A 288,358-nucleotide genomic window follows, 5' to 3' on the forward strand; every position below is an offset into this window, starting at 1 on the left:
ATGCCTTCAGGGAGCTGGCTGTAACAGTGCCGAGGTCTTTTTCCTGGGCTGAATCAATTAATTTACACCTCTGGGAATAAAATGAATTTTTTCCTGCAATGTGTACAGTTACTCCCAGTTTTCATTGGTAAGAGAGAGGCAGAATGAGGCTTTGAAATGCAAAGTCATATGTGCAAATCATCATCTCCAGCAACTAAAGCTTCAACCACACTCTGCAATCCCAGGTGAAGGACTGCTGCCCCTTCTGCACCAACCTGCCCACACCAAGCCATCCAGGCTCATCCTCACCCCAGGTCCCTGGCGATCAGCAATGGCCCTGCCAGAGGAGATGCACGGGATGGTTCAATAAGAGACCAGATTACCCTGTGCCTTCCCAAAGCACGGCAGCATCCCATAACCCCAGTCACGTGACTTGTGTTCCCCCCCCACAAGGCGCTCTCCGATTAGCCCGTTAGCCCCACTGCCCAAGCCCATTTCTATTTTTAAACTTCCATCTCACAGCTCAAGTCTGCAGGGCTCTTAACCACATCCCCAACATGAAGCACAGCAGCAGTAAAACCTAGCATGGGTACTGTCTGTGGGTTTTCAGTCTAATTTGCTGATTTGAGGTTCTTCAGCCCAAGTTCCTCTGGGATCATTACATTTAGACTTGTTTTTTTTTCTTGAGTGTTTAAACATGGACAAAAATCTTTCCCTCGCTGGCAGCTCTGAATATGTCTTCTTTCTCACATAACACTGGAAATACTGTCTCTCAATAGGAGAGAGGAGGAAAAGCCTGCTGTGGTCTAGTACCTTCTTCTAGGTGACCAGCAGTGCTGGATCTAACAAGCTCCTTGTAGGTGCTTTAGATAAAATGCTTTTCCAGGCCTGGCCAGCAATCAAGTCATGCCTTGCATGAGAGTTGAACCACCACCTCTCCCTACAGCCCATGCACAGGGAAGGCAACAGTGCTTTTAGAAATGGCCAAACTAGAGTATTACACAACAGACTTGATAATCTTCAAATGTGAATGCTGCCAATTAACCACACATACTGTCCCTTCCTGCCACCCCCTTGCCATTTCAGTTCCTCTCATTCCCTCATCCCTGTGCTCTCTATCATTTCTGTCTCACACCACTTTCCCCATTTTCCTGACTTTTTCCCCCAGCAGAGTCACAGAGGGTTTTGAAGGCTCCTTCCTAACTTCTGCCTGTGCTTCCCATCCTTCCCACCGGAACAGCTCATCTCCCAACACTGTCCCTTCTCAGACACACTGACACCTTTCTCCCACGCTTTCCTGGGCACAGGAAGCTTTCACCACCACGCACAGCCAGCTGAAGCGTGTCTACCAAGCAGTAGGGAAGAGCTGCTAAAGGCAAGGGCAAGTTGGTTAGCTTTATTTATTATAATTACTAACATGCTCACACTCACTAGGTTTGGCCAGTGGCAAAGAGACCTCAAGAAAGCCTGTCCTGCAAAAGCATTGACTAGGGAGCGCAGATAACTCTGACTGATAAACTTTAGGGTTTTCCAATGCAGCCAAAGCTGAGCAAATATCCAAGAACTTCCCTCCTATCCTGCTTCAAGGAGTTTTTCAGAAGTTCTCAGGATTCCTGCGATTCACTGCAGAGGTGGAGGAACTTTTCTGCACCACTGGCACTGTCCTCCAAAGGCAGCACTCACTGACTTGTGCCTCAGTTTCCCTCTCAAGACGTACAAACAATCACAGCCACCCCTTCAAGGGTCTGTGATGCCTCCACATGAGGCTCCAACCTCAAGTGGAACAACTTAAAAATCAAGTTCTCCCAACAAACTTCCTGCATAACTTCTAGGTTGAACTCTGTAGAAAATAGTTAATTAATCTCTCTTGCTATGGCCTAATTCTCTTTTCAACATGTGGCTGTCACTTCCCTGTCATCACAGCTGATTTACAATGGGGTTTAATTAAATCCTCTGTACATTATTCAGCATTCTCTGAAGACAACACCAAAGCAGCCAAGGGTATTTAAAATGTCACCTGCTGAGATGTATCATCTCCTCCTAAATAAATATGACAGTGATCAAACTTTGGCTAATTACAGTGACTTCGTTATTTGTTTGTATGTTTTAATATTTAATTGCTTTCGTGTTCATCCAATTACAAAGCCACAGCAAATAGAAATTAACTTTTTATCAGCGTGTTCCCAGCCCAGCTAATCAGCACTTCAAAGGCCAAACACAATAGGAGGCCATCCAACCTGAGAGAGCTTTACAATATATTCTCTGCTGAATGGACCATTCTATTAAATTAAGGGAGAATTGTGTTTGTCAGTGTATTCCCAGCTCCCACCCAGATTCCCTTTATGTGGCCGTTTATGGGCCTTGTTGTAGCATCCCTGCAGCAGGATAGTAAATTGTTTGCGTTGCTCCTGCCCTCATTCCGATGGTGCTGCTATCTGCTCTGCAACTGCCGAGGTCACAGGGGGTTGCTCTGCGTCAGCACAAAATACTGGGAAATGGCCTCCCCTTGGTAGCTCAGGTCTTGCTGTTGAGCAGAGGGGAGGTCTCGCTCCCTTGCACGCGGGGGGCAAAGGCAGCATCGTGCGGAGCGTCCTGTCCAAAGTTGCCTGTTTAGGCTAACGGGCACAAAAGTTAAACCTGACTTTTCCCCCCAAATCTGAAATTCCCAGTGCTGTTAGCACCAGTGCAGTTGCAGCAGATGCTGGAGTGCTCACAAGCCATGGATCTGCAGTAACATTATTTTCATCCTCACACACATGTGCCTGTTGCAATGAGGCTCAGCTTTGCAATGGGAGCAGTTGCACCGACTCCTGTCCTTGTTAATTCTGGGACATCTGCACCCATTTTAGTAACTACCAGGTGAAAACAGCAAGAAAAGCCTGGGGATACACAATTGATATGAACAGAATTATTTCTGCCAATGCAACAATCTTGCCAGTGAACAGCAAACTACTTATGTTGTCAGATGTCCGATGTAGAAGACAAAAGGTTAACTGTAGCTGCTTTCCCTCCACAAATCTCCTAGCAGAAGCAGAAGCCTGCTGCAGACAAAGTGATTTAGGGTCAAAGAAAACAGATAAATAGCACATATGCCAAACATCAGAGGAGAAATACCACCAGCCAAGCACATGCATAAACGACCCAATTAAAGAGAACTGATTCACATGGTGTCTGTCCTGCATTTCATTGCATTGCCCCATTATTATCACACCAAAAAGCCAAGCCTTTTAGTTGCCACAGTGAAAGTCTAGACAAGAGATCCGGAATTGTGCCACAAATGAACGTGGTTTTAGGAAGCAGTCTACATAATAATGGTAATAAAGCACAGCCTCCTTGTTGTAAATATTCATGAAAATAAAGCTATGCATATATAAGCCCAGGCCAGGCAGTAGAGCTTTCCCTTGGAAGCACACACAAATTCTAATGTTATGGCCCAACCTTGCCTTGTTGTGTTTTGGAGTTCATAAGAAGTCTCTCTTTCTATATACACACAAAGAGAATAAAGAAAAATACTTGCTCAATTGAAGGTTAGACAAATTGGGAGGTTTCCTGCCACACATGCCACTGTTCAAGTGAGTTGTACTCAACTCTCCAAGCAGTAAGTGAAAGCCTCAAAGAGCCAAGTACAACCACAGGTCCTTCACACAGATGCTAGGATATGCCCCAGTGACTATCACACCTCAGTTTTACCTATCTACCCAGCTCTATTACAGCAAGAACATACAAAAAAAGATAATATAAGACGACCTATTTCTCCAAACTACATGGCAGCAGCAAGAGCTCATCTTTGTCCCTGGAGCATCAGGAGATCCAGTACCCAGAGAGGCATCATCTTTCTGAAAAGGCTGCTGTGGCACAACATTATACAGAAATGCTTACAGAGTGAGGAAAAATTCATTGCGGGGGGAGAGGGGGGAAGAAAAGTACTTTTATTAGATGGATTTAATTTTTCTTTAAAAAACACAAAAACAACCTCTGTTTTTTCCCTACTGAGAAACAACTTCATGTTTAATTTTAGACTTACCTCAAAATATTAAATGAACAAAGAAATGTTTGAAATACTTTGATTTTATTGAAATTAAATATTTAATTTGACCCAAAACATTTTTGAGATTTTTTTAAATCTTTGAGACTGGTTTAATTCGAGAAATCAAGAGCTGCAGAGTTTTTCATGCAAACAGGAGATACGATTTCCACCTTGCTTCAGTAAGGACTCATTCACCATACTGACTTGCTACAGGTGTTGTTTTCTTAATTTTTCTCCTTCAGAGTTATATGGTTCATTAAAAAGATACAGAAATAGCAGGCTCACACCAAGAATTAAGCCGAAATAACTTTGATGGGGTTTGAAGCAGAGTGATCAGTGCAGCAGGGCTGAGGGAGAGGTTTGGGGTTGGGAAGAAGAGAACTGAGAAGAAATGCAGAAATATGCATATGAAGAAAAACAGATACTTTCCACTTTGATGAAAAATCTGAGCATTTTGAAGTCTATGCACAAAGACTTCAGCAAACTTGGCTGCCAGTGACATGAGAAGGGCAGCAAATAAAAAAACCCCAAACTTCAAGTTAGAAAGATATGTTTGGCATGACAGTCACTTGTCAAAACCAAGGGGAGAGGAAAAATTGGTCAGAGGGCTTAAAAATATTTAATTCCAGAAATTCCTGAGATATAGACTTTTCAATAAGGCAACTAAAAAGAAGAAAATATCCTGGTTTTCCTGGCCAGTACCAACAATGCCCAAAGCACTGTTCTCATCCTGCAAGAGCGATGGGTCCAGAGGCTTCAAAGTACTGCAGTGGCCCTACCTGGTATCAGTGTGGGGTTTTCCATTGGGAGAAGATACATCAGTTCATTCCTAGTGAAATCCTGTTTTGAATCACTGCAATATCCTTTAATTTAAGAAAAAAAGTTGGATAAACTCCTGAAGTCATGATTATATCACCTTCCAACATGCAGTTTATTTCCCTCCCCCAGCTTGGAGTGAATTAGTATCCTCACGCTTAAGCTAATTGCATTTGTCCAACTCCAACCGAAACACAAAACCCCAGGCTCAGCTACCAAAACCGGCTTGGACCAAATCAAAGGTTTCGGCTGGCACAGCCTGTTCGCTCTGTAACTCACTGGAATTTGGAATTATGATTTACCATCCTCATCTGGGCCAAGAACAGTACTGATATTATTATTACTGTATCTAAATCTTGAATGTTTTCCAGGGTGCCAAAGATATCTCCCACTCAGTTTTACTGCTTAGTTTCTGCATTTTTCAGCTCTGTGATATATTGGGTGACTGAGCCCAGGGCACAGATCCAGACTTCTGAAGCTGTCATGTCATCAAAACTCAAGAAATAACTCCATGCTGGGGACAGCATGAAAAATCAGGCCTCCTCCCAGCTTCCCATTTCTCTGGTCCTGGGTTCTTATTACTGAGTTGTTAAGTTTTAAATTGGGTATTTCATATAAAAGTCCCAGATCCCAGAGTTGGAAAAGTTACAGGAGGCTCTAAACTCTCATTCACAAAGAATCAAGTTTCTAACCTTCATGGCTGCAGAGGAGTATTTCAAAAGGCAACACTGAAGGCTGTATATTCAGGGGGAAAAAAAAGGACTTATGGTGGTGGAAAAAAATGGGAAACTCTACAAATAAAGTGCCAGTAGTTGTTCTAATCAGCATCGCTGGAATGTTTAGTATGGATGTTCCTGAGTGATTATTCCAGGATGAGCACCATGGTTGGGTAACTCCTGGCCACACAGCAGGAGGGAGCCAGATGGCATGGGACAAGCTGAGAACGGGGCTGCGGAGCCAAGCTGCCCAACGGTGTCCTTCCATCTCCCACACAGTGGTGGAAACATATCAGCTAAACTCTTACTTGCTACTCCTGCATTTCCATCCCCTTTTTTTAATCCTGTTCAGCTTTCTTGGTCGAACCAAGAAAGTGAGGAAACTTGCTTTGCCCAGTTGCAAAAGCCTAGGAAAGTTTTTCAGGTCCTTTCAGCCTTACAAGTGTGTACATATTTCTGCTATGTACACCTTTGACTGCCCAGAAATTGCTGCCCTAGCCTAGTCCTTGATTTATCTTCCTCAGAAGAGGGAACCTCTGCTTCACTCCACCTCTTGACAGACTCAAAGCTGCCCAAGTGCCTCCATGGGCAGATCCATCATGTCTTCTAGAACAAGCCGAGCTTCTGGATGAAGACAAGGGTATGGTGGATCACTGCAAAAACCTATCAAGATGCACATTGTCTGCAAGATGTGGCACAAAGGCCAGATCCTGGGAGATGGTAAGCAACCTCAGCAGCAGCTGCACACACGCTAAAGCTCAAAGGACACCCGAGAGAATTAGGGAACCTCCAGGTAGCCACCACCACCCTCCAGCACCAGGCTCTAAGGGTGCCCTGTGCCACACCAAAGCTTTTCCAGAAGCAAATGCTCACAGAAAACTACAGACCAAAACACAGAAAGGAACAGATCAACTTCCAACACACACAAAGTGTAAGAATAAAAATAATCAGAGCAAGCAGTTTGCACACATGCACTGCATTTGCAATTCTGATTCTCTAATAGGAAATGGCTCCCAGCTGGGGGAGGGGTAGACAGGAAATATTACAGCAGTGTTATTTTGTTACACTAATTACCAATAATGGTACATACTAGGCTACCAACCACAGTCAATTCATTTTGAAAGCTATATAATAATGTTTAGGATAAGGAATTAATTTTTATAGCCACTGAAGCAGATTTACTTGTACTGTAATGCAGATTTATTACAAATTAAATTTCCTGACTCCAGAGGTTGACTTGGAGAGGCTCAGCAAGACTCGAGGGGAGACACACCCTGTTGCAAAGAGGGAATTTCAGCAGCATCAAGGCTCATGTCTTCAGGTCAGAGAGCGCCCAGACCATTATTAGATCTTTAGCCTGCACACGTGTTTGGGTACACCTACCTTCTAGGGCAAATTCAGCCCCACAGTGTGAACATGAGCAGGACCCAGAGGGTGACTTTCATTGAGTCCACTGATTGTGAAAGGTTGGTTTTCTTGTCTTTTATTGTATGGTTTTTAAAAGGTAAAATTTCAGTACTACAGTTTTTTTCCAGTGTAAAGAGAACTCCATAAAAGATTCATAATGTGAAAACTTTGAAGTATAGTCAAGAAGATGCACTCACTAATTTACAGAAACATCTCTGGTATCAGTCATTGAATATGAAGCAATTCAGATTGTCTCTTGCACTTCCACGCAGGAGCAGTGTTGCTGGGCTGGGACTGATGTACAGAGCTGAAGTTAATACTGGGCCTGAACCAAAGACCTGAACAGGGTGAGTCCATCCTTAGCAGGACTTCAGATGCAGGGACTGAATTTCACCATTTCTAATTAAGGACAGGAAATCTCTGAGAACTTTTCCTGCAAGTACCTAAGCTGGGCTGAGCTTGAAAGGGTTTCACCCAGAACCTCAGGCCCTGGAGGTCTGGCTGGCTGCAGGTAGGCAGATGAGGACAGGAACCAAAGGGACAGCTGGGCTGAGGTCTGCATCCTCCAGAGGGACAGGATGCATCCGTTCTTCTCTGCACCCAGGGAACAAACAGCCACTCTGTACCCGAGCACTTGGGGACCCTCAGAGCAAACATGGGGTGTGTACAGCAGATGGTGGGAGCAGAGACTTGGCTTTTGGGATCCATGCCTTTCTGCTGCACAGGGAATTTTTTTGGTTTCTCAGGTTTCAGCAGAAGGTCTCGGAGCCAGCACAGGGAGCCCAGGCTGGGGCAGACCAAGCACACATAGCCAGATAAGAAGCTACACACATCTATATGCACCACACCAAGGGACTTCTGATGGGACCTTCATCCCTAATGAAACCCAATGGGAAGCATTTGCAATACCTAGCCAGCCCTGAGGTACGTACAAATACCCACAGATAGGCACCAGGATGCCTTTCAGGGCACAGGACAAGGACTAGACTGTGTGCAGTTCCTCCTAATCTGCATCTTGGAAGAGGGGCCCCAGCCTGCCAATCCAGCACTTGACATTGCTACCCTCTTAAAAAACCAACACACTTATTCAGCTTAAGTTTTCCAATAGCTTCAGTAACAACTGGCAGTCCAGTATAGCAGCCAAGGCAGGCAGGAGGGGCTTGCAGTGGTTTTTAAACATCGTCTCTGCACCATCTGATTTGTGTAGGCACCAAACAAAAACCTACTCAAATTCCTTAGGAGAAAGAACAACTGAGCTGGAGTTGCTCCAAATCCTCTCCTGGCTCAAAGCAGCTCCTGGCCATGTCCCCACAGGCCTTGCGCACATACGCGCTCCGGCAAAGAGAATTTGACTAATACTGTTTTCACATTGCTTTTTAATGACACTTCTAGAGATCCCACTGCATTAAGTTTCATCCTGGGAGGGAGATGCAGAGGGAGGAGAGTCATTAGCTTATCCCTAATGCCTGGCGAGGAGGAGGAGGGAGGAGGAGGGGTTTCCTATGCTAATTCTGCACAGGCTGATCTCCCACCGATGCTTTCCTGTGCTCCAGGATAAATGAGACTTCCCTAATTCTTTCCCCACTGCAAATAAACAGAGAGGGAGCCTGCACCATGCAGCTTGCACTGCCCTATTCATCACAGCATCCCAACTACAGGTAGTAGTGATTACAGCTAATTATTGGCAATTACCACCACTGAGTTGGTAGGTGTGTTTCCCCAATAACTTTCAGCAGCTCTAAAGCTTTGGGGGGTTGTCCATGCAGAAAGGCTGAAGCAAATCATTTCCCCTCTGCCCAGCAGTCAGATCCTCCTCCCAAAAGCTGTAGCCATCAGGCATCACCATGCAATCACTAAAAGTAACCAGGAAAATTATCCCAAGCCCTGTGAGCCCATAGCATCAGCGACACACCACGTCCGCCCTCATAGTATGGCTGGTTGACAGGGAATATCTCTGCTTGAAATGACTCTTTCTCCCTTTTGCTCCTCAAAAAGCTTATCTTGCAATCAAGCCTGCATTCCCCCGCCCCTCCTCCAAACACATAATTCAATTCATACAAAAACCCCCCACACAACAGAAAAGCGCATGTACAGTCGGTGCTTTTCCCGCATATAAAGTAACACGGCAGTGGGCTGAAGGATGGACCCTTTGAGAAATTCGTATGCCAGCCTTCCCACTATAGTAATTTCATTCTGTCTTTGTAATTGTCTGATATTACATTGTTCTCTGCCAGAAGATTAATTAGCTAGTCTTACCCTCCAACATACCATCCCTCTGCAACCCTCAAGGAAGCTGGAGTGGTGCCAAGTCGCACGGATTTGCTATTCTGGCTGGCAGCTGCTACTGTCGCTGCAAAAAAAAAATCCTCCTTTTGTCCCCGAACAGCAGTTGCTGTGCCAACTGACCCCCACGTCCCTCGCCCTCCCGAAGCCACCGCCAAGGAGGTGGCCAAGTTTCAATGCCGTGGGCTGGGCAGGGGGGGAAAGGGGTGGGGGAAGTGAAGAGAAATGGAAATTAAAGAAAAAAAATCAAGGAAAAACAACTCACACGCCCAACCCCGACCGCCCCCCACACCCCAACCCTCCGGCTGGCATAATTACTCACGCTCGTTAAGCATGGCTGCATTGCGTATGCGAGTCACACGGGACAGGCGCGCGTCGGGCTGCCGGAGTGCCAACGACACGGTCCTGTCTAGCGGTGGGAAGGGCGCAGGCGAGGCGACATCCCGCATCCCAGCCGAGAGCCGCCTTCACGCCCTGGCCTGCCGGCAGCCTGCGCCGGGGAGGAGAGAGAAGGAGCAGGAGGGAGCATCGCCGGCCATATCGACTGTGGGGGGAAACCGTCACCCCGACCAGGGCTGCGTGCCGCAGCCACTCTTGGCAAGGAGCCCGGCCCGGCACCGCGGCGGATCTGCTGCTTTTGTTCCCCCTCCATCTTCCCTTCCCTCCTCACACGCACGCTCTGGGTGTCTCCATCTTACCTTAAACATGGTGCCCAGGCAGATGGGAGCACACGTACCCATGGTCACCACCCCACCGAGAAACGAGCTGTGGGGGCACATGGGATTTCCTTGGGGGTTTTGTAGAGGGGAGAAGAGTTCAGAAATAAAAACCTTAAAGAATAAAGGCATCCATCTAAACACCAATGCACACCACAAAACGGATGCTGACAAGTGCATCAGCTTTCTTTCCAGACAGTCATCAAGAAGTTGTATTCTCCTCCTAAAGTACCACAGCAGTTAACATTTGCTGGTTTATTTGCTGTTTTGCCCCAGCAGTGCTGCAGGGCCGTCCCGGTTGGCTCCCCAGCCACGGTCCCAATCAGGGCTGAGGCACAGGGTAGCACAGAGGTTTACAGCAGAGGCAGCACACAAGTGCCAAGAGGTTGTGTTTAATTTAAAAAACTGAAAGAAAAGGAGACCAGGATCCCTGCAACACTTCTAATGACAGCTACAAGCAGAGGGGTGTACTGGACCCTTTACAGCCCAATTCAGTTTAGTCCCAGTCTCCAGCCTGCCCATCCCCAGCACTGAGACCCCAGGACAAACCAAACCCAACTGCTTTGCCACCTGTCCCTCAACAAACTCAAAAAAAGGTCAATTTGTGATTATTTTCTTTTTTAAATTTGGGCAGCTGTTGCAGCAGATCACCTTTCCCCACAAGCACACACAACTCAGTTGCACAGGGACCAGCACGGGGACACAGGGCTGCGTTTGCCGGGCACGAGAAGCCAGTTTGAAACCACCATTACAGGGCTGCAGGAAACAATCCCATATTGTCACGGGGACTAATTAAGCTCCTCCACTAAGACAGCGAATCTAGACCATCTCAGCACCCGCCTTTGCCAGTAGCCCCCCTCCTCGGGTGCTACGGAAACGGGAATTAAGCAGTGATGAATGCAGTATTAATTAATTAAGAGAGTATGCACACGAAGGGGGTGGGAGGCAGGGGGTCTTTGCACTGTGGAAATTACCCGAGGAGGGGCCGCTGTAAACTTGTTTCTTATTGTTTTTGCTCACCAGAAGGCACCGGGAGGGACCTGCACACCCAGGCAGCGAGACCGACCCGCTGGCACCCCCGGCAGTACAGCCACCCATCCTCCATCACTGAGACGCACAGGGGAAGAGGATATCTCAAAAAAATGATGATGGAGCAGAAGAGGCACCCACAGCTCCGCGCCGCCATCTTCTTCCACTGCGGAGGCCGAATACAAAATCAATTTTGCACACTCCGAAATGGCTGTTCAAGAAGGTTTTTTGCTCTGGAGAGGTTAATGGGGAAGCTCAAGGCAGCTGACATCAGGGGGGATGCTACTTTTCGGTTTGCATATTGAGATTGTTTACACAGATGATTAGCTAATATTAAGCTTCTTAAGAAAAGATGGGAAAGCACATTGTTTAGCTTTGATTTGCATTCCTCACCCACTGTCTCCTTCACTATATGCCACCTGGAGAAGAGGAAGGACTTGGCCATCATTACAGACAGCTGGGTTTTGGAGAAGGGAAACAAATGGTTAAAAACCCATGAATGACTGTGGTCCCCAGTGGTGTTTGGCATATCCAGCCTCCCCACAGGGCTGGCACATCAGCTAAAAGCTAGTCCCCATCATGCAAACCCCTGGGGCAGCTCAGCCTGCTCTGAGATGAATTTTGCATGGGTACTCAGCAGTCCAGGTTGGCCAGACCCTGACCCAGGACAAGACCTCCATGGGAAATCCATTTTGCCAAGCCTGGCTCAGCCAGGGGCAGCAGGGCTGAGGGGAGGGGGTGAGCTGTGGGCTGCAGAGCCCACATGACATGGCAAGCCCTCATCACCGCAGCTTTTTCCCACTGCATGACCCCCTTTCCTGTGGGCTGGCCATGATTTCCAGAGTCTGTTTTCTGTCTTGAGTCTGGAGACAGTCGCCCCTGAGGTAACCATGGCTTTGTTTCACCAACAACAAGGTCAGAGAAGTTAAACTGCAGACCACATTGGGACTTCCTTTGGTTAACAGGACAGGTACTGTAATTCCCTGCTCCAGAGGTGTTCTGGATATCTCCAGGGCACCCTTGGCAGACACCTCAGATCCAGGATCTGACTATTTTCTACCTCCTCCCATCACACACATACCCCTGAGATCATGACCCAAAGGTATGGCTGTGCTTCCAGACCCTCCATAGATTCATCCCTGGGTTTGGCCCTTGGGTTCCAAGCATCCCTGCCTCCCAGGTTATACTGTGCCAGGGTTTAAAGTAGCCACCAAACAGGCTTCACTCAGAGCTTCTCCTCCACACAAACTTCCTCCTGGATGAACTCAGCAGGACCATGGGCTGGGAGGTGTTTTACAGGATCCCCGTTAAACACTGGCTGTTCACTCAGGGCCTTGCACTATTTCTCCAACCCAAAGTCTACATTGCAGACTCAAGTCCTACATGACTGCCTTTTGGACCAGCTTTTTGGGATCCTCTGAAGGCACAACTTCCCTGTGCATTTCCAAATACGCTGACAAAGTTCTCCCAACTTGCTGGCCTTCTCCTCTGCCGTGATTTTAAAACCACACTTCTCCTTTACTCCTTTTTTCCCTGCTACAGGGATAATCCATCCCTAGCTGAGCATCACAGCAGCCACTGCACCAGCAATCTGGCTGTTATTCTCTCCCTCAACTTCCTCTAACTCTCACCACCCAGGGTGTGTTATTTATATAACATCTCTTAACACTGACTTTCTCAACACAACTTTTTCTTTAATTACTTGCATTTAAAATAAAAATGCCAACCTATGTGAGTGACTGCCCTCATTACAGTTCCAGTCCTCTAATTAATATCTGTTAGCTTTGGCTTATACACCAGGATGCCTAAATCCAAATTACATGAGACTGTCAAGTTACTTTGCAAACAGAAATGCTTGCCTTGAAGAAAGAACCAAGTTATTCAGCTTGCTTCTATGCTACCTAACCCTTACATTCATGGTCTTGGACTTCAGAGAAGGAAAGCTCATTCAGCTCAAAAGAGATCGCTAAGAAATCAAAGAGGAAACCCAGAAAAAAAGCAAAGAGAAAGAGAAGAGAAATAGAGATCTCCAAAAAGAGAAACACCATCAAGTGCAAGGCTCACTTTGTACCCACTTTCTTACACTCACACAGGCCACATGGCAAAGATTGAGTCAGTTTAAGAAAAATTCTTCCAGCAGCTCCCAAGCAGGCTCCTCCAGAGCACACACACACACTTCTCCATCCCAGAGAGAAGGAAAGTGAGCTGACCACAACATATCTCAATCACACCAGTAATCACCTTCCTTTATGGTGTTATGTTACTGTAGTGCATGTCAGAGAAGCCTGTGCAGGTGAGAATAAAGCCAGAAGTAACAGGAGTGCTTATTTAGCATGGTGACAAATAAAGGAGCTATACCACAGCGTACAAAAGAACTGGCAGGGTAGAAAGGTGGGTACAGTACTCCTGTAAGTCCCCTGATAGAGCCTGAGTGCCAGTGCATTCACATCTGAAGGCAGCAGGTTTAGAACTGATTAAAAAAGGAAAAGCCTTATGCAAACTTAATGCATAATTAACCTGAGAAATGCACTTACAGAAGACATTGAGGTCATGGGAGCATTAGAGCCACAAAAACAACTCCATTGGTATATGAAGGATAAGAGCATCCACAGTTAAATTATTTGAATACTCATCTACTGCAAAGGATAAAACCTTCTGTATCCTAACCAGGACAAGCCTCCCTTCCAGGCAGATTATAGCAGATTTCTTACATCTTACTCCAAAGCATTTGATGCCAATGGCCAGAAAGAAGGACCTGGGCTGGACAAGTCCCTCTCTGAGGCTTTGTGTCCACATCAGGTCTCTAGCAGAGTTTATAAGAGGGACATTCCTGCCCTACTGTGTGCATCTGAGTGGGACACAGAGGTTTGCATGAGTTACCCTTGGCTGTCTTTGCACTCAGTCAAGAAAACCAGCCCTTACAGGAATGATTAATCTCACCCCAAGTGCAATCAGGTGAGTTGTCCTCATGAGGTGCCAGTCCCAGGGTGACCCTGACCCAGCTCCACAAGTTGCCCTGGGCAGCACACACAGATGGGAGATGTCTTAGGGCACTCACCAAGCTGTGCTTGTGACAGACCCCCCAAAACCAGTGGGCTGTAGGGGCTTCAGGTATTTTTAAGCCTTTACAAGTCTGCGCAAGGACACATAGAAGTCTCACCCTCTCCATTTTCACCAACCCCTCCTACATACCTCTCAAAGCCCTGCACTTCCCTTTGCCCCTTCCCTAACATCACTGTCAAGGTTTCACAGTGCAGAGGCACCTTTCAGACCCACCCAGCTCTCCTGACCGGTGTTTGGGATTCCAAGGTCCCAAAGATCTTCCTGATGCCAATTAAAATAAAAAAAGGAAAGCCTCCTGTTTGCCAACACCCACAGGCCTTGCCCTTCTCTCCATTCCTGGCTTGCTTACAATCATAGCAGCTGTTTCACATTTCCCACTTTTAAGAAACTCATGTTAAATCAGGGCCTCTCTTGCCAAAATTCAGCAAGACAGACTTCATGAAACACTTCAGAGAGACTGAGAGCTGCCTTTCCCCAGGCTGCCCCTCTCTCAGCAGATCATGATCTAAATTCTTGAGGCTCCCTTTGGAGAAAGCTAATGACAGTACCAGCAACACGTGTCCAGCCGGCTGAGCGTGGCTCTCACATCCAGTTTTGCTGTCATTGCTCTGCACCCAAACATCCCACGTGCACAGCGCCTGCTTGGGATCACTACAGCATCCCGGAGCGATCTGTTGCCATGGACTCACCCGGAACAAGTTCTCACATCCCCACATGCCCTCAGGCAACAACTTTGATGCTTCCAGCACCCACAAACTAGGGGCACTGCCAGCAGCACTGAAGGGTCTCTGCAGGGCAATGCCAGGCTCTGTCTTCCTGTTCCAAGCAAGCCAAAATAAAAAAACCTGGATTTTCAAATAGTTATTTTTACAGCTAATTTCATGATATTTTGATAAAATAAGCTTGAGTTCCTTGTATTTGCAGAAAGCAAGTATTTTAGGGCCCCGGGCTTCACTTGAAGTGCCTCTCCACCTCTTCAAGGGCTAGAAAGGCTCCTTGGGAAGGAGGGATGCTATCAGACCACCAGCCTCTAGGAGAAATGAAAACACCAGGTGTCATAAGGCTCCTGATAGATAGAGCAGCAGCAATGACAATGCAGAGTATGTTCAGGGCCAGGTGAAATCAAGCCTGACCCAAGCTCAGCTTTATGTTGCATTTATCCCACTGCACAGCACAGACCCATCTGCTGCAACAGGACAAGGCAGGGACTCCCCTACTTTCCCCAAAGGCCTCAAGGACTGGATTATGCCAGCTATTCAGTACGTTTAAACCCTCAGCTCCGTGAACAAGGCAGGGTACAGACAAGGTGCTGGACCTCAGTGTGGTAAGGCGGCAGCCTTGCAGCTGCAGAACCCAGCATGAACGGAGGACTTGGGCAGTGAAAGCCCAGGGAGCCCCTGGCTTACGGTCCTGCAGTGATTATGGCAGTTGGAGCATATCCTTAAAAGCCTCCAGGAAAGCCAGGTTTCCATCTGTTGCCATTAACACTTAGAATCTGTACTTTCCCTGCAGAAAGTGAAAGCCTGGAGCAACCTGGTCCTTCAAACTGGCAAATGTGCACAACCTGCACAAGTAGGCACTCATCACTCATTTCAGCCTTGTTTCCTTCACCCTCTTACACAGGGCCTCCTGTTACATTTAAGGAGGGTTTATGGAATAACTGTCATCCCCATGTCCATTGCAAGTACCATGGAAGAGCACTGACAAGCACAACATCCGATGTCTCTCCATTTTACTGAAAGGGAAAAGCTGTCTGCTGGTAGTAGCCCAGAGCCCAAGATGCAGGTCCCCCACCTATCAAATAACAAGAAAACACAACCCTTCCTCAGCTCACAGAGGTGCTATAACTTATACCTGACACTTGGAACATTCCTTGGCAACCCCTGGTAAAACCATTAGCACTGGAGGGGATGCAAGGTCACACTGCCACCTCACTCTGCCCATATGCAGCAAGTTACTGCCACCAGCTCACTCAACATGCAAGACAAAATAAAATTTAACTTTCATCTGCTTTGTGTTACTTTTGAAATGAAATCTTACATGCTCACTAGACAGGGAGGCTACACTCATCAGGTCACCATGAAGACCTGATTCCTTAGAGGGACATTTACTCCTTTTTTTAAAAAAAAGTAACATTGCAGAGACACTTGGAGACATCTTTCCTTGTTCACACGGAGAAAAACTTGCAATGTCAGGTTTATTGAATGACACTCTGACACCCTCCTCTCACAGACCTTTTGATCTACCTGCACAACATTCCTGGCACAACTACTGATGGCCCCAAGCACCTCACTAGGAAAAGGCCAGTCCCCTCCAGGGCTCCAGCCCTGCAAGCACCCAGGTTGTCCAGCTCATCTCCACAGGGATGTGCAATTGCCAAAGCAGACTGACATCCTAACTTTGGAGAGCTTCCAGTAATCAACTGCTCCTGGCTTGAACAAACAAACACCCATTTTCCTGTCTCAGTATCAGCACTCCAGGCTGCTCCCCAGGTTTAGACCAGCTTCCTCTAAACATCTCTGACCTTCTCCTCTTTCTTTTTAAGCGCATGGAGCTTACCCTTCTTTTGCAGATAATTTCCCTTGGACCTGTTAATTCCTCGTCCATCAAACTTAAATTTATCTTGTCCAGGTTGCAGCCAAGACTTGATGCCAGTGATTGTCCATGCTGATGACAGATCATTTGTTTCAGTAACCCCATGTACCAGCCCTGCAGTGAATTTCCATCCAGTGAGAGTTCAGTACAGAAGAAAAAACTCAATGTCCCACGTTAAAAACAGGGTTTGGTTGGTGACCCATGCACGTGAGAAGTCCTGCAGGGTGTCAAAGAACTGATAGCACTGGCTGGATACTGGGCTTGGCATGAGTGGCACTGCCCAGGAGGTGAAGATGTTTTATGTTCACCCATGCCTGGAGATGACCATTCTCATTTACGTCTCAAAACACAGCATTTTTTCTCCCGAGTATCCTACGGCCTTTGCAAATCAAGGATCAGGTTGTTCCAGCTTGGGGCCATGCTGCTGCTATTCTTTCAGAGGCATTTTACACCCAGAGCTTTGGCAAAACCCTCTGCTCAGTGCATCATCTCCGGGCTGTACCTGTCAGCCAGTCACACAGCAGAGCTCCCAGCAGGGAACAGGAGGGAGGGCTTGGGCCAGGGTCTCCCCTCCGTGTCACATCGGAGCACTGCTGAAGCAGCCTCCCATCAAATGGGAACCTGCCAATCCACTGGGTCCTCATTCCTTCATCAGAGAGTCTTAAGCTTGCCGAGATCAAGGGCCCTTTCATTGCTCGTTCCTGAAAGCCAGGAGGAAGCTGCAGATATACTATGAGCACTTAGGAGGAAAAACATTACAGCATCTAAAGGCACTTTAAATGATTTAGATACAAACTTGCCTGTAATAAGACATCTATTTTGGTTAATCTCTTAGTTGCAAATCTTGAAACTCTTGAACCTGCCTCGGGCTACTGTCAGCAGCACTTCATTTAACACTGCTTATTGGGAATAACTGCTATTTCCCACTGTAACCTCCAAACCTCTTAAAGTCTCTCTTATTGCTTTGCCCAAATATACTTGCCTTGAGGATACAGAGGGTTTTTTCTTGCTAAGAACTGTTAAAATGATTTGAACAAGCTGAATCAGAAGAGACCGTTTCCCAGGCAAAGCGGCCAAGACTCAAAATATCATCCCCGTGATATTTAGGGAGTGATTTTTTTTTTTTTGGAGCGTTTACTTGGGTTATGAAATTGAATGGCTGCGCTTTGATCACTCCTCATGAGCAAAGGAGTCCAAAGGATGGAGGTGTCATCCTACAGGAAAGCCACTTGGGGCCAACCACCCCTGCCTGCACCTGGGGGAAGAGACCACGTCCTCTACCTGCACCAGGGACACAGAGACCATCAGCACTCCACCATGCCCGTGTTCAAAGAGACTGGTGGGGGGTTTAGTACCACTTGGTTAAGCTCAACCATATTCTTATTTCAAGAGGATGCAGAGCCCTAGCACTCACCCCATCCCAGCTTGGCTCTGCTCAGCACTGCAGGCAGCTGGCCCTTAGACATACTCTACTGATGGGCTCCAACCCCTATAACTGATGGGAAATGCACTAACTCTCACATAGGCAGCAGCATTAAGCAACAACCCATTTTGTTCCCAAGCAGCAACCACATGTGTCCCGGGTAAGAGCAACAAACAGAAGTATTTTTAACTATAGTACAGGATTTTCCAGCCCAGTCCTGTGTCTGAAACAACAAGTCACCTCTGCAGGTTTGCAGATGCCATCAATAGTGCAACTCCAGTTACCATCTCTGCTCAGTGGGAAAAGGTCTGGCCACTAAGTACCATAGAACACCAGATCCTCAAGGATCATCTGATCCAACCTTTCTCGGCAAAAGCACAATCTAGACAAGAGACCCCAACACCCTGTCCAGCTGAACCTTAAAAGTGTCTGATGTTGGGGAAAAGTAGTTTTGACCCAAATGGTGCAAGACACAGAGAAATGGGGGACCACAACCCCAAAGGAAAGGGCTTACACCATGCTGGCTCAGAGCATGCACAGACCTGACTTGGGATCAGCTTCTGGTCCCACCAACAGCACTAAGGGATCACAGCTCACAAGGGCTTAGAGACACACTCTCCAATCCATCTGCACCAGGTTGCACCAGAAATTTTGATGGAAAAAAAAAAAGTATGAAATATGTATATATAAGCTGTGCTTAAATAAAAACATAGCTGTGTAGGCTCTGGCTGCTAAAGGACCCAGTCTACCATATACATACACCCTGGTTTCAATCCAGGAGGAATGAAAACCACCAGTTAATCCAGTCTCTGCCAAACTATAACCAGCACAGCAAGAATCGGCATGCTGACTGCAAAGCTAAACTGGTATCAGTGGGTATGGGAGCACTCAGCTTTGGCACACCACAGTCCCTGGAAAGCTGCAAACATTCAAACTGTGTGTTTCCAGCCAGTGCTCAAAGCCTTTTCTTCCCTGTGCCTCCCTCTTCCCTACTGGTCTGGAGCTAACCCTTAGTCTGAACTCAGGTTGCAGATAAGAAACATTCCACTAGGTTTAAAACAAACACTTATTTCCCCTTCCCCTAAATATTCTACTTTGCATAATCAAAACCAAACACTCTAAAACCGCTTCTTCCCTACTTGAGGCAAAACACATGCAGCAAAGTACCTGCACAGCCCTGGGCTTTTAGAGATAGCTGGACCACAGTACAAAAAGTTACAATTTGAAGTTATAATATTAAAGTTATTACATTTAAAGTTATATTTAAAGCAGAATAAAAACTCATTGAACTTACTTCTTTGCACATAGCAGCACCCAACTGCAGCTCCAGCTCTCACAGAAGTTACCAGCAGACCAGAGCCATCTCAGGAACTCTGGATCAGTCCAGACCCGTGTCCTGGCTCAAAGCAACGCTTCCCACTCAACGTGCTCCCAGCCTCATCATTTCCAATAGCAAACAGCTGCTGCTTTTAAGCCCTCCAGAGAGTTGAGGAGTGGAGCACCTGCACCAGCAGCTGATAGCACTTATTGCTCTTCAATTAAGCTAATTTTGCACCAGGAGAGGAGACAACTGTGCAACCTTTCCTCAGGCTACCTTCAGTTCTTGGGTCCTTGTGCTATGACAATAAGATGAGGGCAGGTCCTGGTGCTTGCTGCAGCACCTGGAGGTGCCTCAGTGCCCAGCCAAGTCTGCCTGTGGTGGCAGCAGGAGCAGGGAAGAATCACAGTGGCCCTGCAAGCACAGGAGGTTTGCAGGAAGAGTCCCTGGGCTCCTTACCATAGCACAACTGCTATTTCTGTGCTCTGTCCCTCCAGCAAACCTCGCACAGCCCAGCGTGCTTTATGGCAATGCAACAGCACTCACTTTGTTGTACTACAAAAGCCCACGTTGCACGTACTCCAAAGTTGACATTTATGATTCAGCACACTGGCCTGACTGACAATAGCAAAAAGACCTGTTCAAATCAGTTTTCTTCTTTAGCAAGAAGCACTAAGAATGTGGTGTACTTTACTAAAACAAAGATGCCAGATTGAGATAGGGTAGGTGGCAAGACCAGAGCCTCCAAACCAGTGGGAAGTGTCCCAGCTATGGCTGCCGGCATGACCTCAAATCTGCCCATTCCTCCTCCACGCCAGACTGCAGAAGTGCTCAGAAAAGGAATCATCAAGCATCTGCTGCACCTCTTTTCCTCCATAGGGCTGAAAATGGGTTTGGTGCTTCCTTCTGCACATGCCGGTGGGAACAAGCCATTGCAGCCAGCCCTGGGGGAAGGAGAGAGGGACACAGGGGGTGCCAGCAGGACAGAGGTTTCTTTTTGGGCGTAGAAGGCACCTCCAAGGTGCAACCCCTGGTCTCACCTTCAACCAGAGATGGGTCCCTCAGAGGCAGCTATGCTCAACATCCATAAATCTTTATAGCAAGACAGATGGCCATTAGAGATGCTCCTTCAACTTCCTTCCAAATGCTTTGTATCTTCATCCGTCAGTCAGCTTTCTTCATTGCTAGATAAGTTCCCTTCCATTTTGGAGAGTTTCAGAAGTAATTTGCAGACATCCTAGCTTGCTCAATAATTTTGTTCCTTATTAAATATCATTAATGATAGGGTTTTAGACTCTCAGCCATACATTCACTTTCTGCTCTAGTATAAATTTTAATCTATTTTCCCTCTTCCATCTATTCAAGTCTTTTAAAAAAAATTACTGGAATAAAAAGGAAAGCACCAAATAATTGAAAGGAGCAGCTAAAAACAGGCAAGGAAAGCTGAAGAAAGTTATGATGATTGAAAAGTTCAATAAAATTGGAGGAAAGAAGGAAAAATTCCAATTTTTAATGAAACAGATGATGAAAAAGGCCTTTTTCAGCTAAGTATTTTTAATATGAAAAATGTCAACAGGCTGTAATTATGATGCAAGCCTATTGCACTACCCTGCGCCGTTCCTCATTTGTGCAGATGTATTGGGCCCGCAGTTCCGCCTAGCTAAGTACTTAGCAAGAATAAACCCATTCAAAATTCCCCCAGCGTGCCCGGGCTGTGCTATCACACCACGCTGAATGTCTGCGGAAGTCATCACTGGTACATGGCAGCAGATCCCTTTGGCATGAGTTGCTTTCCAACCCCAGATCCAGCTCCCACCTCTGCAGGCCATCCCAGAAATATCATCCCACTTCACTTTCCTTGTTTTAACTGGCTAGAGGTGCATTTTCTCCTGTCCATTTATCCTCATGCTAAATCTTTTCAGCTGATGCTTTCAAAGCCTAACCAATAAAATATCAAAACCAATAAAATTTTTTGTGGGAAAAAGTTTCTCAAAGAGAGAAAGCGTAAAGGATGATTGTTTATAGAAAGCTATGAGCAGAAAATGGAAGGTTGGAGTTGAAATGCTCATGCAGATGAAGCTTGAACGGTCTATTCTCACCATAATAATGAGCACATACATGATTAATGAAAATATTTATCCTCGTAACCCACTGCAGCAAGTTAATATTTAATCCAAAGTCCACGTGAAAACCCAACCTCTCCTGGTTCCTCACCTACCTCCTTGTTTCCTTGGAAATCTCTGAACTCTGCAAACTGACCCAAGATTTGGCTCTTTGGGGCTGATCTAAGAACCACGCTGTCTTTTTCTGGCTTTCTGCATAAGTACCACACCTTTTGATCCCGTAACGGCCGTCACTTGGGACCTACAAGGTTTCTTAGATAATCCCAGAGAGTCGGTGCTTTGTAACTCGTCTCACTTTGATATTCAAGGCAAAGCTGGACAGCCCACACATGAAAAGACAGCCTTCCCTTTCTTCCCAGGCTTAATTTCATCTGCAAATAAAACATATTGAGACAGATATTTACAGAGGAATGCCCTGATCCTCCCGGGAGGGCCATGGAGCCTCCAATGTGTAATTTTGCTTTAGGAATACGATTTTAATCTCGACTTTCTTCTGAGGCTGGTGGCAGAAGAGAAGAAGGGCAGGGAAGGGGGATCACTGGCGACAGTGCTCTCCAAGAGCTCCTTTGCTCCCCCACAATTTAAGCCTAGGACTCATGCAGTATAAAATGGTGTGGATGTATGCAAGGGGACTTTCTGCTTCCCTGCCGTTGTCCCCTCCAAAGCTATTTTAGGACATCGTTCTTAAAAGTCTACAATTTTTACTTTCAGAAAAATGAGGTCTGTACATTTTGCTAGCAAGTGCTCTCAGCTATGACTTAAAAAAAAAAGCCAACAAGCCACCTTTAAAAATGGTGTACAGATTAAAATAACTGCTAAGCCCTGGGTCTTGATTCTTTGTGACAAGGAGCTTACACACAGCCATCCATCTCCCTGTATCCCAGCCCCTCCATCCCACACTCTCACTGTGGGTAGTCCCCAGCACTAAAAAAACTACAAAAAAAGAAACATTTTGGCTTATGTGGTTTTCATAGAAGCCCCAGAGGGGAGGATAAAGCACAAAAGGTATCAGTGTTCCTACGGTCTGTCTGCTTCTCCTGAAATCATGTCTTACTGCTATCACTCAGAGCTACAGCAGAGCAGTGATTCCTGCCTGCTATTGACACTGCAAAAGCTCCCCAAAAGGTTGGTCTGCCATTCCACATTGCCATTCTGCTGTTGCTCCATTGTCTTTCTGCTGTTTTCCAGCTAAATATTTTCTTCTTTTCACCTTCTTCATAAAGAATGACTTAATGCTACTCTTCTCTTGCCCAGTATCACTGGTTTAAACCTCCATTGCATTGCATGCATATGTCTACAAAAATTTTTGGTGCTGGGAACCCCACTAAAAGGTTCTGGCCTGGAGTATCAGTTCGTTATTGCAGGGTTGGTTCTAACAACCAAGATGTTGTGTCATTCGGATGTGTGTAAGGGCTTGGCTGGGATGCCCAGGCCCATCACCACCAGCCCCCAGGCAGGGCTGGGCATGTGGTGCCATCCTCGCAGGGTTATTCATGATGAGAACAGTTCAGGGGAGGGAAACTTGGTGAAAATATGGTTTCAGTAGTAATAAGAAGAGGGACTTTGGTATATTACTACATGCTATGAGGTATGTCTTTAAGCTTCAGTAAACTTTTGGAGTCCCTGGGAAGCTAGTAATGCACTTTTGAAGGAAGCATGACTTAAGAAATTGCAGTTTTTAGCTTAGCTGGGTAATGTTAATGAGAAAATATTGTGAGATGCGGGTGAAAGTCTCCTGAATCCCGTAAGCTAGGAATAAATTATTCTGTTTTCTTAATTGAAGCAACGCAGTCCAATACTGCTACTAAATCAGGCTGCTGATGAGAATTATTTATTAATTTGTATAGAACCAGACACAAGCTCAGCCAAATAAATGCAAACTAAACTGTAGCAAAGAGTTACAAAGTTTGACTTGCTGTGGGCATGGAAGAAAAGTTTTTGAGAAGGAGCAGGCAGGCTGGGGCCAGCAACCTGTGCGATGGAGGTGGCATAAGGAGGTGGCACAGGGGTGGAGATGGAGGGACAAATCCTCCTTTCTGCTGGAGCCGTGGCGAAGATGATCAAAAAACCCCAGGCTTTCAACTGCAGTGCAGCAGCTTCGCAGTAATTAAAGCTTGAGATTGCCAGCTCTGCCTATGCCTGCTGCAGCCCGGCTTGCACATCAAAAGGAGATGTTTCCCATGAGGACACGTCCCACGTCACCATATTCAGGTTTTGATGCACACTATGGGCCAGCGTGTAAGAGTGATGATCCAGAAAAGTCTCTTAGCAGCAGCTCATATTGAGCAGGTGATGACGCATCCCCCTCGGGTACCCCAGGCTCACACTGACACGGTGGTGCTCTGGTTTTTGGGTAGCACAGGCTCATCCAAAGGGCCTGTCCCCGGAGCAGGACAGTGGCCCTCCGGGGCAGAGCGGGCTCCCAGCTCCAAGGGCTCGGCCTCTGAACGTACCACGCAGCCGCAGCTTCCTCTCCTGCTGGCACCTGGCCTCCTACCCAGAGAGGATTTATTCCTCCCTGAACAGGTCTCCAATGACGTTATTAATCAGGGAGATGGACGAGTACAACACAGTTTATTGTGCGCTGCGGATGAGTGATAAGTCTGGGCGCCGATGCCTGGGATAGCAATCAGGAGAGGGTGAGCGAAAGGAAGAGGAGGGAAGAGCAGCATTGTGGGTAAATATATGCGCTTCTGGTGGTGATTACCTTCCAAGTAATTAGTTTTTAAATCAGGCAGACGTTTCAGGAACTACTGACTATGAGCTGCTTTAATTATTTATACTCCCTTTTATTCTTATTATTTATAGTCATCCTCTTTGGATGGTGATGTTCTCTAGGTCGGGCTGGTCAGGTGGAACTGGGACCCACCTCCAGCCCAGCCCGGCCGAGCAGCCATCTCCTCCAAGGCTGCCAGGCACCCCGAGAGCCTGGCTGTGCTGGGGGGCCCTCCTCTCCCTCCCGCAGCCAGTCAAAGGGGAGTGAGCGCCCATCATCGCTGCGGAAAGCCCTGCTCCGATCGGTAATTAAACTCTCACTCATCTTCATTTCCCTCATTTGTTAAAGTGAGGCCACTCAATAAGCCATTAGTGCAAGGCCCTTTCTGTCAGCTACAGCATCGTTAAGCAAATTTCCCTCCGAGACAGCTCAGGAGGGTGCAGGCAGGGGAAGCAGCCCCTTGCCTGCCTCCTGCTCTGCCCAAACCCTCCCCATCCGCCCCCTCCCAGGTCACTCCTGCCCTACAGAACAAAGCTTGGGGCAGGGTGGGGGGGAGGATTTTGCAATGGCAAACCCTTCCCCCAGCTGGGATTTTTTCCTACAGCACCGCGCAACCCCCTGCTCCATCAGAGCATCTGGTGGTGCTGCTCTCCCATCACTAACCCCACCTCTCCAGAGCCTGGCAACATCTGGAAGCCATTCCCTGCGCCATTCCCATGAACGGACCTCCGACCCGCCAAGCTCCTCCTCTGGGCAAAACAAAAGCTGCCCTTATTGCTGAGCTGGGGAATTTTGCCTGCCTTCCCCTTGCCCCAACCACAAACCATTTCTCAATCTGTCACCAGGAGAGCATCTGCCTGGAGAGTCCCGAAGCATCCTCTGCCCCATCTCCCTCTGTGGGCATGGTCAGATGCCGGCACTGAGGAAAGCTGCAAAAAACCCAAACACCAGTGCAAGAAGCCACCATATGGGGAAAAGCTGCTGCAGATTTGTCCAAAAGCAAAGCCCATAGGCCATATTTGTAATTACTACAGCTACATGTTGATATTTTCCCCCTGCTAAGAGCTTTTGCTCTGGGTCTTGCTCTGGTTACAACAGCGAGAACATCTTGATCTCACTGCTTCTCCCCAGTAGACTCATTTGGTAGAGAAGAGCTGTGGGGGTGAGGAGTGTCTGATCTAAAGCAACCATGAAACTGCAGTATAGCACAAAAAAAAAGGGTATTTCTGGGGATGAGTTTAGCATTGGGGCAAAGGGGGGGCCCATCAACAAACTTTACTGCACACCTCACTGGACGCTACACATGATGAGCTGATTCACCACTCTGAAACCCAGGTGTCAGCAGAAAAGCAGAAGAAAAATATACATAAGCTTGTCCTGCACTCTACACACCCATAGGAACCCTACCGAACCCAACTTCTGTCCTGTTGGGTTTGTTTTCATACAGTTCCAGAACCACAGAATCCCAGAGAGGTTGAGGTTGGAAAGGAAGGACCACTGGAGGTCATCTGGTCCCAACCCCCTGCTCGAGCAGGATACCTAGAGCTGCTCGCCCAGGACCATGTCCAGATGGCTTTTAAATTCAGCTGATTTTGGGGGGGAAAAAGTACGATAGACATGTAAGATACAGATTAAAACACCAGACTGGATGGTGTCTTGTCTGCAACACCAGCGAGAAATGTGGTTTTCAGGAAGGCAAGTCCTCACAGTGAAGTCACCTTCCAAGGGCATCCCATGGGCAACACTGCAGTCATGAAAGGTTTTGAAGACCATCTGCCTGCGGAGCTAAAGCCACATTTGTGTGAAAGGCAAGCTGCTGCTTGCCCTTGAACTAGGTGCAACCCACTTCTTAATAAAAATGCCAGCAACTGCAGGGGAAACAGCTTCACCATGAAAGCAGATGAAGGGGACCCACCTCCCTCCCTTGGGATTTGCAAGGACACAGAGGCCACGCTGGCTCGGTCCCCAGGACACTCAGCACCAGCAGCTCCAGCATTTTGTAGAGCACCTGGGGCATATATCCAAGGCAGGAAGAGTTAAGGGGATTAGGAATAAATAAAACATTCACTCCAAAGTGAACAGAGCACAGCAGCTCAGGAGCTGGACTCTCCCACCACCATAGCCCCACAGGGTCCATGCAGCAACGATCACACCTGGCTGGGAACAGACATTTCCAAACAAGCCTCCTTCCATTTGCATTTGAAACATTTATTTTGGGAAATACATATTAAACACTATTATTTATACAAAAATGGACTAAATTTGTCATAATGCTTATAACCCCCAAAAGGCCATTTTAATAGATCTGGATGAAGGTTTTTTTTTATTGTATTATTTTTTTTTTCTTCCAAAAAAATAATCAGGTTACAAAGGAGAAAGCGGCGTGTCTTGCTTGGCCCAGCTTGAGATATTGACTAGAGGAAAAAAAAATTTTAAGATGACATTTGCAGAAGCGCCTCACACAAGAGATTTTCTCCCCTTTCATAGGTTTTTAACACTTGAAATATATATATATATTTTCAGTTAACACACATTTTTTGGTTTTGTTTTTGCTAAAATATAGCAAGTCAGCAAGTGGATAGCTGTTCTTCCCCAACAGCTCCGTTGTGCTGTTGCGGGGGGAACATGAATTAAAGGGGAGAGTGGATTCTCCTTGTGATGCACCCCCGCACACACCCCTTTGGCTATCGGGGCGGGGCACACGTGTGGGGAGCCCCTGCAAACCCTCCACTGAGCAACGTCATCTGGGCATCCCCACCAAGATGACAGCAACCTCCTCCTTCCTCCTGGTCACCTGTGTTGAAGAAGGTGGCTCTGTCCCCCGTGGAGACCATTGGGTGGGCTCTGCAGGCACCTTCCAGTGCTAGAGGATGGGACACGCTGCCATTTTAGTATGTTCCCCCCCTCCCCAAGAGTGATTTGCAGAAAGTTTTATCCCTTAGAGAGGATACGGAGACTGACAGAGCAGACAAGAGAAAGGCAAGCAGAGTCAGGGTGGGGGGGCAGGACTACAGAGCTCTGCTCCAGGACCACCCGCTCCTGTGTCATGGCATGATTTAACCAACCCCCTTGCAGGGTTTTATTTACTGGCGACTCATTGAAAGAGGGGGCACGGAGGGGCAGAGCAGGGAGGGCTGTGGGGTGCAGCACCTACAATGCTGCCCCAGCCCTCCCCACGGCTGCAGGGCTTGGTCCGCACATGCACAGTCCCCTTGCACAAGAACTAGCAAAACAGAGGAGCGTGTTACATGTACACATGTCACACAGGGGATCCAAAAAATAAAAAATATGATTAAAAAAATACCCAACAGCCTCCTCTGACGTAGGGAAAAGCCCAAGAATCACAAGGGTCAGACAGGACAACCCTTCACCTTCCACCACCGCTTTGCAGAGACGTTCCACTCTCAGCCCCCTTTGGACATACTCCGAGCAGAAAAAAACCCACCCAACTGAATGAAAAATAAATACACAAGCATTCCCAGGACATCAGCCACATCTACGGTCCAAGGGAGAGGGAAAAGGAGTCTCTACAAAGTGTCGCAGGCCTTCTGCAGGCTGCAAAGACAGACAAGGCAAGCCCTCCCTCCCCTCTCCCACACTATTGCAAGGTAACAGTCTGAAAAGGCACTTCTCCCAAAGCAGGTCGCTCTGCCTGGCCGGGGGTCGGTGACAGGCGAGGTGACACCTAAACACTCCCAGTTTATTGCATGTAGGCAGGGTAGAGGGGTTGGGGGCTGGCGGGTCCCAGAGGGCTGCAGAGGACTCGGAGGAGGCAGCAGGAGATAAGGATGGCACCGTCTTGCTCTCTTCATACCACCGTACCTTGCTTCCAAAGGCTACATTCACCTGGAGGAACCCTTGCCTTCAATGGACGGAGAAGAGCCTCTGCACCGAGAGGCAGGCAGGGCTCCCAGGGGCACCCTAACCCCACTGGCCCCACAGCTCTGCTCCCCCAAGCCAGGCTGTCGGGCCAGTGCTGGGGGCCAGAGAGAGCCCAACCTCCTCAGGGGGACGGTCCCCAGCCCAGGGATGCTGGACTGGGGGCTGAGAAGAAAACTCATGCCACAAAGCGGGGGGGGAGGGGGGGTGATGAGCGGTCGCCCCGCTCCGCACAACAGAGATGGCGTCTGGTTATTTGGTCAGTTAACATTGGCAGGGGGCTTGGGGGGGCGTGGGAAAAGGGACAGTGGCAGAGGATTTATATAAAAATAAAGGGGGAAGAGGGGAGAAATAGCGAGCGTGAGCGAGCAAGGTCCTGGCTACGGAGCGAGACGGTTACATTTCGTTAGCCACCAGCTCTTTGTCGGCCACGCCGTTGGAGAGCGAGCTCTGGCCCTCGTTCAGCCTCTTGACCCTGTAGGCTTCGAAGTGGATGTTGCTGGTAATATCCTTTATGTTCTGCATGTGTGTCCTGCGGGAAAGGGAGACAGGGGCAATCACAGCCTGCTGGGAGCAGGTTCAGCCAGCCCAGCCTCTGCCACCCCAACCCCTCTGCTTTCAAACACCTCCTCCAGCCCACACTTCCCCTCCTGCTTTACTCGTTAACAGTATCTTTAGGGCACAGGAGGACAGCAAAGGCAATTATGGGCAGCCAAGACCAGAAGCCTTCACTGTACCAACAGCCTGTGCCTGGGTACACGGAGCCCTGGCTGCATATCACTCATCTGGGCAGACCCCGGTCCTGCAAGTCCCTGGGATCAGGTTTTGTAGCCTCACACAACCATCTGCCAGCAACACCTCATGTGTTCAGAGTTTATCTTGCAGCCAAATTTAGAAAGAGCCAACGCCCCCTCCAGCATGCCAAGGGGGCTCAGCCTCCCACTCCCCTGCAGCAGGGACACCTCTTTCCAGAGGGACCAGTGATCACCCAGACGCCCCAGTGGAACAACCCTGGGACACAGAAGGGTGATGTCTTGGGACTGTGGGCAGGACCTGGGGCTGATGAGGGGTCACTAAGGCCAAAAGGCTTCCCAGCTGCTTGCAGGTGAGCTGGAGCCACACTGCACACACACTGCCAGCAATCTTGGGAGTCTGTCCTGACCCATCCACTGCTCTTCTCCTCCCTTAACTCAGCAGCGTAGGTGAGAGGGGATGGAGGGATGGATGGGTGGGTGGGTGGGTGGATGGAGCAGAGTGAAGCAGCAGCTGCTTCAAGCTGGGCTGGGCTCTTCCCTTTCTTTGGATGCCACCTGGTGACTGAAGGCTACAGGGACAAGGCACAGCGCTACCGACCTGATGAGGAGGTCCCGCAGGTAGGCGAACTCACAGTGTGTCGTGTTCTCCACTGGTAGGAAGAGAGAGAAACCCATCAGCGCGCACCCATGGCATGAGTGTGGCAACCACTCTGGGTAAGGAGGACCCTTTGGGGCTTCACTAGTGTGTGGAGGGCTGAGATGGGGACCTACCCGCAGGGCCTATAGGGTGCAGGACTCATGAGTCCTCTTTGCTGCTGTAAGGCCAGTGATTTTCCCAGGTACCTGCCTCAGCTCAGCATGACCAAGTGGCTGGTGAGGTGTGACTGAGCATTCCCAGTCGCTTCCCACCATGTTCCACCAAGGGAGGGAGCTCCCAGCAGCATCTCCCACTGTGACCCCTGCTTTGAACCAACGCAAGCTTAAGTGGGCCCCAAACAAGGCAGGGAAAGGGACAGGGTGAGCTTTTCACAGCTCCACAGAAGTGTTTCATCTATAGCTTCACCACGAGCATCCTGCAACATCCCAGGCATACCTGTGCCTGGGCTGCCCGGGCTGCTGCTGCGGAAGGACTCGACCTCTTGCTGACAAAGGCTACTGCTGCCTGACAGGGCTTGGAGCAAGCAAGAGTGTTTGCAAGAGGGGAAAATCAAGGGATGTTGGTCTACCACAGTTAGTCTGAGGGCTCGCAGTTTACCCAGCATTTTAATTTAAAGGATTAACTCCGGGGTTTTTTTGATTTTTTCCACTCAAACAGGCTTGAACATAATGCAGAAATGGCAAAACAACAAATAACACTGTTCTACAAAGGCTGCCCGTGGCCACGGCTGGGTCCTGGTGCCTCCCCATGCTGAAGGCAGATGCCACATGAGTGGTTTAACGAGTCCCATTAAACTCAGCGCTTCCAAGGACAGAGCACGAGAGGGCAGCAGAGCTTTAAAATACACTGATTTTCCTGGCATCTTCGTTAAGCCATCCCTCAACACAGGATTCTTATTAAAAAGACTCATAAATGAGAGAAACCTATGAAATGAAGGGGAGGAAGATAAGACAGGTGGCACTGGAGATGTGCCAGTTGGCTGTCAGGGACAGGGAAACGTGTAGATGCACTGGAGCCATGCACTTCACTGAGCCTTTAAACCATGATTTAAAATGGGGACAAAAAAGGAAGATGCTGATGGGATGAAGATGGAAGAAGGAAGAGATCCCACAAGGGCACCAGCCAAATGCATGGTGGAAGGTGCAGAGGCCGACAGATGCCAGAGGAAAGGCTCTAATCTGGGCTCCAGACACAGAGATGTCAGCACTGCACTTGTGTGTCCTCAACTCCAGCTATCAGGCATTTCACTGTGCAACCAGCAGAAGCCAGGCCACAAGAAACCCAGAAGTGTCCTCTTCAGTACTCAGCAGTCCCCTGAGCCACACGAAGGCCCAGGAACACGGCACAGGAGCATTGGCCAAGGTGTTTTCAGCCCCCAAACACCAGGGAGGTGATTTTCTTTGGAGGGGCAGGGAAGCACTATTATACACCTCAACCTCTACTGCTGGTTTTGGACCTCATCGCCTTCTGTCAGGGCAGGGAGCTGGGCTCAAGAGGTATGGAAACCAAGACAAGGTACCTTCAATGGTGCCCCATTTGGTCTTCCTTCCAAGGATTCTTCTTCCATTAACCTGGTACTCCTGGTCACTGCCCACCACTGCAAACGGTATCATTTCCTGAGGAAATAAAAAAAAAAAAGGTTACATTTTCCTCCTGAAAACCAGTCAGGAAACCAAGCTGGTGAACAAAGTCCTACGTCAAAGCTGTTTTCAGGAGAGAGTTTCAGGGGATGAGCTGGTCTGTCCCTGATGCTCCTGAGCAGCATTGCCTGCCAGGGACCGCAGGCAGCAGCACCTCTTGCACATGTGCCCAGTCCAAAACTAGTCTAAAACCAGCCCCAAACCAGTCTAGCCCAGCACCTCATTGGCAGGCACCAGCGTACAGCCAGGGCAAAGGTATCATGATGCTTCCCTGGGAATCTCCCCCAGCATCTGGCAACCTGTGGCTCAGTCATTTCCTAATCCAAAGTGGTGTCTGTACTTCAAGTCCCTAGAAGACTTTTTTCTTCCTTGAATTTGTCCAATCCATTTTATTGAGCCAAAAAAATTGTTAGCTACTTCCTGTAGCAAGGAATTGACAGCCACGAAAACAGGGCAGCCTACAGACAAATTCCCTGCCGGTGCCAGGAAGGCTGCTGCCCTGGTCAGGGATGGGCAGACACCAGCACTCCCTGTGCCTGGGCCAGGGCAAGGGGACATGGGACCTCCCTGCTCGCTGGTTGCTGAGGGCACCTTTGAGGAATGGAGCTGGGGGAAGGAGCAGTGACACGGACAGCAGAGGACACCTTCCCCAGGCACATTCCACACCCTCTTTCTGGCCCTGCTCTGAGCTCTGGCAGGATCCTGCGTCCTGCGCAGACCCCATAGACAAGGGGCACAGCAGCTTTGGAAAGAAAATAGAAGCCCTTTGCAAGAGACCCCCCAGGTCATCAGCAGCCCCCAGAGCTGCAGGGCCCACCCAAGCACACCCAACCCACAACCCCACGCACTAACCCTGAATTTCTCATTCACTAGCCGATCTTCAGAGTCTTCATCAAACTCCTTCTGAGGATACACATCGATCCCATTGGCAAGAAGATCAGCCATTATCTAGGAGGGAAGAGCAGAGGAATACGTGAAGGAGACACGGGCAGCGGAGCTGCACCCCCACTACGGCGGCTGCTCCCAGCTGACCCAAGAGGCTCTTGTGAGCAATGTCCACAGGTCACAGCAATGCCCAGCAGTAGCATCTTCCCTCTCCATCCTAAACACTGCCCAGCTGGGGGTGAGAGACCTGTGTTTAACTGCTACACAGCTACCAAGCGCTTGCCCTGGAATCTCTGCAAGAACCTGGTGCCAAGACATGGTTCAAGCTGAGAGTAAGATGAAGTCACATGAGCTGGGTGTTGCTTTGGGACTGAAAGAGACAGTAAGACAATACAAGCTGCACCAAGCAATAGGGAACGTAGCTGCCAGGCATGTAACTCAAAGTTAAGAAGTTGCCTTCTGGTGTTTGCTTACACTCCTTGGAAAAGGAGTCACAGCAGCACTTGGTCAGAGGGGACAGGGACACAGAGAGCTTGGAAGTGTGGCCTCTAAGGACACTGCCTCTGTGCAAGGCAAAGAGATTCTGAAATCAAATTCCTGGGTGGAGGCTCAGCTCATGGGGAGCACGGACGATCAGCCTTCTCCAACAAAGCTGCAAACCCAAACCCAGCCTGCACACCTGCTCCCATTGCTTCCTATGGCAACAAACTCCTCCACATCAGCCCTACGCTGCAGGCTGGCAAAGGATCCAGGCCAGAGAAACCCCCCAGCCAGCCTCCCACCCTCTAGCCAAACCCACACACTATTTTTAGGAGAACAACCCATCAAAGCCAACTCCACAAGGCATCAGAGCCCATTCCTCTATCTCAGTGCCGCGCTGGCATCAACCTAGGTAGCCTGCAGCCAGGCTGGTGCTTCACCATCACCTGCCCAGCCCAATCCAAACCCAAAAACCTACTGCCTCTCTGAACTAGTTACATCCCCCAATGCAGATGAGGCTCTGCTTTTTGGAAGTATGCACGCAGGCATGATGGAGCAAAGGGAAAACATCCCAGCCTGTGCTCACCTGGACTGATTACCTACCCTCTCATCTGCACCAGTGGATCTGGAGCTGTGAATGTAAAGAAGACAAGCCCCTTGCAGAAGGAGCACTGCAAACACGCCATGTGGCTACATGTTTCTCCCTCCATCTGGAAGGATTTTGGGGGTCTGGTTACAATCAGGAATGTAATTAGAAATAGGGCGAGCTCATCCTGCGCCAAGAGGGTGCAGAGCAGGCAATCCAGGTGGTCTCCCTATGGTCTTTCGTTACACAAGGATGGTAACAGCAGCCCAGAGTGCCCAGGTGACATTTTAGGCCACAGATTGACTTTGTAGTCCCGGAGCCAGCCAGCCACCTGCAGACACAGGGACGCATGCACTCACAACCTCTGAACGGAGCCAGCAGTCTGCAAAAGCCACTGCAGAGAGCAGATGTGACTCCGTGGACTCCCACCCCCATCCTCCCGCACCAGCTCCTCGCAGATCTCCGTGCAAACAGGCTGACACGCCCATCAAGCCCAGTCAGGATTATCCTTTGGCTCCACTTCCAGCCGTCCTCTAGCTTGCTGCAAAGGGAACTGCTTGCAGAGTTTGGATTCAGCCCCCAAAGTCAGACTGCATATTTCAGTGCCTGATCCTCCTCGTCAAGAACTGGGAAGACCCTGGTATGGCTCATTCTTTTCTGCATGGAGGCATCGAATAACCCCTGGCTAACGTGCCATCCTCTCCATAACCAGTGGAGGTGGCCCCTAAAACTGCCCTTTTGGCAAGACCCCCTTTCTCTTTGCTTCATTCAGACTCACAGACCAACGAGCTTGGTGGCTTGCTGAGGGAATTCTGAGGCCATCATGCCTGCAGCCACATCCATCAGCTACACGAACGGGTTTATAGCCCCTTACCTAACCCCAAAGTGGGGCATCTCCACTTCTCAGCAGCACCAGACGTGCATGCATGGAGGAAAGCCCATGCCTTGCTGTGGATTCAGACAGCCCCTCCTGGGATCCCCACCCCCAGCTCCCGACCAAGGGAATTTCATGCCTTGCTTCCCCCCATAAATCTTGCCCAGCTGAGCTCAGGAAACCCACACTTTTTTTTTTTTTTTTTGCCTGGTTCCTGTATCAGTGCATGATGCTGCACAGGAAGAGTTTTCCGGCTTCTATGTGCAGCACCATCTACCTCCCAAACTAACAGAAAGCAGCCTGCATATAACAACAACCAATAACAAAGGAGGCAGGAGAAACAGGCCCCGAGACTTAGAGCTCGAAACTTATCCTGCACTGACAAAGATCCAAGAGAAACACAAGGAACTGCTTGGAGCGTAGGCCTTTCCTCCAGCCACGTGGGATCGCTCAGAGCTGCAGCCGGAGGAATGCGCTGGGCTCCGGGCCAGGCGCTGCCTTCCCAGCCCTGCTGGGGGAGGCAGGGGGAGCCAGGGCGGGGGAAAGGGGCAGGAGGGGATGGGGCAGCCCCTTACCCTTTGTTTGAAGTAGTCCCTCTCCTCCAGCGTTAACGTGTCGGCTTTTGCAATCACGGGAACGATGTTGACCACTTTGCTCAGGCGTTTCATGAACTCGATATCTAGCGGTCGGAGTCTGAAAAATACAGCAGAAAAAAAGGTGATTCATGCACTGATAGTGAGGTGGGGGCTGCTGCAACTCCCCCCCCAGCAGAGAGGGGGCTTTCAAAGACTAGACACAGAGGAGAAATTGCTTTCTTTCAGACAGGACAAATAAAGACATTTTCTTAAAAGCACGACAGCACGCGTCCGTCTCAGAGGCGTTTTGCAGACAAACACTTAAAACGTTTCCCTTTCAAAGCACCCTGCTATCGCCCGCAGACCCTTGCAAAGCCTCATGAAGTGGGAGAGAGCTTTTATCTCTGCATGGATGCTCGGGCCACAGAGGACTGCAGGAACTTGCCCAAAGCTACGTGCGTCCTTGGCAAAGCCGGGATGAGAGCACGGGCGATGCTGGCTGTGGGGCCAGCCTGCCTGCGATGTACAGATCAAACTGGGGAGAGACCATGGTGCAGAAACTCCTCCAACCCTGCCCAAGCTGTCACCCACTGTCACCCACCATCCAGGGATAGCACAACGTGGAAATGACCATGGGTGACTATTCCTGCTCCCACTCCCTCCTGCGCTGAGCACCCAGTCGTGCATGAGCCAGGATTGCATCTCACATCCATTGGCTGGGATTAAAAAAGGCTCTGCTAATTCTCCAGGGGTTCACACAGCACAGAAGAGATGCTGCTTGTTCCAGAGGGCAAAAATGTCAGAAAATCTCTACAACAAAAGTCTCAGCAGAGAAAAGCTGCAGAGATTGCATAACCCAAATGATCAGCCCCTCGGGAAATCCCTCCCTGCTAAATGCTCCGGCTGACAGCACGGACACGACCTCGGGTGCCACGCTGCTCCACACCCAAGGGTGCCTGGCCATGACCCTTCCTCACTCCTCAGTCGTCCCTGAGGGTGTTTTTACTGCTGGAGTTTCCCAAGCCAGCAAGAGGAAAGCCCTCCTTGGGACACCTCCACTCGCTGCAGGTCCCCCTCGGTGGCTCTGGAGGTGCTGGGGACACACGCCCATGCAGGACAGTTGAGCAGATGTTGCCTTGAAATAGCAAACCTAGAGGTCCCAGGGGAGACCAGGGTACGGAAACACCTTTGGGGTGCTCGTGCATTAAGCAGCCTGTTTGAAATGAGCCCTTTCTTAAAGCACACAGAGGCAGGAAGGTCAACGCCAGAGCCCCAGAAGCAAAGGGACACCTCTGCTGCTTGTACACCCGCATGGCCTCTGGTGGTGGCATGTGCAAGCAGGACAAGACCCAACCCATCTTTGGTGAAACGGGGGCAGAGAAAGGTGAAACCACCTTTCAGAGGAGCTGTAGGCTTCAGTGGCAGAGCTGGGGCCAAAAATAAGACCTCCCCAAGGGCACACCAGCCCTCTGCCACAAACCAGAGGCCCATGGCAATAGGGTAGAAACCAGAATAAATGGGACAGTGACTTAGAATGCCCAGGTGCAAGCAAGCACCCAGCAGGAGCCCTGCGTGGGGGAACACAGAGCAGAGCAGAGCGCTCGGGGAGAACATGGCCAAGAGAGCACCTACTGCCAACATGCTCAAGCCAAACCCCACCATGGTCTTCTCGGGCCCTATGAAGGGCTGAGAGACCCCTGCGGACCCAGCACAGCTCCTGCAAACCCAGCAAGAGTCACACAAGTGCAAAGGGGAAGGCGCTGATCCTGCTTCTGAGCACTCACTAGGCAGCGTCCTCATCCCACGAGGCCACCCCTGCCCGGCTCCAGCACCAAGGGAGGGACCCACTCAGCTCCGGCTCATCTGAAAACGGCAGCTCAAGGCTCCTCTGGCGCAGCCAACACTGGTGACCCAGCTGAGCCCTTCCCCGGCCAAACCCACTCCCAGGCATCAGGCTGGACTGTGCCACGTGGACCTTCTGCCACCATGCTAACGGCACACACAGCCCAGAGCATGTTGTTAGCAGGCGGACAAACGAGTTCCTAACACAAACTCAGGAGTCACAGATCACTCTGGGCCCCAGGAAAGAAAGAGTTTGGCTATTTAAAAACAAAAAAAAAAAAAGAAAAAAACACACGGAAACCCCCATGGACACATCTAAGCAGACTTGCTGCTGGCAAGCATTGTTTGGAGCTCTGTATAATGTATTTCCCAGACCTCCAAGGAAGTAATGCAGTTATGCTCCTTTCCCAGCAGACTTCTTTCCCCTCCTCTCTCTTTGCTATTTTTCAAACCATTTTTCCCCTCTAAAAGCCTCTTCCCTACTGAGACTGTGTTACTGCCTCTTTCATCAGCTTTTCTTTCAGAGTGAAGACCAGGATGCATATGTAGCCGATGCAGATGAATTCACAGTCAGCCAGACATATGAGTTTCAGCTCGACTGACACATAAGAGCCCCATTACGGCACCCTCACCGATACCCAGAGGATGCTGGCAGTGAGCCTGAGGGCAGGAGGCAGAGCTAGAGCCAGCCCACACCCCTGCCCATGGCCACCAGCAGCCATGCAGGCGCAGTGACCGTGTCCCACACTGGTCTGCACCCAAAGCCAGAAGAGCTCAAGGCACCTTTGACACAACCTGGAGAACAGGAAGGGTACCAAGGAACAATTCAGAAGAGCAAACTGTGTTTTTAGGGTATTTTGTACATTTCTAGACATTCTACCAATTCCTGCCGGGTAGCCCCAAAAAACCTGATGTAAAAGAAAGTGATTCTTTTCACTAAGAACAAGACCTGTCGCTAGATATCATGTTCACGTGAAGATACCGAAAGAGAATAAATGGCTTAAGGTGATCACAAGTGCAAAGAGCTCGATCTGCACTAATAGCCCGGTACAGACCCAGGCAGACATGGCCAAGGTCACAACAGGGCAAGCCCAGACCTAATTCCTCTTAGACTTCTGCTGCAAGGCACAGCCCAGGACAGCAGGGACTTCTGCTGGTATCTGCAAGGACCACTTCTGGTGTTTAACCACCACCATCCTGTGACAAGCCACAGGCTCAGCACTGCTGGCTTCCACCAGGTATCTGAACTTGGTTCCCCTGCACAAAACATCGATGCCAGCACCTGGCGAGGATTAGCAGCAAAATCCTTACATCTACAAATATGCAAAACAGCAAGAGAAAGCGAGTTATTTCATTTCAGGTGCACACAACCTACTCCAAGCAGATCACGAAAGAGAAGGTAGAGCTCAAGAAGAAAAAGCATCTGTTTTCTTCCCCAAAAGGTCCCCGATAATTAACTTCAAACTAGACACACTTTGGGCTTTGTTGGGAGGGGTTGAGGAGCTCTAAGGGGAGTCGATGGGCTGGAGCAGGAGCTGCAGGAAAGGCTCCAGCCTACCCCAGCCAGTGCTGGTTGCTCCCCCATCCCCTCTTGCTATGGGCTGGGGAAAGCAGTGCAGCTTTACGTTATCATGGCTGGGCTCAGGTCATCGTGGCTGGGCACACATTATTTCTGCATTGCCCACAGCCACCATGCACGGACAGGATCTAAGCAGAGGCTCATTTCTGTTGGTTCCCTTGAAATGTCATTACAGGAACCAAAATTCACGGCGAGCTGCGAAGTTATTTCCTTTTCATAGTGCTCCAGATCAAACTAGCAGCAAGAGTTTGAGCTGTGCAAACACCAGCGAGCACCCAGCAGCCGCCCAGCACCACCACCAGGACCGTCAGCCTGCTCGAGGGACCGGGCAGGCACCCGAGAGGGGCAGCTAGCAGGGGAAGTGCCAGTGAGTGGCAGTCCGTCAGCCAACAGCTCTGGTACAGGCAGAAAAGGGGCTGCCGAGGCCGGGGTGGTGGTTCAGAGCCGAGCGGTGTTTCACAGGGGTCAGAGCTGAGATATTTATTGGGTGGCAAAGAGCCGGGCTTGCGTGGCTGCAGCCAAAAGCCCCTGCCAACACGTTACTTAGACTTTGCAAACATGGTTTTACGGGAGTGTTACAAGAAGGACAGGGTGTGTGCAAACTAGATGGGTTGCAGCAAAGCCTGCTCTGAACTCCCTGCAAAGTGAAACAGCAGCGGAAACTTCTCCACTGATTAACCCTTGAGCTGCCCAGATGGGAGAGCCAGACTGAATCAGAGGCAAGCAGTCCTCCACTCCAGCCTCTGAATCTGTGCACCTGGACACCTTTGCTTCCACCCCCCACCCCCCCAGCCGCCATCTCCTTTTTATTTAAGAAAAAAGCAAGCTCTCACCCAGTGACCTGGCAAGCTTAACCCTGGCTGCCTTGCAGTGTCCATGTGCCAGGGAAGGGATGCTGAGTCCTGGGCCGTGCCCAGCCATGTGAGCAGGGAGGGACAGATGGACACAAGTCACCGCTGCTTTGGCTGTCACACGGTGAAGGCAGCAGCTCCCCAGAGGCAACACAAACAAGCCCCGTGCAAGCACTATCTCAGGACGGATGGCACCAAGCATCCCGGGATGGCAAGCGGCGTGGGGAGCACACAGATGGTGCCAGTGGTCATGGTGGCGTTCTCAGCAGCTGGGTGCGGGATGTCCCTAGTGCAGCTCCCTGCGGCACCATGAGCTGTGCTCCCCATCACCGCCCGGAGACGTCAGAGGCACTGCATCAAGGACCTCAATGCCCTTCCCACACCCTTCTGCAAGGGACCACAGACCTCCTGCCTCACCAGGGGCACAAACCTGCACTCGGCCTTGTGCGACAACCCCATGACACGGGCTCCCAAACCCTTGTCCTCCCAAAGGAGCATGATCCTCTGCTACCAGCACTGCCGCAGGAGAGGTGGACACACCATCCATTTGTGTCCATGGAAGCACTGGGGAAAGCCTGTCTGTGGTGATGAGAAACATAACTTGGGCTTCACAAGGGAGCAGAAAGGAAACCCAACACCCGCTTGAGCTCTCAGAGAATCAAAATTTCCCACCAACTTCTCCCTCCCGATGGGTTTTGTCCCCCTTCACTCATGCCTTGGCTTATCTCCGTCCCGCAGCAGGGGGGACGCGTGAGCCAGAGGCCAGCTCTGACACCAGGGCAGGAAAGTGCAGCCCCCGAGCCACCACGGCCGGGGAGCGAGTGCTGGTCCCAGCAGGGCTATCAGGCTACGGGGAAGGAGGATCAGCACAGGGCTCAGCAACAACGGCCTCCAACCACCGGGCTTGCTCGGATATTGGAAACACATGTTTGTTGGAGAGAAAGAAAAAAAGCAGCTGAATATCCACACAATTGCTGTTAGCCGGCGGGTGAGAGAAACCAGAGCGCATGGCTGGAGAGGCTCCGGCGGGGGACACGCGGACAAGGCTCCACACCACCGCCTGCACGGCCCAGGAAGGGCAGCTGCTGCTACCCAGAACGTGCAGCCTCTGTGCAGGTCAAATATCTGCAGGCTCTAAGCATCGGATGCGCTTTTAAGAGTTAAACACCCAAAGTGATGAGAAAAAGCTTGAGCGTAGCTAATGCTGCAACACTCCGACCTGCCCAGGCAGGGTCTGCAGATCGGGGCTGAGATAAGCGGGACCAAGATGCTAGACTGGCCTAAAAATGTCATCTCCCTTTGAAATGTTTTCTGCTTTATCATATTAAACCATAAACATTTCATTGGCCCCTCTGCTCCCAATCGACAGCCAGTTACAAAAGAGCAGCATAACTGGCCCATGCAGTCATTTTATTCCAGTGAAGGATGCATTTTTGGTCTACCCACTGACAGAAGCAAAACAAAGTCTTTTCTACTGGAATAAATTTCTACATGGGGAAGAGGAAAAGGCTGACATTAATACAGTGCTGGCGGCTTAAGTTTACTTTTGAAAACAGACCCAAAAACCTCCCCGCACAGACAGAGCCAGAAGTGGAAGGAATTGACACAAATCAAAAGGAAACTTAAGTCTCGTTTTATGTTGTGATACTTTAAGTCACATTTTTCAAGACACTTTAAGCGCCCCAGATTTTCACTGCAGGCTACGTGCCTAGGAAAGAAAAAAAAAAAAAAAAAGAAAAAAAGTGGAGTGAGATCTGGGCTTTTGATACTGTCGCTTGAGAAGTGCCAGAGCCAGGAGAGCTCTGTGCTGAATAAACTGCATCCCACTTGCAGACTAGTCAAACAACCTACAAAATACCCTTAAAGGGTGAGGGTGTTCACTCCCTCAGTAGCATGAGGAAAACCAGCTTCTCCCCTTACAAAGGCAGGAGCACAGCAGAAAAAATTAATGTTCTGTTCACAAAGGCAGCCTCTCCATCCAATCTGAGAGCTCACCGACTGGTGTCTATCCTTGGTCGAGCAAGCAAGGTGACCAAAGCAAAGCAAGCAGCTAACCAGAGCTCTGGGAGGCTTTGATGGCCCCTTGGAGAAGAAACACCACGTTTCTCTGAGGTACAGCAGCTCTGCTGTGTTATTGCGAGGGCTCCAGATGCTACAGCCCTAGGAAGGACAGCTTCACACTGTCCTCAAGCTCCTCAAGTCCCCAGGAAACACGAGAGGGGATCCCAAATATGACCCTGACGGCGGAGCTGCCCGAGACCGAACGCAGGAGAGGGAAGCCCCGAGGGTCTGAGCGAGGACAGCAGGGTACGTACGAGTGGCCAGTAGCTGGGATGAAGTATATACAGCAGTGCACCCGCGTGTCAGGGATCCGCTTCTTCCGGTTAATGTTGATTTCCTCCTGCAGGTACTTCTCGTACTGGTCGTTGATGAACTTCATGATGGGCTGCCAGCTGCAGAGAGAGAGGAACATGGACAATGGGTTTGTGTGAGGGATCTGGACCACCCTGAACCTCCCACCTGGCTTGACTGTGTGAAGCAAAGCCTGCTGAGCTAGGGATACTCAGCATCTTACAGAATGCCATAGAACAAACAAACAAACCAAAACACACTCACACAGAGAACATTTTAGTTCCTGTCAGCTCCCATTCACACAGCAACTGTGGGTGGCAGGGAAATCACAAACCTCACATGTTCACGGCTTGGTAACTCCACACACCGCAGCAGGAGGGGATTTACTGGCTGGTTTAGACAAGCAAGTGCCTAAGAAGTCCTCCCTTCTCTCCTCTTGGACCTGGCTGCTGAGCAGGGCAGGGTGGGGAGCGTCCCTTGGCTCCTTGCACAGTGTCACAGCACAGGAGCAAGAGCAGCATCAAACCCCACAAGCCCAGCCCAGGTCGTGGTGAGGAGAAGGCACCTGCCATCAGCCAGCCACGCCAGCCCTGCCCGGCCCAGGGGGGCCATCCTGCACAGCCAGCCACTGTCCCAGGGACTCCTGGCAGAGTTCAGCCTCCAGAGCCACATGAGCGAGGTCCAGGGACAGGCCACGCCGGCACACAGCTGCTCCCAGCCGCAAACAAAGGTTGTCTCATGCCCAGAACAGCAGGATGTTTGTGGGCTCTCACAAGGTCCAGGATCAGCCCTGGGGAGCATGGCACCGCACTGCCACCCACAACAACCCTCTCCCCTGCTCCCCACAGAGCATGGGTGGCATAGGACCAGGCTACAGCCCTTGGCACCAGCTCCAGGTCAGGATGCCCCAGGGCTTGGCCGCCTTCCCTCTGCACCGGTCCCCACATCAGCGCACAGCCAGCTCACCAGTTCTCATTGTTGATGTGGTCTCCAAAGCCCGGGGTGTCGATGACTGTCAGCTTCATGCGAACTCCCTTCTCTTCAATCTCTGAAACGGAGAGGAAAGCAGGTGCATGAGGCAAGCATCGATGCGCATTCTGGCCAAGTGCACCCTCCAAGAATCAGCTGGAGGGCTGGAACTTGCTCCCAGGGGAGAAACACACCTTCACAGCTTCTAACAGGCACAAATCAGCCCTCCAAAGGGATGCAGCACCACATTTGCCCTGAAATGCCACACCCACGGTCACCTCACTAGTTGCCTTCCATCACAATTAAGTCAGTGCTGGTGGATAAATTAAAAATACATGTTTTCTCAGCCCTGCAAGTGTCTCTGGATGGCAAAAGCCCCTTCGGAGAGATGACCATGGAGGTTTAGTGGTGGTCCACAACCCCCATGAGCTCCCAGAGACACAAGGCAGAGCAGGACCAAACGCCAAAGCACCAGGTGGGATCTGCAGAGCCTCACCATGAGTGATGGATTTGATTTCAATGGTCTTGGGGATCCGCTCTTCAGAAGTCGGCTGTACAGATTTCCGGCTGATTTTGGATTTGAAGAGGGTGTTGATTAACGTGGATTTCCCCAAACCGCTCTGACCTGGAAAAGAGCAGGATAAACCACAGTCAGCACTCACTCGTTTCCGGGCTATTTTTTCAGGGGCCAGGGGATGGGGATGCTGACAGATTCAGCCTGCACTAGATCTGTGGGAGGGAGGTAAGAGGGGCAGCTGCTTCCCTGAAGCCTCCCCAGCTCAAGGTGCTCGAGTCCATCTCGGGCAGGAGGATGCTGAGGGCAGCAAGCACCTTCCCTGGCTCCAAAGCAGCCAGCTTGCTGGGAGTGAGCAGCTCAAGAGCTGGTTCCTTGAATCCAGCTGAAATCACAGCAACCCCAAGGGCAGGCAGACGCTGCTGGGGATGTTTTAAGGGCTGTGCTGACATTCAGCAGCCCTGAAGAAGGGCACAGGGACCACGGAACCCCAGGAAGGAGCATCCCAACACATCTGTGCCTTTACCCCTGTGCAGCCTCCCCTGTCCAGCTCCACAGGAAAGGCTTAGGAGCAGCTTGGCAAGCCCTTAGCTGGACAGGATTAACAGCAGCAACAGTCTCCCAAACCTCAGCCCTGAAGCATCCGCTGCTGCTTCCCTGCTGGACTTGCTTTTGCAATTGCACTGGCTGGCTGCACAGACCCTTTTAAGCAGGTCCCAGGAAGCACATCAGATTCCACAACTTCAGAAAAAAACAGCTTTTAGAGAGAAGCATTTTCATGCTTTATATCCCAGAGCTGAGGCCGATCTGTGTGGAAAGGACACCAGCAGCTCTCAACTCTCCAAACCAGTTGTCTCATGAGCTCGAAGAACAATTTTGCCAGAGCAAACAAAACAGAGCAACTCCTCAAAACCCAGGGAGCAAATGCTTGGCTTCAGTGCAGATGTTCTGTGCCCCCTGCAGTCACTGCAGAGCTTCTGCACACGCCATGGGGGCCCCTTCAGCCCCGTTCTGCCGAGCCACGTTGCAGGCAACTACCGTGGCACCACCGCCAGCATGTCCCTCGCATCACAGAGTATCTCTAAGCACAGAGGCAGCAAGGGTGTCACCTACGTCCTCCGGGCCCTGACCCATCCAGGCTGCCAAAGGCACCCAACACTAAAGCAATGGTGTGGTCAACCAGCCCATCAGCACTGGGCATCACCTCCTGGCCAGCCCGCTCCCTGATCAAACAGCAACTTAGAGTGGAGTTTGCAACGGATGGCACGCTGCAACCCAGCACAGGAAAACTCTGTTTGCCAGCCACTATCACAGCTGGGTTGTAGAAGGAACATGTGGACCAGGCTGGGGTCAGGTGCTCCTGGTCCTCTGCTGCCTGAAAACACGTGGGGCCAAGCACAAACAGGTCTGGAGCTGTGAATGCAGAGCCAAAGCACAGCTCTCGTTGCACTGCCCACTAAACGGAGCACGTGGGGAGAGGGGGAAAGCAGGGTGACACAACACTAGAGCTCCTGGCAGTCGGTCTCTGCATTCGTGCCTGGCCAAGCTGTCGGAGCTGCACTGCCTGGACAGGGACCAGAGCCGAGAGCCGCCGGCAGCCACGGATGCGACATCCCTCTCTGAACCGCGGCCGCGGGCTGACCTCGCCGAGCGACGGATGCGGCTGCACCCCGGGGACCCGACGGCCCCGGCACGGGCGGCCGAGCGAGGGCAGACCCGCTCCCAACTCCCCTGTTTGCAGCCCAATGTGTTTTCCTGAGCTGAAATCAGGTGAGGAAAGCACAGCTGAGCCTCACTGTGCCCAGCCAGCTCTCCTCTCCTTCCAGCTGCTTTGCACCAAAAACTGAACACAAAAGATGTGCTTGGGGTTTTGGTTTTTTAAGCTTAACACCTTTTTTCTCATCTCCACAGCCTTAAGAGGACACGGGGCTAAGCCGACCTCAGCCTGAAGCCCCCCCTTCAGTTAGGCTGGAGAAACCTTCTTGAACAGGGACCGTGGTACACAGGGCAGAGGATTTTCAAGAAGGCCCGTCGCAAGGACACGGTGCGGGCAGTGACCCCCCGCCAGCAGCGGTGCTCAGTTCCCACCTCCCACGCAGGAGAAGTCGTCTTCCCCCTCCCTCCCCTCATCTCCCGCCTGCAAACCAGGGATTGTAATGATTTCAATGTAAGGACTCACAGCTTAGACTGGACAGGAATAAAGGAGCTAAACTAATCCCTAGAAGCCCACCATCCCCTACAGAAACGCAGCAGGACGAGGGCTGGCTGCTGCCTCCCAGCCTCCGCAGAGCACCCCCTCCCCGAGGGCACCCCACGAGGTGCTGCTCCTCCCGCATCCCTCCCGTCTTCTGGGAGGGCCAGTGCTCGACTTGTTTATGCTGCCACGAATTCCCCAGCCAGTAAACAGTCAGCCCAGAGCCTGCCAAGCAAAGAACAATGTTTTCCAGCCGCGCTGCAGCACAGGCTTTCATACCACACACAGCGCTGCCAAGGCAAAGCCGGGCCCTTTCCTGAACATCCCTCCACATCTGCAAAGCAGAAAGCCGAGGCGCTGCTGCGGCACAGCCTGCTTGTGGAGGGATGGGTGCCTCTTCTGGCAGAGAAATGGGGGCTCAGCTCATGCAATCTCACTTGCGGACTCTCAGGATCAGTGCTGAGATCCCTCTGCCCTGGGAGTGCTGCTCCACTGGCAGCAAGGAGCAGGGTTTGTTAAAAAACTTTGCAAGAGCTGATTCTGCAGTGACTGGGGGTTTGCAGCAATCGCCGAGCCTGGGGAGCCCTTCCCATAGATCAATTTGTGTATGAAAATATCAAAATGAGAAAGGCAGAGTTTGCTGGGGAGCTACAGCACACTTGTATCTTTTACAGAATTAGCAAACTCTGGATCAGGCCCTCCCGTAACTCCAGGAAGCCCCCTCTTCCCTTTCCCCCCTCACCCAGTGTCCCGCAGTGCCCACCCAGCTCTCTGGCTATTCAGCATTTTGCTGGTGAGTGAGTGGTGCAGTCCCTGGCACTGGGAGCCCAGAGGCTGCAGCCGGAGCAGCAGCGATGCAGCCAGTGGCCTCTAGCTGAAATAAAGCTCCTTCGTCCCATGCACCGTTGTAACCTCAGAAAGCCAATGAACAGGAGCTTGCAGTTGGCAGAATTTGGACACACAACCTTCCAGCATGCAGACACCCTCTGGGACACTCTCATTCCCCGCTGTGCCACACTGCAGGTCCTCAAAGGGGCCACCAGTAGCAGAAGCTGTTCAAGCCAAATGACCCAGCTATGCAAACCCCTCTTGCTGCTCTTTATTCCCAACAGTAAATCACACGCAGCATTCCTTCCCTGGTACTTGTAGCGTAGTTGCCTGAGCTGAACAGAACAATACAAGAAAACTCGTAGGCAGGAATTTTACCCAAACTGCTGGAAATACTAGCAAAGATTAGGCCTCTGCTATACCAGCAGCAGTGCAACCCCTTGAGCCTTAACATGCTCTCAGACTGCTCAAACCAGTGCAAGGCTCCCAGGAGAGCAGGCAAGGGAGCTCTCTGCAAGGCTTCGGTGAGTCCCAACACCCCTTGAGGTGTTCCCCTCCGGGCCGTGCCTGTGGCATTACCCAATGCACCCCGAGACACAGGAAGATGTGCAGGACCATGGGTCACGTCGCATCCACAGCTTTAACAACAGCTGAATCCAAGCCAGCTCCTCGGGAGCAGGGTTTGCTGACTCCTAAGGCAGAGACCCCAACGCTGAGCCCACGCTGCTGCTCCCAAGGAGACTCCAGAGAGGACAAACATTGTCCCAGAAGAACAAAAACAATTCGCTGAGCACGTTGCGGGCAGCTGGCGCGGGGGGAAAACTCACCCACGACCATGATGTTGAACTCGAACCCCTGCTTCATGGCTTTCCGTCTCATCTGCTCCAAGATGGCGTCTATCCCCACATAGCCGAAGTCCGCAGCCGGTTTCTCCGGCCGCGTCGGCATCGCCTGCTTGGGGCCGGCGTCCCGCGGAGCGTCCGTCATGACGGGTGCGTGGCTGGGAACTGCCTCTGGACCTGCGGAGGCAAAGAGAGGCTGGTCAGGGGTGGCAGGCAGTGCCCAGCACACCGGGATGCTGCTCCTGGCAGGGAAAGGAGCTGCCTGTTGCATGAGAAGCAGGAATAAAGCACGTGCGGGGACTCGGGGCACCAGGCGGCTAAGAGGGAGAAGGCACGTGGGATCTTCCTTCACCTGTAATTACATTAAATTTGGGATTCCCCTTCTTAACTGACGGATTCGCCTTGATCCCTGCCCACATCACCGAGCTTGCCTTAGCAAAAGGATGCTGCTACGGGGACAGCAGGCACACCGGGTTCCATGATCTGCCGCCGTGGAGCAGGACCCAGCACTGAGAAAGTCCTTGGCACAAGCCTGGGAGTTTATTTAGTGAGTGATGGAGGCTTTTAGCAACACAGCCCTGTGCCCAGATGCTGCCGTTAAAGGCTTGCAGACCTACATTGCCTGCCCGCTCCTCCGTACCACTGTAATTACAGCACTATGCTGACTGCTGGTGCGAATGCCTCGCGACCACGTTTCGGAGAACTGGATTGGCTTTGCAGACACAGAGGAGTCCTCAGCATCTACTGACACGTGCCCTCCTTGAGCTCCAGCTGACGCAGCACAGAGGCTGCTGGCCCCAGCCTGCAGAAAATCCCAAACCAAACCCATCTGCATCAAAACAGGTCACACCAGACAACACCCATGCAGCCATGAAGCTTTCATGATCCTGCTCTAATTCTGCCGATATCCACCTGAAGAACCCAAACCCTTCAGCTTCCCGCAGACAGGGTGCTTGTCTCCCCTGCAAGAGGGCTCCAGGTTAGCAAAGCGTTTCAGGAGAAGCAAACATAAACCTACTTCCTCATTTAACACCTTTGTAACAAAAATCGGGGAACCACCCACTCCCCTGGGCACCAGGCAGGAGCATCTGCCGCTGGGAAGGACAAAGTGTCCCTGAGGCGTTAGGGTCGATGCAGTGCATCCCATCCAGCCCCAGCTGCTCCCTGTCACCCGCAGGGATATCGCAAACATCCTGAAGGCAGAGCATGCACTAGGTCCTTGCAAGCTCCTGGAGCTGTCAGCCGCGCAGGGCAAGCTCCTCTAACAGACACGGCACTGGAGGTTTTAGGAAAACACACTTCTGAGAGCCCTTCGCACCCCAGGCTGCTGCTGATTGATGCCTCAGTCCCTGCAACCACCAGCCTAAGCAAGCATTTTATTTTTGTTAAGCTTTTCGCAACACCTATTTATTATTTATTATTATTAATAAAAATATTATTATTTGCAAAGGACTTCTTGCAAAGTCCTCATCCTCATTCCTTCAAACAGAAATATGGCTCTCAGCCCATCTCCTCACCCCACTGTTATTTCTGGCCTTTGATGAGGTGCTGCCTGGTTTTCTCCCCCTCCCTCTGAATGGATTAGTCTGTAGGAACGTGCCTGGCCCAAAGGGGCTCCTCCAAACACAAGCCCACCATCCCTTCTCCTCCGGTGAGGGGCAGGAGCCGCAGGAGCAGCGTCAGACCGGACCTGCCGGGGCTCTGCAAGGCAGAAGCACTCATCTCCTGGGAGCACAGCACGCTTCCACGCGCTTAAATACAGGCCAAGCAGAAAAAATATATAAAAATAATAAAAAGCAAACCCAGAACTGATCCCAAAGACTGTCTGGTCACTTTGAACAATTTTTTTCCAACCCTCAACCCTAGGCTGTGCTGACCAGCGTTACTCACAGGGCTGCTAGAGCGCAAACACGCTGTAGCTGACACACGGCAGCAGCACGCTGCTCCCAGGGCACGCACGGATTCAGGCTCTTGCACGGCCGGCAACGCGCTGCCACGCCACCCCCTGCACAGCCCCATGGCCTGGAGTGCCCGAGGTCTCACCGCAGATCCCAAATCAGCCCCGTTCCAAAATGGCAAGGCTGAAAGCGGAAAAAATCCCTACATACCACTAGGAAAAAAAAAAAATACTATATCACGTGGAAAATATGCTGCCACCGGCAGCAGTGCTGGGTTATGCAACGGTTTTAACTCCTGCAGGCACTGCCGGCACACATGGGAGCGAGCCTGAAGCGTGCTGGCCCTGTGGGACGGGATGGCAGCCTGGGAAATCAGTGCAGATAAGGCCCAACAGCGTGCCTGGTGAAATTAAGAAATTAAACAAATGGAGCAGAAAGCCACCCTCCGCTGGCGATAAAGGCCAGGAGCATCTCCAGCACATCCTGGTTGCTGCTCGTCTATCAAGCTCTGCTGACGAGCAGCCGGCAGAAGGGGCTGACCCCCTCCCTGGGCAGGGGGACGTGCAGGCAAACCTGTCCCCAGCACAGGGAGCAGACGCTACGTGCTGCCTCGCCACGTTGCCTTCAGCACGAGAAGGAGGGCTCGGGACGCCCCAGTCCCCAGCAAGACAAAAGCCACAGGAAGCAGGGGGCGATGGCAGGCGTCGCGTTTGTCACCGCGGTCCCACAGGCGTGCTGCCACCCGGGATGCGCTCCAGCAGCACAGCCGGCAGCGCGGCCCACGCGGCTTCGGCTCGCCTGCAGGGAAAAGGTGATCTAAAGGACGTTTTCTTCTACCACCTGGCTACTGTTTGGGAAAAAATAAAATAAAAATGGATATATTACAACTAGGAGTGTCTTCAAGACAGCAGGGATGCAAAGACACAAATGCTTCAGCGGCACCAGCAGACTCCCAAGGGAAATGCTGCAACCCAGACCTTCACTTTTTTTTTTTAGCTTCCCAGCGTTGCGCTAGTCTTTTCTTAGCAAGGACTCATGCATGCCTCTTGGCTCCAAGGGGCAGAGGCAGGATGCGGCCAAGCCACAGGACCACTCCGCGGCGCAGGCACATGGGGATGCTGTGCTGGGTGGCAGGGAGTACTCCCTGCAGATACTTGCTAAAACAGAAAGATCCTAGAAATAAATTGGAGCAGAAGCGGTGGCTGCCCGGGACATGCCACAGGCAGATCCTGTACTTGTCTGACCCGTTGTGCTCTCTGTGGGGACAGCACCAAACCTGCAGCACTCTTGGTGCCAGCATCGCCGAGCTGGCCCTTCCAGAATGCTCCAAGGAGGGATGGATTAATAAACACCCAATACTGTCAGAAATTTCCGATTGCCACCGAGTCCCTGGCAAGAGCAGGATCAAACCTCACACACCATTGCTTCACCAGTGCCACCGTAAGACAGCTGCTTGTCCCTCCTGCAGGGAGGGAGGGTGGGGAAGCGCGCGGGCTGCTCGCTGTGCTGATGGGGGCAGAGAGCCCGGAGCCTGCAGCTCCCCCTGGCTCATGTGTTCCTGGATAAACATGAAGCACGCGGGAACACATGCTCACACCGTATTTAGACCCCCTCTGCCAGGGAAACCCTCTCCACGTGGGCACGGGAGATGTTGAGACCTTCAGGGCAGCGCTGCACCAAATGGGAACAGACCCACAGCTCCAGCCCGGGCGCCAGGCTGACTCAGGACAGCTGCTCCAGAGTTGATTTTGCCAAAGACTCTGGGCTGTTGCGCTGTAATTGATGCACGTTAGACACAAGCCAAACCCAACATCTGCGAAACAGCAGATGAAAGGCACCCCGCAGAGAGGGGAGCCCCTGGGAGCCCCCCAGGGAGCCCCCCGCTCCTCCAGCCAGCTGGACGCCGTGCGCGGGCGGCCGTGGGATGGGCTTTGAGAAACGCTGCTGGCAAGGGGCTGCGAGCAAACCCAGGGCTTAGAAATGCTGCACCGATGCCACGCGGCTGCAACAACTTGGGTCGGCTGCGGACAGGGGACACAAACACAGGCCGTGGGCTCACCCAAAACCTTGAACCCCGGGGCTGGCAATCCTCATCGAGGATTTAGGAAAGGGATCTGTAGGAGGCTGGTGTTTCCACTGCAGATACACAAAGGTTAAATAACCCTTGCAGAGGCTGAACCAGGAACATCTTGCATACCCCAGCTCCCAGTTAGACCCAGCAGCTCTATGCTCTGCTCCAGCCACGCACAGGGAGCAGGATGCTGGTGATCCGGAGGGCAGAGCTGATCCCAGAGTAGGGCTGGTCATGGACCTGGTGCTCAGCAGCTGCATGGAGCCACCGGAGAGAGGCCAGGAGGCTGCACCTCTGCCACAGCCACCCACCGCCAGATTCAAACCATTCGCCTGCTCTACCGATGCACATGCAATCAATCAATGGAGAAATGCTAACACTTGCCGGGTAAACCAAAGAAACGTCCCTCAGATGGAGGGAGCACCAAGCATTCCCCACCTTTTGGTGATTCTGCAGCTGGTTCTGCAGAGCAACAAGCACTGAGAAGCCCAGGACGCTGCGGTGGGGATAACTCCCCTTCCCTCCACACAGCGGAGACTGGAAACGCCGCGGGCTTCCAGATTTGTTGGATGGGTTGATGCAAACACAGAGGGAAGATTCACAGCAGCGAACAGCAGTATATCAGGGCGTGAAAACACAACCGCTGCCCAGGCAGCTGAGCATCCACAGATGTTTTCAAGGGAGCAGTGCGGACCAACTAACCTTTCAATTTTTGGGAGCTGCAGTCTTACAAAATTGTGCCTGTAGGGTGTAACAGGCATTTTTAGAACCAAAGAGTGAATTTATAGTTCCTAGTTAACTACAGCTGGCCGGCGGGACGGCAGCACGCACAGCCTCCAGGCCCTTTCCCCTTTGCACACCGAGCCGGTGACCATGAGCTATGGAAACAGATCCAAGGCGTGGAGGCGGTGGCAAAGCCACAGCTTTCCCTTCTGAGGGGACAGGAGGAGTCGGGAGGGAGGGAAGCAGCAAAGCCGGGGCTGGATGCAAACCCAGCATGGCGCAGGCATCGCTGCTTTCTTCAGCTGCCCAGTCCAAGCCACCACGGGATCCCCCCGGTGCTGAACGCAGCAGGTCTGTGCTGGTCCCGCAGGGATGTGTGGGTAGCAGGGAATGTGAGGCACGGCTCAGTCCGAAAGTGGGGTGCAGCGTGCTCCCCAGAGGAGGACTCAGCATGGCATGCAGAGCCACTGCCAGAGACCCTGCAGCACCAAACTCTAACTAGGGATGTTTTTATTCATCTGTGGCTGGCTGGCACAGCCAGGCCCAAGCTGGAGCCCGTCCCTTGCATCCCTGGGCACAAAGCTATGGTTTCAGGCTGGCTGCCAGCCCAGGCCCACCTACCAACCAGTTACATTTCCTTCTTGGCTTGCACTTCCACCTGATGCCCGCAGAGACAACCTAGAAATAGCAGACGATGCTTAACTACGCTTCGTTAGACCAAATCCACCCCAAAGCTGTCAGAGAGGTGGCCAGGTACCTCCTGAGCATGCAAGATGCTCCAGGCTTGAAACCTTTTACTCACACAGGGGGATAAATTCATTTTCAGAGATCAAAAAAGGAGCCAGCGATTCCTGCTCTGGAGTGAGTGCTTTGGTAGATGACTAGGCAGGGCCACAGCGCTGAGCCACAGACAGGAGCCACGGGCACCGCGCACAGCTGTGCAGGTCGAGTCATCCCCGCTCACCACGTGTGCTTCCGTCCTCACTCACTGCACGCTTCCCCCTCCCTGCTCCGGAAACAGTCCTCCGCAGCTCACCCCTCCGCTGCTCACCCCTCTCACCCCTCCGCAGCTCACCCCTTCTTTCATTTACCAGAGATGGATGCTCCAGGGCTCCTCTTCCTTGCTTAACTCTCTGGCTGCTGCAGGCTCTGCTCAAGGGCATTTCTGAGCTGGGATGCAGTGAGCTTGTCCTAGAGGTTAAACCGCGGTGCCACCTCTGCCTGGACACAACCTCGAGTACTCACAAGCTCAGGCACAAGCTCCCGCGTCGCCTCGGCACACCTCAGGCACGGCGCGAGGCCGACCACCGCCCTTGCCCGGCTCAGACACATGCCAGCCCGCGCAGCCGGCAGTTGTACATCCTCATTTCTCCAACCACGTGAGGCAGCAGCTCTAAACCACTTACAGAGACCTGCAAGCAGTTGTTACGCTGTTATCCTGTTTACCCCGAGAAGTTTGAAAGGAAGGAGGTGATCATAAATAACCCCAAGTCTTGCCTGCTCCAGTCTTGCAAACTGAGCCTCGGGCACGCGGAGGTCTCTGGCCATGCAGCCCCAGCGGTCTCCCTCCGTAAGCAGCTTCCCCCGGAGGTGGAGCAAGAGCTGACCCCAAGGCCAGCCCTGCCTTGCTGGGGACAACCCCGTCGCAGAGGAACTCTCCTGCCCGCCAACACCAGCCAAAGCTACTCCATCAACTGGCCCCACACAGTGAAATGCCGGTGGCCAGCACAACCCTTGCTCCCCGCGGACAGGCTCGGGGTGCCGAGGACCCACACAAAGCTGATGGCCTGGGGGGTCTGGAGAGGGGACCCCCTCCAGCCCCCTGACCGCCCTGGGCGATAGTGTTCAGCACGGGAGGGACGTGGAGACCCTTCCCAGCCCCTGGGCAAGAGAAAGCTCCTCTCGCCGCTGTCACCGCTTCCCTGCAGAGCTCTATGCTTTGAAAACAAAGAGGCAGGCAGCGCTCTGAAAACTCAGCTTGCCCAAGAAGCGTTGCGGGAGAAAGGCGTCCCGCCTCAGGCCCCGCACCAGCACCTGGCACGGCTGGTGTGCCCGGGGCTACCGGCTCCAGGTAGCTGACCTTCCCCACCCAGCCGAGCCACCCACCTCTGCAACTACGGCATTAAAAAATAAAAACCAAGCCAGTGGCACCAGGGCTGCCAGCACCCTGACGTACGGGAGTACCCAGCGCTCAAGGAGGGATTTACATCCTGAGGTTTTTAGTTTAGCTTAATTTTTTTTGTTTGGGTGATTTGGGGTTTTTTGGGGGTTTTTGTTTTGTTTTTTGAGGGGTCGGGGTTCTTTTTTGGTTCTTTTTTGTTTGTTTTTGGTTTTGGTTTTTTTTTTTTTTTTTACAAAAGGCAACTGCGTCCCAGACGCCCCCAGAGCCCGTTCCTGGGGGGCGGCGGCAGCAGCGCGGGCGGGGCGCCGGGACCCCGCGGGAGGTGCCCCCCGGACACAGCCGCTATTCATCCCCGGACAATGCCGGCAGCGCGGCCAGGCGGCCGCCGAACAACGGCCCCTCTTGTGGGGCGCAGGGGCGAGAGGGACCGGGCGGGGGCTGCGGGACGAGACCCCCGGCCGCACCCGGGTACCCCTGCCCCGGTTCCCCCCCCCACCCCCGCGCTCGGGTGCCCGGGGCCCTTCGTGGGAACCAGCGGAACACCCCCCGCCCCAGCGCTCTCAGGCCTTCCCCCCGAATAATTCACCCCAAAAAAGCACTTCCCCCCCACCCCCCCTTCCGCTGCCCCCCGCCTCCGCGGAGCCCCCGCCCCCGGGCACCGGCGACTCACCCGCGGCGGCAGCGGCGGCTCCGGCAGCCGGCGGGTCCCCGCCTCCTCCCGCGCTGCCCTCCGCCTCCTCCCCCATCGCCCTTCTTCCTCCTCCTCCTCCTCCTCCCCCATCACCCTGCCTCCTCCTCCTCCTCCTCCCCCACCGCCCTCCTCCCCCTCCAGCCCGGCCCGGGGGCTTGGAGCCTCTTCTCGGGAAGTTTATTTCGCCCCAGGGCGGTTTCCACCCCCCAGCCGCTACGAGCCTGTCCCGGGCCGGGGCCGGGGGCGTGTTGGGGGTATCCTAGAGGTTAAGAGCGGGAGGGGTTTGGGGGGGGTGCATCCCACCCCGTCCCTCCACCCGCGGTCACTCCCGGGCCCACGCAGGAGGTGCGGGGCTGGTCGGTGCTCGGGACTTCCCCAGGGAAAGAGCGAGATGGGACAAACCCCCATCCCCAGCAGAGCCGCGGTCCGTCCCCCGCCCCAGGGGCGAAGGGACAAGGGCCCGTCCCCAGCGCCGAGCACAGCCCGTTCGGCACTCGGGGCTCCGGGCTGAAACCTGCCTTTTGCTTTCAAGCATCCTGAAATTCTCCCGGCGGAGACCGAAACCGGCCGCCGGCGGGTGTTAACGCCGCTGACCGTGGGCTCACTTTGCTCTGCAGCTGTTTGAAGACCCCTGGGCCACATCTCGCATCCGCCGGGGACCAGATGGCAGCCTACACCCACCAGCCTGGCTGCTTTTTAAAATCATGTCGATGAAGCTGAATAAAGATTTTATCTGTCTCCACAAGCCCTTCCTGCCTTGTATCTTGACCTCCAGAGCTTCACCACCACCTCTCTCCCACCAGCGGGAAGCAGGGCCCCACCCGCGCGAGGCCAGTAGCCGTGTGCCCGGGGCCAGGCCGGTGGGTTGAGCCCCCCAGCCCCGCTCCCACGGCAGCCCTGGTGTGGGTCCAAGTCCCCTCGGTGGTGCTCGGCCGTGACGGTGGGAAGCCCTGGACAGCAGGAGCGGAAAGTCCAGCAACGCCGGGAGCAGAAAGGGCTCTCCCTCCCTTCGCAGCCACGACACGAAGCCAACCTGCCTCTTTTAGACCCCTGCTTCTGACATGTTACTTTGACCTATCCGATGATCTCGGGGTATTTCTCCCCTCAGCTCAGAGGATCTGCACTCCCAGAGAAAGGCCTGCAGGCAACAAAAGGGTTAAGATGGATTTGCACATTCCCAGCTCTCAATACCCAAAGGACTCCATTTCCCCTGCACAGCCTCTACACAGCCCAAAAACCAGGGGCTAGTACTTGCCCATCCTTTTTGAGCTGTTACCAGCATCCCCGGCCGCTGTCAGCCTCTCGCTCCTGAGGCAAGCGGCACCGCAGCCCGCCCGTGGCTCTTGCGTGGCTCTCACTTTCCTTCTCACCTTCCACAACAGCGGCGGCTCTTCCTCCACCCAGCGCAGCCGCCATGCGCTGGGCTGGCAGCACCCCCTCCCCACCAAGCCCAGCAAGGCTGGTGTGGGCTGCCCTGGAAACGATGGGTGCTCAGGGGGTGCCAGACTTGCGTCTCCCCACTTCAGCAAGTGCCACAAACACCAATTTCTGAGAAATCTCCACCCCAGCACCCAGTCAGGAAACCCAGTCTCAATCTGCTTACGCTGCAGCTGTGCGTAGCTTTCTGCTGGATTACACCACTTTTTATGACTTAATAAAGCTTTAACCCCTATCAGTGGGCATTAGTGTTTTAATCTCCCTAATCTCCAGGAAAATCCAACCCTAGATGCCAAACTGGGCTTGCCCAAGTGGCAGCTGGGTCTGTTTGCAAGTCCCTCCAGCCTTGCGTTAGCTGGGAAAAGGCAGGAGCAGAGCCGGGAAGCAGCGCAGCCCAGCTCTGCAAAGCTCCGCCGTGCTCGCTCAGATATTGCACGGGCTAAGGGGGGATCTCAGGTGCACGTGGGCTTTGCAGACACAATCCACTCGTCACGTCCCTGCCGTTAAACTAACCACATCCGTACCGTTGCGCAGGTGTTAGGGCTTCACTTGCCCAAACCAAGACCAGCAGCAGAGGGGTGAACACAGGGTGCTTGGCCACATGAACCCACACCTCACTCCTTGGTGGGATTTTTTCACATTGAAACCATGTTTTAGTCTTGTCTATGAGGGGGGGAAGAAAGCCAAGCCTATAGAAAAGTTCCTCCCTTGGTCATTGAAGCGCTGCAAAGACACTTGGAGCAGGATGGGAGCTTAGACCATACAAGTTGTTTTTCAGATTAACTCGTAGAAAATACTTTGTTTCAAATTATATCTCATCCTTCCCACAAACAACCCAAGATGGGGGAGTGAGCACCTCAGAAGAACAATAAAGTGGCATCCTTGGCCTGGAAGCAAGTAAGTACATCGGGCTTTGGTAACCGTGCTTGTCTTCATGAAGGCTCTTGGGTGGCTTTGGGGCTGTTTGCACAGAGAAGGAACTCGCAAAGTGACAAATAGCCACCTCTGGGATTTGCTATTAGAGGAGCATCTCTCTATTCCTGCAAGGAGAGTAGGGCCCTGCTGTACTTGTTCTCCCACTGCTCGTTTCTGGCTGCAAGAGCTCGCTCTGCAAACAGGCAGGAGGCAGAGGAAGGAAGCAGCCTTACCCCTACGGTGCAGATGAACAGAAGGATTAAGTGACTCGCCCAGGGTCACACAGAAAACTTACAAGAGAGCCAGGAACTGGATCCAGATCCCCTACTCAGAGTTTTAAAATCACAAAGTCATTGTTCTTATCTTTAAAATAACAATAATCAGAGTTAGGAGCAATTGTAGCGAGGCCCTCTTGCTGTTGTGAGTTGTACCAAGGGATCTGAATTAACTACAGATCCAGTTCTTAGTCTTGCAACTAATCTAAAATAATAAGGAAGGTTCCTGCCTGCCTTATGCAGTCCCAGCTGTACTACCTTATCTGACACCTGCGAAGGTGAAAGCAGGTCCCCATGTCACAGCCACACTGCACAGGGCCACGGGGACGAGCCCCCGCATTAGCACAGGGCTGGAAGGGCTCAGTGGAGGAGGTGGCCCAGCACTGATGCTCAGGAAAGGCTGGGAGGCAGCAGGAGGAGCAGATCACCAGTGATGGTTTCCACAGTACCTGAGTTTTCACCTTGCACCAGAAAACTGCCTGACAGTGGGGCTGTGCCCCGGCCACCCCAGCAGCGCTGCAGCTCTGCCCTATGCCAGGCAATGCTCTGCCCTTGGTCAGCACGTACTCCAACTCCAACCACAGATCCCCAGCTTTGAGGAATAACGGAGATCTGCAAACAAAGACAGCTTCACCAGGACTAACCAGCCTGCGGGGAAGACCTGCAGGGCTGCCCACAAACATGTTTCACCCCAAGCTGCCCAATGTTAAGAAAACATCAAATCCCTTGAGCACAGGGAGCATGAGCAGGACATCTTCTCTCGCAGGAATGCTGAAGGGACGTTTCCAATGCACCGCACCGACCCCCAGTTAAAAGTGCACCGTTAGGGCTTAGTACATCATTTTTATTGTTTTAATAGTGCAGCGATGCTGACCACCTGCAAGTCCTCAATGACTTTGATGGATAGCTTGAAATCCTGCCATATATATTTATAATCTCAGATCAATAGCAGAATGAAAAGCACGTCCAGAGACCTTGGTAAAGCACCAGCAAGCTCAGTGGAAGGCAGCATGACCGAGAAAAGGATGCGGGCTTGCAGACTGCAAGAACAAAATTTAATTTTTTTAAACACTGAAAGAGACACCAACACTTCTAGCAGGAGCAGAAAGGATCCCCATTACCAGGAACATCTAAAACCAATGCCAACACTTTTCTAAGAGCCCGGCTGCAGGTCTGCAGGTGTAACCACATGGGAAGGGCTCTGGCAGGTAGCCACCATGGTCCCTTCCAGGGACCAGAAGGTCTGTAATGTCAAGACCTGCAGAATTTCCTCCCTTCTGGCTGTTCTGGACTCCCAAGTCCAGATGATGTTGGGTTTTTTTCTTTCAAGCTACCTGGGTTTTGGCATTGAGCAGTTTCTCTGAGCAGCCCATTTCAGAGACATCTCTGCAAGTATCACACTGGTTCCTTCATAAAAGGCATTATTTGGTGGCTTAAACCTCCCTAGACAGAGCCAGCAGTGGAGCAGCAGGTACCACAGGGTGCAGGCGCTGCCAGGAGCATCTCAGGGCTCTGCAGGCTCCATCATGCAGAGCAGGGACATCCTGAGCCAGCACAGGAAGCAACCACCATCAACCCCTCCAGGCCTTGGCCAGGAGCTGGCAGCAGAGCCTGCCAGCATCACTGAACCATGGCCATTTTGTTGAAATCATGTTACACAGGACACCAGGATCGCTCCTGCTCCCAGGGCAGCAAAAACTCGGGGCTCCTCCAGCCAGACACCTCCAGCCCACTCCCATTCTCCAGAGGGAAAGATGGAAGAAATTATTTCACATGCTGCCATCAGCCAGCATGCACAGCTGCCACCATGTCCTCGGCGTGAGTCACCCACTCCCCAGGGAGGCCGTGCCTTTTTTCCCAGCATCGTGTCCCACTCCCTGGGGAGGCCATGCCTTGCTTCCCAGCATCATGTCCCATCCCTGGGGAGGCCATGCCTTGCTTCCCAGCATCGTGTCCCACTCCCTGGGGAAGCCGTGCCTCGCTTCCCGGTGTCACATCCCAGCAGTGCCCCTGCAGCAGCCTCCTTTCCTCTGGCACACAGAGGATCTGTGGTGCCTGCTCACTTGGGCAGGGAAGGCAGGAGGCTCCTCAGCATGCTTAAGCAATCCATCCTTTTCCAGAAGGGAATGGGCTTTGCTAGGAAGCCACACTGGGGCCACAAATATTTGGAAAAAGCAAGAAAAAGCCCATTCCTCCCAACATCCTTCCCCCTTGCAGGGGGCACCAGTTTGGCTACGGACGTGCTGATTCGGACAGACGCAAAGCACACTCAGCAACTTCCAGGCAACTCTCGCCCCCCCGCCGCAGCTCTGAGCACAGGTTTTGCTCAGCAGGGACTGGTCTGCCTTGGCACTGCAACGCTGCAGCTCAAGAGTCCCCAGGACAGCTTGTCAGATGGCACAGCTCAGCCCTGCCAGAGGAAACGCACCTTGCTCCCTAGGTGGGGAGATGCTCAGGCAGTGGCAAGGGGATGCTCGGGCACCGTGACATCCCCGGGGGTCACAGCATCCACCCAGTATGGAGTGAGCTGCAAAGTGGGTGCTGGGGTGTCCTAAGGGTCCCTGGAGACCTTCTGCACATCCACACTCCTCGCCAGCAGTGCGATGGAGACGCGTCTGTGCAAGCGGCACATAAAGGGCCTTTCTCCATCCTTTGTGTGCTTCCCCTTTTAAACCTATAAATTCCCTCTGGAGGTAAAGAAGAAAGAATTTAGGGCACCCTAACCTTGAAAAGAAGGAAAACTCCATTCAAGCTGCCAAGCTGCCGGGCTGTCTCCTGCAGCTTAATTAATAGCAACCCATCCCCAGAAAGCTGCTTGCAGCGCCAGCTGTCTCCTCTGATGGAGGTGCTTTTCTACGAATAATAGTGCTTTGTATTTTGATGGGGAAAGGTCAGGAGGATGGGGGGAGGGAAATGCATTGCTTCCCCACAGCTCCCAGTACTGTGAGCAAGTCCCACTCGGTCCCCATCTGCTCCTGGGGTCAGATCTGGGAGCTGGCGGCACCTCTCCAGCAGCCTTGGGGCGACCACGTCCTAACACTCAGTGGAGGGGCACGGGAAGAATTCAGACCTGTGGTCTGCAGGCCCGCTGCTGCCAAATCCTGGTGCCACTGTGACATGGTCCAGGACCTCCCGCGGGGAAATCCCTGCTCTGCTCTTATCAGGAGCCGCCCTGATAACAGCACAGGATCCGCTCTGCAGGGAGCCGGCGCTGGGCGCCCCTGCCAGCTCTGCCTGGACACCAGAAAGGGCTGGTCCCTGCTGCCATTTGGCTTTTGCATAAATAAATAAGCCAAGCCGTGGCTGAGAGCAATATGGATGAATCCAAGGTGATGCAGCAATGTGGTACAGTGGAGGAAAAAGGTGAAACAAACTCAAGCCCTGCGTGTGCAGCACGAGATGCTGACAGTCCTCAGGGCACAGCTATGAGATCACCTTCATTTCTGCTTGGCCACAGCAGATTAGAGCCAAGCACCGAGTACCAAACCAAGCTGGCTCCTTGGACCCTGGACAAGGGAGCCGAGGGCTTCCCTGCAGCCATACGGGTGCTTTCTGCCTGCAGTCACCCTGCTGCTGGCTGGTAATTAAGTCCTCCAGCTCTCCTGACCAAAGGATGGTCCTGCCTGCAGCCCAGTGCCAGCGCCTGGCAGGGCACCGCTGACACGGTGGGAGCACACAAGCAGCTCTCCTGTCCTCGACAGCTGGCCCAGCCTCTGCACTGTGACTTTTGTTCCCTCCCTGTCTCACCCACCACCCTCTGTGCCATCCAAGCGGCCTGGGGCTGCCCCAGCACAGAGAGGGCTCTGGTCCCAGTGCAAGACTGGGGCACATCTCCCCTTCTACCAGTTTATCTGGGGGAATAAAGAGAGACAAAAAATGCCAAAGAAAGGCAGTAGAAAGCAGCGTGAGGACAGGTCCCTGTCCCACATACATGCCAACGCGGTCCCCAGGTATCAAGGCTTTGTCACTTCAGCCCCCGGCTGCACAGGGGGACGACACAGCCCACAGTGCCCCCGCTTCCACCCACGGCTGCCCAAGGAAAAGGACCCTGTTGCTTAGCAAAGGGCCATTCATCACCAGGATTGTGTGGGATAAGAAAGGGTTAACCCGCTGCAGCTGGGCCAGAAATACCGTCCAGGACAAAGAGAGATTTCATGTCACCCGCATCCGCCCAGCACAGAAGAAGAGGCCTTAATCTGATTCCCAAAGAAAATGTGGCTTTTACAGCCCCGCTTGACCAGGCCCCTCCGGCAAGTTTTGCCTCCGCAGCAAGTGTTAACCCAGTTTGGGAGAGGGCCAGAAAATGGGAAGAGAAATCACTTTTCCACAAGTTTGTGAGAAGGAAGAGTCGGGTGGAGGCAGCTGGATCCAGTCAGCATCCCTGCAGCAGGATACAGGGGGATGCAGACATCTTAGCCTGGCAAGGTCTGATGGCCCCAAAAGCACTCCCAGAGTATCCAGACCTTGGCATCGGTTCTCCTGTGCTTTATCAGGGACTGGAGAAAGCAGTGGAGAAGTGCCTGGATGGCACGCTGGGCTCACTCCCGCTGCTTTCCAGGGATTTCCAAATTCCCACGGGGTGATGCTTGGCCGCACCCTGCCATACTGATCACCGATGGCGATGAGGGCACACAGGGAGGGACCTGAGAGCATCCCAACACTGCCCAGCATTTTGGGGACCACGTCTCAGGATGACAAGGATGAGCCAGCATGAGCTGGAGAGCTTCAGGGTGTTAGCAGCAGAGTTCTCCCTCTTCTCCATAAGGATGAGGTCCTCCAGGGAACAAAGCCAGGGATGCTGCTGGGAAGCAGACGGTGCTCACACCCACTATGGATGTGGACGAACAGTCTTTGCCTTCGTCTCCCAGCTGACACCCGGGCACACGTCCCATGGTGCTGTGTCCCTCCCCGCGTCACAGCGTGGCCCCGGCAGCTACTACTGTAGCAAAGGGGGTTGGCCAGCCTGGCCTCTCTGCCACGGCTCCTTCCCACCACCCCAGCCCCACACCTCCTGTTACCTTGAAATGCCACTGGATTTTTGGACAGGCACTCCTAGGATGGTACTGAGCTGTGTCTGCAAGATTAGCTCTTTCAGTTCAGTTTTTGTTATTATTTTTTAACAAATGAGCTAGCTTTACCATACACTTCTCCACAAAGCGTCTACCAAAGTTTAGAGATACCTGAAATAAAGTATAGTTGTATTCAGACATAAAGTCACAGTACCCAGTAGGCGTAACCCCAGGAGAGCTGTCTTTCCCTTTCCCAGCCCAGCTCTTCCCGCATACTGGAGCGAAGCTCAGACACGTTACCCAAGGATCAACCTCTCCAGCACGGGTTTCGCCCAGCCCCAGTACAGCTTCGACAGGGCTCAATGCAGCGTCACAGCCATACGGAAATCACAGCATTTAAAACCACAGGCTATAAAAATTCCACTGTGCTCGGAGAGGGGAAGTCTGGATTCCCCATGGAGAGGTGTCCAGGAACTGCTGCTGCAGGGTTATTAGCCACTAAGCCATTAGAGCCCACCACATCTGCATACCTAGAGCTATGGCTAGTGTATACTAGCAAAAATACATGTGCTTAATGGCTGTGAGGTCAAACACATTCAATACACCACCATCGAGCTACCCACGAGCCCCACAGCCACACAAGTATTTTGCTCTCAACATGGAAAATCAGGGACTGCAACTACAAAAGTATTGGAAGGGCTCACAGGTCCCAGGGTTATCGCAGTCCTCCATGGGTTCTCCAAATATTTTTTTTCTATCCTGACATGTCTTTATCTGCACTCAGGATGCCCTTATAGAAGGGCTGTAAGCAGGGCACACACCCTGGATGGCTGTTCTCCTCCTGGATGCTGCATCCTACAATCCGGAATCACACCTGGATGGGGCAATGGCACTTAGGGGTTCACATGGAATTGCAATTCTTGCCTTTTTTTTTTTACAGTGCAGTGCCTGAGCCGCCACTCATCTCAAAACCAAAGCTCAATCGAGCGTTGCCTGCACATGCAAATCTCCCATCCCCCAGCCCAGGCCCACCTATCTCACAGGGGAATTCAGTCAAACCAACCAACGGTGGTTAGCACCAGGGAACCCAGGACCCTCAGCCAGCGCATCTCCAACAGCGGCGTAAAATCTCTTCCCACCCTAGAGCTGCACCACCGGTCTGCTCCATCTGCCGCACCCACCTTCTGCGGCAGCAGGAATTCAATAAAGTTAAGCAACTTGCTTAACACAAGGGACATTTAATCCAGAACTTGCCTGGTGCTAGAGTAGGATGTCCGTGCGCTCCTCTGGTCTGGGCGTTCACCCCTGAAAGCAGCGGGAGCGAGCCCAGCACACCGTGCAGGGCACACGGCTGCTCAGCTCACGGAGGGCTGGACGTCTGTGGCTCTGAAGAGGGGTTTGGGGGCGAGATGGAGTGACCTGCGATTTATGGAAGGGCAGACACAACATTCTGTCAGTGCCCTCTGGCCCTAAACTATGAAATCTCTGAGAAACCTTATATAACAGCTCCGTGTATGCCAAAAGCCACAGCACAGGGCAGCAGCATCAGCCCCATCGGAGCCCAGCTGCTCCCCCGGCCCCAATCAGCCCCCGCAGAGCTGGAGATAGTCTTGGCCCAGAATACATCAGCCCAGATCCATCCCGGATGCTTTTTCCCCTGAATGAGGTGTCGTCGCACCAGGGATGGATATAAAAAGCCTGGTTTGCAATCCTCTGGCGTGAAGCCTTTCCTGCTCAGAGGCTGCCTGCGGGCAGCACCAGCGGGGTCACAGAACAGGAGCAGAAACCCCCCCGGCTGCCTCCGGGGTGTGTGAAGGTGCTGGGTGACAGCGGGTCCTTTGGGGTTCAAGGGGAAACAAGCGATTCCTGCGGGCACACACCGCACACAGCCCGGGCTGCCCCTGCCCAGCACCCCCAGCCTCTGCCCGACAAAACCCGTGCTCTTAGCAAGTCCAAACGGTTCCCACCGTGTCACTTAAACATACACGTTCCCAATCTTCCACGATCACTGTGCAAACAGCGAGAGAAGAATGAGCCAAAAAAAAAAAAAAAAAAAAAAAAAGAGAAAAAAAAGAGAGAAAAAAAAAAAAGAGAAAAAAAAAAGAAAGCAAGCTCTGCAACTGGGCCGGTTTGCACACCTAGAACGCTGCGACACAGCACGGAACAAACTCCGGGCGGGCACGGCGGGGACCGCACCAGCAAACCCACGCGAGACCGGAGCGCGGCGTGACCCGGCCCCGGCCCGCCCGGCCGCCGCTTCTCCTCCTCCCGCCGCGGAGCCGGCCCCTGCCCCCCTCCCTCCCTCCCTCCCGGACCCCCAGCCCCAGGGACCCCCCGCCCGGGGACCCCCATCCCGGGGACCCCCCGCCCCGTCCCCGCACACTCACCCGGGCGGCCGCAGCTCCCGCGCGGGGCCGGGGCCGGAGGCGGCGGGGGGAGGGCGGGAGGGGGTTGGACGGGGCTGGTTCAAAAGAGCCAATTAAAGAGAAAAGCCGGGGGAGACGCTCTCGGGGCGGGGGGAGGCCAGTCCCGCTCCTCGTGGGCTGGCCCACGCGTGGGCACCCGCGGCGCTGTTGGGCACAGCGAGAGGCCGGCACCCCCCACACCCCGCTGCGGGGCCGGGGGGCCCGGGGGCAAGAGCCTGAACATTCCCCCCCCGCCCTCCGAAAGGGATCAGACCTGCCCTAGCAGGCAGCTGGGCATCCTCATCCCCTGCTTTATTTTTTCTTTTTTTTTTGGGGGGGGGGTGTCCCCAGGCCCTGGGTGCCTCCAGCACACCCCGCAGTGCACCCCCCCCCCCCGTGCAGGCAGGGACGTGTGCCCTGGGCACAGGCTGCAGCTCAGTTTGGGGGTTGCTGTGTGGGGCTGGGGCAGGATGGGTGGGAGAGGGGGAAAGCAGGAGGCTGCTTTTGGGGGGGCACTTCCCACATGGGCACTGAGAGCTACAGAAAAGGGCCGGGGAGAGGCGGATTCCCTGCTGCCTCCTTGGCCTGGTGCCCTGCACCACCCACCAGCGCTCACAAGGATGCTCAGGAGATGGGTTTTCCCCAGTGCTCATCAGGACAAGGGGCCATCAAACACCAGGAGGTTCCTTCCCCATCAATTCACAACCAACTTTCAGAGCAGAAACCGAAGAGAGAGGTGACCACGGGCCGCCAGCCCTCTCTTACGTGACCAGACACGCTCCCCACGATGCCACAGAAACGTGTTTCCCAGGGGAAGTAATGCAAGAGCATCTCCCTGAAGCCAGCAAAGCTGATAGAGCCACACGTTTGCCAGGCAGGCGAAGCTGCAGCAGCCCCTTCCCACCATCTAGGCAGATGCAGACACCCACACTTGGCCCCCCTGGCTGGGGCAGGGCTCCCAAATTCAGTACAGACCCCTTCACAAGCAGCACGCACCCTTGCCTGGCATCGCCAGCAACCAAGGGCCCTTTTCACTGCAGGGCTGTGGGAGCTGGGTGAGGGCAGCCTGCCCGCAGTGGGGGTCCCAGCCTGCCCACAGTGGGGTCCCAGCCTGCCCACAGCGGGGTCCCGGCCTGCCCGCAGTGGGGTCCCAGTCCACTGGGAGCTGACACCCCAGGGAGCCCCCATCACCTGGATCACGTTGCTGCTGCCCCATTTCACCCCCCGGACCCAGCACTGGCCGCTGTGACTCCGCTCTCCCGCTCCCTTCCTGCTTCAGCCCCGGCCTTGAGACACAGCCCAGCACATCCCCATCCCACGGCGAACCCGAGTGGGCGGCACAGCCAGCTCTGCCTCCTCCCTTAGCACAGGCCCTGACAAAGTGCTCCCAGGCACCGATGCCTGCATCACACCCCTGGTATTTTCCCCTTGCTAAGCTACTGCTCTATTTTTCCCCTCCTTACCCTTCAATCTCCCTTGCATTCATTTCACAGCCAGGTCTCCAGCTTGCCTGTTCCACAACTCCCCTCTGGCACGGCTGCGGAGAGCCCAGCACAGCCCTTGACACGACTTTTTATTCCCCGAGGGTGGGGAGAGCTCAGGCAGAGAGACTTACTCAGCCAAGGATTACGAGGAGGACAACCCACGCTGCCCGGCGTCTGCGAGAGCCAAGGATGCTTCAGCACCTATTTCAGCTGCCGCCCCAGTGAGTCTCCCCCCAGCTTCTGAAAAGTTTTGCTCAATTCCCTTCGGAACGGTCTCGCAAAGCAAATCCCTCCTGGCTCTCTGCCTCCCTCAACACCAGACATGAAAAGCACTCGAGTCTCTCCCCGGGTAACGCGGGTAAAAGCCTCCAACATCAAAGGCACAACACAAGAGTTATCCCCCCTCCCGGTCCCTCCCATGCCGCAGCGCTGGGGCTGCCTCCCTTGAAAGCGTGGCAGCCTCGGTGGTTAAGGCGCCAACTGCACTCGAGACATAGTTTTGATTCTTTTCTGTCTTTTGTTTTTTTGTTTTTTTTGTTTTGTTTTGTTTTTTAACTCGGCCACAAACTGGGGAACTTGGGGCAAATCTGAGCCAGGCTCTCCTTTGGGGGCAACGTGAATAGCATGGTGCTGATGGGGGTCTGCCCGCTGTCTGGTGTGCGGTCACCCAAGGAAAAGGGGAATAAAAATATTCCCTGTGCCAGTCCTGTCTGCTCATTGCCCAGCATTAAAGGAAGCCACTAAGTGTCCTGGAGCAAAAACACAAGCACCCTCCGAACGGGCAGATTCACACGCGTTTCTCAGCAGCCTCTGTAACTCCGTTCCTCCATCTGCAAAACAGAAACAACATCTCTCCCCCCTCGCGAGGCACTTTGATATCTCTACAGCAAAGCAGGGCGAGGGAGGGCTGTTTACCTTCCCGGAAACAGGGAGCAGCATTTACACCCAAAACAACAACTGCCTCAGCACAAAATACCGGGGGAGAGGGAGCAGTTGCAGACACAGCAGGAACGGCTGTGGATTCAAAAGACGAGGAGGACTAGAAAATAGCTTCAAACACCGCAGGGATTTCAAAAAGTCATAGGACCACATGGTTTCTTGGCCCATGTAAGAGAGTTCTTCATCCCTTCATCCCACACAGCAGTTGTTCCTGCCAGATCACCGCCTGCCCAGGCTGCTAGGTTAATTTTATTGCTGGAACATTGAAACAACCTTCATTTGCAGGGGGGAGGTGGGAGGGCTCTGCCGTTTAACACTTGGCCGCATTCATGCTGTGATTAATATCACCCGATGCACAGATACCAGATGTTCTTAGGGCAGGCTGGAGCGTATCCTAAATTGCACCAAGATGGAATTTTTGGGCAATTTTCAGGGAGTGCTGAGGGCAGGCCTAATAGGAGAGCAGAGATTTACATATATACGCCAAAAAAAAAAGGCCATGGGGTTATGGCACCGGTCATAACCCCTGGGCTGGTTGCAATGCCATGCGCTGCACTTCTTATAATCAACAGCTTGTCATTTTGGGGGCAATTACTCCAATTCCTGTTCTTCAGTGGGTCACAAGCCTCCGATTTCCACATGTTCACAGCAAAAAAGACTTCAATTTTGCCCCTGCCTCTGCTGCTCGCCTGGAGCTTCAGCCCCAGGAGGGAATTGCTGGTACAGGAACAGCAAACACTTGTAAGGTTCGACCTCTCCACGCTGCTTCCCCAGGGTCCCTCTGCAGGCCCACTCCAAAGCAAACCCCCGCAACCAAGCACCTCACTCCATCAGCAGCTTCTCCCCACCCCTATGGGGCTTCCCGCTGGGACGAGCGCCCCGGGATCACCTACATGGGCGTCCATTTAATTAGAACCAAATCCTATCGTGTTGGAGACGGAGTCATTCCAGCTTTTTGGAGGCCACGCACTGCCCTGCCATACAGCTGACCTCGATCAGGGCGACTTCTCCTGGCTCACTGCTGGGTACAAGGTGGTGGGGCCCATCTGCTCACGGCGAATGGAGCCAAGACCCATGGCCTGTCCATCTTCCAGCGTCACACAACTCAACGCTTGCTCTAGGCGGGGGGGAGCACCTCTCTGTGCAGAGTGGCCACAGAGCAGCATTGGTGGCGAAGTCTCTCTGCAGCTCACTGCGGCTCTGCGAGCATGGAGGGGCTCAATGGCAAATACTGAGGTCCAAGTCAGGAGGGGATTTGCTGGAGCATTCAGCATGGTAAAACTACGTGATGCCCCAAAACCTCACCAGGGGATTTCAGAGACCTCTCTTTCTTTCTTCCTGCTCTGCACCCTTCCTGCTGATGTCCCCAGAAAATGAATTCAGGCAGTGCCAGGAGCTGCTGGTTTTCTCTTTTCTTCTTGACCGGGTTTGGGAGCTTGGAGCTGAGGGGGTCATTCTCAGGTTCCCCAAATCAGGTCATTCACATACTTAATACTTAACCACACAGAGGTGGCCAGGCTGTGCTTCACACACCACTCTGACAGCACTGGGTGCTGCTGACTATGTGACTGGTGGCAATCGCTAGCATCGGTGTCACCAGGGCTCATTCCACAGAAGACAAACCAGAGAATAAAAAGAGGGTCCAGGGAAGAAAAAAATAGTACTGGCTGTACCTTCTCCTGTAGGCATGAAAAGAAGCAATGAACAAGAGCATTTCCCCTCCCTGAAACTCCGTTGCTCCCCGCTGCTGCAGTCGGACACGCTTGTTGCCATCAGGGAAAGCACAGGAGCGTGTGTGTGTGTCCGTCTGTCCGGGCAGGACCTGCAGCCACCGCGGGCGTGAGAAATCCCACATCCTACAGGGCTGCCTTTTTGTTTCTACTGAAACAGTAAGGTCTGGCTGACACCTAAAGCCTGATTTGGGGGGTTTGTTAGAGCAGGAAGGAAGGGTAACCTCTTTGCAGGCTCCCAGTCCCTGCTATAAAGGACTTCACCCAAGTGAAGTCTCTCTCTGTCTCTCCTCCAACTTTTCCCACCACAGAATCATGCTGTGCATACAAAGCCATCACTGAATCGTGAATTTACACCCAGAAACCAAAAGTAAAAGATCTCTGTTATTCACTTCTTTGAGCAAAGGTTAAATCCAACCAAATACATCAGCTTTCGTGGATAGGACAAGCGTTTGGCAGCCAGCAGGAAGGAATGGGAACGTGGGAATTCCTCCCACGACTTGGCAACAGGCTCTTCCCCCAGCACGGGAGCTCTCTGGGGTCTGCTCAGCCTCTGTCAAGCTAAGAAAGCCCCTCATTCAAGAGCTCAGTAATCTCACAGGACATCCTGCAGCTCAAGGAGGAGTTTGGATGAGGGGCAGGATGGATTCAAGCTGCCTAATTGCTGGAGAGAGAAATAAGAAAGGCAGTGTGGCAGGCCTGGAGCTGAGATGTCCTAACCTGCTGTTTGGAGAAACACCTCTCTTCCTACTGAATAAAGAAGGTGTCTACAGCAAATTAGCTACCAAATCAGCCATGCTAAGCTGTAACATGAGGTCTCCCTGCAGCGGGCTCCATCACCACATGAAGGAAGCCACACTAATATTTTCCAAGTCTCTCCTTTTGGATCTACAGGCGTTAAAAAGCAGCAGGCCAGAGGAACAAGCACGTGATGGCCCACAGTCTGTGGATGGTCCTCTCCTGGAAAAGGCTCTCCCCAGCGGGTGTTTCTGCCCCTGCCCACATGCACATGGCAAAGGGATGTGCCTGGCCCGGCCCCTGCGAGCTCCCAGCAGCAGCAGGACTTGGGCAAGCTGTGGCAAGCCAAGCTCTGCTGAAGAACAGCTGGGTTTTGGGGCAGTCACTGATGGTGTTGGACATGCAATGCAAGCTTCTACCTGACGTTCAAAACACTCAGGCTGGGCATCTTCATCCAGCACCACCCCAACACCAAGACAGGCCCTGAGGCTCTCTAAAGACTAACAACACTGTTTAGCTCCACCAGAGCTCCCAAGCCTCCAGCATGACACCCAGCCCCTTCTTCCCTCTCCCCAGCTACCCCTGTCATCCCACTCCTCATGACAAGGCACATCCTGGCTTTTGTTGCTCTTCCCACATCAGGGTGATGGGGCAGTGCTGTGTTCAGAGACACAGAAGAGCCAAGACATACATCCTAAAAGGTATTTAGCCACCTAATTCCAACTAGGCTGTAATGGTCCCCAAGAGATTCCAGTATATATATATAAGCACCAATATTTGAGAGATGTTTAGAGGGGCAGACCTGCACCACAATCATACCAAGCAGGGAACAAAGCACCCAGCACCTGCACCCAGGTCTCACCATCACCACTCCACCCTACGCAGCATTACGTATACGTAGACTGAGAACAGCACTCAGGACCGAGAGCACAGTATCCACATACACGTGACAGAGGCCAGGAAGGCAGATGGTTGCATTTACTGGGGAAGTGGAGACACCCCAATTGGTAGCTGCTACTCAATAAGCTCTCAATGGATCATCAGAAACCATCACAGGAGCTGCTGGGGAGACAGTCACCTCTAAGAAAGCAGAGCTTGGCTTTAGGTGTGAATAAAAGAAACATTTCTTCAGACCTACCATGCATGTTTGGTGCATGTTTGGATTTTGGGGTTCATTTGTACCTGCTTGGCTGTGTTACACCTAATCCTAGCTTTACAACACCCACTGACCTAACATCATAAGAGCAGATCATACTTTCTGGTCCAGTGGAAGAAGATCCTTTCATGGGATGTATTCAGAGCAACTCCCCTGGACACAAACCTGCATGACACGAAGGGTCCCCCCTCAGCCTTGTCTCCATTTCCTACAAGAACCGGAGAGCTAGGGATGCTCCAGCTTGTAAGTCCCACTGGGTGCCCCATGAGTACCTGAGGAGGGGAGGCAGCACCCGTAGCAACATGTGTCCCTGGCTCTGATGCACCAGGCACTGCGCTCCCCACCAGCTTCCCAAACCCTTGTCTCAACACAGCCAGCACAAAGCGGCTGCCGAGCTGAGCCCCATCACCCCACAAAACCAGCACAGCCCCATAGAGAGCCAAGCGCTGCTCAGTGCAGCCTTCCTCCCCAGGCTGTGATCTGCAGATAAAGGCAGCAGCTTCGCTCTGTGACACTCACAGACTCTTAAAGGTCACGGGCCCCGTTAGGTTTGAGGTTTGTGGTTCTGCAGGATAGAGCTCTCATTTCTGAAACCCTTTTGCAGCTGAGAGCAGAGAGAGCTGCTGACTTCAGCATGACCCTGGGGGCCCAGGTGCCCCCACACCTCTGCAGCACTGGGAGCACTCTTGGGCCACCCACCATCAGTCATGTTTTTGATCCTGAATGAAAATCATCACTGAGGGCTCCAAGAACAGAGCCCCAGATCCAGAGTTTGGGATCGTTTGTGCAAGGGCTGGGGCGCAAACTTATTTTTCAGATGAAGAGGAATGGGGAAACCAGCTGTCTCCAACTTCACCGAGGGAAAGCCACATCCCGCCAGGACACTGGACAACTCAAGCTCCTTCAACCCCATTATAAATCAGCTCCATCATGCGAGGGAAGGAAAGCTTAAGAAACAACCCTTCTGAAGAGAAGGGCTTGGAGAAGCAGCCACCGCAATGCTCCTGTGGTCTTTTATGGCCCTGGTAACTCATTTGCTGGCAAGACCTCCACCCAAACAATGCACGAAGCACCTCAGCTCCAGCAAGGGGCCCCTGCGAGTAGGAGAGAGATCACATACCAGGTATCGCTGTGTCTACCAGAAGAGTCAAAACCCCCACAGCTCAGCACCTCTCCTTCGCCCTGTGCACTGGTGAACAGGGACCAGCAGCCACGTTCCACCAGACTCTTCCTAGAGCCCCAGCACACAGACCCCAGAGCTTCTGGAAAGTGTCCTTAAAATAATCACTTTAACAGTCCTCCAGGTTGCCAGGAGTAGGAAATAGGTAAAACCTAAGGCATGAGAAACAGGAATTCAAATTCAAGGCATGAAAATATCTGTTTCTTCTCTTTTCATCTCACAGGTTTTGTGTTTGAGGACTGAGAAGCACCAATTTCTGACAGCTTGGCCAGGACAAGCTCTCTTGGTCTTTGCCCTTTCGAGGGGCAAAGGCTGGGGGCTGGGTTTAGCCCTCAGGGACCGCAGGCAGGTCCAGCATAGCCCCACTCTACCCAATGTGGGATGGATGTCCTATCCTGCTCCCCCTGTGGGGCAGTGCACACAATGTCTGGGCAAGGCAGGATTCCAGGGTCTCACAGATACTTGCTAAAACTCACTCCTTGGGCCCCAAATTGCCCATTCATTTCAGATTTGAGACAAGCTGAGTGCTCAACTTTGGCCTCCCTACGGACCCGTGGCCCGGCGAGACGAGCTGCCCTCTGTCCCGCATGAAGCCTTTCAATGAGCCGTTTCCAAACCTCTTCCCAAACCTTTCCGTGCCTCTCCCACTGCTGCAGCCCCAGGGTTCCACGTCCCTCTGCGGGAGCCATGGGAAGGAGGGCACGTCCCGCGTGGGGACACGCTGGCCTGCAGTCACACAAAGGGATGGGCTGGGAAGGGGATCCTGGGGGTCAGCCAACAAGAAGAAGAAAAATAAATCAACCACACAGCAATTTACACAGTGGCATTCACTCCTTCCTGCATACTCACATTTTCACCACAGCTGCTCAGCAGAAACTGAAGATGCTGAATTGCCTGAAGGGCTCCAGGACACTTCTGTGGAAGGATGTTTCCTCTTCCCATGAATTCCTCCCCATCCACACTCCCCAAGGACACCTGGAGCCCCACGGACCCAAGGATGCTGTGTGGGTATCTGCTTCACCGGATCCATCCAGGATGGGGCGCACAGAGCAGCAGCAGGCTTTGACCCGGCACCATTTGGGACTGCAAAGCCTTTGCATCCCCTCCCTGTCCTGTGTGTCCATCCTCCTGGTCCCTGCACAGTGCTGAAGTCATGTAGGCAAATGGGGGAGGCTCTGAGGCAAATAACTGCACTTCTGCCCCAAAACAGCCACACTACCTGCCCCTTTGGTCCTGCAGCCCCAACACAGCCCATCCAGCCCACTCCTGCCCACATGAAGCCATGGCAGGACCAGGGCTGGCTCACACCCCCCAAAGCTTTAACCAGCCCCAGCACATTGTGCAAGAGCAGTGGGCACCACTGATGTATTACTGGGCTGCACACACAGCTTTCAGCCAGCTGTAACTACTTTGGGGATTTAAATCAGCCTCAGCTTCCCCTCCCCCAAGTTTGCTGGCCAAAGCTTTCCCGGGGAAAAGCGCCCCATGGAAAAACCTGGGAAAACAAACAGGGTGTGCCTAGCCAAAACTCTGGCTCCAAGGGCTGCGCTGCTGCGGGGTTTAGTGGGGTTATCTGCCATGGTGAAAGGTGAAGCATCAGCAATCTGCACTACCAACCTCCCCAGGCACAGAGCTGCTTGCTGAGGGTGGCACTTACCCCCTCCTGATCCTCGCTCCTGCAAGCAGCCAGGGCTCCCACCGCCCCATGTGAAATGGTGCAGGAAAAGAAGGGGTCAAGGAGGAAAGCCAGGGAGGAGGACGTTGGGAGCACAGCATAATGCTCTATTCATGGGAAACCCGCCCAAGAGGGCACCCACATGCTCTGCTTCTGCTCCTGGAGCTGGAAAGACGCCTCCCAAAGTGACTCAGTCCCAGCACGGGACTAAGAGGTCTGATTTTTTTTCCATTATGAGCAATTTTATGATTCTCAGTGACTGTTAGGGGAAGACAGTGTGAGTGAGCTCTGACCAGCCCAAGGTGCTGCAGAAAAAAGCTCTGAACCATACCCCGCTTGCTCTGCCTGCAGCCCTGCAGCTCCCACCTCATTCCTCCACTGCAGCTGTGGGGCTCCCAGCCACATGGCATAAGCACTTTTTAGCCAACTGATAACATTTTGAGTAAAATTACCTAAATCTCCATGCTCCAGCCAACAAACTGGGGTTTGGAGAAGCTTTCCATAACAGGGCAGTAATCCCCAGCGAGCTGAAGTACATCTGAAGATGTGACACCCATTAGAGCTGCAGTGAGGACCACCCTGCTCCGCAGAGCCGCTGCCCTCCCTCCTCGCTGCCTGCCCTTCCCCACGCCGCCTGCACACAGATACTCTCATTTCTCTTCTACCCTTGTGCACCTCTGTCCCGGACAGACAGACAGACAGCTGCTATTCCCTGCCTGGCCAGGTAGATGGTGCTCAGCCAGCATGAAGTGGGAAATCATCCGGGCTGGAAGAATTAAGTTGCCTCTGATTAAGCCAATAACTCAACGTGGTTTCCGCTGACACATGCGGAAGGTCCCACTCCAGCCCCAAACAAATGGGACCCACTCAGATCCTGATCATCTATTTTAAACTTCTGCCTTTCACTTTGGGCTGGAAACGGCAGATAAACTGGTAACAAACATTTCATCAAAACCAGTGCTTTCCCAACTCTCATTTTCTACTGGAAATTCACACCGCTGACGCTTTGCCCCCCACCTTTGACCAGCTCTCCCCACACATTTCCCACAAAACCAAAACACAGCAAAGCCCAGTGGAGCAGGAAACAATTTGCCCATCTTTCCCCCTACAAAGTCAGGGGTGTGGGGGGCCGGGGGGGCACCAGCAGGGCCCCTCGTCCTGCCGGAAGCCGCCAGGCGCAGGCAGCGGGGGGGTACAGGCTTTCCATCACATCACCCCAGGGTCGCTCTCCTCTGCTGTGCCAGATGTAGGATGTCTAATATTTCTCCAGTTCTGTTTTAACACTCACACCATCTTGGGAGCAGGAAGTTTAAGCCATTTCCTGCAAGGCATTGCTCTGCCCTTCAAATATTTTCAGCCTCTGTGAAAGCTGTTTTAAAACCAAGCCCAGCAGCTGGAAGTGCGAAATCAGAGGAGGGGCTTGTTGAGGGAAAACTCAGTTTGCGAAACCTATCCAGTCCCCACTGCCGTAGAGCAGTAAAATAAATATTGCCGCAGGCAATGCAGAGAAAAATTAATTTTGCATGTCTAAAACCAAGGAGGAAAAGCAGAAACTCAAAACAATGTTCTCCGTGTCCCTCCCAAGGGACGCAGCGCTGTTCCCCAGCAGAAAGGCACAGCCATGTCCCCCTTGTCTCTGCTGCCCATGATTTGAGGTTTTCCCAGCTTTGCTCTTCCAGTGGAGCCCAAATGATGGCTTTGGTTTGCTCGCTCTTCAAACGACCAACCCACAAATGGGTTGAAATAAGTCCAGAGAGACCCTTCCCTCCACTCTGCAGAGCAATTTTGGGCTCTGCCAGGGCAGAGCTGGAAAGCCCTCAGACCCAGGTCAGCAGAGCTCAGCCCCATCCCCACGTCACCCTCTCAGCAAGGAGCAGCCACCGCTCAGCCCCATCCTTTCTCCCCCTGCCTGAGGCTGTGCTGTGCAGCATCCTGGAAAGCCCCTTTGCCACAGAGAAGGACCCTGGCCACCCTGCCCAGGGGTTTTTGGACAGAGCAGGACTGAGATTGAAGACGTCTGGACAGAGCCTGTGCCAAGCAGGAGCAGTCAGGAGGAGGAGGGAGGTAACACTCTCCTTTCTGCTTGTTCTGCAGCAAAGGACAGACACAGCCGACAGCACAAGCCCCGGGGATCCCCTCTGCTACCACAGTGGCTTCACAGAGGAGATGCATCACGAACCGGGTTGGTAGCCACAGGGCCAGGAGGGCAGCAGAGCCAGGCCTTCCTCTCACTTCTTCCTCCTCTGCTCCTCTCCTTCATAACCCATGCTCCTTACTGCTTTCCTTTCTAACCTAATGGGGATTTAAATAAGAAGCTGGTTTTACTGCACTGTCTGAGCTTCAGAGATGTGCCCAGGCGTTGCTGGGGAGGGGACGGCATGGAGGTACCAGATGGTGATGGAGAGCCCTGGGGCAGGACGAGCAAGGGCACACTGCTGCTGGTGACACCAGGGCTAGCTTCAGCCCCAGAAGGAGGAAAGAAAACAAATCCCCCGGGGTCCAACACAAACATGGGCTCTGGGGAGATGCTGGATGATGGTGGCCAAGTAGGGAGCCAGACGGATGGCAGCCCATCACCTGCTGCTGTCCCTGGCTGCTCCAACCCACATGTCACATGTGAACACTGGTTATCTCCTCCCAGCTCTTCTTCTCCAGGTGACATGCACAGACACGTGGCCTTGCTACAGGGAAACAAAGCCAAGCCCCAGGGCCCATGCAAAGGCTTCTGCTTCACCAAGCTCCCACCCACAAAGCTGCTCCTTTGCAAGATTTTTCTGCCCAGGAACCAAAGCCACGAAGCAGAGAGGAAACCCCAGAACTCCTTCAGGGTCCCGCAGGAACCCTTCACCTCCCAACCTCAGGGTGTGCATTCCTGGGTTGTAAGTAAACTTTTATTTACTACACAAAGTAGGGCAAGGAGGACCGTTTCCCAGAGGGATGGTGGGAGGAACATCAGTGTTACAGCATGATCTCAGATTTCATCTGACTCCACAACGCAACTCCTGGAGACCTCAGAAGGAGCCACGCAGGGCATGACAACATCTCTCCTGTGGCCACATCCCACCCAAGTCCTGCTTGTCTCATTATTTCCAGTCCAAACAGGAATTTCTCTAGGGCACAGCTCTGCCCAGTCACCCTACGTCCACGACCACCAGGTTTGGAGAGAGCATGGCTGGAGAAAATTCACATCCCATAGAGCAACACACAACTGAGGTCTGTCCTCTGCTGATGAATCACGATGGATCTAACATTGCCCTCCAGGACCACCAGTGTCTCCCTGCTCCCAGCACTGAAGTGTTGCGTTATCAAGGTCTCCGTCACATTTCAGAGCACTGAACTACTTCAGGCATCATCCTCAGCACTCAACTGCATCCTCTTGTCTTCTCCAAGGCCACCAAAATGGGTGGACAGGGGACCTCAGGGGTGGCGTGACCCTAGGGAAGGCCTCAGCAGCCTGTGAACTTGGCCTCCCACTTCCACCCTCTTTATCTGCGCATTGGGCTGCAGGAGGAAGCGAGTTCAGCCAGAGTTTGTCTAAACAATTATGTTTTATCAGAAAAGCTGCTCCTTCTTCCCAGGACAAATCTGGACAACTCCAAGGTAATCTCCATTCTCCTTCCAGTCTGCACAAGATGGAAGCAGGGGAGGAAGACATGAGGCAAAGAGCATCCCAACAGCTCGCCAGTGTCTGCTCCACCTCCCTCAGTGTCAGCAGTCTTCATCACTCATAAATCAGAGGTAGCATCCACCCCCACATCTGCTCCCCACATACCCAAAGTTTGCCTTCCAAATCCTTTTTTCCCCTCCAAACGACAGATTTTTCAAATTTAGGAGAAAGCAGACTGAAGAGCAGAGTAGACTGGAGAAGGTTCTGATCCAGAAATCATTTGATACCCTCCCTCTCCTCCTGGACAGCTGAGCACCTCTCTCTTTGTAGAGCCACTCCAGTAAGCTGGGCAGAGCAGCTTCTCCCACCCTGCACGACCCCACGGCACCTCTGCGACCAGGACCAGCAATTTCCTTACGACCAGCAGAACCTCGAAGAAGAGAGGACCCAATCTAGGGTCCAAAGCTGAGGCCTGTTGCCACATTCACCAGCTTCTTGTTACAAAAGGAGAAACTGGAGCAGGTAAAGGGATTCATCCAGGACAACGAGCAAGTGAACAGCAAAAGCAGGATACTGACTAGGCTCTCCTGTCATCCAACCTTTTGTCATCTTCCCAGTGTTTTTCTGGCTTTAAGTCCCTGAACTTATTTCCACTACAGATGGGAGTGAGTTGTCAGTGAACACCCCAAGTACCTCACGCATGCGATGGCGGACAGCAACCTCTACACCGCAACAGCACGAGCCTGCGTATTCGTAGCTGCAGAGACTGTAACCAGGGACTCATCCTGTATTTCCATGTACCAGAGCGGCAGAGAAGGGTTCAGAGGACACAACCACTTTGGTGCATTAATAGAAAGTAGCACAGCCTCCCAGATCAGAGCAAGTAACAAGCGGAGTAAACAAAAATTCCCATCCAGAGTCATAACATGCAGGGGAAGTAAACACAGGCAGGGGCTCCAGCCCAAGCTGGGTAGGGCAATACCTGTGAAGTCCCTCCAGATCTACCCATCACACATGAAATGTGCCCCAGGTGCATTCATGCTGGAGTTGAAAGCAATGCCCTACAATTTCAGACTTGTGAGCTACCATACAGTTGTAACTGAGAAAGCTCCTTTCAAGAGCTTATGCATCATTAACTTTTATCACTGCCCTCTCCTCCTAGGCACCATACCCTTTTGGATTCCCATCTAATCTTCTTTCCCCAAGATCTCCCCCAATTGAGCTTTTCTTTGAGAGAGGGAAGGAATGTGTGTCTCACTCCATGCACAGCGAGAGGAGAAGGGAGAAGACAGTCATCATAAAAAGTTAAAAGTACTATCGATAAGCATCAAAGACAGTCTGACCCATGCACTTAAGTAAATGATTGTCCATGGCGACCTGTTTGCAGAACAACCTGACACAAGGGGACCAGGCTTGCTGGGGGACTGTCAAGTACTACTAATAACAAGGGATTAGTGGCTTTGCACAGTTCTGTCCTGCTGCAACATCCCTTTTCACCTCCATCTCTGACTCTGGAAATAATATAGAAGAGTAGAATTTGTCTCACCCAAATAGAGACACCTCCAGCTGAACTGATTGCACAGGCTCTCTTTACATTCAGCAGAGAAAAATAAACCCTTTGAGGACACAATTCACACCAGCCTAAGGGAGACATGCAGACGATTAGCTCAAGCGCAGACACCTCACATGAGACAGGGTGAACGCCATGCAGTGCATACGGATGAAGCTGTGTGCAAGGGATTCATTGGGAGCATTCCCTGCAAAGGTCTTGCTCATAGATGGACAACGGTTGAATTCACAAAGAGGCAAAAGGAGGCCAAAAAGGTAGGTGCTCAGGTCCCACTAAATATTTTTGGACTCCTTGGAAACACCCAGGGAGCAAGCTAGAGCTGCATCACGGAAAGGGTCTGCAGATCCAGAATTCAGAGAACACCCAGAGGCTGGTAAGACCACCCAACTCAGACACAACCTGGACACCGCTCTTGGGTTGAAAAGCTAAACGTAAATCCAAGGTTATGCTGGCATTTGCTAGTGCATCCACAATCTCTGAACTTCAACGTGTTGAAGAATGCTTCGTTTCAGTCATTTGTCATCCCTGTTGTACAAATTGCCTTTGCTATGCAAAAACCAACGCACTTCTTTCACACAGAAGAAACTGCAGACAATACAAGCCAAGGAGGAGCCAAGCAACTGAAAATCCCCACACTGTCACTCCTGAGCTGGCACAGCAACCTTAGATGGCTTGTTAAAATTATTTGCTTTTCATAAATGCACAAACATCTGCAAAGTTTTGTTGTTTGTAAAATGTTTTGGACCAGACCCTTTGGTCTAGCTTTGTCTTTCAATATGTCCGGTACTATCTTCATGCCAAGATAAAACAAAACAATTCAAGAGAGTGAAATATTTATGCATGTGACCCTTCAGAAATGCAGGAACTTCTATGCAGAGACCCATTCAGAAGACCAACAAAATGAATGGCCCAGATTCAACTAACACAAAGGAAAGCAGCCTTCTCCCCAAGTCCCTCCTTTAAAACCTGTAACAGATATAAGAAAAATTGGGCCCAAAGAAGTCTGAGCACAGGCTGCAGTCCAAGACCAGCTGCTTCTTCCATTTATAGCCACATTCACTTCAGCTTCGTCACAACATCTTGGACAACACAAAAGTGTCTGTGGGCCTGTTTGTTTGCTGGAGGAGTAAAGAACACAACTGGCTTGCTGTCAAATTATGTTTTTTGCTCACAACGATGTTTGATCTTCTCAAAACAAAGTTATCTCTCTATAATCTCAATTTGGTTCCTCAAGTCCTCTTACACAGTTTATAGAGTTGGCACCGTACCCAGCCTATGGTGTCCCTTCAACTACTGGCCAACAGAAACATCTCAGGCAGGGACAGAGGTCTAGAAATAGTTTAGAAGAAAATTATTTCTTAACTACAGAAGGTTCATCACCATTGCCATCGCTTCCCTCCCCCAGCAGACAGCAGAGAAGTCACAAAACGAGCGGCCAGGCCTTACTGCAGGAGATCAAAGCAAACTCTTCATTTATCTTGGTCAAGATAACGGATTTTATTTGCCTTATCAGCCTGAAGGATGATTAACCTAAATGTGAGAAAGCTTGAAGATGCCAAGGGAGTTGATGGGCGGGGAACATGTTCCCCAGCACGACTGCCATGGGCTCCAGACATGCAGATACCAAAAGATAAACAGAGAAAGTCTTGGGTCTGGTTTGTACACGCCACCCTCAGCCAGGGCTGCATCTCCCCACCGCTGCCAGCGTCACTTGTACACCTGCAAACCCAACGTCAGGCAGGAGCGCTCACCCACGTTTCTCAGCGCAGCAAAGGCACCTCTCTGCCCAGGGGCTGTCTGGAAGGCAGCGGCTGCCCCGGTTTGCGTTCACAGAGGTGAAGAGCCAGGAGGGTCCTGCAGCTGCACAGGGCTCACACCCCACTGATGAGCACAGACCCCACGAGCCTGGAGAGAGCCAGCACTGCAGGTGTCGTGCAGTTGGTCACCTTCTGCCTGGAACAGGAGGCTTTGACGTCTCCAGAGACACATTCAGCCTTAGATGCTTCCTGCAAGGTTCAGGAAGCAATGACATTGATACACAACTCAGCCCACAGACCAACTTAGCAATGGAAGAGACCCGCCAGGTCCCTCAGCCCAGCACCAGGAGGACTCTGCAGCTCAGCATCCACAAGTTCGCCCTCTCCTGGTCTGAAATGATGCGAGGCAGGGAAAGGAAGTGGGAACCATAAGGTTTCCTATGGGAAACTATTCCTTCGCATAACGAACCTCCACTGGGGAGATCTCTGCTTTTCCTATGGGCCCCCAGGGACTTCCAACAGGGCAAATGAATTCTCTGTGATTGCACCTGGGTCTGGCTGTCTGCACTGGAGAGCGGGGACAGGCAGACCCGCTGCCCAGGGCGCACCCTGCGTGGCTGGAGCACCCACATGGGACCAGGATGGCATCCACATAAACTGTGTCCACACAGACACAAAGAAGGGGACACGTGAATGCCAACGTGACCAGAGCTGAACACGATGTAATGAGTTTGGGAACAGCATTCCTGGGGGGCAGAGACGTGCAGCAGAAGTACCATCACACCTACATCGCCTGGCCTCCTTGCTGCCATCCTCCATGCCCAAAATACACCCCAAAAGGAACTGAGGTGCACAGGACAGCCAGGGACAGAGCACACGGTGGGAAGGGGAAAGCAGAAAGCACCCAGCCCCCCTGCTGCCCTCCCCGTGTGGGCAGGAGGCCGGGCACGTGGCCTCCCGGATCAAGCAGCGTCTCCGCCATGGGACGCAATCATCTCCCCCGCACAAGCTCCTTCGCTCCAAGTCACTGGCGCTGCAGGTCTCCATTTTTCCAGATTATCTCATTTTTGGCACCTGAGTTCACAAACTGGGACTCTGCGTTTCTCACTCAGCCCCTCCATTTGGTATCTTGAGCTGTAGGCACTTCGCCGTTAAAAATAATAACAACAACAAAAAAAGACTACCCGTAATCTAGCCCAAATGTGTCAGCTGGTTTTAAGGAAATGTTTCCCTACAGCTTTAATCTCTCTGTACAGTTAAATTGCTGTGCTGCTCGGGGAGCTGGAAATGATTACTCACTGCATCTCCACTCAGCCCTGGCCCCTTCATTGCGGGGAGGGTTGCTGTGTTAACAGTCATCCAAATCCCTCTAACCCCCAGCTCCAGCAAGGCAGCCCAGCCCCGCGCTCGGCATCACCCTTGCAGGACAGCACAGAAGAACAGTCACCCCAAGGCTCGGGTGGCTTTGCTTCTCCATCCCCGCGTGTCCACAGCAGGATGGAGGCTTTGGGGGGGCACAGGGCTGCAGCCCCCACCACAGCTTCCCCAGCACACAGCCTTTGCAAGGAGCTCAGTTGATCTGAAAGTTTTTCTTCTTTATTTTTGTAATTTTTTAATTTTAGCTCAACTCTAAGGGAGCCTCTAAAATAGCAAGTTCTAAAGGAAAGGCTTTCCATAGGAGTCCAAGGCTGGAAAAAAGAGTGAAAAAGTTGAATTGCTTCACTCTCCTGATGTCATCCTGCTTGTTCTGCAGCAAAATAGGAGGGGGGACCCAGCTGTTTCTTAAGAGGCTGTCCCAAAGGGGAGCATCAGGCAGCGATGGGACAAAGACTCCAAAAAAGGTGAAAGCTCAGAGATGGTTCAGAATGTTGTGCACATCACCATGGTGGGACACGGCTATTACAGAGGAAGGTTAAGTCCATGTTTTAGGTGAATGTTCCTGTTATTCATAGTATCTGCCTTGATTTATCTAAATAAGCTCCAGAGCATCCTTGCAAGAAAGGGCCATGGGGGAGGAGAACTGTGGCCCTACCAGTTGCCAAGAGCAGGAAAATGGTGGGAGGGCAGGAGCAGGCGGCAGAGCCGCGGTGGAGAGCTGCTTTGCTGGCAGCACACTGTGCCCAGGGCCCTGAGCAACGTGACCACAGCAGCTTGTGTGGAGGCAAAAAGGATCATCAGATCAAACCAGCTTTCACTTCTCATCTGGGATTGCTTCTAATCCATCACCTGAGATCCCAGAACTGAGCCTTCACCCCAGACACAAACAGGTTCAGATTTGGGGGGGAGCAGAGACAGAGTATTGAACCAAAGTAGAAACATTAACTTTTCTGGGACCAACGTCTTCCCCCCTCCAAATCCGACCACTACCACATTGCAAGGTGTGAAGAACAACAGAAGAACAAGATGTTCAACCATGCATGCAAAACGCCAGCAACGGGGGATACTGAGGCAGGAGGACGTGGCAGGATTAGCCAAGATGGACTTGATGTGGCTCTTCCTGAGGATTCATGTGTCCCACATCCAGCTCTGCAGGAGCCATCAAGATCTCTCCTTTTTGAAGGGCTGGCAGAGGTCTCTGAACGAAGTTCTGCTGCTCCCATAATGATTCCACTTTCCTTTCCTGGGCAGCCTCACTCAGCTGCAGGGGTAAGGATGCCAGTGTGGCAGGGCCATGGGGGACATCCCAGCAAAGCCGCTGCTCCAGAACAAGCCAGGGAGGAAGAAGAGGGTCAGAAGCAGGAGGTGACGGGGGCTGAGCAAGCCAGCACCCCACTGGCTGCAACACTAGCAAGGGTCACCGAAGCAGGACCCAGGTGCCAGGCAAAGGCAGCGGGAGGGCAGCCGGGGACACAGCCCCTGCCTCAGCCCCTCTGTCACGCCGGCTCTGCAGCGCGGTGCTGCGGGGAGGAACCAGCTCCAGCCACGCTGGTGCCGGCACCACGCACCCCGCTCGGACCTGCCCCACGGCACAAGAGAGGAACGGGCTTGGCCACCAGCACCAGCCTGGGCCAGCACCCAGGGCTGGGGGTGAACCACTGCCACAGCAGGAGCTCAGGAGAGGTTATCACCACCCACGAGCACTCATATTTGGATACGAAGATTTGGTAAATCCTACGCAGTGAAGACAGATTCCCACAGTGTCTGAGGCTGAAGGTTCAGAAACAGCACTTCCCCTCACCTTTTTTTTTTCCTGCTTATTTTTACTTGCTTGTGCCTCTTTCTGTCCTTTGCATATTCTCCCCTTGCCTACACCCACTGCACAACCCTGCTCAGATTTCTCTGGATGACTCTGACTACAGCAATCCACATCGCCCGGTCATCCCATCACGTTTCCATGTCCCAGCTGGGGAGCACCAGCCACCCTGGGGACACGAAGTCCAGCTTTGCCCAGGATGCCAGTGCAGTGGTACATCGCACCCGTGACGCACACCCATGTCCCATCTCCCTACTACTGATGGCCCGACTCAACGTTAAACCCACAGAAGTGCAGCCAGTGCTCCCCAGAGAGTGCAGGAAAGTGTGAGGCCTTGGAAAGGAAGAACAGGGATGAGGAGGAATGTTTCTTGCTCTTCTGCCCCACAAAGACACCTCCTGCCCTCCTCTCACCTTGAGAACCACGGCTCCAGAGCAGGCTCAGCCCACACCACCAGCCACACCGCCCTAACAAAGTTCAGCGCTGTAATTACTCCTTTCCTTTGTGGTTTGCTCTGAACTGCCAAGCTCTCAGCGATTGCCTTTCTCCTCTGACTGGCCTCTTCCTGCACAACACGCTCTCCTGCATACCTTCTGCAGCAGGACGAGGGGTTAAGGGCAAGGCAGCTGAGTCCCGGCAGCTGGGGGAAGGCAAGTCCCAGCACAGGGCTGAGGGCAGCTGGAGGCAGCTGCCTGCATCCCCTGCTCAGCTGTTTGCACCAGAGAGTCACCAAGCAATGGGATTGAGGGGCGTCCAGTGCCACAGGAGCATCTCTTGGGGTGCCCCAAACTCTGGGAGCAGCAAGAGGGAACAGGACTTCACGCCACGTGTGGTCTCTGCTGCAGACATCAGGGAGACAACAGTTTCACTGGGGGGTTGTGGTGGGGCCAGAGCTGCAGTGGAGCTGGAGAGCATTGGCAACGTGCCTGCACCCATCCACAGGGCTCCCTGAGGGCGCAGCCTCCCCAGAACTCCTCCATGTGCTTACACCAGCGACAAGGAGAGAGGCCATCACCCACACAGCATCACCCCAGGGTGGGTGTTGTGGACCAAGGGGAGGAGTGCCCTGAAACAGGGTCTTGCGTGAGACCAACCCCGGGGCAACCCTGAGTCACAGCGATGGAGGAGGTTGGGGACGAGCAGGAAGAGGACACAGGCTCTGACAGCAACTCTGGGCTGTACGTCTGTGCTGACATGGAGGGAGAAGGAGCCAGAGCCCTCCCTACCCCTACAACTTTGTCTCCTGGCTCTTGCTGGAGGACTGAAAGCCCCTTTTGTACCAGGAGCAAGGGCTGGCTCACTCTGCAAGGCAGACCCCAGACAGCTGGGCTCTTTGGTAAAACTCAGCCCCAGCAGCTGTCCTGGGCTTCTGGAGTCCTTTTCAATGCAAAGAGCTCTCCCCCTCCCCCGTGCCAGGCAGCTGGGGGATTCAGCAGCTGAGATGGTCTTCTGCTCTTAAAGTGTCCAACCATCTGCGGTTCAGAGCTTGGGAAGCTCAGAGCAGCCCCAACAGCAGGACAAGGCTGAGCACCCACCCACAGGAGAAGATGGGCCTCCTGGGCACCCTGCACATGGCGGCTGGGGGCAGAGAGCCCATAAGGGAGGCCCAGGCTGAACCCCACCATTGGGCTGGGTCTTAGGAGTTCAGCTGTGCTCAGCTGGAGATGGACCAACCTGCTACCTGCCAGAGGTGTTTGTCCACTCTTTAAAACCCAGCTCAGAAAACCCACACCTAAGCCATACACATGCACAGTGAGAGGAACCCACTCGTCTTATGGGTTTGATATCAGCTCCACCACTGACTCGATCTTAGACCATGCACACACACAACAAAACCTGGCCTCTCCACACACCCCGTTACTGCCCTGTAACCGCAGGGCTGCGCCCAGGGAGAGGAGATGGAGCAGGAGCAAGGGACCATCCCACAGCGGGGAGAGACAAGGGCACATGGTCCGTCCCCAGGGCCAGGCACGGATCTCCCAGGTCCTGGCTTGGCCACCACACATCATTTCACAACCCCCAGAGAGAGGCACAGGGTGGGGTGTGGAGGGGGTGCCCTCCAACCAGCTGCTGCATCCCTTGCAGGAGAGAGCTCGTGGGTGATGTGGAATGGAAAAATAATTAACAGGCCAGAAGAGGAAAAAAAAAAATCTCAAAAACATAAAGGAGAATAAATGATGGCTAGCGGGGGAGGGAAGCTGGCTTTAATACAGGATTAATCAAAAACAAGATAGAGCTAATATAAGCCAGGGCTCCAGTTTAATAGCAGCTCTGGTCCACGATGTTATTAAATTTTGGCTCCAAGGCCAAAAAAAATCCTGACTCCTGCTAATGAAGAGGCGGTTTCTGCTCCACAACCATAAGCAACAACACTAAACAACAAGTCATCACAACATGTCCACAACCACCGCCTCTCCAACACTTCAGAGGCTTTTCTAGATGCTGCACGGGTGGGTGGGTCCACACACGGGGCCCAAGCTGGCAGAACTGTCACTTTCTGCAAGCACCCAGGCTTTTCACATTTTTTTTTACTTCCTTATAGGCTTGACAGCATTTTTTATTCAAACTGACAGCTCTTTCAGCCAGGATAAATCCAGGGAGAACAGCCATGTATGTAAACACATCTGAGCACAGATCCAAGATCAGCCTCAAAAGGCATCACCACCGGAGCCGAAAGAGCAGCACACACACCCAGCACCCCTGCGTGGGCCCTGAGCCCACAGCAAGGGACGAAGGCAGGTATCAGCCAGCATCTCAGCCAAGCAGCTGCCTGGAGCTGTACTCACCTTCTTCTCTCTTTGGTGGGCTCTCCATCAGCGCCGGCTGCGGCTTTGGCTCGGCCTGGGGAGGCTGGCTGGCCAGGGGAGGCTCCGAGCTCTCCACCTGCCGCACCGGTGGGGCTGGGACCTCGGCAGCCTTCGCTACCTGAATTTCCACGCGCTTGGTGGCCGTGTCGGGCACAGGAGCATTGGCTGTCTCAGCTCTTCGCTGGGGCATCTCGGGGATCTTTGATGCCGGCGCCTCCACCCTCCGGAGAGCCGGCTCCTGGGGCTTGCCGAGGGTGATCTCAGTCCTCCTTGGGGTGGGCTCGGGGGGTTTGTGCCCCAGCACATCTGCTCTTTTGAGGCCAAACCTTGACAACCCTGAGGTGGAGTTCTCCACCTGCTTGGATGAGATGTCAATGGAGATTTCTGTTCTTCTGGACACCGGCTCGGGCAGTTTGGGTCCAGAGAGCTCCACTCTCCTTAGAGGGGGCTTGGGTGATCTTTGGCCCGTGGGGTCCGCATGTCGGGTGGATGGCTCCGAATTCCTGGCGCCAAGTTCCTGAAACTTCTGCGTGGAGCTAGACACGGTGGACCTGAGCAGGGGGTTTGGGGTCCGTCTTTGTGGGGTGGAGGAATTTGAAGACTGATCTACCTCCTCGACCTCAAAAGATCTTTTCAGAGCTGAAAAACATGAAAAGGAGTTCAGAATTTAGTTACCATCCACCTGAGCATGTCAAGAGACTCTTACAGGCACCACCTGGTCATAACCCTATTTCTGCTCCTCCACCTGAGGGTTCATAATCCCATTTAAAGCAGGTGGGGACTGAGGGCCAGGACCTGCCTCTTCAGACAAGTTACAAACCCAGTAACAAAACTGGAACCAGAGCCAGGAAATTCAACTCCAGAGCAGAAACCATCCCCGCACTGCCCTCCATCCCACCCGCACCCCACACGTGCCCAGAGGGGAGCAGAGGGTCCCATCATGGCACGGCAGAGAGGAGCACGGCACAGGACTCGGAGGCAGCCAGAGATCCAACTCCCAACACCTCCTTTTCCCTCTTGCATCTGAAGGATGTGCACATAAACACCGGCTTCCCGGTGAGCACTGCCAGCCAAATCCAAGCTGGGAACGGGAAAAAAAATCCCAGGAGAGCATCAAATCCATATAAATGCAGCAAGAAAACCAAAGGTGTCAGCCACAGAAGCTCATATCCTTAAAAACAAAGCTAGAGATCACCTGAGCCAAAGACTGAAGTGCTTTGAAAACACTGACATGAGAACCTGATACAAGGAAGGGACTGACTGGGAGGCCTTAGGGACATCCTAAAATCTAAATATTGTCATCCCCATTTTACCAACTGAGAAGTTAGGAGGCAAAGAGAGACAGATGCAACATCAAACTGAATGTTCTGATTTATGCTTGCAGAGGCAGCAATCCTGCCTTCACCAAGCCCCAGCACCGCGCAGGATCTGCCCTTGCTCTCAGCTGCAGCACAGCAGACACACAGGTACCCCCACGCAGCAGAGCAGCACTCGGACAAGTGCCCAGGGTTCACCTCTGCCCGTCACACGGGTCCCCCTCAGCACACACAGCTCCCTGGCTGGGCAGGCTACATCAGAGTGAAACCCCCAAACCCCCCTGAGCCGGGAGGGTGTCTAAGGAAACCTGATGGACGCTGGTGTCAGACCCCCAGCTTGGGGTCACAAAGCATCGCCAAAGGAAGCCTCCATCCATGAAGTGATGCTTCCATCCCACACGCAGTCGAGGGCCAGGAGCTGCCTGACCATGTCCTGGCTTATGCCTGGACATCTATGTGTCACCCAGACAGCCTTTCCCACCCCACTCCAGCCAGTCCTCTTTAACGAAGTAGATGCCCTTAAGCCCACCAGACTCTCTGCTCCACACAGGAGCCAACCAGGTGGAAACAAAAGGTAGAAATTAAAGGTTGAACTTCATAGGAAGGGGGGAAATGCAGAGAATGGCTGCTGGATCCCATCCAAATGCCACGAGCTGCCCATACGCAGCACCCAGGCAGGCATGGGGTCAGGGCAGGATGAAGCAAAGCCCTGGGCTCCCAAAGGAGCGTCCACGAGGTGAGGCTGAGCCAGTGTGGTACAACCTCAGCGTGATGACAGCCACGCTGCTAATGACCAGCACAAGTATCAGGAATGAGTCCACCCATCCTCTATCAACGGGATAACATCAGTGAGATTTAGCCTTTAAAAACCTGGGCTTCAGATCGCACAGGACGCCAGGAGCCGGGGGAGAGACTGGAGCACAGCCTTCCCTCGTCCCAGCATGTCCCGGAGCTGGAGAAGAGCCACCATGCAGGAAGCACCTCCTCTGCTCCACGGGGCTGCTCTGACCCCCCGGACAGGGCCAGAGGGCCTGGGGAGCTGGGGACCCTCCATCCCTCGGACACATCCGTTCGCCGGAGAGGAGCCATCTGGCGCGGCTGGGCCCAGCCGGCGGGACGGGGGGGCCGTCCACGTGGCAGCCGCCCTGGCTCTGCTCCGCCAGCAGATTGCAAAGGCGGCTGCTGACACCCACCACCCCCCTGCTCCAGGCAGGGCAGGCAGCAGATGTGGTGCCTCCATCCCGGGCAGCAGGGCTGGGGACAGCGATGGCCCCGTCCCCTGGCAGCAGCTCCGGGGGGTCCCAAAGGAGGTGGTGAGCGAAGCGAGACCCTCGGAGCTGGAGCTCACATGTTGGACAAGCCACGCGATGAGGAGGCACACAGGAGTTACAGTGTTAGGATAAAGGCTTTGGGCTGCTTTCCCTTTTTTGGGGGGAATACCCAAAAACTGCTGAATATGAATGCAAGGCTGCAAAACCAGCCAGAACAGGCACAGCAGAGGCTGCAAACAGGAGCCTCCCCAGGATGCTCCATATTAGTGACCTGGCAAAAACCCCTCCCAGGAGCCCCTCCGTGCTCAGGGACAGACAGACAGACCTGGGCATGGACACACACCCCTGTCCCCAGGTGTGGTTCATGCATGGGAACTGCTGGGAAGCAACGGGTGCCTGGGACGGGCTCCCGGCTGGCATGGGCAGGGAGGGGTGCACAGGGCAATTCACCCCAGTATTAATATCACCAGTTAATATCATTGATATCACCAGTTTCCTGATGGAAACAGCAGCACGGCCACTTTACAGCTCCAAACAGAGGAAAGCACCGAAGCACAACATGTAACATCCACCATGTAAAACCCAGGAGGGGCCCCATGAAGGGCACTTAGTGACAAAACAGTCTGTCCTGCATCTCAAAAATATTCAGACATTGGTAGAAGGAGGGAGGGAGGCGGTAAAGAAAAATAAAGACCTTGTCCCTCCATTTTATCTGCTCTGTTTTCTGAAACCCGTGGAGACTTTCCCAGCTGTGTCGCCATTCTCTCGCAGAGGTGAGATGCTCTCTGCAGCAATCCTTGCCCTGTGGGCTGTGCTTGGCACACCTCGTGCACTGCAGGTCTGTGTCTAAGTCTCAGTTCTCAGCACCTCCTGAACAATTAATGAAAAAAAAAAAGTCCCACACTTGAGAGCTGTTCTGACATGTCCATAACTCTCAGGTCTCCAAAACTGAGCTGGAGCTCAGGTTCTCCAGCACAGTCTTTTGTTTTCTTTCTCCATCTCACCCTTAATCCAGAAAACAACATTTTAGCTATTTTTTTCCCCAAAATCCCAAGTTTAAAACAATGCACCAGTCAAGCCCAGTTTGCATTTTGCAGGAAAACAAAGGGAGCGGAAGGGACGACCCGACGGGGAGCCTTTCCCCAGCCTTGAGCAAAGCCAGGCGGGCAGGAGCAGCGGAGGACACAGCCCGGCCAGGCACTGCCAGCTCTGTGATGGATGGGACCTCAGTTTTGTCCACATCAGGCCTTTAAAACCTGCTCATCACTCCTCCAGCCAGCCAGCTCAGTCTCCATTTATTCCCTTCAACAAAAGCAGCCTAATAACCTCATGACAGATGTGTCTGGAGGAACAGTTTGAAAGCAAATGCTCTCAAGGAACCTGATAGCAAAGGAAACACTGGCAAGCATCTTTCCTTAATGAACATCCCCCTGGAAATTTCTCAATACCAAGTGTTGTGGGGATTTTTTTTTCCACCCAATAACAAGCTTTGGATACAGAGACAGCCCTGCTGACCTCCAGGGTTCACTGCATGAACCATCTCCATTATCTCAGCTCCTTTGAGCCTCCCTGCCGCTTGCCACTGCCAAAGAAATGGTGGCACCTGTGACTGTGTGGTGGGTCACTCAATGGCAATGCTGGAGCTGCTGCACATGGCTTCAAACCTCTCAAAGTGCCCCAAGCCCAGGGAAAACCTGCCCAATGTCACCAGCGCGGTCTTTCTGGAGCACAGCCATCCCTTGCCCTTATCAAAGGGCTGGACTGAATACAACACCCAAAAATGGCTTTTCTCCAGGTCTTTTTGGGCCCTGCTGCAGAAAGGAGAAAAAGGTCAGAGCCCAGACACAAAGGGATTCAAAAAGCCTAAGGAAGAGCTGCAAAACCACGATTACAGCTGCAGGAGACTCGAGCCATCCAAATAATGCCTCCCATGCCAGTGCTGCAGTCCCAACGGGCAGTAAGGGGGTACTGAGGGGCTGGGCAAGGAACCGTCACCCCAAGAGAGGGTTAGAAATGGCTCAGCACAGTTTCTGACAGCAAAATCACGAGGACCCCCAGGTCCCAGTGGCATTCCCTCCCCAACGGTGTCATTGATCTGCTGGGGAACAGCCTGAGCGCTTTCCCACCCATGGCTCTCTGCAGTCCACCTCGTGCCTCTTGGCTGCACAGGGATTTCAGTACCCAGCTTGTCCTGCCGGCGCATTTGGCCACTGCCCTGAGTCCAGCATGGTCTGGAGAAGGTCAAACATCCCAGGCACAAGAAAGGAGGTGTTTCCACCTCTCAGACTGAGACCCACTGCCATGAACATGATCCTCAGGGATGCCACCTTCAGCAGTGGTGGTCCTCAGTGGGTCCCAGCACGGCTGCAGCTCCCCTGCTCCGCATCGCCTCTCTCCTGCTCCTTGCACAGTGAAGAGACAAGGAAGCAAAACAACTCTCAAAAAAAGAGAAGAAGCTTAAAAATAGCCTGTCCTGCTCAGAGCCAAGAAAGGAAAGTAAACAGCCTCTGCTCCAGATGACCCTCCTCCCGGCTTCCTGGGGGGAAGCTGGCGTGTTCATTACAACAACAGGAGCCGAAGGCAGGGCAGGGCTGCAGGGCCCCGCACCCCACTCCCACCTGCACGGTGCCGGGGTCCCATGCTGGCAGTCGGGGCTAATGCTCCGAGTCCCTGCCCGGCTCCACATCCACATGGCCCTGACACCCTGGGCCACAGTGTCCCTGCCCCGAGCAGGGTCCGGGATGGCCATGCTGCACGGTTATCCCCACTATGATCATTTCCAGGGGATTTTCAGCACTAGCAGGGCTTCCCCAGCCCCACCAGCAGCATCCGATCTGCTGGCAAGGGAAGAGGTGGAGGTGCCGAGCATCGCCCTTCCTTCTCTTCCTCTGGAGGTGTGTGCGCGGTGGGGTGTGAGCACAAAGCAGTGTTAGCATTGATAGGCACTTCCTTTTAACTGATTCCAAACCAATTCAGGCAGCTCTGGCTCAATCCACCATTGCTGAAGGCAGCGACTCCCCTCCCACAGCAGGGAAAGCCCAAAATCCACTAAAATGAGATTTCCAAGCACTTCCTTTCAGATGCAACCTTTGCCCTGCCAGCCTCTGCCCACAGCCATCGTGCCTGGGGTGGAATCTGCTCACTGCGGTGCCCCTTTGGGGACCAGACATTTGCAAACCTCTCGACAATAAGGACATTGAATGACTTGAGCGTGTCCAGAGAGGGGCAACGGAGCTGGTGCAGGGTCTGGAGCACAGGTCTGATGGGGAGCGGCTGAGGGAACTGGGGGGGTTTAGTCTGGAGAAGAGGAGGCTGAGGGGAGACCTCATGGCCCTCTACAACTCCCTGAAAGGAGGGTGCAGAGAGGGGGGATGAGTCTCTTGAACCAAGGAACAAGCGCCAGGACAAGAGGGAAAGGCCTCAAGCTGTGCCAGGGCAGGGTCAGACTGGCTCTTAGGAAGGATTTCTTTGCAGAAGGGGTTGTTGGGCGTTGGAATGGGCTGCCCAGGGCAGGGGGGGAGTCCCCATCCCTGGAGGGGTTGAAGAGTCGGGTTGACCCAGCGCTGAGGGATCTGGTGGAGTTGAGAATGGTCAGTGTGAGGTTAATGGTTGGACTGGAGGAGCTTCAAAGTCTTTTCCAACCTAGATGATTCTGTGATTCTGAGGTAGTGGCATTTTGCTCAGCATCAGGTAGCCATGGTCCTGCTCTGCAGAGCCAGCTTTAAAAAATACCAATCTTAAGCCTGGCAGACGAGGGAGGCATGGGCTTTCCGAGATGGAACCCGCTGCAGGCAGCTCTGCTGGCTGTGCACAGCGGCAGCAGCTCCTGCAAACCCGCAGTCTTGACAGAAATGGGGTCCCTGCCAGCCAGGCTCTTTGGGGCAAGAAATGCATGCCTTGATCCCTAGCCCAAACGCTCCCCAGGCAAGTACAGGGCCTGAGAAGTAGCAAAGTATTTATGCATCTTTATTTTGTGCTGCAGCACCGGGCATGTCTGCACAGCGCGGCCACTGCGTCCTCCCAGTCACCCCACGGCCAGGCACCAGCAGGACACACACACCAGTTAAAGCTGCTTTTTAGGAATCCTGCAAATTGGGAAGAGAGGGCAGAGGTCTGGTTCAAATCCCAGTAGCTCATACAACAGCCAAGATTTTTCCAGAGAAGTCACAAGCCAGGGGCACAGTTGAGGCCTCCTATCTACATGCTCCTCTCCCAGAAGGCGAGTCGCTCCTCGGGGGTCCCAGACAAGCCAAGGGTGCCCAGATGCCATGAAGGGCTCTGGCTCCTGCCCAAGGGCTCCACATCTCCCAGTGGGAAGCACCAGGGTTACCTGGCACACTGTCCACCATGGCTGTGGTGGGTTGACCCTGGCTGGATGCCAGGTGCCCACCAAAGCTGCTCTATCACTCCCCTCCTCAGCTGAATAGGGGACAGAAAATATAACAAAAGGCCATGAGTCCAGAGAAGGACAGGGAGAGATCACTCAGCAATTACTATCGCAGACAAAACAGACTTGACTTGGGGAAATCAGTTTATTACCAATCAAATCAGAATAGGATAATGAAAAATAAAACCCCAAATCTTAAAAACACTCTCCCCCCAACCCTCCCTTCTTCCTGGGCTTAACTTTAATCCCAATTTCTCTACCTTCTCCACCTCAGCAGCACAGGGGGGCAGGGAATGGGGGTTGTGGTCAGTTCATCACCCACAGTCTCTGCTGCTCCTCCCTCCTCAGGGGAGGACTCCTCACACTCCCCCTGCTCCAGCGTGGGGTCCCTCCCACAGGAGACAGTCCCATCAACTTCTCCAACGTGAGTCCTTCCCACGGGCTGCAGCTCTTCACGAACTGCCCCAGCGTGGGTCCCCCACAGGGTCACAAGTCCTGTGAACAAACCCGCTCCAGCGTGGGCTCCTCTCTCCATGGGGCCGCAGATGCTGCCAGGAGCCTGCTCCAGCACGGGCTTCCCACGGGGTCACAGCCTCCTTGGGGCATCCCCCTGCTCTGCTGTGGGTTCTCCATGGGCTGCAGGTGGAGATCTGCTCCACCACTGACCTCTCTGCTCCGGTGCCTGGATCACCTCCTCCCCCTCCCTTCACTGCCCTTGGTGTCTGCAGAGTGGTTTCTCTCACGTAGTCTCACTCCTCTCTCCAGCTGTGATTGCTGTCATGCAGCAACTTTTCCCCTTCTTAAACACATTATCCCAGAGGCACTACCACCGTCGCTGATGGGCTCGGCCTTGGCAAGGCGGTGGCTCCGTCTTGGAGCCGGCTGGCATCAGCTCCATCGGACACAGGGGAAGCTTCTAGCAGCTTCTCACAGAAGCCACCCCTGTAGCCCCCCGCTTCCAAAACCTTGGTGCATCTGCTCCTTTTTTCTTCTCTTTCTAAACAGAATACCCAAGTAACAGTCGAGGGGATGCTTTATACAAGGAAACCTCTATGCACAGAGCTCGGGAGGAGACCAAAATAAACAGCGAGGGATGCTGGCTCCTCCGGGACCCGCTTCGAATCGGAGCCTCAGACTCTGTTGCAGCCACAGCGCCCAACTGCTTCCCATTAAACATCCTCTGCCCCTCATGTGGTCTCTGTAACCCAGGGGTTAGGTTTGCTTGCTTGCTTAAGCACGGAAATCTTTTCTTGGGTTTTTTTGACACATAAGAGCCTTATGGGACTAGGGCAGCCAGGCGCCCCGTTATTTCACACGATACAATGGTACCGTTTGAGAGCGCTGACTTTCTCTAAACTGCTACCAGATGGTCACCTCCTGTTCCCGGGGAGGAAAGAGGGGGAGGCTGCAGGTCTCATCTTTCAAGGAGCCCTTGGAAACCCAACACAGCATTAACTGCTCACGGCCCTTAAAGCTTCCCAGACCCCTGTCACCTGGCAGCAGGATGCTCAGGGCAGTTTTCTGGCCCAACTTGAGTGCAAAGAGTGTGTTTGCCCAGGTTACCATGGGGCCATCTGGGTTTGGCCGTGATGCCGTTGAATAGCTGCCACCATCCGTAACAGAGGTGGATGCATTTTAGTGAAATAAATGCTCCGTTACAGGGACAAGTAGGATGTTGTTCATGCATCTACAGGGTGCATATACACTGCATAGTAAACCTAAAGGTCCCACAAGCGAAGGGAAAGGGAGCTGCACGCCTGCTGCAGGGCCAGAGCAGGGTATCTCTATTCCATCCTCAACAACAAGGTGCTCCCAACTGCATCAGGCCCCTCAGTGGGGTCAAAAACATGGAGCTGAGATGGGAAATGCACTGGCAGCGTGGGCAGCAAACGATGCTACACACACTGGTGGGACTTTGCAAGTACTAACAGCTTCAAAACAGCCTGAGAAATTTGGGTCCCCTCTTACATCTGAAGAAATGAAGGCAGGAAACTTTAAAACCACCTCTCCCAAAGCTGCTGGTCATCCAACGTAAGAGAGAAGTCAAGTCAGGGTTGCTGGCTCCCCTCCCTGCACTTGCACCAGGAGGTTTCACACCCTTCTTTTACCAATAAACCAACCTCATCACAATACATACATACAATCTCATATATATAAATATATATATAACAACAATCTGCTGTTGTAGCACGACTCTCACACTATCCTGGGTCAGGTTATGAATGGTTTATGCACAAAGAAATCCTTTTTCTGACTTTACAAACAGCATTCAAATGAAGTTGCAATAGATTGCACGGTCTGTCACAAATAGCCTGTAGAAGGTAATGCCAGCAACGTGCTGTCAATACGCAGTGCCTCCCTGGGCTGTGCAAACGGTACCAAGAGCTGAGTTATGGAGGAAATCTGAGGATAAATGCAAGTTCAGGGCTCTGACGCTGACCACGGCTTTTCAAGCAGCATTTCACTCACACGCAGTAAGCTACAAAACAGCCTGAGACCGATGCAGCAAACCCCTCGTTTACCAGAAATGAACATGCAAAAGCAAAATTGGGACTAGGAATAGAAAAAAATAAAATCCACACTCAGATTAATTCAAAATCCCAGCCTTCCAGTCCCTATAATGCAGTTCTAGAAAGGTTTTAGCTCTGATTCTCCATGACACTTTGGTTTATATAACCATTAACCCTCAGCAAAATTCTTCCAGATCAGACCAGTATATTTTACATCCCTTATATTCATTTCATACTTGTACAGAAAATTACATAAAATACAGGGTATTCAGCCCAGCAGATTGCATTACTGGCTCTGCCACAGGCTCTCTGCAGCTTTTGCCTCTGGTCTGTGCTCCAGTTTCCTTTCATAAGGGGAGGAGGAAGGAGAGAAATAAATCTTCTCTGCACCTCCCAGGGGACTGCAGATTTGGTTTGGTTCACTAATATTTCTAAAACACCTAAAAATTATTACCCAGAAGGCAAAAGTATGATGCAGGTGGTCTTGCAGACCCCAGACTGCCCTGTGCTACCAGCTTCAGTGCTGGTACCACACTGGGTGTAGGAAGCACCCAGACACCACCCCCATGAGTCACCACTCCCAGCACCCATGCAGGGGACACTGAGAGGACCCAGGTGGGCGACCAGTCTGGGTGGCTGGGACTGGGTGATTAAATCATTAAGTGATTAAGTTTCCATTTGAGAAGACAGACTGATGGGTGGTGTTGCAACACGCTGGTTAAAAAGCTACAGGAAAAGGTAAAAGTGGCTAAAGGAGGGACCCAGGAGCCATTCAGGCTCACTAGCCCTGCCTGTGCTGCCTGCTAGCCCTGCCTGTGCTGCCTGCTAGCCCTGCCTGTGCTGCCCGCTGATTGCTGGTGCTGCTGCAGCCAGCTCTGGTGTCTCTGTTGGAGGGGACACCCAGCACTGCAATGCAAACAGTTGTCCAAATGTCCTAAAGGCTGGCAGAGAGCAGAACCCTCCTTTCTCCTTCCTGGTAAACTAAACATGCTTTAAAAACAAAAAACCAACAAATCCATCCTTTTCACTTTTCTCCATATTTGCACTTCCAATGACCAGATGAAAGAAACACTGAAGTCCCAACCCCAGTCTTCACCATGCTCCTTTCTCCCAAACCAGTCCAGCGGATTAGTGCCAGTATGATGCTGTCTGCCCTCACCACTAAGCCCTGCCACAACTCCAGGGCTGGGACAAGCCAGAGAGCACCCAACTCACCAGGAGCAAGGGGCTGTACAGTTTTGTGATGCTTACTCAAACCGCCACCTCTACTGCTGGGAGGATGGCAGCACAGACCAATGCAGTCATGGTGTCCCCTGCCCTGCAATCCACAGGAGGCTGCCCAACGTCGGTGGTGCCTACACCAGGCAACAGGTTGGTACCCCACCCCAACTTTCCGGGTGTCTCACCTTTCGGCACGCAAACCAGCCAAGAGCCAGCTTGGACAGACCCTGTGTCTGGGTCACCGCTCGGAAGGTGTTCTCAGCAGACCCAAGTGCTGAGCTCTGTCCAGCAACCTCACAAAAGCAATCACAGTAAAAGCCTGAGTCACGGCCATCAGAAGATAAGAGCTCTCATTAATCTGGGGGCAGCTTTTCAGAATAAGTTGAAGGTAATAATAAATCCCTTGGTTGCCCAAGGGCGGCTACTCAGCAGCACCATTTGTGCAGCAGGGAAGGGAGCGAGGCGGGCACTCCCGCACCAGCACCTGCACAGCAGGGGAGTGCAAACTGCTGATGCCTCCATGAGTAAAGCAGATGGTGCCAGGACCAAATGATACCCTGCAGGTATGAAATGAGAGGTGGCCAGGACACAACCCCAGCCCCATGCTGAAGGGCATGACAGCCCACCCCTGTCCCACCCCTGATGGACTCTGACCCCCACCAAACAGGCACATCCTCTTCAGGAACTGAACTCAGACCCATCGACTCATTTTACAGGCTTCAAACAAGCTTAATCAGGATTTAGGGTCGCTTGGCTTGTTGCCTCCAAGTCCCACCTCTAAAGACCAAGAAGGTACCAGAGCTCACTGCAGCAGGAGGAGGACGGAGGGAGGCTGGGAAAGAGCCTGCGTAATAGTCCTGCTGAAAGACATTGCCTTAAATATCAAATATTAGAGTCAGAAACATGAATATCTGGAGTGATTACGGGCTCTGAAGTCTCCATTATTGTCTTTGGATTTATGACAAGTCCCAGTCCAGGCTTTTGCGGCTGCTGTCTGGGTCCTGGCTCCTGGGAAAACAGGCTGAGCAGCTCCCTGCAAGGAAGGACTGCAAAACAGAAATTAAACCAGCACCCAGACAGTGAGACCACAGGACACCTGGAGGTGCCAGGACTCCCACCTGGCAGCAGGTTTGCTGGCACGTACTGGCCAAGAGATGTAGACACGGTCACTCAAATCTATTAGGCATGACCCAGCATGTTGCAGAGGTGCTTCCTACTCACTCCACTGCCACAAACCAGCAACACACAATCAACAAAGAGTAAAGCAGGAGAATGATTACACTTTAGGTGAGCCTCTTACTAAGGGGAAGATGCTACAAAGATCCTAGAGGCTGGTGAGTACTTGGAAGAGCCAGCGTGGTGTACATGCTCCAACCCTTCGCTTACCTCCAGGCAGCAGCAGTAACTGCCCCAGCCCCGGTGTAAAGATTCATCATCTCTCTGTCCCTTCTCACCCAGACACTTTTGAAAGGTTGCTTTATGACTAGCACAACACCATGCTCACTTTGCCCAAGACGGATCTCAAATGGACAGCAAGAGCTCACCCATACCAGCCAACACTGGAAACCCTCCATGCTGACACAGAGCCAAGGACACTCTGCTCCATGCTGCAGTGGTGGCCCATCCCCAAGGACATGCAACCCAGCCCTCCTTGCATAAGATGACTATAAACAACGACCTTTGGATGATCCTACATCCTAACCAGGGCCAGAGGCTATCCCCAGAGCCCAGCTCACGTGGACGAAGAGATCCACGTCCTGTTCTTCATTTTCCCACTCCCTCACAACCTTTTTATTCCCAAGGAACTAAATATACATAGGGAAAAAAATCAACCCACAACAGCAGGTCTCCGCTGCTGTAACAAGGCAGATGCAATTCTTCCACTCTGCACATGAAAGGCCAGTTCTGCAGGGGTAGATACAAATTCTGGGAAGACACAACTTCTGCCTTCCCACAGGCACCTTCCCCCAGAGCTTCTGCCTCTCCCACCACACGCCGATTTGGCAGAAAACGCCCATCCACCCCATCCTTTTGTCTCAGATTCAGAAATGTAGATAGGAAGAGCAGAAAAAGAGAGAAAACTCTCTGAAGTGCCTGTAAAGCTTGTCTTTGAGGATATCATAGGTGACTTGCTGTCTCGGAGCAGCACGCTACATCAATCAGCTGGGAGAGCAGCACTGGCTCTACCCACACTGGGCTGCTGATAAAGAGTATCTGAAGAGACGTCGCAGTATAATTTTTGGGGACAGCCCAGGAAATCCAACAATTGACATTCAGGAGCTTTGCTTCACTCCTAGTGTTGAGATGACCCGAGATACAATCTGAAAGATCTTTCCGCATTTCCTTTTCCAGGCATTGAACCTCTGCACACATGGGACCATTAGTCACGCGCCCAGACTCCCAGCCCACTCCCATGCATGTAAGCCCCAGCGAGCGCTCATCCTGCAAACCCTTAGGCAGGGCTTACGGGAGAGACCCTGAACCCAAGTGAGATGCTTACACAAACACAAAGCACATCCCCTCTCTGGGGCTTTTCACCGTATTGAATTCAAGCCACATCACCCACATAACATTGTGAACATCCCTCTGGCGCGTTCCTGCTAATATTAGCAGCAGGGTTGAGTCCCAGCATCCGCAGCACGCGGGCAGCAGCTGCTCCCCACAGCAGCAGGCATGCCAGCCCCGAGCAGCCCAGGGGATGGTGTGTCCACGTGTCCCAAAGACATCCTGGGCATTTGCTCAAGTAAGTTTTAAGGACGAGCCCATGAGATTCATACATGTAGAAAAGCCTATTTCTAATATGGCCCCCTCCTGAAAACAACCTGCCTGATGGTTTTTTTGTCTTTAATGACCCTTAAAACCAGGATGTAAATTAGCACAAGTCAATACCTCATTGAGACAAAGTCTGTGGCCAAAATACTAGAAATGTCCTGCATCCAACGGTGCAAGAAGTATGTGTCTGTAGGGAAAGTGCCTAATAGTGGGGACGAAAAAAAAAAAAAAAAACAAAAAACCCCCCAAAACCCCAGAGAAGCCTTCCTATCAGCACTGACTCGTCCTGGCAGGGCTGGAGCTCCCTGCCCTCAGCGCCCAGCTCCACGCAGCACGCGACCGCTCAGACCACAGCGCTGCCAAGGCTCGCCCACCAGCGAGCACGCGCTCCCCAAGGGAGCCAGGACAGGGGGAATCGGTAAACTGGGGATTGAGAACCACCAACGAAGGCTGGCTCGTGGCTTCTGCCAGAGCGAAGCTGCAAGCCTGTGTCCTCCCCCAGGCTCTAGCTCCAGACATCACACTGAACCCCCTCACACCACCCTGACGCTCCACGCACTTACAGCCCCACTTGGCATTTACCATCACTCACAGCTTGCACCCACTATGACATTTTGTGTTTCAACATTACGAGGAAACGAATGTGGTATTGACTGACAGCACTGGCAACAGCAAAGAGCGCTCAGCATCACTGCTGCCAAGTCACCATCAGCGACTGCCAGCAAAAATGCGCCTTGGTTACCCCTGGGACTCTGCTCAGCAGCAGCCACATCCCACCAGGATGAGGGGCTGGAGCAGATCCCTTCTATCTTACTACCAGACAGCAGATCATGAGCGCACAGTGCTTTAATCCTTAGCAGGAAGATAAGTACCACATTGTAGAGTTATCTTTGGGTGTCATCACAACCAACGAAAGCTGCGAGCAGGAACACCTGCCCCTCTCTGCTGCGGAACATCGCAGACACCGACACTCCCGTATCACCCAACCTGAACAGGATCAGGAGTTTGGGGTTTACACAGAGTTAATACGCCACACAAGCATCCCACCACCTGGACTGATTTACTGCTACAGGTTCCCTTCCCTGTGGCTCAGAGTCTGTGTCTGAGACCCTGGGAGCTGAGCGACCCACAGCCCCCCCCAAAGCAGAGGTGAGCTTGGGAAGTGCTGCTGTAACCACGGCTAACAGAGCCACACTTCTGAAAATCTGCCAAAATCTATAAACCCAGGGGCAGAACTATTATGCTCTGTAAATCCTGTCAAACCACAGACCTAATAATGCCCTCCCTCATTAGAGATAAGGAAGCTCTTGCCAGTCAAATAAGCAGGATTAGTGCCCTCCCCACAGGACCTGCTGGCCAGGTGGACACACGTACGACCATCCATCACCGGGCACAAGGAAGAACGCACTCTGCTGTGCAGTGTTTCCCTCTCACATGTTGCTTTGATTTGGAAACTATACTGGAATTGAGTATCTCATACTCCTTCCCCCTCCCAAAGGGCCCTTGCATCCTCCTCGGGCACCCAGAGGCCGGCAGCTCCCACGCCAGCAGCCCACAGCCAAGCCTGCAACTCCCGGCCTCCTGCAACCCAGCAGGTACAAGAAACCTGTCAGTCCTATGCTGGGGAGGGATGCAGAGAGGAGAGCAGGCAGGAACAACCAGGATGATCCGGGAGGGCAGGCAGCGTGTGACTGGCAAGAACAAAGAGGGCTCTGGCTGCTGGGTGATCTGGTGTTTCTGCTCCGTGGTATTTTTGGCTGTTCTTCCCTGCTTGGCCACGGGCTGCCTGGGGCTGAGATACCCACCCAGCAGAGATGAACACTGCATCTCCTGCCCTACAGGCTAGAAATTAATTGCCTTGTTCTTGGGAAGCTGCTATGCAACCCAGAAAACTAATTAAATTGTGAAACAGTAGCCCGGATCCCTGCTCAAGGGCAAGGCCAGACCTTTTGGCTGCAGATACACAGAGCTTTCCCCAGCCTCTCCCTCTGCACAGGCTCCATGGTCACCCTGCGGAGCTGCTGGGTGCCACCGAGGAGCACACACAGCCCGAAGCAGCAGCCCCGGGGCTCACAGCAGAGCCTTTATCATATCCAAGCAGGGAATTACTCATTCTTCAGAGATTTAAATGCAATTGAGGCAGGCGAGAGGAAAAGCTGTAATTACATCAGCACTCGGAGCCCTGCGGTGGGGAAGCTCACGAGTCCCCAAGGACAGTTACAAAGGCGCCGTTGAACCCCGAGTGCCAAACTGATGGTGTATTTGGGTCGCTCTCTGTGTCCCACCACTTGTTAGTCCCGATCTTCATGAGGGACACGATTTCCCTCAGCCTCCTGCTAGGCCCTCCACTCCCAACTTTAGCTGAAGAAAGCCCAGGGCCTGGAAGAAGAGGCCACGAATGTGGCTACACCTTGGGACGAAAGGCTGCAGAGACCCCAGCTCTGCCACCGGTTTCCTGCCTGACCTGGAAGAGGATCCCTTGTGCTCTCAGCTTCCCAGCAGGAAAACCACCACGGCGTTCCTTCCCGAAGGCAAGGCTGGTTCACCAGGAGGCGGTGAAGCCGTCTCAGCCTATAGCTAGACACGCACAGCCCCTGGATAAGCTTTCACCACGGCCCCCAGATCTCCACTATTTCTTAGTTTTTTTTTTTTTTTTTTTTTTTCTAGAAACCGCTGCACGAAGCTCAGTTTGGGTTGCTGCCAGGATGTGAGTGTAGGGACGGAGCTGCTCTTCCAAAACTCCGCTCTGGAAGATGAGCTCCCCCAAGCCGATCTCTCAACGCCTGCTTCAGCAGAACCCCCCCACCCCTCTTCTGCCTGTCTTTTAACTCTCATACCCATCTGGCAGCAGCACGCTTCTCTGCTAGCTTATTTTCTTGCTTAAAAAAGCCAGCGTCCCGGGCAAGAGCCACAGGCCCCCGGGAGAAGGCATCCCTGTCCGCACGCCAAGGGGGTTGCAAGGAGATCCTCCAGCGGAGAGCCAGGCCACGCTATGGGGCAGCTGGAGCTCTGCCACCGGACAACTGCGAAGCTTTCCAGGGTGGGCAGCTCCCGCTATGGACATATTTGAAACTTGGGTTCGTTACCCACCTCCCAGCTACTCTAGGGTTGTGGTTGTATCCGAAATCTGGGAGTCGACAGAAGGGCCGGTGCCCTTCGCAGGCTTTTAGTCGTGTCAGGCGCTTGCTTTCAGCGAAAAATCTACATAAACCAACTTGGGAAAGGCAGGAAAGGAAAAACATCCCGTAAGATCCTGCCTTGGCAGATAACACCAGGGCGCAACCGCTCCGAACAAAAGACACCGCAGCCCGGCGGCGGCTCCGACAACCACCGGCCCCCGGCTCCGGTCGCCCCCGGGCACCCCGTTCCTTCCAGCCCTACCCACCCCCGGGCGGGTGCGATACGCGGCGGGGCCCCAGCAACGGCCAGGGCCGCCCCCCCCCCCCCCCCGGACACGGCCGGGGCGGCAGCAACGGGGAGAGACAAGGGGGCAGCCGGACCCCGGAGGGGGGGCACCCGGACCTGGGGGGGGAGGGAGAGCGGCAGCCGGACTCGGGGGAAGAGGGGGGCACCCGGGGCGGGGGGTGGGAGGGGGGCAGCCGGCCCCGGGGGGGCTCAGCCCGGCTCGCCGCGGCCCCCCCAGCCCTGCGCGGTGCCTGCGAGGGGCGCGGGCAACTCCGCGCTGCCACAGCCCGGCCCGGCGGCAACTTCTCCCGCTTTTTCCCCCCGGTTTAGCCCAAAAAGCAGCACCCCCCCGCCCCCGTATGTGGGGCCACCCACCTTCGAAGTCGGAGATGATGCCCTCCAGGTGGGCGTTGACGGCCGGGTCGGCCATGGCGGGGCGCGGGGCGCTGCCCCCCGGCTCTGCGGGGCGCGGGCGGGCGGGTGCGCGCAGCCGCCGCCGCCTCCGGCCGAATGAATGGCGGAGGGCGAGCGGCTGCGGCCGCCCCCCGCGCCGGCGGGCAGCCTGCCATGCCGCCCGGCCCGGCCCAGCCCGGCCCAGCCCAGCCCAGCCCGGCCCGGCCCGGCCCGGCCCCCTCGCCGCGCACTGGCTGCTCCCCACGCCCGTCACGCCGCCCCCCCCGCGGAGCGGCGGGCGGGGACCCCCGCACGGCCCCGGGGGGGTGGAAGGAGCCGGGTACTGCTCGCCCCGGGACAAACAGCATCTTGCTGACTCAAGTTTGTCCCGCACCCCTCCGGGAACGAGCAGGGTAGAAAGTGGGGGGTGAAACCCACGCAAGGGAGGGCACCAGCCTGGGCGGGTGGGTCACACCACTGATGTTCTCGGGCACCGATAAACCCATTCGCTTTTCAATTTGCCCTTGTTTGGAAAGGAGCAACTGGGCCACCCTCCTCTAGTTTTATAATTTCTCAGAACCAAACCAGAGCGCCAGCGAGCAGCGCTAACCCACCGCTACCCCATCCAAGCCACTCTGGAAACCACCACGGATGCAGCAGAAGAGGCTGCAAAACCTGCCCCAAAGCTGAGGGCGCAGCCGGGCACAGCTCGCTCCTCTCCAGCCAGAGCCAGCGAGGCAAACGCCAGCGCTGGGCATCAGCCCCGGCCCCTTCCAGGGCACTGCCGCCTTCCCTCCGCCTCACGCCCTCGCCCTTCGTGCACTCTCTGCTCCTTATCTGATGTTTCTCCCTTCCCATGTTGATTCAGATCCTGCCCTCCTGACCCTCTTTTTATCCTCCCCACCCTGTGTTTTAGTACCATCATTTAAAAGTGATGATACCCACTGAAATGTGTCCAGGCACATCAACAGGAAAAGAAAAATTAATGGGCTGGGGTTCTAGTCCACTTTGGGTGAACCATAAAGAAAAATTATGCAAAACAGCAGTACTGTTACCGTCTGTTACTGCAGAAAGTACATGCTTCATCACTTATGTCACACTTTTAATTTTACACTTCCAAAGTCTGCAAACACCACAGACTCCCCAAGAGTGTACGTGAACCAGAAAATTAAACCAACAGCACCAATTTCCCAGACTCAAGAAGTCTCAGGTTTTCCACACCGTTAATAGCTTGAGGTTTTAATCCAAGGAAAGGCATTACTTTAAAACATGAGAACTGCTTAAATAGTCTTGAGAATGTACCTTTAAAATAGAAATATGGTATTTTAAGGTAGGTAGAGTGGTTTTCCTCCCCTTTCACAGACAGCAGCGCGCAGCTATTTCATTTCTTGCACTCCTAGCGAGGTCAGAAACCAACAACCACAACAGTGCAGAGAGGAACAGGCTCTACATCTCTGCAGTTGCAATATGGAAATGCAGATCCTCCCCACGCGACACGCCGTCCGTAAAGCCACCGGAGCACGGCTCCCCGGCAGCCCCACGCCTGAACGCCACTACCTGGTCCCGGTGCCTTAGAGGAGAGCAGGGACGCGTGGGCCCGCGGCTCTCGTGCTGTTGGGCTCAGTGCCCGGGTGTCAGGTCCCTGCTGTCCCCACAGCCCCCCACGCTCTGCAGGGAGCGATGGCCACTGTCACACCGCACAGCATCCCGTGCTGCCCAACCCACACCCCGGCATTGATTTTTTGAAAGAAAGTTACTTTATTTCTCTCTTCTCACCTCACATCCAGGTCACACATGCAGATCACATCCGCAATCCATTTCAAGCAGGTAAAAATGTAGCTGTCAATAATTAAGCTTAGTTACTGAGCAAGAAAAAAGCTACTTTGATAAAAACTGTCAATGACTCCCTTGCTGGAGGAGCAAAACCTAGATTAGCCTTTTACAACAGCTGTCAAGCATCAGAACTCCTCGGCACGCTCTCACTGCAAGGTTGTAGAATGGGTTTAAACGGAGAAAAAAAATGAACTAAGCAAGACAAACTAAAAATCAATGTTGTTAAAAAGCTTAACAAAAAGTGACAGGGACAATCTGAGGAAGGACTGAGCACATTTTTTGATGTTCAGAGTCTCCCCCCTTGCAAACCCCGTAAGATTCAGTGTCAGACCCACTGCCTGGAGTTTGGTGGCACTCTCTGAACTAGCTCACATGGGATCAGTGTGGCACTGTGATGGGGACTCTGTTTTTAAGGTCAAACAGAGGCAAGAAGAAGTAAACCACTAAAAAACCCCTATTGTTTGATGAGCAGTGAGTGTCATGATGACATATCCACCAGTCTCATGAAGCTGGTGAGGAAGCTCAAAGTTCTTCAGTAGAAGAGTTTGAGGCAGTTTGGTTTAGTCCCAATTCCCTGGGTCACTCTGCATTTCCTAAGCAAAGATGATGTTATCATCCTGGATCTAATAAAGGTTTAGCAAATCAACAGGCCTAGTGGAGAGCCCCAAGACGTGTGAAATAAAATATCCGGACTATAAGTAGGAGTTCATTTTCATTAAAACCAGCTGGTTAATATTGCACCCATGTGCACCTAAGGCACGAGAGGGGAAGAGGAAGATGGAAAACTACAGCAACTAAAGAATAACAAGAATATCCAGAGCTCTAATAGTAAATATTTAAAGCAGGAAGGTATGTAAACAACTCACCGCACAGCACATAACCCAAACGCCTGCGAGTTGAGGAGGAGCAAGCTTTCCTCCAGGGAGACAAGCCCACCCTTCTCTCCCCTGGAGACTCTCTTGCACCTCTATCTGATTTAGCCACGGTCAGAGGCATGGCTTTAAAAGAGCATAAGACTGGAAAAAAATCATTCATTCACTTGTCCAGTCCGCACATAACAACTAAACACCCTGTCGTCAGGTTTTCTACCTGTGTCCTGAACCCAAAAGCTTGTGTTTAGCTAAACACTTCTAGAAAGGCAGGCTGGGAAGCTGAGCACCCATCCCAGAGGGACGGACAATCCATCACCTCCCCTGGAATTTGTTTCTGGGGCTCCCCGCCAGCATAGCACAAGCGTGTGTCGTACTGCTCATCCAAATGCAGTTTCGGCACAGGCCCTACTTTGCCCTTGTCTGGTAGATTGAGGAGATTAAGGACCCTGAACCTTCTCCCAGTGAAAGATCTCCCACACTGATCATGTCACCTACATTCCCTTTGATAAACTAATCAGGTTCTGCTCCTTCTGTCCTTCGTGTCACGTATTTTCTTTGGTCTCTTAGTCACTAATCTGGCTTTCCTGCTCCTTTCTCCCAACATTTCACAAGTGTTTGTCATTGGATTTTTATTTTTATTTTAATAAAGAGAGAGAACTCACTTTTCAAAAGAAAGATAGCAAATCACATCTCTTCTGTTGCTTGCTGCTCCCCTTGCTTAACCAACCAAGGGTCTCACTACCTGTTTTTATTGTATCAGAGGACTAACCTCGAGCTCCTGGTCAGCTGAGACCTTCAGGATACTTAACACAGGAACTGCTGTCCAAGACAATCCCTGTTCTGCAAACCACTGGCTGCAGGAGGGTTTTAAGTAAATGACTTTCCTTGCTGTATTACATTACAATGAAAATATTTCTTGTTTCCCTACTAACCCAGGCCACTGAGGGCACTGACTGCCCAGCCTTTTTTTCCTTCATCATCACTCTGCTCTTCAGATGAGCAATAAACTTCCTGCAAAGTTGTTTCGTTGGCCTAGAAGTGATTTCCTGCCCCCAAAAAGGCAGTCTGTAAAATCTGCTGATCACTTAGATACCAGGCTAAAACTAGCTTGATGGCATGATAGCCGGCTGATACAAGAAACCTTGACTCTTGTCCCCTGGGTACCTTATCCCTGGGCTCTCCTGCCCTCCAGGCAGTGATGTACCTCGGGGGGCTTCTCCAGATCACAGAACAACCTCCTCCAGAAGCAGCCAGTGCTGGTCACTGCCTCTGCTCTGACATAGTTGTGGGGTGACCACGATGCAGACCAGACCTAGAAAGTCACTTCAAAGAGAAAAAAACCTTAAGAGAGAAAAAAACCCACGGAGATGGCAGGTATCAGCGTTAGAAGATGCCTTATCAAGACAGGCTAAGGCAGAAAAGGGACTTTCCTATCCACATGCATTTTAAAGAGCACCATACAGTTTCCTTGCAAGCTGCTAAGAATGCAGTTTTTCAGGCAGATTTTCTTCCTCCCACAAGTCAAGGTTTTTCTGAACCTGTGCAGCTCTTATCGGTCTCATGATCTGCTGCAGTCATGAGCGTCAGGCTCGGTTAGACTGGGTGGCATGAGTCATTGTGGCTACCTGAATCTTAAATGATCTCGTACACAAAAGCAGGTAATTCATCCACAGCATCTTCCCTTTCCTCCTCCTATTTTAATTAGAAAACAAAACTCTTTATTGATTCCTTCCTCTTTTATAAAATGCTTTGAGACTTACTGACCAAAAGTACTACGTAGGAGCAGCTAAATATTATTATTAACGACTAATGTTTCTATTGAGAGTCTAAATATCTTTACTTGATGCTGATCACAGATGAAACATCCTTTCCAGCCTTTCTGGGGAGGTGCAGCGTGTGGGTGGAGGCTCTTGCACCACGCGATGCCAACCCCCAACATCCGCGGCGGTCCAGGATCCCCACAGCATCGCTTCAAGCCAAAGCACAGGGCAGCACTGGCTGCACCATCCCCTCGGCTGTTGTCAGACAGGCAGCACCAACGCAGGGTAACAGGTAGAAACAGATGTATAACAGCTCAGACAAGGCAGATTTTGAAGGTGAAGGAATGGCGAGTCACATCTCTTCTTTGTAAGCCAAAAAAAAAGGCTGTTGCAATCACCTTCCCTTCTGCTCCCTGCACCTTCTGAGTTCTTGTGCTTCTGCCCAAAAAACATTTCTGCTTCCAAATCCACTGGGAAGAGGTGCAATGATCTCCACATTACAGGTTGGGAAACTGAGGCATGTGACAGCCATCACTCAGAAGTGGGGAGCTGGCAAGTAAGAAGATCAGGGCTGGCTGCGGTGGTGAGCAGTGCCAAATCCAGCCCCCAGCTCCTCGGGAAGTGCCAGTGTTACCGGCTGAGGACGGGGGGGACTCTGGAAGGAAAACCAGAGATGCAGTTCCCATCACCTCTGCCCATGCTTTCATGTAGATGACGGTATGAATCCAGCCCTGCCCATTATGCAGGAATTGTCACAAAAAAAGACTCTTTCCCAAGACTTCATGCTCTTCCTGCTTCCAAAGGAGTAGGAAATACAGTGAGGATGGCCACACTTCAGTACTAGTCACACTTCCCTTCCTTTGCAAGGAAACTAAGATCATGGAAAAAGTTTAAAAAATTCAAAATAGGTTTGCTGAGTTGAGATTTCTGGATAATTAACTGATTTTCTTGATAAAGGAAATGTGGTCAGATCTCATCCCTTAGTGCCCCAGAGCTATGCAGCCCCTGTTACAAACATAAAGCCAGGGTACTGCACAGCAGGAGTCGGATAACTTTGAAGGCTGGATAATAGAAATAGGATGAAATCTGAAAGAATGACAGAAGGTCAGTACCTGAAGGGCTTTTAATGAAGTCTTTGCTCATGAAAAGTGCATCAGAGCGAAGGACCTTGCTGCACCCGTGGATCTCAGCATGACTGCGAGTCACCAATGCCATGCAGTTAAAGTGAGTGCATTCCTAAAATGTGGTAAATAAGATATTTTCAGCAGCAAAGCAGAAATCACTAGTGCTTCGTCTTGAGTCATCCTGGCTACCCAACATCAGTAAAAGTGAGCAGAAACGAAGGTGGAGAGGGGATGGGACTGCTAGAAGCATCACACACAGATGTGCCACAGGGGAGAGCTGCTGCGGGCAAAGATGACTGTTGCCAAGGGAACAAAAAACACCCACAATCCAAATCCCAACATGGTTATGGTATAAACAGGTCAATAAGAGCTGGAAATAAGAAGATTTTAACAGCTAGTTAAATCAAGGGGGCAAAAAGCCAAACATGTTTCAAGGTGGAGCATGGCTGCTAGTAGGAAATACAATGTGACATGGGAAAGGAGACAGTCCCCAAGCCTACAGCTTCTCAGATATTCACTGCACAAACAGGGGAAACAGCAAACTTAATGTTCTGGGACAACCCGGGAGCTGAAAGGCCCCATGGAAGCTGGGCAGGTGGAGGAACAACCACAGACACAATGTTCCTGCAGCCTCTTCTCCCTCATCTCCAGCAGGGAGACAGCTGTGAAGAAGATCAAAGCTTAACTTCGTCAGGTTTAACTCCGTTAAGTCAGCGTGCAGAGTAGGTACCAGCTTGTTCTTGAACAGGACAAGGGAAGGCATCGCATGTGGTTACACCGAGCAGGGCAAGCGGAGGACTGACATCCACCCTCTCACCCTGCTAATCTGAAAACAGAGCCGAGTCTTTCCTGCACCCCACATGGGCAAATTCTTGATGGTCCATGGGGACCGATGAAGTCGCCCTGGGTTTCTGCCAGTGCTAAGGTGGGATTCAAACCAGGCACCCGGTCCTGCTGCCTGGCAGCAGGAAGGATGCTGCAGGTTAGCACCCCCCATGCTCGGATCCAGCAGCGCATGGTTGGGCTGGGAGGGCACAGCTCTGCCCTCCACAAACACCCTCCTATGCACTCCGAGCCTCGCCAACTCCAACAAACAGTCTGCCCGTTTACCTGGTGATCTGTACGCACAGGACGAGCTCACTGCAGGCCCCACCAACCTCATGTTGGTGCCAGGGCCCAGCTTGAAGCATTTCACGCCGAGCCGGCGATTCCGGCTATTGTAAGCGCTGAGAGAGTGGAAAGGGAAACACTGTCCCGAGCTCGGACCAGACACGTTGCCTCAGCCCCAGCCCGGTGCACATCCAGCCGCCCCGGTGCTCCCAGGAGGGCAGGGGGGCCGGGGGGGTCCCCACCGCACCGGTGGAGCGGGCTGACAGCCCCCGTGCCTGGGAAGGGAAGGGAAGCACAACTCCCTGGTGTTGATTAAACGGCAGGGGATGCTTGCAGGGGAAGGAAATGGAAAGAGGATCAGGAACTGCATCTGCCTGAACCTCACGCAGTTAAAACAAACTCAGTCTCACGCCCTTGCTCTTCTCATTTAGTTTCAGGTCAGACTTTCCTAAGAAACTGGGAGGTGCAGTTTAGGATCCAAGCAGAAAACCAACTTAATTATTTTAATTATAATATTAATTATTAATTCCTGTATTTTAATATTAAGACCAAACATGCAAAAAAACCAGCATTACGTGACAGCACATATGTTTTAATGGAAACAAGAGGTTTCAGAAACCTTGCTCATCCTCTAATGAGTTTAACACACACATGGCACAGCACGTTTCCATTGCAAAGCCTTCCCGTGTGGCTGAGGGTGCATGTGACTCCAGAAGAAACAGCAGTGCCTGGACCTCGAGGTAGGAAAAACCTCCCCTCCATTTTCACCATGTTCATGCTTATGGTAGTTGCAGGGAGAAAAAAGGGAGGCAAGGGTCAGTCAGAACGTTGAACCCCTCGGAAAGAGGCCATTTCCATTACTGCAAACTGCCCAGAAGTCCCTAATTAGGGAGAATTTGCAGGAATAAACAAACTGGCAGTGCTAAGTGCATGCTCTGCTTCCAGATGTGCATGTCTCATTTTCACGTGGTGTCCAAGGCAGGGCTGGAAACTCCATCCCTGCACAAGGGGAGGAGGCAGGCCCAGCGTGGGCTCCCCACGCTGAGTCCAGCCCCACGGGGGCAAATCCCTCTCTGTCCTGCCTCCCCACGCACATCCCAGCTGCCTTGGGCACTGTCCTTCATCCCTCTCCCATCACACAGGGCCACTGGACCCCCACGGGACCCTCCTGTCCCCAGTGCAGAGCGGGTGTGAGCCGGGAAAGCGGCTCTTACAGCCTCTGCTGCACTCTCAGCTGTCTGCTCACGACCTTTTCAACCCAAAACTTTCCAGTCATAAATATACCAGCTCATGGCAGGAAACTTGCTTTTCTTATACTTCTCCCCTGCTTTGCAGAGAGCCATTTCCAGCAGCTCGCATTCCCTGCGCCAGCCCCCAGTTGTTTCTCCCTGCTCCTCTGAGATATTTCAGGCATGTAACAAAATCTGCTGCAGCACAAAGACCCTAAAACTCCCTGTAAAGGCTCAGGAAGCACCCTGAGCTGCAGGTCAGGCCTCGGGAGCAGCCATACCTCCTGATCTCCCTGTTTATCATCAAAGTTTTTATTATTATTATTCCTTTTTGACATTAACCAGTTTAATAGGAACAATTCCCAGATGGAGCCGCAGCCCCACACCCACTCAGCTTCCTCCGGTCAGCATGGACACAGCGCGGGAGCTCACCGCACGGCGGGAGGACACAAGGGCAGGAGGAAAGGAAGGAGAGGAAGAATGAACACAATTTTCCTTTCCTTTTAAAGGCTTTGGCAAATGCCAGTGAAATCACCAGCGGGGGAAGCTGAGGTGCGGCGGTCAGCATCTGCACAGCATCACCGGCAGCTTCCTCTTTGCTCCAGCTCCACCACGCAGGGATGGGAAGGGTGCACAAGTGGACAAGCAACGCTGCCAAAACCCATGGGCTGTGCACTCCTGTCTCCTTGCGGATGGGAATTTGGGTGCTCTGCAATGGTCTGGCCAGGGGAACCATGCCCTCAGCTCCACTGCCGGTACCGCTGCTGCCCGCGAGAGCTTGGCAGGTCCAATGCAGGCACATACGTAAAATTAGGCAAGATCGGTGCTGTTAAACTCCTGGGCTCGGGGAGTGCAAATGGGAAAGACATGGGCCAGCCTGGACCCAAGGAGGGACCAGCTGCCTTCAGTGAAGACAGGGTCTGACTTGGCTTTTACATCTCATTAAACTGTCCTCTCGAAAAGTTTATGACAACTCTTTCAGGCTTACACAAAAGACACAACCAAGGTAATCCCCCACTAACCAGATCCCAGTATCATCAGGCAGGCTCCAGGGTCCCAGCTGGCCGAGCTGTGCTGGGCAGCACTAAAGCAGCAACCCCGAGCTGTGTGTTCAAGGGATCTACCCCAAATACAGGAGGCAGCCCAGGCACTCAGGCTCCAGTCTCCTCTCCTGCTGGAAAAACAGGGCAGGGCAAAGGGGACCACAAAGCCCCCTCTAAGCAGATGCCCCCATCAGCACACCGCATCTCTCAGATGTCCAGTGCTGCTAACACAGACTCAGCCTCTTCTACAGGTGTAGAAGTTCCATTTAAAAATCTGGATTTAAATAAACCCCCTGATTCAGCATGCAAGTTGTTAAGGGAATTTCCTTCAAGTTCCTCTCTCTTGCACACACTTAGCCACTTCTGCCTGCCCCAGCTCTCGCCTGTGTCCAGCCCCGTGACTGTGGGCTCCCCGCTGCAGGGCACTTGTTTCTGCAGAGATTAAATCATTACTGCAGGAGGGACCTCATGCTGTCACCACCACGCTCAGGCTCACCCTGTCTGCTAGAAGAGACTGTCAACACCAAGCCTCATCCAGAGCAGGACAACACTCGGGCTTCCCCCCATCCACGCCTGCCCCAGCGCTGCTTTCCAAGAGCCATCTCTCAGCATGAGCCACAGCCAGCACACACGACTGGGGGATGTTGGGGATTTCAGCCTCCAGAAACAAAAGAGGATTAAAAAGAAAAAAAAAAAAAAATCAGTTGGGAGATGTTCTGCAAGTAGGCCAAAAGCAGGGGCCATCCAGCATTTGCCCTAAATGGGAAAGGGGCCCGCGAGCGTGGTGGGGGCAGAGCATGAGCCACGGAGAGAGACGGCACCAAGCCAGGCAGGAGAGGAGGAGATTTCCAGCGAGCAGTACGAGGGGGAGAGAAACTCCATGCTGGCAATCCTCCCAACAAACAGGACAGTAAAACCTTGGAGACGGGCTGAGTTTGGGGGTCCCAGAATAGGGTGAAACTCAGACACTTCAGCAGCATCTGCGTTGCCATCAGCTGTGGGACGCAGCCCTTCCCTGGGCAGTTGTACAAAGCATTGCGCTGCAGGCTGTCGGGCAATTAGCTCTGCTGCTTTGGTTTCTAAATGAGGACTGCAGAGTCCCCGTGTCCTGAATGAGCAGAGCTGGCTCTGCTCCCTCTCAGGGACAGGCAGGACTGGGTTATCTCCACTCACGCGCAGCCTGTGCTCTGTTTGCGCCCATCACCCCTGCGGTGAAGCCCAGCAGGGAAAAGGAGAACAGGGTAAATTCCCCTTCTGACAAGACGTGGCCTCTGCCATTGCACCAAGCCATGCCGCAATGAGAACTTCATATGGTGCTCACTTGCCATTATAGTTTCTGCCATCTCCAGACTCCAGGCAGGCTGTCTCTCTCACCACCCCACCTTGCACGCTCTCTAGTGAGCTCAGCCTCGCCATGCTGACTTTTTGCTAATACTGCATCTTAATTCCCAGTGCTAGTGCCTATAACCACCACCCCAGGTCAGGGAGTGCTGGACTAGATGTTCCATCAACAGAATTAAACTGCCCTTGTTTAGAAGAAGTTAAAATAAGGTAGAAACAAAATCTGAAATGTTTTTCCTTATAAAGGAATGACAGGAGGAAAGCGTTGCGTGCATTAAGAATCAGCCTTTCTTGTTCAGCAGGGACTGGCAGTGTCTATATGCTCAAGCTATATTGTTATTCCCAGACAAGTAATCACAAGGCAGACCAACACAGCCGTGTTTATGTTAACACAAGGGAATAAACTGCCAGACCTGAGCTCTGTCTTTACATACTTTCCTTCTGTCCGCCACCTCTGGAAAAATCCCCCTGCACCACAACACCCCCAGTCTGGTTGGTTTAATGACCAGATGACATTCCCGAGAGCCAAATAAAACTGCCCTGCTGCCTCGACCCAGTGCCTGGGTTCCTGGGGAGCACCGCTCTGCACAGACACGCACCTTGATGTATCAGCAACACCCTCCTACAAGAAGGACCCTTAATCACTCTGCAGACGCACACCACTGCCACCAGCTCCGGCCCTCCAGCCGCAGGTCTGCACATCCCCTGCCAGGGGCATCTCATCCGCAGCTCCAGCTCCACTTCTGTAGATGGTTTCCAAACAATTCTTCTCCTGTAACTTGCCTGTAACTTGGGAGAGCGTTGCCTGCCAGCTGGAGGACGGACAGCTAGTTCATACGCTGCAGAGAAGCGTTAACGGCCCAGAGCAGCTCTGGGTGCTTGCTCATGGCCAAGGGTGGTGACCCGATGCAGAAGCAGGGCTGGGCTGTCCCTGTCCTCACCGTCCCCTGCACAGCCCTGGCACTCAGGGAGGTTTGCAGATGTGATGGTAGAAGCATGCTCTTGCGTGAGTCTGGTGAGCCAGGCACCGTGGAAGCAGCTAGAGGCTGATTTGCACATACGCAGTCAATTACTTGGAGAAAGAGGTGCCCACTTGGTTGCTTGCCAGTCTGCGGACAGATTTAAGACACACGGGAATTGAACCTCCGGTCCAGATATTACTGTGGCCAAACAGGCCACCTCCTTTACTGGCCTCTGGGAGAGCCCCTGGCAGCACAATAAAAGGAGTATTTAGTAAAGCTACAGACTCGCTTGAAAAAACTGGAGGACGATGAGCCATTTTGCAGCCAAGCTTCATATAAACACATTGATAATGATGTTAGCATCAGAGCTGGAGATGAATACGGCTGCACGGCAACAGCAAGCCTCTCTGTCTGCCTCAAGAAAGCCCCTTTCTTGCAATGCACATGTTTAATCCATGATCTGTGTCTGCTGCCAGCCACATTCATACCAAAATCTGCTCACCTCATCTATCTTCCATATATCCACAGATTTAGGTGAGGCAGGAGTGCAGGCAGAATTGCAGGGCTCGCTCACAAATTCCACTCTGTTCTGTGCTGTCCTGCTCTTCGGTGAAACCTCCATCCTGTCTTCACTAAACACCTCCATCAGAGTTTAATACGCAGATGGAGGCCAGCAGTGTCGTGCAGCTACAGCACCCTCACACCAGATTTGGCTAAAAGCTGCAGTGTTTCGCAGCTTTGACAAGGCTGATCTGAAACAAACTCTTGGACACAAGGCCCCATTTCCTCACCCTATCCAGGGGACACACCTGCACCCCGCTGTCTCTCAGGACAGAGAGGCTGAGGGACATCCTAGCACCGAAAGCCAATGTCACCTCTTGCTCACAGAGACCCTCCTGCACCACGTCCCCTCTGCACCTTTCGGAGAGGGGCTGTCCCAGCTCTGCTCTGTGGACAAGGAACAGCCTCACCCACCACACCAAGTTGCTCATTAGCTGAGATACGAACACACCAGCGACAGCATCAGATCATCCTTGGTCTGCTGAGGATAACATTAGGTTTGGGACACTTGAACTCACTTTTAGTCACGTTGGTGAGTTCCAGAATAAAGCCTGCATGCTCACCTCCAACAGATCTGTCTTGATTTGGCTGTCACTTTGATTTGCATCGCTCAGCAGCTTTGCTGATTGCTTGAGAAAAGGCAGGTTTGTGTAGCTCCTGGTCTCTGAGCTCAGTCAACCATGCGTTGACTAGTCACCCCACAACTGCACAAGAACATAGACACCAAACACTTGTCCTGGCAGAGGAGGAGACAATGGCAGCAGAAGTCAAACTCCTGTAAGGACACTTGTGAAGGCACTTCACTGAGTTCAAAGAAACAACCCTTCCTCCTCAGTTATTACTACCACCCTGCATCATTTAACACATGCTGACCAGTTACAACCTGCTATGATTGTCATGGTCCTTCCTGTGTAATAATAAACATTTTATTAAAGCTATGGAGCAAGCACTTCACAGCATAATGAATATTCATGCTGTCTTCCACAGCAATGAACTGGGATCCCAGCACAGTACAAGCTTTGCAAAGTCTTCCCTACCCGCTTGCAAGGCACAAAAGCGTGGGAGTTGAACAAGGATCAGTATTATCCACTAAACCACAGGATGAGCTTCGCAGGAGCTGGTAGGCTGGATTGCTTCCAGTCGCTAAAGAAGGCAAATAGTCCAGCCCCGTTCCCTCATGCCAGATATGTTGAGCATCTGCGGACTTGAGAATGTAAAGACAACCCATCCCCATCCTGAGAATCAGGCAGTCTCCCTCTACACACCCCTAGTCTCCCTCTGTGTGTTACTCAGAGGCAGAGTGGTACTATCAAACAATTCTTTTTATTTTGCTGAATTAGGCATTAAAAAAGCATTTTGAACACAGTGCTTTCCATCTATGCCTAGCAAACTTCTAGCTGATAGAGAGAAGAGCTGGTAAAACTCAAGGAAGGCTGACAAAGGAATAAAGCAAAATAAACGCCTCATCTTATAAAGAAACAGCCGCAGCCTCTCCACACCGAGGCACAGTCGGGGTTTGCCCAGGAAGGTCTGACTGGAGTTTACATGACGCAGCAGAAGGATGGTTAGTGGGGGATGAACCGGGCATCTTCTAGGGAGAAACAGTCCAAGCCAGACAGTTCCAGATGTCCCACACTGTCTGGGGCTTCCTGAAAAGTTTCCCATCCCAAGGATGGGACCTCATTGCATCTCATTACCACTCCTGACTTTTACATGATGATAACTCTATCTTTCAGCCACATCCAAAGAGAGACTGGATGTCTGTCTGTCTTCTATCGCAAGGGCTCCCCAAGCCCACACCAGTCACCTGAGGATGAATTTCCAGTCCCAGCAGTTAGACCTGTTAGACATTTACAGGATGCACTCGGTCTGCATTTCCCTTGGGTGCTTCTCCCGAGGGAGCTGTGCAGCTCTCCTGGAGCTGCAGCACTGGAAGGTCCCATAAGAGCAGCCACAGCATCACACACCAAGTGTCCCAGAGCTCAATTCTGAGGACAACAAAATCTCCCAGCCTGAAATGAAAGAGCCCTACAATGTGTTATCTGTGCTTTTGCTTCCTTTCCCCTCTGACCTTCACACCCAGAGCTGGGAGCTCCTTGCAGCCAAGCCTGCTTGGACCAAGCACTTTCTCAGCTTGCAAGCCAAGAAAAGCCCCCGTGGATTACAGCCTGTTGCTGCACTTGTTGTCAAAAAAGCACAGCATGTCAGAAATCACTAGAAGGGCAAGGGCCTGTGATTTATGACCCAGATTTATTGCTACTCTCCTTCCCCAGGGCCCCTGGAAATCTCAAAGTGTCCTGGGTTCAAGGCAAGCCCATGGAACACAGCTCCTCAAAGCCTGTGTCTTGCTTCTCCACTTTCCCACTCCACCCAGCCCCCAGAAGCTCCCAGAGGTGTGGCATCCTCCTTTGCCTGCCAGCACGGAGATAAACCTCAACTCCTACGCCTTCCTAGAGAGAAAAACCTGATCGTGGTGAAGTGCATGTGCAGGTCCAGCTCCTGCAGCATCCTGAACCAATGGAAAGTCGCATCTGCAAGAGGGGATTAGGAAGGCACAGGGAGGTCAGAGGCTTCAGGTGGAGCCCGAGATGTCCTTTGTTGTGCAGGTACCCCAGCCCTGTTGGCTTGAGCCTCTTATGTCTGAATCAGCTCCCAACAACTTCAGCAGCGGCAGGCGCTGGGCTGACCCGAAGCCACAGCACACACCCTGCAGCGGGATCCCAAGGGCTTTGCTCTGCCCGAGGTGGCTCCCATCCCTCCTCAACATCATGGGGCTGCCGAAGCTTCTGGTGCAGCTCTGCATCTCGCAAGGGACTGTCAGCAATTTGCAGATCGCATGTCCTGGCCCCATCTATAAAACAGGGATGTTTATATAACCCCAGGAAAACGCCAAGCGCAGCAGGATTGCGAGGGAATACACTTTCAGCTGCTGGAGTTGGTGGAGCTCTGACAGCCCACGTCAGTTGAGAATCTGCCCTTAACTCTTAATACTAAAAGGGCAACTTCCTATTTAATGGAAAACAGCAAACTCCTTGCAGTGTAAGATGTTCCTGTTCACAACAGATACAGCTGATGAGCGAGGCATTAAATCCAAATGGCCACTTCCAGCGCTTCCTGAGAGAGAGCAGCTCCCCACAGAGCAAATTCTGCATCTCTGCTGGAAAACACCAGGTTTGTTGTTGTTTGGTTTTTTTAAAAGCAGTTTCTTTTCCAAGCCAGGAAAAGGACTGAAAACCACCCTGGCTTTATTATTTAAGTCCATGCAATACGAATGAGAAGGCTATGAAGAGGCTATTTTTGATGGGCTATTTTGATGATGGCTCTGACATCTGCTTTAAAAAATCTGATTTGTGAGCAGCAGTCTGCCTTTCTGAAGCAGCTTTACAGATACTGGCAGCCCTTGACACAAATTCACTTTCCTAAAGACAAGAAAAATACTTAAACCATCCAAAAGGCAATGAAGAGGCAAGTCAGGGACCTGGGAGCCAAGATCTAAAGCAATCAGAGGAAAACAGGTGACAGCCACCGGGAGCTGAGGATCTCGGCCAGGCAGAGGTACATGGGCTTCCGATGGAGGTGATGCCCAAGCCTCATGCACCATCTTAGTCATCCTCACACATATTACCACATTATACATCCCACAGACACTGCTGGCCTACATGGTTTAATGCAATTCCTATTTACTGTTTAAGCAGAGAAGGAAGCATGAGAGACAGTTCAATTAACTCAAGCAGCTTCTCCCAGATGGCCAGAGGCAATTAGGGAACAGTCCTGCTTCTGCCTGCCTTTCCCAGCCATGTGGGACCGTGCACCGGCTCCTGAAGGGACACAGGTATCGTAGCTGGGAGAAGCAGCAACATGAATTTCAACTCAAAACACAACGTGAACTTCTGCTAAAGTTCAGACAACTTCTGCCCCCTAAAGTTATCCTTGGTTTTACACCGCCCTGCCCTCTGGACTTTAAGCCAGCAGCAGTTAAATTTGACGGTCAAAGCTTACACTTCAGATGCATTTGTATGTCAACAGCTAGCACTTTTTATTTCATGGGAAAATCTGTCAGCAGAACGTCCTGAGCACAACCAAGGTGCCTTTGAACAGTGCGTCCGACAGAACCGGATTTCCCATGATTTATGTTGTGCAAGGCTCACTGCTGCCAGGGCACAGAGGGGCTCCCACCAGAAACAGGGCGCTGGCGGTCACCGAGAAAACACACGGCCTTGTACAAGAGGGAGTTTATCAAAGAAAAGGAGTAAGCTGTTCAGTTTTGGTGGCTACTTCAACCCTTTCAAGGCAGAAAACTAGGGGCCATGCTGTCTGCCCGTTGTTTAGATTCACAGAGGGACCTACATCACTCTGCGGGTAACCAGTAGCAAAACAAACCTCTTCTTGCTATGCACAGGGTCTGGCAGATGAGCAAAGCTTGGGCGAGCAGGCAAGCCTGAGCTTTATCAGAGGTGGAGCGGGGTCTGGATCTCTGCTGGCCTGAGGAAACGCCATATACAGTGAGAGGAGGGGGAGGAAGGCATCAAGCCAAGAAGGAAGAGCTCAGACTGAGTCCCCGCCCCTGCTGCTGCAAAGCCCTCCCAATACCCCTCCTCCTGCCTCTCTGGTCCTTTTCTCCAACATACTCCATCTTTTCTTCCCCCAGGTCTGCAGCACTCCCATCCATGCAGTTGCCTCACAGCCCTTCAGCCCCTACGACTAAGCCACCTCTGCATTGCCCGCTATTGCACATCCCCTTCCTCTGCCCCTCAGTCCCCTGTGCCACTGCCTGTCACCTTCTCGCCTTTGTACAGGGCAAGATGAAGTTTCCTCTCCAGCTGCAGACAAAGGGCCCACTCTCTCAGTAGCCTCGAGATGGCCAGGGGGCTGTGGAGCAGCAACAGAAGTGAGCAGAGGACACCAGAGGTGAGCCTTAACTAATGTGGGGATCAACTATGAGATAAAAGGCCAATTTTAGCACCCCAGCTTCTGTACATCCCTGGGTGCACATGTGTATCTCTGTCAAGTGAGGACCAATGCCATGACATACGTCCCGCTGTGTCATTTTGGAGTAAGGCTGGGAGCAGGCATCCAAACCACGTACCTCAGCCCACGCCAAGGGCATTACTCGAGATCCAGAAACATTCCCCATGTTCTCACAGCACAAACAGCGAATAGCCCGAGTACAGAGACCAGCACCACCAGTAACACCAGTCTGCTGGAAAAAACTGATGAGCAAAGGAGAGAACCCCAGAGCACAACCTGCACTTAAACAGGCCACTCCAGTGGGTGTCCCAAGCGGTGAAGAGGTATGAGAAGAGGAACCAGGAACTGCCCTTCTGGATGGAAACGCTGCCTACAGCCCTTAGCTCTTGCTGCACAGGGGAGCGGGGAGGGAAAGGTTTCCTGGTTCATGGCCAATACTGCTGTTCCTCTTATGGAGGATATGCCTTCCCCAGGGTGTGTTTCAACCGAGAGCATGAGACACACAATTTCCACAGTTCACTTTCCCTCTCCACCCACTGGGAATTTTTCATATTTTCTGGGAAAAAAACACCCCAAAACACAACCAACTGCTCACCAACCATGGCAGTTTCCAACAGGGCCCCCTTCACCAGAGAGCAGCTCTCAATACAGATGTCAACCAGCCCTTTTTTAGGCAGCTGAAGTTGGGTTTGATCAGTTCTCCACTTGAATGGAGTGAAGAATGTGAGAGGAAAGAAATGGTTAATATTTTAGGTGCTGAAGACCACCCCTTCCTGTCTCAACGGTTCACCTGCTCTAAAGGTTGTCTGCTTTGCCTCTATCCTGATAAATCAGTGAACATTTATTTAAACACAAGCCCTCCTATTGAGCATTTCTGGAGTGGCAGTTCCAGCCTTGTCACTCCAAGTCCCATTGACCTCATGGAGACAAGAGAAGCCACAGGGGAGATGGAAAGCAATAAAGCAAAATCGCTAAATGCTTCAGGGTTGGGCAGGGGGAATCGGGGACAAACTGGGGGAAATGGCAGGCCCATACCAGAAGATCATCATCTCCAGGGGGAGGGGGCAATGTTCACCAACAGAAGACAGCAGGGAAGGACGAGTGGGTTTACATGTCCTTCCATCTCCCCAGGAATGGAGGAGAGTCAGATGGCTCTTGATGGAGAGTGGAGCAGAGAAGAGACACATAAGCTGGTGTTTGGTGGTGCTCTAGCTGTGAACATGGCACTGGCAGGTGATTTTGTACCGCTCAGCACCAGAGTCCCTCCCGACAAAGCTCTGCCTGCACTTTCCATGCCTGTGGTGACTGAGGGATAGATGTCACGGCCCAGGAATAAATCCCATATTATTCTTCTTTGGCCCATGCTCCCTGGCAGAAATGGAACCAGTGAGAACAATTTGTGTCTCCAGCCTGATGTTCAGTTACTCCCCAGCCCCACACCTCAGATTAGCAGCAGCCATTGCCTCCACCCTGTAGGGAGCCTCATCCCAGCCCTGCACTGGGGTGCCGGCATCTCAAAGGGGTCAAATTCCCAGCTTTATCATGACAAATCCCTCACAGCTGTCTAGCAGAGGATTCTGAATCGCCTCTGAAAAGCGGAAAGTATCTACCTCATTTTCCATATAGGAAGTTAAAGCACACGTGTTAAATGATTTACGCAAGGATACAAAGCAATTTAGTGGAAGAGCAGGAAAAGGACTCCAACAGCCCAGCTTCTAATTGCCACAAGATCATCCCCTCCCGGTGCAGCTTAAATCCCAACTCACTGATAAATAAAAGCTGTGCCAAGAAGTGCATCTGTTCAGGAGAGGGGCACCCAGATGCTTTTGGAAATGCAGTGAGAAATATCTATTTTCGCTGAATAAAATCCCTCCATATATGCATATAACAGAACTCACTATCCTCTGCTGCAATCCTCAGCAGTATTTGCCTTTTTACAGCCCAACAGAACTGCAGACCCATGCCTGCTTCTGGAGGTGCGGGTCAGGCTGGTGGGTGCAGGGAGCTCCCGGGGGACCCCCAACCGCCGGGGCTGGGATCAGCGATGCGACCGCGATGGAGGTTTGGGGCAGGGGGAGGCCGGCAGCCCCGCAGCCCCCCCCAGCCCCGGCAGCCGGCTGGGAAGAGACAGCTACACCGACACCACCACCTAACAGCACTGGCAGCCCCCCTGGGCCGGGCTTTGGGGGGGAAAGAAGCAGCATCCAGCACAGTCAATGCCAGGGGTCACACACCCCCCCCCCCCCCAACTCCGCAGCAGCCTTTGGCGTGCAGGAGCACAGTGCACGGCCCAGCATGGCCACTTCCCATGGCTGCACATCCCAGCCCCCTCCTCAGGACTGGGGGTCCCACAGCTGCTGGCAGCAGGTCAGCCCCACGGGCACCCCATTCCCAGCCCTGAAGCAGGCCTGGGGATGGTGCTGAGTCACTGGGAGTGAAAGACTCAGAGATGTAAGACTGAAGCCTCTGGGGATGATGATATCCACCCTTAGCCCACTGGAAACCAGTGACCAAGGCTGCTGGGATACAGCTGCTGCTAACCTCACTTGAAATGCAGGACGACTCCCTCTGGGATCTTACAAGGTCAGTTCAGGGACCTCAGCCACCTGGCCCAGGAAGGTACATATTTCTTGGAGGCATTCAGGTGGTTAGTGAAGCCAGCTAAGATGCTTCTTACACAGGGATCCCCTCCACACATGGGCTAAAAAAGCAGCAAGGAGTTTACAGGGTATAGGTTTGCAAAGGTCAGTTAAAGCAGTTTTAAAAGCCTCTTCTCTCTCTCCTTTGCAGGTGGTGTAGTCAAGGAAACAGGTCTCTGGACGGGGAAGTGGGACATCTGATGCTGATCACTTGCACAGCCCCAGGCAATTCACTCTGTCTCTGTACAAGTCATCAGCACCTTGTCTTCATGTACACTCACAGCAGTCATTACCCAAAAACTCTGACCAGAGCTGGGGTCCCTACAGCACTGTCACAGCAACATCAGTAACAGAGCAGTCCACACAAAACACTCCTGGGTGGGAGGAAGCACCACCATGGTCTGGGACAAACCTCCCAAGCCAGGATTCCCACCAGGCCAGATACTAGCAGTACAATGCTCTGTGTGTGCAGCCCTGCTTAGATCAGAAGCTCTTGAAAGTTCTTTGCTTATAGACTGGGTAGAGCCAGGGACCAGCTGGTACAACAGCTCACGGACTGGTCAGCACTAGGTGCTTCTGTGGAAGGTGCAGAGATACAGACCCTCACACAGGACCAGGCTGTTCCCCTGATCTCAAATAGAGACCTGCCCAAGCCTCAAAGTCCAAGCAAACATCTCAGAGACAGCAAAATGGAGGGAGCCCATGACTTGCTGTAGCTCACGTTCTACCCAACGCGGCTGCTCTGACCAGTCTGATGGTAAAGCAGAAATGGGCCCTGGGATCAAAGCCTGGCTCCAAGTCCTGACCAAGGCTTCCCAACCTGTAATTTCACATCACTTGACTTCCCAGGAGCTGCCTTCCAGCTTCCTAGGTGTCCCTCAAAGCAAGCACTCCTGCCAAGCATTCAGGATTTTAACTCTTTTCATCTGTCTCCCTATACCACCCAGATGGACTCAAAGCACACACTGCCCTTGACAAAGGCTCTGGCTTTGTGCTCAGCCACTGTGAGTCCCTCCATCCCGTGTACACTGGGCAGGGCTGGTGCTCCCTGTCATGGCAAGGGATCAGGTGCTCAGAAAACGTCTAGCAGCCACCAAGCACGTGCCCTCAGCTCCAAAACCTGCAATGTCAACCTCCCTCCTCATCAGCAAAGTCTTTCCTACATCACCAAAGCCCCTGTTCCAGCAACATGACCAAGAACTTGAAGCACATAGCCCTGAAAAGAAAAAGCATCTGAAATTAATAAAAAAACACCATGTTCTGCACTCATGGGGAAGGAAAGGAGAGAGCGTTACATGCAGGCAAGCAGCGCCAGCTGGCAGAGGGTGGGCTGCCAGGACAGGGGTGCCACAGGCACGTACAGATGCTGCCCCATGCTGGGAAGCCACAGAGGGAGAGCCCAGCATGGGGGGAGTCAGGGAGAGAGTAATTTCTGAATATATGGACCAATACCTTTATTAGCAGTCACATCAGAGGGTGCCCACATTTCTGTGCCTTGCCCCACTTCTCCAAACCCAATGACATTCTGAAGAATCAACATTTCAGACAACAAAAGAACCAAAATACAGGTATTCCTCTGCTCCAGCGTGCCAGAGATCAAACTTGGTTGTCTTGATGATACAGTTTAATTTTCCAAATCTGCCAGCCAGGAGTGAAATGCAAACAAACCTTTATTTCCAGAGCCTCAAGCTACAACCTTCCTGCCAGTTCGTGGTTAAAACTGCAACCTGGAGATGTTGTAGAGCTAATGCAGGCTCCCCCACAGATCCTGCAACCAAGCAATCATGCTTATCAGTTTCCAAATTGGTTTCACCCAGAAACCAGAATGTGCTCCAAGAATGACTGCTTTAGTTTATAAGGTATCTGTTAATGATGTAATCACAAAATTAATACCTGTTTATGTAGCAACAACTTCACATGGACGTGGACCAGGCCAAGGAAAAAAATTAAAAATCGCCATTTTAATACAAGACAGACATTTTTTACAGTGAAAACAATCAATCACTGGAACAACCTCTCCAGGGACAGAGTAGAGTTCCCATTGCTGGAGGTTTTCAAGATGTAATTGGACGTGGTGCTAGACAATCTCATCTAGGCTCCCTTTCCCACGAAAGGCTGGCCCAAGTGATCTTCTGAAGTCCCTTCCAACCTGGGCTGTTCTATGATTCTATGAAAAAATGCACTTTCAGGTTTATTGCGTGATTATTGCTTGTAAAACTAATCCATTTTATTCACCTGTAAAATCATACCCATTCTCCCCAAGCCACAAAACAGAGCTGTTTATAAGTCTCTAACAACACTCTTGGCATCAGCATCCCATTGCTCTTTTGAACATTACACTGAAGGGCTATTTCACTTCAACTGCCACTCAAACAGCAGCTCCATCCAGCAGCAAGGGCTCACAGTCTGCCTGTGCCGGGGATGCGGTGCCCGGGTGCTAGCACAGGACAAATAAATAGAACAGCAGCAGCCTGAAGTGCTAGAGGAGAGGCAGAGACTGTGCTGTATCCCACTCAGAGATGACCACGGGGAAATTAATTTTCAGTGTTGGTGCTTAGGAAGGAAGCTGCCCTTGCAAACAGAGCTGTTGGGAAGCAGCAGTGGGCATAGCCCAAGAAACTCAGTGTAAAGGGGTCACTGTCCATGGACATTGGTTAAGCGTGTATGTGAGGGATGCTGTCTCCATCAGCTGCTCAGAGTAGCCATCAAGCACTAGTAGTCGGGGTGGAACAGCTTCAGATCCCATGCACACATCTGTTTTAGAGCCTCACGACTCCCTTTGCTGCAGTGTCAGAACAGCTTCGAGTTTCCAACTGCACTTCTGAGCTCCCCCACGCAGGCAGGCACTGCTGCGATCCCTCCTTCACCTACAGAGAGCTTCAGCACAGAGACCCAAACACCGGATTCTTACCCAAAAATCAAAGGTAATGGGGGCACAAATGCCTTTTCCCAAAGACTTACAGAAAATTTGGGGCAGAGCAAGAAATTTCACCTAAATGTTCTCAGGTATAAGACTGCTCCTAAAATGGGACTCACTGACCCTCCCTACTGCCCGCAGGATGCCAGGGGCCGGCTCAGAGCCCTGAGCCCAACCACAGCGCTCACGGCATGAGGCATCACTGCTCTCTAACAAATTATTCTGTCCATTAGTTACAGCTGCAAGTACCGCATGGAGAAGCCAACAGGACATAGATATTGTGCTTCTGAGATCATTAAGGCAACAGAAGACATGTGTTGACCCAGACATACTTCCCTAACTACGTACTTGCTCCTACTCAGCATTATGGTATGCTGGACCTTGGAAGCGCCCTGACTTGCATGAGAAATGTCCTCCCTCACCCCAGCAGCATGGGAATCGCTCTGCTGGGAGGCTCCGAGTCATCCAGCAAAGCACAAGGCAGGAGGGCAGGCAGCAAAGGAGCTCCTGCCCCGGGGTTAGCCAAGTTCAACAGAGCGGTGTCGAGAAGAGTTACCTGTGCTGTCAGGTGAGAGACAAGTTGTGCCCCACAACGGGATTGTATTTAATGGAGATGAGTAGAAACTCCAGCAGATTTAAGAGCAGACATCAGGAAATGGATTATGCTTCATACCTTGACATGCCTCAGACAACTGCGGGAATGCATCCGCTGGCCAGGCAGGAGCAGGCAGCCAAGAGCAGGCTGGGAGCAGCACAGAGCACGCTGCAAACACAAACCTCTGCAGAGGCAGCTTCACAGCCTTGTGAAACCCAAACCCTTCCCTGAGAGAGGGCCTGCATGGACCTACTATTAAATGAGCCAAAACCCACACTCACAACAGGTTACTACAGAACAACTAGGATGAAGGTAAATGCTTGAACAAGAAACGCGGGTGAAAAAAGCTGCAGGTAGTTTTTACAGTGCATTGCACGCAAGCCCACTGCCTCAGGGGACAGGGCATGGCACGCTGCAGCAAGCCACAGGGGTCAGCACCAGGCAGGGACACGAGCCAGCCGTGGGACACTGACAGCAGAAGGGAGGGCTAAGGACTGACCAACAGCCACCAGCAAAGGCAGGACAGACAGGAAGGTCTCCCTGAGTGCCAGAGCTTGATGAATGCAGTGGGATCTAACAGGAGGTAGAACCATCCAGACTGTAAATGCATGATCCAGTGTCCCATGTGTGTGACATGCTGCAAGCCAGATGAAAAAGAAAAATGTCTGGTAAAAGAAGGTGTATAGCTGTGAGAAGACCACTAAAAAGAAATATGTCAGGCTTTTATGTGCCATTTCCTAGGAACAGCAGGGACACCAAGACACCCGAGACAGAAAAGACAGAGTGATCAGAAGCAACCCCAACCCCTCTGCCCTGCTACATGGATTTTAAAGATTAACTTCTATTAAAAAAATGAAGAAACAAGCACATTCCCTCCCAAAAACCCTTCACACCTCCAGCATTCACATACAGGGTTGCTACTTTCCTTTCCTGCTGCTGAGTCCAGGCACGTGGTGCTTCCCAGGTGGCTCTGAGGACCACTGAAGATGCTCTGTCTTGCTGCATTTAGTCTGAGCACTGATGCCTGCAGAACCTCTGCAAGCCGCACGCTGCAAACAGGACCTGTCTCCTTGCTGCTCGAAACATTTAGGTACGTAGTATGATGTATAAAACCATGTTAAACTCTGTACGAATATGCACGCACAAGCATATCCATAGTGGATATGTAACTGAAAGATTACGAATGATCACCAATGGGTTAATAAACAGCTCATCCTTCTTTCTGGAGTTCAGCATATTGCAGGCACCTACAGCACTCCCAGCTGCCTGCTGCTGGGCCCTGCCTAAGACATGCCACTCATTGCAGTCAGGTGTTACAATCACCTACTCATCATCATTTGTTAACTCTTAAAATGAGTTTTCACAGTGCAATTTCAGAAGTGACATGAATAATTTACCTGGGAGATCAGATCTCCTTTCCCATCACAGTTGCACCCATCCTGTCACCCCATCATCACAGGAATGAAAACCCCGTTGTTCAGGGTGCTGCAGGCCCTTCCTTTTCTTTTAAGAAGAGGTAAGAGGCCCCACCTCGGTAACAATTAAGGCTTTGTACAAAGATCTGGACTAGTCAAAAGAGCCATCTGCTAGGGAAAGACAGGAGAGCCATCTCCAGGCCGCTGCCACCAAAGCAATCTGGCAAGGCAGAGAGAAGGGGGCAGATGTGAGGAACACAGCAGCCCCAGACCACAGCTCCTAGGCACCAAAACCATTGGAGAAGGATGCCTGGAAACAAATTAGTTTAGAGGTAAGCCTTTTCATGCAGTATTAGCTTGCAGAAACGTGTGAGAGATGGTTTAGCCAGATTAAAAGGGACTAGCAGGTTATATGAGATTGTGTTTCTTACACCAGCACCCACAGGCACCACCTGAAACCGGTACCTTGTTACGGAGACTGGGGAAGACCCTCACTGCCCTGGAGCTGGCATGCAGACCTACAGCATCACCTCGCACCTTCGATGCCTTCCCCTGAAGCATGAGGTGCCTGTCATTCTCAGAGACGGCATCCTGGATCGGGGACACTGCTCTGTGCAAAGCCTGAGCTCTGCCTGGGCAGAGGAGACCCCGTGGGACATGCTGAGCTCCAGCAGCTCTGGGAAAACAGCCCTCAAAGAATAGGCCAGGCCTAATTCCCACCCACCCTGGGGTGCCCTCGCCCCATCCGGCAGCCCCACGCTCAGCTTAGGAGTCAGCTATTCCCACCCACAGCAGAGTATTAATGAAAAGCATGTTTAGGGCCAGAACAGTGACGGGGACGTGGCCCCCAGCACTGCACAGATCTTCTTTCATCTGAGTCATCTTTCGGTTAGTCACTAAAACCAGAGCCCTGTCTGTCCCGCTGCCCGTGCCGGGAGCGCTGCCTGCACGGCCGCAGCAGGAGAGCCCGGGGCAGGCTGAGCTCTGCCCCCAGCTCCTCTCCTACCCCAGTGCAGCAGTGCCGCAGCCTGCAGCCCCGCGAGACCCTCGGAGCACATCGGCCAGCGCAGCCGCAGCAGCAGGACCAGTGAGAGCCGAGCAGCTGGCCCTGAGAATCCACGCTGCGCCACGGACCTGGGAGCCAACAGCGTGACCTGGTCATATCGTCATTTTTGTGCCCAGAATCTTCTTGAGCATGGTTTTCCTCTGTCCCCACACAAGGATTTAGCGTTTCCTCCAGCACTGCCCCAGTGGAGCAGCTTTCCCTGCCTGCGCTGACCCCTCCAAGCAGGGACCCACGGAGAAGACCCGAGATCAGGTCTTTGGCCCATCTATTCCCCCATCCCATATTTCATGCTGGAGTCACATATCAGAAACACTACGGAGATGGCCCACACGGCTCTGGGGTCCCACACAGCACCCAACCCACTCGTGCTTGAGTGAGTGCAGAGCAGCCATGGGTTCATCATCCCACACCAAGCCCCTGGGCACAACCACCTTAGGGGAAGGCACACACCACGCTTACTGCTGCCTGGTCCAGGCCACCGAGCACACCCACGTGCCCTGCCTGCTGCCTGCCTCCCTGCCTGCAGCTCAGCCCCAGCTGAACCACCCCCAGAAAAGCTGGTTCCAGCAGAGGTCAGTGAAACACGTACACACTCGGACATCAGCACTTTCCAAACGTGCTCCTGGGTTAGCAAGAGCTCTTCCACCTCTGCACAAAGACACTAGCCTGGGGTCTTCCTGTTCACGGGGTCCCCAGGTGCTGCACGCCTGGGGAGCGGGTGACAGCCAGCCCGGGCACAACGGCTCTGCTCCTCACAGCAGCTGAACACAATGCGCAGCTCAAGGCTGAGAGAAACCCACCTTGGATGCTTTTCTGGAACAAAGAGCCATGGATCACGATCACATCACTAGGGAGTCCTCTTTCTCACCAGCGACCCGTTGCAGAGCCCCCCACCACCTCTGTGTGGAGGGAAGGGGCCCAGCGCTGCACTGAGGATGTAACAGGAGATGTGAAAGGCCAAACCACAGTGGGACCAAACCATCCCTGCCTAGCAGAGGCCTGCACACAGCAGCAGAGGCTATCCAGCCCACAGCCCCGGGCCGCTGAAACACCCACCAGGCTCTGAGTTATGAGCAGCTCTCAGGAATGCTTTGAAGTGGCTCAAACCAGAGGAGAAAGCACAAGCAAGAGAGATGGAGAGGGACAAGACGGTGCCATCCGCACTCTCCACAGGCAGTGGGGAACGGAGGGTGCTCCTGCAGGTAAGTCCTCATCCAGGGGCACTGGGTGCTCTCTGCACGTCCCCGGACGGGGCCCAGTGGCTCTGGTATGGGCCAGCCATGGGAGCAGCTTTCTCTGGCCACAGTTTCGCTCCACCCTGGCTTGAGCGTTTCCTCTCATCCCTGTGGTTTCCCTCCCAGCACCGATGCCCAGCAGCCGGCTGGGAACGCCCAGGAGAAAAGGCCTCCCTGGGCCTCGTGCCTCCCTGGGGCTGCCATGCTGGAGGAGGGTGAGCTGCACCGTGCCATGGGGGGCAGGAGGAGGGAGACCCACCACTGGGCTGCAGCACACTGGCTCTGCCAACTTTGGCACAGACACCCTCCCTCGCTTTCCCCTCTTTGATCCTGGCCATCCTGCTCACGCATGCAGGGAGTGAGCCTCATAGGTGACACCAAGCTGCCTGTCCCTTCTCCCTGCTGCTAGAAGCAAATGGTCACAGTCGTGGCCATCCCACAGCAGCTCACTGCAACACCGCTCCCCAACAGCTCAACGTACCCAGGAGCAGTTTTGGAACCACTCAGACATGCACCATTAGGCGGGATTTGCAGGGAAGCTGGGGAATTAAATGGAGTTATTCATTTCTCCGCTCACCCCCCTCCATCCCCCCCACGCATGGCCAGCAAGGTGTAGCACACACCGGGTCACCGGCCACCAACTCCGGCACTGCGCAGGCAACAGCCACGGACACACAGGCAGCTCCTGCCCGGCCAGGCAGGCAGGATGGGAGGGCAAAAGCCGGGGGAAGATACTTTGGCAAGCACAGAAAGCTGAACCACAACACACACACACGCACACACACAAACTCAGGAGCCAACCTTCAGAGCAGAAACGCGTCTCCATGCCAAGAGCTCGGCTATTTTCCTCCCTCTTCCCGGCTCGCAGCTCTGAGCTAACAGGCTCAGCATTCATCCCCCCGCGCCGTGCGGCACATGGGAGCAGAGGGGGGGGAGAGAGAGACTCAAATGAAATCCAGACCTAGAAAGCAGTTTCTTTTTTCCCCTTCACTTCCCCCCTCACCCCCCACCCCCCCTACGGCTTCTGCTGGAACCACCTTCTGTCTGGAGGGCTCAGGAGGATGGGGAAAAGAAAAAAAAAAAAAAAAAAAAAAAAAAAAAAGAAATGCAGAAAGGAAGCATTGCAAAAAAAGAAATAAATAAAGGAATGGGCTGAAATCCACCCAGAGAGTGGCGGTTTCTCTTCTTAAAGCGCAGAAGCTGCTGGAAAGGTAGGAGGGCAGAGGCAGAATATAACATATTAAAAGATCAATAACCTACCTGAAATCCGGTCCCTCTCCATTACTACAGGATATATTTAGCATCCGCGTGTCACGGCCGTCCCTTTTTTCGGTGGCGTCCCCTTCTTTCCCCCACTCTCCCTCCCTCCTTGCCTTGCCTCCTCCTCCTCCTCTTCCAAAAAAAGCTCTTTGTCTGGTCTAATTTCTTCAATCTGTTGCAATCATGAATGCATCCAAATTACCACATTTCCATGTGCTGATCATATGTTTGTGCTCCAAACTGAAGTAGCTTTGTCTCTTTGAAATGAAAAGGAAGAGTAAGAGAGGAAGAGAAAGGAAGAAGAAAAAAGAAAAAAGGGGTGCATGACCCAAAAAATCCCGTAACTCCCTGAAATACTCCACCAGGCGCAGGAAAACTGGAAATCCCGAGTCCTCTGTAAAACAGTCTTAAAGCTACAGCATGTGAGTGTCCAGGGGAACGCTCCAGCCTCCACAGCTCCCTCTTAATATCCACCAGGAGATGCTTAAGGAACTTGGCTCCTTGCAATAACAGAGCGAAAAACTCATCCAGCTTCTCAAATCTCTCCTCGCTTCCCCAGTCTTATTTTCCTGCTATTTCCTCTATCCCCTCCTCCTTCTTTGGCTCTAGCATTTTAAAAGAGCGCAGATCCTGCGCGTTCCCCACCCTGCCAGGTCTGAAGTTTCGATTCATGCATAAACTATTCAGCTGATGAAGGCTGACTTCATTCCAAGCACAGCATCATGGGCTGCTGCTGCTGCTACCAGGCAGGACCCGAGCGCTGCACATGTTTACTCGCCCTGTGCAACCCGCCGGAGAGCTTCGCCGCCGGCCCTGGCACCGAGCCCCCACTTTGCCTTCCTTCCCACTGCAGAGCGGCAACAAGGGGAGGATTTCTGCAGCCAGCCCAAAAGCGATAGTGAAAGTCTCTACCCTGGGCAGAAGTTCTTGGTCTTCTCCTTGGTCCCACGGGGGAGCAGAGGTGGGATTTAAGAGCAGTTTTCCTGGCCCATGATGCCTGGGCAGAGCACAGGGGTGCAGAGGGAGTGGAGCAGCCCTGTGGAGCCCGTGACCAGATCCTCCTCCCCCAGCCAGGATGGAGGGATGGGTGGCTGCAGCGATGGGCTGGCCCACTCAGAAACTTCCACTTGGCCATCGGCCAGGGCAGGCAGCAAGGACGCGGCACAACCACCTCCGCTGAGATGGTGCCTGCGCTGCCTGCGGGCACAGCGCTGCCCAAACTGCCCCACACGACCCTCCCGTGTCATCCGCCACCAATTCCTATTGATAACGTGGAGCCTGAGTCACCCAGCCAGATGTGAAGGCACAGGCTCTGTCCCCAGAGTTGGCAAACCACCCAGACAGGCCCCACAGCCCGGAGGAAGGGTGGCAGATGCCAGCAGAGAAGGCCAGGTGTCCTGGCAGGACCCTTGTATGCTCAGCACCATACACACAACATTTTTCGCCCCCAAATGGTCACAGTTCACATGGAAAAATCACAAGGGCGATAGCTCTGACAGAGCCTGGCACCTTCCCCCCATAACACGAGCAGAAGGACAAATTGTTTCCTGGCTGGATGAACAAACTTCAGGTTACACGCACCGCTGGGGCCTTTGGACAACCTGGACCTCCAGCTTTTCGAGACTGTGTGCTTCCCCACAGAGCAGCTGACGGAGTATCGCTGTCACCAAACCAGAGGGAGGAACACGCCCAACGCCAAGTGGTGGGGTCAGTCCAGCACCCCCAGACAGCACAACAGACAGCGGAATGCTGGTGGGAGGCAGCCCCAGGACGGGCCATTCCTTAGGGAAGTTTCTCTCTAATCCCCAGCAGGTTATTCCCTGGGCAGGGAGGTTTATATTCCTTCCCAAATTCCTGTTCATTCACTATTTGCTATTAAAGCTCTGCATGTTCCTGCTGCCAGTGCCTTAGAGAGGGGACAATAAGCAATGTTTTCCCATGAACAGTCTGAAACCACGTTTCCTGCCCAAGACCTCGAAGGTGCTGAACACAAAGCAAGGACACGGGGGAGCTGCACAGCCCCATGCAGCACGAAATCCACTCTGCCTCCACAGAGCAGCTTTTATTGCCAAGCTCCTTACACTGGAGAGGAAGGGAAAAGCTCGGGGGAAGTACCAAGAAAGGAAGAAGGTGAATGGAAAGGAAGAAGGGATGGGGGCAGCTCACATATTTCAGCCTGTAGACTTTAACCCATCAAGACCCAGGCGATTAGGAGGGACAAAGCAAAGACATCATTTCTCACAGGGCAGATCACCATGAGGCACTCAGGAAGTGAATCTAAATGATGATTAATGCAACTGAGCTTTAAATTCTTAAAACCTCCAGGTAGATGCTCTCATTCAAACTTCCAAGTCCTCAAGCAAATTTTAGTGGATTCACTTTAAAGGTGCCATTGTGTGTCTCCATTTGAAGCAGTGCTCACCCTGCCGCAGGTAGCAGTGGCACTGGGGTGTCTGTGTTTGAGAGGGGGGGTGCTTGGCCATGCCATGCCCATGATGCCAGCACAGGGGTTTGCTCCTTTCAAAGGCAGGTTCCAGCAACCTGCATGTTACAGTGCTGGGGGTCCTCCACCCTCCTTGGTTTTTGAGACACTCGCTGCATGCCTGTTTAAATGGACATTTGCTTGTCTGTGCATTGTACAAGTCTATCTAGAGAAAGATAATATATATTGCATTTTCTAATGCTACTTCTGAAAGGGTTGGGCGGGAAGTCAAGCACATCCAGGGTTTGGGAAAGGGACAGAGAAGACTCTCCCCTGGCTGGGGCTCTCTTCTCAGGGTTCAAGGCCTCCCAAGGGCTGTCTTTTGGCAAAGCCATGAGGAGAGGGAAGAGGCAAGAGCAACTTTTTGGAAACTACCACCCTCTGCCATAAAGATAAACCCCGTTTCCATTTGCAAACAAGAAGCTGAAACAAAGCAAGAGCCCTGCTGCGCCAGCACCCCATGCTTGCCGAGGCTGGCACAGGGGTGCACACGCTTTCCCTCGCCCCACCTCGCAGGTTTAAACATTACCACGGGTGGCAGCCAGCAGGAAGCACTGCCAGGTGCAGAGAAAGCAAGGAAGGAAATCACAAGAAAGTAAACCAAACCCTGCTCCAGGCTCAGTTTGAATTTTCTCCCTCTCTCACCTTTCCTAGGCTAGCACAGCAATGCCCAAGTCCTTTGCTAAGCAGTAAAGTGCTTGTTGTGCACGAACTTGTAGATAAGCAGGGAAGGTGTTGTGAAGACAGCACAAGCTCACCCCCAACTGTGGACATGCCACAGAGCCCAGGATATCAGTGGGCAGCCAGGAGGGGATTTAAGACTATTGACACTGTCACCAACCACAGCAGCGGCCACCGTGGTACAGACACCTGCAAGTATTCAGGTAGATGCTATTTGCAATTCTTTGTCTTTATGTTTATGCTGCGATTATCTTCCTGTGGCATTTCATCCAACAGAAGAGTTACTTGCTTTTCTACGTAGTTCTCACTTGCAGTCCCACAGTCACAGACAGCCACTTCTACCAGGCTTTTAGCAAACCAGCCAGGTATCACCTTGCAACCCCAGCCCTGCTGCTGAGCGAGCTGGAAAGGATGAACACTGCAAGTCCGTGCAGGGATCAGAGGTTCAAACTGCATTGACAAAGGTGCCGGGAAGCAGCCAGAGCAGCCAAAGACCTCCAGGGCCTGGAGAGGCAGGAAAAATGGGGATTCAACTAGTTCTTTCACAAGCTCAGCTATCTGCAGTGCTGGTGAGCTGGGAGGAGAGTACAGAGGGGGAGGACAACGCAGCAGAGCGGAGCATACCTAAATCAAATTCTGTTCAGTGAAGCATTTTCACATGAGGAAATACAGGTCCAAACTCCAACAGTGCAATCAAGTGTTACTCCATTATATTCCCTCTATGCCATTTACCCCCAGGCTGGACCCAGCCAGCAGATGACAGTATCTGAGCCTCTGCTGACTGCTCCAAGAACCTTTCATTTACATTTATATGAGCTTTGAGGACAGGGTAGAAAGAAAATGCTGGCTAACATTCTCCTTTTCATTAAAAAAAAAACCAACCCATCAAATCAAGAAGATCCCCCTCTTTCCAAGGGAGGCACTTACCCTCTGAATGCTGCTGCCCTGCTCTTTGCCAGTTATTTTTAATTTGCCTCCCCCCTCCTCCACCCCCCTTCTCCCAGCTGGGCAGACATGGAGCTGCCCTGCCCTGGACCGCAGGTCTTAGCTGCTCCACATTTGCTGCCAAGCACTATTTTGACCCTCCCTGGTTATTTCTTATGAAAACCTCTATTTGTTCAACACAGAGGAACATAGATCCTCCCAAGTTATTACTTTTCCCAAGCCAAAGATCATGCCCAGGACAGAGTACATCACCACCCAGAAGCATGTATGACCGTTGCAGCAGGGGATTGCTAAAATAGCAGCAGAGCATCACCCCTCCTGCCCAAGCCCACGCAGCCCCTTGAGATGATGTCTACACAAGTCTCCCTGGGTTCGGCCCCATCCCGTGGAGGGATGTATCTTTAAGGAGAGCCCCTGTTAGAGCTCTCCTTCTTGCTGGCTCTCAACTTCTCTGCCTGAAAGCCTCAAACTGCCGGAAATCCCTTGCATATCCTCCCCGGGCTTTCTGCTCACGCTTTAACACTCATGTGCTGAAGTATTAATAGCAGCTGGCAGTGCAGAGTGAAAGGCGAGGCAGGAGGACTGGAGCTCACCCTCCCGGGAGAGCACAGAGAGTCTCAGATAAATATTAACTCTTCCACAATCCTCCCTTTATGTTTTCCTTCCCAGACTCTTCCCTACCATCAGCCTTGCCCTCTCAATGCTCTATCTTCCACAACTCACTGCCTGAATCCCCAAAATGTGTGTGTGTGGATGTTACTCCATACCTGAAGGTCTGTGGTCATAGCCCACCAAGCAGTTGCTGCAGGAAGGCAGGGTTACCAATAGTGTTGCTGTATTTGCTCTTCTTTTGAACACTACCCATTTGCTCTACAGCCTTCTGCTTCCTGGGTAGGTCACTGCAACAGCTCCTCCCTGGCAGAAAGAGCTATCAAGGAGCAAAGTCTTCAAGAGAGTTACCACTTGGGTCTTGCAAGAAGGCAGAGTAAAGGAGGAAAGATTGCACCAAGCCCTGCAAACACCTTTGGGTTCTTTTTTCTGGGTTTATTTAATAAGGTAGGACACAGGTTGCATTACACACTGCTCCCCTCCACCATCCTCAGAACAGCGTGCCCCAAGGAGTCCCAGAGCTACCCCAGCCACAGCACAGTGAGCCCAGCTCCCTGCACATCACCGGCACAACAGCAGCAACCGGCTTGGTTGAAAAGCTGCACAAATTCTAGGCACTTTACACACAGGCAGGACAGGCTTCTGGGAAGCAACACTCTGCTCCTGGGTGTTGAAGCAGCCCCTCTGGCATGGAGGGGAGACCTCAGCTGAGGACAGACCTGCTGAGATATTTGTTTCACCTTCTTTAGGTGAATCTCTAAACACAGGGATTTTCAAAATATTTCTATTGGGGCAGCTACGGGCAAGGGGCTCTGTCTGCATGGATTTCACTGTGTTACTGTACTGCAACACAACAGAGAGATGCTGCTTTGGTGTGATGCAGCAAGAGGACACCCCCGTTGGCTTACCTTGTCTTAAGTCCCCATTGCTGAAGAAGGGCCTATCCAATGAAGGGGAGAAAATGCTCCAGAATTGGGCAGCAGACACTATTTTCATTCAGCAACAGAATTATCCAGGCCTGGACACTTCACTGAGCACCGTAACATGCTTTTGACCAGATATTAAACTACAAAAAACTGAAACCAAGTCAGTCAGTCAGGAAAGCCTCTTGCTACTAGTTCTTTTCTTGGACCTCACTCATTGCTTTCACAGCCACCAAAATTTCAGCAGAGAGACTTTACGCTTTGCAGGGCAGCCCTGAACATCTACAGCGCTTTATCCACTAACCCAACTGCAGAGTTGCCTTACAAACAAGTCATCTCTCTGCAACAGAGGGCATGAAAGGCTGTGCTCCTGTCTCTTTTGCAGTCCTAGACACAAGATAAATATAGCAAGGAGTAAATCGGTGCTCTCTGCCTAAGGTACAATTAGGGGTTTTGGTAAACGCTAGCCACCGCCGGATGCGCCGGCCTTGGAGGCTCTGAGGATGCCTGTGGTGGGCAGCCAGGGCTCGGGAATTTGTCTCTACCCACGTGATGAGGGACACCAGACTTTGAGGGGAAGAGGGAAAGTTGAGCAGCCACGAGCTGGTCTGCCAACAAGCCCAAGAGCAATTTGCAAACTGACATTTCAGCAACAAAAAGACAAAAAAAATAAACACCACAGAGAGATGCATGTATTCAACCGAGAGAAATGTGACCACACACAGCTGCTTAGGTGACCAGCACTGCATGAGCTAGCACATACAGACCAGGTCCAGACACACCAGCCCTCCTTCCTCCTCTGGTTCATTTTTCCCCTGTTTCTAAGGGAAAGGGCATCAGACACTGCACCCCACACACACACTTCCATAGCTACCCCACTCCTCCAGTGCCTGTTGACACTTTGGCTGGAAGTGTGTCCCTCCACTCCCCAGCCCCAGGAGGGCTCCTCCCTGCCTGCTCCACCAGCTCCTGCACAGGCACCTTGGGTCAGCCACGTCCCAGCGTGGCCATGCCCCTCACAGGACATGGGCTGGGGCTGACAGAGGTGATAACAAACATATTTCTCTCTCCCTAGACACTGTGCTCTCCTCTAGAGCTCTGGGGTTTTTTTGACTCCATCCTTCACAATGCAATGAGACAAATGAGATAAAATCATGTGCCACTGTCACTCCCCTTCCCTGCTCTCCCACCTCCTCTCTGCTGCAGCTGATGTGTGGTTCTTGTGAAGGGGCGTTAGAAGCTTACTCCAGAGAGGCCTGGTCCCAAGCCAACAAATAACCTCGTTCAGTGACTACTGCTCCTGGCACTCTGCACTTCTACATCCCCTTTCCTTGGGAGAACCCTGTGGACCTTGTCAGGACTCATCAACAAACCCCTCTCAGATTCCAGTGAGGAATATCATGATCTTAAAACAGTCAGCAGCTAAAGCCTCCAAACATTACAGAGCATTATATCACCGGTCATTCCTGAACTACTGATTTATATTTCATTGTCTCTGGTTTCCTCACACCAGAGCCCATAGTGTCAGGTGCTGTATGAAGAAAGCATCAAGAGATCTACCTACTCACCTGCACTGTCCGGTAGCCTTTTGGGACTAAAAGAGACTATACATAAGACTGGAGATGAATCACAGGTTTTGTAAAGGAACAGGACAACAAAGCAGTGCTCAGAGCATCCCTTCAATAGCAAACAGGCCCAGGGCACCCATCACTATCCCTTAATTCCGTAGCTGTGCACACAAGCGCCTACGCTCCTTCACTCACTGTAAGTAATGCACGTCTCTGCTTGAAGCACGTGGGAGCCCCACAGGACTCTCCCAGGCAGAGTGGAGTCCACGTGTCTGTGTTATGCAAGCACAGTCCTCGTGTGTCCATGCAGGAAACCAAGCACCTGAATCGAGAGCAGCCTTTTTGCTTTAACTTCTTGTTGCCTGCAACTGGGATTTCCTCCAGAGGAACTGTGGAGCCGTGCTGCTGCAGAAGGGGCTCTCCAGGCTGGCTGGTGACCAAGCTTCACCCTTTGCTGCTTCGCCCTCATGATGAGAAAGACCAAGAGGACACATGTCAAATGAGGGCTTGTCACTAGGGAGCCCGAGGGGAGCAAGAGGTGCATGTGCGTGGGGACGCTCTTTGGCACGGAGATCCGTGCAGCTGGGGTGACCAGTGTGGTGCTAAAAACAAAGGGGAATAGAGGCTGCCCAAAGAAATTCATATGACCTCATCTAGGGACACATCCAAAGCAATGAGGCTGCAACCACAATTCTCTGGTTAACCCCTCTGCTGCTCTGACAAGGTGAAAGGCACAGTCTATGTTAAAAAGATTATACTGCAAAGAGATGTGCATCCCCATGGCTTCCAGCTGGACCAGAAGTGCCACACTCACAGCCTGGATCCCAGTATGGCAATGGGAAACTAAAAAGGATGGAATAAGTGTCAGGATAATCTGGACTGAGGTTTACAGAAGGGGCTCCCAAACTCAGTTTGCCCAGATACCACGATTACATGTAGAGGGCTACGCTGTGTAGTGGGGGTACCCATGTCTGAGCTGCAGATGTGTGACAGCTCTGGCAGCGTTTCCCTGGGGGGGGAAAAAAAACCAAAAAACAAAAACAACAAACAAAACTCAAAAACCTAATGGTTTTTATAGCACTCTGAATTAGCTTACATAACAGTAATCATGTACACTCGACTAGGGAGCCCCTGGCTTTTGACATTTCTTTTATGTCCGCTATTGTGGTTAACCTGCAACCTCACATCAACCAATTTCTAAAGGTGTTCTCTTACAGACTCCAGGTGTAAAGAGGAATGATGATCCTCAGGGCGAGGTGCTAAATCAAGAGATGGAAACAGCAAGATCTATTGCCATATCAACTCTTAACACACTGCATGAATTTGGAGCATCCCAAATTAGCGAATTCTGCTGAAATCCTGTGGATCCTGTTGAAGTGATGATGCCAATTTAAGCTATGCCCACAGCTATATATGTTTAGCTCTTTCACCCACCCAGCCACACATCTTTTCATTTCAGTGCCCATGGGGAAGGATCCCCAGACTCACAGGCAATGCCAAAGGCACAGCTTTCAGCTTCTCTGCTGCTCTATTTCCCCCAATTATGAAACGGGAACATCAATATAACTATTAAAGGGAAAATGCAAGGCTTAACCGGGGAAAAGTAAAATAAGACAAGAACTATCTGTGCAAGACAAGTAAGACAAGAACTCTCTTGCTGAAATTTTCATTTAAGACTATATTCTCTCCACTTTTATTAATGCCAGCTACCAGCTCCTGCAGAGACCTCCTGGGCGCCCTGGGCAGCGTGGCAGTGCAGTGCCATCATGATCAACGGGATCTGTCATGGTGTAACCCCAGCCAGCAGCTCAGCCCCACACAGCCATTCGCTCACTCCCCCCAGGTGGGATGGGGGAGAGAATCGGAAAAGTAAAGGTGAGAAAACACATGGGTTGAGATAAAGACAGTTTAACAGGTAAAGCAAAAGCCACGCACACAAGCAAAGCAAAACAAGGGATTCACTCCCCACTTCCCATGGTCAGGCAGGTGCTCAGCCATTGCCAGGACAGCCGGGCTCCATCACACGTAACACCGACTTGGGAAGACAAACACCGTCACTCCGAACATCCCCCCCTTCCTTCTTCTTCCCCCAGGTTTATCTGCTGAGCATGACACCGTATGGTGTGGGATATCCCTGGGGTCAGCTGGGGTCAGCTGTCCTGACTGTGTCCCCTCCCAGCTCCTTGTGCCCCCCCAGCTGGTGGGGTGGGGTGAGAGGCAGACAAGGCCTTGGCTCTGTGTAAGCCCTGCTCAGCAGTAACGAAAACATCCCTGGGTTATCAACACTCTTTTCAGCACAAATCCAAAACACAGCCCCTCACTAGCTGCTATGAAAAAACTAGCTACTATGAAGAAACTCTATCCAGCCAAAACCAGCACAGGGTCCCCGAGCTTATGCCCCAAGCAAAAGCTCCCAGGCTTACACCATGCCCAGCACCTCTGAGCCATCTCACTTGTCCTACTTGTCCACCCGCTGTGGCTTCTGGCCGCTCTGTCTACCACCATCAAACCTAAAGGGTGGACAAGGTGCTGAAGCTGGCGCAAACACCAAACAGCCTGGCATAGGACTCACTCTGCTTTATACCCAAGAGACAAACTGCCCCAATGAAGGTTTCATGACATCAGTGAGTGCCCCTTTCTAATGCAACCCAGATAGCTGGCCTTGAGCTTCATGCCTCTCTAAATTATGCCCTGTGCTTCCAAAAAGCACCGAGACAAGTTGTGGTTGATCCTCAGCCAACTGCTGATGATGCAGAAGTGGGGCTGCTAGCGCCCTGTCTTTTTTGGATGGAAAAGCTGTGCCTGCCCTGGACTTGCAGCTGGCCCTGGCAGCCTGCCGCTGCTCCGCTCAGGCCAGCTCCAGGCAGCCTTGCAGCCAGACAAAGGCTGAAACAGGAAAGATGAGGCACCTGCTCCCCTCCCACCCCTTTGGGACCTCTCACCAACAAAGCACCTGACCCACAAATAGCACTGGTCTAGGAGCAGTTCTGCTGCAACACAACTGGAAGGCATCCTCCTCCCTGTGGTCACCTACACAGAAAAAACATGCTGGTTTAGCTAAATCGGTAAACTCTATCTTTTTCTGGACCCTCCTGCATTACCCCCGCCAGGGAAGTTCCTTCCTCTTAGCAAAATCTGAACTGTAGGCTGGAAACAAATCAAAGGACAAAGCACAGCTGGCTGCCCAAGAGGAATACGATGCCGATTTCTTCCACTCCAATTGCTCTGGGGCTGTTTTCTGGCCAGCTGGGGAACACATCGCTGCTCTGGATGGCAAATGTCAGCAAATATTTCTCACTTTCAAATTTATCAGGTATAGTTGTAGGAAAACAAAGTGGGAGTAACTTCCCTGACACACCGTTCTTAACTCTTCAAAAATACTGCCCTAAGCTACCCACATCAGGTGACGGTGGCGTTTTAGAGGCTGCGATTCTGAACTCTGATGGAGCCTTTTATAAAGGGCTTCTTCCCACTCCTCTCCTCTTTCTCTGCCTGTGTCTAATTGCATGTTGAACAGAGCCTCCAAACCACTCACAGAACTCAACCTTACAGGCATGGTCCCACATACTAATCAAGGGGGGACAGTGTCAAGACCCAGATATCTTCCTTGTCCTTCCAGTCCTTGAGCTGAGGTCCTTCCAGCTCCCGTTATCAGGCTGCACCCCAGGATGGTGCTTCCATCCGTGGTGAGCCACAGCCTGAGCCAGCCCATCCTGAGATGCAGGGGGTGAGGACTGACATGACTAGCAATGCTGTGGAAAAGAGGGAGCAAGCGGTGAGCTCAGCTCCACGTGTCTTCCACTGAATGGGCCCTGGCTAGGTTTAGCTCAGCACCTCCAGGGTGCTGGACATCAGCAGTTTTTTCTACACCAATAACTGTGACATCTCTTCATATAGCCAGAGCCCTGGTAACAACTGTGTGACAACTGAACACCGTCTTAACCCAGCATCTCCCTCTTCCCAGGGCATTCCTCAGGTATGCATGATACGAACTCCACTTTTGCAGCCAAAGAAAAACAGACTGAGACACAGCATAGGATTCACATATCCCTAAATGTAACTACCTAAAGAAATTACGGTCCCCTATAATCCTACGGGGATATGGGTTCCTCCAAAAATCTTGTTCTTCCCATTCTAAAGTAAGTGTTCTCAGATACTTTCTGATAGTCTTCAGCTCTCAACATTGACCAGCTTAGACAAGTCCCACCTCACTGTCTTAACTGGGACTATGCAGCAGGCCTGTACAAAACAAAAACCGCATCTCCAAAGCCCTGGAATTGCTGCTCACTAAGCAGTGCTGAATGTCAGTGCCATACAACCACTTTCAAAGGGACAATAAAAATCAAGAGGAGTCACAGAATAAGGTTTCCAAGAGAGGTCAACATCAGATCCCCAGGTTCCTACCATCACTGCATGCCCCAAGGCAATACGGGGCGTGTGGATGACTGTGTAGCTGTCTAGATCCCAAGAGCTGGTGGCTATGGAAATGCATGTCACTTCTTTCTTTGGGGTGGAAAAGAGCCCAACGCAACCCCCTTCTGCAGTGCTTCACTTGCAACCACTGCTCAGTCATCCCAACCCCAATTTATCTTTTACAGGAATAAAAGCTTCTGGGTGCAAGGCCAGATGTGCAGAGAGGAAAATTTGGACCCAAAACAAGGGGAAATTGAGCTGCAGTTATACGGAGTCATAAATATTTACTGCAATGTAAACTGAAGCACTCAGCTGCTCATTTGATTTTAACTTGAAAAAAAATATTAAAATTTAAAAGGTCTCTCACCAAAAAAGTGGAAAAGTATATAATTAGAGTCTAAAGAAAACAAGCTTGAACAAATGCGCTGTGTCTTTCAATTTAGATTCTCTACACTCCAGTTACCTTTGGAGCTGTACCAATTCCCCTTTCTGTCCTTGAACATACATATACGAAAACATGCGGTGCCAGAGCTGAGACTGCAACTTTGTTTTTGCACATGCAGAAGATAAACATGCACTTCAGTTCAAAACTACCAGCTCCTGCGCTGGTGGCCGAGTTTTGTAGCATCAGCTTTAAAATGCAGCTCGGTTCTTCTGGACTGAACCAGCTCTGACGGGAAGCTTGAGCACACAGACCAATACCACGACCTCACGCTAAATTATCACTCAATGCATTTTCCTGCCATTTGACATTAGTTTGGGGTGCAGTGGCCAAGTCTGACCATATTTACATTCTCTCACTGATACATCACAACATTAGGGTTGGAGATGGTGACAGCGCATGGCTGTGAAGCTCCAGATGCAAAGCAGCAAGTGTCCCAGCAGCAGGACAGCGTCACGGTGTGCCGTGTCACCCTTGTCTAAGCCATAATGTGAATTCCTGTCCCTGTGCTTATCCCTAGCGTTTGATGGGGGCCAGGCAGGCAGTGTCACAGCTCCCAGGGCGGTTAAGCACATGCTTACTGGACGTCTGTGACTAAACCTCATTCCAGATGTGCTGATGCCTTGATACAGCAAAGCGCTGAAGTCACTGCTCCAGGAAGGCATCCTGAGGGTGGCTTTCCCTTCCCACCCACACAGAGGGAAAAGCTGAAAACAACTGTTTTGATAAGTACATCTGGGAGCTGAGACAGGATATGGGGGCTGAGAAGATGAATTGAAATAGCAAATTGAGCCCGGAGGGAGCAACTGTGAGTGACAGAGAATCCAAGGGGATGGGAGCGGATGGAAGCCCTGAACCAACCGTGTCCCAATCAGGGTGTCGAGGACACGAGTGGGGTTCTTGGGGGGACAGGCTGATTGCAGCAAGCAGCAGAGACAACTGTCAGCATCCCAGAGAAAATCAGGGGGCAATGCCAAGGGGAGGTCACATATCTCAGAAGGCAATGTGAAGGAAGGCTTCAACTGCAGCAGAGCACCTGCTAAGAAAGATGAATGTCTGTGATATACAAGGGACCCCGATTCTGGAGACAGACGCTTCCCACAGGCGTTTGAACTGTGGAGCAGCAACAGGTCCATCGGAGCGGCTAGCACAGCCAGCAAAGGGGCCATTAAAAGGAAAAGCCCAGAAACGGGCTGTCTCAGCTTCCTTTTGAGTATTTCAGAGGAGAACAGTGAAATTTTCTATTCGCAGGGGATAATTTGGGACAGGTCAATGCAGGTGAGCACCAGGGATGTGTCTCTGTCCCTAGGCAATCCCAACCTGTGGCACACACATGCAAGCGAAGCACGTGGACTCGGGTCCTCGCAAGCACCAAGACTTCTGCTGCTGCTTTCCTGAGGCTGGAAAACACCTTTTTCCAAGAAAGAAACCCTCCCACATACTTCCTTATGAATCAGAAACAGTTTCAGAAACATTAAGCTGCAATTAGGAGTGTAAATTTAGTCACAAGCACATATAATCCATAAATCTCCACATCCAATAAAAAATAATAGCTAAGGAGAGTATGAAAGAGCTGCTAATTACTAGAGCTGTATTTCAACCTCAGGCCATTCTTACTTTCTGTTGCCCTGTGTTAGACCCCTTGAATTGAGATGGGGCTCTCTAATTATTCTCTCTGGATCCATTATTCAGTAAGTAATGAATCTTTTATTTTATACTGCTCTCTCTTTTCATATTTTGGGTTTTTAAAAAATATATATACACACTGCTCTTTTTTTATATATACTGCTCACTCTCTATAACGTAGAGAGCTCTGCATTTATTAGCAGCCAGCTTTGCCTTTCAAACCATGGCCAGCGGACAGGAGGCAGGCGATGTGATTTCTGAGAGTTACCTCTTGCATTCTGTCAATTTTACTTTTTTTTTTTTTTATTGGATGAGGAAGTTTCAAAGAGAGAAATTCATGCAACTTACTTGGACTCGTCTGGTCACTGAGTCTCCGAAGTCTCCCGCTGGAGGTCCGGCTGATTCCTAAAGCAAGAAGAAGGACTGAATGGGCCAAAGGAGTTCATGTGAATACAGTACGTGGAGCAATCTCCCTGCTATGACTCTACTTCTGGTGAGGCACATTTTCTGTTGGCAATCTACTATACACAATCATCTCTGCAATCAAAGGATGACCGAATCACGTGAGGAGAGACCTCCACCTTTCCCTGAAGATGTCAAACGTTATTATTCAAACATATCAAACCCACAAATGTATTTAGGGTTTCCAGAAACACCAGAGAGAACTTCTGAAACCATTAAGTGGGACCTCTCGGTCCAGGATATTTTATCCTAGAGACAAGTGTAGCACTTCCAGAGACAGGTTTCCTTGCTGAGAGAGGAAAGCACAGGAATTTAAGGACCAGCATATGTCCTGCACTGGCAGAGCTCTCAGCAAACAGGCTCCTGCAAAGAGACCACTTCCCCAAGGTGCCTGGCCTCTCCAGCCAGCTCGGCTGCAAGGACAGCAGCGGCTCCTGTGTTCAACATGGCAGGAAAGCAAGGGGTGACTACTTTCTGGCTAGATTGCACCCAGCATCCTGTATGAGAACCCTGTTGTGGAGTTAGACCAGCTGAAACATGGGATGCATTGCATATTCCAGGCAGATGCTAAACCAGAAGACAGCAATCCAGATTGTGCTCCATCTTTTTTAATGAAAAAGTATTCATCATACTCTTTGGGGTAGCACGTGGTTAATGTAGCACATGCACTGTGCTGGAGAAAGACAGGACATCTTAACCTACCCTGCATCATACATTACTTTGAAAGATAAACCCCAGACACACCTGTTTCCTCCATTCCCATGCCCACTGCAGAAAGTAATCAGGAACTCTCAGACACCTGCCTGCCTCCCGAACTCCAGGCAAGCCAGCAGGACCTGCTGGCTACAGCAACATTTCTAATCCATCAGCAACTCATTTAATTTCTCTGCCATCCCAGCTGCCTATTTGTAAAGTGGTGATTGCCACAACACTTGTTTCCCAGGTATGCCAAAAACTCAGCAAAAGCCAGAATTCACCTTAACAAGCCTTTGGTTAAAACCTAGCCATATGCAGAAACCATAAGTTGATTAGTGCCTCAGTTTCTCTTTCCTTAGCAGACACAATAAATGCAGCAAACCACCTCACGTGGGATGCTATTCTCTGAAACTGCCCCAAACGCTGGCATGTCCTGACATGAGGATTCCCAGAAGGTCTGGCAGCTCCTCAGTCTCTGGTGGGTCCTGCTGGATGAACAACAGCTCTAGGGTGGTGTCCATCATCTCAGACACCAGATGCTGGAGCTGTCGAGCTTTCGAACAGAGACATGGAGGCTCCTCAGGTCAATACACACCCCATCTGAGCACACCTATATTTTGAATCAGGATTTCTACCCTGCAAACAGGTAAGAAACTCCCAGATTTTTAGGGTGATGTTGTTCAGTTGTATTATTTAAACTATCTTCTCACCATCTACCAGATCTGTTGGACAATAAGCAAAGGGATTAAATCAGCACCAATTTAAGATGCAGAACACCCCTAAACTGTGAAACTGTGATTTGTAACATAGCCACAAGCTTACAAACCTTGTCAGCTGGAAGAGTGCATCATACAAAAAAAAAAAAAAAAAAAAAAAAAAGAAAGAGAAAATATATAAAAGGCAGGAAAACTTTCATACCAATGAGCCCTGGGATGGAAGGAGGGAAGGGAAAAGAGCTGCCTGGCAACTCAACATGGAAAAAGTGTCTCATGCTCAGAACCCTCTGCTTATATATATATACACACACACATATGTCTGTGCATTTTCTCTCTCCCTTTCCTCTTCTAATATAAAAAGTCTCTGTGCCTACAACGTCACCTGGCTGAACCACAGGGCCGATCCCAGGGAAATGGTGGTGCTGCCCGGCCGCGGCGGCACAGGGAGAACGCCCAGCCAGCACCACCCGGAGCCAGCCCCCGCCTCAGCTCTGCCCCCCAAAGAGCACCACCAGACAAAGGGCCAAAAATAGGGCCGGGACTGTCCACCTGCAGGCAAGAACACCCAGTCTGTCTTCAAGAGCTTCATCTGCATTGCAACGGGGCAGACTGCTGCTACACACGTCACTCAGCATGCAGTTTCCATTACTGACAGCGAGAGAAGGGCTGAAGTTTCTATGAGCTTGGGCACTATAACCAGCATTATAAATTTTAAACATACTATTTTTTCTATTAAACCCAGTCCCTGTTTTGGTGTTTTTTGTTTTTTTAACTATTTTCTCCCCTCTAAGTGTCTACTGCTTCTCTGGACACTAGCAAGAATGAAAACACGTATTTCCTCTGCTCACTAGAGTTTTAAATAGCACTTCTTCGGACAAGCTGCAAGAGCACTCGAGTGCTGGCTCAGCTCCTTGCAGAGAACGAACACCTCTGCTTTGTCTGCGTGCGGGCAAGGTGCGGTGTTGAAATCTGGCTTTTATAATTGCTCAAAAATGAGAGAAAAAGTCCCTTATGGATGGCATGCTGAAGAACGCAGATATGCAGCCATGCTGAGCTAGTTAAATACATCCTTTTATGTTCAAAGACTTCATTCAGTCTGCGGCAAAGCAGGACGGAAGCAGAGCGAGGAGCTTACAAGCTTGGACAGGATTGCACATAGGAAATAGGCTTTATTCCCTTTAGCAACGACTCCAGTGGAAAAACACACATAGGACTTGGAGCATCCAATGCAGCACAGCCATCAGAGCATCCATACCCCGGCTGAGCCTGTACCTTTTATGCAAACATTTCTGAGAATTTGCTTATCTGCCCTGTCTCACAAGTTTTCTCTGGGGATCTCTAATTACTGTTCACACCCTTTTAAAATAGGTAAACCCAGAGGTGGACAAGCTGAATTGATCTGCTCTGTATTGGAGACAGCATTAGAGGGAAGTTCTTCTGACAGCTGTTGCTTCAATCCCTGTTAACAACATTAATAATATATAGTAATGCTGTTAATCCCCTTTCAACAAAAGGGAAAATAAGGCGCAAACAAGAAATTCATAGAGGCTGTCCCATGCCTTAACAGCAAATCTGGAAAGAGGAAGGAGCACTGTGGAGTTCAAGCCAAGCCTGCTATCTGTGATGTCCCACTGCCCCTCCACTGAGGGAGGATCCAGACACAATCCTGGAAAGCAGATAAACAGCAGGGAAAGCTGGCAGCCTGGCAAGACAAGAGGAGAAGATCTGTCAAAAACAAAACAAAAAAAAAAAAAAAGAGAAAGCAACAGCTAAAAATATGCTGCTCTGAACACACTGCCAGGAAGCCGGCAGTGTGGGCAGGACCAGAGAGCATCGGCGTGCCGAGCGTGTTCTGGGGTTACCTCTATTTATAGTGTGGAAGCAGCAGGCTGAGCCCCGAGTTTGGGCCGTGGGGCTGTGAAATGAAAATCAAAGGTTTCCACCCCAGACACAGTGTCTATGAGTCTTCCCTCTTAACGGAGTTCAAATGCCCTCAAGCCATGCTATAAATTCATTGTAGCGCACTGGACTAAGAAACATAATGAAATATGCTTTATTTAGCTGAAATTAGGAATGCTTCCCCACATCCCTGGCAGAATGACTTCAAAATGGAAGAGTCCAACAGTTAAAATCAGTCAATCCAAGAACAGTTCATTCAACCCAGCGGATATGCCGCAGCAGGACAAAGTTATAACATTTGCAGAGCTTAACCTCACCTTGGCTCACTGACTGAGCAATATTTTTTCACTTTTTATAATCAACGACTAATTCCCTCCAGATCCACAGGCTGGAACCACATGGCACAGCAGAAAGGCAGCAGCACCGAAGGACACCGGGCTTCACTGGGGTCTCCTTCACAACTGCTGAAGCCAAGAATCACTCCAACTGGGTTGTGTCAGCACAAGCGATATCCCAGCCAGGCTCACGTTTAAATCACTCCCTCCAGAAACTATTGGACCAAATGTTCTACTATTTTATCCTTCTTGCAGCTGCTGATATAACACACCATAGATGTAAAGCATTCCAGTACTGAAACGGAAGCATCTTATAGATACTTGCCCTGATGCAGACATGGTGCAGGGCAGCACCAAGACTGAATCCAGCCTGTCTGGAGAAACTGTCCTTGCTACAGTGGGACTTTTCTAGCTGACTCTTCTGAACCTGGACCTTGAGGTAACAAGGGAACAGCCAGAGATGTTCACCTCCAATACGGTCAACATGTACATTCTCCAAAACACGTCAGAGTTTTTGCATGATACACCCCAAACTTTATATGGATGTATGTAATAGTAATGAGACAGGCCACTTGAGATTTATTTTCCCCTCACGGTAAGTGATCCACACCACTGCACTCATACGATGTAAAAATCAAAAGAAAAAATGAGCGATTTCCATTTTCAATAGAAACCACAGAGTGAAGACAAACAATGGAGGATGTAACCCAGGAACTTGCTCTCTCTACACAGTCTAGTAAAAACAAAAAACAAACAAACAAAAGAACCCAAACCAAACAAAGGTCGTGTAGGAAAGGGATGGGCCAAAACTAGCAGGAGACATCCCACACTGTGCTGCAGTCAGCAAAGCGGCACCAGCTGATCTGAGCAGCCAGCATGACCCTTGCTTCTGTTAAATCTATTTACCAGTGGGTCTGAGATCAGATAATTCAGCTTCCTTCTTCACCCAGCACAAATGCAGCAGGGTGTCCAGACAGCACTGGAGATGTCTCCATCCAAGACCAGACCAAGACCAGATTCCTCCTATGGACACTTCCATACTCCCGGCTCCCCAGAGCTCTCTCCTGGGGTGTACAGGTCTGGGCCAAGTCAGGGATCCATCCCAGGGACCCATCCCTAGACTTCACCAACTTTGGCAGTGGGGTGGTGGGAGACCCCTCAGCAGAACAACACTTCGGAGGTGTCTACAGCACCTACACAACACCAGCAGTTTTTAAAAGGCCGACATTTAGAGTTGGCTCCCTCCAGGGCAGGATCTGCACCAGCCGGTGCACTGCAGAGGTGCCCAGCCCCACCTCCTCTAATCCATCCTGCCCTTTGTTGTCTCCTGAAGCCACCCCGCTGTCAGCCAGGGAGGATGTAAGATGACAGCAAGGACGTCACTTTGCCCTGCAGCAGATGCAGAGCTGGCACAGGTACCAGTGCAGACTGCTGGGTTCTTTGCTCCCTTTTAGGATGTGCGTATCCATCACAACACTCTTAGGACCATACAGGGTGTGAAATCTATCTCGTTTTACCTCCTTCACAGGCACTATACAGGCAGCAGGCAAGAGAACCGCCTTCACCGGCAACTGTATTTCATCCTGCTTCACATAAACAAGCTCTAAAAGCTCCTTATCTAAAGTGGCTGGAGAAGACTTCACCAGTAACGAGACCTGGACCTGTTAACAGGATAACTCATACATGCTTTGATCCACACTGCACAACCACCAACTCAGTGGCTTCTCCAACATACCAGACCAGCTGCTGAAGATTGAGCTGCAGTTTTAACGATGACACAGGACATCATCACCTTCAGAGGTAGAGCCCTGCACATGGATCTGTGGGTGACACTGGAGACAGCTGGGGACAGAGGGGCTCTGGGGGAGCTGGGGACTGTAAGGGAGAGACATCTGTTTGCAGAGTAGCAGAGGAAGAAGAATCTCTGTTGCTTCAAGCCTGAGTCCAATGAACCACACAATTACAGCTTCGCTTCCATTAACTTGAAATCCACTTGCAACATTAACCTCAAAAGGAATATGTTAAAAAAAAAAAAAAGGGAAAAATCCATGTTCATTTCCAGCACTAATCAGAAACATGCCCCAACGAATAAAAGACACTTTTCCAGATTCTGTGTAATAGAGACTCTGTACAAAGAAGCTGAGCACAGCTAGAAAGAAAACCTTCAACCCATGTACATGGTTTCATTCTGGATCAGATATCTCTGGCACCAAACTGAGCTTTCATTGGGATGGAGGGATGCTGGTGGAATGGAGGGATGCTGTTCCCAAGAGGCACTGATTACAGACTCAGGAGCAGACCACTACCTTCTCCAACACAGCTACCACCACATGGGTGCATCAACAAGCTGTACGTGTCTAGATCGATACCCTAGTGTAGACCATATAGCCTAAAACACCACCAACCATTTCACTTATGTGGGAGCTGGGTATCATCAGGCTGGGGCCAGACAACACTGCTAATCAGCACAGCATTATTAACACAAGTGGAGCCATAAGTTCACACATCGAAAGAACCCAGCTTGAGGCTGGATTACAGATAACCCTCAAGGAAACCACAGGGAAATTGGCATTAGCAAGATGCATATATTCCTACCACATCGTTATACTGCTGGCAGGTGCCAAACATTCTAACCCTAAAAAAACACTCCAAAAGCTTGTGCTAATGATAAGAAGCAGCAAGAATTAAGCCTCAATTTTTCCAGCGCTAGGAAAGCTTCCCCCAAGCCCAGCAGTGGCCTGTCCAGAGCTCCTGGCCACATCAAAGGGCTAAGTTAGGTAGAAGGACCAGTCTTGCACATGGTGGTAGAAAATGACAGGGGACCCAGAACTTTAACCTTGGCTGAAGTTCAGGCTTTGATTCAAAATTTTAACTCAAATTAAACTGCAGTATTCTCAGGAAATCAGCTGATGCATCCATAGAGCTCAAGACCAGAAAATTGCCTCGACTGACCTGCAAAACCCACACCACACATTTTTATCCAGTTATCATGAATTCAAGCTCATGCTTGAATTAAGTCTTGGCTTTTCAGTGACATTCAATCTCAATGTCAAGATTAAAATGTCAGAGTTACCCCTAGTGCTTTGGCAAGTTGCTCAATAGTTAAAATGGCCTTCAAACAGCACAGAGACTCTTCCCCACGCGTTCATTCTGAGGTGAGCAAACTCAATCCTCAGATATTCACTTGATAGAACTAACAAGATCATTTCACCGCTCTTTGTGATCATCGGTTCTTTACTGCCCACAAATTCCTCACAGCTGATAGTCATTCAGAGATATGCTGGACAATCATGAAAGCACAAAAAAAAATTAGCACAAGCAGTTTTTCATATGAAAAAGTATGTTAGTCATCATCTGTGATCCTTCTGGTTAGAGTGTTTCGGTAATCTGGCCGGGCAGAAGAAGGGATGCCACGTCACCACACTGACACATCAGATGACTTGTACAAATGCGTGTTTATAATGAAAGTATCCACACAAATTGGAAAAGACTGGAAAAATGGGTCTTTTGTATGTATTGTCAGTTTTGCTGGTTTATGCGATTCTTTTACTTAGCAGCAGGAGGGAAGGGAAAAGGATTTATAAAGGAACAAAAAACTGTTTTTGTGAAGCTATACTGACTGGGAATGGACCTGGTAACTACTGTCAAGTCTAAAATCACTTCCAGTTCACTGTTGAAGCTATCCAGATTTCCAAAGAGATCTTGTCCCCCTAAATTTATCCTGTCTTCACCACGCTCCTCATTTGCTCACACTCCTCAGCTTCTGAAATCCAAGCGAGAGAAGCAGGACCCAAGAACTATAACAAACAGTGTTCTTGTGACGTTTTTGCTAAATGAGGGCGTTTTGCAAGAAAACGTCACAGAGTTAGCAAAGCCACTGCGATAGCAGCATGGATCTGGTCCCATTTGTTTCTGCAGAACCCGTAGCATCCTGGCAGAGATGGGAAGGACGGAAGACATCTGAACTCATCCAAGCTGCAGCCTTGCTCAAAGAAGGAAATAATCAAATTCTTACATTAATCAGCTGCCACAAGAGCTTCATCAAGCTAGAAATGTGTTAGTTAATGATTAACATTAATAGCACAAGAGTCCCCAGGAGCCTGAATAGACAAGGAATATGGCTTAGCACACAGAGCACTATGCAAACAAAGAACAAAACAAATGATCACTGCTCATCCTTTGCTTTCCAAAAAACCCTAAACATTTACAGCATCCAGATGCATGAGTGCACCTAACTTTCTCAGGTTCATCCGGCAATGGCCATGGATTAGTTGGAGAAAACCACTGTCAGATTTGAAGGAGGGAAAGGAATTTTAAAACTGCAATGTGGTGTTTCCATATGGATCAAATACTCCCAAGCTACCCCGCGGCTCTCCTCCCCACTCCCCGCAGGCCCGTAACGCTCTGGCTCTGACCACACAGAACTCCTGGTGCAAACTTCCCAGCCCAGCATCTGGCTCTCTGCTGCAGGCTGACACTACGCACAACTTTATCACACTAAGCAGCAATGTTACTTCAGATTAAAAGAAATAAAACAAACCTTATTTAGATTTTAAATCAATTTCTTGCTGCCTTTCTTGTAACCTCAGTGCAATCCAAATTTTATTGTTCAGCCACAGCATTTGCTCAGTGACTGCTCACTGCTTCCCTGCTCTTGTTTCAGACACACAGAACTCCCAACCTCGAGTTTCAGAGGGTCCCCCCGCAACAAACATTGCTGGATTTATCATCGGGGCCCTGCAAGCCTGGGGCTGCCATCAGGATGTAATACAGACCCCTTCTGTTTGCCAGGCTCTGAAAGGCAAATGTTGATTTTTCCCAGAGAGGGATGGGGGTGTATAAAGGGAGAAAAGCTGAGAACAAAGAGGCAGCAGCTCACTAGCCAAAGGGCTGCAGACGACAAAGGGCAGAGGTTAAGGGTTCTCCTGAGCCTGGGTGACCCAAGAAGATGACCCACCAGGCTGTTTGGCTGAGGCATGCCAGTGCCTGTAGCTAACAGGACACCCAGGGCAGACCTGGCTGCCTTGGACCTTCCAGCCTTAGTGAGCAACTCCTCATGCACAGCTGGAGGAGACAAGGGGCAGACTTTGGTTATGAGATCAGCGACTGACTCTGAAGACACTGCAAAGGGAATAACTCAGCCAAGGATTTTACTTAGATGCTAACATGCAAGTCCAAGTCTCACTGCAGACTTGTGACAAAGTGCCCTTTTCCTCCATGCAGTACGAGAGATGCTCCACTGCAGCCATGTAACATCCAAAGGAACCAGCCACAGGTAAAGCAGCAGCCAAGGGACCATGGTCACTAAATCCCATTCCCTCCCTAGCCAGAAACTCAGACGATTACACAAGGTCAAGATTCACAAACTGTCTGGCCACTTGATTGAGAACAGGTAATCTTGGAAAAGCATTAAGGCCAAACAGCCAATGGTCACTTTTCTCTCTGTGTCGCACATCCACACAAATACTCTCTGGGCTACAAACGCTACTGGAGCCCTTTCACCCAAGCATCCCTAGGGTAGCAGCAGCCTGAACACACACACACACTTTGCGGTCATGTGTCACACAACGATAAATCTGGATTGCTTTGGTAGGAGCCCTGTGATACTCCGATACTACACAGAATTGCCTGAAAGTCAGAAAGCCCAAGATCCAAGCCGTGCTTCAGACACCGGCTCCCCAGGTAGCCCTACTCAAGACATTTAAGCTCACAATTGCAGCTGTTCCCTTGGGACATCAGACATCCACATTCTAACATTTACCTTTAACCCCAGCTCCAGTCGCAGCTTGATTCTCTGCTCATTCCAGGCTAACCTGCCCCAGGAAGATGCTGAAGTGGGTGGCCAGGGAGGACCAGCTCGACTGCAGGGCAAAGCTGTTTGCAGACAGAGGAGTCAGGAACCACTCAGCTGCCATCACAGCTCTACCACAACCCACTGCACATAAATTTCCTCCTCCATATATCCTTTTCTCTGCCTGTGAAATGAGGTGTCAAACACTTGCCCTGCTTATAGGAGCAGGAGGGATATATTATTTAATGTTTTTACATTTTAGCTGTATTTTAAAGAATGAATCTATAGATTACTGAAATAATGTCCGTTGTCCTTAAACATCAGGGAAGAAGGGAAGTTACAATTTGAGACTACAATGAAGTCCTGGACCCAGACAATTGAGGGCTTTCTCCTATCAAGTCTGCCCCAAAAGTAGCCAAGGCAATCCAGTTTCATAAGCTGGGAACATTCTTTGAATGTTTTTCCTTGTATCTTACAATTATATTTAATAGCAACTGCAGCAGGGAAATTGGAATAGAACTTCAGACAATTTTTAGGACATATTTGAGAGCCTAATGTTGCAAATCAGCTTACTCTAGAGTTTGCATAAGTGCCTTTACAAACTGTAGTATAACTCCATCTCTTCAGAGATGCTGCACTTACAGTTCTCTCTTCTACCTCCAAGTCAGATGCCCACAAAAAGACTGACCACAGTCCCAAAGTCAGCTACACGATCAGCTTAAGGCTGTATCTCTGAGTGGTCTGCAGTCAATGCTGAGATCAATTTTCCTGTGAGCTCGCCATCTCCCTCGTATGAAGCATTTAGAGGCATTTAATGGAGGACTAGGTTCTCAGAAGTACCCATTGCCCATGCTGAGCCCCAGAATACATCTGTTGTGTCCTGCTACACATCAGAGGAGTAAGGTACCCAGCACAAAAGCACTAAATTAATTTAAAAACAAGATGTAGAATCAATACATAAGTGCCAATATCTTATCAACTTATCCTTTTAAATCTTTGTATGGGACAAAACAATTCTAGGCTCGACACCTACCTTTCTGCCTAGCCATGCTCTCCAACAGTCAGCTCTACAGAGGGACAGCAGGAAAATTAAGAATAAGTTCACTTAAACAAACCCCAGCTGTAGGAACCACCTCTACGTGATCCTACTCCATGATTACACACTCTTCTCCCCAGGTACCAAGCAGTCCCAATGCAACTCATCCCTCTAATGGGTTTCTCCAGCTGCCAGAAAGGGAAAGGTAAAGCACCTGGCACCACCAAACAGCTCATCCCTGGCAAAAGGCAGAGTGAAATCACTCCTGGCACAGGTGAAAACCATTTCAAGTCGTGGAGCACTGCCTGCAGCCTCTAAGGAAGCTTTTCTCTCTTAAAAGAGGGCTCACACAAGGAGACACAGAGCCTATTCTGTAGGAGTGGCTGAAAGGCAGCATTGTACGTGGAACATGGCATGCTCAGGGTAACGGAGCCAGGCAGCAGAGGTCAGGGCCCAATCCAGAACCCCTCCCTCGAGTCACTCACCCCAACAATACAAATGTTCAGCCTCCACTATGAAAATCCTCACAACAAAAAAGGCGATTTCTGCTATTCCTGTAACAAATACACACATATGCAGAGGACTGAGATCTGCTTTGTGCTGGCATGGCTTCTCCCTGGGAAGCTTAGCCTGCAACTACTGAGTAACCCAAGCCTCCATGCACCAACCCCGGCACCACTGAGACCTTGTGCTGTGCTAAAGCAGCAGCGTGAGAGAGGATTCCCAACGTGGTGAAGCTTAGGGACTCGCACCTTGTGCCATAAGTAAGGAACCACGCTGTGTGCAACCTGCCACGGTGCATGCCCAGGCCGCTGCCAGCCAAACCTGAAAGGTTTTTCTCTGTCTGGAGGCTTGGGTCACTTCTGATGACATCTACACCACTGTCAAGAGTTTATTACACAAGTTGACCTTTCACAAATGGCATCTTTTGCAGTCAGAGGGCTCCAACACCTCTTGTCTAGAGGGATCCATGGCGCTGCCATGTCCTTCTAGCCCAAACCTGCCCCAATCCTTTGTATCCCTGCGGAAGCATTGCCCAGGCAGGAACCTCCCTCCTCTGTCCAGAGCTGTGGGATCGACAAGGGGCCAAGGGAGGATGCTCTGGGGGGTGTCAAAATTCCAGCCTTATCTCCAGAGGCTGAGATCACTGGTAGAAAATGTTTCTGTGTTGTCTCAGCAAGCTTCCCGCTGGCACTCCTCTTCCTCTCCACGAAAGCACCTCTTTGTGGAGCAGTTTTGGAGCCAGAGGAGAATGTTCACTGGTACAGACTAAATGTATTTACCATTTCTGAGACATCGAATCTGTACTGGTCCCTATCCTTAGCATGGCCCAGCTGTTCCTCAACCAGCTGTGTCCTCAGCAGGCCAGGGAGAAGAGCCCCAGCTGCACAGCGGGATGCTGGCCTTTCTTTAACTGCTGGTACATCAAGCAGTCACTCGCTGCACTGCTGCAAGCTGGTGGCCATGTGCTTTAGTGTCTGTGAAGGAAGGATGCCCACTACTTAGGCTCATAACCATCCAAAGCCCTGGGTTTGACTTCCTGCTCTGCCACAGACACCTGGGAGCCTCAGGGCAGCACTGGCCTGAGTGTTTGCATATTAATCATCTGCCCAGGAGCCCCAGACACCCTCCATAGTCAGAGGAGACAGGCTCTGCAGCTGGTGAGTCACCCCCATCCTGAGATGAAGGTAGAAGATAGAGTGAGTCATCTGACAGCCCCTGGCTGGAGAGAGGCTGCAGGGACCAGCTCTGATGCTTTTAGATGGCTCAATTTAGGCAAAATTAAATTTCACCTTGTTTTTTCCCAGGCCTCAGTCCCCTGTAATACAGGATATTAGCTCTCTCCTCGTTTTAAGTTCAATGTCTGTAAGACTGAAGACACTTACAGGAATAGGAAGCACTTTGGTTATCTGCACAGTCATTAGACAAGGAGCAGGAGTCAGGATATCTGATTATGCCCCAACCTGGCCACACAAACTGAAGCAGCTTGTTTATCTGCAGCTCAGTTTCCTCAGCAATGAAGTGGCATAAGCATATGTCTTTCACAGAGAATTTCCCATGGACACTTGGGAAGGCTTTGGGGGCACAGGAGAAAAGGCCACGTTTATTCACAAAGCGCATCGCTCGGAGGAGCCTGAAGCCCCTCTGTAGGGTTCTGCCCTGGAGATACAAGCACAGAGCGAGGTCACTGCCAGGTAGACCCATGCTCCAGGAGAAGTGAGAAACAGCCATGTCCCTCTCCAGAGGGAACTGTCACCCCTTGTGCCCTCAGTTTCCTGTGTGTAAAGAAAGCACTGACCTCCAGGGCTTTTGGACATCTGTCACCATTGAGTTATTCTGTAAGAAAGTGAAATTCAAAAAAAAAAAACCAACCCACAGCTGAAACTGTTTAATCTTGAAAAGATTATGATTACATGGTTTGAAAAGCAGAGGAGGCTGTTAAATCCCCAAAGCAGAGGTCTCTACTTGGTTTATAGTCTTATTTTGCCCATAATCTACAGACAACAGGGCTTGGATGCTTCCAGGGTGTTCTGAGGGACTACTCCAAAGCAGTTTTTAATACAAAGCCTGATCTCCCAGCTGTGTTTTGACCTAAGGATACATCATTCATTAACCATCAGAAATGGAAAATAGAGAGGTTATGAAAGATGAAGATGATCCCAAGGGGGATGAAGCTAGTATGCTGGAGAATATTAGAATTCAAATTAATCCTGATACACTGGAAATGGACAATGAACAAAAACCCAAGTAAGATGCAATGTGAGGCAGCAAGGACCAGTGCAAAGGTCTAATCTATACACTAGACTCTCTCAAGTGAGTGGCTGCAGGAGGTTCCTATGAAAGATTCATATCCTACATGGGCTGAATCGCCAGATTTTATCAACTACAGAAATAGCTCAGGGTGACAAGTACTCCAGGCAGGTGCTTGCAGGAAGGTGGGATGGAGCTGACTGCAAATGGAGGTGTGGAGGGCAGACTGTCAGAGCTGCGTAAATGAGAGGGCCAGCAGCATCCAGGCTCAGCCCCAGGGGAAGTTCACCTCATAGTAGATGAGAATTCGAGCCTTTAACGTTGTGCACTGGATCCTCAATGTGAAAAGCCACCAGGTGCCAGGTAGAGCAGCCCTGGTTCAAGAGTTTGCACTTAACCATCTTGTCTGTCTGGGGTTCTACCCTGCCCTTAAGTTTTCCTCCCGTGTAAGACATCAGGACAGATCGGCTACATGAAAAAAGCCAGAAAACCTGACCATGCATGGCCAGCCTTGTGACCACACATGGCCAGCCTTGCAGCTAGCAGACTGCTCCCATCAGATCTGCACAGCTGACTGCTTCAGCCTGCCCCAGCCCCACAGCCCTGGGAGTGCCGAGGGAGCAACACAGCCTCGTGGAAACACGCAGGCATCCTCCACTCAACAGGGTTAACAGGAGGTCCTCCAGGCTGTGTTAATAAGCCACGATTTTGCCTTGAAACTGTGAGTACCTTGGAATAGGACAAGGTGCTTGCACACCACCTGCTCCAGCTCCACGTGACAACCAGGTATTTGCTTAAAGAGAAATGCAAACAAATCCACCCTGGCAAGCTTCGTGATCTCTTAGAAATTCAAACAAGGTCATCTCCAGACAGAAAGCAGGAGAGCATGGAACAGTCCTGGGTAAAGCAGCTGCCTTGGTGCTCACTTGGGCAGCCCTGACAGCCCACAGTCAGCAGAGAGGAGGTGGTGAGGAGGAAGGAGAAAAGTCACAACTCATCAGCAGGGTATCTGAGCAGCCTACTCTCCATATGCAGTCAGAGTTTATAGCCATACCGAGCACAAGATGAGTGTTTTTAACACCATGTCTTCTCCTTTTCTGACCCACTGTTCTCCATCCAGTGACACCGTTTGCAACAAACGATGTAGATTTAAAAAGGATATGCAACTTCTGGTCCTGAATGCTCCTGACCTAAGAAACAAGTGTGGTTTTTTTCCCCTGTGGTTGTCATTTCTGCTATCCAGCTGAGAAGTTATAACTCCACATATACTAAGGTGTGCTAAAGAAGGCACAGTTCCCACACATAGGGGCCTGGGGTCTGTCTGACAAGTTCAAAGAGAGCCCTGTGCCCTCTACCTGTGCTGTGATTATACAAGGGAAGCTCTGAAGACAAGGCTACAAACTGTTTATGGCTCCTGTGCTATTCATGGGAAAGGTAAATTCCAACACAGATGTTCAACCTCGCTGTGAAGTGTTCACAGAGTGGAAATAATCAATAAAAATTTCTTCCTGTAGCCATGAGAATTCATACCACCTCATCAGACTATTTATAACAATATTTATAACAAAAAAATGCAATTGTAAAATAATTCAAGGGTTACTTGTATGGCTTTTACCTTCTCAGAGGCTATCACAGCTCTCTTTCAGCATCCCTCCCAGTATGCCCCAGTACGACTTGTGGCTATTCCAATTCCTCCTAGCATATACCTCTCTGAAGAAACTGTTTCCTATCTTGATGTTTTCTCTTGCATCCTGACAAGATTTAACACTTTCTACTCTTCCTCCCCCAGAGCATTGGCCCAGAAGCACGTGGAACCTGGTTCACCTCCCGTCCCCATCTTCCCCACCTTCAGTGCACGTTGGAAGAGAGCTGCAGAAATGCTCAAAATATCTCCTGGGGTGTATGAGGAGGAAACATGCTCAGTTCATCAGTGAAGCCGCTTCCTTCATTGCATCTCTGCTCCCTCCCCAAGCCCAGAGGCACCGCGGGCTGGGCTGTGCGCTGGGTCTGCATCCTCCCCTCCCGCCCTTCCACGCCCAGCCCTTGCTCCTGCATCTCCACATTCCTGTACTGGTCTTCCCCCATCAGTCTCCACTGGTGTAGGTGCTCTGCCAGCACAGCTTCTGTTTTCCCATCCACTGACCCACACTCCTGTGTACACCTGACCTGCAGGAAACACCTCTCACCCCTGCTATGCCTCTCAGTAGCAATCTGTCCATCAGATGCAGGGGCTCTGGACACAGAAGTATCTCCACAGGGCTAGGAATGAGGACACTGTTTAATTTTACCCAGGACTAAGGTCAAGTTTTGCTCCTAGCTCGCCAGGGGCTGTGTGACTATGCCCTGGACCAACCTTCCAGCTCTTGCTTCCCAGTGTCTGGAGCCACTAACCCTTCTTCTGTGCTACAAACTCTGCCAAGAGCAGCCCACAACCTGTTTTCCATGGAACAGCAGCAGTCTATAAAAGGGTTTAATGCAGATGCCTGCAATAATAGGCACCCAGTACATTGACATGGGAGGCTTTTCTGGCTTATATCCATTCCCAGGGGCTCCCATACTTATATTCACAGCCCAAAGGACATAAAAGGCTCAGTAAGATCTGAACATTAATCCAGACACATATTATGAAACAACTTTCCACCATGGCTCAAGCACAGGGCTTTTACTTTTCCCATGATGATCTCAAAAAAACACACACAAAAAAAACCCTGCAGCCACAGACATCCTCCTCCTCTCTCCCCACCACATACACTGTCTGAAAAGCCTGACATGTATTTTAAAACACTGATGGCCTGATGCTGATTTCCTAGAGAGCGGCTGGTCCGTGAAGGAGCACATGGAGCAGAGCAGCTCTGCCACGGAGGCAGGTTTGAAACCTCCACAGATGGATCAATCTTGCAAGGGCTGAGCTCATCCTTCCCAACATTAACTCATCACTCCCAACATTAACTGCAGGAATCAGCTGTCAGATTATTTCACATCACTGTTGGGAGGTTTATCTGACAAAAACCCACTCCAGGAAATAAATCACAGCCTTGCACTGCAGCTGCCAAGCAGGACGGGAGGGACCACCCAAGCCACGACATCCCCTGACAACCCGCAGCACCAACAGCCTTTCCGTGCTCAGATGTGGGACTCCCAACTGAAGCATCTCACTTGTCAGTACAGCAATTTGGGAAAGCATTTACAGATGCAGATGTAGCTGAATGACAATTAACCTCAAAGGGCAATTAGCTATAGTAATGTTAGTCCTTCAGGCTGTCTGAGTCTGAACTGTTCAGTAAATACTCAACAGCTCTGAGAGTCATATCCTATCTGCTAAAAAAAAAATATTAAAAAAAAGAGGCATTTGAAATCCCATGGTAGGATGTGGTGGTTTTGGTACAGCTTGGGCACAACTCAAACTCACATTTCTCAGTATTATGCCCAATTCGATAAAACATGCTCTCAAACACGCGAAGGCAGGACACCAAAGGAAGGAAAAACCCTTCGTGTGGCAGACAAGGCTGCAAGAGCACGTAAAGGTCTGAATTTAAGGATTTCCCAGTGCTTCTAGCAACTGACCTTAGATAAAAGCAATACAGCACACATGATTCTTTTTATCACTAGAATACTGAAAATGAGCGAGGTTGGAAACCTACCCCAAAGCAAAGCAGAGGACAAGGATGATTACAGCATTTCAGGATTGGATGGGCAACATCATCAACTTTCAGTGCTTCAAATTAAATTCTGTGCAGGCAATGAATTATGTTTCATCCTCATTCCTACTGATAGATACACATTGCTTTTAATTTAAAAATTAATTGAAAGTCACATTGAATGGAAGACGGAAATTGAATATTAGGAGAGCAAAGCAGTTGTAGAGTGCTGGTGGCCGACGCTGCCCAGTCACAGACGTGGGCAGGCTGGGAGCTCCCCACCAGCCGAGTCGGTGGGCAACGCTTGCTCTTCTGCAGCCCAGAGCTGTACCTTTCCTGCCAGTGAAACTAAGCCTCCAGCCTCCTTAACTCACAGCTTTTCATCAACTTTAAACTCACTCGAACAAACCCCTGCCACCTCCCATGGTCTATCATGTGCAAGTCCTTTGTCCTGACTTGTAACACGCCAAGATCTGTTATTCTTCTCAGCAACTTTTATTTGTACGTGTCCAGGCACTTACAACTCAGCCACTGAGTCATTCAACAACAGCTCTCAGCAGTAATTGCTGAGGGCATCTTGTCCTTGTTTCCTTTGTTTATTCTGTCCATTATATAAAGCTATAGGCAATCCCCATTTCCCTTGATAACATCAAAAACAAAGCAAACTTGCACCCAGGGGCTGCTCTTGAGGATCAGGACTCCAACTTGCTCCCCAAGTATGTGAGCTCAGAGTTTCCCTGGCGTCACCACCACAGCCTGCAACGGGACATGACTGCGGAGGAGCTGAGGGAACGTCTGAGTGTCAGGGACCCTCTGTGTTCCCAGCAGCTGCTTTGGGATTAGCTCCACAAGTCCCTGGGGACAGCTGTTGGGTGCTGAGCTCTTCCCAAAAGGAGCTGGTTCCTCGGCAAGCCCTCTGTCCCCTGGGAAACAGAGCCCAAGCTCCATTATTCCCTCAGTCCCCAGAATAGCAATACTCCCACACCAGGAAATTATGGACTTTCTTGAACATTACCATGACCTTTTTAATTTCCATTATGCCTTTAGCTGTCTCCTCCCACTACACTCCTTCTCTAAACAAATCTCAGAGCTGCACAAAGTGTTTCCTGTAAATAATACTCATCTGGCATGGACAAAGGAAAAAAAAAAATTAAAAAACCCTTTTGCTGCTAGTTCCAGCTTGCAATCGTCCCTCCAGTTCAACTTCCATCTGCTCGACTTGGGAGCCTCGAAGGCAGCACAGTGTTTGAGGGAAATGGAGGGACAGTTACATGTTCTGAGCATCAGATTTGAGCCTGCCCTACCTGAAATTAAAAGTTCAGGTCATGAAGATAACTTGTATTGTGCTTCAGACTGCTGTAGGGCAATGATCACTGTAAAGCTTGAGCAAGAACTTCACAATGAGTCCCCTTCTGCCCAGCACAGCCAGCTGTTTTCACAAATGTAGCAGCACTGACAAAAATTTTCCTTTCCCATCCTCCTGGTGCCATCCCACACTGATGCTGTCCTCTGCTCTAGAGATGTCTGAATCCCACTGAGCCCTGCGAGAGGCTATTTTGTGCACATGGCAGTGAAAGCTGCTTTACAAGCACAAAGCCAGGCTTCTCTTTCGGGCTTCTGCAGCGATGGACCGACTGCCCCATCTGATAGCAGCTGCAAGAAAGGCCTTTGCAAGCCTGTGCTATCACCTGAACAATGAGTTACACAGAGGAACCAGCTTCCCAGGCAGCTGTGAACCCACCATCTCAAACATAAACCCTTCAAAGGGTGCTTTGAGCTGTCTCTGTCACTGGTAAGCCACTGCAGGCCAGTGTGGGAACAGGCTGACTCACCAGTGACTGTGCTGCCTCTCTCCCACCACACCACTGCTTGCAGCATGCGATTTCCATGGGGAACGAGGGCTGCACAGCCAGGGCTGCTCTTCCTGAGGACACCGGGCAGGAAGAGAAACTCCGCGGTGTGTTGTTAAACACACTGGCATGGCCAGATAGCATCACCCCTAGGGACAGGTGGATCCCACCCTCTCCTGTGTGGCACCAGGGAGCTTACAAAAAGCAAGCAGAGACTTTGCACGTCTATCCAACAGGTTAAATCTTCACAAATCACTGTGATACAAAGTGCTCTCCTCTTCCACAGACTTTGCCTTGGATTTGGTACCACCTTATGCTGCAAAACCCAAGACTTCTCTTGTCTAAGAGGGGACAGGTTAGCCCCACTCGCTATCTGGCAAGCAGCAGCACTGCTTTTGGGAGGGATTTCCCTGCAAGCAGTGAGCAGGCAGGGAGTTATTCTCTGCAGCAACATTCCCCTGTTCCACACGGCACCACTTCTTGCTCACCCCAGGTGGGCACGGGAAGATGATTGGTGTTTTGGGGAAGCAGATAATCACCCTGTTGGGTCCCACATGGCTTTTTGTTATTTTCTGCACATGTCTGCATGTTGCGGTTTCTTATTTGGCTTTCTCCACAGGCCGAATTCCCTTGCTTCTTCAAACTATTTCCTAACAGACGTTGGGATGTTTTGCTACCTGAAGCTGAGCTCTACCACTGCCTGCACACGTCAGCCAAATCTGGCAACTGAGGAGCACCCAACCAAACCCATCACGCTGATCCTGCCACCCCAGCACAGCGTGGCACTGTTATAGGAGAATTTTTTCATAACAAGATTACATCAATCATCACAAACCATCAGAAACATGTGACAGCAGATTGCGTTGACGTTTATGGCAATATATTCTGTCAGCATGCAAGTCAAATATAACAATTGTTCTTTTTGATTGGAGATCTCACGGTCCCACCTCATTTTTTGCAGCAAGGAAGCGCAGAGGTAAGTTTGCCAGGACTGATGCCAGCTGCCATCAACAACTCATGATATCTGCTAAGCCACAGAAGGAGACGGTGAGGCCCTGAAGGCAGCTGAGAACGGTCTGTCCGAGGATCAGGGTGCTTTTGTCCAACTTAGACTCCAATTTGTAGCACTCTAAGAAAATTACAGGTTTTACTACTACAAGAGAGGACAGACACATGAGAAATCTAATTCTCTAAAGCATACAACTTTTTCATTTTAAAAGTAATAAAAAGAACTGTTAAAGGTTTTAAGCTGTTAACCACACAGTGCAGACCTGGGCAACGCTGCCTCTCAGCCATGGCGTTGGCTTGGGAGCACGGTCTGCAACACTGCCCTGCTCACACTGCCTTTGCCTCTGCCACCCATCATACACCAGTCATCAAGAAATTTGGAGGTTTGGAGAGGGAAGAACACTCATATTTTCACCCTGCATCCCCCAGAGCGCTCAGGGAAATGATGCTCAAACAACAAACCAGGGGCAGCAGCCAGCAGGAACATTAAAGGCCACGTCCAACTGTGCATGCAGCGATGGGGAAGTGACTCAGGCAGGGATGGAGCAGGGAACAGTGTGATGTGATAGATGGGAGTGGTAAAAAACATAAACGAACAGCGTTGGGGAAGAAAACCCACCGGGCAGAATGGGCAATTGTGAGCAGGCACCACAGCTGCTGACCACTGTTTGGAAAGCGTGAGCGTGAGTCATGGACTAGTCAGAGATGTGGTTCTCTGGAACAGTGAGCAAATGTTTGCCATGCAGGGACTGCATCGTGTCTGTTCTCTCTGTTCTTCAAGGGTTTAAAGCAAGGACAGGGGCCATGGTATTTGGTATCAACCAGCTTTCACATGGATCCAAATAACGCAGCTCATCCATGCAGCTGGCCAAGACAACCTGCAGAGCTTTCAGCATCCTGAAAATAAGATGCAAGCCCTTTGTCTGTACACCAGCCTCTTGTTATTCTTGGATTATCAAGAAACAAGTTCATTTGTAGTCTTTGTTATTTTCCTTCCCACTACTTCAGTAACACAAGGTATCACAATGCCAACACAAAACCACTTCGTGCAAAACTTCCACTGCCTCAGGCTAGGGGCCAGTGTTCCTGGGGCAGTTCACCCCATGAGGGCACTGCCAGCACCACCATTCCTCCTCACCCCCCGACTCCTGGGCTCCAAACCTCTCTCTGAACACTTTTCCTTCCCCTTCACATCCTCCACACTCGCACTGGCTTTACAAATGCTTCCGCTCTGCTCTGCCCCTGAAAGGAAAGGAAAGAAGCCCAGGCCAGGCTTCACGGCTCGGCTCAAGTGCAGAGTCCTGGAAGAGGGAGAAGTCAGGGATGCGGCAGCAGAAGAGCAGAAATGGCATCCTGCGAGCAAGGCGAGAGATAGGAGTCATTGTAAGCAAGACGACAACCCAGCACAGAAACTTTTGCCTTTATTAAAAGCAGAGAGACACAAACACCAGCTCAATAACCAGCATGCTGGGATCTGCGGGCCGCTGCTCCACCACCTGTGGCTCCAGGGGTAGCTCTGTCCCACCAAGCGGTGAGGACACAGGATGAAGCAGAAACCCTGGCAGTTTTTCTGCTCCTGCTATTCTGCAGAAGCCTTCCTGAAGGCTGATGCATTTACTTACTACACCATCTATTCGCACAAGCACTAGGCAGCAGTGTCAGTGACTGCTGTGCCTCTTCATCAACCAGTTCGTTACTGCAAAACTGCAAAGTGCTTTGCTCTTGATCCACAGCGGCTAAACACTTACGTGCAACAGAGACACCACAGACATGCTTCAGCACAGCAAGCACAGGCAGGGCTGTTTCACATAGAGATAACAGGTGGAAATGGGGCAATGGGTGGTTCATCCCTCTGAGCTGGTGGAGGCATTCCTTGCACTGAATTCAGGTTCTGAGCAATAGGTTTCAACAGCTATAGACTGAGGATCCAGCTTCTTGTGGTTGATTGTAAATCCTCAATACAATCACTTCTTTAAATGATAGTTTGTTGGCCCTGCAATACGGGTTTTGGGAAGTAAGAGTTAGCTGTGGGTTTGAGCTGAAAAAAATGGCTTTTTTAATTTTTATATATTTCAAAACAAACTATTTTGAATTTCTGTTCAAAATGACAATCTAAAATTAAATGAATGTTTTTGTTGGATCCCAGCAATATTTTTTCCTTGATACTGTAGTTTGGCCAGTGAACTAAATTTAAAAAAAAAAAAAAAAAAAATCAGTCTGAACAACTCTGTTCATTTTTCCATGGCTTAGACAAACACAATGCCAGGCAGCTGACAGGAGATGGGGTCCGGTTCAGGAAAGAACAATGGGGCTCTGCAAACACTGGGTCATCTCTGCCCCACCCAGCAACTTTTATGACAGTGAAGTAAAAAGCCATTTCAGGAATTGTACTGGGCCTCTCGTGCCATATCAGCCTGAAAAAGAGTCAGTCTCAGTTTTTCCAGACTGTCTCAGAAGAGCGGCTGCAGCCAGAGAGGTACCAAGGCCCCCACAACAGGCAGCACCCGTCCAGCTGCAGCCGTTGATGTGTTTTTAGGGGTGGGCCAAGTCTACCCATCGCTTCGTTACTGCACTTGGACAAACTCCTTCGTTTACCTACCCGATGAGCTCTTGCTGCAGTGCACGTTCCTGTGCTATCACAACTGCACAATGCAGCTCTTGCTCAACCCCAGCAAGAGCTCACTTGCCTTTCTTCTTCACTGGTTGCACATACCGGAGCTCGAACCGGAGCCCTTTGGCAGGGTACAAGCCCAACTTGCCCCCAACACCTGTAACTGCTGCTGCCTTGGACCAGAGCTGCAAGTGTTCAGCATCTGCAGGACACCGCGTGGTGTCGGCACCAAGGACAGGAGGGGATCCTGGGACACTATAAACAAACCCGTCAGAGGACAGAGCCCTTTCCCCAAAGCCTCCCAGTCTAGATAACACCAGCAACTCCAATTGGACTTATATTCTATTGTCTGTGTTTTATAGGGAATCATTTTGTGAGTCGTAATATGGGAGAAAAATTGTTCCCAAATCCTAATGTGAGGATCAATCACAGCTCTGTTACTCCCGCAGTTTTTCCTATAGCCTTAGCTCATATATGAGGAGTTATTTCTCCCCAAGGTGCCCAAGCAATAAATTAGGAGTCCACAGTTTAGGTAAGGGTGGGTCACACATAACCACCATGGAGGTACTGTAATTAGGACAACCCTTATTTCAGTGCACACCAACATCCTACATAAACCTGAAACTGCAAACAGTCCTTGGCCAAAACAATTTGCACCATCCTTGAACCTAAAAATCATCATGTCATTTATCACAAATCCTGTTTATTGCTTCTCTGGCGATGCAATTGGGCTTGAGTAACGGAAAATGAGAATCAAAAAATCCTTAAAAAAATAGTATTCCAGGACAAGTAAAACATCTCAGAAAAAACTCTCCCTGCCTTAAGCATCTGAAAAAATAGACTTCCCTAAAGCAAACATGTAAGAGCTGGCTTCAATAGCAGTTATTGCTCATTTTTAACTCACCACGTAAAATCCCCTTTTCACCCTCTCCCCTCGTCCTACCACTGCTGCCAGGAAGTTCCAAAAAAAAAACAACCGCTACCAGGCTGAGCCACTCTGCTGGTAAGAGGTAAAGCATCCAAAGGCAAACTCTTTATCCCAACCACACCTACATGGCATGTGCTCAGAAGTCATAGCAGACGGGGAATGATTTGCCCTGAAGTACTTCAGAAAAGGTAAATCTTGCCTGCGGTGGGGAGCAGCCTGCTGACAGGAGAGCACTACAGCAGCATTGCTGTGTTCACAGAGGAGGACAGAGCTGGAGCTTCAGCTCCATGAAGTCAAGCAAGATTCTCCAGTGGGACCCGGTCCACAGAACAGATCCAGAATATACCAGAGAGGCGCAAACAAAGCCAGCAAGGGATGCTCCCTAACCTCAAAAAGTGTTTAGAAGATGCTTATTGTTTCCTTTTGTCATCATTTGCAGGAGTTTCTCAGCCAAGAACTGCGTTTTCAGTCTGTCAGGGGCTGTCAGCAACATGCTTGGGAAGCGCAGTCTTTGCGGCTGAGAAGTCCCTTTGTCACCTCACCAGTTTCTCTGGCAGTAGAAAGCTCAGCAGCTCTGCAGCACTCTCCACACCTTACTCGTGTCTTGGAGAGCAATCTGGATTCCCAGTGAAATTCCCGAGAGCAATTTACCATCCCTGTTCCCCCATTTGTAAACCCACCAGATTTATGGGACAAGGAGGGCTGGCTCTGCCCCGCACAGAGGTGGCAGCTCTCCAAAGGCAGCCTCCCCAGCGCGGCGAGTGATTCATCGAGAGCCTTTCTGCCCGATGAATCAGCAAGAGGCAAGGCCCCAGCACAGCACAGCACGGCCAGGAGCTGCAAGGCTGAAAGCGAAGCCTTTGCAACATGCAAACAAGAGCTGCTCAGAAGAGCTGCCTGTGCTCTTTGTAAGATTAGTGGTGGTCATAGTGCAGTTATGCTGTTGCTTCAATGTAGTATATCCTGGCTATAGTTTAATTCTTCCGTTCTTTTCCCTTAAATAGCTGCACCATATCAAGCGAAATCTCAAAGCAAACAGTGTTTCCAAAATACAACTGCAGTCCTTGAATTAAAGGTACTGACCAGATGTCAACTAACCTCAGGTGCAACACCAAGTGAAAAGGTGGATTTGGACACTGACCACCAGAGACACATCAGTCGCATCAGGGGCTTTGCAGTGCCACAGCTCCACTCCAGCACGATCAACCCAAAGCAAGCAAAGCAATTAAGGACCACTTGGCCTTATATGCAAGAAGTCATAATATCAGGTCACACAGAACTGTCAGCTTTTTCTTATGACAGCCAGTTATCCCCAGACCTGTTCATGCACTGCTCCTGCCTGCTCCAGGGCTGCTTTAGCCACCATCTGCACCTCGGGAGGCCTGTACAAATAACAGGTTTCCCTACACACAATGCACAACCATTAATATCCACTTTAATTCATTACAACATGCTAATAATCATGCTTAGGCTTTCTCAGGTTCCCAGCATACAAGCCCTAATAAAACCTTCCTGTCAGTCCATTTAGTGACACTAATGAGAGAAGAGAAATGTGCAAGAGAGAAACGTTACTAATTAATTTTAACAACAAACAGGCAGCAGCATCACACAGGGAATTTTCTGAGTAAGACAAACCCCAGCTCCTGTAACTTATGAGTTCAGGCAGAGTCCAGCTGGCAGTGACGTGGCTCAGCTCGAGTGACTCGTAGCGTGGCAGCTGCCCCCAACACCCCTGCGGTGCAGCCAGACCAGTGACTCAGGACATTTGGAAGAGGCCAGCACGATGACACTGTGTCCCTGCAGCGGCCAGGGCGAAGCCAGGGCAGAACTGGGCTTACAGAGCACAGGGTCACGGGCTGGTAGCTGGAGCTGAGCAGAAATCAGCTGCAGAGCAAAGTCCGGCACCTGGAGGAGCTGTCAGAGGCATCCGAGTTTTACAGGGTGAGCAGTGGACTTCTTGTAGGAGATGTGTCCTACCAGGAGATGCACCAGCCACTTCTTGGGACCGCTGGCAGGATTTCACAGAAAGCTCAGAGAAATTTCATCAGTCATGGTTGCTGGTTCCCGTGTTAGCTGGGGAGGAAGGAGCCGGTGTGAGCAGAGGGCACAAAGCCCTCGCCCCACGGGGCATGACCAGAAAAGCCAAGATGTGACACAGGGAGAGTCCCACAGCCTTAGGGGATCCTGGCTCTTCCACCCCTAATTTGGGAACCCCTCCAGCCCCAAAGGCAGCTGGTGTCCCACACAATGCCACTGTCCTGTTTCAATCTCAAGCTGCCTCTCAGCACTGGAGCTCACCCCGTGCTGGCACAGGTGCCTTCTGAATAACAAGCTCCATGCCACCAACGCTGAGTTTTGCCTGGAACAAGCTGCCTCCCCGGATTTGTTTTGCTTTTTAAGCCTTTTCCACTGATCAACGGGGCTTGTTTATACACAGTGAAACAGCTGCTCGCTCCATTAGAGCAGCTTGGAGGGAGAAGGGTTTGTGCCAGTTGTACTTTTGGGGGTTTTATCACCTTTTTCATTTCCCAGTGCAGACACGAAGGAAGAGAGGCGAGAGGAGAGAGGCAGCGGGGCAGCCGCTTGCTCACCTGAATATGAGGATTTCTTCATGCCGTCGCGTCGAGCTGTGACATAGGAGCGGGGCGAGGCGCCGGGGCGAGCGGTGCCGGGGCGAGCGGTGCCGGGGTGCCGCGGGGAGGGGACGCGCTCTCCGCCACCGCATCCACGCGGGCGGCTCCAGCCGAGGGGCAGCCCAGCGCTCCAATTAATTAGCACACACCTTTCCTAATCTCACACCCAGTGATGGGCTGTTCCAACTCTCCTGGCACTGGCAGGGGTAGGGCAGGGCTCAGCCTCCCCGACGGCTGCACGTTATCCCCTCGGAAAACAAACAGTGCCTGGGGATGACTCCTGCCGGCTCCCAGCCCTGGAAATCCCAGTGTATTTAGCCGGTGCAGCAAAGGGAAGGGAGGGAATTTCATGCCTCCAGCCCGGCACACCCCACGCCTTTGATTCAGCCCTTTGCTGCCGGACCGGCTCAGGTCAGCGCTGCTCTCAGGCAGTTTCTAGTTCAAAGTGCGTTACTGGCCCCTCAGCACCCTGCGGTGTAAACACCTCTTTCCTTTTCAAACCCACACGTAAAGGGCTCATTCAGGGCTGTAAATTGAGCAAAATGTGTATGCAAGCTTATGACACGGGGAGAGCTATGTGCAAGCAGCTACTTAGCTTGGGGGGGGACGCAGAGAGCCACGTACCCCATACCCAGCTCCCCAAAGCACACAGAATCACAGAATCGTCTAGGTTGGAAAGGACCTTGAAGATCATCTAGTCCAACCGTTAACCCAGCACTGACAGATCCCAACTACACCAGATCCCTCAGCGCTATGTCGACCCTACTCTTCAATCCCTCCAGGGATGGGGACTCCACCACCTCCCCGGGCAGCCCATTCCAACACCCAACAACCCCTTCTGGAAAGAAATGCTTCCTAATATCCAGTCTAAAGGCACTGGGATCTGGCATCTCCCCCAGGTTACTGGGGAAGAGGCGGCTCCATTTCACTGTTCCTTATTTGCCTCAGCACATGGGTCTGCCAGGGGAGCAAAGATGATCCTGATCACTCCCTTGTGAAACACACCTCGGACAATTAGTTACGCAAATGCAATAAGCTGGGGGCATTACGAACGCAGACAGGAAGAAAGAGCAAATTAAGACTAGCTGTGAGTAAAGGCACAGTGAAGTGCAGGAGCCTGAACTGCTGGAGGAAGGACTGGGCTGATCACTGGAAAGATTTCCACAGTCTGCTCCGGTGAGTCACCCACACAAAGGTGCAGAGCACAAGTCCCATCCACATGTGAAAATTCCACCAGCTCAAAGGCATGATTTCAGTAGGAAAGGCTTTCTGTTGGTTTTAGACTTTTCCACAGTAGAAGAAAAACTGTTCTGCCCCCCAGCCCTAACCTTGGCATTGCACAGGGACAGAGGAAGAGAGTAGATGAACTGGATTAAAATGTCCCATCAGTATTTGTTACCATTTGTCAGCCATAGGTTATTGCCTCTGTAACAGGCATGGGAAAAAAAGGACTGTGAGCCTCTCTCAGGCTTTAGTGCAAAACTTGAAGAGCTAGTTGAAGTCGCTGGGGGATTCGGTGCTAAGCAGTCAGAATTTGCACTGGAACAGCTCAGGAGCACTCACACCTTCCCAGGTTTGTAGCAGCAACAACTCTACCCACTGCCACCCAACTACGTTGCATTACTGCTACGCTGTGGTCTCCAACAGGGAGATGTTAGCAAAAGTCTGTCATCAAGAAAATTTTTGAACCAGCAAAGCTTTGTTGCTTAAGTAAACATACATCTAAGCCCGTAGTAACAATATATTACTCTTTCCACAGGTGCTTTTGAAATCATTAGTCACCATTTACAGAGAAGAAACAATAGCACAATGACTTGCCCCACCTTGTACACCAAGTAAGGGCAAAGTCAGGAGCAGAACCCATTCCCAAAGGCTAATCCCCCCGCTCTGCTCTTGCCTGCATCTCTCTGATGGGCACGACTACTTTCAATACTCAGCACTCACAGGGATACACTTTACAGAAGATCAAAAGACAACTTTCTGGTCTTCTCACATATGGGTATATGTCCATGTGTGCCTGATTAAGTGTGTGATTACATGTGTGCGATTAAGTGTGTGGTTCCACATGTGTGCATGATTATGTGTGCAGTGTGCCTGCGCCTTTGCGGGGCTGCTGGTGAGCAGCGTTTTTGGAGCCGTGGCTGGGGTACAGCCATCTGATCAGCTTGACTGCACAAATACAAACAGCAAATTGTGGAGCAGGCTTTCTACCGCAGGGCCAAACAAACAAGATGAGACAGAAAATGGCTGAAGGGATTTTTTCTGAAATACTGTCTGACAAAGAATCCTTTTCTTCAGCTGCCCAGCCTCAGAATTACCCAGAGAATCAGTCGCTTGGCTCAGAAGGGCAGGTTAATGTTTAATACAATGCAGAGCCCACAGGCTTCAAATAGGTAAGTCATTTATAGCTTTTTTTTTTCCCCCTCTTTCGTAAGATTAGTGAGGGAATTTATTGTTCCTGAAAGCGAGGGATTCAGACTGCTGGCTTGGCCCAGCCACAGCACAGGCAGGCATCTTGTGAGCCTCATGCATCCAGCCCTGCCAAAACAGCCCAGATCCAACCTGCTGTACGCACCCATCCCATGCCAGCCCTGGACATCCCCTCTGCCAAACGCATCCTACCCTGGCACTCCTATGCCAGCACGGTGCTGGCACAGGCACAGAGCTGGTGTCTTTTCAGAGAGGCTGTGTCAGCCTCACTTGTCTCCATCTCATGATGCCCAACTCCATGCACAGCAGTGATCTTTCTTGAGGGATGAGCACGGGCAGGCTCTTCTGAGCCCAACAGCACCTGCACCCACTGAGGCTGCACCTCCTGCAGCTGCTGCTAAGCCTGACCCAGCTGTGATGCCCTCAGCAGCTGGTTCTTCATGAACACATGTGTTACAGTTTCATGGCAGGCATGAAAGGCATTTTCTGCAAGTGGTATGTGCTGTCTCTCCCCCAGCTGCATCCTCCAGGAAAGCACGTTCCCCAGCATGTGGGGGCCCTGCACAGAGATACGCAATCTCCCAAACTAAACATAATACAGCAATCAGAGGAGCAAGAGAGACAAGCACCACCAGCTACATAGGGTGGGCTGGGGCAGGGAGCCAGAGGCCCAGGAAAGGATCAAGGTGTGGGAGAGACTGGTGGAGGCAACAGCACCAACTAATGAGTGAGGAAAATATAGAAATAAGTAAAGGGTGAGACCCTGGGGAAAAAAATACAATCTAGTATGAAGCTTAGGGTAAGATGAGCTGTGTAATTGCATCTCACCAACTGACTCATTCAACCTCTCAGACCAAGTTTAGTTTCTTGTCTTGCAAAAGGGGAGGAAGGTTGAGTTTTCCCAGGGACAGATGTGGGGAGTCTCAGTGATGCCGTGGGGCTCAAAGACATTGCCTGGTAGGAAAAAGTTGCTGTTATGGGACAGAGCAGAGCTCCCCAGGTGACCAGCAACAAGGATAAGCAGGAATTTACACTGCAAAGACCTGCCAGTGAGCAGCAGAGCAGGCCTGAGCCTCCTCTTTGGGGAACAGTATCTCTGACTGATTTAGAGGTGGAAACTCAGGTGTCAGGACTATAAACCACCCACATCTCCCTCTCCAGCTCTTTGTTTTACATATTATCCTCCAAACTCCTTTTTTCCTGACCAATTGATCTTTTGTGGCTGGGAGGCGAGAGAGAGGATGCCAAGTTTTCCACCCTGCTCTGCACCAGCAACCCATCCTGCCCAGCACAGGGAAGCAGCTGCACCCCAGCCAGAGAGATTGCTGCGAGATTGCTGCAAAAGCCCTGCAAAACTCAGCTCAGAGAGCCCCTGGATCCAAGGGAAAGGAAGCAGGAGGGGAAGGAGACTACACAGAAGATGAGACTTCATGGCTTTTGGCTGAGAAAGGGCTACCCTCACTGCCCAGAGCCTGCAATTGCCCTGGCAGGCACAGAGGGTGGCTTTTGGTGCTGTTGAATGAGCAATGGGGCCTGATTCACCCTGCGTACTTGATGGCTTGGATGCACTAAGTCAGCAGGAAGGGCCCAGAGTTCAGTCAGCCCACGGAACCCACTCGCTGCAGCTGGAGAGCTCTGTGCCAGTGGGCTGGCTGCTGGCAGCCCAGCTCAGGGCAAAGTTCAGTCCATGCTCTGTGCCCTTTGCAGTGCACAATCCCTGTTGTTGGTGCCCAGGACAGCAAGATGCTTGTGAGAAAGGACAAAAGCCAGTCAGCCAGTACTGGACACTTGCAGCACTGGCAGAATTTGCCCTCCTTTCTGCCACCTTCTCAAGGAAATTGAAAAATTATGGCACCTCTGATCGCTCTCCCTGTTCCCTGGAGCCCTAAGGGAGTGCTCGCTCACACAATGCACTGGTTGTGCCACAGTTAGTTAATCCTTACAATGCCTTAGTTACTTAAATTCATCATTATCCTCATTTAGTTATAAAAAAAGTAAACACAGATTTTTATTTTTAATGGCTCTGAAAAAGGGTTGCCCAAACTGGGATTAAAACTCAGGGCTAACTTGTTACTGCGTAACTTTATAGCTGCAGGAATGTTGGGTCTGCCAGCTCTGAGCTCAGCAGAGTCTGCCTTATAAAAACATACCTGCCCAGATCTTGGAGAGGAAGATAGAAATCAGTTTGACTATCAAAGTTTCCGATAGCATTCCTGGATAATACAGGCTTTGCAGAGAACAGGACACAGAGGTCTGAAGGACTGATGAGCAGTGAACTGGAACTGCTCCCCCCAGCACTTGGGAATAATTCAGCAGAATTCACATCCAAGGAGCCTCCAAGCTCTGACTTTGTCAGTAGGCACATATAAATCCTGCGGCTGCTCTGATGCAGCAGCTTGGCTCTCAAGCTTGCAATGAGGAAATAATGGATAGTTTATGAAATGCATTTGGGGTGACCTGTTACTCATGAGCAACAAGACCACTAAATCATGGGCATGGGGCAATCAGATGTGCACAAGAGGAGCTCGGGTCCACATGGATGGAGAATCTCCTACTTGAAATTATGGCTGAGCTCTCAGTTGAATCCATGTAACTGAAGAAGTGAACAAGGCCCATTTACCTGCCCTCAGTGTCACCAGGGGCAGTGTGTTCACTGATGAGTCCCTGTGTACCCAAATGCACATGCAAACCTGCGTGCCAAACCCAGGAAGACTAAACACAAAGAACAGCCATCACATAAGCCACCACCACAGCTAAGATTTGCCATACTCCAGTTCTGAGCCACATTCTTCCTGCCAGTGGCCAGGATTTAATGCAGCTCTCCCTTTCCCTGCTCCGCAGTAGGAAGACACAGATGTTCAGCCTCTGAGCATCAATTCACAATGCTCAAATACAGGAGGCAAGGCAGCTGTGTTGATCTGAAGCCTCATACATTAGCTCTCTGCTTTTTCCAGGGACTGACTCACTTGGTTAGGACACAGCACAGCAAGCAACAGCCAGACTCTCTCTGTGGTCTTAAGTGCATATGGTTAAGAGGTAAATAATTTAGCAGCGTGTTTCCTAGCTCCTTTCCCTGTGATTCCATCTGACAATGAAGCACCAAAGATCCACAGCATTACAGTATCATCATATATGGTCTGATGGTCATGCTGTTCTCTTCTTTGGGCTGATGGTTATGGTGAGGAAGCAAATAACTTAATGAAGCAATTACTCATATCAAATCAGCAGGTTTTGTTCTTTTCTTCTGCCTTAATTACGAGGAACCAGGAGGAATGTCCAATTACTCAAGACAGAATTTCATTACCAAACAAGATAACATCTGCTCAACCACAAGCTACATCAGATGGCCGTTTTCATAGAACAGCCTCTCCCATGGTTAGGGAAGGGAATACTTCAACCTGAAATTGAAGTTGAAGATACAATAAAATAAAAATTAAAGACAGTAGTTAATGCCCATTCAATAGATGGAAAATCCCTGAATTCAAGGGAAATCTCAATGAAAGGTTGTGGTTTACATTTTGAATAGCCCCAGAGTCTGGAAGCAAAAGTCTTCAAGGTGCTTCATGACCTGACCCACATGAATACCCCCCCTTAAGAATCATTTTAAAAATCCTGGGGCTGCTTTCAGAAATGCCAGCTGAGCACTTCTGAAACTAGCCACAAGTTTGAAAAACAAAAACAGGTCAAAGTCAAACTCTCAAACACCTCAAAGCTTAATCCATTTTTCACAAATATACAACCCTGGTTTATGGCTTTTACGGTCTGAGTTTTAGTTGAAACTACAGGAATTAAGCAACAGCCATAGCTTTGTGTCAATCCTGTCCTTCCAAAGTGGTACTTAGAAGAGATCTGGATCTTACCTGCCACCAAGCAAGATCACTGTTTTTCATCCAAGTATCATACATAACCCAGAGCAGGGGCTTAGCCCAGTGCTTGCCCTTGGTCAGGCTGGATTATCAGGTACATCTTCACAAGTGCAATTTAGGGAAGTGAATATACATCCCTGGGGAGGGAGAAAGGGTGGAACAGAGGCAGAGTGCTGGCACTCCAAAAAAGTCCTGCAGCACTGGAGGGAGGCACAGAAAATGTGTGACTAAACCGCTGCAGAGGAGAGGGACCGCACACCACCTATTCTGACCCCTCCTCAGCAGCAGCAGCAACCAATCTGGCTGCAGACTTGAGCATGTGCCAAGCAAACAACCAGGCATGATTGTTTTGCTGCTGTTGTAACTGCTTATGTTTAGAGACATCCATGGGTACTTAGGGAACAGTACAATCATGCTCAAAGCTATGCTTAACTGTCCGCCTGCCGTGATTTCTAAATCCATCCCTGAATGCAACTCCCAGTCCTGCAAGCGTGATTCAGAACATATTCTGAAATGCATGAACTTACATGTTTGCTTCCCGTATTTGCAAGCGTGTGAGAGGCACAAGGTGCCCCTTCCCCCTGACAGCTCCTAATGGAAAGGCAAGAGGGGGCTTTGCATGTTGCTTGGAGGGAAGACACTGGACTGGAGCCATGGGGCCTGATAGAACTGGAAAAGGGGAACAAGGAACTGGAAAAAAGAATCAACAACAATAAAAGAGCCCACAGAAAATGTGGATAAAGGAAAACCACAGAAGGATCAACAAGAGTCTGCCTATAATCACTACCAAAGCAATTACAGAATTAGGGAAGATTTATAACAGACTGAAGAGCTGGATACTTGGCACGTGAAATGGAAAAGCTGTAAGGAGGGAATTCTGTGTGCTGGCACGGGGCTCAGGAGCCACAAGTGATGCAGCCTCAGCAGTTCTGTCCTGTACAGAGCAAACCGAGCAGCATTTGGATGTCTTTTCTTGTACCTCTCAGCTTCCAGCTTTAATTTGGTCCAGCCATCGATTCCAAGTTTTAAAAACCAAAACAAACAACATTTATTTATTCAGAACGTTGAAAAAATACAAGGCATGATTAATAACAGCCACTGTTTCCTTAATGTTATAACACAGCACAGCTTCTAGCCAGCACTGGCAGCTCTTCTGGGAGGAAATTACTATTATCCAACTTTACAGGTGGGGAAACTGAGACACAAAAGGGCTACAGAATGCATCTGGTTTAACCCAGATCTAGAGTTATACTTCTGGACTATTATTATACATATAAGTCTCAGTATTCCTGGAAACTGGTGCAGGTTTATCTGTGATATACTGTCACCCAGCATTAGCCATCACTTCTGTCTCTGCCTTGCCTGCTAAGGACATCATTCCACTGTTATTTTCTCTTTTCTTACACTGTCACATCTTTGTTTCTCATTGTTCTTTATCTTCCGTATATATAATTTACTCCAGAATTTAAAATGATGATTTTGCCATCAACTAGCAGCAACTAAAATACTTGCACAAGACTTAGGGCAGTGGACAGACCAGCCTCTCAAAACCAGCATGCTCACTTCCAATCAACTCATACGTTAACAAGCCCTAAGCCTAGGAGTCCCAGATTTCCAAATTAGTTCAGTACAAATACATTTGGAACGCTCCAGAAAGGCCATGGGGATTTTCCCACTGACAGCAAAAGGAGAAAATCTAACAGGCAGAGGAGCTGCAACAGGCAGTAGCTTTAAAAGGTGAAAATCAGCTTCATCCAAAGCTCAGCAGTGCCAGTAATGAAGCAGCCAGGGCTGCCTTCACAGCCAGCTCCAAGCTGATCAATCAAAATGAATCATCACTTGAGAGAGGCAAGCAAAGAGGTAATTTAAACACTGAAACAAGCGTGCTGCAGCTCAGCAGGTAACAGCATGATTGGGCTAACATACCCACCTCAAAGAGGGACTTAAAAACAGGCTTAGGAGGGAGGGCGGAGGGAGCATGTCTCAGAGCCATGGTTAGGAAGAGGCTTGCCCTGCCCAGATCCTCTGAGTCCCCACAACAGACTCAGTCTTGCTGCTGGGGAAGCACCTTAGAGCCTGAATATGTATTTTCACCTTATGCATTTCTTGAAAATACCATGAGCTTTACAAACTATGGCAATTTTTTAGTGGTGACACTCACACTTTGCAGGCAGTTCCTGTAATGGCAGAACTGGCAATAAAGTGTTGTGCTGTGCAAAGCTGCCTTTCTCCTTGCTGAGAAAGGGACCAGGATAGCATTAAGGGCAACTAAGCAAATAGAGCTGGAGTTTGATTCCTGTTCTGTACAAACTGGCAGGAAGTGCAAAATTACGTGGGGAAACTACTGCCCGAGAACAACACAGGACTCTGGTCTCTCTGCAGCCCAGACCTTCAGCCCTGCCAAACCAAGCCAGGCAGCATCAGAGGCTCATGACCGCTGTCCATGTTTTAGTGGTTTTTTGGGGTTTAAAGAGTCAGCTAGGGCTCTAGCTAGAGCATGAATGGTTTCCTAATAGAAATGATTTCAGAGTCTGGAGCGGTTTCAGGAGGAGCTTGCTGAGCTGGCTGGTGCCAGGAACTAGGTGAACGTAGCAGCAAGGAATGCTTTCTCCCTCCTCATCCCCCCGCGCCTCTCGGCTGCTCCCGAGACGAGGCTGCGCTGAACGAATTGGAAAAAGTCAGTTGTCATCCAGAAACCCCAGGGGGGATCTGGCCTCCATTTCCACACAGGCTGAAGGGAAACTCTGCAGAGTAGCTGGAGAAATGGTCACCTGCTGGCAGGGTCGCGCATGAACAAACCCTCATCTCACCCGTGGCCAAAGGAAAACAGCTCTGCTCCAAAGAGGAGGAAAAACCAGGAACTATAAAAGGGATATTGTATAAACCCTAGTGCAAAAGCCTTCCTGCTGTTGTTACATTTTAATAACTCATATTTCCGAGAGGAGCGGGGCCGAGCGCTGCCTGCCGTGACTGCGAACAATGGCACCAGCCAGCCCCCGTGGAGGTTTCTCATTCATTGCTCGCCCAGAGAGCTCCCAGCCTGGCCCGCGGCCCCGCTCTCCTCCCAGGCTCGGCAGTCTGGCACAGCCGGCGCCTTCATACAATTGTTGCCCTGCCTGACGGATTAATTTTCACTCAGGTTTTTGTTCCTGTCTTGCCCTCTCGCGGCTGGCCCACAGATCAGATGCTCCCGCACAGATGGATGAACTAACACAGGCCCTGCTAGACGTTGTGGTCACTGTCCACAACAGGGTAAGAGCTTTAATCTATTTAACGTCGCAGCCAGTATTGCACACTACTCCTTTTCCGATGAGGTCATTCTATGTGTACTGAAGTCAACTACAAACATTACTTTTTTGCCTTCGCTTTTCTTTCCCTATTTAGGCACATTCACGTGGCAATGGCCTTTAGCCATCATTTTTCTGAATGGAGTACATCTGAATTCTGAGGACGAACGCTTTCTTGGTGTGGAGAAAAGTAGTGGAAAGGAACAGTTTAACTAAACTGCTCAGAGATGCAGCTTCAGGATACCTCACATTTCAATATTTACTCACTGATCTAAGCCTCGGTGGATTTGTTCTCCTTTTCTCCCCCTTCAGGTAATTCACAAGTAGAAAAAAAAATCTGTTAGGTAAATAATTCTTTCTGAAGCATTCATCAAACTCTGATCTCACCAAGATGTATCTACAGCCATCTGCTGTAGCAAACACTGCAAGTCTTACTTGTGCTGGTTGGTCTTTGTGGCCACATGAATTTTCTCCCAGGAGTCAGACCTAAGGTTGGTTTTCTGACCTGAAATACAGGCTTTTGTGCAAAATTTTTAACAGTCACCAGATGGAGCTCTTCCTGATATTATTTCCATTTCTATAGGCATTTAGATCATGAAGAAATATGGGACAGGCAGCTCACAGTGTGGTGCCTGTCTTTACAGAGGTTGAGCATAAATCAATCTGATCACTGTCTACAAATATCTGAGCAGAGTAATTCTCGAGCCACTACTTCCAACCTATGCACAAGTAAAGGAATAGATGGTATAAACATATTGCTTCTTCCATTAAAGCAAGAGCGTTTTTGAAAATAATTATTACTAGCAGCATATGTTCAGTGACTCATAGCTCACCATTCTGATTCAAGTATTAGAGGCCACTAATACTCATGTCCTTTCAGCAACATGGTAATAATCCATTCCTATAGGTTTTCAAGGAGCAAATTTGTCTTGCTGCTGAGCCATGCCCATCTCATTGACACTTCAACTTATCTAACCACAAAAGCAGCTTGGCCAATTACAAATTACACTGTTTATACAACTAACGTTTCTGGAAGAGCATATCTCTTCCAAGAAACCATGAGTACTTGCAAACCTGTCTTTTTACAGAGGAAGAAAGCCAATGCAAAAGCAGTGCATGTGGCTGCCAGTTATAATTGAAATCATTTTAATAATTCATGCCTCATTACCTTGCCACATGGCAGTTCAAAGACCATCTCCTAATCCTTTAACCCTTTTCTCCTGTGTCCTTTGGTTCGGTTTCTTAGTTTAATCAGTGAAGAAACAAAATGGGGAACGTTCATCAGCACTTGCCCGTGGGAACAAAACCAAAGGGGGGCTGGTGAGTCTAAGGTCTTAATCCCCTTCCTCCTGCCCTCCTAGTTTTCCTGATTTGATCCATCACTGTCAGCTGGAACAGCAAAGAAATTAGTAAACTATCTATTATATACCCCAAACTGTTAGCTGACACCGAAATTGCTTTATGGTGTGTCTAGGTACTATGCCACTAAGGGCAAGGGGGACTCTTGATATTTATCAGCTTCATACGGCCAGTTAAGAATTGCTGGAAGCTGCAGATTTAACATTGTGTCCTTTATCCTGGGAGAACTCTTAGGCTTCTTCCAGCTCTGAATTGTTCCCTGGGTAGTCAATCCCACAGCTGCACCCTTTCTTGTTAGGCAGAATTAACTTTTGTAAGTCATAGGAACAGAGCATTATATTTTTTTAATGGTTTTGAAACCTTCTGGTTGCCCCTTTGGCCATTTAGGTAGATAACACCTGATATCTGTTTACTATTTCTGTCCTACGTGGGGGGATTGCAAACAAGAAAGTAAGGTGCAAAATTATTTACGGCTGCAAGTATGGTCCTGTTCACTTATGAAAAGGAAGTAACCTTGTAAAAACACAGTCATTTTAAGCACAGTGTATATTTACACACAGGAGGTGTCCCTCCTTCCGAAGTTTAACTTATATGTATGACAAAGACCAAACCACACATATGCAAACATGCATCAACGTGTGCAAAATAGCACTGGTATAAAATTTCAACACCAGAAATGCCAACAGCAAAGACTATCATTTATAACTAGTTACTCAATATGTTCCAGCAAGCAGATACATAGGGCTATAGATAAACCCGCTGATAGCCTAATGAACGCTGTAACATAAGGAGCATTGCAATCTCTGTGCTATTACCACCTCACCTACAGCACACTTTACCCAGCCTACTCCAGGTTGCTTATTTGCTGAGCCATGTGCCTCCCAGCACAGTACAAACCCTGTCTCATCAGCATCTAGCCAGCATACAAGTTCCTCTACACCCCAGGTCCCATCTGCGTCTCCGGCACTGGGAGAGGCTTCAGAAGAGCTCATGGCACAGAAGGTGACAGTGCCCTCAAACTCCAGCAGAAGGAAGCATATGTGCCTACCGATTTTGAGATAACAGTCTCACAAGAAACAAACCTCAGTCAGCTGGCAGCAGAGCCAGAGCAGGGTCACCCTGGGGAACTTTTTAAATACAGAACTCAGGTCTTAGGTGATGGAAACCTGTGCAGTTCTAGTGACATCAGAAGAGGAGATTTATACCAGCTGACCAACAGTATTTTAAGGCTATCACTAAGGTTTTTCCGTTGAGCATACACAGCTGTTTCCACATCCTTGCTGCACTAGGTAGAGGGTGATTGACCTGCCTACTCTCTCTTTCTATAAAGTGCTTATTAGAGAAGTTGCTTTGTCTGTGGATGGTCTGGATTTTAGTGAGTGGAGAGTCCCAGGGTGGATGAATGCCTAGCAAGCAAAGTGCTTTTTATGGGAATTTATTAGGCAGCCTGGGCAGCACTCCAGAAGCTCCATATTACCTTTGAAGCTCTAAAATAAGATCTATTGACATGTCTCTCTACCTGCAGGGTGAGGACAAAGGTGATCAAACACAGGTTTCTTTCATGAATAAGCTCTGAGCTGAAGCACTCTCTCTTCTACTAATACGGAAAAGATAAGTACAGGGCAACTCATGGAAGAGCTGTTTTGGTAATGTGCTGCCCACAGGCAGGATGCTCAGCTGAAGAGGCCACTTCAACCTTTAGACCCCATCTGTCAGGTCATGCTCCCCTTCTCAAATGTTGCAGAACCAAGATGTTTAGGTGGGTATTTGCCTTCAGAATACCAACAGGAATTCTTAAATTTCCCTTTTTATCACTACCCACGATAACAAGCACTGCCCAGTGACAAAAATTTGAAGGTTTTCAAGCACCATCAAGTTGGATTTTCCAGTTTGTAGGAGAGTAGAAGTAAAGGTCACGGTCATCATTACAGCTGTCTCCTTATTCAAAGCAGAGTGCTTTATAGTAGAGTTTGGCCCCACTTCTAATCAGCATTCAGTACTGGAGAGCTTGGGGCTCTTCTGGTCTGGGCAAGGGGCCAGAAAGTGACTCTGAACAGAAAATGTAAGCAAAGTCCATTCTAATTTCACTGAGCAAACCAGGTGAAATACAAAAATAAGTCAGTTAAAACACAAAACTCTAATTCAGTTTTATAGCATTCTTTTCACTGTAACAACATTAGCAATTAGTTACAGTAAAACAGGCAAGACAACTGATCTTTATTTTGGTTGCTTTCTTTTAATGATGCAAACGGTGCCTCAGAGAAACTGCTGCCAGTATCTAGCATAACTCATACAAAGGATCAAAAATGAGCTGTGGATCACAGAATGGATCAGAGAAGTCCATCTCCTGATTCATGGGGAGGTGCCAAAGCCCTGTTCTGAATTGCTGTGAAAGATTATCTACTCCCAAATTTATCCACTCTCTCAAAGCTGGCTGCTGATCCCTTCTCACAATTCCCAGGCACATTTCACCCTTCAGCCTTCATCTAGATTTTTATAGCTGAAACTCCTCCAGTTTTTCCCTTCCAAAACCATGCTAAAGTCTTTTAAAGGATCCCAAGCAGTATCCAGTTCAACATGAAGAAAGCTGACCGTTTCTCTCCTCCCTCCCTGGCTGCCCCAGCCAGCTACACTGCCAACTTCCAACACATCCTGACCATATATTTAGGCTGCAGTAATTTGCTTTGCATTGTCTCATGTGGGTTCCAAGCGCAGGGATTACATATCCAGTGAGGCATCCAGCACTCTCTGTAAGAACCTGGAGCTTCACTGATTTGACTCATGATGCTACTACTGCCAGAGGTTGAGAGACCGGCTGGTCCAGGGCACCGCTGTGAGTCAGAGGAGCCCAGTGGCAACTCAGGGAGACAATCCCAAATCCACATCTGTCTGTACTGACAGAGTGTACAGAGTGAGAGTCACCATTAAACTTGTTCAAGGAGGGGATCAATGCTGTGGGCACACTGAGGGCCTTTGGCACTGCCTCCCAGAATTAATGCCCTGAACAGGGCACAATCATGGGCACTTTGTGGCATAGAGTCTGAGGCATGGTTGAGTCACCACAGAGTCCTTAAAATGGCAGAAAAAAAAAAAGACACCCAGCAAAAGTACATTTCCAGCTGGGGCTCCTTCACTGCCTTTAAGTTTATAAGATTGTGTTGGGGTACAAGGTTGGACAGAAAATGGTTGGAGGTAAATGGCTGTCACTGATGTCAGACAACTTCTCCTAAGGAATCCAACTCTTTTCATTTGTTATAAAGGAGCCAAAGGTTGTCTGTAACTGAACAACTGACAATTACCACCAAAAGACTCTTATTCTGCTCCTGGGCCAACCAGTGTCTCCAATTAAGCATGGAGCTAAACCTGTTAGACCAAAGCAGATCAACAGTCTTGAAGAATCACCTGCAGTGACCCAGCACAGAGCAGATATACACCAAGGCTTGAGAGCAGGACAGGGAGAGGTGACAGGATGGCAGACCAGGGTGGTGTTGGAGCAGCAGTGTTTGGCACTCACTTCCTGGATGCTTCATGGCAGCAGGTAGGATTTAACAAACACCTCCACAGCTGAGTGCAAGTCACTTCCCAAGAAGCGGTGATTCAGGGGCTGTTTAGACCGTGTCCTCTCTGCAGGTTGGAGATACAAATGGGCTGGAATTCAGAAGCTGAGCTTTTGCTGCCCCCTGACTCCTAAGATTTACACCCCTGAACCAGCACGCTGCAGGTGAGACTGGCTTGGGGAAAGCAAGATCTGATGTGCAGGAACAGGATGTGCTTAGCCTGAAGATAGCCCTTCTCTCAACACTGCTCCGTACACTGTCAGGATTCATAATCCCTGCCTGGGGCAGAAACCGTTCCTTTTGCTGTGTGCTTGTCAAGCATTTAAGGGTGGTGCAGTCAGCAATGGGAATTCAGTCATTTGTGCACCAGAGGTGAAAGGTGTAAATGCTCTAGAAATGACCAAGACCCAGCAGAGACATGGCAACAGCTTGCACCTCTGAAAATATATAAGGGAAGAGGCCTTCACAAGGGTCTTGGTCATGTGAGGAAACTGGAGTAATTGCTGCTGGTCAGATTAAATGGTTGTGTAGTTTCCCAGGCAGAAGGTCTGCTCAGAGATGAGCAGTAGCTCAGAGGCAGCAAGCATGTCGTAGTGCCCACCGAGCTCCAGAGCACCCTCCAGCACTGGACCACAATGTCAAGCAGGAGCAAGGTTAACCCTACATGTTAGAAGGAAACAAAACATGGTTATTTTCTCTCCAGAGCACATTCCCCTACAAGCTTGTCCCCTACAACACACTGGTAGACAAATTCCTGAGGAAACATCACCCTCTTGTGTCCAAGTTGAAGCTAGCAAGAAACTTTTCCAAAATCAGAAAATAAAGCAAGCCATCCACATTGCAAAAGCTGCACGGTGGCCGTTTGGCTCATTATTCTTGAGTTTACAGAAGTGGTCTTCAGGCTGTGGACAAGAGGCTTAGAGACAAAGAATAGAGGACCTGCCCTTCAGAGCACCTGCAAAAGATAGCAAAGAAATGTGCACACCAGTTTAAATTATCAAGAGTCTCAGCCCCACTTGAAAATATTTAGGAGCCTGCAAGTTGTAAAAGGTGAAAAGCACTGATCCACGAAACCAAAAGTCAAATAACATGGAAAATAATTAACCCTGCACACCAGCCTAGCACTGGGAGGTCTTGATGGTTCACAGTTGCTCCTGCCACCAGACTGCCCAGCATGAATCACAAGTGTGGGAGAGGATCAGTGCAGAGGAATTAAATACTAATGGCTGTGTTGTTACCAGTGCTCCACTACGAGCAGCTGAACTTTTACCAAAACTTTTACCAAAATCTATGTGCCTCCCACCTGTGACATTTCTGTGCTTTGCTTCCAAGAATGAGACACTTTCTGTGCTCCCAGCGCTGTGTGTGACAGAGTATGAGCTGCACAAGATCCAGATGCAAAGGGGGATTTGCCAAGGTGCAGTCCTGTGACCTACCCTTGGTTTAAACTGTGCTTTCACTTTTAATTGGGATGTTAATCTGCACTCAGCTCTTACTTCAGACATGAGCTGTCATCACTAACCACAACTTCATGTTCCTTCATATTCCTACTGCGTCCTTAACCCTTAGCAAAAAACTGCCTGCAACATGACTTAGTAAGGCCAACCTGTTTCCCCAGCAGGCCCAGGACTGTTCTTCATGGGCTTTGCAGGGGGGCAGTGTCTCTCCAGCAACAGCTGCAGTCAGCCAGTGGAACACACCTTGTTCTGGTTGCCAGATAACACTGACACTGTTCATCCATATCTCACACAATCATTAAGGCTTCTGCATGTGGGTTTTATTTTTGGGTTTGGGGTTTTTTCATTTTTATTTTGTCCATGGACATTTCTAGTAGCTTGTTGTATCACATAGCACTAAGTACAATAGTAACTCGTCAGGGAGAGTTACCGCATCTTCCGATGTGTTTGGCTGCTTCATTTGATTTAGTTTGCTCACTATCAGCCAGTGTAAAAATATATCCTGCCATCCCATCCAGGATAGCTTGCTCGTTCCAGGAATGTGCCAGATGCCATCTCTATTTCACTTCCCTTTTTCTGTCCATCTCCTACAACTACTTACAAAGCAACAAACACACAAGCAGTTTAGCTTGGAAAAAAACATGATAAATAGCAATAAAATAGCCTGCTGCAGAAGCGAGATCTACAATGTGTATGTCATTTAGATTTAATCAGAATGTTAATATGCATTAAATGGTATTTGAAAATTTCACATGTATTTAATACAGGGGGATTTGCATATCTACCACTGAGTTTTTAATCCCTGATAAATGTGTAGAATAATCAATTATTCAATGAACATACAAGAGTTCGCTGATTAAATCTCAATTATAAAGACAAGTCTTACCCGCTCTATTTATTATGACTGTTCTCCCAGCATTGCCTAATTAAGCAGTATTTGATTATGGGGTGCAAAACATTTATTGCAGATATTGTGGCTCTGTAATTGATGCATATCTGTGGCCTGGCTGTTAAGCCCTAATAAATACATTTTAAACAGCTAATTATTTAATTAACAACAGTCTCCTCCAATCTCCATGTAAGGCATACTGAAGTCCTTTCATGAAAACCCTAGTAGGAATGAAACCACTGGAAGCTGCTTCATTGTTTTCACTCTTCTCCCCCACATGCCAGTGTTGGTGGGATGCTCCCAGCTCCACTGCCAACGCTTTGAAAAGAGACTCCGCTGCAGGGGCTGGGATCCACCAGTCCCAGCTGCTATCTGCAGTGCAGATGTCTACATCTGAACCAATTGTCTGTTACAGTCCATGGAGAAGAACAGGCTGTAGCAGGGGGTGTTGTGTTTTCTTCTGTAGGAGACATCCAGCTCCTCGGGACCTTTTGCTGCTTCTGCAGACTTTAAAGGCAGCCTCAGAGGTACAGGTCTCCATTGTAGACAGCTGAAGGTCAACAGGATGAAACCTGCCTAAAGTGTATTTATATCACTTGTTTAATCATGGTTTTTGAACTCCAGAGTTTCTCACCCATTTCTTGAAAGGTTGGCAAAACATTATAGGTCAAGCTATTCCTAGTCACTAACTGGCCCATGGCATAAGAGTCAGCTGCGTGCTGTTCCCCACCTCCGGTTAGCATAGATCATGAGACACAAAAGCAACTCTCCCAAGGCAGGAGAGTTTTCCCGTGTAGAAGCTTTGGGAACTTTTGGATATCACCACGTCAGGTATCTAAAGGTTAGTTTCAGCCCTCAGTACAGCAACTTGAAACGTTGCTCAAAAATGAAGACTTCCACAGCATGCACAATATTTGTTTGTTTTCCTCCAGTTATAAGGATTTATCTCTGCTTCCTTGCTGAGATCCTTGTACCACATAAACAGTTATAGAAAATGGAAAGGAAAATCTGGACAAACTCTTCCTACATATACACACATTCACAACACCAGCTCCCAAACAAATATACACATAGGGCAGACACATTATAAAGAGAGATTTAATAACAGCTGCTGAAGCTCTGTGACTCTCTGGTGCTTGTCTGCAAGATTTCTAATTTAGTCTACTAAGCTGCTGTCTTTTTCTTGTGGTATAAAATAAGCATTGCTCTAATAGTTTTCATTTTCTTCAGATCAAAACATTCAACCTGCTCTAACTACTGAATGTTAAAAGCACTTTACTAGCTCATATCTTTTTAATGGGTTTGCTAAACTGAAGTTAGATTTGCAAATGCAAAACCAGTGGGATACAATGCCAGCAGACTCCGGATGAATTAGAAATTTTTTTGCTAAGAACTAAGGGAACAACTCAAGAGCTCCTCAGAGCAGTCTCCACAGCAAGTCTGCCTGCCTTTCCCAGGTGGGATTCCTCATAGCAAGTGATCTTTGAAAATACCATGATTTAATTATCCATCTGTTTACTATCAGAGAATTATGGTTTTTTGCTGTAGAAGCCAGAAACAGTGAACGTTTACAAAAAACATCTGAAAAGGAGGATGTCAAGCACCATCCCCAGTCCCAGCCAAAGCCTGTTGATGTCTTCTGGAACCAGCCTGCCCAGGCTGCATTCAGAACAGAGGCTGCTTCTCTTATTTGGTATTTTAGGTAACAAACACTGGCAACCCTACTATAACATGGTCTTACTCTAGGAAATTCAATACAGAGGAAGCTGTGCACAAGTCTATACATCACTCACCCAAAGGTACTGTTCCAACCACATTTATGTCTCTTGTTCTCCTTTGTGACACAAAGAGGTAACAGTCTAAGCTGCTTGTATATATGGATGCTTTAACTGTTTGGCTCAAACATCCTGGTTTGTTCATTAATGAGTAATCAAGCATGACAGGCGAGTTAACCTCTTCAGGAACCCTGTATGCCCCTTTATAAAGTGCCAAAAGTAATAGTATCGTCATGCTCTCAGTAAATTTGGGACCATCCGTTTGTCTGCTCCTAAATCCAAGTTTTATGGCAGCAAATAGCACACCTTCCTTTCAGGGGATGGGAAACATCCTTAGTCTCCTTAAGCAGCAAGTCAGGTGCTTCACAGTCTCTGAAAAATCAGGTACTGTAACATATCAAACCAAAATTCTGTATGTAAAAACAAATACTAATAGTTTAAAACTCAGTTTGAACTAGCTCAGCATTGACTGTTTTGTTACAGTGTCTCAGAAAGACTGACTCAAAGGAGAACGCTCTCATATTTTTATCCTGGGGGAGTATGTGGAAGCAGCAGCAATCTATTACACACTGGGGTTAAATGCAGGCCCTTTGGGGTAAGGCAAATATTGAAAAGAAATATAACTACCTGCATCATCCACCCATGGCTGGTGGTCAAATTGCAGAGATTTCTCTGGAGTGGGTTCATCTGTTCTCAGTTGCAAGCTTATTTTTCCTGGGAGGAAGACTCCAAGTTAAAGATCTATCATTAAGACTAATCTTCAAAGGAATTTTAATGAAGCAGAAATCCTAAATGTAGGAAATTATAAAGAGGCTTCTGTTTTATCCCTAGTATCTAAATCCTGTAGGCAACATGAAAGTCACTGAAATACTTCTAAGCCTGAATAATGCAAAACGTACAGATGAAAATCTTCCTCTGATGAATATTTGATAAGAATAGGCTCAGGATGGAAGGTGGAGAGCACGCCTTCACACCCACATGTGTCTGTATGTACATGCACAAAGCTCTAGAGATTTAGACACTGCTGTTGACATGCAAGAGCACAACTGTCAGCCTCTGTTTTCATTGCCCAGCCAGGGAGCACACCCTCCTTCTCACTGTAATGTTCACTGGTAGGGGAACCAGTCTGTCCCTTGACCCCGCTTGCACATCAAGCCCCTCCACATGCTGCATTTCCTGCTCTGTCTTAAACTGCTTTAGGAATTACGTTTTCTTATTAAGCACAGATTGCACATCAATAATATCTCTCTCATTTTAACTCTTTTGTGTTGCTACCAGTTCTACACAAGATTTATTACGAGTCCCTCTCCTTAGGCAGTAGTACCTTCAAGGTCCCTGTTCTAGGCCAAACCCTTCCACTCTAAGAACAGAGTATTGCCTGACACTCAGTTACATGCTGTATTCTGAGCACAGCTCGATATCAGGTCAGACAAGTTACAAGGAAATTAATCTCTAGCAGAGGCTTTATGAATTATGCCGCCTGCAGGAACAGGCTGGGCAAGCACTTAACTCCCAGGATGGTCTAGACCCAGATAAAGCTAATTATTTTTTGTAGCAGAGGCATGGACTAGATGACCTTTCCGAGTCCTTTCTAGCTCTACACTTCTACCACCTCTGATCTTCTTTGCTGGCCCTAGCCCATTACTTCTGCTTTAGCATCCTTCAAGATGCCTCTTCCCATGCTTTAATAACATCCTATATCTTTTTCCATACTCTTGAGAGGACATAATTTTAACAAGCCAGAGGATTGCCTCCCTCATTAATGGGAATGCCCAGAGGGGTGGCAAGTGGTGTCTCAAGCCAAGCACCAGAACAAATATTAATAAAAACCTTTACACTATTACACCATTAAACCCCAATATGTGATCAAGGGTTTTCCTGTTAAGTATTGATGCCAACTCCTACTATAACATCCTCCATTTAAAGTCTTTTAAACATACTTTCAGAGATATGAAAAAAAGCAAAAAGTAAAACCATCTGAGACCACAAAGTATTAAGTACAGATTTCCTTCTAATCACCTCTGGTATTTCCTTTTCCTCCAGCTGTACAGAATCTCATAGTAACGACCCCTCTCCTCCTTTCTCCTCAGCTAGCTGGGCTTTTTGACAGTGTTAAAAGTAGCTTTAACTGCAATTTGCTGTAGTAAATTGAAGCACCTCTGAGCTAATACTTGTTCTTGTGGTTCTTGAAGACATGTCCTGTTTTGTTGCAAAGGAAACGAGTAACACACAAAAGTGGGGAGGGAAAGACCAAAGAATAAAAATGCAGTTTCCAGTGCTTACAAACTAAACTTGCTGCTGAGGAAATACGTTGCCAACACAAACGTTATGGAAAAACTCACAATACAGCATCTAGCTGCTCAGACACTGCGTGTGCCTGCCTTTTTGATCACAGGCTTGCAGCATGGTTGAAAAGGGTAAAATTATCTTAGGGGCTAATTTGGGCACCTGTTAGACAAAGAGCAGTCACAGAGAAAGTGTCATATGAGGGAGAGGATGACAGCTGATATGCAAGTTGCTGCAATTAAGACAGCAACTAATACATAGCAGAGCTGCAAAAGGTTATAATGTCCCCTCATTTCCTTGCTAGCTTGGTTGAGACCACTTCCAGAGTAAGCACAATGCATGCTTAGAGCTATGCTGGCTGGGTTTGCTGGAGGCAACAGGAAAGTACAGCATCTTCCTCCAACCAACACTACTCTGGTACACCTTCCTCAGAGCAGGATGGCACCTTCACTCCCTGCCTTTCCCAAACACCTCAGGGACTGCAGCTATGAACTTCTTTCAAGGATGTCTTCTCACTGGCAATTATCACAACTAATTCAGCTTCAAAAAATCATTGTATACCTGTCCACAGGAGCTCACATTTCACACATTTAACACAGAAGGTTAGCACACAGAGCTGCGTTGTTTTTCTGAGACCACACTTCTGCTAGAATACAGGAATGGTGCTTCATGTACCCCTCTAATCAGGTTTTTCCCCATAACCACCACAGATTGCCCCAAGGAAAAAAGAAGTCATCTATCATCTACCAGTATTTCTAACCTCGAGCTGTGAGATCTGTGATTGCTAGAAAGCCATACAAAGCCAAAGAAGGAAATGTAGAACAGGACTAGAGGACATTTTTCTACATTTTTTTATCATATGACTTTAGAACCAACAAGAATACTACAGCACTTACCTGAAAATTCTGGATGATAGCTCAAACCAGCCTCCTTTCCTCCTGCTCCTCCGTTTTATATTGTGAATCCCTGTGCACCTAAGGAAGCCTCAGCTGCACCTCATTACCTGTCCATTCAAAATGCAGGGAACCTGAGGTGGGGGATTAGTTTCCTGCCTCCTGCTCTTCTGCAATAGCCTCTGTACCTGGATGTATAAGGCAAGGAAACCAGAGTCACTTAAAGGGGTCTGTATGTCTGAGCACACTTAAAATTTACTATGAAAAAGTTATTTCAAACAGCAAGAAAATCTTTCAACCAACAAAGGACCTTTCAGAACTGATAATATATTCTTCAAGCAGACACAAATAATCTGCAGGTTAGTCCACAGATGACTCGGGCTGAAGAGCTTTCCAGAAACTCTTGCAAATGAGCATATTAGCATGAACTAGGGGATGATCAACCAGCTGGGCCACCTAATAGCTGACAGAATTCAATAGCAGATCACGAGTGTCACGTCACAGCTCAGAGTGACTGGTACTGCTGTCAAAAGCAGTCCAGGGCTGGCAGGCAGAAAGCACAGCAGATCAATGACAGAGATGTTACAGTCACCAGCCACTTACAATGTGCCACTGGCTCATGCCATAAGTTCTGCTGCAAAAAAAAAGCAGGCATGGTGTAAAATCAAGAGATGCTTTCTCACCTAGGTGCTTTCTCTTTGTGCTAGGAAATAGATGAGATCAAAGATTAAAAATCAAACCCTTTAAATGTGTAGTGATGAAAGTGATGCCAGCTCACAACTGAACAGGTTTGATTGTCACATTACCCTCCTCCACTTACTTCCATATAACAAAATAGAAATAAGAAGGATGTGTTTATGTTGGTGGGCTTGCAGATCCACAGCAATGAAAACTGATTTACTGCCTGACTCAGCCTCTGACTTGCTACATGGCCTTGGTCCAGTGGCATCAGCTTCTTGTCTTTAAAATGGAAAAAGCAGAAATGGAGTTAATTAGTGAACGCATAACGCTGTGAGCAGCTCAAGCCCCATTCAAATACTGGCCATTGCCAGCAGGACTGCAGCTCTGCCCAAGTTGCAGGAGCTATCAGAGCTGAACGTAGCCATGGTAAGCCTGTGAGGGACATTCAGGTGTCCACACAGTTCTTCGTTATGATCTGAATCCCATGCTTGTTAGTAAACCACAAGGAGAACGTTGTCAACGCAGGCTGGTCTTGGGCCAGCAAGGAAGTGTTTCCACTGACTAACCTAGCAGCCACAGCCGGCTGTAATACAGACCATAATGTGGGACAGCAGGCCAGGTCACTTGCTGATGACAGTTCAGACAAGGACTAGCAAGGCTGTGTTCGGTGAGCTTAGGCGCCTGAGTGTTTCTGCTCTGCAGAAGCAGTGCGATGGCCCTTCTTAGCACACAGGAACCACGATCTTTCACCAGAACGTTATCACGAGCCCATCTCTCAGGATGGTGATAAACCAGACCACTGAGCAGTCCTCTCTGTAGCAGTGCTAAGTGGAAACAAAACACCTCAAACATCCCTGCATCAGCCAGACTTCTGTATCTTTACCACAAAGACCACAATTTTTTTCTTGAGGCATGAGTGCAGCTTAAGAGAAGCTACCTGAAGAAAGCATGTTATTCATGAATGCAGTTATTTTTATTACGATTATTTCTGCCTCCCTTTTTCTTCCACTAAAGTGATGCCCTCAGGTCCAAGTGTTAGAGCTTGCCATTGAATAACTTGTGGCAACTGAGGCACGGACTCTCCACGGAATCCAGAAAGAAAAGAAAGTTGATTGTTACAACGGTACATACTTATGCTCTCGGATGCTGTCGGTAAAGCTCTTACTTCATAGTTAACAAATCAGCAATTAGACAGCTATCAACCTTTTCTCCTATCGGCATCAGACCACTCTAACACGGGCTGTGCAGGCCAATCACCCTCTCGTTCACGCGCTGTTCTCACGGTAGTAACTTCTCACAGTTCAGTACTTTTCCACAGTTCAGTGTTGCAGCTGTCCGTTGTTTTTCCCTGCCACCTTGGCATAGCTCAACAGCCTCTTATCTTCCTTCCAAGGCCTGTTTTCCATCAAAGCCTAGCTCTTTCTCAGAGGCTGCGCAAGGTGGACAGGCCAATGCCTCCCACAATAACTAGCATTGAAAGAACAGCCCATCTCTGCCTCCAGTCGAGTGCACTAAGACTGTTTGCTAATTTGCCTTGATCATAATGGTGAGATTTACCAACAAAAGAACAAGGAGAACAACAGACATCCTTTCAAGGATGGATCCCTCCCAGTTCACCCAATTCTGAACAAGTATAAAAGTTGCAAAGCCTCAGCTTGGACTGTTCATTTGAGTTTCTTTGTGAGCTGAAAACCTCCCAGAAATTCTATTTCCTGTTTTGACTAAGACAGAAATATAATTATCTATTTCTGCATGCAACAACTTTATTTCCAAAACAGCTTCTGCAAGGGAGGAGCATGCAGCTCTCTGAGGAAGGCCTGTTTTTAATTTTAGTCTTGACAGTGATTAGAAACTGTAGTTTCTTCACCCACAGTTTGTACACATGTACACGCACAATTTCTTGCTAATGGCATTTTGAAAACTTGAACTGGTTTTCTTTTTTGAAAGAGTTTCGAGTCCAAAAGCTATAAGAGTTTAGTCACTGACTGTCACCGCTTTCAGAAGACTCTCTACTAAAGCTTGCACTATGAGCATTGTAGTGTATGAGAGTAGCAGAGAAATCCACGGGGATGTTACAAAGTGTTTCTTAAATAAGTTTCTTTCCCAGAAGTCACAGACATTTGAGCAAAATGTCATTTCACCATCCACCCTTAAAAAACAGATGAGAACACAGCTATGTACCTTAAATGTCATTCACCTGCAAGCTTGCTGTCAATTATGTCTCTGATCAAAGATAATATAATACAGGTGCAAACCACGACCGGTAAGCTGGCCTTTGTGGTTTCTCAGAAAGCTTGTCTAAGAGTTGTAAGGCAATATGTGTAGAGAAAGAGCGCTGCGAAAAACAAAGCTCTCTTTTTTTCTGTCATATTGGAGCAGAGTAATAAATTCTGCCACCTGAGAATGAAATGATTACTGCTGTTGATATAGCATTACTTGTACAAGTAGCCCCAGAGTAAGCTTTTACAATTTGTATGAGAAAGAGCTGCATAATTTAGCCCTCCATGTCTTAACAGATTTGTGGCTGCAATACTGGCTCCTGAACCCCAGAGCTCAGCCAGATTCCTTGAAGAAACAAACATGTAGTTTCCACTGTGTTAAGAGGAGAGGGACCAAACGTCTCAGGGTGGCATGAACTGCTGAGAGAAATGAACTTAAAGGTTTTTCCTGAGAGTTACTAATTACTGTTATGAGTTCACAGAAAGATCGAGAGAGCATCTTCTACTTGGCATCTGCAATGTTTAAATATTATTCTTATTATAGTCAGGAGTGTGAGAGTATAGCAGACCATTTCTAATACCTCAGGTGGGTATCTTCTCTGGGGATATGGACATGTTCTCTGGGGAAAGTTTCAGAAATATGCCATCCAGTTGTTGCAATCAAATACCACCCAAAAGCAAAATAATCATGAAGTAGTTGCACAGGAAGGAATTAGCACCATCCAGAGAGTTCATTCAGCCCTACTAGAAGTTTATTTACACACAGTGGAGTCCCCTCCTGTCTTCAAGCTGGACAGATAATCTACTTGTACAAGATAGATGACAATACTGTAGAATTTTAGTGTTAGGAAAAAGTGTTTTATTCACTCTGATCAATATTTAGCCTAGTTGCTTTATTTCACTTTCTTGAATGAAAAAATTGTGATCTCTTAATATTAAGCCACTCCTCTGCATGTGAGGATGTTGTAGACAAGATAAGATGCTCTGGGCATATGAGAGAGTTAAGATCAGCAAGGTACTATCAGTGATTTAACAAAAAGTAAGTTAAAATTTGTTGACATTTCAAGTGGAATTTGGAAGATTTCTTGCATGCTGCACAATAGCTAGTGCCCAGTCATTACTGAAGCATTCAAAATAGTGTTAAAAATAATGCATGACAACACAAATACTCTTAAAATTAGATGTCAAGCAGTATAACTCATTACTTAGAGCAGAAGCATATTAACCAAAGATGTCAGATGAAAAAAATGGCACCAAAAAGGCATTTTCAGCACTTCAGAGCTCCAAACTGTGTGAAAACCAAATCTGTGAACTACCAGAAAAAACTTCTTATTTTCAACTTGACTGCAAGCTAACTGCTAATGCATGATTGCAAGCTGAGTGTTACAAGACATTCAAAAAGAAACTAAATGTTTTGAAAAACAAGTGCTTAAAAAAGATTATATACTGTAAATGGAAATATTTTTTTCACTAACACAGGGACCTTGAGAAATCACCAGTCAGTAGCTTGTCTTCACCAGAACCAGCAATGCTGGACATATTTTGGTCATATCCTCCAAATAATAACAAGAATGTCTCTTATGTGAGTTACTGGATGGAAGAATATCACAAGCAGCAACCAGTGACAGACCAGTGGAAGAAATTAACTCCAGGCAACTCTACCAATGTAGGCTTTAGAAATATGTCATGTAGCATTTAAAACTGCTAGAAGCATATAAACATCTGTTTGCAGGATAGTCACTGGAAATAATCCAGTGTCTTACAGTATATCACAAGCCACAGCAAGAGGAGAACCTGCTTCTATCCTGTATAGAGTCCTCCTGCAAAATGTTTTGTGGCTCAAGTCAGCTCATCAACCTCCTTGGCATCTGAGTTCAAGCACGTACTTGTCAGATGTGCCTTAGTCAAAGGGTTAAAATGCTTTCCTCAGTTAAATTTTACTGAGTCTATGGGCTCCATCAGCGGTAATCTACATGTACTGACTGGTCTCTCCAGTTTTGCAAATAACAAAAAATTATTTCTGATGAGCCCTCTCCTTCCCGAGAGCTCAGCCCAGGCCACTCCATATAGACCTGGCCCTCTGAGTCACTTCTGACATGGCTTGTACCTTGCTGTCATGTTTTCTCTGCTTCTGACATACTCTCCTTGCTCAGCTGCTTCATCTTTCTCCATCCCTGTTCAGTAAACCCCGACACTAGAGCTGCAGTTCTGCTCCCCGACCCGAGGCTGCTTTGCTCCCAGCTGCAGGCTCTGTCATTTAGCCCTTGAAATAGGGCAGGGGACCTTGCTAATACCAACACCATTCTCACTGCTCTGCGTCCTGGCCCAGTCTCAGAGCCCTACACTGCACTTCCCACCTCTCCCTGAAGATCATTTCCCTCCCCAGTGCAGGGACAGGAGACAGAAAAACAGCAAAGACAACAGAATAAGCCCAGAGCAATTCTGTCTTCAACTCTAGAGATGAAAAATTCAGTTTGTCTGCCTTCCAGGGAGGCTCTGAGACCATGCTGCACCTTAGGACCTCTCCAACCCTCTTGAACAGCCAAATACCCAACTTCTTCGGACGCCGTTGAGCTAATTTACCCAGCAGTTCTCTTCACGCAGTTCATTCACCACGGCTTGGGTTAACTGTGGGGTTGATTTTTTTCCCCTCCACATAGGTACCACTCATGAAATGTCTCACTATATGTCATTTTCCTCAGCTAGGCTTTACTTTTTTTTTTAAAACTTATTTACACCAAGCCAGAGAAACCACCTCCACTACTGTTTCCTTTCACAGCTTGTTTTTTACACAATTGTGGTCATGTTTACACAGTAGCATTGCTACAGAAAGCTGATCTCAAATGCCAGTTTGCTCATCTTGAACCTCCACGCATTTTCTCTCTGGGAGTACTGGCCTCGTCTACTAAACCTGCACCTTTTTTCAAAAATGAAAATGTGATGAAAAGTGATTAACCATGGGCATTTTAGTTCCTAAATTGGTATCTAATTTGTTAGATCATCTTCCCTGGCTCTACCTGAGCTGGGCTTGTTGAGGCACAAAGACAGAAATGGTCTAAATGCTGTGGGAGACATTCAGACTTGGTCTGTTTGGTCTTGCTGCTGTCCCTGTGCTTGGCAAAGCGGCAGCGCTGCCTTGCCGGGACAGGGATGCGCATGGCCATAGCCTCACACTGGGGCCTGCCCCGGCCAGAGGGGACACCATGGTGACAACATGGCAGCAGGCTGCCTCTGCCAGCCCCTCCTGCAGTGGGTCAGCCCTGGGCCTTCAGGCACCAGGCAGGCTCTGGTGGGAGAGCTTCCCTGTTCCAAACTGGGAAAGCTGATCCTCCCCGAACACCAGCCCTGGGAGGACCGTGAAGTCCCCTGGAAGCAGCTTTGGGGAGTGCAGGAGAGGGTGCTGGGGTGCAGCTCTCTTAACAAGGGGCTGCAAAGCCTTCATCGTCCCTCAGGGTCTGCTGTGGTCCAGTCCCCTCTGAGTCAGGGCCTTCCACCTGACCCCGATGCAGACGGATTGTCCCCCCACCCAGAGATGTCCTGGAGGAAGCCCTGTACAAGGCAGGGGGCAGAGGGGCCAGCATTGCTCCCAGGGCACCCGGCAGGTGGCCTGCCCATGCCACGGGCATCACAGGGCCTCTTGTTACCATGGCAACAGGGCCTGCTGCACATGGTGAGGGGATGTGGGCCCTGCTCCCAGGGCGTGGAGAGATGGAGGCGGGACCCTGGTGAGGGGACATGGGACCCTGCTGGGGCTGTGCTCATGGGGAGATTAAACAAGGTCAACAGTGGTGAGGTGCCATCTCCAGCTCCATATTTAGCAAACCCCATGGCCCTCAGTCATCGGGGCTGGGTGCAAGGTGCTGTTTGAAGGACAGACCAAGCTTCCCCAGTGCCATCTTTTTTTTACCTGTCTCCATCTGACATTTTTAGCTCTTTGGGAATTTTATCTTAGCCACTATGAAAAGATTGCATTGAATATACGTTGTCTGAAGTGTTTTTTGGGGTTTTCTTCAGTGTTAGTTTTAAAGCAAAAAACAACCCACGTGTTGATTATGTAAATAGAGTGGAAAATAGTTATTATGTTGTCTATTGAGGTGCTGTTAGTAGCAAGTTATACTGAATTTTGCAAGAAGCCTTTGAATCACTATTTAAAAAAAAAATACACGTATAAAAATATTGAGCAACTGTACAAAGCCCTGATCACAAACATAACTTTATTCAGGTACAGCTATGTGAAGATTGCAGGGTCTGCAATCAACACACACCCATCCCTCCACCAGCCACCCCAGTGAGCAGATTTCTTCCTCGGGTCTGGTCCACAGCATTTCACGAGTGACATTTGGAGGGAAATGGGCTGTCCCAAGAGACAGGCTTGGATCTGGCTCCAGCTATCCACTCTCATCAATGGCAAACCAGCCCTAATCCCTCATAAAACTAAATAAATGCATCAATAAAGAAAAATTCTAGTCTCAGCCTGTTCCCAAAAACCACAAGCCAACCTGTCAATCCTGCCTCATAACAGGGCAATTTAATATTCCTCTGGGCATGCAAGACTGTTGACTTTCCACAGTGGATCCAGCTCTGCAAAACCAAAACACCCCTGGAGGAAGCTGTAGTCCTTCCTTAGCTAGAGGAGAGTTAAGCTCATCGTGGCAACCTGTTCTAAGCCATTACTAAACCAAATTTACTTTCTACTTGACTGATATGAGTTTTTGGTAAATTCCCTTGTTAAGAGTGATTTTGGATCAGACTCACCATGCCCAGACTGGAATGCAGGCATTGGCTTTATCCCACATTAGTTTACCTTGTACTGTACAGTGTAGAGTCACTGACCTGGAGAAATGCATTCTGCGGTGTAGTTCTACGACATCTGGAGTTTGAGACAACACCAGCACATCGCAAATATTTCTACTGTCCCAAAAAGCCATCATGCCCCAAGTCTACTCATTTTCCATGTCAACCACACCAAGACCCACACCAATCATGTCAAAGGCAGTAACTTAAAATCTAGACTTGATTGCATTTTTGTGGGACTGTTATGATCTTTGAATAGTTAGCCCACACATACACAGCACTTCACTTGTAATGCACTCTGCCACAATGTTTCTGAAGTCTCTTCAGAATAGATTTCTTTGCTATAACTCTTGAGTAGTTTTAGCTACCTGAGCTCTTGGCCAGACCCACAAGGATTCATAAGAGAAATGTAACCCATGCAAATGTGGATCCATTGCATATATTAAACAGGCCTGTTATGGTCTTCCTGAGCACTTACCAAAGCTCAGAACCTTCCTATTCCTCCTTCCCTGAAAAGTTTATTGATCAGTCAAATAAATGAGCCCATATGTTGCATCTAGCCAAATGTATAGTCCAAAAATACTGCTTTCCATACTAAACTGCAAGCACATGTGCAGGGTACCTGCATTTCTCTACATTAAATAAAAAAAAATTTACAAGGGATCAAAAGCAGAAACAGTTTTAGAAAAGAGGCAGAGTTTCTCTTTCCACTGAAGAAGGTAGGTGATAACATTTTTTCAGTTCAGCTACTGCATCAGGTTGCTAAGGCAGCTCTCAGAGAGACCTGTAAAGGAATGATCGATCCACACACCGTCCCAGCTGGCAGAAGCTTAACTGTCAACGGAGTAAGTGTTAACTGTGACCAAGGTGTTACGTCTAGAACTGTAAGACATATCTTCATATACTGTATTTGTTTTCCTCTTCTGGAAGTATTTCTTCATCTGCAAAACAAAGCAAACAGCCATTCAGAACAGAGCTTGAAAAACCCCCAACCAAGGAGTCGATTTATAACTTAGGAGTCCATCTGTTTGAAGTGGAAATGTACTTTTAAAATTCCTCTAATAACCTAATGAGGTTTTAGGGGATTAGGTGGAAATTGTCAACCTATTTATTTAACTTTCTATTGTCAGTCTGATATAATTTCACTAAAAGTTCCTTCAAGAGTTGGATGTTACTCTGGCCCCAACAAAAATAAGGCTTATCCTTAGTTTGTTACTGATAACATGAGAGATCAGTTCCACAGGGCTGCTCAGCTTTGCCAGAGTGATATTATACTACTGGTTTTTAGCAGTACTGAAGCCATATGTGGAAGGATGAGATAGGAGCCTGGCCTGTGAATCATACTCTGTTAATTTTGAGTAATCTTTATGGAGCAGAAGGATCTATCAGAGACAAATAATTTCTGGTCACTTTATGCAGAATATGCATGTAAATAATCCCAGTAAAGTAAAAATTTCTCAGTCGCCTTTTTTTCTAGGACAGAGCAAAACTGTTCTCCTACAGCTACTTTCAGATATTAGGCTATTTCATGATTTTTGTTGTCCTCATGTCCCCCTCCAAGCATTCTCTTACATCTATTACAAGATTGGTATATACAACTCCATTCCCAATTGAAAAAAAAAAGGCAGCAAAACAAAATAGTGAGGTGCTCTGTTCAGGGAAATACATACAACACATGGCTATGTTGTTGACTGTGAGGTTTGTTATCAAAAAGCAAACTATCTCATTTACTAAGAGTTACAGAAACATGAGTAGACATGGTCTTTACTGTCAAGAATTTACGGCTGGGAGACATTAAACAAGGGCAGGGAGGAGACAATAGAAAACCACGATTCCTTAGGTTTATAAAACGTTTACTTGACTCAGTCACTATTTATAATAACATCAAAGACACCTACTCACTCAACCCAGATCCAGTTTTGCTTTGGCATGGTAACAGTGTACTTACATCAATACGGTACAAGGTGCAGCATACCAGTACAGAAAACAGTAGCGCTACCACGATGATAAGACCATAGAATCCCCAGGAATTATGACTGCAGTGTGTGTCCTCCACTTCTGCATGTAAAATTAATTATTATTATAAATATGAAGAGGTAGAATTCTATTTTTATTATGAAAATAAATATTTACCAGTCAGCAAGAAATTGGATATCAACAACATGCTACACAGCCACATTTGTCATCCCATTAGTATTCTCACTGGCGTTCCCTGTGCTCTTCTAGAGGCTGGTGATGACTGCAGGTGGCATGCGAAGGGTCAGTGAGGAGCACTCTACAAAGGCAATAGCTTCCATACCACTGATCAGGACCACACACTCGTAATGGAAACAAAAAGTGTTTTACTGCAGTACTACAGCAACACTGAGGGCTCAGCCATGAGTGTATAGGAATTAAATAACGGCTAGGTTTGCAAGCAGTACAGACAGAAATAGGAGGCTACTGTGATCTGAAGTATATACAATGAGCAGAATAGTGCTAGTGGAAAGGGTTACAGTTCTCTAAAACCCTCAATTAATCCATATCTGAATAACGTAGTATCTGGTAAGCACCCCACTTCTTTGATGTGCAGATATAATTTTCCCCAACTCACCAGTTATGACTGGCGGTGTAGAGTGAGACAAGTCTTTTTTGGCAGTCTGCAGATAGATCCTTTGCAACTCTAAGGGCCTATGGAAACCTTATTTTAATTACCCAAAGGTCTTATCAAAGCCCAATGCACTGGGTTAAATTGCACCAGTAAGATCAAAATCAAGCACTGTATTGCTGGTTTGTCTTCATTTTAGCAAATGGTTACACCATCATCCTGAAGGAAAAGAAAAAACCCCGTCTTTGGAGCATATGCTCACAGTGTGCTCAGTGAATAATAAGGGTGTCCGAGATCATCTGTGCTATTATCTGTGGTACTTTGAGTAAATGCCTGAGGACTTGTGCTGTACTCCCTAGTGTGACCTATTTTTAAACACAAAGACTTGCTATGGGGATCAGTTTTAAAAAGACATTTATGTCACGTTCAGGTCAAAGAACTGATGCTAAAAATACTGATTCATTTCCTAAAACTGACAGATTATTCACAGACACATTGAAGTGTTTGTTGTCTGATTTTGACCTTTTTTTAAAAAAAAGATGTGGGATTATAGCAAATTTTCTCTTTTATAATTCCCCTCTGGTTGTACAAGGCAGGTAGAAACATAGTGCCTGTTTCTGTGTCCTAGTACCACAGGGCACAGAGGAGTCTGAGCACACTCTCCAAACTTTCCCAAATACTGGAAGAAGTTCTAGCCATGGATTAGTGCTTTATCTGTCCTGACTGAAATTCTGCAAGCTTTTAGTCCACCTTTTGTATTGCAACATGCCTACGGTCATTAGCGATTAAACAAGCGAAAGGGTAGTACCTTTAATCAGCATCATGGTGCCACTTCTATTCACCGAGAGGAAAGAGGAATTCTTCACCACCACAGCACATACATATATATCACTGTCATTTTTCTGTAGGTTGTGTAGAGTTATCACTATTTTCTTTTCTTGCTTTGAATATTCCAAGCGATTAGCAAAAGCAGGAAAAATAGTTGAATCATTCTGACTTGAAACATGCAGCACTCTTTCAGGTTGTATGTGAGTCTTGAGCAAGTAGATCCCTTCATCTTCATGTGAGCTTTTCAATGCACAGGTAATGCTGATAGACTGGCCTTGCTGAGGATTGACATAGAGTGGTGACTGTTCAACAACTCCAGTGGTTTTAGCTAAAAACAAGAGCGATTAATGGCTACCACATACTTAACACAGTGTATTTTAACTAGGGAGCAAATACAGAGATCAAAGACAGAAACAACAGACCACAGAAATTTAGATAAAATTACTTTTTTAAAAGGCTATCTTTATGCGTGCCTTGAGAAGAAAAATATATTTTTCAGTACACACTGGCATGTTTTCCTGCCCCTGGATCTGAAAGTAGGATGGACCAAACAGGTTTACCTGGTTGAAAAGGGTCTCCACCTACCTAAAAAATATGTATACTGAACTCTTCTAAGGGAATACAGCTTCATTAGCTTGCCCTTGAGACATGGATCGTTACCTGCTTTCTCAAGTGAAATTAAGCCATAGAAAGATCAGGGGACTGTTGGTCTGGATGAAATCATACAATGTGGGTGCCATCAATGTTGAAAATGGTCTTCAAAAAGCAGTTATTAATGGCTTGCTGTCCACCTGGGAACACATTTCCGATTTCCTCACATTTCATTGAGGACAGGCCCTGTTCTTTCTGACATCATCATTAACGTGGATAAGCGAATGAAGACAGAATTTATCACATTTGTACAAAAGATAATTCTGGAAAGGTTGCAAGCATTTTAGAGAAGAGGATTAGAATAAAAAAGAGATATAAGGTAATTTAATAAAGTAATTTGGAGAAACAGTAATCAACATGATGGAATTCATTTGAGAAAACAGTCAAGAAGCTTGAAAAGAGAAGCCTAAGGAAGGGCATGATAAGTCTTCAGATACAAATGACTATTACTGACCCAGCAATCAGTTAGGTTTTGCATGCCTTGGGGACAGGAAAGGAAGAAAACCCTGTAATTTTTGGTAAAGATGTTTCAGATTAGATGGTCTCATCAGAAGGGTAGATAAATAAAGGAATAAGCTGTCAAAGAATATTGTGGACTCAACCCTCATCGTCTTCTAGTGCAAAAAAAAAAAAAAAAAAAGAAGAAGAAAATAGACAGAAAATTCTTTCACTAATCGGAAGCAACTGCAACAAGGAGCATTTGTGCCCATTCATCAACTGTTTGTTAAGAAGAGAAAAAAAAACACATCTCTCTATCCACTGATGCCCAACTTGTGAACCCTGTCTAGCACCAGCTTCCCAATTATTATCAATTTGTCATTTAAGATGAAATAGTAAAAACAAGAAAGATTTGCAAAAATCACTACCAAACTTGCTTTGCTAGTTATTCACAAAGATTTGACTGATTGTTTCAGAAAGAGCTATGGGTCCTCAGTGTTTCCAAACAGCTGCAGCAACCTATGAGTCATGTGAAAACCTGTAGCTAGGATTAAATTAGTCCTGAATTGATGTTCTAGGGGTTTTCTTGGTGCTGTTCTATCTAATGTGTTTTCTTCATATTTTCAGGGAACAGACCCACACTTTCCTTCAAATCAGTACGCTACCTGAGGAGACATGGGTAAAGTTCTGTCAGGCTCTCCCTCCTATTATGCTTTCTTCCAATCTTTGGTTTAAAATATATAACTGTATTTATTAATTCATGACATAAAAGGTGGAATTGCAATACCTTTCACCACTACTATGGTTGTCTTCCCATTCAGCTTTTTGTGATGGCCTTTGCTTTTAATAAACTTAGTGCATAGATAGATATTGGAATCAGATTCCTGTACATTGTGCAGAGTTATCCTGAGATTCCTCCCTTCTTTTGAATATTTGGTGCGATTAGCCAAAGCGGGAAGGAGATATGAAGTATTCTGCTCGGAAACATATACCACATTGACCGGCTGTATGCTAGTTGTCAAGTATGTTCCCACTTCATTTTCTGAATCTTGCATTGAGCAAGTTATGCTGATGGAGTCTCCTTCCCAAACACTGATAATGTCTGTTGACTGTTCATTTTCTCCACCTAAAAATAAGAAATGCAATTTCAATTATAATATCAGAGTTCCTCTTGTTTTTGAAAACTACTTTTATATTAATAAATCAACTACTCCATCAACAGAACCACTCTGCAAGACTGGACCTTAGTCTTGCTATCCTGTATATACCATCTCTTGGCTGTCCTGAAACCTATAGTGCCTTTCATGACCATTGACCTGTGCAACTCAATGTCTCCCCAAAACTTTAAAGGCATTGGCAAAAAAGTGACTTCTGTAATTCATGCAAAAAATTTAGTCTGCTCTGTAGATTCTCAGTATGAGCCTATTAGTTCTCAAAACACAAGCTCTGTTGAACTCAGCCCAATAATTGGAGCTCGTTGAGGATCTAAATCTGGAATACAAACATAACTTTTTTTTAGAAAGGAGGCTTTAGCAACATCAGGAAACTGGATAATATAGCCTCTTAGGAAGAGAACGGCAGAACGTATAACTCCAGCCTATACTAAGAAACAAAGGTATAAAAATGAGACCCTTTGAGTTCTCTAATGACCTTAATATCAAAAGAAACTGAACAGTAAGTACTTATGCAATGAATAGCAAGGAACAGAGGGATCAAATGGGAAACACCTAAAAGAAAGTATATTAAAAGCAAGGGAAGAAAAATTAAGAGTATTGCATATCTAGGACAAACATAGTATAGAAAGAGTAGAATTATTCAGTGTTGACAAGCAAATTAAGGATGCCTACCTACTTAGAACAATTTATTTTAATAACCAAACAAACACAGAAGTCAAACACAGAAAGACCAAATCATGGGAATTTAGATACAGTGGGTCAATCCAACCTGACCAGATGTGAGGACATTCCTCCTACAACACTTAGAGAAGGAATTAAGCAACTCATGAAGTGTCAGCAATTACCTTCCAAAGCCTCAGAGAAATGGGGTGATGGAGAAGACTGGAGAAGTGCAGAGTACTCAGCCTTTACAAGAGGGGAAGGAAAGCCTGGGAAATTCATCTCCATCAGCCTAAAATCAGTACTTCTAAGCTGACCCACATTTACATGATCTAAGAGCCCACGCAGCTAATGACAAGCAGCTGCAGCCCATCAATTTCTTTCTCCAAAAGATCAGGGTAGAAGTTCAAGAGTTAAATTATATTTGCAGAAATCAGTGTTGGCTCCTCAACAACCACTAACTACGGAATGGCAAAGACACTCAAAATAAATATTGTCACCAGTTCTACTGCATCTTCCTTTCAGACAAGCTGATTTAGGGACAATATTTTTTTCTCAAGTCACCATTCTTTCTAGTTATTGTCAGTGGTCATGAGGGAAAAAAGGGCTACTTGGAGACATCTTTTTCCTCAGCCTGTTCTCAGAGATTCACACTCTTTTCCTCAAACGTGCTTCCAGCTTGTACTCTTAATAGCTACAACAATATTCAGCAATAAATATTTTTAGTAATATTCTATTACATCTTCAATAATTACATCCCTAATAAATATCAATATTCATTTCTATCCAGTAGTGGGCTCCCCCTGTCAACCTAACAATACTGATACAGTTCACGTTGAATTACTGGGGAAACAACTTCCACTCTTTCTACAGAGAGTAATTTCTGTGTAGAAATGTTCTGATCACAGTATTTTTTCATTTTTTTCTAAAAACTCATTCTGTAATTTCAGAGAATGTTTTTCAAAGTTCCACCTGGTTTTGCTAATGGTGAATTTGCCAGGAACCTGAGATGATAGACTAAGGAAAAAAAAAAAAAAAAAAAAGAAAATACTGAAATCTGTGAAATGTAAGAGAGTCTATGTTGTACGTACCATTCTGGCCAGGGAAGCGCAGGAGAAGCAGAAGAAAGAGCAATGCAGTTGGGAGACGTATCCACAGCATTTTCAAAGGTCTTTTTAGTTGTTCTCTCTTATCTGACGGATGAGTTTAAGACCTGAAGAAAGGGTTGCATGCCACAATTTCACCTGTTTTCTTCCAGCTACATCAGCTGCCTAATAAAAGAAGTTAGCAACGTGCTTCTTTTGCCTTTGTACCACAACAAATGTGACAGAGAGGGGGAAGAGAGATTTCTCAAGACATGCATCTTGGTTTTGACTTCACACCTAAAACACCCATGGTTTCCTACTTCTGAATAACCCCCAACCCTGAGGCCACAATTAGAAAGAGCCTCTCTGATGAGAAAAGGTAAGCTTAAAGTTGCTCTTCATAGTGCCAAAGTCAGGCAGTTGTCTCCCTGTTGTGGCCTTACTGGAAATGTAGGCACTTGGTACAATCAATTCAGTCTGTGAGTGTTCCCACTGCCTTAGCTGGCTGCCTGGTTGGTGGTTGCAAATGCAGAAGTCTTGGCTTTGTGAGGATCTTGGCAAAGACAATGTGCATAATTTCCAGGCAACAGCATGCTACTTACCTCTCACGTGCCCCCTGGCTTCACATTTAATAACACATTCTGCAGTGTCTGCAGTACAGGAGAGCTGCTAACTACCAGCAAAAGGCAATCTCAGCTACAGTTCACACGTAGCTCCTGCTCCCTCCCTGACATGATGAAAAGCTCTTCTTGCAGGCACTGTTCTCTGTGTGAATACATGGGGAAAGAGGATGTTCCCAGAGAGTTTCTTGAATGCTTGAAAGCTTAGAAATTTCATCAATCATTGTAAAGAAAAAAAAGTTCAGGAAGGTTGTGAAAGGAGCTTTCAATTAACGCTACAAAGGCTCACTACTAGATACAAAAGCAGATGCCAGGAGACAGCTCTTATTCCCTGTCTTTGCTTTTGCAATATTTAAGAAGTGAATCATGACAATACTACTGGATTATGTGTTTGGGAATCATGTGATGGCGATGCTTTGTAAAGGATATTAACATACCAAATGACAATATGATCAACACAGGCTACCAATGAACAGCCAGTTTTTAAGATATTTTATTGTGATGAGTATAACAACACAAAACAAAACAAAAAAATAATTAAAACAATATGTTGGCACCATCCATCAAATTATGGCAACAATGCAGTCGCTTGGAACAAACACTGTAGATCTTTAAAGCTATTTACAACAGTTTTCCATGAGATCTGCAATGACTGGTGTCTACCAGAACAACAAAACTCAGGAGGGGCAAAGTAAAACAGTTGGCAGTGATGCCTCTGAATATCAAAATCTGCATCAGTAGAAAGAAGAGATGTAAAGGAAAGTGTGCTTGAGTGAGCCAAAAATATTGGTCTGTGACTTGCATCTTGTGAGTAATTTAGCCAAGCAACTTTCATTGGGTAGAGGTGTCTATTTAATGTTTCCTCTCAAAACATGTCCAGCTCTCTGGCCCCAGCTGGTCTTAAAGAGTAGAAATTGAATCTGCATGTCATTAAGCCTGAATCCCTCAAGTTAATACAATGTGGGTTCTCAAATATCACTTTGTCCCTTTTCCAAAGGACACAAAACCTGAGTTTATACCAAAGCCACCCAGTGTCAGCCATTGATTTGAACACACACACAGATTTTTCCGCACGTATACACAGACACATCTGGTTTTGTCCTTAAAAGGCCATACAAAAGAACTGCCATGGCCTTCAATTTTAAGACACTATTTTTCTACGTATAGGCGAATAATGTGCACATCACTGGAAATGTCCAGAAACACAGTACACAACTTGATTGTGTAAGCTGGAGCACTTGGCACTTCCCCAAAGGCACCCACAGCAAAGACTTACTGTGGAGGGAAACAGAACCAAAAGCAACATCCGTGATGGCTCCAGTGGGGTCAAGAAGTGAAAGGCCCTTACCCGATTTGAGTGCTCCTTTCCCAGGCTATAGCAGCAGATATATTATTTCCTCAAAAAATTATGGCTTTTATCTCAAACAATCTTCTTTCTCACTCCTTTTAGACACAGCTCTACTCTGGTGAAACTTACAGCAGTCCTGTTCTGGGAAAAAAACTAGAAACTGCAATTATGCTGAGGTGCTGTATAAAGAGGAAAAGTCTTTTTCCTTCTGTCTCTAAATCCTTGCACAATCTGGACTCTTTACAGATAATCTTAGTTTTTGCTTATTGAATAAACGTAACATTCATGATTATATAACAGAGTTCACAATTGGATTTGTCAAAATAACATACTTGGTAAATACTTTAAAGCATTTGAATAGCTGGGGATTGCCATCTCTTCATGAAGTTTTGACTGTATTTCCACCACATGAAAACAGAAAAGGCAAAATCCAACAAATGATCTGAGAGTTGAGTTAAAAGGGTGTCTTAGGTCAGCATGAGTATAAAGCCCCCACCAGGGAAGGAAAAACCACAACCCATAACAGCACTAGTCTCCTGTGCCAAACAAGCCAAATTTAAGCACAGAGGCATTTCGCTATTTCTAAAATTAATTAATAACATATTTTTAGATGTCTTTCACTATGAACTTTTCCCTTTAGGTTTAATTGTAGCAAATCTCAAGATTCACATGCTATTCTACATCCTTTGAGATTTTCTGCTAGAAGTTTCAGCTATGGGTTTATGGGTAATTAAACCATGTAAAAATAACTCAACAAGTACTCATACTGTTTCATGGATCTGCTTTTCCAGCTGTGCTGCTGCTGATTTTTGCTCAAAAGCCTGATACTAGATTAGGTCTAATGCAAACGTTTGAGGATTTATTCAAATCAAGCGTGAATGATAAATCATTTGAAGATGACCTACTGCCTGTGAACAACTAAATGGGGATCCCTGCAGTGCAGTATTCATCACATACTGTCTGCACACAGGAGACCCAAACCTGTCTTCAGATGCAGAAATACTGTAGTCTTCTGATAAGGAAGCAGAACAGGCACATCAATATGCTTTCCTATCCACTGGAGTTACTGCTGGAAGTGCCCCACACTGAAATTGCCAGTGTCAGGGAGATTGACATCATAGTTCCATTCAGCCTGGGAGGGAGGTATGGCCTCCACACCCCAATGCTGTTTCTGAGGGATCTGGGTATAGCCCTCCTGTCCACCCTTGCACAGGAAGAAGCACACAGAGGAGATGTCCTCGACACGCAGGCGGCTGCACAATCAAATGTCTGTTCAAAAGGCCAAACCCCTCTAATTCAACTAATCAGTCACCTGTACAAAATGCTTTTTTGGATCTAGAGACCACCTGGTAGTTAAAAAAATAAAGACCTATGGGCATGCTATCACATTATGAAATGGAAGACATGCAGAAAGCATCTGCCTCAGGATTCAACACATCCTTCCTGAGCACAGACACAGCTCTCTGAAGAATTTCAGATGAACTGATAGCTTCAATCATGAAAACCATTGAGAGAATTCAGCTGGTTTAAACCTGCGCTGCTGAGACACACATCTTGCGATGGCCGCTGTCCTCAGTGAAGCACCAGGAGAGGATGGGAGATTCAGGGAGCTTCTCATGTTGCTCACAAAGGCCTGGAGCTGGACAACTGTGGCAAACACGGTCCTTAGTAAACGCATGGATTTGGTGAAGGTACATTTGTGAAAACTACCATGAGGTCTGGTATAAAATGAGCTCTGTTTCTTCAGCTGAATGCTGTACGTCATTACTGAGGAGTATGCTGCTGACATAGAGGCCTGGTTTTCTCATTTGTAGATCTTCTTCAAACGGGTACAAGTTTTTACATGTCAGAAGCTCATTTGTTTTCTGTAATAGCTGCAGAATTGAAGGAAAAACATCTGTGAGGCCAAAGGCACAAGTTGATTTCAATGAGAATTATAATCCAATTGCCTGTATTTAGGGTTGGAAATCTGGAGTGCAATGTCCTCAGGGCAGCTACCCTGTCCCATCTCCTGCTGGACCACCTCTTGCTCTGAAAGGTAAAACGATTGCAGCTTCATTGCCCAGCAAGTTCATGGTGTCTCTGATGAAACCCTGCCCCAGTTGCTGTGGCTGTCAGCCTTTGCCTTAGAGGTGCTCTAGGACAGGCCTGAAACATCACTGAGTGTTACACCACAGGACAGGACCTCAGGGGAGCCACTAGCAGTAAATTTTTTACCTATCACACCAATATACCTATTAATATGACTTAAAGTAACGACTGCAGCAAGGCTAGCATTGCGTCACCTTTACCGCGTTTTGCAAGCACTTGTGCAACTTATATTTTTCACAGATAGCCTTTTGTTTTATCTAACTGTAGATGTTCAAACATCGCAGCTTATTCCCATTGGCTTCCTTTAGAGTTACTAGAGAGAAATAGGCACCTTCACAAGGTAATTAATCTGTTTCATCTTAAAATCATTTTAAGGTGAGATGAATCATTTTCTTAAGACAGCTATTCCTCCCCAATTGAAAGGGAGCACAATATAAAAATCTTAGGCTTTAACTAACTTCTAACCAACAAATTAACCTTAAAAAAATTCAGACTTAGAAATTTAATTCTTAGACTTGTTGAAACAACCAACATTTGTTTCTAAAGGATGGACTAGTTCAGTAACTGAGAGGAGATGTCTCAGCTTCTGGCGTTATACAAGTTCCATAAACCCTGGAGCCAAGTTGGCTACAGGATATAGTGGGAAGCTGTATGTCAGGGTCAAAGAGTGTCTGTAGAAGTGTGTAAATGATCAACACATGCATACTGGAACCACTGCAAAGTCATGTAGGGGCTAAAATCTATTGACTCAGACTTGATGCAGGGAAGAGATGGGCATCCACTGAACATGGTCCTAGTAAACACATCGAGTCCTTCACTGAACACCCTCCTGCCATTGTAGTAATGTCATTTCATCATTTACCATAAATTAAACCCCCAAAAGTCCTATCTGACCATTAAAAATCTGATGGAGCACTATGACACATCCTAGGAAAACAATAGCAAAGAAGTACCAGCATCAGCAAGGATTTACTTAGAAGAATTAAAACTAACTTGCAGTTGTTTTTTTTCCCCAATTTATATTTATCTGAAACTCCTGAGCAACTCACTGGTATCCATTTCAAACAGACCCACAGGCCTTGTGTTTTCTCCACAAATCCCCACCACATACAGCAGGTGTGATACTTTGCTATATGACAGCACAGCTACATCCCAAGTTCTATACTCTGTTATAGCACAAACATTTCTGAACTAAGAGGTGGTTTAATATTATCTCACTTCAAGAATACTGCAGTATCTGTGTTGTGAGGGAGGAGGGAAGAGCAGAGGGCAATACAGAGGAAGGCAGATCCTTCCAGAAGATTTTATTCACATAACTCCCTATTTACTCCATAGAGTCTATCCCAGCCCTTTCCATGCCTATTAGTTTGCAAAACAAACTCCCCCCCCTTGGATGTATCTAGGAAAATATTCTTTCTTAAATTAAAATTGGCTCTTCAGTGGGCAGAGCTGTGAGTGGGAACCATTCACCTAAAAGACCTGTCAGCCCACACTGGATGTTCAGCAGTCTCCTGGACTGGCACATGTCTCTGCAGGGGAAGCTGCACGGCAATGTCGCAGTCTGAGACTATGCCGAGGAACTGGATCCCACTGAGCTAAGGCTGAGCAGTGCAATCACTTGGCTCTGTTACTGTAGCAGTGAGGAAATGTATTCCGTCCTTATTTTTCATAACAAAAACCAGCTGAACTGGGGACTATGTTATGGCATCAAATGCAGAGCTAGAGTTCATACCAGCTGTTAGCCCAGGCTCCCCTTCACAATGAATATCATTTAGCAACTTCATAAACAATGTTATGGAAATGAGATCCAGAAAGAAAACCCTGTACGCTTTTTCCATTACCAGTGCTGCTTGCAAGGCCCATACGAAGTAGAGCATTTTGAAAGACTAGACCTCGACGATTTCTGTTCTGTCGAACACAATATGCTGCTGCTGCTGCTGCTGCTGCACAAACCCCAAGAACCAGTACGATGGTGATGATGCTAATTCTGCCCTTTTCTCTGATGGAAAATTGAAGATTACCTGGAGAATAGAAAAAAGTAAAGAGAGTCCAAGTGAATCAAATTGGTGTGCCAAGAAATGAGTGTGCCTCGTAAGCAGCACCTAGGAAGAATTGGCCTGGTGCTTCCGCAATGTACCCCACAAAAACTGATAATGAGAGAATGAAGTGATGAATGAGAGAACAAATAGCCTCTGCCTTAGGATACCTTAATGAAGATACCTGTAACAAAAGAATGACTCTAGTAACATTCGAAGCTAATTCTTGACCCCCCACCACAACAGATACCTTTGAACATCTCTCTCATCTGAAATAACCAAAAACAAGAGGCACGAGACCCATCCTTAATGATAGGTTCAAAGGCCACTAAGGAAATCCATTTTGACCATTTTTTGAAGACCTCAGTGCACAGGAAATTAAACATATAAATATCTAGAAAGGTTATTTTAATACTGGTCTAATTTGGAAAATAAATAATAGAATCATCCAGCATACACTCAAAAATTACAAAAAACCAAAAAAAACAAAACCAAACAACCAACACAGCCAAAAATGAAGAGCCATATCCCTACCAAGGAGTCTCCCCAGAAGAGGGTAAGTAGTGTTTACTTGTCCCAAGCAAAGACACCCTGTTTGTCCATAACCTAAGGAAGACGACAGGGATTTCTACAGTGGAAGAAATTTGGATATAAAAAATACTTGTATATGATAAATGTCCTCTTAGTCTAGCGGTGAAATCTCATTTATCACTTACTAGTAAGTGGAATTCTTGGAAATTTGTTGCATGCCCATCATGTACCACCTTCCCTCAGCATCCCTGTATCTATAGCTATATAGCTACAGTTACAGAAACCTATACCTATGGATCTATATGTCCAGGACTGGGCACCCACACAGGCTAGGGGAAAGTCTGAAAGTCTACCCGCGCCCCGTTCGCGTAAAACTCTGTTAACCGCAAGCTGTAAGGGCAAAAGTCTCTCAAAGCAAACGCACACGTGAAGAGATTGACCTCACCAGTGATGTCAGTTGTTGATTTTTCATCTGACATTCTAGTGTAGCACTTCAGGGGAGGGTTGGGCACTGAGAGGTCTGTCTCTGCTTCACAGCAAATTTTATTCCCCTCTATAACGATGTCACCCCTCCTATTTTCTGAGGAAGATGAAAGATAAAAGATTTTTTAATTATAAACATGGATCATTTATAAGATCTTCTATCAAGGGTTAAAAAGGTTAAATAGGTTAAAAGGTTAAAAAAGAAGATCCATCATGTACCACAAAGAATTGAAGATTGCTACATTCACGTTTAATTCACCAACTGTTCAAATCAACCAGTCATCATTTAGATTTTCTTCTTGCTAAAGCTGATGAACTGTTCTGTGAACTAGTAATGGAAATCTTGAAATCTGAAGGCAAAAAAGTTTTCACATGTAATCAAGAACATAAAAAAAATTGTAAAAAGCTTATCATTACCATTTTGCAATTAAAATCTATTTAAATAATCATGACAAAATTTTGCAACTCCCGTTTGCCTACAGGAGCCAAAGAAGAGGAACAAGTAAGACCAGCAGCTGTATAGATCTCAGAGACCCCAGAGTGCATCTCCTGCCTAGCCTGCGTGCCACTGTGCCATTATATAACTTATTCCTCTTCTAAGAGGTAGGAAATGTAAAGGCCATTATCTTGAAAACTCCTACCTACCTACACATCCCACACACAGCACATCCACCTGTTACCATCTCAAGGAATATAAGCTGCTCTTTCTACAGCAATTTCCAGCTTTCACTATGGATGTTTTGGTGTCACCCAAGCTTTACACAGTAGAAACAGCATGTAGATATTTTGCAGTGGTAAGCATAAATCTAGGAGAGAAGTGTTTACAGTGGTCAGAAATTAAATATGTGAGGAACTGTTAAGCTGAACAAAAGCATATATAGGTTGAGAATTTTTTCTTGTTTTCTTCTGTCAGCAATAAGATTAGAAAGGATGTGCTAGGTCTAACAAGAGAGGTGATGAAAGCCGCTTTCACAGAATCACCTACAGCCAGGAAAAAATGTGATATATATTCAATCAGATCGTTAACTGGTGAAATGTCATCAACTTGGATGGAATTCAACTACATTATACCTGTACAACCTGATCCACCATGAAGTTTTGCCCTCTTGGAGCCACTTGCTACAGGTACTGACAGGCATTTTTATCTCTGATTTTGACAGTTTTCTGAGAAAACTGGAAGGATATCTCCTGGTTCTTTACTGAATTTTACAGGAGAGCAACACAGAATGGCTCTTTAGGCTAGACCTGGATTTCAGTGTGTACTGGCTGAAGTAGACGGGATTTATAAATTGCAAACTGGCACAGATTTTGACCAGGAGAATTGCTCTTGCCAAAAAAAAGGAAAAAAAAGGAAGAAGTATCTTTATAAATCAGGTAACATGCATTTATCTGAATCTCTACTAGTGTAGTTTTAAGCAGTGTTTGACCTGAGATAATTTGATTTCTGTGAATGACTTAATGACTTTTTTCACAAAAGAAACTCCTGTTGACATGTTGGTTTACTCATGAACCTCACCGTCTGCCCAAATATATAACAGTTCCGTTTCATAACCAGAAATATGTTTTCCATATGCTGATAGCCAGGTTCCCAGTGGAGCATACCTCCAGAATTCAGGATGCCACATGAGTCTCCTACTCCCATGGCTTTTTCCCAGACGATGGCATAAACTCCTTCAGCAGAAGTATTTTCTTGCTGAAAGCACATAATGATATGTGTTTCATTGGTCACCAACTGAATTATTTCATTTGAGAACTTCTCACTTTGCGTTTCACCAATTTTTACAAAGTCTTCATAATTGGATGATTTACACATCTCGCTCTCACAGTTTTTACAGTGGTAGACTGTCACATATGTTTTGCCAAAGGAAGAGCCTTGTGTTTGCTCAGCAAGGTCACCAGTGGGCATGGCAATATCTAAATGAGAAAACAAAGATAAATTATTTTCTACTAGTTTTCTCCCCAGACTTTTGGTGTTAGAGAATAGGATGAGTTTTGGTGGACAAACCCAGTCACAGCTTAGAAGACACTGTTTGCCAATGGGCAATTTTTATTCGGTTCTGGGCCCAGTCCCCAAATTAATTTCTGGGGTAGAAATATGACATAATACCCACTGCTGCCACTGGGGTTTTAACTAGGAAGCTGGCAGCTTAGGAAGTGAGTTGAAAGACATTTCTCTTGTTGAGCTAAGAGGTTCGCTGCCCAGACAGGCTCAGATGAATCATCTGTTCTAATTTTCTTTCCTTCCCAAACGCCTTGGCACAATCCTATCAAGTATATCTCCAGCAGCCATCCAGATCCCAGGACAAATGAAGTTCACAGCTGCACGCCAGACCACACACAGCTGGATGTAGTGTCCCAGGTCACTGCCACTGATTCAGTTCAATATTCCTGCAGGCAACAGTTTTACAGCCAAGCCAAAATGCACCAGCAGCCTGGCTGAAGTGCTGGAGCATGCTGGGGCTGGGTGCTGAGAGCTGACAAAGCCGTTTTACTCATTCAGACTGCCCAGTAAAGAGCCAGTGCTTTGAGAGAGAACTCACCTCATCTGACTTCAGACCAATACAAAAAGTTACCCTTCCCGAGTTAGATGATTGCAACAAGTCAAATGAATCAACCTTCACCTTCTTAATTTCTTTTCTCACCTTAGTGGTTTTGTGCTCTTAGTTTTAACTGGACATGACTGAGCTTTCTAATAACAGTTTAAAAGTTTTTAGCTACTACCATGCAGTGAAAAGCAATGAGATTGAACAAGGAGACTCACTTGGATGGGGGGCTGCAGCGGTCAGAAGCAGGAAGCATAACCGTGTGAAGCGGGGAGAGTCCATCAGGCTGCCCTGGGTGCTCAGCTCCAGCAGTATTGGATGCTCTCCCAGATCCTCCACGATCCCAGGGCAGGATCACCAGGTTCCTTTCTCAGTCATCTCCCTGTTTGGACATTAAATACAGTGTTTAGCATCTTTTATCTTTCTTCTTATCTTTCTCCAGTCAAAAAGAAAACAACTTCCAGGCCAAGTGCATAAAGCTTCTAGCCAAGATAGCGGGAATACAGGCAAAGAAACACTCATGCTGCTCAGCTGCTACTGCACTCTGAGACGGCTTTCGCAAACGCCAGACTCACACCCCTTTCCATCCCTGGGCCAGGCACGGCAACAGTCTTTCTATGGGATTCTGCAGGGAAAGGCAAATCCCTCCGGAGCCAGCTGGGCAAGAGGCTTCATGTCTAGGTCCTCCAGGCTCCTCTAGGCAGTAACTCTGCACACATCACTCAGTAGTATATGCAACAAACAACAGCATGACTTGCTATCGCTTCCAAAACACATAAAAAATTAGACAAGAGAGATGTTTTGTGCTGAATGAGTGTTTTGCTTGACCTAAGATGAAATATTTATTGTGAAATTGAATTTTATATTTAATTTAGAAGACCTGATGGGAAATATCTGTTCAAGTTAAATGAACAAACAAAAAAAAAACAGTATTTTTTTTCCAAAAATGTCTTCGATTTAGTCAGAAATTCATCCTCACTCATTTCAATGAAACTATCATGAATTTGTGAAACGTGTTTTAATAAAGCACAAGTTTCACTTTCTGAAGGAGAAAAAAAATCTGGAAAATTCACCTAACTTTCCTCACTAGCCTAACTCTGGAAATCACAAACTGCTTTGCCCCTAGGAGCTTTCCATTAGAGGCTTTCATTAAAACAACGTTTTTGGTATGTCACTTACCCGAGAAGTACCTTGAGGAAGTTTCCAAATGGATTATGCATTAATTCCTAATTATGCATTAATTATCCACCAGAAGTTAATAGCTGCTTATCTCTCGTGATCTGTGCTAGTCTAGAGCTGCTGAGAGTCCCACCTCCAGTCCCAGAAACAGATGAGACAGGAGGAACACACCCCACAGCACGAGCCCTTTCCAGCTGCCAACAGACACAGCAGGCAATCTTTGAGACTGTCTGCAAAATTTCCTGTGGAATAAAATCTGGGGTCCCTGCACAGTGCCCCAAGCTCTCCACACCCCCACACAGGGCCCAAGCCTAGGAGATACTGGACTGAGCCGAGGTCCTTGGGGCTGCTCCACAGACACCCACAAAGGTGTGATCCATCCACTTCCACTTCACACGAGGGACCAGTTCTTCCATTTTATGCACAGTGCTCCTCACCTAGACAACCTTGCAAGAACTTCTTCTTGCCCCACCAAGTATTAACAACATTGAAGAGTATCAAATGAGCTCAGCATCTTTTCTCATCCTCCTTCCATAGATCTAAAAATAGTTCCTATGCTTTTGAGTTTGGGTGGAGTTTTTTTTCTAGAAGCAGATCAATCAGTACCAGGTCACACATTACTCAATTTACCGTTTTTCCTGCTTTGCAAAGCACCAGTTAACAATGCCTGTCCCGACCTCCCCCCAGGCAGGTTTCTGAGAGCCTTCAGCTGTCTTGGCCACCTCCTGCCATCAGTTTTAAACTTAACTTTAATAATAAAACACTCCAATCTAAAATGAAACACACTTTTGGTATAAAATATTTTTCATCAAGTTTTTTGCTTGCTTGCCTTTCTTTTCAAGGCAATACAAACCTTCATTTTTCAGAGCTACTGAAGTGGTCTAGCAACGCCAGACCCTAAAAGGGGATCAGCAGCAAGCAGCAGATGAGTAAAGTAACAACCATGAGGTGTGGCAACTGAGGCACGGACTCCCGATGAAATTCAGAGAGAAAGAGAGAGTTTATTGTTACAACGGTACATACTTATGCTCTCGGATGCTGTCGGTAAAGCTCTTACTTCATAGTTAACAAATCAGCAATTAGACAGCTATCAACCTTTTCTCCTATCAGCATAAGACCACTCTAACACGGGCTGTGCAGGCCAATCACCCTCTCGTTCACGCGCTGTTCTCGCGGTAGCAACTTCTCACAGTTCAGTACCTTTCCACAGTTCAGTGTTGCACCTGTCCATTGTTTTTCCCTGCCACCTTGGCATAGCTCAACACCCTCTTATCTTTCTTCCAAGGCCTGTTTTATCAAAGCCTAGCACTTTCTCAGAGGCTGTGCAAGGCTGACAGGCCAATGCCTCCCACACACGAGGATCTGGAGGTCCTTCACCAAACTCCAATCATTGATAGCCAGTTGATGAGCTTTGCCTCAAGTCAGACTTGACCCCACAAACAGGTCAACCTGAGATCGCTGGCAAGATGAAGTGGATTTAACCAGAAATCAAAAGTTGTACAGTCCTAACAAGGTCTTTTGGGTTTGTTTTTGAAAGGATCTATTTGAGTAAAAATCACTACCTGAAATTATCCTGCTTTTCCTTCTCCCATAACTTCATAGCAAACACAACACAATAAACAACTCCAATGTTTATGAAGACAAGAAAGTCAGTCATAAATGCAATAGGGTCGTTTCCACCAGATAAAAGATCCTCTCTCAAAGTTAAAAGCTTACAACCTGGAATATTCTGGTTAGACACCTACATTTTCCTACTTCAGCACAAATTAAACCAGCTCACTGCCTTTCCAGTGCGCATCCTCAGACGTACCAACCTCTGCCTCCAGCACAGCCCAGCTGAGGCTGCCGCTTCAGTGGGGACCCCCACGGCGACAAGCACAGAGCTGCAGCAGGGGATCACCCAAAGTCCCGGCCACAGGAGATGGCAGAGCAGTGCAGCTGTCCCGGAGAGTTTACATGTGCTTCTCTCTCCAACTGACCACGAAGTGCAGTCATGGACCCACATCTAGTGCTATTCTCCAACTGTAAACACAGCATTTCCCTGCCCCTTCTCTCTTCCAGCCACACACCCTGTGGGTCTATAGCTTTATGAGCATTTTAGTATATGGCTTATATGGTCAGGCAGAACCACCTTGGTAGAATAATGCAATACATTTTCAGAAAAGATTTATCTGATACCCAAGGTATCACATGGAGAGGACTCAAATTTCAAACAGCTTGAAGAAAATTATACTATTGAAGGAAGTAAGGAAGCAATACAATAAAAAACAAAGAACTTCAGAAGATCCTACAGATTTTCCACTCTAAGTTCTTTTCTAGAAAAGGAGTACAATTATATAAGAGCTAATTTTTGTATTATTTTAGTATCAGTTTCCTTTGTTAATCTATTGAATACTGCTCTCAACAAGCTTTTGGTGAAAAAAAAGGCAAACCAAAATCACAGGAAGAGACAAAACAAGTGTTTCCAGAGTAAGACTGTGTAAGAGCAGTTTGTTTCCACAGTTCCAACAAGCCCATGCAGAAAACAATCGGCTTCCTGTGCTTGAGCTGAGAAACCTCTGCAAAAATCCCGAAAGTACACAGCTTCCCAGCAACTGCTCTTAAAATTTTTTCCACAGTAACCATTAGAAAACACTGCTAACATTTTATTTTCTGCTTGCAGCACATTAACGCAAGTGCAATAAACTATTTCCCTGGTTTAATCTCTTTTATTTTAAAACTAATATCCTTACTGACTGACGCTTTCTGTTTTGGTTCTCTGTTTTGTTCAGAACCCAGAGCCACCAGGGTCCTCATAGGTCCCTTTTGGGAGCAGAGCATTAGACACAGGGCAAACAATGCACTATCAGCTCCAGCTTGGGTGACAGCTTCTCACTGGAAAGGAGGAGAGTTGCAAAGATTTCTACTGCAACCATCCTGGCAAATTATCCTTTATTTGCAAATAGGACAGGATACTAATTTTAGAAAAGGAAATATTAGCAAAAAATGCTAAGGAGCTATGAGCAAAAAAATAAAGGTTAATTAAATGTAGGAAAAATTATTTGGGAATTACATGAAGATGCAAATGCTCTAATAGATTTATTCTATCGCTTCTGTGGTCACTCACACTTATACAGAGTGAACCACTTCATGAAGCTGTTGGGTTTTTGCATTCACACAAGCAATGTGAAAGCAGTGCAGAACTGCATGAACGTTGGCAGTCAGCGCTATAAAAAGCAGTGTTATTTATGTAACAAAATCATTCCCACAAGTAATTCACATTCTTCATTACGGAGAAAATCTGAAACAGGCTAATCATTTCCTTTCTGCCGCAGACTTTTTTAGTGCCTGCTTCTAAATGCCTACTTGAAAAGAGGAAACAGCAAGAATTTCTAAGAGACAAGACTGGCTGTAAGACAGGACCCCTTAAAGAAGACAGTGTGAGTACCTCAAAAGTTGTGTCCAAGGACGCCCTTGTGCCACTTCGCTTCCCTTCTCCATGTGCCTGAGCAGCCTTTCCAGCTCCCAGTTCACTCAGATCCTCTTCCAGAGCCCCGCAGAGGAGACAGAAGCCACCTGGATCCCAGAGAAAAAGGCACACCACTGGCTTCTCGCTTCTTTAAAGACAGCTGGATTTTCACTTTCACTTCCTAAGGACACAGCACAGTGATGTCACTGAGCAAGGTAAGTCCCCGCTACTGCATGGGACTCCAAGCTGGAAAGCATGGGAAAAAAAAAAAAATAATCACACAGCCCAGAAAATCTCTGAGGAACCTGTTTATAGGTACCTGAGTAGTAAATCTGTTTCTCCATGTACCGCAGCAGTGATGTGAATGGACTGGATTTGAGATCCGTGCCTGGGTCTGACACTAATATGCCACACAAGGGTTCCCAGCGCAGGAGAGCCTGCAGCGCCGAGGTGAGCTCAGCTTATTCCCTGGCAGGTGTTGAAAGATAACCCTGCCACACGTGCATGCTTCCACAGCCCTTCTGCTGTTTGACTATGCCCCTCACATAACCTGTCATGAGCTGTCGGGACCAGAGGGAGGGCAGAGAGTCTGCACAGACCTCAGTAAATCAAAGAAACCTCTCTAATTCCAGACTTTGCATCTCAGGTAAAATAACACTCATTAACCTTAACAAAGCACTTTGAGATACTACAGATATTCCTTTTTCAGTGGGACACTTTTACATTTGCTCTTTAATAGAGAAAATGTTATTTATTAGCTCTGAATGAAGGCTTCAAGGACCTGTTTTGCAGTATTTCACACATTGTGGTCTGCTGTGCTTCAGCTTGTTTTCTCTGCAGATAAGGGCTAGTGGGAGGCTTCTTTAAATGGTGCCTTCCTTATTTCCCTTATCTTGTACCCTTCCTTCAGGTAGGGCCTGCCCTGGCCTGGAAGGATCACCTCCAGCCTGTATACAAGGCTTCTAGATCTCCGGAGGAGAAGTTCAATATTACATCAGCAGGTCAAGAGGTGTATGCCTCAGTTTCCAGGAATGAAATACAAGGTGATGCAGCCACTCTCTCAGTAGGTCCCAGGACTGCAATTTTGTCATTACAGTCTGCCACGCTGGATCTCAGCATAGTCCTTCTTTCTCAGACATTTTAAAAATGGGACAAAAGTGTGAGTTCATAAGTGGGATTTTTTTGAGGAGAAAAAGGGAGGATTTCAGTATTCAAATTGCTCAGAGGTGCTTGTCTAAATATATAATTGAATATGCAATAGACTTATTCAAAAGCTGTGAACAAACCAGTAAATAAGATTTGTTGTGTATTGGGGAAGTGGAAAGACACTGACTCCAGTATAATCCCTATGCCTCTGCTGCCAAAGTCTTTCCAAAGAGAAACAAGGAGAAATATGACAATGTCCTCCACAGTTAACTCCAGGAAGGGATACACTTGTTTACCCTCGCAGGCTTCAAACAATTTTCTATTCAGGTTTACATTCATTCTTCTGAGGAACTCTATCGTAGACAGGAAAAAAGGAGGATGATACACTCGTGCATGAAGACTCTCCATCCAGCATCTTTAAATCCTACATTCCCGATCAGCAAAACAAAGTACTCCAATGCAGTATAAAGACCCAAGAAGCTTTATCCATAATGACATTGAAACAAGCATTTTGAGAACTAACCATAAACCAAGAGATTTTTTAATGTAACTAATACTCCACAAATTAGAGATGAGAAGCAAATCTGAATGACAGCAAGGAACAAGAGGTACTGTGCCTTCTGTCGCTTTGTTGGGAGGCCTAGTTTTGTGCGTATTTCTGCACTGGTAGCTTCCTAACTGGTTCAAACAAATACAGAATAAGAAAGAGCCAGGGAAAAACATAATTAACCATTCTCAAAGAGTTAAATTTCCAGACAGAACTTAAGGCCTTGCAGTGGCCCAAGAAATCATGTTGGGTATGACTGCCTACTCAGAAAGAAATCTTTCTCAGATCAATATTCGGTTCCCACACCCATGAGTCTCTTCAAGTAGTCAGAAAACACCACTAGGAAAAAGAACAAAGACTTTTCTGCTCTTTCTGAGCAGCTCACACCATGTTTAGCAGAGAAAAAAGGCTACAGGTTAAGCCAGCAGCTCTCTAGAGATAGTAAGTGATAATGAGTTATCAGGGAGTTGTTCCAAAATTCAATAAGGTTATAATAAGCCAGTCCAAGCCCAGCTGTGTAGCCTCTATTGGAGATCTTTCATTTCCTCAAGCATAAGGCCCTTCATGTTCTTCCTAAAACACACTCTTCTCAGAAAAACACGTACCACCAGTTGTGCAACATGGTTCCCACACGTTAAAGATTTCCTTGTCTAGCAGTCTGAGTCTCTGGCTCCTAGGTAGGAGTGTTACTCATCCATGAGCAGCTCAAAATAAGCTGCTGTTGAGACTTTAGGAGGGATGCCATCCACCCTGCCCTGCATGGCAGAGCTAGATGGGGCTACTAGAAATGCAAGTAGGGGACAGAGATCTGCAGGGCTATAAAAGCGTTGAACTGATGAAATTAAATACCACAGGATGCACAGCCAGCACCGAAGAAGAGCTTTTAGTGCACACAAAATAGCCACCTGCTGTCGAGATAAGGACGGGGAGATCACTCTAATTACCATCGCAGGCAAAACAGACTTGACTTGGGGAAATTAGTTTAATTTATTACCAAATCAGAGTAGGACAATGGGAAATAAAAACCCCAAATCTTAAAAACACCTTCCCCCCACTCCTCCCTTCTTTCCAGGCTCAGCTTTGCTCTCCACTTCTCTCCCTCCTCCCTGCCAGGGGCACAGGGGGGCAGGGAATGAGGGTTGTGGTCAGTTCATCACCCACAGTCTCTGCTGCTCCTCCCTCCTCAGGGGAGGACTCCTCACACTCCCCCTGCTCCAGCGTGGGGTCCCTCCCACAGGAGACAGTCCCATCAACTTCTCCAACGTGAGTCCTTCCCACGGGCTGCAGCTCTTCACGAACTGCCCCAGCGTGGGTCCCCCACAGGGTCACAAGTCCTGTGAACAAACCCGCTCCAGCGTGGGCTCCTCTCTCCATGGGGCCGCAGATGCTGCCAGGAGCCTGCTCCAGCACGGGCTTCCCACGGGGTCACAGCCTCCTTGGGGCATCCCCCTGCTCTGCTGTGGGTTCTCCATGGGCTGCAGGTGGAGATCTGCTCCACCACTGACCTCTCTGCTCCGGTGCCTGGATCACCTCCTCCCCCTCCCTTCACTGCCCTTGGTGTCTGCAGAGTGGTTTCTCTCACGTAGTCTCACTCCTCTCTCCAGCTGCGATTGCTGTCGTGCAGCAACTTTTCCCCTTCTTAAACACATTATCCCAGAGGCACTACCACCGTCGCTGATGGGCTCGGCCTTGGCAAGGCGGTGGCTCCGTCTTGGAGCCGGCTGGCATCAGCTCCATCGGACACAGGGGAAGCTTCTAGCAGCTTCTCACAGAAGCCACCCCTGTAGCCCCCCGCTTCCAAAACCTTGCCACACAAACCAAGTACAAGGGTAAACAGCACCTCTCAGTAGATAAAAAAAGGTGGTAGCCTTATCTCAAACCCAGGAAACAGTCAGGAGACAAACCAAAATCCCACCCTGCAACCCGCTACTAAGAAGTAGCTGCAGGGAGAGTTGTTCTTATCTCTTTGTTCCCAATGCTTATATAAATAGACTTGGCCAAAAAGAGGCAATGTTTTTAGGTCTGCTTTCATAATGAACAATCAAATAATTACTTCATTATTCTTTCTAAGTCTGAAATGCAGAAAAGGGCTTTCATTTCTGCAGTTGCTCAGAAATCCTTCCTGTCAAAATAATTTCTGAGTAAGCAAGACCTGTAGTCAGAAAGCAGCTGGCACAAGGCTCGCTGCAAGGCAATGGCAGGGGCTGCTCTGCTTTACATCCCAATGCTCCTGGCATGGCCAGGAGAGACAGTGTAATGCCCTCCTTGCTCCTTTGAAATGGGGCTAACTAAGCATCTTCTCTGCTCAATCCATGGTCAGAACACATCTACACAGGAAGGGCTCCAGAATTTACCATGGGTGGGATTACATGTGCACATATTATCGGGTATGGTTAGAGCTCTCTTAAGACCCCTGGCAGCAGACATCTCTAACACTCACTAGCTGCTGCTGTCAGGGTTGAGTTGCTCAGCTCACCCTAAGCTGACCCATCACACATTGCAACTTTTCCTGGCACCTAAAACAACCTGGAATTCCTAACTTGCCACTGTAGAAGAAAAACAAGTCTGACATGGCAGCCTTCAAGTCAATCTATTAATAAAGAAACTAAAAGCAGCCCAGTGCGTGATGTTTACCCTGAGTGCACAGCACCAGATTACTGTAACATGTAGATAAGGGAGAAAATATCTCATAACACCACTCTGACTCCACACCTCTACCTAGGAGTGGTCAGAACTGTCACAATGACATAAGCTTGAGCTGCTGCTATGGCCACACACAGCCTCAGTCCCACGTACCACAGCACACAGTTTCTCCATTAGGAGACAGAGGCCCTTTCACCCCGCCGTGAATCCATACCCACTCTCTTTCTCTGGTATGTCATCTGTTGATCCCGCTTCCTGGTTGCAAGTGGTCTCAAAGAACAGCTGGAACAAGGGAAGGAGAACTGCACTGCAGCTCCCTACATCTGAGCTGAATCCCATGTTTCAAGAACAAGTTTTCAGCCACATGCACTATTGCACTCTGCTGCCTGTCTCAGCTATGAGCTTATGGAAACTGGAAGTTCATGTGCCAGTGCTAGGTGCAGAGCACTTCAGAGCTTTCTCAGTCCTTTGGCTGCTCCAAGCAAGGGCAGTCCCTTAGCATCCCTCAGCTATAAGGCACTCAGGATAAACATTAACTCACTAGACAAGAATGTTTTAGGGAAGCAGTAATGGTTATTTCCAAACTCCACATCTATACTGAGAAAAATAGTTGGCCAGCACTGTTTTAATATTGTTTAATGTGCAACACAAATAGCCCAAGACAACAATTTGTAGCTAAGGAACATAGCAGCAAAGATACGCATTGAGGTTTTTTGGACCTCTGGAGGATTGAGGAATTGCTAACAGGACTAAACTCCTCACCCACATCCAGCCTCTTTGAATAGCAGCTGTGTTCAAGTTCTAGTGTAAGCTGTCAGTGCAAAAGATATCAATATTCTGAGAATGACACAAATTTTTATTTTGCTTTGACTCATTTTTCACAGAAAAAGTTAGTTCCAAGTACAAAAATTTGGTAATACCCAGCCACACAAGAGGTGCTTCAGATTAGCCTCTTCCTAAGGGCCACAGTATTGAGTTCCCCTGGCCCTGTTTTCATGTGGTTTTTCATTTTCAGTGTTCCCTGTGAGTGATACCCAATTCCTCAAACAGAAATTCCTCAAACCTGATTTCTACAAACAGAAATTTGGGGAAAAATATGCTGCCTAACCTAAAATTTACAGGAACAGGCAAAGAACTTCAGTATCCAAGAACTGTTTCGAGAAGTAAATAGAGCTCGCACTGCATCCTTTGATTATAAATTAAGTACCTGATAAATAGAAAAAAAATATTAATTTATGTATTCAGTGAGGAATTTCCCCTTCTCTTATCCAGAAATATGTTTTAGGAATTTATTTTTCTTTGTGGGCTGCAGAACCTTCTTCTCTTGTGTTACATGACAAGAGACCTTCTGAAAATAAGATCACAAACAATATGCTGTGTGTCTGCTAAACCATTTGTAAAACCCTTGAATACCTGTAGCTGACCATCAACCTACTCCTGAATGTGCACTAAATTGTTTAAGGCAAAATTTTCAAGTTCCTTACACAATTGTGTCCTCAAATCTCAACCAACTTACAGACAACTAACTTGACGGATGAAGAACAGAGAGTTGTATTCTGTTTTACTGATGTTGCTACAATCAGGAGCCTTATTAGACTGTATTTATACTGCAATCATCCTAGAAACTCTACTGAGTGAGGCTTCACTTTGACTTCCAAGAGAGATAACCTCCAACATGAACTTTCTCCTCTGGCCAAGGAATCTTCTACTTTGAACTTCTACTATGATATCCACCCTGACGCCACAGAACATTTTTCCTTTAATCCAGAAATATCATCGCAGAATATTAACATTCATTTTAGCCAGACCTTTACCCAGAATCTCAACATGAGAAATGAATCAGAATACGAGATGAAAAATCAAACACTATGAACACAGAAGAACTTGGAGTATATAGACTATAACCTTCGGCATATGGATGACTGCAAGTAGTATTTGGGTGTCTATTACTTTTTGCTTCAGAGAACTATTTTTTTTTTTAATGTATTTTATTTCATGTTCCAGGAATTTGAGAGAGTAATAAGTCCCATGGATCTATCCCAAGTCTCAGTATTAAAAGTCATTGTCCCATTATATCATTGGTCTCAGTGTGTTTTGCCGCTGGTTTTGGTTTCCAAATCTCACTTGATTACAAAACTGCCACTTTCACGTTTGTGAGGGACTTCCCTGCTAATCTAAATAGCACATGAAGTAATTTATGGCTGAAACATAAAAATAAATTTTTTTACAACAATAGTAGCAATAAAGATAACTTTTACAACAAGTAGTTCACCAGTCAGGCACCATACACAGCTGCAAATACAAGGAAAAGTAAAGCTTTTGCTGGCAAATTTGCCTTACAAAATTGAGTAAGTTTTGTTCAGAAGAACAGTAACAGATGCTACTATGAAAAACAGCAGTCTCTTATCTCTTGGGACTGGTGACTTACTGCAACAGAAACCAGTGAAACTAGCTTTTTAGATAGCAGAAAGAGCTTTTGTAGGTTAGTCTAAGAACCACATTGTGAACTTCAGACAGCTATTAATTTTAGCTAATATACTGATTCTTTAAAACCTTTATTAAAAGGCCAGAATTCATCCCTGACGTGAGTCCACTGCTTTGGAAAGAAACATAGTGCTTGATTTGTCACCTAGTAGACAACTGAGCAAAGACTCACCAGATGCAGTTCCCTGAGGTTTCCATATCATCATATCAGCAATTTCCACCCTCCCAATTCTGTATCCCACAGATGCTGCATTGTTCAGCGCTTACGCGACATCCGTACTTGGAGACCCCTGTGCTAAGCCCTCTGCAGACCCACCGTGAGGCAGTCCCTACCTCAAGGGAGCTGCCCTTAAAGCAGAATATACACCAAGGACAAAAAGCTGTGACTAGCACCTCCCCTCAGCTGGGACACCTCTCAGGCACAGACACCTCAACAGTTGAAGACTGTCTGTCCACAAAGTCGACAAAAGGCCAGGGCAAAATCAGGCTTCTTCTTGAGACTCAATTATCACCCACTGGGTAATACCATTGCTTGTATTCTCTCCAAACTTGAGAAGAGGGAAATTTTAACTATAGGCTAGCCTCTTCCATCCACCTCTCTACCTATCTATGTGCTTGAATGTGGACATTTGCCTTCACGAGCGTGGATGCCTATGTATTTCACTGGTTATCCGGATATTTCCATGCTGTTTGTATGTGTATGTTTTGTGTTTATATATACACAACACTTTGATTTAGAATACCTTGTAATAAGTTAGTGTGAATCTTGACATTCTCAAACATGTAATTAAGTCATTATTTTAACCTTAACATATTCTACCAAATCACCTTGTTAATCTTTAAATCTATCAACGTGCTGCTAAAATTCATTTGTTCTACTTCACACTATTGATAAATCTTAAATTACTACTAAATCATAACCGTGTCAAATACTTGACACCCCACTGCCAGGACACAAGCATTTCACCAGCTGGGTGACTCTTGATGCAAGATGCAGTGAACAAGCACAGAAATGGTGTGATGTCTACCACTTCAGAAGACCATAGGGTGCTGGATGAGTCAGTGGGCCTTCATCTTGACACCATCAAACTTCCTTCAACAAAATTACCTAACATCAAAAAGCTGCTGAAAGGCACAAATTAAGGTGACCTTGAACATCCCAAGGCAACAAGGACCAAACCAGGATTTGCTTGCCAGGCCTGTGCCATGTCATGGCATGCCAGGACCTTGCACCATGCTCAGCACATGTGCAGCACACAGAGATGCTGCCACATCACCCTCACCCATCTGCACAACGTCTCTTCCGCCAAGAGCCTCAGAGAAACCGCAGGGACTAGTGCCCACCTGGAAAACATTCACATTCTTCACATACTTTTACACATCTAAAATCATATTCTTACTAGGCGTTCGAATTTACTGCAGAATGCTGCGGTCACCTTTCAGCCTTCCCTAGTATCAGGCAGCTTCTGTTACGATTTTTTTTAAGAAAAAATGATGGGAGAGTTATTTTGAAGCTTGCTTAAAAGCTGTTCTCCCTACATGCCAAGCTCACATGCTATTTGTGCTTTTGCTTTGTTTCACTGTTTAGGGCTGGAGATGCTGGCTGAATCAGGTCGAAATGGTAATCTTGCTGTATTTGGGGAAACAAGTCTGAATAAAGCAGCTCTTTTCCATACCCAAGTCTTGTTTGTACTGGCCAATACCAGCATTTGGAAAAATCTCTGGACTGGGTGCAAACAAGCTCTTATCATGCAAGGAATAAACATTAGCAACTCCAGTGTTCGTGACAATGCCCAAAAGCCTCTGCAAGACCCACTGCCGGACTTCCTCTAAAAGGCAGATCATTTCCTAGAACAGCACTAAGCTCTCCAACAGTGCCAAACATGAACCACCACCTGCAGTTATGAACCTATAACCTAGAAGCATTTTACCAGCTTCTCAGGAGAAACACCACCCTCTTCCAAGCATCCATGCACCCTGAGTGTCCAAGGGGTCTCATTTTGACTGGGGACACAGCTATAGCACAATTAATACCCAACAGCATCTCAGAGATCAGAAAAGGGAGCAGAGATGCAAAACATTTCTACCTTTGTAGACACACTCAGAGCCACCAACACTATAGACAAAGCAGTTTGGCCACACCCGATTTATAAACTAAAACAGGATCCAAAGCCTTCTGTAAAAGGAAACTGAAATAACTTTGCAGAATTTTTATTGCTTATTACTAAAGCTAAATATTACAGTTTCCCTTTTAATAGTAGAGACCAAGGACTATAAAAAGAGAAACTTCAATTAAAATCCACAATTTGTTCCATATTTACTTTGATTTCTCCCTGAAAAAACACTGTGGTGACCCTACCTATTATTTTTCTTCACTGCTAAACAGTGAATTTCACTGAAGTGAATCCAGTGAATTCAGGATTTTATCCCCTGCAAAATCAGACCGTGAGCACACAAGTTACTTTCCTTCAGATTTAGATGCATCAAAAAGCACAGCTTTTCACAGACTAAAAAGAAAGAAAAGAGATGGAAGGAACATCAGTGTTCCCTGAAGCAGGAGGTGACACGCTTCTCCAGTCTCATCTTTTTGGCTATAAGATTAAGGATAATATTTGGTGATTACTAAAGTTCAAGCTTGCTCTTTGGAGCACAGATCTGTAATTGTGGTGAAATCAGAATTGAAAAGATGAAAAAAGGCAACATTTTTAAAAAGATTTTTTTTGTATTAAGTCTCAGTGACAAAACTCCAGCAACAAGCCCTTCCTATGGGGCAAAGTTTCCCATGGCAGTTTACAAGCACCACTGTTACTTCCAGAAAAGAGATTTCAAGGTTTCTGGAGGCAGTGCTGAGGAGTGTGGGCACATCATGGTCCCTACCCTGCAGAGAAATGGCCTGAAGGGGAAGGCAGTGTCTCAGTTCATAAATAAGGTACACTCCCCTGATCATCCATGGTCCATGCATCAGCTTTCTTTTGCATTCTGATACAAACCAGCTCATTCCCTCCGAGACAATATGGTGTTAACAGGTGGGCTCCCTCCTCGTGCCTCCCTTCCTTTAATTATAGGGTGAACTCTTTTACATTCATGCCATATGGCCGATATGACCTTCTTGTTAGCAATCATACCAACCTCTTCATCAAAGCATCAGTCCACTTTCCTCACTTACCATTTTGAGTCCTGGTGATGAAGGTTTAACTTTAAGAATAATGTAGCAATATTATGCTTAAGTCAAGAAAGGTGTTCTTTGTATATGTTAAAGCCAAAGGCATCCCCAATCAGAAGAACAAGTAGATAGCCTTCTTTGAGCAAGGTCACCCCAGAGCCATTAGACCTTGAAGAAGGTATATTGCCAACTTGGCAAGAAAACTCAAGGTCCATGTATTCTTAGCTGAACTACCCTCATTATAATACTAAAAGTCACGCCTATAGGTCAAAAAGACCATTCCCCTGAGCATAGACAGTAGTACAAGTATCATGTAAGCAGTATTATAACTGTATGTAAATTATTAACCAATCAAAGGGAAGATGGACTTAGAAAATTACTAACTCTGCAAGTTTTGTGTATAAATATCACATGAAAAGTCCCGTCGGTGTGCTTGATTTGTGGAAAACCACTGAGTAGCTAGGCTTGCACAACCCTAAAATAAATATGCAACATCTCTCCCGACTGTGCGATTATTGGCGTTTTGCACACCAGACGACAAATCCACTTTTTGGACAACACTGGCATGAACACAAGAGATCATCTCAGCTTTCCCCCAGGCAGCCGATGCTGCTCTAACACACCCGTGTGTGGCCAGCCTCACACATAACCAGGAAAGGCACCTGGGTCACTGCCATGTGTGCAAAAGACGGAGCTTAAACATCTACAGCCACACCCTACCTCCTAGCTCTTGCTTAACAATGCCACACATTCAGGAAATGAGCAGAAGTTAATGCATCTTCCACCCTTTTACATTTTTTTCAAAGGAGCTGCTCTTTTTGCTTTCATGGAGATCATCGAACTGCCAGGAAGCAGATGAAAGCAAAACCACTGCGCTGCTCCATTTTTTACCAGCTTAGGAAGCAGCGCTTCCCATATTTTAAAGACTCACTGTGTCCCTTCCTGCTGAGACCAGCTCAGCAATTCAGCTGCTACTGCTTGAATCCCTCCCTGGGAAGAGCAACTTTTGATGGCTAGCCCATGTGCCAAAGCATCCTCAACACTCCAACGCAGCACTTCTCCTCATTTGCTGCATCTCACTGCAGCTGATCATTTCTTTCCTTACCAGCCTTTTCCTTTCCCCAGGAGCTGGGGAAAAACCCATTGCTGAGGCCAGTTTTGAGATCTGCCTGTTCAGATGGGAAAAGGCTCCAGTTTCACTAGAAGATTCAGGTGATTGGGGGGGAAGGGGTGTTTGGCTTTATGGTTTGGTTTTTTGTTTGGGGTTTTCTTTGTTTTTGTTTTTTTTTAAATCTTTATTATTTCTTGCATAATGGTGGTGAGTTGCAGTTTGGCATACCAATAAAATGAGCAATTCTACAGTAAACTGTGCTGCTGATGGCACCATCGGAACAAGGGGAGCAAAACTTCAGGGTCTGTAAGCACAGGGTACAGATGAGGATAAAATCTGCTGCTTGCTTTTTTTTTTTTTGAGTGGAAAGGAGGCAAATGAAACTATCAAAGTTCATTTTGACTATCAGCAAGCACAGTACAAGGTTACAACAGGACAGTGACCTGGAGAGTGGCTGACCCCACTCCTTTCCCTCTTCCCTATAAGCCTAAATAGCTCCACAGAACCTTAAGATCTTTTCCTTGTCTTGGCCATTCCTTTCGCACACACAGTGACATTTCTGGTCCCTCACCGTCACCATGCAGCACACAACCACAGTATGCAGTGTGACCTGTAGCCAGGCACGAGCTGCAGTCCCAGCCCTGCGCTGCTACAAGCTTTGGCAGAAGAGCAACGCCTCCTCCCAGTCCACAGTCCACTTTTTTGCCCAAGCTAGTGTTTTCACTTTCTCCCTGTTTTCATTACATGCCCCAAAGACCAAAACATTGATACCAGTTGATTGCATTTGCAAATTGCTCTCTGAGAGGTAGTATTCCCAGAAACAGTTATGTGCTTGACCTTCTCCGAGGACCACATACTGAGCCCTCATAGTTGAAGAGGTTGATGATGAGCCTAGAGAAACACAGTTTCAGGATTTTATTTAGCTGACATCACACGCAAATGATCAGCCTTCAGTTCTACCACAGTGCTGCAAAACAACCACTGCCCCTTAGGTGAATTGGCAAATGATTTAGTTTGTTTTTACAGTCAGTTCAGGACTGCAGCTTCTGTATTAGAAAAATACTCCATTGCTGGGTCATTTTTCTGCCATTACACTCTCGTGTTCCAGGATAAGGGCATTAGAGCCGTTCCCTTAAAAAAAAAAAAAAAACACAAAAAAACCCACACAACAAAACAAACAAACAAACCAAAAAACCCACAATTTCTTTGCCTTTTTCTGGCAGGCACACTGGCCCTGATTCAGACCCCATGTAATAACCACATGCACGAAGCTGAATCAGCATCTCTCTTCAGTACATTCTTACATCTACTTCACACCCGCCTACTCTTAGCTTTAGTCCAGGCTGCTGCCGTTTTTCCAAAAGTCCTAGATGCTTTGGCTTCAGGCTTTCCTACTGCCCTCCATCATCTTCAGGTCAAAAGATTGCTTCATTGAGACACCAGAAATAAGTGAAGCGTGACCCAGAAGACAGGCAGAGGAAGCTGCACCTTCTGCAAGTGGATGCTGAATAATTACAAGTGTTTAGGGCAGCCAGCAGCATCCCATCAATACACAAAGCACACAGCCTCCCCCAGCTCCCTCCAGCCAGGGATTCCCACTGCATGGCAGATGCAGTACTGGGCATATACTGACCAATAGAGGAACGTCTAACCCTTACCTAAGGTCTTTAAGGTAACATCTTGGTATATGATCCTCATATATGTGCCTTACTGGTGACACAAATTTGAAGTTTTAATGGATTATTTCCCTTCCCGCCCCCACCCCCCAAAAAGCCTTGGTTTAACATCTTAAAAACCCCAGTGACATACTGAGATATACAGTGGGCTGTAAAACACCCCCTCAGCTGAAACACTGATGTTCTATTAAATGCTTTGACTGCCAGCACTCTGACTTCATTGCTAACAACAAAATTATACACCTTGTCTTACATTAGCTAATCATATTAAGACTTAAAACTATATCCTCCAAGCATTCTGTAATTGGAGACACATAACTTCCTTCAAAATAATTTTAAAGAAATGTGGTATTTCCCTGACCATCTTATCCTAAAACATAGGTATATTTAGAGAGGGTTTAATGCCCTTTAAGATAAGCACCACCTGCTCACAGATTTTCCCCATAGCCAGCAAGTCTGCCAGGACTCACGCACCAGAGTCCAAAGCAGCCATCCTGTTTCTTTGCAGTGCCTTCCGATGGACTCACAGATAGACAGCCTGCCCATCCCAGCCAGTGACCACAGGCATATCGGCCAACCACGTACACATCAGCCCCAGCACCTTGCCCTAGAGACAAATAACGCAAACCCACAGTCCAAGGCCAGAGGTAGAACTGACAATCTGCCTCTCGCAGCCGCGCTGCCAGGCAGCGGGATGACATTTGACTGCTGACAACAGGGAACTAGGTGTTGCAGCAGAGTTACAGATCAACCCAGGGCAGCTCTAACTCACTAGGTCAGGGAGCACTCCAGAAAAAACTGCTGAATTTTCTCTCCCTCTTCCCCTGCCTAGGTCATTTTTAATCTCAATGTTTATTTTCAGGTTAATGGCTGCAGCAGAGATTTATCTGCTGGGTTGTTGCCGCAGAATCCAGGCGCAGGGAAGGCGAGCTCTCCTCTCATGCCCAGAGCCACCGTCAGGTATCGCCACAGAAGCTGTTAGTGTCTCAGACACCCAGACTTGCCTCCTCATGAGCCCAGAGGCTGCACCCCTGCCCACTTAATTCAAGGAAGTTATTTCCATGCCCAGTCTTGTTCCTGCTCAGGAGCGTATGACTTCCACAAGTCTGCTCTTTCTTCACGTACCCAGAGGAAATTTTAATCTGCTTTTTCTTGTAGTTTATGGCAGCTTGACAGCTTTATTTGAGCAATTCTTGGAAAAGTCACTACTGAAGGATATTTGCAACAAGCCCCATCCTCCTTCATCTATTTATTGTATTCTGAACTGTACAGACAAGGTTTAATTAACTGCACGTGTTGTTCTCTTTGCTTTACCACTGCCCCACAACTCGCTGTGATACACACAGCCAAAATAAAGTGGAATCCCAGCTAATGCAAGGAGGGAACTAAATACAAGTGTATTGCTACCACAAGCTACAGTAGCTCAAAAAAACTGCTGACACGGTGATGGCATACAAAAGCAGCTGAGAGATCATCTTTCTCTGGGAAAGTTGGACTTACACACTTTGGAGCATAACTGAAAGCAATTCCAGGACAAGTCACAAGCAGTCTGTGGGAGAAAGGGACTTTCATTAAGGAATAAGCAAATTATTTCAGTTCTCCAAAACAGAGGTTGTATAGTATGAGATAGGATGAAGACACAGAAGGCAGCTCCTAACAGCTGATACCCCAACTCCAAATTTAAGACCACTTTCTCTGGTGTCCATAGGATCTCACCAACAGATTCACAGGTCTGAGAAAACTGTAGTGCAATCCTTTCAACCCCAGCACAAGATGATTCATTCACTTCCTGCCAGCTAAAATCACTGCTTGTCTGCACATCAGCCTGCCCTGCCAAAGGCCAAGAAAATACAGCACTGCCTGCAGCAGCGGAATGGGATTTCCCTTTTGCAAGAGAAAATGATCGAGTAGAGCAAAATCAGCCTTATGCTACTGCCAAGCTTTCCCCAGCTATTTTCCAGCAGACAAAGTGCACGTCTGGGAGGACAAACAAGCAGCAACAGCTCTGCTACACTCCAGGCTCAGCAGCGCTGGCCCTGGCTGCGTGTTTTGCTTTTGTTCTCTTTAGCCAAAACAGAGGGTGGAAATAACCAGCGGTAAACAACCAGCTATGAATTCCCTTAGGAACATTTATTGGACAGTGGGGGCTTAACGGCGTGGAAAACACATAGGCTCAAAATATGAACATACTTCCCTAAGAAAACACACACTACGTGACAAGCCTACAAGCCTAAAAGCCATGTCCACTGAAGAGCACATCCCAGCTCTTAGGTGGTCAGACAACATTATCTGGAGCAACCTACCCTTCCTATAGTCCAGTTTAGGCTCTGTAAAAGACAAGCACCTCTGGGCTTCAGAGGGGAGCCCAAGAAACTTGCCCCCAAGGTAGTTACCGAGTGCCACAACTTGCTTCTAGGTCTGTGTGCTTGACAAGTACTCCATAGCCTGCTCAGCGACCTTCTTTCTAAAAACCGAGCGGCTTGTCTGCATTTATGTCTCCATCTATAGAATGCAGATTCCACAGCTCTGGACATTTCTATCTCAAAACTGAAGTAATGGAATTGCAAGACAAGTCTACTTACACACAGAGTTGTGTTACTGCTCTAAAGTGAAGAATGCAGCCAATTATTTAGAAGGCAATGACCTAGCTGACACATTCCTTGGCATCCCAGAGCAACTCATGTGCCCTTTGAGGAGTTTAAATCTAGATATTGTCCAGAGAATAACAAAACCCAAATGCCAATAAATATTGCAGGGAAAACGTTTCCCAGATAGATCTGGTACAAGCTACACTGGGGAGCAGATTACTCCCTAAGGGTAGGGAGCACTCTTCAAAAAGACAAAAGCCAGGAAGTCATCCCAAAACCACATACAGAGTTTTATGCCTGTTGTCCCTGAGTTTCAATCCTAGTCTCACACTACTGACCTCTCAGGCCAGCTTGGGCAACAGCTCAGAAGCCAAAGTCACAACCCCAGGAGCTCAATATGAAAATAAAAAGTTAAATGATTTCTCACAACGCAATTCAACACAAGAACTGAGAGTTTTTAGACACCTACTTTCTTGAAGTGTCCTACTGTGTGCTAGCAAAAAGCCAATCGTGTTGCTCAGTGCCACCAAACCTGCCCATGGGAATTAAGGTCTTCAAAATTAAGCAGGGACGTTAAAAGGCAATCACCAGCATCAGAGACAGAAATGGAGAAGTTTGCAAGATCTCATAAGCTAGAATAGACTGTTTGCATGCTACCATCTACTCTCCTAGTCAAAATCAGAAAACAGTACACACACAGGTCAGCATAGAAGGAAAAGAAATTAAACTAGTAACACTGAAAAGTGTATAGCAAAACACAGGAGGCAGCTAAGACACTCCCATGAACATGCCATGGCTTCTGGATCCACCAACTCTGACCAGGGATTAAGACTTGCCCGTTACAGTACAGACACTTGAGGGGATGGGGGTGGCGTGTGTGGAAATGGGGGTTTGAGAGGGGCCGTGTTGCCTCCTGATGTCTTGTTCTGCCCCGAGATCTCTCTCCAGAGGTCCCTGGACAGAACACTTCTTTCTCAACCACCACTAGGCAAAAACTGTCCGAGGACACGCTACATTCTCTGAAACTCTTCCTTGTATGACTCATACTTTGCTTACAGCACCAGTGCTCTTAAATTGCCCATTTATAAGAATAGGGTTTATCTGTGATCCAGACTTCACTCTCAGAGGAAGTTATTTCAGCCCTGGCATGAAAGACCGGGGATTTTGCGCTACTTCCTTGACCTCTCATCTCACACTGGAGGCCAGTGATTCAAGGAACTCTCACGCTTCCCTGAGATATCATCACTGCTTCCAGCAAGAAATGAAGAACCAGTTATGTTTCCCTTTTCATATCTGTGTTTCAGAGAATAAATATACATAGGGTTTAATGATATTGATATCTGACCTTTTGACACCACTGGGCTTGTTTTCTGCTGCCCTACTATACAGATTGCATTGGTACCAAGAATCTGGAGATGGGCTGTGCTCAGCCCCTGCTATCCCACCTGGACTGAGCTGGTGTTGGGGTCTCCCTTCCAGCTATGGAGCAACTTCAGCTCATGGTACAAAAGGATCTTGCAATGGCGATGTAGATGCCAACACTGTTTCTGAAGCATCAGAGTAGATCTCAGTGCCATCAGGATGAGAGATGGGAATCTCCGCAAAAGATTGCCCATGTTTCAGAAGTGAGGCAGCTGTGCCAACAGGAGAAGCTCTCTTACAGCTACATCCCAAGCAAAGAGCTGTCTCTAGAATTGTCTTCCAGCTTAACTGCCTATCAGATCTCCAACTCTCATGATTTCCTCTACCTTTTTAACTCCTCAGAGAAGAATCACGCTCCCTTTCTCTACTAAGGTTGCACCACAGGGAAATTTTCCTGTGGTGAGAAGAAACCCAACATCGTTCACATGATGTGGTTCATGATCCACAGATTCTCCAACAACAAAATACCCATCATTCCAACACAGCTGCTGGCCACACCAGGAACGGAGGGGACACATTCTTCCATCTTCACAAATTAAGCACGACCCCAGATTTATTGACTTCATGAGTTTCCTCATTTCTAGACAACTTTCAGTCTTGGGTGGTATCATCTTTTCTCATCTATAGAAAAAAATATGCTATTTATCTGATGTGGAAGATAGTTCCCTAAACAGCTAGGTCTTGAGCTACTATTTTTACAAAGTGTTAACAGCCTGTGCTCAGCCACCATCCCCCTGCCAGCAAGCCCATGACTGACTTAGATGAAGGAGAACATGGAGATCTTCCTCAAACAGAGCTCATGAAACAGGACACTGTGCTCTACCTGAGGTCCCACCAGCTGGAGTAACCAGTCAATTTAACTGCAGTCATGTTCAGTTTGTGATCTCTTACAACACCCAGTTCTTGCAGAGCTGCTACCAGTGAGTCATTCCCCACCCCAGAACTGCAGTTACTTATTCAAACACTGCTGACAAACACAGGACTGCACCCACAAACACCAGGCAGACTGCAAGGTAACTACGTGGCCACCTCCACCTCTTGGGCCAGGCAGAGAACATACAAAATGAGGTGGGTTCCCAGCTAACACATGCTGTGGGGTCCAAATGTGCTACTGCCCAGACAGACTTCAGGGAGCTTCCACAATGCCATCTTCCACCCAGCAAGGGGAATCCATTGCCTATTTAATCATAAATTTGTCAGTAAAATTATTGGAAACATAATATAAATAGAAGTTTGTAAGATTTAAGAATTCTGCTTCTCCCACGCTGTTTTAAGACAATGGGACGAGGATGCTGCATGTCATCAGCTTTGTCATGTAATCTTTAGTAATATTTGTTTATGCTTCTTACATGGAAGATCAATCTTTACATTCACATTTGAATAGCATTCTTGCACAGATGACAGGAAAGCTACTCTGGGGTATTTTTTTTATTGCTAAAAAGATAAAAACATTGTTTATAAGAAAGCAAGCAATGAGCAGAGCACATGGCTTTGTCAATAGCAGCTGGCTTATGACTCAGACTCCCTACAGATATTTAGATCTAGATAGATTAGAAGGAAATTTAGAGAATTGCCTTCTCTAAATACATCCTTCTGCCTTGATCAACTGTAGGGGAAAGGATCCTTAAAAAGCATTTCAACTTCCTGTTTTCAGGTCAGGCTTCCAAACACTGGTATGTATGTAAGCCAGTCAATACACATCTGCCACAAAGGGGAATCACCTCCGAGTCCAACTTTCCCATGGTAAAAGGAAGTACTTAAACATCAAAAGAGTTTGATTTTTCTATACAAAATTGATAAAACCATTATCTCTGCAATTAAAACTGAATGTATTCAATTCAGTAAAATGAGATTTGATTCCCTATGACTCATTTGATTTTATTTTGAATCTGGTTGTAGCATCACATGCAGGAGATGCATAAAGGATGTGTTTCATTGGGAAAGATGATCAAATTCAGACAGAGATTGTTAAGTTTCTCTAAGCATTCAGAGGAAATATTTAAACAAGATTTTTATTGACATAATCTGTTTGAGCATGAAACACTTGAGAGCACATAATACTTCAGGCTGAGTTGAAGTATAAAACCTGCAGGAAGACATCTACTTTACAGCAAGACGATCTTCATCCTACCCCAGAGTAAACACCCGGTAAATCACTCCATCCTTCACTGAGAGGCTAGCTACAGATAAAACTTTGTAGCTAAGTGCATCCCAAAGTGCCCATCCTACAGTTTCCACTTTCCCAGCAAAGGACACTAAACCATTGCTTGCTGGGGGATGTCTTTCTGATATTGAAACAGGAGAGAAAGAGGATGCAGAATCCAGGCTGGTGCTGGGCAGTGGGGCTCCCACGGGACCCCTTTGCCCTGCAGGAGCCTGCCCTGCTCAGGGTGCCACCATCTAGAGCCCATCAGCACAAGGCAAAAAGGATTATGGAACAGAAGAAGCAGGGCTGCACCGCAGAGGAACCACTGCCTGACTGAGGCCAAGATGCACAAGTCCATGCCCTGGGTGGTGGGAAGAACAATGCAATGTCCTGGTGGTTTATTGGCTCGTGATAGACCTTTTGTGTAAAATCAACAGCCACATAATGCAGTATTTGCAGATTTTTTGGCTTGCAACCAAAGCTTCCTTATTTGAGCACATATGTTCTTTCCTGCCCAAAGATGATTGACCTATTTATCTAAACAAATTTTTGTTGTTCTCAATTGACCTTTTCATACAAAAATCTGACTTTTGCCAAGGGCACAGATTTCTTTTTTCCAGCTCTATTTGCCATAACTGGAGCTGAGGACTCACACTTGCTCCTCATTGACTTTTACCCTTCCGAACCTTTCCCTCCATAGAAGTGTTTTTCTTCCTTAATGTGTAGTCAAATGCTGGCACACTACAGATCAGTCCATCAGAACATTCACTTGTTGATGCACCACATGTTTTTCCTCATTGTCATCATTCTTGCTAACAATTTTTACCATAGAATAGAATCACAGAACAGTTTGGGTTGGAAGGGACCTTAAAGTTCACCTAGTTCCAGCCCCCCTGCCCCAGGCAGGGACACCTTCCACTAGCCCAGGTTGCACAAAGCCCCGTCCAACCTGGCCTTGAACCCTTCCAGGGAGGGGGCAGCCACAGCTTCTCTGGGCAACCTGTGCCAGCATTTCATCACTTTCTCATTAAAGAATTTCTTCCTTACATCTAATCTAAAACTACAAATCTAGAGCTGGAGCACTTATAGTTGCAAAGAATTAAAGGCCCCAGGTTGGAAAGCACTCGGTCTCAGCCAGCAGTCTGGCTCCCAGGCCAGCAGGTTACACGTGAATAGGGCTATCCACACACCTATTTTGTAACACTCGGTTAGGGACTTTCCTTCCCATGGTCCTGCTGGCATCACCTCTCCAAGGACAACCCATGCAGGAGCTGGCAGACTCATCGTATTTAGAGCCCAAACAAGTCTAGACCTGCTACATGCATAGAAGACAATAAACGTCTGTAGGGCCTGGTCATTACAACAAATAAATATAATTGTATTCTTTTTCTGAAAGATTGCCATCATTACTGTAGGGTTGGGGGAGGGGAGAAAAAAAAAAATACAGCCCCAAAAAATTCCAACTATCAAAGGATCAAGTGATGCCAGTTTCCATGCAAGTAAACTCATCCCGGAGAGATCCCTCCCCTCCAGAGAAAGCCAATTCAGTTGTGGTTCTAGCAACAAAACAGAAATCCTATAATAATACGATTATATAATAATAGCCGCAAAGCGCTCTGTTTCGACCGAGATATGAGCTGATAAAGAGCTCTGCAGAGCAGTCTCGTGGCCAACTTCATGCTGTGTCTGATTTCACTTAACAGACTAGATAACACAATAGCCTCAGCAGCAACACAGCTTATTGTTTCAGTTCATTTTAAAATAATTAAAGCAGAGAGAAAAACATTTTGACATAATCAAATAGTGAGAAGACTTTTTTGACTTCATAAGGTCTCCAGAATTACACAGGAGAACGTAACTTGCTGAATCTCCAACACATGCCCACCTCTGTTCTGTTATTTCAGGGAGTTTCGCTCGTTGCTCCTGGCTTTCCATGGGAAAAGTACTGACCCTCCCTCCGCCACAGCTTCAGGAGGAGAAACTGGGGTGAAAGCTGCAGGACTGGAGTTGCTCTTAGTGGTCTCCCACAGTTCAAGCCTGTGGGGAGGATGTCAAATGAAGGGAAGAGGTTGATTGTGCAAAATGAAGTGCCTGGGGCAGCTGAGAAAAAAGCCACATGCTGTTTAAAGGAGAGATTAGTTTCAGATTCTCTCATACATGTTTAGGGTATTCCCCTTGCTACAACTCCATCTCCAACCATCTCAAATAAACAGTGACCTAAACTTCCATTTCTGTCCTCTATTGCTCTGGCTCCTAGGTAGATATCAGCTGTACTGCAGATGTTATTCTCAGAGAGTCCAAAATAATCCAAAATTACTCATCCCAGGGCAGAAAAATTACATTCTTCAAAACTTTCTAATCCAAGTCATTTCACAGGTGTTGTTTATTATTTTAAAGTTTGTTACATTTATGACCATCATACCAAATATTTTGGAGGGAGTTACTGAAAACATCAGCTTTTGCTCTAAGAAAAGCTCATTAACAACCCTAACAACATAGGCACTGAAGCTTTTTAAGTCTGAAGATTCATCTAAAAGCAACCCCTGATCTGGGCATCTCTGCCCCAAACCTCTGGCAGCAATTACAGCAGAACGGGAAAATTTCAGGAGCTCAACCCTCTACGTGTGCCAGAGCCCTGGCAGGGTCCTGGCCTGGTGTGAGAGGGAGGCTGAGCCTGGGGCCGTGCAAGTCACAGCCCCAGCATGGGCCACAGCATGAGGGCAGTGGAGATGGGATGCTCCAGGAAGCCCCAGAAAAAGAGCTGCATCAACAGATCTCAGCACATCAGGCAGACAAGAGACATGATGGGCACTTTGGAAAATGTTATGGATCTTTGCCTGCCTCCAGCAGGAGCCCATAAACATGTAGCAGACACTTCTTTCAGGGGGTTCAACAGTTCAACAGACTCCACAGAAGCCTGTGGCTATCTGCAGCATTGGGGTACCCTCATCCCCAGTCAGACTACAGGAGTGAGACACTCACCAGGTGAGGGACACAAGCCAGATTTGCCCTGATGATCTGATAAGATCAGGTGAACGAAGGAAAAAGCAGAGCAGATAACACCATCCAGCAGAGAAACAAACAGGCATTACATTTACCTGTTCCTGTTTCCTTGGATGACTTTTTTTTAGCTAGAGCAAAATTAAGTACGTCAACAGTTGTTTCCTGTAGAGTAACACAATACAGTTTATAAAACATAATAACTTTCCACAAGAGTCTAGGATGCCTGTACAGTGCCTGACAATCACAGGAAGAGCCTGTAAATTGATTGTTTTGGTGAAAAGAGATGCAAAGCTTGTGTGTTCCCTTCCAGTGAGCAAATGCCCTTCACGATGCTTTTATGACAGAAGGTTTTAATGAAGCAGCAACACTTCAAAAGCTGGGAAATCAGTTAGCTGAAGGACTGCTGAAAGGGGAGATAAAACCTCTCTCCTCTAAGCCATCAGAGCTGCTGACAAAGCCCCTCCAGACAGGAGCATGTCTAGTTTCTGTATAGACAGCCCAGAGTATTTCTGCTAAGATTCACCACATGCGTCTGCGCCAGGTCCAAACACCTAATTCAGGCAGAGTAGGAGCAAAGCTGTGGCTTTGGACTTCAGCCATTGCTAGCAACTCACTTCCAAACCTTCCCACCCCCTTTTTTTTCCACACCCCAAGGCATCAGTGCTGCTCCAGCCCAAATGTGAAAAAGGATTTTGGTGAAATAGTGCCTGAATACAGGTGTCTAGGAGAAAGCTCCTACCCAGTCTGTGTCACAGTAGCAGTCCCAGTCCTGGCACAGGATCACATTATATTCAGAACTGTGCAAGTGAGAAATAACTGGCCAATCTTTTGTCTCTATGTGCAGTACAACTACAACCTATTTAAAACAAACCAGAAGCAGTAGGAAGGAACAACATCCTCTGAACATCAGATGAGGACCAACCCTAACAGAGCCAGAAACAGTAGTCCCTGGGCAACTCAAACATTTCCACAGAAGGCCAAATATTCAGCAGACAATATATTTGAAGTGCCACTACAAAAGAAATCACAAAAGTTGTCCATTAAGGCTTCTTCCACCCTGAATCACGCACAGACCAACACAACCTTACCATTGCAGTTCTGCAACTTGAATGCTGTGCTGCGTTTCTAGTAAATGGAAAAACAGATGCAGGCACTAATTTGAAGTATTTATTGGGCTAATACTAAGCTTCTCTTCAGTGACAGGTATCTGCTCCAAAGCCACCCGAAGGCTCTCCCCTTTGCTTATCTTCCACGTCACAGCCTCACCACCATCTGTGCCCACCTTAGCGCTCAGCATCCGATAACGGCTGTGCTGCGCACAGAGCAGAAGCATCGCGCAACTTGGACTCTTACTCCTTAGCGGGGGGGCATGGAGAGCAATACTGTGTACCCCAATTTGTGGTACAAGTGGATTTCCTTCCTCCAAGTGCTGGTTGGCAGCGTTTCCCCTGCAGCCTTGCAATCCCATGACCTGTTTCACAGAGCCCAGAAGGCACATACTGCTCCTGCTCGGAGCTGGGTGCAGCACAGCAGCCCGCACGAGCCTGAGCCGCAGCATCCCTGGGCCCGTGCAATCCAAACTCCAGCCAGCAATGTGCTCAGCAACTCTGTGCCTTCCATCCCCTCAAATTGTGGTGTAAAAAGAGCCTTCCTCTGGAGGAGATGCAGCTTGGCTTGAGGATGAAAACAAGGCTTGTAGGTGCTTGGTGTTGTTACTGTCATGTGTGAACAGTGCACACAAACCAGATTCTTCCCCTGAGGCAGCGTGTTGTCAGTCTGCTCCATGGAGAAACCCAGCACCTGCTCCAAATCCACTGGCAGACATGCTTATGGGCTGCTGCTGGGGGCATGATTGCCTTAGGAAGGGCCCTAAGCTCTTCCTGAAGCTTCATTCCTGTTCTGCTTGTGGTTGGCACCTGAGAAGATAGTAAGAAAAAAAAAAACCAGTATTAAAGGCACTAATTGTTCTAGTGAAAACACTCAGGAGAATAAACCCATTCAGCATAAGAGCTTTACACAAGTCGTGCACCTCTCGTTGCAGAGGGTGGTGGGCAAAAAGATTTAATCAAAATTAAAAACTCTTTTGCAGGCAAACAGGAGATTCACAAGACTCACTGATCCGGTCTCTGCTGTGACCCAAAGGTCAACATGGCATGACCTCAGCCTGCAGTCGCTTCAGCAGTGCCCCCATCAGCCAGCCTCCTTCCACAGTCAGGCACACACCGTGTCCTCCAGCTTCCTCCTGGCCATCACTGGGCCCTGGACGCACCTCCGCTTGCCGGGGCTGGCCCCAAACAGGACACCAAGCCACAGATCCTAACCCAGGGACACAGGACAGGGCATTCAAATGACCTGATGGGAATCAAGCAAAGGTAAAAATCCCTGTGGTTTTATATATATATATATATACACACACACATATGCAGCTATTAATCAATTATTTGAGTTGATGGAAGTCCATACCAGCTCAACTCCAACAAAACTGATCTACGAGACCAGGCAATAGCTGCCCAGGGACTGTGCTCCCTTTTCGTTTTGCACTCAGAGGCAGCAGCTTTCCTTGTCAAGCACAGGAGAGAGACCAGACAAACACTCAGCTATTAGTCCGAGTTTGACCCAGTGATTTGAATAGAAATAATCCTTAGTTAGCCTGGCACTTCTGTCTCTCATCGAAGAACAGGACTGGGATTTTGCATCTCCTGGAGCAGTCTGGGATAAAAAACGCTCCTGTGCTAGTCCCAGCATCAGCCACTTGATGGCCATCCTGCTTCGCGCAAGAGTGGCACCGGGGACACAGTGAGCCCCAGGGCTGGGGGCCTGCCAGGGACCCCCGAGATAGCAAGTGGGGAGCAAAGGGGTCCCCAAACACCCCCCGAGCAGGGCTCAGCCACTGCTCCACTGTGCTCACCCTTGCTGGGGCTCCTCAGGGAGCACCGTGCAGCATACCCCCCCCCAGCTCCCCTTCGTGCTGATCACCCCCCCCACCACCACCTCCCCAAGGCCTGCTAGGGCACTGGGAGCAGCAGTGGGTGCAGAAAACCTTGAGGAAAGACCCCAGAGAGCACCAGGGGTGCTGCTGCTCCAGCCCTGGCTCCCTGCCCAAGTTCCTGCCGTTAAGGCTCATACACGAGTGCTGCAGAAATCCCAGGCAAGGAAGTAACCTCACAGCTCTTGGCCACATTACTGGGAAGGTGCAGGTTTCTTCTGGAGACTACATCAGAAATGGAGGAGTAACAGGTCTGCAAAGGCCAGCTGTCAGGTCAAAACTCTGCTTTTGCCTCACCCAAAGACCACCACAGCAGGGAACACCCCCACGGTCCCCTCATGCTGCCATGGTCACACTGAGGTATTTTTGAAGTCAGTGTGTTTACAAAAACCACCCAGGCTCTGGGTCCCTGCTCTGATCATGGCCAGGAGGCTCAGGGGAGGATTTCTTAAACCAGGAATTAACCTTCCTGATACTTCCCATTTCACCTGGGAATGCCTCTCTCTGTGGCTACAGCTCTGAGCAGGTGAATACACCGAGGACAGTGTGCTCTAATCTCTAATACAGGGGCACTAGAACCATGGGAGCACTGAATACCAACCAGTCTCTGGATGCTCTGCTTCAGGCCAGTTTGATCTCCAGAATGAAGGAGCCAGTAGTGCTCCTGCCGCTGTGCTTGGAGAGGAGCTGTTTGGGGATGCCCATCAACTCTGGATACAGCCAATGCTCTGCTCAATCCCCAATGTATACTGCGAGTAGATGCAGAGGAACTGGCGTTGTGGTGCCCATGTAGGTTTCTCTCAGCCAGGCAGGAATAAAACCAACCAAAGAAAAAAAAGCAAAGCAAGTGTAAAAGACCAGGTGCATTTTTAAGATCTCTCTCTTCTGAACTTCCTGGCTTACAAGAACCATAGGAGCAAAGTTCTGCCCTCAAGGCTCGTTTTGCTTGAATTTCCCTGGAGGATCAAGACTTTGGAAAGAGTCTCCTCTGTCAAGATCATTCCACCACCTCTCTTCTGGCATGGGAACAAAATTACTATTAAAAGTCATGAGGTTAAATATTGTTCTAAGCCCAGGGGAAGGGAAACAAACAGCTTTTTCCTTGCCCAGCTGATTCCCCATTTTTGTGATCCCAAATGACCTACCTAGAAAGCAAAGCTCAGATCCTTCAAAATAAGGTGTCTAAAAAGCAGGTGAGCCTACACTGAGTTAACGTAACACTTTTTGGAAGTGCCGAGTTCATTCCATTGATCACGACAAGGTTAGTGAGACACCCACAGCACTCACATAGGAAGGTAATGGCCAAGCTCCACTGTCAGGCTCTTCTCTGAAAATCTTATTACAGAGAGGGAACAAGAACTATTTTAGGTAGACAGTCAGATTTAATGAGTTTGGATACTTATTAGTAATGACCTCAACTGCATTGTCAACTGCTGCTCCATTGCATAAGGCCAGATCAGCCTGTACAGCTCATTTACACTGCTCAACCTCCCTCAGAGTAACTCGCGGTACCCCTGCATAAGAACATTAGAAGCACAGACAATAATTCAGGGATCAGAAAAGCCACGGCACACACACTTTAGGGCCTTGACCCAGACATAGGGGAGCACTTACAGGAGAAAGTATTGTTACTGCTACTCCTAATAGCAGCTTTACTAAACCCATAAAAAACAATTACTGTTTGAGTTGAAAAATTATGAAGTAGATAAACAGGGTGCCTGCAAAATAAAGAGAGGGGAAAGTGCCTGCTTAAAACCCTGTCAACTGTGACTGCTCTTTCAACTCAGCTGCAAGAGTTCAGATAATTCAGCACTTAATTGTTGGAACATCCATTCTACCCAGGTGATGAGTCATTACACACAACACCAGGTGCCACTTCCCATACAAGCACTGGTGGATGTTCCTGAACAAAGCTCTGCTGAGACCTCAAACCTTTGTTTTCCCTGTGCTTGCAGTCATATGAACTGGAGGAGTGAAGCTCTCTTCTTACTAGCCATCTCACAGGGGAGAATAGTGACAAAAGAGAGTGTGCTGGGGTGGCTGCAAAAATCAGCAGATTCTCCTTTCCACACTGCTTATGCTCCACTAGCCCAAGAGCTCGTCGTTAAATGAAACTTTAATATGGCCAAATGTAATGCAAATGCATTCAACGACTGAAACCAGTGAAACAACTAAACCATAAGACCTGACACCTGCAGCAATTTGCCTTTCTTCCTCATCCGAGTGAGGCAGAATGGTGCAAAAAACCTGAAGGTTTCTCCTCCTCTGTGAGCCAGCTGCCCAGGTGAGGGCAAATCAGCCTGTGAGGACTGACAGGTGTTTGTACTAAAGCAACCCCTGGAGCCTGCAGCAGCCTTCAGTCAGGTGCACATTATTTAATTGGTTTGATGGGATTTTCTGGACTGCTAATCACAATGAGGTAATTAAAAACCTGTGCAGCACGTTGAGTGCTACAGCACATTAGAGACCTTAAACTCCTGAGAGCTCCTTAATAGAAATGGTTGTTCCCCTTGCTTTGGGCATGCAACACCCAGAGGGGAGACGTTTGCAGGTGGGTGAATCAGAGGGCACGCAAGGTGAGTGCCCACCAACAGTGTGCTGAGGAGTCAAGGTGAAATATTCATAAACATCATGAAAAACATCCATAGTTCATGAAAATAAAAGCCATGAATTTTGGAAGGGACAGAAGTTCTCATTCTTACAAGCACAGGCTGTCTTGCTAAAAAGAAAAGGAAAAATGAAGTTTTGCTTCACAGTTTGAGTTTATTAACTACTCACTGAATGGTTCATGGTTTCCAAGATTCTCATGGTTTCATGAATCTTTTTTGTGTTTCTCAGAAACCAGCCACAGTGTTTAACAACACCCAGCCATACTTTCACCCCTGTGTATACAGTGGGGTGATCAACTTCATTTAAAATAAAAAGGCCAGTAACTCATTCTGACACTCTTTTTGATAAGTTTTCAAAAGGACCAGTTTTCACTCAAGAAGCACACCAAACAGATGACAGTGCATGCAGAGAGATGCCATGTCTTTAAATGAGATGCCATTGTACTCATGCCATCTGCCAGGAGTTTGGCATTACATCTACCTGGTTTGGTGGTTTTATTTTTCTCCCCCTAGAAGCCTTTCCCTAGTGATCCACTCTCTCAAAATGCTCTGCTCAGGAAGTCTCAATCACAGTAAGTCCCACATGGCCACAAATGAAAGATTATCTCTCATTTCATCTCACTACAAGGCCTTCTTCGTGGGATGCTGGTCACAGCCAGGGACCCTACATGACACTAATAGACCTATTGCCAAACCATAAACCACAACAAGCGTTACATGTATAACTCAAGCCAGGCAAAAGTATCATTTAATTCCAAAAGCAGATGCTCAGTCCAGAGACTACATCCATTTCAAGCCCAGTTGGGCATTCCAAAGTCCTAGCTATGCAATGCCCTGCAACATCCCTTCAAAACTGTGCTGTTTTGGTGACAGAAAGGTGTTAAGAGAGTTGTTGTGTACCTGCTGGAGCAGTGTTGATAGGCAGGAGTGTGGTGACCAGCATGAAGAGGGGATAAGGGTTGCAAGCTCCACTGGATACTGGAGAACATCTCTTTCCTGGAAAGGCACCTTCATCTGCATCAAAGCAGCTTCATCTGCTTAAAGACTTTCTACAACATGATCCTAAAACCACAGTATTTAATCTCATGGCTTTCTACTGCACAACACAGTTTCCTTTTTTTTGTTTAGCTTTCATTTTTATCCCAGTGTCAATACAGAAAAATCTCAGCAGCACAGAATTGTCAAGCTTCTTGCAATACCACAGATGCTTGCTTAAAGCACCTCATCTAGCAGATGTATCTAGCAGCAGTTTAAGGAGCTAACAAGAGTCATACAGCACACAGCTAGCTGTACAGTGAGTACTTTGCTCATTGTACAGGGAGTACAAGAAGGCCAAGGAGGGAACCAGACCATTTTATTACTCCACTGGCTACAGCAGAGCTCCACAGTAATGCAATTGCTACTTTGGCAGTTCACGAGGCAGGAAGAATATTTTCACAAGAAACAAGAATTTTAAAATAGTAGCATACTTCCACATCAACAGGCTTCAGGGAGGAGCTTCCACCTCTGCTGAAGACCACCACCACCACCCAAGGGCTCTGCTCTCCAGCAAAGGCAACAGGAGCATCTGGCTCATTGGCCTCACCTCCATCTCAGACATCCTCCTTCCTGCAAAGGACAGGTCAAAGAAGCCTTGCAGCTCTTTCAGGTACAGAGTTTACTTCATGCTTCTTATTCTCCTTGTCCCCACCCTGTGGAGATGCCAGTAGGACAGACCAGGTGAGTGAGAAACGCTGCAACTTTGACCATACAGAAAGCCCCAGAACCGCCTCCAAACACCATAGTCCTAAAATGTAGCAAACCTGCCTGGTACAACAGTTTTGAGGGGTTATCTTTAAACCAGCAGGCTGTTGGCTTGGTAGAGCAACACTCGTCATGGTTCAGGAGGAATACACCCATGAGCTCACAGTCGAAGAGCGTGCCCACGTTTGTGAAACCACAGCCCATGACAGTTTGGGTCTCGGTCCACATCATCCCAGTGCTCAAATACCCTGGGTCGCCCTCCAGCTCCACAGCTCAAGATTTCTTCCCAATGCACAAGTCCACCACAGGCAGCAAGGCAACAGCAGAGCCAAAAATGCTGCCGAAGCGCATCCATCCCCACATGCTTTGGTCACCAACTGCAATGGTGAAGACTCTCCCACTGAGCAACAGCACTGCTCGCACATTTAAACACCATAGAAAACCAAAGTGAAAAATGTTTTGTCATCCCCCAAACCTATTATATCCAAAAGAAACAAGACTCCACTCGCTTTCCAGAGAAAACAGGAGGTGAAATTAGAAGCGGCCATTAGAGGAAACATGAGTCACACTATTCTAAGCAGTTTTGGTTTTATATGCACCTCCCCAGCCTGAGGAGTCACACTTTGAACTGGAGAATTCCCTTTTTGATGGTTAGATTATCACTGGGGAGAAAAGAGTTTGTTTGTGCATTTGTTTTGTTGTCTTGTGCTTTCTAAACATTTTCCCACTGGCTTTAAAGGTAAACACTTCCTGAGCTGGGCTGAATGGGATTCTGTATTTGCTGCTTTGGTTTTTAAAACTTGAGCCATTTTCTTCACTTCCCCTGTTCACCTCAAAGACTGACATTTTGGCACTCACAGGGAGAAAATCCACAGTCTGAGAGCAGGGATGTAACATAAAACTAATGCTTGTCTCAATAAAACAGCTGTCTGGCTCAGCCAGAGAAGATGCCACTCATTTCTGCGGTAGCACTGCTGGCGGTTGGGACCAGAGAGCCCTTCCAGCAAAGCTCACCGTGAGCATCTCCAGCTCACAACGGAGCCAGGATTGACTGCAAAGATCCTGGTTGGGGACTTCAGAGAGGTTTCTTGACCTTGGCAGTCTCCCCCAGCATTTATTGCAGCCTCTGCTCCCTTTCACCAGCAAAATACAAGATAATGTGCTTGTTGACAATTGTAACTCCTGACCTTGTCACAAAGATAGCACGTGTTAAACAGTTATTAAATGAGGTCCCTGAAGACTTCACTCAACACAATTTGGCTTCTAGAGAAGCAGGTCCGATTCAACGCACTAAAACCATCTTGGTATCATTTGACAGCTCAGCACAAAGGCCATCAGCCTCAAGAGCTTTCTCCTCCCTCGCTGGGGAGATGTCCTCCCCGTGGGGCAGCTCCAGGGAACTTTTCACTCAGTCCAAACTCCTGCTGGCTGCACGGAGACTGACATCAGATGAGGTTAAATAACTTTTTTTGCCATAGGTCACTAAAGGAAGTTGTGGCAGAATCAGATTTAAAATTCTCATCTGTTAACAAAGAAATTTAAACTTTGTTATAGAAGCCTGGAGACCTTTCAGAGAAGACCACCACAGAAGCAGAGATCATCAGTGGTGTTTTGGTTTACATTACTAATGTAAATCTATCCTATTATATGAGTAATCCTCATGTTGGACTTCTTTTGCTGAGGGTTTTGGGGCAAACATAGCCTCAGGCTCATTGCTCCAAAGTACCACAATTCTTTTGTCAAAACTTTTCCAACTTCAGGTATTTTTGAGCATAACATTACTATCAGATTATGCAGTCTGACCATGAACAAGTACAAGGAAATATTCCTTATTTACAAAGATAAATTAAAAGGAAAAAAACATGACAAACAAAGGAGAGACCCTTCTACATGATATAAAGTGCTGCCACTTTCCCTGTTTCGAGAGGCCTTTGACAACCACCCAGGCAGATAAAAAAGAGAAATAGGCTGCGTCATCATCTCTTCACAGTGCCTAAGTGTGGGCGGTCACAGGGCAGGGAGCTGTTCCCTGCTACAAGCATTGATTTTTCAAAGCATATGGAAGAAGAAAAGCCATTGTCAACAATACCGTCCCTATTCAACGTGTCAGAAGGAAAACTCATCCCACAGGACACTGGAGTTTGGCAGATTGACTTTGCCACTCTCTAAATACCCCTAGGCAGACTAACCCAAAACCTTCCAAGCAGTGTTTGCAAGTGAAGTTTTACAGCGACTGTCACTGCAGCAGACCACAGGCCCTGCATGGAGGCATCGGCCATGACAGCTTTGAGCCAAGAAGCAATGGAGAAATCCACGCTGCTGATTCCCAAATACAGCGCTTCAAAGTCGCACTGAATTCCTGACGAATTGATGAAGAATGGAGGTTTCATGTCTGCAAATAGCTGCTCTGCTGGGTGCAGCACACAGAAACACCAGGGAAAGAACACACTGTTCTTTTACACCAAGGCAGGACAAGGTCAACACTACAAAGAGGGACCTGCCAAGACCCATCAGGGGAGACCAAGGCAATGCTGCTCTGAGACTCAAAGCCATTAATGACATTCAGCCAACAGACAAGCTCAGTGACAAGCAGACCTGCTGTGCCTGGTGCAGAAGAGCAAGCCTGAGCCCAGTGTGTTCCTCAGCCACCCCATTACAGCCCCAATCTATTCCAGGACAACAGGGTAAAAATCAAGATGCACAACTGCACATTCTAAACAGTGCAGAAGAGGAAGAAGTTCATACAGGCTTCACCAGCAGAAAGAGGAAGCCAGGAGGAGAAATCAGCCTAGAAACTAGCACTACAGTTACACTCAATTTGATTTAGAAATTTCATTATAGGTTTTTTTTTTCCCCTCGTACAAGTTACATGTCCTTCAGCAAAGAGGCTTGATTTAGAACATCATTTCCCTTGCTGTACTGTCCCTCCTCCCACCACAAAACAAAATTAACTTCCTCCATTTCCTTGCTCTGGAAGCACCAAAAGCTTCTCCCCACATCACCTCAAAAACCAGAGGTCTGATTACCGTTCAATCCCAATGTCACAAAAAATAACACCACAATGGCCAGGGAGCAAAGCTGGTGATGCTGGAAGAAGCACAGACAGGAGATGCAACATTAACCTCACCATCACGCTGAGACACAGGGAAGGCACCTGTGTTTGCAATTCTTTGTAGTGTAGCATCACCATGTCTGTACTGAATCATGCAAAAGGAGAATAAAATAATTCAGCACATAAATCACAAGAGATCAAAATTGCTGCCTTGCATTATGACTTTGTAAACATTAATCTTCAAATCTTCTCCAAGAAACAAGGTAATTCCTACCTCAGAGAAAGATTTTTAAAACTACTCTATCAAATCACTTTAAAAAAAATAATAAAAATTACAACTTCAATCCTTAACAAATAAACATAAGCAAAGAGTCATGACAATAGCAGGCAAGGCAGGCAGAATAACAACACTCACTTCCCAGAACCTGTTCCCATTTTCTGCTTGGTTCTAGTTTGACCATGTCCAATCACATGGGGAAAAACTTCTTCCAGCAGACTTCCCTTGCTTTGGCCCTTACAGACAGCCATCACCTTTCTTTAGACACGTAGCCTTTTTGTGCCATGTCCGAGCTCAAACCAGTCCCTAAGCTTGGATGGCTGTAACCATGAGAAGAGTGACGGGCCAGCTCAGTCAATACACCATGCAGGGACACGAACAACGTGAGGGACCTAAACGCAGGTGACAGCTGTCCCAAAGTTACACAGAACAAATTCACAGCAGATGAAGAGGCAACTGCAGCTGACAACTGCTCTGCCCATGTCTGGTTTGCAGTAGGCAATTGTTTATCAGCAGCACATTTCCTCTGGACCAAAGCTGAGGCTTTGGAAGAACAGGTGAATCTGTGGAGACCAACACCTTTTATTAACTACAAAATGTTTGAAAGATTTGTTTCATCTAGAAATCAGAGGCTGTGGGGAAAAAAAAAAAAAAAGAGGGTGAAGAACTGGATAGCATATTATCAAAAGCACAAATAGCATAATGCAACATCCCTATGAGGGGCAGGAATACAAATCAAATGCTTTGGGAGAGATTACAACAAATAGGAAGGACATTCAAGAGATCAGGAAAAATGGGATGAGTCAGAGGACAGAGTCATGAATCCAAAAGTATAATGCAATCCACGCTCTCAGGATTGAGTACTTTCTTGCTGATCACCTTACTTAATCTGGCCACCAGGATTTCTGTAAAAAAAGACAAGAATGTATCCTCAAAACTTAAGTAGCTGCCCAGGTTGGTAACTCAAACATGAGTCATCATGGCATGAAACCACCAAAGGATACACACACAGAACTGCACACACCTTCTTAGAAATACTTGTAATGGAGGATGAACATTTCAAGCACCCTAAATCTTGAGTGGTCCTCAAAATTGTTTCATCAATTGCAGCTGGTGTATATTGAACATAAGGATCTTTATATTCTCCAGACAAGTATAGCATTCTCCATGATAAATGCAATTTATTATTTTAATAAGTCACACTCACTCTTATAATCATTATCATCATTAACCAATGCAGATAAGGACTGCTGTACTTTACAATAGAAGACCCAGAAACCCTGCAAGTATTTTTGTATTTTTATTCCCCAGCAGGTTTTTTCTTCAGACATATAGGAATTGGTATTTCCCAGAATTTGAAAGCAATGCTTACACCACTCTGCTAATGTGACCACTTGTTTTACAATATAGCTACTAAATGGCTTCCTCCTGGCAGGTGCACACACTCCTACTTACATGTTAATTCACTCCTGAATACTAATGCTCAGTGGGATGTTGAGTCACCAGCAATGCGAGACCTGTCCCCACAGTCCAGCTCATCATTAACACAGCAGCAGGAGCAAATGCACTCATCTGCTGCACAAGGATTGTGGCCAAATATGCTTCCATCAGGACATCCCATCCGAGATGAGCCATTGAGCTCCTGCAGTACCAGGGAAACCAAAGGAAAATAAGGCATTAGATTTGAGGAACAGCCCAATGCAGAGGAAAGATCTAGTTGCTCTCCAGAAAGCAAGGAGAGGAGAGATTTATTTGTAGCCTTATTCGTTTCTGAGACACCCTATTTCCAGTTCCCATCACCACTACTGTCTCCACATTGCAGAGTGCCTTCTCCTGCTTTCTCTTCTTGGCCCCGACCATCTCAGGTTCACACAGAAGGTATTGGATGTGAAGAGTCCCAGGACTCCAGGTCTACCCATGTCATGGAGGAGTCATCCAAGAGCAGAGTGCAGCCCAGAAGGGACGCCACCATGGCTGAGATAGGGAGATAACTCAAACCCTGGCAGAGATACAGTTCCTTTCTCCAGGAACCAGCAAATACAGGAAGAGCCTCAGACAGCCTCTTCATACAATCTGGACTTTTTTTTTTCCCTCCCTTTCCTTTGTCAGCTCTCAAAGATTCACTGCCCATTTAGCTTGCTGCAGCCTTTGGCTGAAAGGACAGGTGCAGAGAGGACTTCCCAACCTGCTCCTTCTTCCCTCTTGGGATGAACAGTGCTGCTGTGGGGATTTCTCCTCAGCTGGGGCAAGACCTCAAGTCTTCTGTACCCAAAAGACTCCTGCATACCCCCAGTCAACAGTCAAGGACCTGTGGCAGGGAGGAATCGTCTAAGTAGCCCTCACCTTTACAGGTTTGCCTTTCCTTTTCTCAGGAAAGATTAATCACTGAACAGATTGGATTTCTTCTTGCTGTGAAGGTCACCACTTTATTTTTCACTGGATTTTATTTATTGCTGCAACTTTCGCACTGAATCTCACAACTTAAGTCCCTTTATGGCACCCACTTTGTTCCCAGGTGACTCTGCTCCAGCTTAGCTGTCAGACCAGGCAGCCATCCCTCAAGCAGTGCCGTGCCCTGCCCACCCCACCAAAACTGTATGGGTCAGAATCAGGGACAGAATTTCTGGGGCTGTAGATATGGGAACGGTTATGTCAGGGTTGAGGCATGAATCACCACCCAGAGCCAGGGCAATCCTCTCCCCAGGGAAAGGCGAGTCCCCTCACTGTCCATGGTTTGCTTGGCTGCCTCCAAGTCACATATGGCTGACTTGAGGCTTTTAAAACATGTTGCTTGCTGGTTCCCCAGGTAGGTGTTTAAGCTTTCCTCTATCTCCACATCAGCTGACAGATGAAGTCTGAATGACTGGCTCCAACTAGACCTGTAGCTTTCGCATCGGTCATTTAAAGGAGCTGGATCCCCTCCAATATAGCTTGTGCAGGGCCATGCATGGATGGATTAACAGAGCTGGGAGTTGACACAAACTTCCCAAGTCTGAACTCGGTGCCTCATCTACAACATCAGCCTCTCTCTCTCTGTGGAGATCACATGAAAAGTCTTCATAAAAATAAAGAAGTAATAACAGTAATAAATAGAGTGCACACACCCTAAATGTGGAACTAATCCCCAAGGATTTGATTACGAATTATTCCCTTGCCATTGTCAGCTCACTCTCCAACAGCAGTTATGAAATTTTCATCAGTCAAGTCAAACCTATTTTAGCAGATAGAAACGCTGGCAATGTTGCATGGGAAACATTGAACTTGAGGCTTTATTTCATCACTGCACAGGGCCACACAAATTGTACTTCATTGCAAGAGAGAAAAAACAGACCCTCATGAACAAATGTTTCCTATATATAAAAAAGGATTCATTTTAAAACTTTTCCTCCTCTCCCTGATGCTGGATTATTTAATAGAAGAGACTGGAAGAGAGACAGAGTTAGAGTAACAGAGCGCCATTCATATCAGAAGCACCGAAATTGAGGTCAGGCAAGGTAGGGCAGCTGGCTGGACTACACCAAAATTGGCAGAGGCACTAATAAAAATCAGTCATATTCATCTCTGCCTGTTTAGGGATATCTCAGAACACATTTCAGACCAGGACTAACACTGTCATTATAGTATCCAGAGTCACTGTTGAGGTAACTTCAAGTCACCTGAGAGAAAGGGTTGTTTACCTGTGATTCAATCTGTATTCATATAGAAACTTAATGAGATTAAGTGCATCAACTTCAGATGCCAGTTGCTTTGAGCAGGTAAATAAGACCCAATATAAACCGTGACACACAAATCCCCTGCCTGCAAGCACAGGACATCCCATCCCCCAGCAGATGGATGTGCAGGAGTCAGGGACAGCCTTGCTCTTCCCCCATACAGCCCTCGCATCCCCCAGTGTTAAAATCTGCTCAGTCCCTCCAGCCAGCTCCTACCACAGCCACACGTGCATTTCCGTTACAAGCTCAGCGGGCAGCAGCCACTGGAAAGCATTACAAAAAATATAAAAATAAAGTAAATCCTCCAAAAACTAGGAGGGTAATTTCAATCCCTCCTTACAATCCTTTGCTAGCCAAAGTCACAGAGTACTAGCCCCCAGCACAGCATCCCAAGGGCAGCTGTAACACAGACAGCACCATGGGGTCTTTTGCTTTCTTCCACACACACATTCACCCAGGGGAAGGGGCATCACAGCCTGCTCCCTGGGATGGCCACTTGCTGCTGCCCACAGGTGCAAGGCTGGGGGATGGTTTGAGGCTGGAACAAAGCATCTTTGCATCTTGATGCTCACCGGCACTGAAAGCAGCAGCCTGGGTTACATTTCTTGAGGTTGCTGACAACCAACACACAGTTGCATAGAAATGGGGAAATTAATATCTTAGTGCTTTCAGCCTGCTGCTTCAAATGCAACAGATCTACCAAAGGGGGGTAAAAAGAAAAAAAATTTAAAAATTAGTGTAAGTCCTGACCTTAGAAGAAGTGGCACACATGAATAAAGAATTTGACTGGGCCACAGGCCTGACCAAAAGGTCCACCAAGATAAAGGGTAATTTTTCACTGAACTTTGAACCATTTGCTATAGCAAACAGGCTTCTAGCATGCCTTCCTGCTTGTTCTACTCTCTGCTTCTAGCTTTTGAAGTAAAATCTCAAGACTGTTTAATAAACAGAATAGGAAAAAAACCAACATGGCTTTAGGGTGTGTGGGGGTGGGGTTTTTTTGTGGGGTTTTCTCCCCCCCCCCTTTTACACACAGGAAGTTTGGCAAATTAGGACAGCACAATACAATTAGACACAAGGAGACATGAGCTAGACAAGAACTAGGGCTCAACAAGCTGTGGAAAAATATCAATATAGATATTTGTTTAAACACTCTCCCAAAGAGTCTTCTCCTACTACCAAAATCTTTGTCTCCCCTTCCCTTGCTTGCTCTGAAGTTTCCTGCAGTTGTGATGAGGCTGCTGGAGAGCAGAGCAGACACCCACATTTCCAGCCCCATGTGAGCAGGGCTGGATGAGGCCACCTGCTCCTGCTCCCATCAGCTCTATGCCAGGGGTGGCAGGGGAGTGGCTGCTCACAGGCAGCATCCTCATCAGCTTCTGTCCTGTGCCTCAGCTGCAGTCATGTGGGACCCACATGAGACCTACTTTGACCTAAGACAGTCAGAAAAGAGACTGAGAGGATCAGCTGTCTGGGGCAGCAAGCCTAAAGGGACATCTAGATCCCTCCCTCTAGCCCTTGGGTGCTGACCAAGGAGTGGCATTAATTTGTGCATCTCACATCAGCAAGACACAGCTCTGTCATTTTGCTCTATCCACCAGGCAGTGCGGGGAGAGGGTGGAAATCAGAAATCATCCTGGAAAACTGGCAGGTGAGACAACTCACAGCTCCCCATCTTCCCCATAAGCTGTAGGATGCCTCACAGCTTCTGCCTCTCATATTTCAGAGGAAACAGTTAATTGAAGCTTAGAGATGCCAGGCAGGTTTACACTGGAAGGAATAAGGAAATTGTAGCAGCCCAAACTAGTACCACTGCTGGGCATGTGCTGATAACACAGAAAAGGTTTAAAAAAGAAAAAAAAAAACATACCACCAAACATAACATACTCCACTCCCCTCCACCCCTCTGGATTAAGGTTTCCCAGCCTAGGAAAGGAATTACTCAAAGGTGCCAATATTCACAGAGCCAGAGATGAGCTCCAGATAAAGAGAGCTTTCCAAGCTCTGTGTTTTGGAGGTTGAGAACGGCTGTGATTTTTCCTTTCTCCATGGAAGTTACACCCAATGTGTAGGGATTGATCTGGATCTGGGTACCGCCGACAGCCTTGGGATGGTAAATACAGGACCGGGGAGTGATTCAGGATGTGATACAGGACAAGGCTACAAACCACACAGCACCTGTGGAGCTGCTCTCATTTGCAGCCACGTGGTTCTTCAGAGCAAGAAATAGTCACTGATCTAAAACATGTGTGTGGTCTGCAATAGAAAAATGCAGTATCTTCTCTGAGAGTTACTTACTCATGGACTGAAGGGTTATAGCACAGCTTTTGCCTGTGGACATAAGAATTTCACAGCCCCCGAACAAACTCCTGCTTGGGTGAAGCCCAGCACTGACCCACAGAGGGTGTCAGCCAGCCAGGAACCATCACCTGACATACACCTACAAGGACCTGGCAGAGGCCAGGCCATGCTGCACAGCCTCTGATCAAGATAAAGCCCGTTTGGGGGAGATAGAGGCATCCCCACCAAGCAGGTTTGTTAGGGGGACTACTACAGTGCAAACACCACGCCACACAACTGCTTTTGTAAATACATCAACCTCGGTCCTGAGAACAGCTCAGACTTGGTCCCTACAACCTCTTCTGAGCAGCTGCTCTGGCAGGTAGGAATGTCCCCTGGTACCTTAAACTGTCACCTACTCACTCATTTATGAGCTAACACAGTCTTTCAGTTTAACCAGCTTTTTCCTTACCTTGCCTTCACCTCCCTGTGACACGCATGGGCAGCTTGCAGCCCTCCTCCCAGTCTCTGCTCTGCTTGGAAGAATAAGCCCAGCAAAGCTTCCCTAATCCCCTCTGGGGAGATGGCCACACTTCACCCTTCCTGCACCTGCTCAAATTCCAGATTCTTGCTCTAAATAAAGTCAGCTCTTATTCCCAAAAACAGTTAAGACCCAGCTGCAGCCTGCAGCTAAATCCCCAGCATAACATTCAAAGTAAGAGAGACATCCCCTCTTCAAGGGCTCACCCTAGAAGCAGCAGAACAGGGAATACTTCCAGGTCCTTCACCCTGAGAAGATTTCAGTGAGTGTCAGTTCAAGGTTCAGAGATTTCCATTTCCTATCCTGATTCTGCAGTCAGGAGAGACAAGGGCTGGCTTTGCAGTAATCCTCCTCTCCTGTCTGTGCATCTAAATGAACTATGAAATTGGAAAGCAGGGAGTCCAAACATCCTCACCTGTGCCTGGCTCCTGAGCCAGCCCTGCATCCACCTCAGCAGCAGGAACAGCTGCCCTGCACAATGCTGAACCTCTCCCCAGCTACTGCTTGCTCTACCAGCACAAGGGTCATGAGAAACCTAGGAGGTGAAAAAGAAAGAATTAAGTCAAGGCAAAACCCATTCTCCTCTTCCCCTTCTCTGACCATCCCCATTAGAGCAATAAACTCAAAACCTGGTACCAAAGCTGACATGTCTGTAAGGAACATGCAAGGAGAGACCGGTGCCCTTGCAGTCTAACAGAGCTTTTTTGGAGAGGACGAAGATGTACCATATGAGAAACACCATGAGGTTCTGCTGTCGGGATTGATGAAAATTAGCATGGACTCCTGTTTTGAAAGACTATTGAGAGGCATCATGGAATTTGACTTCTGAACTGCTTGCTGTGAGGCAGATGATGCACATCACTTAATGGCATATAATGGATTGTCCTCTGATATTGTCATCTGCACTAACACCCAGGAAAAGCCTTAAAAGATCCCAAGGCTGCTATTGAGGGAGCTGTCAACAGTCAGCCTGGCCTGCATGATCCCAGCCCCGAGTCTCCTACCTTCCCCAGCCCTGAGCAAGCAGTGCCAACACCTCCAGAAGCAAAACACAAACTGCTTCAACCTCAGAGTGCGAGCACAGGCTCAGAGCTGGCTACCAGAAGGACACAAAAGTCTTTGCTGCCTGATGCAGCTGTGTTAATGTTTTGAAAACTGCAGAGAGAGGGGGTACATTTGTGTGAGCTGAGCAACTCAGCTTAAAACTTTTGTCAGACAACAATTTTTCATTAATCACTGCTCTGAGCAACAGAGGTCCAACAGGTGTTAATGCTCTAAAACTAGAAATACAGGGAAAATTTTTTTAATCCTATTTTCTTCTTTCTTTCTCTGCTGGTAAGAGCCTGCAGAGCACAAACTTTTGTAATCTCTCCACATTCCCTTGGATGTGGGTCAGGGCTGAGACACCTTCCCTATAGAAGCCAGCCAAAACCTCTCTCAATCATGGTCTCATCTGTGCTTCAGAGAGAAAAGCAGCTGACAGAACGCAGCCCAATGCGGAGAAGCTGGCAGAGAGCCCATTCAACCGCTGTGCCACAAAAATCATCCCATCATACACAGAGCAGACCAGAGACTCAGGCTTGGGCAGGATCACCTAGATTCAGGAACCCACCCGTTCCCAGAAGTGAGGCCCTCACAGCTTTCTGCTTTATGGGACATGGGATGCCTTGGGGAATTGAATGCCATACACACTGAAAATTGGCTATGAGAATTGGGAAGGAGAGAATTCCAAGCAGGAAGAGGGAGCACGCCTGAAGACCTGAATTGAAGACCAGGGGACTGGATTGCTGTTGCTGCTGCCATAGAAAGGCTCTGACCACAGGCAACACCTATTTTAACCCCTTCGCACCGTCCCCTAGTAAAACCAGCTGCAGCACCTTCCCATTTACCAGCTGCCTCCCTCCCCATCCACCCTGCCAGGCTGCTTCTAGAGAGCACACAGAGCTCAGGCGTCTGGGGGCTTTGTCTGGGAGATACACGACCCAGTCCTCAAAATGCAAGGAGGCGCAGAATTGCTGTGCTCCTTGCACAGAGGTGTCTCCATTTGGTCACAAGCTGTCCTGGACGATGATTTCTTCCTAAGAAGGTCTGACCAGGGATCCAACCTCAGTCCTGCTCCCTCCAGTGCTGCCACGTACAAGGACAGGGGAGCCACAGGAAAGGCATCCCGGCCAAAGCCCTCCAGTTTCAGAGTTCACTGCTCCGGTCCCTCACTGCACCTGCAGCCACAACCTCCATGGACATTAAAACAGTTTCCATCGAGTACAACACAGACGTTACCACAGATTACTAATGTGGGGTCTCCACAACACCATCTGATCAGGTTCCAGACAGAAAAGCTGCCCCATACATTAATTTACTCCCAAACATGCCATCCCAGACATTTCCCCTCCCAGCATCCAAACGGGCAGCACATAGCTCCAGCATTTCAAGCACAATCAATTAGTCAGGCTCCAGGCACAGGGGAAAAGAAAAGCAATATTTGATAATGTTTGTATTTAGCTCTATACAATAAAAATACAATTAAGGCTAAATACACCAGTTTATCTTTATGGGAGCATTCCCCTGATTAGAGCTAATACTGAGAAAACCACTAGACTTGCCAATACAATTCACGCTGGGAAGCTTGAGGCAGGAGCTGGCGCTGAGTGAAATTAAAGCATCACTACGCTGCACAGGTTAAAAGGAAGAACGTCCATTTTCTTGTAGATACTGATTTTGTTAGATTAGGGAAATGTACATATTCAGTTAAAAGTGAGCAGAAGAGAGAGCACATAATCAAGATATTTTCTTCCTGGTTTTAATTCCTTTTTGGGGCTATAGTGATGATTTTCCTCATAAAAGTTAAGATATTTGAAATTACTTTCTACCCCAAACTAGAATGGAAAGATGGACTGACAAGATCTCTCATGAACTGGAAAAAGAGACATTAAGGAGTCCTGGATGAGAAAGATTGACATTGAAAGTTTCTTTTCAATAGAAACACAGTATTTTGCTAAATCCAAACACCCTCTTGCTTCAGATGAAACAACAGGAAGAAAATCTTTAAAGGGTTCTTGTCTCAATGAATCTTTACCATGAAAAATATCAGTGGAACCACATTTTTCAATTTAAGAAAAGCCTCTTTACTCTGACATTCTCATTTGCTTTATTAAGGGGCTTTGGAGGAGGTATATGAATTGATGATTAACTTGGCAGGGGGGCTGCAAGCTGTGAATCTTGGAGCTGGAAAGCAGCATTTGAACAGAGCAATTGTGTCATCTTTACATCATCTGTAGGTAGGGAGTATGGCAAGTTGACAAGCATGAGACATATGGGGACTGCTCTGCTAAAGGGACTTAAATGTAACTACAGGAAGGTTTTGGAGGTAACATCGATAGCACTGTTGGTAGCTGTGAGTTGGTAAATCAATACCAGTGGGACAGACACTTGCCTTTCTGAAGTCCAAGTTTTACTAGCTACGATTTTGGATCGTTTGTCTTTTGGCATTTTTTAACCAGCTTTCCAGTAAAAAGGAGAGGGGGAAAAAGAGAGATACCTGCACACAAGCTGCTCCAAGACAAACAGAAGAGAAGTCGTACCACATGCTGACAGCCCACGTTCCCCTCATGGAGAGTGTATTACTTCATACATATAAACAACGCAACAGAGCTGTCTGCAAAGAATTAGCCCATGGTTATTCTGTTATTTGGTGTACATGCAGCTGAGACCTGGGCTCATTAACCTGAGCAACATGAGAAGGTTATGCAAGATGTTGGCACAGCCCAGCCATTGCCACAAGGCCAAAGGAGAGGTGGCAGGAAGATTTGGGCAGATTACGCTTACCACAGCTGGTGCTGCTAAGAGCGAGCATCAGAGTAGAGCAACACTGAACTGTGGATCAAAGAGGCAGGCCCTCTCCTAATTTATGATGCACAAGCTGTTATTGCTAAAGTATCACGTTGTTCAGCTGGTCCGTTTTTCCCCTGTGGGAAGCCTGCCCATGGCAGCAGCACTGCACAGGCTGCCAAGCAGCCCCGGGGCAGTTCAGGGAGATGCCCACCCTGTTTCAGTCTGCTTCAAAGCTATTTCATCACTCCACACAAAACTGCACACATAACATCAAATCCAACAGCTCCTCACCCCAGGTGACTGCTCCCAGGGGCTCCTTTCCTTTTAGTCTCCTCCCTCCTGCTGTTCCCTTCTAATTTCATTACATAAAGCCCCCAGACCCCCCCCGCTCAATGCTTTTTAGCCCCTCAAAAATCACTGTGATGCCACACAGACCAGAAGCAGCATAATAGCACCAGTACAGACCTGCACCCAAATTAACTAGTTGCAACGAGTTGCAGGGCTAATTGGCACCACACAGCACTGGGGGTACTTGTCCTGCTTTGGGCACTGGAGCTCAGCACAGAGCCAGACACGCCAGTTTGCTCAGAGCTCCCTCCTGCTGCTCATCACAAAATGGTGCCACACCAACAGGCAGGTGTGCATCCAACAGACACTGCTGTAAGCAACGCAAAGTTTCCCTTCCATCCACCACCAGGAACAGCCTAGGACAGACAACTAACTGGTCTAACTGGTCCAGATAGGTGTCCTTTCTCCTCCCCTTGACCCTCAAGCCAGAAGCACAAGGTGGGTCTATGCACACATGTAACCCTAACACCAGGCTCCAGGGTCCCCACACACTAGACCTGTGTCTACCCAGCTCATACTCAACTATGTGAGCAGCACCATTTCAAGGTTTCACCAAGGTCTGGGAGGGCTTTTTTAGACAAGCCAGTAGACATTTGAGCAACTTTCTAAACTGGAGCAATCCAAAGAACCCACTAGATTTTCTCCTTCCCTTCTCATTCCTCACTCTATCATTCCTCTTCACTCTCATCTTTTACCATGCTCTCCTACAAGCCACTGGGTCCTACTTGCAATCTGCCAAGGCAGCAGATTTTTGCTGCTGCTGAGAGTGCCATAGACACAGGGACCATTAGGTCAGCATGGGGTTGGTCAGGAGCACCAGGATTCAGGGACCTGTTCCCAGAAGTGCGGCCCTCACAACTTTCTGCTTTACTGGGACATGTGATGCCTTGAGGAATTGAACAGCAGTTCTTGGCAAGGTCAAGTCTCAAAGCAGCCCACAAAAGGTAAAGAAAGCTCCCCAAAGATGCACACAAAGGAGAGGCCTCAGAGGCTCAGATGCTGCCTGTGCTGCCCAGTTACTAGGTGCCCACTCATACCAGTACATCTGGTGTTTGCTCACCTGGAGCATAGGGAGTGTGGATGAAGGCAGAAATGGAGCAGTGACAGAGATGAAGTCTGGCACAATGCAAGCATTGTGCAAGATGGGAGATAAACAGGTGATGAGGATAAACATGAGAGGAATGAGTGATACAGATGGAAGTGTCTGAGAAATGCTGTCTCCCAGATGCTGCCACACACCAGCAGAAATCACAGTGAAACTTGTCAGATGTCCTGTCAAGAAGCTTTGTCAAGAAATGCTGACCAGCGTGATACAAGGAAATGATCACCTGCTTTGCAACTTATTTACTTACAGCAACTTACAATGATTTCTGAATATTGCTTAATAATCCTGCTTGCCCTGACTGCTCTGTGGAAGCTTACCAAGGGCTACTGTGTTCATCAAAACAAAGCAGTTTCCTGTGGAAATTTACCAAGAATTTCTATGTTTGGCAAAAATAAGAGACTTGGAAAGCAAATGGGTTCTAACTAGTTTAGTCTCTGTAGCGACTAGATAGTCAAATATGGATAGTAGAAACCAATATACTGGTGTTTTTAGATAAGCTAGAGATGGCAAACCAGCTGGAACAACTGTTATTCAAGATATTAGCTAAGAGAATCTGGCATGTTCCAAGGAAAAGTACAAGGTGAGAAAGCCTACGAGCCTTCCTCCAAAAGACCCCCGGAGACACCGACCAGGCGGCAATGCACAGGTGCAAAAAGAACATAAACTGCTGACACCAGCCTCTAGAACTAACCCAGCCTTACTTATGCATATGGATATTTGTATTATGTAATCCAAAGAATACATATATCCACACTCTATAAGTTTCTGGTAAAATGTGCTGTTGGTGTGCAAGCTTTGTGGAGAAATCCCCTTGCACCTCGGCACCGGAGTAAACCTACCTGCTGTATAACTCTGAGTTGTAGAGTCTGTTTCCACAAATCAAGTGAGAGCTGGGATATTTTTGGACAACATGACACCAATTTTGAGAGAGCAGGCTAGGAGCTCTGCTAAGAATGTGACAAACCCCCTTTCCTTCCCCTCCCCCCTTATATATTCTGAAGTCTTGAAAAATTACCCTGATGGAAAAGTTCTGTGTTGTTCAGCTGTGAGTTACAGCTCCAAGGAACATCCAGTGCAGCTCTTGCAGAAACCCTGCTGTTGGAGCCTTTCCCAAGTTTACTTGTTCCTTTGGCAAAACTGTTCACATAGGATGGTCTTGCAGGAAAGAGATACAAGTTTATGCACATCTCTTGATCCAGCCTCATCTGGCTGGGAAGGAAGGGAAAGTATTAGCTCTAGGTCAGGAGAGCATGGCTTTTCACCAAGCTCTTTCACCCACTCTACTTAGTAGCGAACTGCAGCCAAGTGAGCTCCAAGGTTTGGTATCACAGACTTGCAGCAAAGAAGGGGGAGCACCAGTAACTTAAACACCGTCCACTTAGAGATTGTTGTAAAAAGGAAAATGATACAGCCATCCTCAGCGAAAGTCACAGGAGCCTTCCCCTTCTCGGCATCTCCCAGACATGGAGGAAGCTGAGTCAGCAGAGCCACAGCATCTCAGCAGGTTCGCTGTCAGACCAAGTGCATGAACAGCATGCCAGTTCTAAGTCTCAATTCTCAGGCACCCCTGACAAAAGCCAACATCACTTGCATTTTGATCTGCTCTATCACAGTCTGAGCCATGACAGCAGGAGGTGGAGGGTTGCACTTTTAAACAAGATGCATAAAAAGAAGGGCCACAGGGTCAACTTTATCTTACTCTGGGAAGAAGAGAATGAGAAAATAGTGATGAACAAACTACAAATGCAGAAAATTCAAGGTAGAAGGATAACTCAAAAGGGAAAGGTCTGGAGTACTTTAGCGTTCAGAAGACTGCACGTGCCACAGTGTAATCACCTGGAAACAGGTAGCAACTGTGCAAGGGAAAAAAGACTGCTGCTTTATGTAAAACTGAGACCCTGAGAGGAAACAGAGGGCTTTCCTGCAGAGAACAAAGAACAGATTTCCCAGCACAGGGACTTGCTGAAGGGCCAGACTGAAGCTGGCAAGACACCTGCCTCCCACCCAGCTGGATGTTGCTAGAGAAGGGGCAGGTCTGCCATCCTGATGGGACACTGGATGGTCTCAGGTCTGAGCAAACATGAAGACTGTTCCTTTGGCACAGCTCAGGCTCTGCTTCTGAGGGTTTAGAAGGCACTGAGGCCATTTCACTTTATTCCTTTCTACTCCAGATACCCTCCTACACCTGCCTCCCTGCCTCTTCATCACTAAATAGCCCAGGAATACACACATATAATGGGTACACACCAAACCAGCTTCTCTGAGGACATCCCAACTTACAGAAAAGCAGCTGCCAGGTAGGTACGGCAGGGCCTTCTCCCTTACTTATACATGGGGAGAAAGCAATACAACGTGTTTTGTTGCAGCCTGTGGTTTCTCATCCACCAGCCATTCCAGTAAGAGCAACTATTCAGTCAGAAGAGGCATATGTGAGAGATGGGAAATCACAAGAGGGGTAGGGAAGGAAAGGAAAGCGATTCCTCTTATAGCAAGGCAGTTGAATACTTTGAGACAGCTCACAAAATCCAAAGATTTTAGCCATTACATTTTCAAACTTATGCAAAGTGCAAGGTGCATACCAGTAGGATAAATAGTGAAAAATAGATTTGGGACTTAACTCTCTCCAAAACACAAGGAAGATGGAGGAGAATGTACAAGTCTCTCACCTATTCTTTATATTGCAGTTGCTACTTACATACCTGGATCTCTGCAGCAGAGATGAAGTAGAACAGATTTTACATTACTACCTGTACCCAACAAGTAGTTCAAACATCAATCCCAGTTTTAATTTATTATGAGGATAAGGCTCTTCTGTTACTTCTGCTACCCCCTTACCCAATTGCCACTGGGTACAAATATGAAACACAGCAAAATATTTCATTAGGAATAACAAAACTCACAGCTTTTGCATGCTCATACTCCTCTTTTATGACTCCTGTTGCCTCTCAGCCTTCCTGGACATACAAGGTTTCAGCAGCTCCTCAAACCACAACCACTCCAAAACCTGGACGGGGCCAGCCACAGCTAGTGCCACTCCTCCATAGTTCAACCCCCTAATTACAGCTGAAACAGATATATGCAGCCCACCTCTCATCACAGCTGACAGGCATTAGCCACTCACGCTCACTGAGCTTAAACACAGCCAATTTGCATTAACAGCCCCTGTGGGGATTTCTTTTCCAGACTCATGTGTGCAAAATTTACAGAAAATGCTTCTAAGAAGAATATGTAAAGACGCAGAAACACTCAGATTCATGACAAGATTTATGATCACAGAAAGCAAACAAAGAGCTGCAAAGCACACAGCCTGGAACAGCGAGAGCCTGGGCACAATCAGTCCTAGCAGGAAAGAATATGTTCTGTACAGTAGAAAGATTATTATTATTTTTCTTTCTGTTCATTGTTCCTTTTCTTTCTAAAGCTCCCCAGATAACACCAGGGATTATGTATTAAGAGCTGCAGATGTTGAAGAATGCTCTCTGGCACATTTAACAGCTCCTTTATCCCTTCTGAAAGGACCTAGGGTCAGCAGTCCAGACTTGATATTTTCAAATGAATTTCTAAAAGCAACTTTCCCAGCACAAGTATTCTTAAGTCACTGTAATGCACCACATGTCCTAAAACATAGATTTCTTTTTATACAGTGATTTAAAGGCCAGACAATCAATGAAGTAAAATAAATACGAAGACTATGATCTTCCCCCCCTGTATGAACTTATTTCAAAGGATGCCAGATTTAGAACTGTATTCACCCAGAAGTCATAAAGAAGCCCAGCGATGAAATAGCTTCAGCATTAACTGTGGCACGTTACTTCTTGCTTAAAACTCTTTGTGTAGTGGATGACTAGAAAGTGGTTAATGTGATGCCAGTTTTCCAGAACTATTTCAGTGATGAGCTGAGGGACTATGGAGCAGTAAGCATGACAAATTAGGAGATACTGGAATACAGTGAACAGGCACGTGAATAAGCATACTGGGAAAAAAGCGGCACAGGTTTTCAAAAGAGAAGCTCTGCCTCAGGAACGGACTGGAGCTCTCTGAAGGAGCCCATGAGGGTGTAGAAAGGGGAAATAAAATTACTGCAGTTTGCTTGGATTATCAGAAAGCATTCAGCAAGGTCCTTCAACAACTAATTTTCCATGAGACCAGAACAAAGGTCATCGTACAAATAAATAATTGGTCAAATGATAAGAAACAAAGTGTGGGAGTAAATGGTCAATTTTCAGAGTGGGCACAGTCACCTGGGGTGTCCAGTCATCCAGTGCCTTAATAAATGAGCTGGAAAAAAGAAGAGAAAAATGGCAAATGCTGATGATGCAAAGTGATCCTGGAGAGTAAAAATGAAGTCTAACTGAAAAATTAGAGTTGTTTGCTTCTTGATCCCAGTAATACCTTAGACTCACAGCTAGGTCTGCAGGCATAACAGGGCTCCAGCAGCAAATGCTCCTCCACACTTACAAATACCATGACGGCCCTTTGCAATGTAATTAATTTGAGGCAATTAAAGCAGTGAAGTGTGTCCCTGCACCATGTGCCCTGGGCACGGCCATGGTGCTGCAGAGGTACAGGCATGGCTGGGCCAGCTGCAAGGAACAGCTCACGAGAAGGACTAGCAGTGAAAGGTAAATGAGTCTGAAAGAGAAACGCTTGATAGTGCTGGCAAGAGCTGCCACCTGGCACAGGTAACAAAGGCAAAAGGATGCCACTCCCTTCTGATCAAGTGAAATATTGTCAGCTCCCATTGCTTTCATGGCACAACTGAAAAATAAGGAGCTCTTGCTGGGCCATGAGGAGAAGGCATGGCCAGATGTTGCAGTGGCACAGAGTCCTGGATCAAAACTTGGGTAATGTCCCAAGGGGCTGGGACTCAGACAGTGTCAGCAGAGGTCACCGAGAGCCTCTTTGCAAAAAGTTGTGGGATACCTGATTGCAGTGAGTCATGCACTACTAATACAGACTGGGAAAACCAGCTTGAAGTCGCTAAGATCCTTGAATGTTTTGCTTGCAGTTAACACTTGAGGTGTTTAAAGGCTCACAACAACGATGGGCTGTGCAACAACCACTCACCCCACGCAGAAAGTGCCCGATATCTCTCATTTGTGTTGGGCACAGATGACTTGCAAAGTGGTAACTGCTTAAAAGCATCCTGCTCTGGCAGCAGCCAGCCCCATGAGCCTGTCTGTATTCCTGACCTTCAATGTTCTAGCCTATTCAAAATAGCCTGCTAAGGACATGCAAACAGTGCTGGCAACTGGGAAAAGCTGGGTTGGGGGTTAACAACAAATAGCAGGGATTTGGGTGGCAGGGATGGGAAAGGCACTGATCTGCTCCCCTCTGTCTGTGGCACCACGGACCAGCCTGTGGCACGAAGAGCCCAGAAGGTGCATGGGAAAGCCGTCTGCAGCTCCGAGCATACGCATCGGAGGCAATCATCCCTGCCCGTTCACACACGGAGCAGCCTTCGCAGTGAAATAAGAGTGGCTTTGAGCACAGCATAAGCACATGAAATGAAGCACCACATTTCGCTGCAAATCTCTTCGTTCATCCAACGCCGGGACACTACAGAGTGAGGCAGAATCCGAAACGGGAGGATGAAACAGGAGGCAGTGCAGGTGCAGCTGCAACAGGCACCCCCAGCAATGACAGCTCAGTCATGGCCAAAAACTACTTCCCAGATGGGAATCGAGAGGTGACGTGCTCAGGGTCTGGAGACACAGAAGAAGAGCACTTCAACCTACTACTGATTTCTGCACTGAGTGGGGTTTTTTATGTTTTGGGGGTTTTTTCACTGATGCAGGTGTTTGTATATTTTGGTATTTACAGTCTGGAAAGCAAAGGATGCACAAGGGATGCTGCTTCCTTTGGCTCTCCAATAAAACAGCTGTGGCTTTGACACCACTTCCAAAACCCCAAAAAACCCCACTCTTCAGTCACACGCAGCATCAAAAGGCCGCGACACACTTCAAAGGCAGTTCCCTGCCCCACTGGGAACAGTCTGTTTCAAACATAAAGATTTTACAAGACCTCCGATGTGCAGCAGTAGTACAATAAAAATGTTCTGAAGCCACTAGGGCATTTTATGCTGCAGCTTCGCGGTGACTTTTTATGCAGTGGCATCATGGTGATTTTTTTTTGTGGCTGATGCCATAAGCTTTTCTGTGATACGGCACAGCTGGGCTCAGCTACTGCTGGGAAAGCAGCAGAGATTAAATAAAATATTTGCAGTGAGGCCGATCCGGGAAAGATGCTGCGTTCATACGCAGAGATTAGGTGAGGTGAGAGTGGTTTTGAAGAGTACTAAGTACTCCAGGAATAAGAGGAAAATGATCTAATCGTGCCGGAGGGTGCTGTCGGAGAGGCTCAGCATGGTCGAGTGCAGGCAGGGGTGGGGAGCAGCACAACTCGGGCAGGACAAGCATTTCGTTAGGTGTGGCCGGCAGCCTCAGCTCCCACAGTGATGCAAACACACGATATTGAGCTGCACTGGACCAGTCAGTCCCACAGGCAGAAAGGCATTGCTCAGGCTGTAAATGAGCAGTTCAGCTTCCCACCGTGGGCTTCCCTGCACACCTCCTCTCAGACCACTCCTGCTCGCTCAGGATCAGTGCTGGGGTGCAGCCCTCAGCAAACCCAACCCCATCCTCGGTCCCCACCGTTTGCTGCGTGCAGCCCCTTCCCAGTGAGTGGTGCAGCACTTGGCTACTAAAAAGCCTCCATTAAGCGAAGTGTTACTTTGGATCAAATCAAGCCAGAGAAAAGTATCATGGAACAATAAAATGTGCTCTCCAACTGTGAAACCAGGCACCTGCTCAGTCTTCCTGCTGCTTTTGACCAGGGAATTAAGCCCCTTTTTCTACATTAGAGCCGTTTCCAGGAGAATTTCCCTCTGACACAAAATGCCAATGGCTGCATCCTTCTCAGGTAGGGTTTATAAAACGCAGGAGCAAGCAATGGTGGGGAAGGGACAGCATGCAGAGGAGCACTGTGCCCTGGGAGAAAGGAAACAAAAGAAGGGAAGAAACCACTGCCTGAGAGGAACAGGTCCCTGCTCAGGGTGAATTGCCACATCCACTGCTCATTTGACCCAACATCCTCCAGCCAGTTCCTACATCAAAAAGCTAACAGAGAAACAAACACCACACAGCTAATGCCACATGGCTGTCTCCCCTGTGCTCTGCAGGGTCCATCGCTGCTGCCCAGACCTTGTCCTGGTGATGCAGAGGTCCCTGCAGAGAGGGACTGTCTCACCGGCACAGGCGATACATCTGCTACCCGCTCCTCATCACAGGAAGAAACCCATGGAGGGCAAAACGCTTTATTTAAAAACTGGCACACACTTTTGAGTCTTTTAACTAACACCTGTCATTTCTGGCAGTGCTTTTAGCTCAAAGTCTTTCTTTTTCAAGTACCCTGCATGCAGTCGTTCCCATCTGCGTCAGCAGGGACCTCACAGCAGCACATGGAGCGCAGGAGGTAAATGCACAAAGCTCATCATACCTGAGGACAGATGCTCCACTGCTGGACTTTGAGGAGAAGCAAGGGTTTATCTCACTCAGATTACCCAGTCCGTGGGTGACCCAGCCTGTCCTGCACCCCTCCCTCACTGCAGATTGGTACCCAGTGCCACCACCACCACCATCACTGGATGGCAGGGCACACCTCCATCCCCTGCGATGGCCCCGCTCACTGCAGACTGAGCCACTGGCCCAAACCCCTTGTGCCAGGCAGCTGTTTCAGCTGAGGCTGCCCATAGCCTGGGGCATCTGCACTGTACAGCCCGTGCCGCAGCTGGGGATGGCTTACGGAGGGGAGCAGAGCCTCAGTCCCTGCTCAGTGACCCCCAAACTTCTACTCTGCCACCGCACTGCTGGGAGGAGCTGGATGCTCCCCTCCTGGGAGGGGATGGTCAAGTGATGCCTGAAAAGACTCGAGGGAACATGGTGCATAGCAGAAAGAGGGCAGGAGCCCCACGTGGGGCTGAAACAGCATCATGAGGACTCTGGCTCAGAGTTTGGTGACACTGCCACAAGGGGGAAAAAAGGACTTTGTCTCCTTTACTGTCTTCCCAGCAATGTGAAGACAGGCACTAGATGTCTGCACTGAGCTATCACCAGTGAGAATAGAAGTTGCTCATCAGAGTAAGCAAGAAAATGTGGCATGTGGAAGTAAAATTTATTACAGAAAATAAGCTTTTTAAAGGAGGATTTGAATTAGCATCTGCTGTATCAGAGAGGTGACCCTTACCAGCACCAGCTGTCACCATCCCCAGGTCCTTCCAGCTCTACCCCCATGTGTTCAGGATAGCAAATGCCACCACAGAGTCCACAGTGGCATAAACTCTATGTAATGACATTTGTTGCTCTTTACATGCTGCCAGACAACCTTTCCTGCTTCATCTTGTGTATCTTGTGAGAGGTTTTTGAAAGCTCCACCAGAAATCTTTGCTGCCAGGCTGAGGCAGCAAGAGCTGAAGATGTGTGCTGTCCTCCACGCTGAGAAAACACCTGGGATCAGCAACAGGAGCTTTAGCTGGAAGTGGTGGGAGCCTGATTTTTTCCCTACAAGTCTTCTGGCCTCAAAACACTTTCCTAAATCCTCTAATTCCAGCTATGAGGCACCAGGCTGAGAAATACAGAATAGCCTCCCAGGAGTGAATGGGACAGCTGGAGATGAGGACGGGATGACTGAGGACATTGAAGCAAACTGCAAAGCAGCGGTGTGGCCAGCACAGCCATGCAGACTACAACATGGAGGTGCTGCACAGGATATATGTAATAGCAAATAACCGTAAGGAAACTTTTGTCTCTAGTCTAGCATCAGGTTTTGGCCCATGGAGGGTGCTTCTCTCAGCTTGGCTGTACTCCCCATGGCTTTTCTGATGATGATTTGGAGGATTTCCAGGAGAAGAACTCTGCAGCAATATTTTTGTTTGTTAATCTTGAGTGCTTTGCAATGAAGAGAACAGTAGCATTTGTCTGTGTCCCCCTACCCCAGTCACTCTCAAATTGCTGCCAAAAAGATGCTCAGATTATAATTGACGCAGAGGGAAATGTGAAATATTAACCGGGCCAAATCCTCTTCCATGCTGAAGGGGTTCTCCCAAAAGGCATTTGTAAGAGAGAAGCTCTCCTCAGCATTTGGAGGGAAGTGATGGCCTCTTCTGCCTGCCCCAGCCTGCCTGCCTTCCCCCGAGTAATCAAACTCACTGCAGCCCTTCCAGGAATTGAAAAGGAGGTGGGGAGGTTAAAGGATAAAGAAGCTCAAATAGCACAGTTCAGCTAATAAAAATGTAAATGAGGCTGTACAGACCGGGGGGGGGGGAACTGTCTTCACAAAGTCATGAAGGAACTGGCAGAATGGCTTGATTTAAAACTTTTAATGAGGCAGCTGTGTGAATGACACATTGGCCGCACTATATAGTGCAAAAGGCTGCCAGCAAAGTCCCCAGCTTATGAGAATTAGCAGCACCCAGCTATAAGCACTGTCGAAATAGCTTTAGCACTGTTAAAATCTCTCCAAAAACCAACTGAGGCTAGGACAAGCTTTTGACTTAGCACGGGCCATCACAGGCAGGACCCACTGCCTGTGGGAGACACTGCAGCCAACAGCACCTGGCTGGGGACATGTTTGACTGAGACAAATCCATAAGCAGACAGATTAATCACTGATGTGAGATATTAAACCACTCACAGATAATTGTGATTTTCTATACTTGTATAAAATACATGCTCATTAGCAAAGGTTTCCAGCACCCTTATCTCTGTCCTCCACAGTTTTCTGTACCCCAAATGTAGGAGTCTGGGCCGCGCTGGGAGAAAGTTAGTGCAGACAGAAGAATGCAAGGACGAAGACAAGGCCAGCAAAATAAGGCTGGCAAAAACACACAAGACAGCAGATAAGTGAGAATCACCTGTGGTCAGCAAAAGCACACAAGTCTGAGCAAAACAGGGTATGAGATAAGGGAGTTTTGGCAAGTTTTGGGCTTTACGTGCTAATTGCAATTAACCAATGCAAATGCTTGTAGAGGCGCGTGAACAGCGCGTGTAGATGACCTGTAGCCTATTAGAAGATAGATGAGTGCGTGTACGGAACTTAGTAGAATATAAATGTAACCAGAAAAGGAATAGAAAAAAACTAACAAAAAAAAACTAGAACAATAACTATAATAAAAGATGGACGACCTGATCATCACATTGGTGTTGCGTCGTTTCTGTTCCCGCACGGAGAAATAAGGACCCCGGCTAATGGTGACTCCGACACCCCAAAGAACAATTCTTGATGCAGCAGTAGAAAAGAGGTGAGAAAACTCCTCAGCAGGTCCTGGATGCCTTGTCTTTCCCAGACATCACAGATTCAGGACACAAATAGTTACATGAGAATTTCTAGTGGTGGCAGAAGATCCAAGAGCTTGCCCAAAAAGAAAAAAAAAGCAGAACAAATGAGTTACAAAGTTTCCACGTAAATGTAATCAGTTAGGGGGAAAGCCTCTGAAAACCCAGGTTCCAGTGTGACATCACTGGTACTCTGGTGGAAATCAGGGTACAGGGGTTGGGTTTAATTATTGTTACTATTGCGGTTTGCACTGTGGGGTAAATGGATTTGGCAAATCAGACTTGTAAAGCCTATATATATTGTAAATCGATGTATTTAAGTTCTTGTTTGCATTTGTACCAAGGCCTTTAGGCATTAGATACCTCTCATAAATGAGCACATTATAAACTTGTTTTACATGCAAACAACCAAGAAGTGTAGCTGCTGCTCTGCTTCCCTCTTGGCAGAAACTTTTACACACAGATGTGCTATTTGGTCAAGCCCCAGTCTGATGTAGTAACACTGAACACCTTGACTTCTACATTAGAAAAAGCACCCGTAGGAGTGCGTTAATGTTGTTTTCCACATTTTATTTCAGGCTGAAGTCACACAGAGGGAGCTGTTCCTGAGTGCACCTGAGCACAATTCAGCTGTACATGCTTCAGCGCACGGCTGTCCCGTCTTCCAGCCTCATTCAGACATCCAGCTGCTGTGCAGTAAAGATCTCCTTTAATTTACCAAAATCAAGGACTAAACAGGGTTCAGGCCAGCATCTTACCAGACTAGCCAGCCCTCATATGCAAGGTGTGTTGGTACAAGAGACAGCAATAAATGTGTATACGCCAGCCGGGATACACCGACAGGCTCATTTTCCATTGAATATCCAGTCCCTGCATACGGGAAATAACAACTAAGCAGAACCACTTCATTTAGTCTGATGGACATATCTAGTTCCAGGTATAGAAAGATCACCAGCTTCTGCTCGCCAGCAGCAGGAGCTGCGTGGTCATAGATATTATACAAACACAGCTGAAGCAATAGACTCACCTGGCCAGGATTTCCCTGACCATAACCTGAGGGTGATCTAAGCTGTTTGCAAAGAAAGTCTCAGTCTAGCCCATCGCAAATGCTCAAGAAAGTTTAACAAAGTATTCAGTCATTTAATGCCAGTGACCCTGGAGCAGGAGAGAGGATGAATCTACATGAGATGGCCAACTCATCACATCCCACTCGGGCAACAACACAGCAGGATGGATGGATGAATGAAGGAGCAGACATAGTGACCATTTTTTGAATTGCAGAATTATTTAGGATGCAGATGTGGATTTCCTGGAGGGCAGGAAGAGAAGGAATTAAGGAGGCTGTAACTCCCCCTTATCAACCACCACCAAGGTGGTCTGGGTCATACCTGGTAGTTGAGGCTCCCTTTGCAGAACACAGTGGGATCTCGTTGTGACACAGAATCACTGTCATCTCTGTCTAACAGCTCTGCAATGTGCCTTTCAGGTTAGACAAGGGATAAATTCTGCCTGCCTGGAGAGTGCACGGGATGCTCAGACAGCAGTGTACTGCTATCCTACCAGAGGACTGGGACAGGAGGCACGATTTGGATGCTTTGCAGGTTGTGTATGCGTCAGACCTCCTCCTGGAGAACAGCCTCCACCTCAGTGCATAGAAAAAGGGATCGAGCAGGAGAATCCATGCAGGGGGCAGTGATGCTCCGTCCCTCGGAGGCTCCCCTGATCCTGAGCGGCCATGGAGGAGCCGCAGCTCCATTCCCAGGAGGGACCGGCAGTGCCTGTTCTAGCCCCAAACAGAAGAATCCTTCAGTGTGGAGAAATCATCCCCATTCACATGCCAAACACCAGATGTTAAATCTGACTGTCCAGTGACTTGGGTCCCTGGCACAGCCACGGGAGCACTCACAGCCCCAAGGCAGGCGCCAGGTTGCCTCACAGAGACTCAGACGGGTCTGCGAATGTCGAGGGCTGCTGAAACAGAGGCCAAATAATCCCACTCACGCATGTCACACAGGAAAACAACTGCCATCCCATCTGCCCCCAGAGCTCTGGGCTGGAGTCAGATCAGCTGCAGAGATGGAATAACATCTCCTCCTAATATGGTTTGTCTGTAAAGTATATCCGACCTAAGAGCAGCCCAGAGTGTCCTTAGTGGGATGGTACAATCAGGGCAGAGGAGAACGACTGGGGAAAAATCTCCCTGAGCTGATTACCCTGTTCTCCGCAGGAGCGAGCCATGACCCCTCCATCCCCTGAGTTGTGCAGGGCCTTGGGGACCATTGAGGCCACTCTGCACCCCTGCCCCACCATCACTGCACAAAGTGACCCCGCTCGCTCCAATTCACCTCATTCCTGGTGGGCATGAAATGAATTCCCATCCTGGGAACACCTTCCTGGGAACACCGGGTCCTGAGCCTCAAAGGAAAAACCTGCACTGGGGACACCAGCCCCTGACCACATCAGTTTGAGAGAGCAGTGGTTGCTGGTCTCCCAACAACACCATATAGCAAAGCTTTGGACCTCATAGGACTCAAAAAATTGTAACTGTTATGTAAGAACAGAGGTGATCTGTGTGATCTTGAAGAGGTCCCTGTTAATGGCAAGCTGAAATTCAGGAGACAGAGGAGCAACAGTTCATTAGGAACATAAGAGCAGTCCCAAGAGGAAAGCTGGGAGAAACTCTGGCCCCTTCTGCTCCTTCCATGCTCCATGGATGAAGTTAGCATAGATTCTACCTGCAAATCCCAGGGAGTCAGAGCTTGAGCCCTCTGATCTTTCCCACCCAAACTCGAGGGCACCAGCAAGGGACACCTGGATTGCTTCCCCTGCCCTGGACAGTGACACTGTTTGGGCCAGAAACACCAGACTTGGTAGCTAAGAACCCAGGACAGCACCTCAGTCCCCTTTCACCATCACTCCTCAGACTGTCCATGCAATTTACCCCTGTGGAGGGGAAAAGCTGACAGCAACACACAAACCCTCCTGGGTTGGTAGAGAGCTCAGCGAGAGATGACCCTCTGTGAGCAGAGCAGCTATAAACTCAGTATCTGTGTAAGGGATCCTGGATGAGGGAAAACAAACTGGTGATTTCAGCCCCCGGAGTCTCACTTTCACACAAAGCAGCCAAGAGCAAAGGCATACCTACTCAGAAAGGACAACTGAAGTTTCATATTGCAAAAAAACAGGAAGAAAGAAGACCAAAATGCCAAGAAAGCTCAGTGAAGTCTCCAAATGCGTTGGCAGAGTTTGGGTGGGTCTTTCACTCGTGGGGACAGATAGCAGGAAGAGTGAAGAAAGCAGTCGGGGACCAGCTGGGAATTTGGATTTACATTTGCATGTGTCCAAGACCATGAGCGCTAGAACATAGGGATTTAAATGCAACTTTCCTAGGAACAAGAGGTGACACAGGGACTGGTATGTCTTTCACTGCACAACCACCTCACGAATGCTTTTTCTCAGGAGCTGATGCCATTTGTATGTGCTTCTGGCTGTCAGCATGGCTCTGGGAGGACCTGGGCTTGGCACCATGCTGCAAATGCTTGGCCTCCTTTGGACTGATCCCAAAATCAGGGCAGCTTCTTGTAAGCTAATTTGTACTTCTGTGTGACCATGATAATGTTTGCAGTGGAGACAAGATACATGCTATATCACGACTACTTCTGGGTATACTTCTGGGTACTAAAGGAGGTTGTGCATGGAGATGAGTAAACCAAGTCAGGCGAATGGGAATCACATCTTACCCTGAGTTTGTACATGTTTCTAGACCTAACCCAGACCAAGAATGCAGACGCATTCATGAGATTCTTTCCTTTTATCAATTTTGGCTGCATTTGTGCATGCTCTTCCCTACATGGAGGGAGCAGCACTTTATTAAATTTTTAAAATGTGATACATAGACAAACTTGCACGTTCAGCTTGGAGCAGAAAGGAGCCCATGGCTGCTGGGAAACCTGGTCTCAAAACTGCCCCAGCAGAAGTGGAACATGCTGGAGGGGCCCTGCACAGACTGGGGGAGACAGTAGACAGTCAGTAGGGTGCACAGCCAGTGGGATGCACAGCTGTCAGGGTGCACAGCCCAGCTCAAGATACCCAAGAGATTTGACTGGTTCTGTTAACATTTGAATCAGTAACTAAACACAATCAAATTCACATAGCACTAGCATAAATCCTTATATCAAAGGGGAGAAATACTCTTTCTTTGCCCTGTATTTAACAGAATAATAATGGTTATTACCTTTGCAGTAACTTCAGAAGGCCCCTGTGCAGAACTCAAGCCCTGTAGCAGTGGATGTTGCTGAATGATTAAACAGACCTGTTTCATATCTCAGAGGGCTCCTACCTTCATCTGTTATTGACTGTGCAGTTCTTAGTCCTGTTACAAATCATGCAGGCTGCAACTCCTGTCTATAGCTCTAATAGCATCTGACAAATGTGAAAAACCCTGAATCTCAGGGCACTGGGGGATGAGTGAGCTCAATGATCTCTGTTTTACTGATGACGAAAATAAGGGGAACAGAAGCAGCAAAACTACAACCACAAACAACCCTCTGAGCCAGGGCTGTGAACCTGAAACTGTCCACGCTGCTCTCAAACGCCTCTCCAGACATCTCCTCTAATGACTCCAGCAGGACACAGACCATATGGGAGTCCAGCTTCCTCTAATGGCAGCCCCATGGGCACTGATATTTTCTGATAAACAAACATATTGGTATAATGCTTTTCAAAAGGTTTAAACACCAAAAAAGGAAGTACCAGGTGTGGGACCAAGAGGTCCAGGAAACTGATGGGTTGGCCTGAAACCTCCTCCCATCCCATTCCCACTTCCTTTCCCTGGCATGGGTCAATACCAACTCAACTGGCCCCTTGGTGACAGATGAGTGACAGGAGTGTGACAGTTCCAGCGTAGATGCCTGGAGAGACCTGCACACACCTACCAAATGCTAGAGATTGAAGCAGCATGGCCAAGCCACGCCCAGCAGAGGCACCCAGTCAGCATTGCTGCATTCACACAGGGCTTGTGCCAACGTGCCCTCTGAGTTGCACGCAGACAGTAGCAAGGGGTTTCAAGGGCACCAGCGGGTTGTCCCTGCTCTGTATGTGAAAAGGAGACAGCCACATGAATGACCTTCTTGCTCCCAGTGAGCCACCCACAAATAAAGCACTTTGCCAGTGGCTTCACCATCAGTGCTCACCAAGGGAGCGCTGCCACTCACTGGAGTCTTGCAGTCGATGGGCAGCCCCACCTCACCCAGAGAGCAGCGTGAGAAGCAGCTTCCAGCCCACACTTTTCCAAAGATGTCTAGGAGCGAGCCACAAAATGCAGATTTAAAACAAAACACGTACATTTGAAGGTGCTTGGGTTGGGATTTTAGAGCTCAATCAGCCCTTGTTAGAGCTGTTAACATAAAATCTATTTTAATTGAAAAATTAAGCCTCCACTTGAGGATTTGCTCCTAAGCCGAGTCCTCACCACACTCAAAAGCACATATCTCAGAGGGGCTTTGCTTTGCACACCCACTGTCCTGTTACAGGGACAGCCACAACTGGTCACCAATCTTTCCAGGTGCTACCACAGTCACCACGTGTGGCTCGAGCAAAATCGGGTTCACACTGTAGGAAGACAAGACCTTAGACACAAGATGCATCTGAGAGCACCCAAATAGCAGAGTGTAAAAGGTTGAGAACAAAGAAGAAACAACACAAGTATCCAGGAAAAGAGTTAGAGGAGGGAAGAGCTCTCAGTAACAGCGATGCAGGATGGATGAGCCGGGAACGGCTGGTGAGCCAGGTGCTGCCGCCTCCCAGGAGCCCCATGCTGGGAAGCAGCACCTAATTGCAGTGGTTGCCCAAATGCAAACCAGTGAAGCAAGCAATGGGCCTGGCAGGCATCTCCCACACTCCTGTGTCCAGCAGGAGACACCCTGGGAGAGATGGGTGCTGCTCGCTTCATGCTGGCATAAATCAGAAGCAATTCCCTGCGGTCCACAGAGCTAAAGCAAGGAGCTGGGAGGAAAAGAAACCCCATTGTGTGCAAGCAACCAACACTACATTCAGCTGCTATCAAAATAATCCTGAGTTTAGTTTCGGCATTTCTCAGCGCCAGCCCCTTCCTCACACTGCATTTTTCCTGGGCGCCTGGCTGATCTCGCTGTCTTTACCCTCACTGAGTATCACCAGGGAAAGGCAACCAGCTGAACCCCAAGCAACCTGGGTAACATTTCGTTACTGCCAGCCTGAAATATCTCAGATGCTGTGGTGCGTGATACCACCGCACAGATTCATCTGTTAATACGCCGTCCAACCCAAATAAACTTTGGCTTCACTTTGGAATTGATCTCCGAATCAAGGAGCTCTGCCGTTTCCCTAGGCAGCTCATTCTCCCGCAGGAATTTAACCCTCCCTGGCCCGACTGCTCTCCCTGACACAATGGTTTTGCTCAGGCAACATTAGGCATTTGCACTCTTCAGTGCGATGTAAGGAGGGGTGGGATGGCTTTTTGTGTCACCGGTCCTGGGAGGAAAACAGCGTTGACATCTCATGTCCCCAGCTGGCTCACAGCCAGGCCAGGGGGGAGCCAGCTAAACAAGCCACGGCTATCAAAATGCTGCTGCTTTAAAAAGGCTCTTCACTGGCTGCAGTCAAAACCGCGCTATGCCTAACGTCACTGAGTAACAGAAATAGCAGGCACGAGTGAAGGGAGGAGAATGAGAGTATTAAGAGCGCACAGATTTCAAACATACTTGGCTAGGTAGCATGCTCCCTGCCTGCCGCTGCCTTTCCAGATGCGACGGAGCACGGGGATCTCTCGCTGTCTGCCCATGAAGAAGGATTTTATTTTTTCTTTTTTTCCTTTTCTTTTCCTTTTTTTAAGTTTCAGCTTTAATACTACTAGATTCATTTTTATTTTATTTCTTGTAGGAAACTTCATCTGCTGGATTTAAAAGCAAGGTTTGAGCAGGAGGAATTAATTTATGTTTGCAGCTGCTGAATGTGCATGGTACTCCTGTGTAATGATAATGTAGAGGGAAAGGCAGGACTGGCTGAGAAAATTGCTTAGACCGTAACATGCTTGAATGGCTGCTTGGAATAACAAGCTCTTGTGTGTGTGTGCGTGTGCAAGTGTGTGCATTTATGTACAAGTGCGGCAATAACAGTAACTTTAAAATGATGCAAGGTTTCCCCAGTTTGCTTTATTTTCCTCCTCTAGGAGTGAGGACTTGCCTGGCTGTGGGCTCTGTCTGGAGACAGGTGAAATGTCCAGATCGAATTAGTGCTGTAGCAATTTTATGAATGAACCAAAATGCAGGTTCAGTGGAAGAGGAGCAGAGCGGGGAGATGCAGTGTGTTGAGCTCTCTCCGGCAGGAGCTGTCACACCAGGGAACTGCACAGACGTGCATTGGCATGGCATAGATCTGCTACAAGTGCCTGGAACACAAAGTGAGGCAGCTGCAAGACAGCACCTGAGCCATGGAAACATGCTCTTGAAATTGAGCTATCACAAATCCAACTGAGCTTGATAGCTGCTTGTGTGACCAGCTCCAGGCTTAGCTGGAGCATCCCATGCAGAGCCATTTGTTTCCAATCAAGCGTGCTGGCGATCGTGTGGCAGAGGAGCAGGCAGAGCTCCCTGAACATCCGTGTGTCCTTCGTCCGTGACGCTTTTGCCGCCAGCTCAGCTCGTACATGAACATCAACAAAGTGGATGATGAGGGAGCAAGTCGGTGCATGGACAGGCTGGCTACACATGCCCCAAGCCAAGCAGGAGGGGACCACACAGCACAGCATGGAGGGAGGAGGCAGATTTGGGTTTGCAAGGTTTAAGAAAACCGAGATGCTGGTGAAGCTACTGGAGACGAGCCCAGAGGAGTGATGTCCTGAGGGAGCACTGGCCACTGCAGAACCATGCTTACCATCTCCCCCTCAGATGTCTGTACCCAAGGGACTTGGGTGGCAGATGGGCTCTTGCATTGTGGTTTTTCTCTTTTTTTTTTCATCTCTAGCCCAATTGTTAAGTGAGGAAAAATCTCCCTCTGTACTGGATTGCCCTCTTTTATACAGAGTTTTTGCGTGACATCTCCATAGCACTCATCACCTGCAGCAGGTGCTAATGGAAAGAAGAGAAGGTGAGGGCAAGTCATGAAGAGGATGAACATTGTCCATCCTCAAGTGCTACAGAGGTCACTGTCTGGGTCTCTGACACAAGGGCAGCAGAGGAGGGCCTGGTGGTGTAATCCTGCTGCCAAGGAGCTAGTGGAAGGAAAGAGGCAAAGGAGTCAGAGCTGGTGTGAAGGCAAAGGGACACCAACTCACTGGGAAAAGCTGCAAATTCCCAGGATGAAACAAATCCAACCTGCCCCCGGGGGATGAGACAGAGGGAAGTCTTTGCCTGCTGAGCCCTGCAAGGACAAGGCACTCCAGCACCCCTTCTTACAGCGTTTTTCAAACAAAGAGACAATCTGAGCTCTGTAAAATACATAGTCCAAATGCACTTCTGTGTGCAGTCAGCTTTAGGTTGGCACAGTCAGCTTTAGGTTGGCACAGTCAGCTTTAGGTTGCCTTAAAATTTGGGCATTTTAGCTATTTCTTCAGTGTTTCTCTCGGGTAGGTTTGATCTCCCTTTGCCTACACCCGGAGCCAGTATAAATTCAAAGCAACAGAGACGTGATTTGTATAGCATTGAGCTTGAGCTAACCAAAAGCTCCACTATAGAAAGAGGGACTGTTTGCCTAACATGCTGCAGAATAATCTCACACCTCACTGCATAAGGCTGTTTAGACAGGTTCAAAGGCAGGTCTGTCTGAAATATATCTGTGTATGGACACGTGAAAATCTGTGGAATCACACTTGACAGACAGCATGAAAAAACCCTGCGTTTACAGACATATGAAACCCACAGTGAAACCTATACCTTGCTCTATTGCTTTAAAATGCCTTTTTTCTCCATCACTCAAATGCAATTTGAAACTGCAGGTCAGGACATAGCAGGAGCTTCTCATTCAAGGGAAGTTGCTCTGTGAAAACACTGCAGAAATGCTGGACAGGACTTTGAGTGTATCACTTACACAAAATACAAAATTTGGCTGCAAATGGTAAATCCAAAGTTTGTTTTCCCTTTTTTGGGGTCTTTAACTCCTTCAGAGTTAAGAGCTTAGCAGAGACGTTTAGGCAATCATGAGGCTAGGTCTGTAAGATGCCGTTATGAATTTAGGAAGGACATTTTTTTCCTCCAACCCCAAACTAACTTTAGGGATTGCAGCAAGCAGTTCCAATGATCCACATAATCTCTTTTGTCTCTTTTCCATGGACACACTAAGACATGTCACTTCTCAAAGCTGTACTCTTGAAATGATGGCATGAACCTCACACATGAGTGACCTCAGTGTAGAAGACTTTTGGTACATGCAGACAGTGCAGATACGTACTCAGGGACAGGTAACTTCTAAATGATAATTTGTGTGCTCTGGCAGATTTCTAATATGTTGGTTTCTGATGTCTTTCCTCTAGTGGAGAATGCATATCTTCCTTGGATGAGACCTCGCTAAGAGATGGTTCACCATCTCCCAGCAGTCACATTTCTCAGAGCAGAAAGATCTTCAGACCCCTGTGGCATGAACAAAGCCTCTGGCATTTAAAGGCCAGGAGGATGTCCCTAATCGACGAGCCAGAGAGCCACTTTTCTGCAACCCCCTACATGGTGACAGACACAAGCGAGGGCAGCATGTTCAGAATCAGACCCAACACCTCCACCAGTGCCACTGGGAATGGCACATCAGCCACTGGTTCCATGGAGGACATGATCGCCATCTGCACCATTGGGACAATCCTCTCTCTCATGTGTGTGATTGGGGTGACAGGCAATGTCTACACCTTGTTAGTGATGTGTCATTACCTGCGATCATCTGCTTCCATGTATATTTACATCATCAACCTTGCGCTGGCAGACCTGCTCTACCTTCTCACCATCCCCTTCATTGTTGGAACCTACTTCATTCAGAAATGGTACTTTGGGGACATTGGCTGTCGTATCCTGTTCAGTCTGGACTTCCTCACTATGCACGCCAGCATCTTCACCCTCACAGTCATGAGCACAGAGCGCTACTTTGCTGTGCTGAAGCCCCTGGACACAGTGAAGAGGTCCAAGAGTTACCGAAAGGCCATTGCTGTTGTGATCTGGCTGGTATCACTGCTGCTCACTCTCCCAATGCTTATCATGATCCAGCTGGTGCAAAGGGACAACAAAAGCATCTGCCTGCCCACTTGGAGCAAGCTGTCCTACAAAGTCTATCTCACCATCCTTTTTGGTACCAGCATCGTGGGTCCAGGGGTGATCATTGGCTACCTTTACATCCGATTAGCTAAGATTTACTGGGTGTCACAAACAGCATCCTTCAAGCAGACCAAGCGGCTACCGAATCAAAAGGTGCTCTATCTAATCTTCACAATAGTGCTGGTGTTCTGGGCTTGCTTCTTGCCTTTCTGGATATGGCAGCTCCTCTTCCAGTATTATGAATCCTTCCCTTTATCTCCCAAGGTGATGAAGAACATTAATTACCTGACAACTTGCCTGACTTACAGCAACAGCTGTATCAACCCCTTCCTCTACACTCTACTCACCAAAAACTACAGGGAGTACCTGAAGAACAGGCAGCGGTCCCTTAGCAGCAACAGTGGGTACTTTCAAAGGAGGAATCGGTTTCATAGGATTTCAGGGAGATCCCTGTCCACAAGCAGTCAGCACTGCACAGAGACATATGTTCTTGCTCACGCTCCTTTGGGAAACAGCAGTGCCTGAAGGTAAAATACATCTCCAAGAACAATCAATATTGACTTCAATGTTGCTTTGATTTAAAGTGTACATTGTAAAGGCAAAGCCTCAGCAGATCCATAATGTGCCCACATTTGGTCCAGAGGCTGTGCCGTATGTCTGTTCTCATTTTCTTCAGTGTCACTGATTTGATGCTAGCAACATTCAGCTGAACACCTATCTAAACAGCCTTTTGCTTTTTATCTTTGTATTTTATAGTGTATGTCTCCTCAAGTAGCCATCAATATTGAAAGCCTATAATAGGGCCATGTTTTTTAATAGTATCAGCTGTCTTAGAGTTTAAAATTATGTTATCCCGTGAATGGCTGTAGTTTGCTCTTTCTTTTCTTTAGCAGTAATGCTAAATTTGTAGTTGTATGAGGACTGAAAACAATGAAATAAAGACAAAGCAGCTGATGTTTGTGACATGCAATCCAGTTTGAATTTGGGGTAGGACTGGACAACATG

The 288,358-nt window shown here is 48.7% G+C and overlaps 4 protein-coding genes across 13 annotated transcripts; 1 reads left to right on the top strand and 3 right to left on the bottom strand.

The window, feature by feature from the left end:
* Positions 1-26,398: 26,398 nt before the first annotated feature.
* On the bottom strand, positions 26,399-171,204 carry SEPTIN9 (septin 9). 8 transcript variants are annotated; one of them, XM_074888845.1, is made up of 12 exons: positions 171,103-171,204; positions 145,139-145,195; positions 85,876-86,535; positions 46,500-46,691; positions 42,633-42,761; positions 42,134-42,215; positions 41,131-41,268; positions 34,544-34,661; positions 31,996-32,091; positions 31,023-31,119; positions 29,444-29,495; positions 26,399-28,622 (listed from the first exon to the last, which is right to left on the bottom strand). In XM_074888845.1, exons 1-12 carry the CDS (start codon positions 171,122-171,124, stop codon positions 28,487-28,489), a joined length of 1,779 nt encoding a protein of 592 aa, XP_074744946.1. In that variant the 5' UTR covers positions 171,125-171,204; the 3' UTR covers positions 26,399-28,486. The 8 variants fall into 8 exon arrangements, with proteins under 8 accessions (XP_074744946.1, XP_074744948.1, XP_074744945.1 ...); XM_074888847.1 differs by lacking the exons at positions 145,139-145,195; positions 171,103-171,204 and adding an exon at positions 131,102-131,713; XM_074888844.1 differs by lacking the exons at positions 145,139-145,195; positions 171,103-171,204 and adding an exon at positions 130,643-130,974.
* A 28,821-nt stretch (positions 171,205-200,025) lies between these two features.
* On the bottom strand, positions 200,026-208,280 carry CD7 (CD7 molecule). Of its 2 annotated transcripts, XM_074889402.1 has the most exons (5): positions 208,068-208,280; positions 205,929-206,267; positions 204,033-204,380; positions 202,586-202,695; positions 200,026-201,578 (listed from the first exon to the last, which is right to left on the bottom strand). In XM_074889402.1, exons 1-5 carry the CDS (start codon positions 208,135-208,137, stop codon positions 201,468-201,470), a joined length of 978 nt encoding a protein of 325 aa, XP_074745503.1. In that variant the 5' UTR covers positions 208,138-208,280; the 3' UTR covers positions 200,026-201,467. The 2 variants fall into 2 exon arrangements, with proteins under 2 accessions (XP_074745503.1, XP_074745504.1); XM_074889403.1 differs by lacking the exon at positions 202,586-202,695 and having other exon boundaries at positions 201,449-201,578.
* Positions 208,281-209,156: 876 nt separating this feature from the next.
* LOC141952198 (uncharacterized) lies at positions 209,157-222,548 on the bottom strand. Of its 2 annotated transcripts, none has more exons than XM_074889376.1 (6): positions 222,320-222,548; positions 217,932-218,095; positions 216,773-217,084; positions 215,133-215,267; positions 213,962-214,141; positions 209,157-211,903 (listed from the first exon to the last, which is right to left on the bottom strand). In XM_074889376.1, exons 2-6 carry the CDS (start codon positions 217,993-217,995, stop codon positions 211,884-211,886), a joined length of 711 nt encoding a protein of 236 aa, XP_074745477.1. In that variant the 5' UTR covers positions 217,996-218,095; positions 222,320-222,548; the 3' UTR covers positions 209,157-211,883. The 2 variants fall into 2 exon arrangements, with proteins under 2 accessions (XP_074745477.1, XP_074745478.1); XM_074889377.1 differs by lacking the exon at positions 222,320-222,548 and adding an exon at positions 218,291-218,333.
* A 64,181-nt stretch (positions 222,549-286,729) lies between these two features.
* UTS2R (urotensin 2 receptor) lies at positions 286,730-287,878 on the top strand. Its single transcript, XM_074889202.1, has one exon. The coding sequence runs from the start codon at positions 286,730-286,732 to the stop codon at positions 287,876-287,878; it is 1,149 nt and encodes a 382-aa protein (XP_074745303.1).
* The last annotated feature ends 480 nt before the right edge of the window (positions 287,879-288,358 follow it).

Source organism: Strix uralensis, chromosome 19, assembly GCF_047716275.1.
Source record: "Strix uralensis isolate ZFMK-TIS-50842 chromosome 19, bStrUra1, whole genome shotgun sequence".
NCBI classification, from domain to species: Eukaryota; Metazoa; Chordata; class Aves; order Strigiformes; family Strigidae; genus Strix; species Strix uralensis.

Bases quoted from the DNA above. Each gene is read 5' to 3' on its own strand.
- UTS2R (XM_074889202.1), top strand. From the start codon at position 286,730: ATGTCCCTAATCGACGAGCCAGAGAGCCACTTTTCTGCAACCCCCTAC.
- CD7 (XM_074889402.1), bottom strand. From the start codon at position 208,137: ATGCTGTGGATACGTCTCCCAACTGCATTGCTCTTTCTTCTGCTTCTC. The intron at 206,268-208,067 runs GTACGTACAACA...TCTTATTTTTAG, and splicing joins GCGCTTCCCTGGCCAGAATG to GTGGAGAAAATGAACAGTCA. The intron at 202,696-204,032 runs GTACTACCCTTT...TTTTACATGCAG, and splicing joins CACCATGATGCTGATTAAAG to AAGTGGAGGACACACACTGC.
- SEPTIN9 (XM_074888844.1), bottom strand. From the start codon at position 130,736: ATGAATGCTGAGCCTGTTAGCTCAGAGCTGCGAGCCGGGAAGAGGGAG. The intron at 46,692-85,875 runs GTGAGTACAGCT...TTGCCTCCGCAG, and splicing joins CCCACCAAAGAGAGAAGAAG to GTCCAGAGGCAGTTCCCAGC. The intron at 34,662-41,130 runs GTACGTACCCTG...TGTATTTTTCAG, and splicing joins ATCCCAGCTACTGGCCACTC to ACTCCGACCGCTAGATATCG.
- LOC141952198 (XM_074889376.1), bottom strand. From the start codon at position 217,995: ATGGACTCTCCCCGCTTCACACGGTTATGCTTCCTGCTTCTGACCGCT. The intron at 217,085-217,931 runs GTGAGTCTCCTT...TTTCTCATTTAG, and splicing joins CGCTGCAGCCCCCCATCCAA to ATATTGCCATGCCCACTGGT. The intron at 215,268-216,772 runs GTATGCTCCACT...CATCTTCCTCAG, and splicing joins TGGCATCCTGAATTCTGGAG to AAAATAGGAGGGGTGACATC.